The sequence below is a fragment of the Zootoca vivipara genome, chromosome 10 (genome assembly GCF_963506605.1).
Source record: "Zootoca vivipara chromosome 10, rZooViv1.1, whole genome shotgun sequence".
Taxonomy (NCBI): Eukaryota; Metazoa; Chordata; class Lepidosauria; order Squamata; family Lacertidae; genus Zootoca; species Zootoca vivipara.
In genome coordinates, this window is record NC_083285.1 from 66,966,400 (window position 1) to 67,181,408 (window position 215,009).

At 48.1% G+C, this 215,009-nt stretch overlaps 2 protein-coding genes across 2 annotated transcripts; both read left to right on the forward strand.

The window, feature by feature from the left end:
- Positions 1–922: 922 nt before the first annotated feature.
- LOC118091532 (collagen alpha-1(VII) chain-like) lies at positions 923–180,774 on the forward strand. The gene is made up of 84 exons (XM_060279757.1): positions 923–1,658; positions 14,057–14,199; positions 18,921–19,101; positions 20,639–20,798; positions 24,272–24,365; positions 26,969–27,142; positions 28,737–28,897; positions 31,392–31,521; positions 32,701–32,814; positions 35,013–35,168; positions 36,837–36,953; positions 41,535–41,681; positions 43,023–43,142; positions 45,169–45,327; positions 48,837–48,965; positions 51,188–51,337; positions 53,830–54,021; positions 55,575–55,714; positions 56,797–56,920; positions 58,520–58,663; positions 60,199–60,389; positions 63,322–63,507; positions 69,126–69,152; positions 70,797–70,871; positions 71,469–71,549; positions 71,650–71,676; positions 72,556–72,600; positions 73,639–73,707; positions 74,825–74,920; positions 75,861–75,887; positions 76,173–76,226; positions 79,017–79,088; positions 81,140–81,199; positions 81,945–81,980; positions 82,863–82,907; positions 83,722–83,757; positions 85,372–85,416; positions 85,992–86,027; positions 86,874–86,909; positions 89,456–89,488; positions 91,638–91,709; positions 92,359–92,418; positions 94,000–94,035; positions 94,897–94,977; positions 96,110–96,154; positions 96,838–96,909; positions 98,952–98,987; positions 100,150–100,191; positions 101,949–101,987; positions 102,974–103,009; positions 103,892–104,032; positions 104,823–104,969; positions 105,082–105,354; positions 106,933–107,049; positions 109,216–109,353; positions 116,902–116,982; positions 117,081–117,143; positions 118,202–118,237; positions 120,127–120,174; positions 122,249–122,293; positions 123,209–123,244; positions 124,694–124,729; positions 125,655–125,714; positions 127,576–127,701; positions 135,378–135,449; positions 136,596–136,631; positions 136,743–136,802; positions 140,452–140,496; positions 141,030–141,065; positions 142,864–142,899; positions 145,809–145,865; positions 147,643–147,714; positions 149,007–149,078; positions 150,749–150,784; positions 155,400–155,480; positions 157,378–157,431; positions 157,953–158,006; positions 159,533–159,595; positions 163,705–163,767; positions 169,365–169,481; positions 172,077–172,154; positions 175,184–175,237; positions 178,326–178,374; positions 180,675–180,774. The coding sequence occupies exons 2-84, from the start codon at positions 14,121–14,123 to the stop codon at positions 180,770–180,772; spliced, it is 7,047 nt and encodes a 2,348-aa protein (XP_060135740.1). The 5' UTR covers positions 923–1,658; positions 14,057–14,120; the 3' UTR covers positions 180,773–180,774.
- A 208-nt stretch (positions 180,775–180,982) lies between these two features.
- LOC118090725 (kunitz-type serine protease inhibitor bitisilin-3-like) lies at positions 180,983–199,885 on the forward strand. Its single transcript, XM_060279758.1, has 4 exons — positions 180,983–181,010; positions 181,584–181,805; positions 195,171–195,341; positions 199,724–199,885. Exons 1-4 carry the CDS (start codon positions 180,983–180,985, stop codon positions 199,726–199,728), a joined length of 426 nt encoding a protein of 141 aa, XP_060135741.1. The 3' UTR covers positions 199,729–199,885.
- Positions 199,886–215,009: the final 15,124 nt, after the last annotated feature.

Consider the following 215,009-nt stretch of genomic DNA (forward strand, 5'->3'; position numbering starts at 1 on the left):
AGTGTAGACAATATTGAGCTAGATGGGCCAAGTGGTCTGATTTGGTATAGAGGAGCTTCCAGGGCTCCTCTCGGGAAACTTGTGAGTCCCAGATGGAATCCTCTACCCTTTCCATTGCCACTCATCAACAGAAGTATAGCATCCAGATCAAGGGAAGTCAGGGTACCGCTCTATTCTGCCTTTGTCAGACCACACCTGGAGTTCTGTGTCCAGTTCTGGGCACCACAATCTAAGAAGGATATTGGCAAGCTGGAACATGTGGAACGGTTAAAATATATAAAAGGATGTCATATAGAGGAGGAAGAAAGGTTGTTTTCTGCTGCTCCAGAGAAGCGGACACGGAGCAATGGATTCAAACTACAAGAAAGAAGATTCCACCTAAACATTAGGAAGAACTTTCTGACAGTAAGAGCTGTTCGGCAGTGGATTTTGCTACCAAGGAGTGTGGTGGAGTCTCCTTCTTTGGAGGTCTTTAAGCAGAGGCTTGACAGGCATATGTCAAGAATGCTTTGATGCTGTTTCCTGCTCGGCAGGGGGTTGGACTGGATGGCCCTTGTGGTCTCTTACAACTCTACGATTCTATGATTCTATGGTCTCCCTCAGGAGGTTGTGGGTTCTCCTTCCTCGGAGGTTTCTTAAGCAGAGGTTGGATGGCCATCTGTCATGGATGCTTTAGCTGAGATTCCTGCATTGCAGGGGCTGACCCACGGGCTCCCTTCCAACTCTACAATTCTATGAGTCTATGATGTGCAGAGGAGGGCAACCAAGATGATCAAGGGTCTGGAAACCAAGCCTTATGAGGGACAGTTGAAGGAGCTGGGTGAGTTTAGCCAGGGAAAGAGGAGACAGAATATATGATAGCCACCTTCAAATATCTGAAGGGTTACCCCGTGGAAGATGGGGCAAGCTTGTTTTCTTGGATTCAAGTTCCAAGAAAGGAGATTCCGACTAAACATCGGGAAGAATTTTCTGACCGCAGGAGCCGTTCGGCAGTGGAACAGTGACGGACCCTCCTTCATAGGAGGGTCTGTCGGGGATTCTTTAGCTGCATTGCAGGGGGTTGGACTAGATGACCTCTGGCATTCCTTCCAGCTCCGCGATTCACCCTCCCTCCCTCCCTGTCCCTCAGGTGTTTGATGGCTGCTCCGTTCGGGGGGCCTGTTCTTGCTGAGGAATTCCACAATGCAGACGGTTATGGATGTGTTTTGCCCATGAGGTATATAGGGGGGGCTTGTCCCCCTCTTCCCTCTCGCATTCCTTATTGCAAGCATCACAAGGAGAAATGGGACCACTGGGGGGGGAGCGCCTGCCTGACAGCCTGCGTCCCAGGAATCAAAGAACAAACCCCACGGCAGCCCCTCCTCCTCCTCCCTCACAACTTTCCCCCAACTCTCTGCTCAGAGTTTGGGGGTCTTTTTTTTGCTCCGACCTGCACACTGCTCTTATTGCTGACACGGGAACTACAGCTGCTTGGCGATTCTTCCAGGAACAGCCTGGCCTGCCTGCAGCTTGGATGGTGTTTTATTATTGTTTTTTAAAAGGCCCAGTTGGAGATAGGATCGAGCCCTTGGCCTCTGGGACATACGAGGTCGCTGGACAAGATTTTGTTGCTAATAGTGTTTTATCGGTACAAGGATGCAGCCTCAAGCTCAGAGCAGGTAAGTGGTGCTAATATCGCCTTTAGCGGTGCTCAAGTTGGGCGGTTTCTTTCTCGAGTCACTCCCAGCGAAGCAAATCACCACATTTTAGAAGTAGGAATTGGGGGTGGGGGGTGGGGTAGAAAATTAGTTCAGCTTGCTTTCAAAGGAAAGCCTACTTAATTCACACTTTCTTAAACACTACGCAAGCCAAATCGCGCCATGTTTTGACATTCGCGTTTCTCCAGATTTTGCAGCGCAGTTCTCCAGCTAAGTAAGGTTTACAAAAATGCATGTAACAGGGTAAATAATGCATAGAATAATAATAGTGAAAATAAGGTAGTGAAAATGCATCTTATTGGGGGGAAAGCGCTTTGCAAAAATGTGCATATTACGCCAAAATTCTGTGTACAGAAATGTGAATACAGTGGAACCTCGGTTTACGAACACCTCGGTTTATGAATTTTCGGTTTACGAACACCTCGGTTTATGAATTTTCGGTTTATGAACGCCGCGGACCCATCTGGAACGTATTAATTCACTTTCCATTACTTTCAAAGGGAAAGTTCGCTTCAGTTTATGAACGCTTCAGTTTATGAACAGACTTCCAGAACCAATTACACCCATGCTTCGGGTTAAGTACGCTTCAGGTTGAGTACTCCTCAGACCCGTCTGGGACGGATTAATCCACTTTCCATTACTTTCAATGGGAAAGTTCGCTTCAGTTTATGAACGCTTCAGTTTATGAACAGACTTCCGGAACCAATTGTGTTCATAAACCGAGGTACCACTGTATTGGGATAAATTCACAACAAAATGCTGGTGAATTTCCATGATGAGTTGTTGGTTGTTTTTTTTTATAAAAAAAAATGCAAACTGGTGTGGAAAAGTGGAGGACTGATAGGACAAATGAGAAACTCAGAGGAACAAAAACCTACAGATTCCTCAATCCCAGGACTAAAGGCAATTTCTTATTAGCCCCATTAGGGAGTTATGCACAGGGTTAAATCTCCTGTTGAAATCTGTGCGGCTTTAACACTGTAATTCTACACAGGGGAAACAAGTCTACATTGTCACCAATGGGACATTTGCCATTTGCTATCTTCTGCAGCCTTCTGCATTTCTCCTCAGAAGTACGTCCTACTGTACTGAAAGGGGTTTGCTCGCTTGTTAAGCATTACCTACAGGGTTTCCCTCTGAAAGTGCAAGACTTTGGCGGGATTTTGTTGTTGGCTGTTTGTGCTATCCTATGCAAAGCATCCTGATTGGTGCCAGTTGGTGGCAACAATAACATTTATATGGTTTGGTTTTCCCCAGCCACTCTGGGCGGCTTCCAACAAAATATTAAAACACAGTAGTTCATCAAACATTAAAAGCTTCCCTAAACAGGGCTGCCTTCAGATGTCTTCTAAAAGTCTGGTAGTTGTTGTTCTCTTCTGATGTTGAGCTTCTGACATCTGATGGGAGGGTATTCCACAGGGCGGGTGCCACTACTGAGAAGGCCCTCTGCCTGGTTCCCTGTAACTTGGCTTCTCACAGCAAGGGAACCGCCAGAAGGCCCTTGGCGCTGGACCTCAGTGTCTGGGTAGAATGATGGGGGTGGAGACGCTCCTTTGGGTATACAGGACCGAGGCCATTTAGGGCTTTAAAGGTCAGCACCAACACTTTGAACTGTGCTCGGAAACTTACTGGGAGCCAATGTAGATCTTTCAAGACTCACCAGTCTTGCTGCCCCATTCTAGATTAGTTGTAGTTTCCGAGTCACCTTCAAAGGTAGACCCACGTAGAGCGCATTGCAGTAGTCCAAGTGAGAGATAACCAGAGCATGCACCACTCTGGCAAGACAGTCCTTGGGCAGGTAGGGTCTCAGCCTGCGTACCAGATGGAGCTGATAGACAGCTGCCCTGAACACAGAATTAACCTGTGCCTCCATGGACAGCTGCGAGTCCAAAATGACTCCCAGGCTGCGCACCTGGTCCTTCAGGGGCACAGTTACCCCACTCAGGACCAGGGAGTCCTCCACACCTGCCCGCCTCCTGTTCCCCCAAAACAGTACTTCTGTCTTGTCAGGATTCAACCTCAATCTGTTAGCAGCCATCCATCCTCCAACTGCGATGCTGTGCATTTTGTATGTAAATGGAGACTATATACCATATTTTTCTGTGTATAACACACCCCTGTGTATAATTTGGGGACTCCAAATTAAGAAAAAGGGGGGGAGATTGCCCAGAATTTTAAAGCTTTTTAAGGGGGTAGTGCCGAAAATCGGTCACCCGTCTGAACTCGCATGTGTCGCCTACCAACCAATTGCCGCAGCGACCAACAACACACCAAATAGCCACTGACAATCTCCGGCTCGTGGCAGCAGCCAATCACACGTCCCCCAAATGCACTCCCCGTGTATAAGACGCCCCCCCCCCAATTTTAAACATAATTTCTTAAGAAAGAAACATAGTCTTATACACAGGAAACTATGGTAGTCTTACGTAGAGGGTAGTCTCAAGTACAGATGGATGGGGGGGGATGATAAGCTAAAATTTAACCCCTTCCTTGCGATGAATTCTGGATGGTTTTTTTTCTTTGTTCCTGTATATAGCTTTAAATCTGAGATCTGTGATAGTCCAGTCGGTAGAGCATGTATATATTATATGAGTCTATGAATCCTGTATTTAGCTGTGATTCCTGCATTGCAACAGGTTGGACTAGATAGCACTTGATCTCCCTTCCAGCTCTACAGTTCTATGATACGATGAATCAAGTCCCCAAATTAGAATTTCTGCCTGGGGTATTTTTTTCCATTCCTATCCAATCAGGGGCAGCCAATGCAGCGTGCCTTTAAGAAGTTGCAAACCACAGTTCCCATGATCCGAGACCATTGACCATGCTGGGCCTGGAAATGATGGGAATGGCCGGCCGAAACATCTGGAAAGTGTCACGTCAGCTACACCAGCCATCAATCAGTTTCAAGAATCCCAGAAATCGGGAATACCAACATGTTAATAAAGAATGGGGGGAATTTATCATTTACCTTAAAAACCATTGTAAGACAGTTAAAATTGTTAGCAGGATTGGAATAACACTTGTAGTTTAATGGAGAATTTTGGATATGATGGAGATTTGGATTATTATAAAAGATGCAGGAGGAAATGGCTAACAATAGGACCCACAAAGGGGAGGAGGGAAGTCCAGGAGATTTTTGGGAACCTTGTGTTGATGTTGTATGTTTTGGATAAAGGTAAAGGGACCGCTGACCATTAGGTCCAGTCGTGACCGACTCTGGGGTTGCGCGCTCATCTCGCATTATTGGCCGAGGGAGCCGGTGTATAGCTTCCAGGTGATGTGGCCAGCATGACAAAGCCGCTTCTGGCAAACCAGAGCAGCACATGGAACTGCCGTTTACCTTCCCGCTGTAGCGGTTCCTATTTATCTACTTGCATTTTTGACGTGCTTTCGAACTGCTAGGTTGGCAGGAGCTGGGTCCAAGCAATGGGAGCTCACCCCGTCACAGGGATTCGAACCGCTGACCTTCTGATCAGCAAGCCCTAGGCTCAGTGGTTTAACCACAGCACCACCTGGGTCCCTCATGTTTGGGATATGTGATTGTAAAACTGTAATTTGGGAAAGAAAGTGGATTTTCACAGGGCATGAAATTGAAATTGCTTTGCTGAAACTTGCATGTATATATCCCTGTGCACAGAGGAATGTTGGATATTTGCCCAATTCAAGATCTGGGTGGGATGAGAGGAAGAGCCTTCTGGATAACCTTCCATGATTTTGCCGCTCGCAGGCGTCTGGGTCATTACTATACAAATAAAGTCAGGGTTGGGCCAAGAATGTAGACTCGTCTCCCCAAACCTCACACACCTTGTATGGGTATCGCCCAATTCCACCTGCTGCAAATTGGGAGTGTTCTGCTGCTGGGCCTAAATTTCATTGCCTCTCATATAACCAGGGCCGTCTTAAGCATATCCGGCACCGTGGTGCGAAGATCCCTCCGGTGCCCCCCCCCCCAGCGACTCCAAAACAAGGGAGGGCACGGTAGAAAATGTATTCTTCCTCCCCCACCGCCCCGATCCCCAGTGTGGTGGCGACGATCAAACAGGAAAATGTGCTGGCGGACATGCTCTCCCACCTTCTGCAGGAGGAGGCTGTCTTCTAGCGCCTTCTGCAGGAGGAGGCTGTCTTCACGCAACTTCCATCCTAAGCCTCTGTGGGGATCGCTCTCCTCCTACGGAGGCTTGGGAAGGAAGCTGCATGCCCGCCAGCCATATAGTTGGTGGGGCACAGCTGGCAGGCATGCAGGGAAAGGGGAGGCTGCTGGCAAAGCCGCGAAGCTCGCCCACTCGCTAGGGCGCCCCTGAGAGGCTGGCGCCCTGGCGCAACGAACCACGAAGACCAATGGGAAAGACGGCTCTGCACACAACACTAGAACTCACACAGACATCCCATGAAGCTAAATGTTGGGGAAGGTAACAAGAAAATACAAAATAAAAAAATTCCTTCAGTAGCACCTTAAAGACCAACTAAGTTTATATTTTGGTATGAGCTTTCGTGTGCATGCACACTTCTTCAGATACACCACTTGCATGCACACGAAAGCTCATACCAAAATATAAACTTAGTTGGTCTTTAAGGTGCTACTGAAGGAATTTTTTTATTTTGCTTCGACTCAGACCAACACGGCTACCTACCTGTAACAAGAAAATACAACTTCGCTTAGTTAAACTGTGGAACTCCCTCCCACAGGAGGCAGGGATGTTCATCAACCTAGATGGCTTTCAAAGAGGGTGAGGGAAATTCATGGAGGATAAGGCTATCAAGGAACATAAGAAGAGCCTGCTGGATGAGGCCAGTGGCCCATCTGGTCCAGCATCCTGTTCTCACAGTGGCCAACCAGATGCCACAAATGGGAAACCCGCAAGCAGGATTCGAACACAAGAGCCCTCTCTCCTCACTCCATGGTCTCCAGCAAGTGGTGCTGGCAAGGGCTGATGGGAGTTGTAGTCCAAAACATCTGGGGGGCATTCAGGTAGGCCTATAGGTAGGCCTATAGAGTCCAAAACATCTGGGGGGCATTCAGGTAGGCCTATAGGTAGGCCTATAGAGCTTGATTCTCCTCCTTGATGTTATGAAGAAATGCAGAGTGGGTGCTTTCTCGTGCGTAGGGGATGTTGGAGAATGAAAACAGACAAAGGAGTGGAAATACTTTCCCTGCTTATTTGTCTCGTGTCCAGAACAGAAATTAATCCAGTAAATACGACCAGTTGCTTTCAAGAATTGATGCCATCGCATAGCCCTGCCTTTCATAGTGTTTCTTTTGCATTGAAATGACCGTGAATAATATAAGGACAACGTAATTGACATCACTTGTTGGCATCTATTTGTCTTGAGACACAACAGAGTATGCCTCCAGGGCATTGGCAGCCCCGAAGTGACCTCCCCGGGACACAATCCTGCCGGAAAGAGGCGTACAAGGTGCCATCCAACCTTCTTAGGGACTCAATTCTGGATTTGTGTAGTGTTTACTCTTTTCTTCTCCCAAATATACATATTCCACAAGGCAGAGGAGATTTAGGAGCAGAGTTTTCCTTCTACCCCTCCTCTAACACCCCATACACCCCTTTATGTAACTAATTATGTGAATTCAAAAATTACATAAGGAATCTCATTTCTCTGCAGCGGACAAGGTAGTTTGGGAGATGTTGCTTTGCAGGGGATTCAGGGCCGTATTTAGGTTAGATGTGGCCCTAAGCTACTGAAGGTAATGGGGCCCTTTATATGTCCAGCTGTCCTTTGTCAACAACAAACTCACTGTTTTTTTGTGTTGAATATATGCTATCGGGTAATTTATGGACCTACATGTTGCCATCCAACCAGTCCATGCAGAATGTAGGCACTACTGTATAGTGGTAATCCGTTCTGCGAGTCGCTTTGTCTAGCGAGATTTTTCGTCTTGTGAAGCGCGGTTTGCCGTGGCAAACAAACAAACAAAAAACCACCGAAAACCTTTGCCTTGCGAAGCTCGGCCATAGAAAACTTCGTCTTGCGAAGCACCGAAAACATTGCAAGACGCTTTCGAGTTTTTCATTGCACAAGGCATTCGTCTTGCGAGGTACCACTGTATATAGAAAGGAGCAAACCAGTGACATTTTAGGGAGCAGGTTAGAAGGTGGGGCCCACGACTAACATCATAGGAGCCTACACAACACAAAACACTGTTGCTGTATGTAGGCTTTATTTTATTTGTTTTTTTATCTTATATTTTGGAAATTTACATCCAGTTGTTTTTTCCCTTTAATTTTTTTTGGGGCCCCCAAGAGAGTGGGGCCCTAAGCTATAGCTTATTTAGCTTATACGTAAATCCGGCACTGAGGGGGTTGAACCAGATGACTCTAGAATGATTCTATGGTGGAGGACGAACTGCAGCAGAACGGAAACTGTGCTGCATGCATTGAGTACAGGGCAGAACAGAAAATGCCTTCTCGCATCCGTACAGCCAGCCCAACATCCCCAGCAACGTCAAACAGTGCATTTACCAGTGTGCCAAGGACAGGGCCTCTTTAAAAGCTGTTCTGTGGTGCCAACTGGGGCATATCTCCCAGGATAGGGGAGAAGGGTGTGTGGACACCCCCTCCCCGAAATCTGGAATCTTGCCCTGTCTGTTTGAGAGCTGCGTTGCTAATTTCCTCCAGCCTCGCTTTCCAAAGATGTCTTTCCAAGATTCTGCCCTGGCTTGTTCCAGCTGTTTAGCCTGGATGGGTGCCAAAAGTCATTCTTCTCCAGATAAAACAGCAGAAAGGGCTCTTTGTGCATTTGAACGGCATATTAAGAAAAGGTGAGATCGGTCTTTCCAAAGCTGAAAACACTCTCATTCAAGGCACATTCAACAGAGCCCAGCCTTAATCCTGTGCCTGGCAATCAGCGAAAGGGGACAAATTTATGAATGGCCGACGCGGCTTTCTGCAGAAGCCCATATTTTGCTCTGTATCGACACGGCTGGCACTGGGAGAGAAGGCCTTGAGTGGGAACATCTGGGAGATGGCATCCTTGAGAGCTGTTTGCTAATGTGTGAAGTGGGTCGCTGATTGAATAGAGGCCTCCCGGATTTGTTAGATTGGAAACAAATTTGAAAATGAATGGGGGGGGACGCGCGACGCTATGATCACAGCTGGCAGCGTTGTATGGGTGTGCAAAGAAATGGGTAGGTAAAGAAAACCAATCTCTGCTTTGGCCAATACGAGTTTCAGGTGTGTGTGCCGGTGGCCGGGGGGGGGGGGACGACTGAGCAGAAATGCCCCCTTGTCACTTCATCATTAAGTTGAGGAAGGGGTTTCAGGAGGTGAATAAAATGTGGAATGAAAGCTCTCGCACTGGTGCTCTTGGCAAGTGGCTGCAGATCACACACACACACAAACACACCCTGCCACTGTGGCACAGAATAATAGAATTGTAGAATTGGAAGGGACCCCCAAGAGTCATCTAGTCCAACCCCCTGCAGTGCAGGAATTGCAATCAAATAATTCCTGACAGATGGCCAGCCAATGAAAGGAGAGTCCCCCATGTTCCATGGAAGTCCGTTCCACTGTCAAACTGTCTGAAACTAGCTGCTTCTTATGTCCTTTAGGATGGCAGGGAGAGAGGTCTTCCCCGAACACAGGGTATTATTAGAACTCTTGTTCCCCTCCCGCTGCTGCTCATTCCAGCGCAGGATCCGAGCAGGCAGCCCAGAAACCAGCTCGGGGCAAATCTGTGCATGATCACATCCTCTCAGCAAATGCGGCTGTCAGCTTGAGTGAGTGGAAATGTCATTTTTACAATCGACCCCGGAGCCACGATTCAAGCGATTCTATCCGACTTAGTTATTAGCTTTCACTCTCCAGTGTAAAAAAGAAACAAAACAAAACCCTTGCACGGGATTTGCCGGGCCTGGGATTCAGGCTTGGTCTGCTCAAAAGCTGGGAGAGAATATTCTGGCGGATTTTGCGGCTGCCACACCCCCTCGATTTTCTCCCCAGGCAAATGCTCCACAGGTGTTCCCGCTGACGAAAGTGTGCACCTGGTTTGCAAACAAGATGGCAGCCTGTCGCAGCCTGTGCGTAATTCTAGACTTTTGTCTCTGGATTCCAGGCGCCAGCTTTCGCCTACCTGGTACTGGCTGGGGCTGAGGGGAGTTGTAGTCCAAAACATCTGGAAGGCACCAGGGGGAACTGCTTTGCAAGTATGCACTTAATCGGTAATATTAACATACTTCCAGAGAAGTTTCCACTAAGATGCAGATGAATTTTCACGAGGATTAAAAAATCTTAAGCTTGCACTTAAGACCTTGAAATTGGGAGAAGCTGAAATGGATAAATTTGCCCATCTCTACCAAGTCCAGTTCTATGAACAAGCTAAACTCTTCTCAAAACTTGAGAATATTTGCACCATCGCTGGATTAATGCCGCATTGCTGCTATCCTCCTTTTGGCTGAAAGAGAGATTTGGTGTTCATTCACGATGCCTTATGAGGAGCGGCTTAGGGAGCTGGGTATGTTTAGCCTGGAGAAGAGAAGGTTAAGGGGTGATATGATAGCCATGTTCAAATATATGAAAGGCTGTCATATAGAAGAGGGTGAAAGGTTGTTTTCTGCTGCTCCAGAGAAGCGGACACAGAGCAATGGATTCAAACTTCAAGAAAGAAGATTCCACCTAAACATTAGGAAGAACTTCCTGACAGTAAGAGCTGTTCGGCAGTGGAATTTGCTACCAAGGAGTGTGATGGAGTCTCCTTCTTTGGAGGTCTTCCAGGTGGCGCGGCGGTTAAACCACTGAGCCTAGGGCTTGCTGATCAGAAGGCCGGCGGTTTGAATCCCTGCGACGGGGTGAGCTCCCGTTCCTCGGTCCCAGCTCCTGGCAACCTAGCAGTTCGAAAGCACGTCAAAATGCAAGTAGATAAATAGGAACCGCTACAGCGGGAAGGTAAACGGCGTTTCCGTGTGCTGCCCTGGTTCGCCAGAAGCGGCTTTGTCATGCTGGCCACATGACCTGGAAGCTATACACTGGCTCCCTCGGCCAATAATGCAAGATGAGCGCGCAACCCCAGAGTCGGTCACGACTGGACCGAATGGTCAAGGGTCCCTTTACCTTTACCTTTTTAAGCAGAGGCTTGACAGGCATATGTCAAGAATGCTTTGATGGTGTTTCCTGCTTGGCAGGGGGTTGGACTGGATGGCCCTTGTGGTCTCTTCCAACTCTATGATTCTATGTTTCTATGATTTGTTTTTTTAAAGAAATGTTTTTAATGAGTTTTCAACGAGTGTTTCTCAAATGCTAAAGATCTGGTTCTGTTCTCTCGCAGCTGACTTCACTTGGGAGAATATCGTACTCGAGCCAACATAACATTATATAGGGTGTCAGGGTGACTTTTGCAGAGCCCTATAAAAACAGAGGGAAAGCTGCCCCCAATAACCCTTTGCAAGGAGCAATAAAAGATCAAGGGCATTGCTCAGATGCCATCTGAAGCCCTTCTGTTTGTTGGAATGGTTCCCATTCCCGAATGGATTTTACTTTTTTCTTTCTTTCTTGCAACTCTTAAAATGCCCTTCCCTTTTGCCGCGATGGAAGCTGAAACAATAAAGGGTCCTTTGGCACCTTAAAGATTTATTACGGCATAAACTTTTGTGGGGCAGAGTTCGCTTTGTCAGATGCATGAAGTGGTCACCTGAGTGTGTGTGTGTGTGTGTGTGTGTGTATTATGAGTTCAGAAAGAAGAAAAAGCTGGTGGTTTTATAAAATGAGTTCGAAGGAATAAACAATGCAGGAGACATAAGAAGATCCAATCAGTATGGATATGATTCGATTCCCACCAGTAGAGGCTGGTGATGCTGTGGCACTTAGCATCACTGCAGCTTACCAGGAGGGGGTGAGGTCCGCATGGTGCAAGCACACCAGCAGGAGCACCAGATTGGTTCCACCGGTGTGTTTGCACCGCACCAACCTCACCACCAATCAACCCTCCCCTTTCCAGTAAGCTACAGCAATGCCCCTGTTGGGAGGTCAGGTAAGGGCCACTGCATTGCACCGCTGACCTCTACTGGTGATTAAGAGGCACAGCAATTGCAAGTTGGTGTGGAGAACCGGAACTAAATGTGATCCTCCAAGTCTTCTCTATCCAGCACTCGCTTGGGACTTGCCCTGGGCCATGCTGCCAAGGGCACTTCCCAGCCAAAGGAATGCCCACGGCACATGGCCAGCTCTTTACTGCCAGAGATAACAACTCTCGAGATCTAGGCACACCAATCTAATGACTGGGCAGCTATACCCAGGTCTGTGCTATATGGAGCAGGGGGCATGTCCCCTCCACCATAAGGTTACTAGATTTTTTTCAATGAATCCAGGGACACTTTAATTAAATAAATAAACACTACACATTTGGGACATTGATGCTACAGCGATGGCGGTGGCAGAGGGGTGGCCACCGCCTTGACCTCAATTGCCATGTTTCCCCTTCCTCCGAGGCTTCTATCTCCGTTCTCCATGAGCCTGGGCAGCCCCTGAGTTGTTGGTTCTTCAGTGGTGGTGGGGAAGCGGTGCGTGGTGGGTCAGGCATGGAAGGCGGAGGAGGAGGGCCGAGAGCAGTGGTGCTGGCGAGGGTTGGGCAGCGCGATGCCTCCCTTCCCATCGGAGCAGCCCCACCCCAACTTTTACTTGCATGCAAGCAGGAGGGGGCGGGGATCTCTCAGGCAGCGCAATGCCTCCCTTCCCATCGGAGCATCGGGATGGGGATCCCTCAGCTGGGAAGGGAGGCTTCCCGTTGCTTAACTGAGAGATCCCTGCCCCCTCCTGCTTGCACGCAAGTAGGAGTTGAGAGGCTGCTCCGATAGGCAGCATGAAGCCTCCCTTCACAGCTTAGTTGCTGGGGTCAGGGAAGGTAGAGGCAGCCTGGAAGCTGCATCTTAGAGTCCCTGCACCACCATCCTATGGGGACTTCCGAGCAGCTTCTGAAGCCAGCTAGAGCCAGCTGCTCCAGGCTGCTGAGACTGCCGCTGTTGTGTTTCCCAGGGACATTAGATGAAATCCGGGGACATTCCGGGGATGGAATTTGTCCAGGGACTGTCCCCGGGAAACAGATATGTCTGGTAACCCTACTCCACCAGTTTTTGTACCTTCCCCTGATGGTCTGCATGTATGCAGCCCAGAGACTGTGCCTGTGTGGAAACTTCCTCTGCTCCTCCCTTTTCAATCCCCTCCTGGTTCTGGGGGACAGTGGTGTAGGAGAGGGTGGGGAAGCACCTGGACCTTCACTTCCTTGACCTGCTTCTTCCTCTTCTCCTGACCCATCCTGTTCTCCACCCTCCAACTCTGAAGCTCCCTCTGCCTCTTGCCTCCTGGCTGGTACAGTTCCCCACAAACCACTAGTCCCCGCTCCCAAATTAGACCCCAGCTCCCTTTCTCCCAGTGCACACTCAGCAGTGTCCTACCGGTCCCTGACACATGCCCCCTCACCAGTCTTGTTCCACCCTCTGGACCTCTTGCCAGGGCCGTCTTAAGCACCTCTGGCGCCGTGGTGCGACGGATCCCTCCGGCGCCCCCTGGCGCCCCGTTTTACAGCGTGGCGGGCAGGCGCAGCGCGGCTGCCGAGAGCGCTGCTGCACAGCGGGCAGGCTTAGTGTGCAGCGCTGCTGCCGAGGGCGCTGCTGCATGCTACGGAGCGGCTCTGCACATGTGTGCTACACAGCGGCTCCACACATGCGTACTACATAGCAGAGCCAAACTTCAGCGCCATACGGGGGATGCTGCCGCCCAGGATCTTCCACTCGCGGCTGCAGCAGCTTCATCCCTGCAGCGGCTGCATCCCCGTACAGCGTTGAGGATGCTTGCCGGCGGCTCCGCTGCGTAGCGGGACTCTCCGTGATGGCGGTCGCGCCGCGAAAGCAGCAGCCGTTGTCGGTGGAGGTGGGGAGAGGGGCGCTCCCCCACAGAGTGGAGCCCAGGGAGCCCTGCCCCCATCGGACCCCCCTTGCTCAGTCCCTGGGAGGAGGAGGAGTTTGGATTTGATATCCCGCTTTATCACTACCTGGAGGAGTCTCAAAGCGGCTAAGAATCTCCTTTCCCTTCCTCCCCCACAACAAACACTCTGTGAGGTGAGTGAGGATGAGAGACTTCAGAGAAGTGTTACTAGCCCAAGATCACCCAGCAGCTGCATGTGGAGGAGCGGGGAAGTGAACCCAGTTCACCAGATTACAAGTCTACAGCTCTTAACCACTACACCACCCAGGGCGCAGGGTCCAGGTTGGTTCCAATGGGAAGATGTGATCCTTGAGGGGTCCTGAGCCGTTCACGGCTTTATCGGTCTAAACAAGCACTTTGAATTGTGCCAGGAAACAGACCACTAGCCAGTAGGTGCTGTTGTAACGAACCCTCTTTTTTTTTCTGTTGCAGAAACTAGACTTTGCGGTCTTTCCAATGACGCCTCTGTCCCAAGAGCGGCTTCTATGGTAGGAAGATGAAAGCATCGTGTGTCGAGTTCCTCCTCCTACTGGCAGCTATTGTGGCCCAGTACAAAGCATCGACTCCGCCAGAAGGTATGCTCAGATCTCCTCAGGTGTGGCAGGCAAAGCAAAACGGACAGAATCGCCTATCCTTATCTGTGAGGTGCTGGTGTGTTCTCGGGGGGGGGGGGGGTTATATTTGCTATGCGATTCCTTCCTCGGGGAGACTTGCTTGGTTCCCCCCACCCCAATCTCGCTGTATGGAAAAGTCTGGGGGATGCGGACCCAGCAACACGAGTCTTGGAGATAATGGAGATCAGCTTTTGCCCTGGACATTGCGTTGCATCCAAGTACGTTCTACACAGAGTAGAACTATTGAAGCTCATGAACCCAAGCCAGTGGTGCCCATTAATTTAAGGGGGTCTACTCTGAGTATCTCCAGCACTGGATTGTATTATTAGCCTTACTGATGGGTTGGATTTATTTATTTCAGGGGTTCTGTGGCAATCATTTTCATTGTAAACCGTGTCGTGCGCCTGCTGAGACGGTAGTCTAGAAATGGGAAGGAGGAATAATAGAATCATGGAATTGTGGAGTTGGAAGGGACTCAAGGATCTAATAATAATAATCATGTTGTTTAGTCGTTTAGTCGTGTCCGACTCTTTGTGACCCCATAGACCATAGTACGCCAGGCACTCCTGTCTTGCACTGCCTCCCGCAGTTTGGTCAGACTCATGTTCGTAGCTTCGAGAACACTGTCCAACCATCTCGTCCTCTGTCGTCCCCTTCTCCTTGTGCCCTCCATCTTTCCCAACATCAAGGTCTTTTCCAAGGATTCTTCTCTTCTCATGAGGTGGCCAAAGTATTGGAGCCTCAGCTTCAGGATCTGTCCTTCCAGTGAGCACTCAGGGCTGATTTCCTTCAGAATGGATAGGTTTGATCTTCTTGCAGTCCATGGGACTCTCAAGAGTCTCCTCCAGCACCATAGATCAATGCCTTGTCGTGGCGAAGGGACTTGAATAACTCAGAGAAGCTATGAGCTATGCCATGCAGGGCCACCCAAGATGGACAGGTCATAGTGGAGAGTTTTGACTAAAGGTGATCCACCTGGAGAATGAACTGGCAAGCCACTCCAGTATCCCTGCCAAGAAAACTCCATGAACAAAGACAACAGGCAAATAATAATAATAATAATAATAATAATAATAATAATAATAATTACTACCCTGCCCATCTGTTAATAATAATAGTAATAATAAAGCAATAATACACCAAACCTTAAAAACTTCCCTAAACAGGGCTGCCTTCAGATGTCTTCTAAAAGTCAGACAGTTGTTTACAGTATTTCCTTGACATCTGATAGAAGGGCGTTCCACAGGGCAGGCGCCACTACAGAGAAGGCCCTCTCTCTGGTTCCCTGTAACCTCTACATCTCGGAGCTGGGTCTCGGAGTCCGGGCTGAACGATGGGGGTGGAGACGCTCCTTCAGGTATACTGGGCTGAGGCCGTTTAGGGCTTTAAAGGTCAGCACCAACACTTGTCAAATCCCTTCCAAGGCAGGCAGGAATCATTTGTGACCTGCCTTGGATCAGGCCCACCAAGCTAAAGACCATGGACCTATTCCAAATAACCTGAGGCTCTCAGGCTCTCGCCTTTAATTCTGTTCTGCTTCCGGTGGTGATGCCAAAGGATCGACAGCTGCCTCCACCCCTCTTGCAAATGCATGGGGCACCCCTCCGCCCCTGAAGTGGAATGGAGTAATTTAGGCCTTCGGAGCTTTAGGTGGGTGGGTAGAGACACCTTCCTCAACTCCCTACTTATGATTCCTAGCAACTGGCGCCCTGAAGCATTCAGAAGGCTGGACACCCAACAGGATGACCCTCGGACCCCACCCTCCCCAAAAAGGGTAACCACCCCTATTTCAGAGCACGCCTTTGAATTTTGGGACGCCTGTCAAAAGAGGGAAAGGGAAGCTTTGGCGGCCACTCCAGAACTCACACACATATTAAATTCCAAACTGTCAATTAAGCCAATCTACTTGACTATAATGCTGTTTAATTCAGAGCCGGGAAGGGAGCCATAAATCAATGCCTGCAAGTGTCCTTGCCAACCTTTTGATTTATGAAACTGGGTAATCTAAGAGGCGCGAGGAAATTCTCAAATAAAATCATATTCCCCCTCATGATTAATATAGCTGTCTCAAGTTGGCATTTTTGTTGCAGGAAGGGGCCGGTCTACGGGGGGGCTTTAAAACCCACGATGCGATTCTTTGTGGCGCAGAACAAAATAGAGAACGGGTTGGAGGGGTTTGGGGGTCCATGTGGATGAGCATAGGGTTCCTTTTTCAGGCAGTTGTTGTGATTCCTGCATTGCAGGGGGTTGGACTAGATGACCCTTGGGGGTCCCTTCCATCGCTACAGCTCTTATGATTCTATGATCTCCAAGTAGAGCTAAGGGTGGGGAGTGGGAACCTTCCCCTTGAAATCTCAGAGAGCTGCTGCCAATCAGTGTAGACAACACTGAGTGAGATGGATCAATGGCCTGAGTCAGTATAAGGCAACTTTCTATGTTCCTCTTTGGAGAGGGCTCATAGCTCAGGGGACGCAGCATCTGCTTTGCATGCAGAAGGTCCCAGGTTCAATTCCCAGCATCTCCAGGACGGGCTGGGGGTGACCTCTGCCTGAATCCCTGGAGAACCACTGCCGGTCAGTGTAGACAATACTGAGTTAGATGGACCAATTCCTGACTCGGTATAAGGCAGCTCCAGGCCCGTCCTAGCCATAGAGGCTAGTGGCGCGGAGAACCACAGCGCCGGGCGCTGGAAGGGCGCCAAGTGAGCGCAGGGTTCCGGCGATCTGGCCAAGACTGCGCTCCTTCTCTGAGGACTCCGCGCTGCGCCTCCTTCTTGTTTCCCCAGTGCTGGGTTCCGCTCAGTCGAGCTTCGCCACCAGCGCGCGCACAGCGCCCAAGCAGCTCTTGCTGGTCCCGCAGTGCGCGCGCTGGTGGCGAAGCTTGACTGAGTGGAACCCAGTGCTAGGGAAACGAGAAGGAGGCGCGGCGTGGAGTCCTTGGAGGTGGCCTCCCGCTGCTGCTGCGGTCCGCTTGGCACTCCCGGGCCCTTGGAGAGGCTCTGGAGGGGGGCGCTGGAGGGACCTAGCGCCAGCGCGCTGGATGGGCTTAAGACGGCCCTGGGCAGCTCCTCAAGTGCCTAACCGTCAGTGTGAGCAGAAGGTGTATGGGACAGGTGACAACAGACAGGGCAACCAGGCAGGGAGGTATCCACGCCTTCCTGCCATTTCATAGAGCCACATTTGCCCTGCGGCTACAGCAGGCAGCAGCTGACATCACGGAAACGCCGTTTAAAGCAATGACAAAGCATTCTCCAGCTCTTAAAGCGCTTAATCTATTCTAATTGGATTTCGCTGTCTGGGTGAATGATCTTTTGTGGACAGACTCCAGGTGAAATCGGCTCCACTGGGGAATCTGTGTTGTTGTTTTTTTAAAAAATATATAATTTTGCTCCTTTCCAATCTCACTCTTTTGGGTTTTTTTTTTTTTTAAGAGTCAAGGCTTGTGGAAACTGACCCAGCTTTTTTAATAGGCTCGCACATTTAGTTGAGGGGCAAGGGGTCCTTTTCAGATGGAGGGCCACACCCCCTCCTTTTCACATTTTCTTTATTTGCTTATCTCACAACACCTAGGGTCACTTGACGTCACACCTGCAGCCTACATTCAAAGCCCTCTTACACTTGTCATGGGTTTCTGACCCTCCTATAAACTTCCAACACCCTTGACAAACTACAGTGCGCAGGATTCTTAGAAGAGGGAAGCCATGATGGTAAAAATGGCACAAAGGCACTTTAAATGTATTGTGCGGATCAGGGCTGTCTTAAGCATATCCAGCGCTGTGGTGCAAAGCTCCCTCCAGCACCCCCACCCCCCAATTTCCCAGAGTTTTTTGGGGAGGACGGTGCTGCCAGTGGGGCTGGAGGAGGTGGGGTCCAGTGGGGAAGAGGTGGAGGTTGGACGCAGCACCTCCTGGCTCAGCTGACTGCTTTGTGCCGCGGTGGCCATGGCAGACAGATGCTCTGGGTGCGGTGCTGCTTCGGCGCGGCATGGCCGAGGCGGGCAAGGGCAGCGAGCTGATGCCTAGAGGCGCCGCATCCAGCCTCCGCCTCTTCCCTGGCGCCCTCCAGAACTTGGCGCCCTGGCGCCCTGCGCCACTAGCCTCTATGGGTAAGACGCCCCTGGTGCAGATGTGGCCAGGATATCCAGAGGTTCTACTAGGAATTATAGGTACTGAGATACCAAAGGAACAGAAAAGATTGTTTACGTATGTGACTACTAGCCCAGAGATGGAAGGAAGAAACTACCCCAACCACAGAAGAATGGCAAACCAAGTTGATGGACTACGCCGAAATGGCAAAATTAACAGGGGAGCTCGGAAATCAAGAAGACAAGAACTTTAATAAGGAATGGGAAATTTTAATAATTTATTTACGAGACCACTGTAAGCAGGTTAAAACATTCACAGGATTTTAACCACACTTGTAAAGTGTGGATAGTTTAGAAAGATTAAAAATCTGGATAAGTATTGATACACAGTTGTAAATAATAATACTGTTAGGACCCACGGAAGGGATGAGGTGAAGTCAAGAGATTCAGAGTAATCTCAATATTTGCATCTTGAATTGTTTATTGTTGTATGTTTATACTAAAATCAAATTTTAAAAAATATACCCCCCAAAATGGATATCCAGAGGGTTTTTGTGCACCAATGACCTCTCATCTGCTTTGTTTTCCTCTTGCTGCAGTCTGCAGCACAGCGGAGACTGCGGACATTTTGTTCCTCGTGGACGAATCGTGGAGCATCGGGGAAAGCAACTTCCAGCTGATCAAGGATTTCATTTACACCATCGTACGGACGTTTGAAAACGTGGTGGTGGGAAAGGCGGGTGTCCGTCTAAGTGTGGTGCTCTACGGGGACAAACCAAGGTGCGCATCACTTTCCCGCTTCTGGGTCCCCTTGCTCCTATGATTTATTCTCTATCTGTATTTTAGGAGGTCTTGCTTCAGTATGTAAAAGGGGGCTCCTATTTGCTCAGTGGTTGCTCAGATTCCAACTTCTCTGGGGCGGAAAGGTGATGATTCACAAACCCAAGGGCGATGTGGAATTGAGTATGTTTGGGGCTCAATAAAGTAGGCTGGAGCTGGAATGCCGTCTGGGGGTACTTCTGGGTCCTTTGCTGTGGCTCAATTGGCCTCGGTGGCACAGAGTGCCTTCCATCAGCTTCGGCTGGTGGAAAAGCTGCACCCGGGGCCGGTTCTAGGGCTTTTTGCGCCCTAGGCAAAATCGCCTTCTGGCGCCCCCCGGCACATGCGTCATGACGCATGCGTCATGCCCTTGGCTGAAGGCTTCAGCTATAGGCGCTGCTGCTGCCGCCGCCACCGCTCACTCGCTCTCTGCAGCTGCTGAGGAGCTCACAGCATCCCCTCCATAAGCGGGAGGAGCGCGCACGCCGTGGGAGGGCGGCGGTGGCGCGGGGGTTTTGCGGGGCAGGCTGGCCAGCGCCCCCTCCATTTGCGCGCCCTAGGCGACCGCCTAGTCCGCCTAAATGGACGCACCGGCCCTGGCTGCACCCCTATCTGGACAGGGATAGCCTAATTTCCTTTGTCCATGCTCTGTTAACCTCTAGGTTAGATTACGGCAACGTGTTGTGCGTAGGGCAAATTTCAGTTGGTGCAGATTTTGGTGACTGGGTTGCTCACCGGGGCAAGACGGTTTGAGTATACTACACCAATCCTGGGCTGAGTTCACTGGCTGCCAATTAGTTTCTGGCCCAATTCAAAGTACTGATTTTGATCCGTATAACCTTCAACAGCTCAGGACCGCAATACCTCAAGGACCACTCCTCCACATATGAACCTACCCGGACCCTGTGATCATCTTCTGAGGCCCTTCTTTGTGTGCCCCCTCCATGAGAGGTCTGGAGGGTGGCAGCACAAGAACGAGGCCTTCTCTGCAGTGGCTCCCGGTCTCTGAAATGCTCTCCCCAGGGAGCTTTGCCTGGCGCCTTCATTATACACCTTTAGGCACCAGGCAAACACATTCCTCTTCAACCAGGCTGATTAAACATCTGAAACCCCTTTTCAATGTGCTTATGGGAGGGGGGTGTTATTGGTTGTTGATTGTTCTTGTTTTCATTATGTATTATGTGCTTTTATATTGAATTTTTATGTTGTGAGCTGCCCTGAAATCTGCAGATTTGGGGGTGAGGGTGGCGGAATATAAATTAAACAAACAAACAGCAATGAATTAAATGGTAGTGCCCTTTTGCCTTTTTGCGGTTCCTCAAAACGGCATCATTGCTGAGTTTTCGCAACATCATCCGTTTAGCTACAGGCAGAGAGTTAAAGGACTCTGTTAATTAATTTTAAAAGCCACAATTGAAATACCCAATATTTGATTTCTCTGTCTGGAAATAACTCTGTTTCCCTTTGTTTCATCCGGGGACTGTCTTCCTGCTGCCAGAGTAAGTATCGATCTGACAGACTACATCACCATTGAGGAGGTGCTGGTGGCTGTCCGAGACCTGCTCTACAAAGGGGGCAATGCCAAGACAGGGAACGCTCTCTCCTTCCTAGCAGACACAATGGTCAGTGCAGGGACACTGAGAGAAGATGCTGCAAAGGTGAGTGATGCTGCTGCAGGCTCTTACCTGGCAGGTGTTGAAATGGGCTGCTCTAACCAGAATACGCCTTAAAGCAGACTAATTGCTCCACTTGCTGTCTGCTAAAGAAACAACAACCTCCATGACCCCGAAGCCTGCCAAATTTTCATCCTTACCTTATATACCAGAGGCAGGTAGGGGTGGCCTTCCAGTCCTTGCAATGTGGCTCTCTGGACTCTCCTTAGGCCACGCCCCCCACAAACCCCACTCCTCACCTTGCCCAGGTGCTTTTGGAATCCTGTCATGTCACGGCGCTGCCAGGCAAGGTATGTCCAGATCGGGGAATAAACTCTTTATTGTCAAAAGTACACTTACAGAAAAAGCCAGAAAAAGGCATGTCGGCCAGTCCTGCGTCTCTCATCTACTCCTAGGTGTGCCCCAAATGAGACAGTTGCAGCAACAAAACCCGACCTCAGCTTATGTAGCTTCCCCCACAAACAAACAAACAAACAAACAAACAAACAAACAGTAAAGTACACACACTTAACCCCAAGCAACCAAGCAAGAAACCAAAGAGAGTAAAGGGAAAGGTAAGATAGAAAAAGGATGAAATACCACTCCATTTGACTCCCCTCCACCAGCACTCGTCATCTTTGAGTCATATAATAATAATAATAATAATATTTATACCCTGCCCATCTGGCCGGGTTCCCCCAGCCACTCTAGGCGGCTTCCAACAAAATATTAAAAAACAGAAATCCATCAGACATTAAAAGCTTCCCTAAACAGGGCTGCCTTAAGATGCCTTCTAAAGGTCTGGTAATTGTTGTTCTCTTTGACCTCTGGTGGGAGGGCGTTCCACGGGGTGGGTGCCACTACCGAGAAGGCCCTCTGCCTGGTTCCCTGTAACTTGGCTTCTCGTAGCGAGGAAACCGCCAGAAGGCCCTCGGCGCTGGACCTCAGTGTCCGGGTAGAACGATGGGGGTGGAGACGCTCCTTCAGGTATACTGGACCAAGGCTGTTTAGGGCTTTATTTTTTTTATATAACAATTTATTAAATTTTCCAATTAAGACACATTTAAAGACATTAAACAAAAACAAACAAACATTCAAAACAGCACAATACATACATCCCTCTTTTTACCCTTCTCACAATCTTCTATTAACAATGCTCCACCGAGCTTGACTTCCCTCCCTCCCCTCAATAGGTTTTCTAATCAGTTCTTATCTCGCAGTTCCTTTATATCTTCCCTTTAAAGTCAATTCGTAGGATTTATTTCAGTCCTGCAAGTGTTTTTAAACTTCTACAGTTCTTTTCCATATAGTCCACAAATTTACTCCAGTCTCTTAGAAACCTTGTTTCCCCTTGGTTCCGGATCCTGCTAGTCAGTCTCGCTAATTCTGCATAGTCCATCATTTTTGTCTGCCACTCTCCAATTGTCGGTAAGTCCTGGGTCTTCCATTTTTGGGCTAATAATGTCCTAGCCGCGGTTGTCGCGTACAGAAATAATCTATTATCCTCCTTGGTAATCTCTTGACCTATCATTCCTAACAAAAATGCTTCGGGTTTTTTGGGAAAAGTATATTTAAAAATCTTCTTCAGTTCATTATATATCATTTCCCAAAATTCTTTAACTTTTTCACATTTCCACCACATATGGTAAAAAATCTCCTTTTTCATTACATTTCCAGCACATTCTATTACTCATTCTATACATTTTAGCTAATTTCACTGGAGTTAAATGCCATCTATACATCATCTTCCAAACATTCTCTTTCAAGGCGGTACATGCAGTAAATTTTAATGTTTGATTCCATAATTTCAACCACGCGTCATATTCAATATTGTGCCCAAAATCTTTTGCCCATTTTATCATTACCTCTTTTGTCAATTCATCTTTTGTATACCATTCTAACAGCAAATTATACATTTTAGACAACAATTTTGTTCTGCCTTCTAGCAACTCTCTTTGAAATTTGGACCTACTCTCCTCAAAACCAGTCTTTTTGTCTTTTGAGAATATCATTTATTTGATGGTATTGCAACCAACTAGTCAAAAAGTCTTTAACCTCTTCATAGGGTTTTAATTTCCAACCTTGTTCAAATTTTCTTAAAAGTTCCTCATATGTTGGTCTCTCCCCTTCCATATTAACCTTTTTTACTGTAATTACCTCCACTGGTGAAATCCACCATGGGGTCTTAGTCTCTAACAGCAATTTGTTTCTTTCCCATACTTCAAACAAAGGCTGTTTAGGGCTTTAAAGGTCAGCACCAACACTTTGAATTGTGCTCGGAAATGTGCTGGGAGCCAATGCAGGTCTTTCAAGACCAGTGTTATGTGGTCTCGGCGGCCGCTCCCAGTCACCAGTCTAGCTGCCGCATTCTGGATTAGTTGTAGTTTCCGGGTCACCTTCAAAGGTAGCCCCACACAGAGCGCATTGCAGTAGTCCAAGCTGCAGTAGTCTAAACTACAAAGGCAGTGCCGGGCAAACTCTCAAACTCTCAAAACCAGTCTAGCTGTCACATTCAGGATTAGTTATTGTCAAAAGTACACTTACAAGCCAGGAAAAGGCATGTCGGCCAGTCCTGTGTCTCTCAGCTACTCCTACCGGTAAGTGTGCCCCAAGTGAGACAATTGCAGCAACAAAACCCGACCTCAACTTATGTATCTTCCCCCACAAACAAACAAACAAACAAACAAACAGTAAAGTACACACACTTAACCCCAGAAACCAAAGAGAGTAAAGGGAAAGGTAAGATAGAAAAAAGGATGAAGTACCACACCCATTTGACTCCCTTCCAACAGCTCTCATCATCTTTGAGTCATTTAAGTTCTTATTTACATTGCATTTAATTTATCCCTGTAATGACTTCTTTTATAGTTCTGTTATGCTATAACATCAAGTCACCTTACAAACTTAGTCTAAACATATCAGCATGTTATCTTTAGAGCAGTGTTTGTTCATATATTCTTCGAACCATAACCATTGGGCCCTTAATTTCTGGTGTGTTTGATTATCTTATTACCGCAGTTAATTTTGCCAATTCTATAAACTCTGTTAATTTAATTAACCAATCCTCTTTTGTAGGTATGTGATTTCTGTTTCAGGTCGCAAATTTAAGCCGCACTTTAGCTTTTCACGGGGGGTGGGGGGGTGGGGAGTGAGGCCAATATGGTAATATGGTATATGTACCAATATTACCAATATTAAACCCATTATCAGCTTGTGGGTGAGCCTTCACATAGCCACAACAGCAGCACCTATACACAAGAGGAAAGGAAGAACAGGCTTGCAAGGACCCCAAAGTTTACCGAAGTAAACAGACGTTCTTTAAGAACCAAAAGGAAGGAAAAGAGCTTAAAAACAACCCAATGAGGACCTGAACCGGTTCAATGGGCTGATTCTCGGGGACTCTAGCACAGGGAGAAATCTGTTCACCTTCCCTTTTCCACGTTATTGCTATATATTTCTATTTTTGTTTGTCGTCGCAGGCGGTCGTTTTAATCACAGACGGGAAATCTTCTGATTCCGTCGACGAGCCAGCAGCAACCCTTAAGAACAGGGGGGTAACCGTGTTTGCTGTGGGTATGTACAGCTGGAAATAAAAGCCACGGGGTCCGTCACATCAGTGCTCAGCAGCTGGTGTGGCGTAAATGGTCAGAGCATTGGACCTTGGGTGGGGGAGAGGCCAGGGTTCAAACCCTGCCCTCAGCCATGACGCTCACCGGGTGACCTTACGCCAGTCACACGGCCTCTCTGCCTAACCTACCTTCCAGGGTTGTTGTGGGAGGGGAAAGAACGATGTGGGAGGGGGCCGCTTTGAGCTCCTGGGAGGGAAAAAAAGGTGGGATGTCAGTGTGAAAAGAAACAAACAAATAGTCGCTGCCACCTACTAAAATAGATTCAGAACAACCACTAACTTACTTAAAAACAAACAAGAAAACAGCAGCAGCATAACATTTAGGTTGAAACATGGGTTATAAATTGTTGTTAACTTTTGGGCAGGCATAGGCAAACTCGGCCCTCCAGATGTTTTGAGACTACAACTCCCATCATCCCCGACCACTGGTCATGTTAGCTAGGGATGATAGGAGTTGTAGTCTCAAAACATCTGGAGGGCCGAGTTTGCCTATGCCTGCTTTTGGGGATAGGGCCGGGCCATCTTTATTTATTTTTCTTTATAGTTTATTTTTTTATTTCTATCCCACCTTTTCCTCCAAGGTTTTCAAGGTGGCATAAATAATAATAGTAGTAGTAGTAATAATAATAATAATATTAATAATTTATTATTTATACCCCGCCCATCTGGCTGGGTTTCCCCAGCCACTCTGGGCGGCTTCCAACCGAATATTAAAAACAGTACAGCATCAAACATTTAAAACTTCCCTAAACAGGGCCGCCTTCAGTTGTCTTCTAAAAGTAAAATAGTTAGTTATTGCCTTGACATCTGCTGGGAGGGCGTTCCACAGGGCGGGAGCCACTACCGAAAAGGCCCTCTGTCTGGTTCCCTGTAACCTCACTTCTCGCAATGAGGGAATTGCCAGAAGGCCCTCGGTGCTGGATCTCAGTGTCCGGGCTGAATGGTGGGGTGGAGACGCTCCTTCAGGTATATAGGACCGAGGCCATTTAGGGCTTTAAAGGTCAGTACCAACACTTTGAATTGTGCTCGGAAACGTACTGGGAGCCAGTGTAGATCTCTCAGGACCGGTGTTACGTGGTCCCGGCAGAATGGTTTTCTCCCCCTCCCCAATTTATCCTCACAACAACCCTGTGAGGAAGGTTCAGCTGAGAGGCAGCGGGACTGGCCCAAGGTCACCCAGCCAGCTTCATGGCTGAGTGGGGATTTGAACCCTGGTCTCCCATATCCTAGTTTACCACTGTAGCTACATCTTACTGAAGGCTGGGAGGGAAGCGTTAAGAGATGGGTTTCATTTGAGGACATCCCTGGGCAGAAGCTGAACCTTCTTCCCTTCTTCTCATGATAGCCCAGAGTCTGCTTTCACGGGCAGATGTGGCCTGGCTCATTTACTTTATCCCAGCAATGGGAAAGATGGGCCTCTTGAGATGTTGCTCCCATCACCCCTGAGCTTTAGCCGTATTGGTTGGGTGTGATGGGACTTGTTGCCCAAGAACATTCAGAGGACCACCAATGCCCTATTCTTTAAATCACTTGGAACACTGTGGGAGCCAACTGAGACCTTAAGATGAGCCAACTGGATCAGGCCCGTGGCCCATCTGGTCCAGCATCCTGTTCTCACAGGAGCCAGTCAGATGCCTGCGGGAAGCCAGTGAGCAGGATCTGAGCACAAGAGTCCTCTCCCCACCCTGTAGTTCCCAGCATTATACAGTCATACCTCGGTTTAAGTACGCCTCAGTTTGAGTACTTTAAGTACTCTGCGGACCCGTCTGGAACGGATTAATCCACTTTCCATTACTTTCAATGGAAAAGTTCGCTTCAGGTTAAGTACGCTTCAGGTTGAGTACTCCGTGGACCCGTCTGGAACGGATTAATCCACTTTCCATTACTTTCAATGGGAAAGTTCGCTTCAGGTTAAGTACGCTTCAGGTTGAGTACTCTGCGGACCCGTCTGGAACGGATTAATCCACGTTCCATTACTTTCAATGGGAAAGTTCGCTTCAGGTTAAGTACGCTTCGGGTTAAGTACTCCACGGACCCGTCTGGAACGGATTAATCCACTTTCCATTACTTTCAATGGGAAAGTTCGCTTCAGGTTAAGTACGCTTCAGGTTGAGTACTCTGCGGACCCGTCTGGAACGGATTAATCCACTTTCCATTACTTTCAATGGGAAAGTTCGCTTCAGGTTAAGTACGCTTCAGGTTGAGTACTCTGCGGACCCGTCTGGAACGGATTAATCCACGTTCCATTACTTTCAATGGGAAAGTTCGCTTCAGGTTAAGTACGCTTCGGGTTAAGTACAGACTTCCGGAGCCAATTGTGTACTTAAACCGAGGTACCACTGTAATCTCCAGCTGCAGAGGCAGAACATAGTCATCGTGACTAGTTAGCTCCTGACAGTTTCATCCTCCCTGAATTTGCCCAAACTTCTTGCAACGCCCTCCAAGCTGGTCGCCATCATTTGCCTCCTGTTCGAGCAAGTTTAAGGATGCACTGTGTTTCCAGAAGTTCTTTGCCCTCCTGCATTGCTTCCTTCCTCCCTCTGGTTAGGAATTAGAAATGCAGATAGGAACGAGCTGAGGAAAATAGCATCCGATCCCATCGAGGAGCACATGCTCTACGCCAAAGACTTCAGCCAACTCGGCAGCCTCTCGCGAAAGGTGTCCCGGAGGCTTTGCTTCACGGCTTCGGAGCCCCCACAACCTGCCAAGCAAACGGCCAATGGTAGGTCCAAGGACCCCCCTTTCCTTTATTGAAACCGTCCCAGCACTGACGAGTTGAGCCCAGTGGAAGGAAAGCCAGATGGAACTGGGCATGAGGAAGACTTGGAAGGTTATGGGGATGTATGGGGTGTTAGGGGAGGGATAGTACCTCCGGTGGGGGACACGTCATGCTCCTTCTGGGGTAGTTTGTTCACCTCTGGTCCCCACCCTGCACCTTACCTTCCAAGTCCCGGACTGCAGAATCCGGGACCAGCAGCCGCGTGACACCGGAAGTTGCGTTGACATAACTTCCGGTGTCGTTTTGCCCTTCTGTGGGCACCAAAAATGGCCGCCGCCGGCGTCGAAATTCGCTTCTACGCATGTCAGGAAGTGCGTCGACGCAACTTCCGGTGTCGCTCTGCCCATCTATGGGCACCAAAAATGGCCAACACAGGAAGTCGCGTCTATGCACTTCCGGACATGCGTAGATGCGAATTTCGACGCTAGCGGTCGAAATTTTGAAGCCGGTGGTGGCCATTTTTGGTGCCCATAGAAGGGCAAATCAGAAAGAAAAAAAATGGCCACCGGCAGGAGAAAATAACGGAGAAAAACAGGAGACGAAGTGATACGGGGGACCACCGGGAAAAGGTAAGTAAAAACGGGGGGTTTCCCGGGTAAAACGGGGTACTTGGCAGCTATGCCCTGCACTCAGCTCTCAACTGTGGCTCCTAGAAGGTGTCAACATGCAACAGTGGCCAAAATCCTGGGAAAAGGCTTTGACTGGCTGTCTAAACCAGGTGAGGGTAGCCGATGGGTCTCAAACCCTCAGTCGAGGGACTTCTCCTGCATGCAAAGACAGGCTCTGGTGGATTGAGTGGAGGAGGCCAATAGTCGGCCCAACAGACAAGAAGGCGGTTTCTGCACATGCTAGAGGGGGAAGTGATGGGCCTCATCAACCTGGGAAGGTAGCCTATCTAGGAGAAGGAAACCTCTGCTGCCTTGTGGCACATCTTTGGGAATAGAAAAGGCTCAGGAGCAAACCCTACACAAATCCGGAGTGGAGTCCTTACGATGGTTGGATTGTGCCTTGTATGTATGCCCCCTTCTGGCAACTCCTGCAAGGTTAAATGTATTGCTCTGCTTTCCTTTGAACCACATCATCGAGGCTGAGAGGGGGGTCTTGTCACCTGGGCTGCCCAGGACCTCTAGACACATTGCCCAAGCTTGCACCCCAGGGTGGTCATTCAGTGCTGTTAACCTCACTTGGTTTGACCTCACCCCCGGAGGCACACTCCATTGTCTCTTGGGACAGACGGGCGGCAAGAACAACTGTCTACTTCAGAATGTTCCAAGCTCTTACTTGGTCAGTCTGACAATGAACTTTTTGAGTTCCAGAAAGGCTCAGTGGCCGGTCTGTTACCTGAGGACATTTCACAGTAGGGAAGGTGCTCGGCTGCAGTTCTGAGGAAACTACACAGAAGCTGAACGTTCCCAGTTCCAGCTTGGCTCCTGACATCCTGAGGGCCAGCCCGAATTTTTGTGTAGCCAGAGTACCTCATCGTTGCTTCCTCCAATTCCCTACCTGCCAACCATGTTCCTTTTCCTTCTCCTTGCAGTTGAGAAGATTGTTGGGCCGCGGGACCTCACAGTCAGCGAGGAGAGCCACAGCTCTCTGAGACTTAATTGGACACCCGCAACCGGGAAAGTGACCAGCTACCGTATCATCCTGGACTCACTCTCAGCTGGCGGACAGGTCTCTCCAGAGGATCAGCAGCAGGTAGAACCATAGATGTGTACAGTTGGAAGGGACTCCAAGGCTCATCAGTGGGGTGTAGTGGTTAAGAGCAGGGGACTTGTAATCTGGTGAACTGGGTTCGCTTCCCCGCTCCTCCATTTGCAGCTGCTGGGTGACCTTGGGCTAGTCACACTTCTCCGAAGTCTCTCAGCCTCACTCACCTCACAGAGTGTTTGTTGTGGGGGAGGAAGGGAAAGGAGATTGTTTGCTGCTTTGAGACTCCTTAAAGGTAAAGGGACCCCTGACCATTAGGTCCAGTCGCGGACGACTCTGGGGTTGCGGCGCTCATCTCGCTCTATAGGCCGAGGGAGCTGGTGTACAGCTTCCAGGTCATGTGGCCAGCATGACTAAGCCGCTTCTGGCAAAGCAGAGCAGCGCACGGAAACACCGTTTACCTTCCCGCCAGAGGGGTACCTATTTATCTACTTGCACTTTGACGTGCTTTCGAACTGCTAGGTTGGCAGGAGCAGGGACTGAGCAACGGGAGCTCACCCCATTGCGGGGATTCGAACCGCCAACCTTCTGATCGGCAAGCCCTAGGCTCTGTGGTTTAACCCACGGTGCCACTTAGGGTAGTGATAAAGCAGGATATCAAATCCAAACTCTTCTTCATCATCATCATCAACTGTTACAGTGTGGCAATCACAGCCCCCCAAAACCCCATACTTACAACTCTCTGGTGGATTATTTAGAGATCAGGGATTTTTAAAGTGTTTGGCCTCCGGGCAACACATCTTGGAGAGTTTTGGCCAGGCCGTCTTGCGTGGGTCACTCTGAGGTCACTGTGTGGGAAGGTTGAGTTTTGCTCAATGATAAGCACCAGAATACTGATACACACATGAACTTGGGGGTTCATGGGTGTTAGGTGAGGGGTAGTGCCTCTGCTGTGAGGGACATGCTGTGTTCCTTCTGGGGTCATGTGGCATTGGGGCAAGGTGAGCTGAAAGGCAGGAGATGCATGTGCAGTTGGGGAAATGTTTGTTTCACAATCACACCAGTATGGATCAGATCTCTAAAGTGCTGGAACTTCAGCTCAGCTTCCAAGTATTGATGCTTAGAATCATAGAAAGGTAGAGATGGAAGGGACACCATGGGTCATCTAGTCCAACCCTCTGCAACACAGCTAAAGAACCCTGACGGATGTCGATCTAACCTTCCACCACCTTCTCCGGGATGCCATTCCACTGTCAAACTGCTCTTACCACCAAAAAGTTATTCCTAATGTTTAGTCAGAATTTCCTTTCTTCTACTTTTTAAATTTTATTCATGCTTTTCAGATTTATACATTTCACTAATTTTACAAGCATTTTAACATTTCAAAACGTGACTCCCTCCCCTTCTTTCTTTGCCTCCTTAAATTTATTTTTAATATCTTCTGCATATCCAAATTAACTTAATTTGCTCATTTATTCATCTACTTTCAATACATTCTCTTATAAAACTGCAGGTTATTACAATAATCCTGCCAATGTTCTTTTCTGTTTACAATTTATCTGCAAGCATTTAATAAACCATTTCCATTCTTTGATAAAAAGTTTGTTGTCTTGATTTCTTATTCTTCCGGTAAGTTTCACCATTTCTGCATATTCCATAAGTTTCTGTATCCTTTCTTCCTTTGCTGGGTCTTCTGCTTCTTTCCATTTTGGGGGGGGCAAGGAAGTATTAGTATTTATTAAATTTACATACCACCCCATACCCAGAGGTCTCAGGGCGGTTCGGAGGTCTTGGGGCATACATGAATAAGTTTCTATATAGTTTAGGTCATGGATAGGCAACCTAAGGCCCGGGGGCCGGATGCAGCCCAATCACCTTCTCAATCCAGCCTGCAGGCGGTCCGGGAATCAGCGTGTTTTTACATGAGTAGAATGTGTGCTTTTATTTAAAACGCATCTCTGGGTTATTTGTGGGGCCTGCCTGGTGTTTTCACATGAGTAGAATGTGTGCTTTTATTTAAAGTGCATCTCTGGGTTATTTGTGGGGCATAGGAATTTGTCCCCCCCCCAAAAAAATATAGTCCAGCCCCCCCCACAAGGTCTGAGGGATAGTGGACCAGCCCCCTGCTGAAAAAGTTTGCTGACCCCTAGTTTAGGTAGTTCTGTCCCTATGATTTCCAAAAGAAAAGCTTGTTGTTGTTTTTTACAAAAGTTATTTTAAACATCCTTTTCAATTCATTATATATCATTTCCCAGAATCTCCTTTCTTGTAACTTGAATCCATTGCTTCGAGTCCTACCCTCTGGAGCAGCAGGAAACAAGCTTCCAGATGACAACACTTCCGATATTTATAGATGGCTATCCTATCTCCTCTCAGTCTCCTCTTTTCCAGGCTAAACATGCAGCTCAATAGAATTGTAGAGTCGGAAGGGACCCCAAAGCCTACCTCCTGGTAGTTCAACGCCCTGCAATGCCAGGAACCACAGGAGATATATATGCTCTTCCATCCTTCCTCTTATTTATTTGGGTATTGTATATGACAGGTTGTTTTGGATGCCAACAAGAGCTCAGCGCTGGTGACGGATCTGAAACCCAACACCAAATATTTATTCACTGTCATGGCTGTCTACTCTGATGTTCTGGGGGAGCCAGCGACTGTCAAAGGGAGAACAAGTGAGTTTGTATTTTGGGAGCACAACAATAGGGTTCTTCCCACTCCCCTGTGTTGACAAGGCAGGCGAGGGAGACAGCTAGAAAACAGAATTCTCTTCTGAAAGCGTTGGGCTTGTTTCCACACATGCATGGGTGCCATGTCTGCAGATGCTAATAGGGTCGACAGGCCAGTAATACTATGACAGGATAAGAAGAGGTTGAGTTGCCATCCATGGGAACTTTAAAGCAGTCCTCACCAATCTGGTGTGCTTGGGAAGCCAGCTCCCATTTGCCCCACACTCTACGTGGGGCTACCTTTGAAGGTGACCCGGAAACTACACTTAATCCACAATGCGGCAGCCAGACTGGTGACTGGGAGCGGCCGCCGGGACCACATAACACCAGTCTTGAAAGACCTACATTGGCTCCCAGTACGTTTCCAAGCACATTTCAAAGTGTTGGTGCTGACCTTGAAAGCCCTAAACGGCCTTGACCCAGTAGACCTGAAGGAGCGACTCCACCTCCATCGTTCAGCCCGGACACTGAGGTCCAGCTCCGAGGGCCTTCTGGTGGTTCCCTCCCTGTGAGAAGCAAGGTTACATGGAACCAGGCAGAGGGCCTTCTTGGTAGTGGCGCCTGCCCTGTGGAACGCCCTCCCATCAGATGTCAAGGACATAAACAACTATCTGACTTTTGGAAGGCATCTGAAGGCAGTCCTGTTTAGGGAAGTTTTTAATGTTTGATGTTTTATCACTTTATTATTATTATTATTATTATTAGTTGGGGATAGGGAATTGGAGTTGTAATCCAAACTAGGGCACCGTAGAGACTTACTAGGTGTCCTTAATCAGAAAGAGGCACGGCTGAGGAAAAGCACCTTTGAAAATTGTGATGGGAACTGACCTGATCTCTGCCCTCTGGACTGATCTTTGTGAATAAGGACTTGCTTGTTTTTGTTTGTTTATTAAATTTGTATACTGCCCTTCCTCCGAAGACCTCAGGGCAGTTCACAGCATAAAAATACAAAATAAAGACACAAAATGCGCAATAGAAGAAAAAAACAGAAACAAAAAACCCTTAATGCCCCTTTAAACGTGTCGTGTGATTTATATACCTGCAAGGCATATACATTGCTTGCTCAGGAGGTCCGTTTGTTGCACCGTGGATTCATTCTTCGGCCCATGTCCTTTTGTTTTGAAGCATCCATACCTACAGTGACCCATTTCCGGGTCGTAGAAGAAGGACTGTTCAGCCTGAAAGTGGCTTGGACCCCTCCGTTGGGAAAACTGGAAGGCTACAAGGTCTACCTGCCAAGTAAGTCAACGAAGTCCCTGTGAGATTTGTGTGTTTGTCTGTGAGAAAAGGAATTCAGGGAAAAGGAAAACAGCGGTGCCTCGGTTTTCGAATGTAATCCCTTCTGGAAGACCGTTCAACTTCTGAAACATTCCAAAACCGAGGCATAAAGGGTGGCCTGCGAATTTAATAGAGAAAATTGTGAAAAACAACAGATTCACGCAGCAGAAGCTGTTCGACTTCTGAGGCGTGTTCGAAAACTGAAACTGAAACAGCAACAGAGACGCCCAAAAACCAACTTATTACCAAACTTAAAACCATGGAGAGACCTGGTCTGAATAGAGACATTGGATTCTTATCTCATTATACACGATAAAGCTATTTCTAGCCAACTCACCCCTTGCTTTTTCCTGTAAGACCAATTGCAGTCGTTAACAGTCGTCAACAGGTTTACCACACCTATCAGCCCAATCACCCATTCCCACCACCCTTCTGAGTAATACCCCTCCCCACCCTCCCACTATATATAAGGGTCTGGTGACTTCTGTTTCCGTGTATCGGAAGAAGTGTGCATGCACACAAAAGCTCAGACCAATGACAAACTTAGTTGGTCTCTAAGGTGCTACTGGAAGGAATATTTTTATTTTGTTTCAAGGTACCACTGTAAGCCCAGGGTCTACAGTATGGTACTTTGGGTCCTCAACGTGGTGCCCAGGGGAACCACACTGCTCACCAAGGCTCTCTGCCCTACGCAGTCTCCTCCTCCTCCTCCTCCTCCTCCTCCTCCTCCTCCTCCTCCGGGCTTGGTAGGGTTTGGTGGGGGTTTTTTTTGCTTTTTTCTGGGGGGAGGGTGATCGCCTCAACTCACTCTGGACAAAACCTGCATTGGCTCTGAGCAGCCCAATTCAGTTTGGGATCCAAGATTTGTCTAGACCAGATGCTCAGCCCTGCAAAGCCCCCATCCCACCGAAGAAGAACTTGGCAGTGCTCAGAACACCCCTCGCCAAACATGTGCAAAACTCCTGCACCCCCCCCCAAAACAAGTAAAACTCAGACCGAAAAAGCAGGCCACGCCCTTCCCCCAATACAGCAAAGGTTCACCAAGAAAAGCAGTGGGATATATTCCCAAAATCAGGACCAAAAAAACTCTTCAAATAGGAGGTGTGGATTTTCCTGTGGGGTCCGCCGAGTCTGCTATTTGTAATTCGGATGGTATTGCAACCTTTGAAAAGTCAAGGGGAAGACTTGTTAATATGTCTGGTCAAAACCTTTGCAAATTAACCTTTGGATTTCGTATAAAAACGTGCAGCGATGTTGGGGGGTGGGGTGGGAGGATTTTACAGCTACACCAGGGAATGCGATAGATAAAATCATACTTTATGTATCCTGCCCGTTTCCAGAATAAAAGTCAAAGCAGCGTGAAGAGGGTTTGTAGGTAGGTAGGGACCGGATAGGTACCCCCTCCAGAAAGAGGCCGGACCTAATAATCCTGTTTAGCTTCACCAAAGGGGTGCATTGATGGGAGGTTGTCTCCTCTGAAGGAGCCGTAACGCAGCTTGGGGGCCCTTCTGGATCCCTTGCCAATATTTTCATGTGTATTTTGTCCTCCAGCCTGGTACCTGTTGAGATAACACTCTTAATTATAAAAAAATTCCTTCAGTAGCACCTTAAAGACCAACTAAGTTTTTATTTTGGTATGAGCTTTCGTGTGCATGCACACTTCTTCAGATGTAATCCCTTCTTAATTATAATCAAATCTATTCTTTCCCATCTCATAATATTAGACTTTCCCCATGTAAAGTGTTGTTTCATGTTCTGCGTCTAAGTTAATTCATTAACAGTACCAGGAAGTTTAAAAAAAGGGTGCCCCTGAGCATGTACAGAGTATTTACACGTTGCAGTTGTGTAGGACACATTTGAGACAGGGAGGATGATGTCGAGCTGGAAAAGATTGAGGAAAGGACATTCCAAATGATCAAGGAGTTGAAGCAAGTCGTTTGGGACATTTCCCTTTTGTTTCCTAACTAAACCATAAGATACCTCTTTCCCTTAAGCCTCTGCTTCCAGCATTGTCATGTGCCTGGCTCCCTTAGCTCCTACCAGATTCCCAAACAATAAGCAGCCATTTCTTTCCTTTTTGCTGCCTTCTCCCCAAAAAATTCATTCCAGCTCCTGAGTGGACTTGACTCGATTTGCTTTCCTTTCTACCTCCTGCTCAGCAAACAGGCCTGGGTCGACCTCGGAAAAGATTCTGGCCCGGGATGTCTCCTCGCATGTCCTCGATAACTTGCAGGAGGACACAAACTATACTGTCAGCATTTATGCCGTCTACCCAGAAGGGCCTAGCCAGGCGGTGTCAACAACTGGCAGAACTTGTAAGTCCTTCCAAACGTTTCTTTGTTGTTTTTCAGATCCGTTTCGGGAACAGGACCCCCATGTAGGGGGCTAGCAATTTCTAGGTCCATTTGCCCAGAAGTGGCATCCCTGTGGCACTTGCCAGGGGTGTGGTATCCTTAGCTCAGCAGGTAGAGCATTGGTTTTGCATGCAGAAGGTGCCAGGTTCAAGTCCTGGCATTTCCAGGTAGAGCTGGAGGAAACCCCTGCCTGAAATTCTGAGTAGCTGCTGCCAGTCAGTGCAGACATACTGCACTAGATGTGCTGGGTGGTGGTGGTTGGGTATAAGGCAACTTCCTGCAGAGGGTGGATTTTATTTGTATGTTTCATGTACTGTATATTCCATTTTTCCTCCAAAGATCTCAAGGTAGAGTACATTATTCTCCCCTCTTCCTCCTTTAATTGACATGACAACCCTGTGAGGTAGGTTAGGTGGAGATTTTTCCAAGGCCACCCAGTGAGCTTCATGGCCAAGTGGGGATTTGAACCCTGGTCTCTCCCAGGCCCTAGTTTGGCCCTCTGATCACTACGCCACACTGGTTTTCTGGAGCTACGTGGCATTTATATTCCCCATAACGTTCAAGCTGGGGGTTCTGTGGAAAGCTAAAATAGCGGCACCGCTCTGCCACATCTGTTTCTGCAACAGTTGACATTAGGGGATGGTGTACTAAGGTTTTAGCATCCGGTTCTTAACCAGTAATAATATACTAATTTATACCCCACCCATCTGGCTGGGTTTCCCCAGCCACTTTGGGCAGCTCCCAACAGAATGTTAAAAACACAATAAAACATCAAACATTAAAAACCTCCCTAAACAGGGTTGCCTTCAGATGTCTTCTAAAAGCCAGATAGTTGTTTATTTCCTTGACATCTGATGGAAGGGTGTTCCACAGGGCGGGCGCCACCACCGAGAAGGCCCTCTGCCTGGTTCCCTGTAGCCTCACTTCTCACAGAGCTGGACCTCAGTGTCCGGGCTGAACATCTTAGAATATTAAAGTGTCAGGTGTGACTTCAGCCTGAACGTAGCAGAGTGTTGCGCAATCCAGAAGCTTCTGGTGGTAGTAATGACTAGACGTCTGGACGCAGAATAACTATTTACAGGATTTATTAAATAAAAGAAATCCAGAGTTTCTATGTACAGCTTTAGAACTCAAAAACAAAGTAAAATAAATCCTTTCCTCTCTGTCTCTCTCTCTCTCACACACAACCAACTGTTACAGCACTTCTCCTCCTACACTTACCACACCACGTACTGTGCTAGCTTTCTCTGATAACAGGACTCAGTGCTAATCTTCAACCAATGAGAGAGCAGTTGCTGCGGCTGAGGCAGACCTTGGCTTTCTGCCCAGTGTTAATTGCTTGTCCCAGAGTTAGTTGTGTGAAGAAGTAATCTGATGGTTTCTCATGCTACCAATTTAGCAAAACCCGAACAGAACGATGGGGGTGGAGACGCTCCTTCAGGTATACTGGGCCACGTTTAGGGCTTTCAAGGTCAGTACCATAGCTGCCAAGTTTTCCCTTTTCTCGCAAGGAAGCCTGTTCAGCATAAGGGAAAATCCCTTTAAAAAAGGGATAACTTGGCAGCTATGGTCAGCACCAACACTTTGAATTGTGCTGGGAAATGTACTGTGAATGTTTGTCTCCTGCAGTAAAGCTGCTGTCCGTGGGAAACTTTGTGCTTGAGAATGCAACAACCAATACAATCCAGGCCAGATGGATGCAAGTCAGAGGTGCCTCCGGATACAGGCTGACGTGGGAGTCTTCAGGTAGAGAGCATCCTTACTTTAGTTCTTTGCAGGGAAGGGACCAAGCACTCACTGAAGAACGTGACTTTTCAATACAGTGGTACCTCGGTTTTCGAACAGCTTAGTTCCCAAACAACTCGGAACCCAAATGCTGCAAACCCGGAAGGAGGAGTTCTGGTTTTCCAACTTTGCCCCGGAACCCGAATGTGCTCCTGAGCTTCCATTTTTGCATGTGAAGACCTTTAAACCTCCTCCTTAAATAAATTCAGACAAGACTCCAAATTTTGGTTTGGTTTTTGGCAGAATTTAGGTCATAACTTTATTGATTACAGCAAGTGAGTAGTTACATAGGCTCTGGTTCGACTAGTTCCCTGCACCGTGGCAGGTAGCGCTGACCCAGAGCTCCATCATAGGTGAGCCTAGGGTGAACACCTGGAATGGCAGAAAGCCGGGGACATGCTATGTCCACCACCCAGATGTCCCCCTGGACTCAGGCACGGGCACAACCCCCTCTCAGGGGTTGACCAAACCATTGAGTCCCTGGATTCCTTTAACAGAATACCCCTTCGCATAGGGATGGCGAGAGCGTTCCCCCATCCCTATCACCTGAACCAGAGCCTATCCTCAACCTTACAAGTTGTGACGATTTGCTACACGGCAGGCGAAACCCAAATGGCACCAGCCAGTCAGCCAAGTGGGGGAAATTCCTGCCGTGCCCCTGTCCCAACGACAGGCGACACACGATGGCATACCAAGGTCATGCGTGCAAGCCCTAAATATAGGGAGAGGTGGTGGGTGTTCCGATGCACTGACCAAGAGAGAAAGCTCAGGGTCACATGCATTGGCATATATAGGTCCCTTGATCCATTTTGGCTAGCGTCCCCATTGCTCAGAATGAACCCAGCATCAAGGGACCTATCAATAGGGTGTTGTGGCTGACCAATCGTTGTTGTTTAGTCGTTTAGTCGTGTCCGACTCTTTGTGACCCCATGGACCAGAGCACGGCAGGCACTCCTGTCTTGCACTGCCTCCCGCAGTTTGGTCAAACTCATGTTCGTAGCTTCGAGAACACTGTCCAACCATCTTGTCCTCTGATGTCCCCTTCTCCTAGTGCCCTCAATCTTTCCCAACATCAGGGTCTTTTCCAAGGATTCTTCTCTTCTCATGAGGTAGCCAAAGTATTGGAGCCTCAGCTTCAGGATCTGTCCTTCCAATGAGCACTCAGGGCTGATTTCCTTAAGAATGGATAGGTTTGATCTTCTTGCAGTCCATGGGACTCTCTAGAGTCTCCTCCAGCACCACAATTCAAAAGCATCAATTCTTCGTACCCACCCACAACACAAGGGTTTGGTTGCCAGGTCTCACCGCAACACGTGCCCTCTTTAAGGGAGGACCCAATTTAGTGTTGCACGACTTGTTTGAGTCCCCCCTCCGTCTTAATTTAAACCTTTCCCCTTCCGCTTCTGCCCCCGGGCCTTAGTCTGCCTACCCATGTTCTAAACCCTAGAATGGTAGGATTTGGATTAATCGGGATATGTTCAAAAGTACAGTACAAGCTGTAGAGCTGTGCCAGACAAGAGATTCCTAGTCTGGCTCCCACAAACCAGCCTGGTTGTCCTGCAGAAGGGCAAATCTGTTAACATGACAAAAGGGGTTGATGGGGGCCATCTGAGATGAATCCTTTGGAATGGGGAGACAGATGTTGCCAAGGTGATGGGGGGTGTTTGAGGTGACAGGAAAAGAGTTTTTGAGCAAGCGGAGCTGCAAAGGAGGAGGAGGAAGAAAGAATGGGATCCATCTTGGGAAGGTTGGCTGGAAAAGATGCCGTGGACTCCATTGCTGCAGGGCAAGCCCCTCTCGAAATGACCCTGCTGTAAGATCCAGACTCCCTCCATGCAGACCGAAGGTTTAAATAGGTGGATAAGCCATATTTATTAAAGCTATGACAGTCTGCGCTTGTCTCAGTTTTCCAAAGGGCCACACACCACAGACCCTGGTTGAGAGGGGTGGGGTGGGGGAGGCACCCAAACAGTGTGCAGGATCAAACCGCAGTGCACCTGAGGTTCAGTATTGCCACATGTGGATCGAAGCGAGGCAGATTTGCTGTGGTCTAAAACCACAGAGCCTCTTGGGCTTGCTGATCAGAAGGTTGGCGGTTCGAATCCCCGCGACGGGGTGAGCTCCCGTTGTTCGGTCCCAGCTCCTGCCAACCTAGCAGTTCGAAAGCACATCAAAGTGCAAGTAAATAGGTACCTCTCTGGCGGGAAAGTAAGCGGCATTTTCGTGCGCTGCTCTGGTTCACCAGAAGCGGCTTAGTCATGCTGGCCACATGACCCGGAAAAACTGTCTGTGGACAAACGTCGGCTCCCTCGGCCAGTAAAGCGAGATGAGTGTCACAACCCCAGAGTCGTCCGCGACTGGACTTAACAGTCAGGGGTCCCTTTACCTTTACCTTTTATGTGTGTTAACTGGTTAACCAACACCAGCAGGTCTGTTTTGTGAATCACCAGGGTTAGTTCGCTACTTATCACTGTCTGCAATTTTCTGCATTTCGTTTCCGCCTGATCTCCCCTGTTTACAATTCCACGCGCTCACAGCCCCCAAACCTTGTGTATGTAACCATTAGGTCCAGTCGTGACCGACTCTGGGGTTGCGCGCTCATGTCGTTTTACTGGCCGAGGGAGCTGGCGTATAGCTTCCAGGTCATGTGGCCAGCATGACAAAGCCGCTTCTGGCAAACCAGAGCAGCACATGGAAACGCCGTTTACCTTCCCGCTGTAGCGGTTCCTATTTATCTACTTGCATTTTGACGTGCTTTCGAACTGCTAGGTTGGCAGGAGCTGGGACCGAGCAACGGGAGCTCACCCCATCACAGGGATTCGAACCGCTGACCTTCTGATCAGCAAGCCCTAGGCTCAGTGGTTTAACTCACAGCGCCACCTGGGTCCCGTGTGTATGTATATACTTGCAATTCAGAATCTAACACACTGTGCCTCTAATGCAGCAGACTGTACCCTGTGAAAGCCTGAGACCATAATAAATTTATTTTCCGGAGGTGTTGAGTTTGTTATGTGTGAGAGCACCTGGAGTCTCAAGTGGCGCAGCCTCCGGAGAGCTGCAGAAACCTGCTTTCTCCCCTTTCTCTCTCTGAATGCACAGATAGCTCTCAACAAGGCTTGTTACTATGGAGATTCGGAAACGTACGAATGAGCAAGCTCGGGTCATTGTCAATTGGAGCAATAGGGCAGCTATCTTCCAATTCATGCGCGCGATTTGTTTAACCTCAGCGCCCCAAGAGACGCCAGGTGTATTCTGGTTCGAACAAGAAGTTTCTCAGCGGAAAAGAGATTTAAAAAAACAAAACAAAACCAGGCTAGGAGGTGAGGATTGGAAAGGAAAAGAAATAAAGGAAGCTCTCTGAACAGGAAGGAAAAGCGAAGAAAGAGCTCATTTGCTTGGATCAGTAAAATGAGTGAATGTTGCCACCTAGTGCTGGAACAAAATGCAGCCAATTTTGTTATTTCATGGCGGAAAATAATATACAGAGAGTGATGTACTGTATTCCTGCTATATTAGCAGACTAGACATGTGAGTGATCTGTGTTCGTGATCAGTTATCTTTAAAATAATAATAATTAGAAGCCACAGGGAGGGGGAAATCAACCACCCCCTGTGTATTATTTTATTTATTTTATATCAGTGATTTTCAACCTTTTCAGACTCAAGACCCACTTTTAATCCAGACATGAAATTGAGGAGCCATTTCTTAACCTTTTACCATATTTTTGAATGCTTGTAGTCCTCCTGTATATTTTCTTTTATGTGGTTTGTAACAATTAAGTAAAACTGAATGACCGTGTCACGAAATGATGCATACCTAAAAAGTGTGTCACCAACATGAAAAAGTTTTGGACAGTTTAATAGTCCTACAGACAATGATCCTTTTCTTTTCTTTTCTTTTCTCTTTTCTTTTCTTTTCTCAAGGTTGGCAAAAAGTTTGTAGGAATGTTCAGGGTGGCAGGAGAGGATATATTGTTTATTAATATCCTTCCTAACTTGCGCTAGCAAGTTTCTTTATGTAGCAGAGTTACATTTCCCTTTCGTACATGCACAGCAGATAGCTGGTTGCAGGCTCGTGTGAGCCTCTCATTATTATACAATTCAGTCTCTCTCAGATTGAATTGTACATTCCTGGTAAGTTCCCTTGAATCCCTCTTAAAATAATAAAGACATGACAATCTTATTTAAAGTCAATAAACGAAGTTTACTCACATCAGTTCACAGTTGGATTCCTGAAGGCAGACTTAGTTACAAATATGTACATGTGGATCTACCCCCATATGGTGGAATAATCCCGGTGCTTCTGCTAGCTGAGAGCTAGCACAGCAGCCCTAGCTAAAAGCTGGTCAAACGAAGAAGGAAGTGAAATAGAGAGAGGGGTGCGTGACTCGTCCTTTTGTTACCTGGACAGGTAAGGTCACGCCCACCTCTGGTCACATGTAAGGAAGGATGCTCAAGCCCAATCTCTCTGGTGCCTTGCAAAGAGAAACACTGAATCTTTATTCCCCACCCACCCGCAATGCTATTTCTCACATGTTTGCAGAAGGCAGCATTCACAACGTGAACTTGGGGGACACTTACAGCTACTACAGGATCCAAGGACTGCAACCAGGCAATGAATACGTCGTCACGGTGAATCCGGTCTTTGGCGCCATTGAAGGACCGATAGTCACTGCGAAGGCAACAACCTGTAAGTCTCACCGCCAGTGGCATAGTAATGGGGGCGGGGGGCGTGCTGCCCCGGGCGGCAGGCTGGGCGGGGGGGGGGGGCAGCAGGCTGGACAGGGCTGACCACCTCCGACGGCCGCTGCCATCGAGGAGAAGCCCCAATGCTTCTCGCCCAGGACCTGCAGGAGATGATAGGATCCAGGAACGCATCCAGAGCACAAGCACATGCGTTGTGCGCCGCGCCGCGTGCGTCGTGCGCCATGGCCTGCGGCGCATGCGCGTGATGGATACCCCGCCCCCCAGCAGGGTGCCTTCAGGTTTGCCGCCCTGGGCAGCCAGGCGGCTAGTTACGCCGCTGCTCACCGCCGTGGAGGAGAATTCATGTAATCCTGCAAGAAATGCTGGCCGCCATAGCGATGGTGTTAGCAACTTCGAGATCGGATAACTGCAATGCACTCAATGTGGGGCTTCGCTTGAGCTGCACGTAGAGAATTGCTGTGTTTCCCCAGCCACACTGGGTGGCTTACAAAATATACACACACACAACAAAGCACCAAACATTAAAAAAAACACAAAATATCCCATACAAGCAACAAACCAACCAATAAATCAACAGAAACCAATAATAATAATAACAATAATAAACAGTTTGCAATTATGCCCAAATTAAAATAACTGCCAACCCCAACTAAACATTTATCCAACATCAACCCCACAAAAACAAAACAGAGGAACCAAAATTAGAACTGTTTAAAACATTTTAAAACATTCCAGCCAGTTGTCCCAACCCAAGAGTTGTTCCGGCAATGTCCTACCGACAAAATGACGTCATTTTGACAGCACATGAATGAAAGGTGGCTTGTTCTGCCCAGCTGTAAGACTCCCTTCCATACGATTTACAGGTGCCCGAGAGTCACAGCTGGCTGTTTGGCACCTGGGAACCAGAGTTCAAGGGCCACTGCCAACCCTATGCTTGGCGCTTGCCAACAACTGGCGCCCTATGCTTGGCACTTCCTCCCCAACAACTGATGGAGAGAGGAGGAAGAAGCCTGCATTATGCAAGTATTGCCTGCATGAGGGATAAGCCTCTCTTGCAACCAATGCCTGCAAGAAAAAAATGAGGCCGGTAGCTTTGGCTGTGCAGGCCTGTTTCTAGGGAAGAGGAGAAGGAGGTGGTCCAGCTGGGTGTTTTCCTAGTGCCCACCTTCCTTTGTGAGCATTCATTTGCAAAATAATAGACCCAGTTTGGGAGAAGCAGCGGGACGTCCTGCATCCGTACCCCCAGGATGAGCATCTCCTCAAACATGTTGGAACGCCATCCTGACCTTTCCACTTTCTCTTGCCTATTCAATGTTCATCGCAGTGTCGTCCAGCGCCGTGGAGATTTTGAAAGCAACCGAGGTCACCATCAGTTCCGTGCTGGTTTCCTGGAACTCGGTGCCCGGGGCAACTGGGTACCGGGTGATGTGGGGCCCAACTCCAGGTAAGAGAACCATCACAGCAAAGCGTCCTGATCTGTGGGTCACTGTATGTGGGGCAGCCCTTGGACCTGGTCTGGAGGAGACGGCTGGTGCAGAATGCTGTGGTTCCAGGGGTCAGCAACCTTTTTCAGCCGTGGGCCGGTCCACCGTGCCTCAGACCATGTGGTGGGCCAGACTATATTTTGAAAAAAATAATGAATGAATTCCTATGCCCCACAAATAACCCAGAGATACATTTTAAATAAAAGGACACATTCTACTCATGAAAAAACATGCTGATTCCCGGACCGTCTGCAGGCCGGACTGAGAAGGCGATTGGGCCGCATCTGGCCCATGGACCTTAGGTTGCCTACCACTGCTAGGCTCAGGGCCGGATTTAGGTTTGATGAGGCCCTAAGCTCCTGAAGGTCATGGGACCCTTTATATGTCCAGCTGTCCTTTGTCAACCACAAACTGTCACTGTTTTTTTGTGTGGAATATATGCTATATGGTAATTTATGGACCTAATAGGTATCTAAAGCCATTTGCACATAACAAAATACTGTATGTATTTTATCAAAGTAATTGTTGAACTGAAATACAATTAAGAAGTATATTAATAGTGAAATACAATTAAGAAGAAGTACAGTCATACCTCGGTTTAAGTACGCCTCGGTTTGAGTATTTTCAGTTTAAGTACTCCGCGGACCTGTCTGGAATGGATTAATCCACTTTCCATTACTTTCAATGGGGAAGTTCACTTCAGGTTAAGTACGCTTCAGGTTAAGCACAGACTTCCGGAACCAATTACACTCATACCTTGGGTTAAGTACGCTTCAGTTTAAGTACTCCACGTACCGTCTGGAATGGATTAATCCACTTTCCATTACTTTCAGTGGGAAAGTTCGCTTCAGGTTAAGTACGCTTCAGGTTAAGTACAGACTTCCGGAACCAATTGTGTTTGTAAACCGAGGTACCACTGTATATTAATAGTGAAATAATTATTAAGCTCTAACTTAACATGATTTCTTATTCATAACAAACTTAATAATGCAAACACATTGGCATTTGACAATAACAAAAGTTCCTTTAGAAACACAATTTACAAAGACTCATAATCTAGTCTCTAGAAACTTGCTATAACATGAAATAATAATAGGTGTAAATATATGATGCAAACTACTAATAATTATAAACAGCAGAATGTGGGCACCCTGTATATAGAAATGAGCAAACTAGTGACATTTTAGGGAGCAGGCTAGCAGATGGGGACCGTGGCTTACATCATAGGAGCCTACACAACACAAAACACTGTTGTTTTGTGTAGGTTATGTAGGTTTATGTAGAGAGTGGGGCCCTAAGCTATAGCTTGTTTAGCTTATACGTAAATCCAGCACTGGTTAGGCTGCTGATAGGGGCCGATGGCTGACAGCATGTGGAACCTCTGCTAAAACATTGGCAGGGGACAGACTGAAGGCTCTTGTTTTGACATCGAAGCCCTGCACATCTTGGGTCCAAGATAGCTTAAGGACCTCCTGAGCCATCATATCCCAGCCTGATATCACTGATATCATCTGGAAGAGGACTGCTATTTCCTAGAATGATAGAATTGTAGAGTTGGAAGGGACCCCCGAGGGTCATCTAGTCCAACCCCCTGCAATGAAGGTGGAGCTCAAACTCACAGGCATGAGATTAAGAGTCTCAAGCTGTAGCGGCTGAGCTATTCAGCTATTCCAACTGGCCTGAATTAAAATCATTTAGTTTAATCCTTCCCACGCTGTGACACCCTTGCTTTTGACTTGCAGGCATCTCGTGACGACTTTTGAAAATGCTGACAAGTCTATGTAGCTGTTTTAATTTCCGTTTTTTTGTGAGTCAGCCACCTACATGATTATCTGTATTTTTAATGGTGTTTTACATTTCAACGCTGCACATCGCCCCGAGGGCTGGTGGCATGGAAATAACTTTTATAAATAAATAAAAACTACGTAAAACACACACACTGAAGATTCTGCTCTCTGTCTTTTACCTATTTCTGTGCGTTCCAAGAGTTCTTCGGAAGAGACCGACCCCGGCAGCTTGCTCTGAACAGCTCCAATACAGCTTACCGCCTGCAAAATTTGGCTCATAACACGGAATATGTGATTTCGCTGTATGTCCTTTTTGGTTCGGTAGAGGGTCCGGGGATCACCATTACTGCGAAGACCTGTAAGTACATTTGCGTCGCAGACAAAAAAAAAGAACTGGACCTCCCCTCCACCATGCAGACGATATTGTTCCACCTGGGATGAACAAAGACATTGGATTCTTATCTCATTATGCATGATCAAGCTTTCTTTAGCGCCTCAGCCCTTGCTTCCGCCCCCGCAGGACCAATTGCAGTCATCAGCAGTTGTTAACAGCCATCAACAGGTTTACCATTCCTATCAGCCCATCACCCATTCCCACCCCCCCCCACCCTCTGTATATATATATAAGGATCTGACTCTTCTGTTTCAAGTGTATCTGAAGAAGTGTGCATGCACACGAATGCTCATACCAAAATAAAAACTTAGTTGGTCTTTAAGGTGCTACTGAAGGAATTTTTAAAATATTGTTCCAAACCGAATTCTTGAGAGCTTGAGATTTTGCTGCTCATGCCCCCCCTTCCATTCAGGTCATGAGTTCCTCTTAAGAAAACTTCCTCCACTGGCCAATGTTTAATACACAAGGGCATGTTGCATTTTGCATCTTTCAAATTCCCAAAAAATGTGGGATGCTAAAAAATTGTAACATGGCTTGGGAATTCCAAAGATATTTTGCTTCAATTAATATAATTTAGTTTTGCTTGGAATATAAAATGGGTGTAAAATTGCAATCATTTAAAATGATTGCCAGATGTTGTTGTTGTTTAGTCGTTTAGTCGTGTCCGACTCTTCGTGACCCCATGGACCAGAGCACGCCAGGCACTCCTGTCTTGCACTGCCTCCCGCAGTTTGGTCAAACTCATGTTCGTAGCTTCGAGAACACTGTCCAACCATCTCGTCCTCTGTCGTCCCCTTCTCCTAGTGCCCTCAATCTTTCCCAACATCAGGGTCTTTTCCAAGGATTCTTCTCTTCTCATGAGGTGGCCAAAGTATTGGAGCCTCAGCTTCACGATCTGTCCTTCCAGGGAGCACTCAGGGCTGATTTCCTTAAGAATGGATAGGTTTGATCTTCTAGCAGTCCATGGGACTCTCAAGAGTCTCCTCCAGCACCATAATTCAAAAGCATCAATTCTTCAGCGATCAGCCTTCTTTATGGTCCAGCTCTCACTTCCATACATCACTACTGGGAAAACCATAGCTTTAACTATACGGACCTTTGTAGGCAAGGTGATGTCTCTGCTTTTTAAGATGCTGTCTAGGTTTGTCATTGCTTTTCTCCCAAGAAGCAGGCGTCTTTTAATTTCATGACTGCTGTCACCATCTGCAGTGATCAAGGAGCCCAAGAAAGTAAAATCTCTCACTGCCTCCATTTCTTCCCCTTCTATTTGCCAGGAGGTGATGGGACCAGTGGCCATGATCTTGGTTTTTTTGATGTTGAGCTTCAGACCATATTTTGCGCTCTCCTCTTTCACCCTCATTAAAAGGTTCTTTAATTCCGCCTCACTTTCTGCCATCAAGGTTGTGTCATCTGCATATCTGAGATTGTTGATATTTCTTCCGGCAAATACTTTGCCAGATACTTGCAGTTTATTATTATTGCGCGGTCAGGCGGAGACCCCCCAAACCCCAGGCAGCCCACGAGTGGAATAACGACACCAGACAACGTTCTATGAGATTAAAAATGGCCACAACTTTATTAAGATTCAGATGTAGGGAGACCTTGGCTCAGGCATTGAGCGTTTATCCTTCCCAGTCCCCAACCGGTGATCTGGGTAATTTCAGGGTTATCCAGCATATGTGGGGGTTGGGCTAGCTCTGGAGAACATATGTTCAAGCAGATAGCCCACCCCCTTTTTCGCCGCCACTGGAGGGGGAGGGCAATGACAACCTCTGGGCATATGGTCAATGCCTCCCCCTAGACCCCTTTACGGGAACCCTGGTATCTCCGCCGCGATGGGGGCGGGGGGTCACCTACCCCACGCGCCCTCCCCCCATTCTGGTAAATAACTAAAGGATTCCGCCCAAGGCCTGCACCCGCCAAAGTTGTGACGAATTGCTACAAGAAAGGCGAAACCTGCCAATGCAGGGAAATTCCTTTCCGGCCCTTCAATAGCGGCCTTGTCATAGTAGCGCTTGCGTGCGTGCTTGCCTGTGGAAGAAAAAAGTTAACCTGTAATGTAAGCATTAATTTGGGGAGTGGAGGGTGGGCACCACAGTTCAAGAAGGATACTGACAAGCTGGAATGTGTCCAAAGGAGGGCAACCAAAAGGGTCAAAGGCCTGGAAACGATGCCTTATGAGGAACGGCTTAGGGAGCTGGGTATGTTTAGCCTGGAGAAGAGAAGATTAAGGGATGATATGATAGCCATGTTCAAATATATAAAAGGATGTCATATAGAGGAGGGAGAAAGATTGTTTTCTGCTGCTCCAGAGAAGCGGATACGGAGCAATGGATTCAAACTACAAGAAAGAAGATTCCACCTAAACATTAGGAAGAACTTCCTGACAGTAAGAGCTGTTCGACAGTGGAATTTGCTACCAAGAAGTGTGGTGGAGTCTCCTTCCTTGGAGGTCTTTAAGCAGAGGCTTGACAGGCATATGTCAGGAATGCTTTGATGGTGTTTCCTGCTCGGCAGGGGGTTGGACTGGATGGCCCTTGTGGTCTCTTCCAACTCTACAATTCTATGATTCTATAAAGTTCTGGAGCTGCGGCTGCTTCTCATGTATAGTTACCTCCTCCTACCTGGCCAATCCCATCCCCCCCCGCAACACCTCCCCCAGCTGGATTGGACGGCTGGCTGTGTGGGCGGAGACCACAGGTATCCAGCCCGGGAAGGTGGTGCCAGCCTCTGAACTGCTGAGTGCTGTCCTGGGGATCCCAGGGGGTTGTGCGTGACCACACAAAATGCTCACCCCTTTTATATGGCGAACAGTCATTATTATTAATATTAAGCATTGCCTGGCATTTTCAGAAGGTAAACGTTGTCCAGCCCCAAAATAATAACAGATTTGAATTCCTCACACCCAAAGGCATATTTTTAAGACCTCTTGCTGAAGAAGTTTGCAAAATTTTGAGTTTCACCCGCTAAAATGATAAACCCTGCCAGGGTCAGATTCAGCTTTGATGAGACCCTAAGCTACTCAAGGTAATGGGGCCCTTTATATATCAAGCTGTCCTTTGTCGACAACAAATGGTCACTGTTTTTGGTGTTGAATATATGCTATATGGTAATTTTTGGACCTAATAGGTATCTCAAGCCATTTGCCCATGTTGCCGTGCAACCAGCCCATGCAGAATGTAGGCACCCTATATATAGAAAGGAGCAAACCAGTGATATTTTAGGGAGCAGGCTAGCAGGCGGGGCCCATGACTTACATCCTAGGAGCCTACACAACACAAAACACTGTTGCTGTATGTAGGTTTTATTTTACTGTATTTGCTTTTTATCTTATATTTTGGAAATGTACATCCAGTTTTTTTCCTTAAATTTTTTTTTGGGGCCCCAAGAGAGTGGGGCCCTAAGCTATAGCTTGTTTAGCTTATATGTAAATCCGGCACTGGACCCTGTTAACAGACCCTTTTTCTTGGCAGCTCCTCTGGGCTACGTGACTCATTTCAAGGCAACCTCTTCCTCGAGCACCTCCATCTCTCTGTCCTGGAATGCTGTCCCTGCAGCCAACAAATATAAGATTGTCTGGAAACCATCCGGAACCGAGCTAGGTATGTTTGAAGTCTGTCCCTGGCATTGGTCCACGTAAAATACCCTCTGTAACAAAAAGTCTAATACTGTTCGTGCAAAGTGTGACCGTATGGCATAACTTAGTTCAGGAATGGGAAACCTTTTGTAGTCTGAGGGCCACATTCCTTTCTGGGTGACCTTCCAGGGGCCACATGACAGCAGGGCAACAAATGTAAAATTTATATTTGTTCAGTAGGCTACTTTCTGCACCCTCACCCACCCCTCTAGGTCTTCCACGCAGACAAGCAAGAGATGTTATCAGAGTTTAAGCACACATTCCGAAAGACTAGTACAATCGTACCTGGGATCCCAAATGCCTTGCCAGTTGAATGTTTTGGCTCCCGAACGCCGCAAACCTGGAAGTGAGTGTTCTGGTTTGCGAACGCTCTTTGGAACCCAAACGTCTGACGCGGCTTCTGATGGGCTGCAGGAGCGCTCTACGTAGGGCTATCTTTGAAGGTGACCCGGAAACTGCTATTAATCCAGAATGTGGCAACTAGACTGGTGACTGGGAGTGGCCGCCGAGACCACATAACACCGGTCCTAAGAGACCTACATTGGCTCCCAGTACGTTTCCGAGCACAATTCAAAGTATTGGTGCTGACATTTAAAGCCCTAAACGGCCTCGGTCCAGTATACCTGAAGGAGCGTCTCCACCCCCATCGTTTAGCCCGGACAGTGAGATCCAGCGCCGAGGGCCTTCTGGCGGTTCCCTCACTGCGAGAAGCAAAGCTACAGGGAAACAGACAGAGGGCCTTTTTGGTAGTGGTGCCCGCCCTGTGGAACACTCTCCCATCGGAGGTCAAGGAGATAAACAACTACCTGACATTTAGAAAACACCTAAAGGCAGCCCTGTTTAGGGAAGTTTTTAATCTGTGATATTTTAATGTATTTTGCTATTTGTTGGAAGCCGCCCAGAGTGGCGGGGAAAACCCAGCCAGATGGGCGGGGTATAAATAAATAAATAAATAAATAAATATAATAATCTTGGTTTCCAAATGTTTTGGAAGTCGAACAGACTTCCGAAACGGATTCCATTCGACTTCTGAGGTACGACTGTATTGATGAATTGGAAGAAGAAAGATATGATCTCCTTTAATCAATTGATTGATGACATGTTAACCCTCGCAACATATGAACTTATAGACATAGACTTTGTTCGGATAAATATACTGACATTTGGAATTAGTTTCTGCCGAAGATATGCTATTATTAATAATCATATATGTATTAGGACAATATTATTGTTCCTATATATATAATAATGTATGGAAACGTAACAGATTATAGTCATTATATCCTATTATATCTTTCTTATTATATTTGCTCCACTTTTCTTTTCCCTCTTTTTTTCCTTCCTCACTTTATTTTCTACTACTGAAATTATTTTAATAATAATAAAAGCACGCATTCCATACGATCTGAAGCCCAAAACTATATGCTTGCTTGTTTCCGAAACCCCATGCATCCCTAAGCAGGCCACATCTTGAGCAAAATAATTTGTTATGTCATTTTCTAGCTCAAATGTGCCTTTCCCACTCTGCTTTTATCACCCAGGGTGGGACACATGGGAGGAGCATCATGGACCCCACATCTTTTCTGCGCTTCGGAAGTGTGCCAGGCCTGATCAATCAAGTTTGTCATGTTTTATGGCGATTGGCACACCATAAAACTTTGGCATCTTTCACCTGCCAAGCTTAAGGGAAGATGATTTTGAGCTGAGAAGAGGCTGGGGATGGGGAAAAGGTTAAGGAAAATCCCTCCATGTGCTTTTCCTCTACTGTGATTCACAGTTTGCCAGGGCTTTTGGGGGATTTAAAAACCCGCCACAACCCAATCACAGAATTCAGAATCACATGTAGCTAGAGCCTCAGATTGTAAGCTCTGGGAAAGGGCCATGGATACGTATGAATAGTAAACGTTTGGATTTGATATCCCGCTTTATCACTACCCTAAGGAGTCTCAAAGCTGCTAACAATCTCCTTTCCCTTCCTCCCCCACAACAAACACTCTGTGAGGTGAGTGGGGCTGAGAGACTTCAGAGAAGTGTGACTAGCCCAAGGTCACCCAGCAGCTGCATGTGGAGGAGCGGGGAAGCGAACCCAGTTCACCAGATTACCAGTCTACCGCTCTTAACCACTACACCACACCAGCTGTTTTGCAAGGAGGAAAGCAAACTTGGCCGTTGGTATTTCTGTTTCAGAGAAAGACACTGCTCAGAGCCATCTCCTAGACAGCGGAGTGCTTGCTTACCGTCTGGAAAACTTGCTGCCTGACACCCAGTACACCATCGGGATTTGTGCTGTGTTTGGAACTTCCGATGGAAGAGTAGTCACCCTTACTCAAGGCACCGGTAACTGCACGGTTCGAAAGGGAACATTGCTGAGCTGTGGCAGTGAATTATTTTGCCGTGGCTAAGGTAGTAAACATTCTTGGCTAGCTGCCACTGTCGTACAGTGGTTCCGCTCCTTCCTCCTGGGCCGTGTTCAAAAAGTGGTGGTGGTGGATGAGTGTTCAGACCCCTGGGCTCTCACTTGTGGGGTGCCTCAGGGTTCTGTCCTCTCCCCCATGCTTTTTAACATCTACATGCAGCTGCTGGGAGAGATCATCAGGGGGTTTGGGCTGGGTGTTCATCAGTATGCGGATGATACCCAGCTCTACCTCTCTTTCAAATCAGAACCAGTGAAGATGGTGAAGGTCCTGTGTGAGTGTCTGGAGGCGGTTGGAGGTTGGATGGCAGCTAACAGATTGAGGTTGAATCCTGACAAGACAGAAGTACTGTTTGTGGGGGACAGGAGGCGGGCAGGTGTGGGGGACTCCCTGGTCCTGAATGGGGTAACTGTGCCCCTGAAGGACCAGGTGCGCAGCCTGGGAGTCATTCTGGACTCACAGCTGTCCATGGGGGCGCAGGTCAATTCTGTATCCAGGGCAGCTGTTTATCAGCTCCATCTGGTACGCAGGCTGAGACCCTACCTGCCCGCGGACTGTCTAGCCAGAGTGGTGCATGCTCTACTTATCTCCCGCTTGGACTACTGCAATGCGCTCTACGTGGGGCTACCTTTGAAGGTGACCCGGAAACTACAACTAATCCAGAATGCGGCATCTAGACTGGTGACTGGGAGCAGCTCCGAGACCACATAACACTGGTCTTGAAAGACCTGCATTGGCTCCCAGCACGTTTCCGAGCACAATTCAAAGTGTTGGTGCTGACCTTTAAAGCCCTAAACGGCCTCGGTCCAGTATACCTGAAGGAGCGTCTCCACCCCCGTCATTCTGCCCGGACACTGAGGTCCAGTTCCGAGTGCCTTCTGGCAGTTCCCTCGCTGCGAGAAGCCAAGTTACAGGAAACCAGACAGAGGGCCTTCTCGGTAGTGGCACCCGCCCTGTGGAACGCCCTCCCACCAGATGTCCAAAAGAAAAATAACTACCAGACTTTTAGAGGACATCTGAAGGCAGCCCTGTTTAGGGAAGCTTTTAATCTTTAAGAAATTAGTGTATTTTAATATTTCTGTTGGAAGCCGCCCCGATTGGCGGGGTATAAATAATAAATAATAAATAATAAATAATAAATAATAAATAATAAATAATAAATAAATAATAAATAATAAATTATTAATTATTAATTATTAATTATTAATTATTAATTATTAATTATTAATTATTAATTATTTATCATTAATTATTTATTATTTATTATTTATTATTTATTATTTATTATTATTATTATTATGCCACACAGCAAATTGTGCAAGAGCTGAGCTAACTGCTCTATAAATTGCCTTGTGTCTCTCTATAACAGGGTTTCCCAAATGTGGGTCTCTAGCTGTTTTGGGACTACAATTCCCACCATCCCTAACCACTGGTCCTGCTAGCTAGAGATGATGGGCAAGTCACTGCCTCCCCCTGCCTTTCAACCCTTCAGCTGGAGATGACAGAGGCTGAACATAAACGCATATGAAGAGGCCTGCTGGATCAGGCCAATGGCCCATCTAGTCCCGCATCCTGTTCTCACAGTGGCCAAACAGAAGCCCATGGGAAACCCACAAGCAAGAACTCAATGTGGGGCCTTCTGGTTGCAAAGCAGGTGCCCCACGACTGAGCTATGGGTGACCTAAACTAAATGGCATAGAATCATAGAAGTGTAAAGTTGGAAGGGACAAGGGTCATCTAGGTCAAACCCCTCCAATACAGGAATATCAGCTAAAGAGGCACCCCCAAACTTGGCACTCCAGATCTTTTGGGACTACAACTCCCATCATCCCTAGCTAACAGGCCCAGTGGTCAGGGATAATGGGAGTTGTAGTCTCAGAACAGCTGGAGGGCCAAGTTTGGGGATGCCTGAGCTAAAGCATCCCTGGCAGATGGCCCCCAACCTCTGCTTAAAAAACCTCTCCAAGGAAGGAGAGTTCACAACCTCCAGGAGGAGACCGTTCCACTCTTCCTGTCAGAAAGTTTTTCCGTACTTCTAGTCGGAATGCCCTTTCTTGTAAAACTTGAAGCCATTAGTTCGAGTCCTACCCTCCAGAGCAGGAGAAAAACAAGCTTGTTCCCTTGAGATATTTGAAGATGGCATGAAGGAGGCTCGCTTGTATGTTTGACAGTTTCTTTTCAAGGACATCGTTGTCTGAACCTCAAGGCATTGAACACCCATCTCTCTGGGAGTTGTGGAGTTTCAGTTCCTCTTCATGTGAACAGGGCCAGAGGGGAAAGCAAGCAGAAAGAGCCCCCTCTCACTTTTTACTTAGTGGAGCATTCCAAAATATGATCCCTTCCTTGCACTCAGAAGTGTTTCATTCCAAAATGCTACTCCTTACATTTCCTTTTGGCATTGTTTGTTTGCAGCAGGATCTCGTGGGAACCTCTCCATTCCCCTTCCAATGGTTCCATCTGCAAAACCTATTACAACTAGATTCCTGCCATTGAGTTCAAGACAACCCACTCCTCCAGCAGCCACCTCTCTCAGGCCAAGAATCACCTCCGCACACACAGCGAGGATCCCTAAGGCAACAGCGCCGCCAGCTCCCACCCCTGGCCCAGGTGAGCTTGAGACTCTGAACTGCTTCTTAATTTATGTTAACAATGAATGAACGGCCCATCTTCAAGTTCACCCCAGGAGGCTTATGAAGATAATAATATTGGAAAATAATAGATATAATAAGAATAATATAGGAGATAACTGGGTGTTGAAACTTGCTTAATCTAAATCATATATCCCAGTTTCCAGCGGCCCTTTAAAGTACGCTTCACACAGAGTATACGCAGTCAGAAGTTGACCTGGCTAAGAAAACACCACCAAGAGCGTAGGGTATTATTTCCCTTATATGAAACCCCTTACTAGCTGCACACTTGTAAAAGTATGCAGATGAAAATACAAACGGTTGGGTTTCTTTAACTGAAAAACAAACTGAATCTAAAGAGACTTTAAACTAAAGATAAATGCTTTCTCTCTTAGCAATGTTATCTACCCACATTCAAAACCTCCCACAAACCTCCCATTAAACTACCCAAGAATTAACAGCAAACTAGCATTATAACTAAGCAACTCTCATACTAAGATTCAACTAAGGAATCTCTTAAACTGAGAACAACTGAGAGAGTGATCTACTAAGAGATGAATCAAACTGAAAGATCTAACTAAGAGACAGAAGGCTTTCTGCAGAGCCTTATATACAAGAAGCAGAGCCCACGCCTGTGAGCAATTAACAGAAACACCGGCACCTGTTTCTCTTAAACAGACACTATTTACATTAGACCGGCTCTAAAGTAACTTGACTATTCAAAAAATCCAACAAATAAAATAAACAAACGTGAGAATCAGTCAAAATTCATACTAGCGAGACCTTGCATGGTTGTAAAAGAAATACCTGGAAGCATTTCAATGAAGGACTGTGGATTTGAGCTCTAGGAAGGCCATTAATAATGATGGGGCCACCACAAAAAAATGTCCTTCTATTTTCCTAAAGGGTGTGTCCAGGCATCCATAGTGATCCCAGTGTGAATGGTCCTGGCCATGCTTTGATCAGGTGTATAAGCTCTGGCCACTGAGAAACTCAGTGGCCAGAAACAGCAGAAACTTACACGCATAGCTCAGATTGGCTAGGAACCATGAGGTCACTAACTCACTTCCCCAATCGTCTCCAGAGCATGGTTACTACATTTTTAAAAATGGGGCAGGGAGGGGGGACAGGGCCTTTTCAGTATTGGCCCTAACTTGGTGGAACGCTCTTTCACAGGAGACCAGGGACCTGCGGGATTTGTCATCTTTCCGCAGGGCCTGCAAGAGCTGTTCCGCCTGGCCTTTGGGTTGGACTTAGTCTGACCCCTGTGTTTTCCTCCCTCATGGCTTGGATTTATGGACTACTTAAAATCAGGCTGCATTTTAAATTTTAATACTGTATTTTAATCTGTATTTTAATTAATTGCTTTTTATGTTTTATTGTAAATTTATTGGTGTGAGCCGCCCTGAGCCGGGTTTTGACTGGGGAGGGCGGGGTATAAATAAAAATTTATTATAATTATTATAATTATTATTATTATATGGACATGGTCTGTGACTGATGGAGGCCACTGCCTTCCTTTCTCACTCCTAGTCTGCAGCAAATCCAAAGCAGACATTGCCTTTCTGGTGGATGAATCGTCGAGCATCGGCCAAAGCAATTTTGCCAAAATAAAGGACTTCCTCTTCCGCATCGTCTCTTATTTCCCCAAAATTGGGCCTGAAGGTACACAGGTAAAAGCTTCTGTGACGCAGATGTTTGCACAGGTCACTAAGAACATACAACAAGCCTGCTGGATCAGGCCAGTGGCCCATCAATCCACCATCCTGCGGCCGACCAGATGGCCGTGTGGAAATCTGCAACCTCAGCATGAGCATAGCAGAATTCTGCCTTCCTGAAGTTCAGATTATATGATATCCAGAGACATAATGCCTCTGGCCATTTACACAGCGGGGGCTCACCATCATCAGAGGCAAAGCAACCAGAGTGGCGCATGTCTAAGGAGCCATGGCGCGTATCTCAAGAGGTGTGCTGCCACACCTGGGGGCCTGGCTTGCATCCCGGGGGCGTGCCACCTGTGTGGACGTGGTGCACGTTCCGGGGTGCGTGTGACGAGCGCCGTGCACCCTAGGGGTTGCCACCGATCGGGGGGTCAGCATTTTGTCACCCCCCTTTGGAATGGTACCCGGAGCGAGACGTCCCGCCCCCCCGGAATGCCCCTGCCCATCGTCTCCTTTTTCTGAGACTAGGGATGGAAGGATCTGTGGGTTCTATGGGTTGGTTGAGTGGGAAGGGGCTGACACCTCCCTCTGTTGAGCCCAAGAGATCTCCGCTGGCCTCCACCTGTGAAGTCACACAAGCACCACTCTGTCCGCACGGAGGTCCCGCCAAAAATACAGGGTGCGGAAGGACTATAAGTGGGCTTCCTGGTAGTGGCAGCCCATGCGAAGCTCTGGAATGTGGAGGCAGGAAATGGCTTGATTTAGCCCCCTTCATCTGGGCTCAGTCGCTCCACCACCTGCAGGCTGCCATAGACCCGAGCAGGCTTTTGCCTGCCCCTCTTCCACCCCAGTTGGCATGAGCAATGGGGCTGTGAATCCTGCCCTGCCCTCCTGTCTGCTTGGGTTTTTTTTTGGGGGGGGGTTGCTCTGTTAGTTGCTGGGATGAGCAATTGTAGGGGCAATTTTAGGAACCGCAGCTTAGTTGACCTTGGCTGGCTCTGCTGGCGAAATGAGAATGCTCGCAATCAGAATGGTTTTTCCTTCTGCTCCTTTTCTGGCTAATCTCGGGTGCTTCTTTCGCCTTCTCATGCTAGATTGCTGTAGCCCAGTACAGTGAGGAACCCAGGACGGAATTCCACTTTAACCGTTATAGGGACCGGAACGGCGTTTTGAAAGCTCTCAAGAGACTCCGCTATGCTGGCGGAAACACAAAAACCGGCGAGTATTGCATCGTTCAGTGTTTCCTTTGTTAAAAAAATTATTTTGTACATTTATGTTGTAAACTGCCCTGAGATCTGTGAATGCTGTCATACAAATTAGTACCTTACCTACCAAGTCCCGGATTGCAGAATCCGGGACCGGCAGCCGTGTGACACCGGACGTTGCGTCGACGTAACTTACGGTGTCGCTTTGCCCGTCTATGGGCACCAAAAATGGCCGTCGGCAGCTTCGAAAGTCGCTTGTACGCATGTCAGGAAGTGCGTCAACGCAACTTCCGGTGTCGCTCCGCCCATCTATGGGCACCAAAAATGGTGCCCATAGAAGGGCAAATCGGAAAGATAATCAATGGCCGCCGGCAGGAGAAAATAACGGAGAAAAACGGGAGACGAAGTGATACGGGAGACCACCGGGAAAAGGTAAGTAAAAACGGGGGTTTCCCAGGGAAAACGGGGTACTTGGCAGCTATGATTAATACTAATACGTTAACTGGTTGAATTGATGACTTCCTGAAAGTTCAAATGAGTTACGATGAACGCAAAAGCACAGGTTAATTAAAATACATACATCCCTGGAAGAGCTAAAGCATGGGTAGGCAAACTAAGGCCCGGGGGCTGGATCTGGCCCAATCACCTTCTAAATCCGGCCTGCAGACAGTCCAGGAATCAGAATGTTTTTACATGAGTAGAATGTGTCCTTTTATTTAAAACGCACGGTGGGGCCTTCCTGGTGTTTTTATATGAGTAGAATGTGTGCTTTTATTTAAAATGCATCTCTTGGGTTATTTGTGGGGCATCCCCCCCCCAAAAAATATATAGTCCGCCCCCCACAAGATCTGAGGGAAAGCTTGCTGACCCCTGGAAGGAACTTTCACTCCAAGGGCACAAGGTCACTACTCCAGGTAGCCTCTATTTCCAGAGGAAAAACAAAAATTGATTGGAGAGGTTCCTTGACCCCTTCTCCTACCACCAATGGTCAGTTCAAAATTGCCCTCTCTGAACTGTTTTTTCTCCTTGGAGGGGAACATATTTAGTGAGCTGGTATCTTCCTCCTTTGGGAAAGTCAGTTTTGAGTAGGAAAAAGGGAAAGGGTTACGTAGCCCTTTCTTCCCGCTCTTCTGCTCCTGAGCATTACATCACCAACAGGGGACCTCGGGCCTAAACCGTCCCACCAAGCCATTTTGGCCACACCCGCCGGCCCTATAACTGCCCTCATATCTGATGTGGGCCAGGTAAAAATGTGGCTCAGCCAAAAGGGGCTTTGCAGGCACTTCCAATCAGCTGGTTGTTAGTGCCTGCAAAGCGTCTTTCAAAATGCCATGCGAAGTTTAGACATTGTTTCTTCAGTTTAAAAACAAACCCGGGGAGGCTTTGGCCTTCTCTTGCTTCCAAACAGTAAAATAAATTGGGATTTGGCGCATCTCTTAGAGAATTATGTTGTCTAGAAACTTGTTTCCTTTCCCTTCCTCTAAAAAACTAAACGTGGCTTCAGAGAATCTGCACCCGTTCTTGCACCCTCGCAAGTCCCCACAGACAGGGATATATCCTTGACGCCATGTCACTGTAATACTCTCTGCCCCGTTTCTATGCTTTCTCACAGGTAGGGCCATCGGCTACGTCTTGAAAGAGATATTCCAAGCCTTCAAGGGGATGAGACCCTCTGTGTCCCGCACCCTGGTGTTGCTGACGGATGGGCCATCTCAGGACGATGTTCTGCCCCCAGCCAAAGTGGCCCACCTTATAGGTAAATCTGTGGATCTGAGACTATCTGGACTCTGGGATACCTATAAGTGAAGTCTTCCCCAGCTGGAAGATGAAGCGCCTTAGCTCAGTGCGTGGAGATCTCGAGCATCTGCTTGGCATGCAGACGGCCCTAAATTTGGTCCCCGTCATCTTCAGGTAAGGCTGGGAATGTCCCGTGCCTGAAACCCTAGAGAGCCATTGCCAGTCAGTGTAGACCAGGGTTTCCCAAACATATGTCTCCAGCTGTTTGGGAACTACATTTCCCATCATCCCCGGCCACTGAGCCTCCTAGCTAGGGGTGATGGGAGTTGTAGTCCAAAAATAGCTGGAGACCCAAGTTTGGGAAACCCTGGTGCAGGACTGATCTACAATATTTTTTATTTTTTTAAAAAAAGGACGAGAAAAATGAAACCTACACTTTTTTAAAAAAAGTATTTTGAAAGCTTGATGTTATTGAACAAACTTTGAAACTCTTACAAGCTTTGCCTGGTTATACTGAACTTTTAGCATGCAAAGGGGTTGCTCTGTTACTGAGCTACTGTTTCTGGTGATCCCACGGTCAATAAAAGTTCCCTATACTTCGTCCGTGGGTGCTTCAAGGAGGTTTCGTAATGTGTACACTTAAGGTGGACAAATCCCTTAGTGACAATTCAAAAAGTTTTGTCGCAAGTCACCCCAACCAGCAAGCAGTGCGGCATTCCAGGGGTTCCCGGTGCTTACCCAGGGATTGTGTTTCCTTCAGAATGAGGCAAAGCAAAGACCGTGGTGTCTCTATGATATAGGGCTTCTTTACACATATATACCACCTGAGCCTGGGACGCGGGTGGCGCTGTGGTCTAAACCACTGAGCCTAGGGCTTGCCAATTGGAAGCTTGGCGGTTCGAATCCCTGTGACGCGGTGAGCTCCCGTTGCTCGGTCCCAGCTCCTGCCAACCTAGCAGTTCGAAAGCACGCCAAAAAGAGCAAGTAGATAAACAGGTACCGCTCCGACGGGAAGGTAAATGGCGTTTCCATGCGCTGCTCCGGTTTCGCCAGAAGCGGCTTAGTCATGCTGGCCACATGACCCGGAAAAACTGTCTGCGGACAAATGTCGGCTCCCTCGGCCAGTAAAGCGAGATGAGTGCCGCAACCCCAGAGTCGTTTGCGGCTGAGCTTAACTGTCCGGGGTCCCTTTACCTTTACCTTTTTACCACCTGAGCCTATGATGTCCATGGGATAAAGCTCTGCAGCTTTAACACCCCAATAACGTCCTGCTTCTCCTATAGGAACAGCCTTGGATTCCAGTAGAAATCAGGCATGACTCTGTCTCTTAGCTGCCCAGCCTGCTTCTTTCTTCCAGCTTCTGGCTCACTCTTGCCACCACCACCCCAGCAAAGAGCCCCACTCCCCTTGTTCCCTGAATGACCCACACTTACCTGTAACCATTACCAGGCTGGCCTGGCTATCCCAGCAATTGAATCCAGGCTGCATCCAGGAATGACAAGTGTGGCTCAGGCTACCCCCCGCGACTCATCATAATATTTCCTCCCACTCCAGGGATCCGTGTGATCGCTGTGGGCATTTCAGGGGCAGATCCGGAAGAACTGAAAAGAGTCTTGTTGCATCGGAACTTGAACAACCTGTTCTACGCCAGCACCTTTGACGATCTCCCGCTGATCCTTAGGGAGCTCATAGAAACCCTTTGCTCTGGGTCCCAGCAAGTGGTTGCCGTGCCACAGGAAAGTGGGGTGAGGTTTTTTTCCCCTTGATCAGCATCTAGTTCTTCGCCTTGCACTGAGATCCAGCGCCGAGAACCTTCTGGTGGTTCCCTTGCTACGAGAAGCCAAGTTACAGGGAACCAGGCAGAGGGCCTTCTCGGTAGTGGCACCCGCCCTGTGGAATGTCCTCCCACCAGAGGTCAAAGAGAACCACAATTACCAGACCTTTAGAAGGCATGTTTAGGAAAGCTTTTAATGTTTGTTGGATTTCTGTATTTTAGTATTTTGTAGGAAGCCGCCCAGAGTGGCTGGGGGAACCCGGCCAGATGGGTGGGGTATAAATATTATTATTGTTGTTGTTGTTGTTGTTGTTGTTGTTGTTATTAATGCATTTCCTCTGGAGGTCTTTTAAAGGGTAGGTTGACCAGAACCGAAAAGGAAATGGGGAACACATACCTTCTGTTTGTGCAGAAGGGGGGAATTTGGCAAATGGGGTTTCTTCTTCAGGAATGAGAACAACTATTTAACTATGAATACACAATCTCTCTTCCCGTTTCAATTCCTGTATTAAATAGCACTAGAACTCAAGGACGCGGGTGGAGCTGTGGTCTAAACCACTGAACCCCTTGGGCTTGCCGATCGGAAGGTCGGTGGTTCGAATCCCTGTGACGGGGGGAGCTCCTGTTGTTGGGTCCCAGCTCCTGCCCCCCTAGCAGTTCAAAAGCAAGTCAAGTGCAAGTAGATAAATGGGTACCGCTCCGGAGGGAAGGTAAATGGTGTTTCCATGCGCTCTGGTTTCCATCACAGTGCCCCTTTTCACCAGAAGCAGTTTAGTCCTGCTGGCCACATGACCTGGAAAGCTGTCTGCGGACAAACGCTGGCTCCCTTGGCCTGAAAGCGAGATGAGTGCCGCAACCCCATAGTCACCTTTGACTGGACTTAACCGTCCAGGGGGTCCTTTACCTTTACCTTAGAACCCGTGGACATGCATTGATTTTGGAAGAATCAGGACAAATTAGAGAAAGCCCTTCTTCACACAGTGCAGAGTTAAACTACGGAACTCCCTCCTGCAGGAGGCAGCAACGGTCACCAAGCTAGGTGGCTTCCGAGGAAAATTAGACAAATTCATGGAGGAAGAGGGCTATCAGTGACTACTAGCCACGTTGACTTGACTCCGCTGCCACATTTGGGGTCAGCAATGTTTCTGAACACCAGTCTCATTGGAAACCACAGGAGGAGGAGAGTGGCTCTTGTGCTTGAATCCTACTTGTGGGTTTGCCACAGGCCTCTGGCTGGCCACTGTGAGAACAGGACACTGGACTAGATGGGCCTCCATTGGCCTGACCCAGCAGGCACTTATGTTCTTATGTCTGCACTTGAGGGATTCGGGTCTTTTGGCAGGAGGTGGGGGTGGGGGGTAGTGCAGAATCAGTGTGTGGATTAGGGCTGTTTCCTCAACATGTCCCTTGAGGAGTGAGCTGGGAGCCAGGAACTGGAGGTTGTGAGATGCAGTCAGTCAGTCATCCTGCTGTCAGAAAAGGACAGCGATATGAGGGTGGAGAAAAGACTCTGTGAAGCATGGATTGGCAGTGGGGTGCGCAGGTGCGACGAAAGTCCTTTACTTTCCGTCTTAATTTACAACCAACTTCTCAAATTATAAAAGAACCAACGGGGATATCCTGAGGTAAAGTACACCTCCCACTATCCCCTTTAGTCTCCCTGTAAACCCCCTTTTCCACTTGGGGTTTTAGAATAATTTGAGAGTAGTATTTCCAGCACGTACATAGAATCATAGAATCGTAGAGTTGGAAGAGACCACAGGGGCCATCCAGTCCAACCCCCTGCCAAGCAGGAAACACCATCAAAGCATTCTTGACATATGGCTGTCAAGCCTCTGCTTAAAGACATCCAAAGAAGGAGACTCCACCACCACACTCCTTGGTAGCAAATTCCACTGCCAAACAGCTCTTACTGTCAGGAAGTTCTTCCTACCTTAATGAAACCAGGGCTATAAGTGAGACAGTTCCTATGTGTACTCAGATAAGGGTTTCACTTCACTAGAAACCCCCTTACTGTCAAGCTAGCCTCCTTCCTGAGGTAACTTTATCACCACCCAGAACCTGTCTCCTTCCCTCCTCCTGGTGCACTCTCAGACACAAAACTAACCCTTCTAGTCCTGAAGGCTGTTTTGTCTTTTAAAAAAGATTATTCAACACCAAAAGTTTCAGGATACCTTTGCTAGAAAAAATATCACAGACGATGGTTTGTATAACACTTCAACTATGCACATTTATTGTATTATTTCTTGATGGTTGCTTTCGGGTTTTATTAGTACAAACTTAGTTTCATTGGTGTTGTTCCTAATAAGCAAATATCAGATAACCTAACAAATACCACATCTACTCTAATCCACCCTCCTCACAACCTCCCAACTCCCACACCAAATCCCTTTCAACTGACAGGTCACACCTCCCATGGAATGTTTCTGTCAGTTAACCAGGAGTCTGGGTTAACCCTTCGATAGGTCGATTGCAAAAGAAAAATACAGTGGTACCTCTACTTACGAATTTAATGTGTTCTGAACACACATTTGTAAGTCGAAAAAAATTGTAAGTCGAATCCCATAGGAATGCATTGGGAGAAAAAATTCGTAAGTAGAAGCAACCCTATCTAAAAATTCGTAAGTAGAAAAAATCCTATCTAAACCGCATCCAAGATGGCGGGCGGAGCTCCATTCGTAAGTAGAAACATTTGTAAGTAGAGTTATTCGTAAGTAGAGGTACCACTGTATAACAGAACAGTTTCAAATTCGTCACAGCAGGTGTCCACAGAGGCCTTCATTGGCACCAACAGGGTCCTCTCCTCCCTCTGGAATTAGTCATAAGCATTTCCTTGTAGCCAATGGAAGAGGTTATACCTCAGCTGCCTTTGGTCAGCCTAACCCAATGTCCTTTGTGCTCAGATTGCCAGCAAGGAGATGAACAAGGTGGAAGGGCTGCTGGATGATGCAAAGAGGGCGGCACCTGTCTCCGGTTCCCCTTCCGTTCCCCTGATGGTTCAGACCCCGCAAGGACCCTGTGACCCAAGGTGCTCCAAAGTAAGCCAGCCAGTGATTCAATGCAGCAGGGTACCCCTAACTCCACCCCACCCTACCCCCCCAACCTAAGGACCACGTGAAAATTGCTGAGGGGAGTTGACAGGGAGCTTGGCGGCCTGTTGTAGCAATTGCGATGCCCTGTGCTCGACGCTGCATGGTTTTGAATTTGAATTTTATGGCTTCCTTCATTCTGTATTGCATGCATTTTGTTGCATTCCGTTGAATTCTAATATGTTGTTGTTTAGTCGTTTAGTCGTGTCCGACTCTTCGCGACCTCATGGACCATAGCACGCCAGGCACTCCTGTCTTGCACTGCCTCCCGCAGTTTGGTCAAACTCATGTTCGTAGCTTCGAGAACACTGTCCAACCATCTCGTCCTCTGTCGTCCCCTTCTCCTAGTGCCCTCAATCTTTCCCAACATCAGGGTCTTTCCCAAGGATTCTTCTCTTCTCATGAGGTGGCCAAAGTATTGGAGCCTCAGCTTCAGGATCTGTCCTTCCAGTGAGCACTCAGGGCTGATTTCCTTAAGAATGGATAGGTTTGATCTTCTTGCAGTCCATGGGACTCTCAAGAGTCTCGAATTCTAATATATAAAATATTAAAAGAAGCAATGATAATGCAATATCTATATACTGAAAATCAATATGAATGTTAGTCTTCTCTGATACTTCCTCTCGCTCTGTTTTTCATGCTGCTAATCCAGTCCTTTTAAGTCCCTTCCTGTCTTCCCTGCCCACCTTCTTGTTACTTTTGGTCCTTCCTCGCACGACACACAACATTAAGAGAAGTTCAAAACAACTTACAGTCATAAAAAATAAGGTGGGTCCTTAAGAATATACCTCAAGGGTCAACAGCCAGAGTAAAGAGGTGAATCTTCAGCATTCTCCAAAACAGCACTGTCTTTAGCATATGCACCGCTGGGGAAAAGATCCGCCCAGCACCCCCAAATTTAGTTTAGCCCCCAAATTAACTTTCATTAGGCTTATGTCAGACACCACGCTTACGCCTTATCTCTTCTTTACGAAAGAAGTGAGGAAAAAGAAACAAACTTTTTTATTTGCTCATTTATTTACAACACACTTATACAATACCACCACACTTAAACTTATAAGTATTGTTTAGGCACCTACTTAGGAGAAACATCAGTCGTGTTAAAGGTGCCGCTGACGCTGCTGCCTCATAGCAGCTCAATACAACAATACGTAACATAATATTTTGATGTAAGAGTTAATTTCACGCGCATGCTGCCATGCGCTGCCGCTGGCGCAGCACGTCTTTGGTAAATGAGCGCACAAAGTCAAAAGTCCTTTAGTGAAACAGTAGGTATACATTTCAGTAATACCTAGGGTATATATGCATTTTGTTTTTCTAGCTTGATCAAAATTATTTATTATTTCATAACAGGTAGATAGTTAAGAGCTTAGGCGGCTTCAGCGGCAGGCAGAACTTGGCACCTGGGTGCCTTGCACCCCTTGCACCCCAGGATAAAGACGGCCCTGCTCCAGAAGCCGTACGGTGAAGGTGCCCGGCACAGCTCTTTGTGGGTGGTTTAAGGGCCACCAGAGAGAAGCCCCTCTCTGGGGCTGCCAACCCCTGAGGGTGGAGGAACCACCAAGAGGAACCGCCCTCTGAGAGGGTCTGCAGGGAAGGAGGCGGTCTTTCAGGCATTGGGGGCCTGAGTCATTTAAAGCTTTAAGCACCAATGGGATTGCCATGATTTGGGTCTGGAAGTGAAATGGCAACCTCTGCAGCTGTTTTAAAACAGGGGTTACCGTATTGGCCTGAATATAAGCCTTGCTTCCCTCCCCCCCCCCAAATTCCGACCATGAAAAGTTAAAAGTGTGGCTTATATTCGCGACCTTAGGGTATGCAGCCAGGAGTGCAGGGCAAACAGTGCCTGGAGCATGGCAAAGTGGTGCCCGCCCCATGCGTAGTCCTCTCCCCCAAGACTCCGCCCCTCCAATTTTAAAGGTACAGCTTATATTCAGGTGCGGTTTATATTCAGGCCAATACAGTATATGAGACCTAAATGGTACCCCAGACAGTCATCGGACTGCTGCATTTTGGAACAGCCAAAGTTTCTGAGTCTTCCAAGGGCAGTCCTGCATAGAGCACATTGCAGTGATCCAAACAGGACATGGCCAGAGCATGGAGCATAGCAGCCAAGTCATCTCTAAGCAAAAGGGGTTGTAGCTGGTGAACTGAGCTGGAGCTGAGAAAAGGCACTTATGCCGCGGGCAGGGCCGTCTTACCCATAGGCGCTAGGGGTGAGGGGCACCCGGGCGCTGGGCTCTCAGGGGCGCCAGGCCAAGAGTCTGGGGCCCAAGAGTTGAGTCCGGGGAAGAGCCCGCCTGTCGGCCAGAGTGCCACATTGGGCTCTTCTGCTGCAGGTGGCTCTGTGCCACGTGTTTGGGGGCGACTGAGCCAGCGAGACGCTGAGGCGGCTTCGCTGGCTCTGCCCTCCTGTGCGCCTGGGACTGGGCAACCGGGGGAGGGCGGCGCCGGGCAGATCTTTGCACCCTGGTGCCGCATATGCTTAAGACAGCCCTGGCTTCTGGCCACCTGAGTGATGCTCTGGACCACAGTGGGATGGTGGGGTGGGGAGAGGTCGCCCTTTGTGTCAAACGTGCCCCAAAAATATCCTTTTCCCTAAAGTGCACTCACACACGCATGGTTTGCATGTGCCAGGATTGAAATACCCAGAAAGTGGCATCAACCCACCCAGAGCAGAAATTAAAAGCAGGTTGTATACAGGGAAAGTGACGTTTTTATGAGATGAGAAATGGGAAGGGAAGAAAAATCATCATTATATATACAGTGGTACCTCGACATCCGAATGACTCGACTTCCGAAGGTTTCAACTTCCAAAGTCGGCAAACCCGGAAGTCTTGTCGCTGCGTTGCGTTCTGCGCATGCGCATGCGCAGAAGCGGCGCGTGCAGTCCGCGCATGCGCAGAAGTGCAAAACCGGGTGCTTTGACAACCGAAGACTTCGACTTACAAAGAGCGCCGCGGAACGGATCGTCTTCGTAAGTCGAGGTACCACTCTGTGTGTGTGTGTGTGTGTGTGTGTGTGTGTGTGTGTGTGTGTGTGTATTTCTACTTGCTGTTTCCCCCTGATGGGAACAAGATGACCCCTGAAAAAAAGGCAACGAGGAAGACACACTTATTAAGAGGCACAGAGGCACTTGCAAAACTGGTGGCAAAAAAAAAAAAGAATAGGTGAAAGGAGTTGAATAGATAGGGAAATTGGACGGGCTGGGAGATGGACAAAGACTGATACCAATTACGATGAAGAGGCAATTCAGTTGCTGGCGCCCGTCTGTCTTGGGAGATGATAGGGCATATTCTAAGAAATGGGATGGAGAGAGGGAGGCTGGTCTGAGATGTAATTGCAGGGAAATTGGAAAGAAGAAAATGCAGTTGCCTGAAGCAAGTTAGGAAATGGAGATAAAGTGGAGATATAGGCAGCTGTCTATGGATTAAAATGCACAAGACCGAGAGAGAGAGATGGGCAGAGCAATCCTAATTATACGGAGGGGAAAATATACACCATTGCTATGCCAGTGGAATAATCGCTGTAACATAAATGTAGGTGATGGAGAAACTTGAGCCTGGGGTCTAATGCTTCTCTTCAAATATTTCCATTTCAGATGTCTGTAACTATGAATTAGTTCCTGAGGTCGATTTCCTCCTCTTCTGTCCTAGTTCCCTTTCCTTTTGTGTTGCATCTCTTATACTGCAAGCCTGAAGTCAGGGTCAGTCCTCTCATTAATACTTGAAAGCCACTCTGGGAGCCTTTTTTGGAATAAAATAAATGCCCAATAATACGCGAGTAAGGGACCCAGGTGGCGCTGTGAGTTAAACCACGGAGTCTAGGGCTTGCTGATCAGAAGGTCGGTGGTTCGAATCCCTGCAACGGGGTGAGCTCCCGTTGCTCGGTCCCAGCTCCTGCCCACCTAGCAGTTCGAAAGCACGAAAGTGCAAGTAGATAAATAGGTACAGCTCCGGCGGGAAGGTAAACGGCGTTTCCGTGCGCTGCTCTGGTTTGCCAGAAGCAGCTTTGTCATGCTGGCCACATGACCTGGAAGCTGTCTGCGGACAAACGCCGGCTCCCTCGGCCTATAGAGCGAGATGAGCGCTGCAACCCCAGAGTCGGACACGACTGGACCTGATGGTCAGGGGCCTCTTTACCCTTTACCTTTACCTTTAAAGTGAAATAAATTACCTGCTTAAGGGAGGGGGGAGTCAAAGCCTGACAAAGGCTATTTGCTGTATAAATGTACATTGTATTGTTGGATGCAAAGAAATCTGAGAAATGAATAACAATTTATTTGGAAAAAATAAAAATAAAATAAATGCCTAATAATAACAAGAATAATAATTGCTGTTCTCTGTTTGCAGGCACAGAAAGGGGAGAAGGCAAGTATTCTAACCTGATCAGGGTTTTTTGGGTTGTTGTTTTTTTGTTCTGGGTTCACAAGCTTTGGAAGCACCAGAGGCTAAACAGATAACCTGCTTACAGAATGCAGATTATGAATTAAGAGTCTGGACTAGAAACATTTAGGATAACTAGCATTAGTTATGAGATCATCTAGTTCCTAAAATGATCTGGGGAAACGAGTGCTCCTAAATACCTTTCCAGGGGCTCGCTGAAGCCATAACAACAGCAACAGCAACAGCAACAGCAACAACAACAACAACAACTTCAAATGAGCCAGAGCCTGCACCGTGCGCCAAAGAGGCAAGCAGCTTTTCCGCACAATAAATTATGTACTGCTCAAACGGAAATGTGGCTTGCCTCTTCAGCGATGCAAGAGGCTGCAATGGAAATCCCAGACAGTTCAAAGGATGGTGACTGGAACCAGCTGAAGGGAAGAATCAGGTTCCATTGTGAGAAGCATTTAGGCAAAGGGTGGTATTGCTGTTCTCAGGGGACAGGATCCCATGGGCTCCTTTAAAGTTGATGAGACAGATATCACGCCTCCTTCTGAGCAACTTCTTACTTAGATTGAGCTGTTCCTGGTCTGGCAGCCCGTGTTTCCAACTGAATTGCCCCCAGGCCACCTGCTCTGAAAGGCTGATGCCGCAGAACTGTTGTTGTTGTTGCCCAGGGAGGGGCAGCTCCTTTTTGGGTTGAGGGTACAGAGGGGAAGCTACCAAGAGGCACCGTCATGTTCCCGATAGTGTGGCTAGACCTAGTCCGATTCTTTGTGACCCCATGGACCAGAGCACGCCAGGCACTCCTGTCTTGCACTGCCTCCAGCACCATAATTCAAAAGCATCAATTCTTCGGCGATCAGATATGATAGCCATGTTCAAATATATAAAAGGATGTCATATAGAGGAGGGAGAAAGGTTGTTTTCTGCTGCTCCAGAGAAGCGGACACGGAGCAATGGATTCAAACTACAAGAAAGAAGATTCCACCTAAACATTAGGAAGAACTTCCTGACAGTAAGAACTGTTCAACAGTGGAATTTGCTGCCAAGGAGTGTGGTGTGCTTTGATGGTGTTTCCTGCTTGGCAGGGGGTTGGACTGGATGGCCCTTGTGGTCTCTTCCAACTCTGATTCTATGATTCTCAATTCCTTCGGTATATCTACGCTTATAATACCTACATTTCTATGAATCTATGTCTTTTCTCATTTCCACCCCCCCCCCCTTGAACAGGGAGACCAAGGCCCACCTGGAGATGTGGTAAGTGATGATCCAGTAGGGTGGGGAAGGAGTTTTGTCTTTTAAAGGCCCACGAAAGAGACCTCACAGGCACAACGCGCTTTCTGCTAGCACCATGCTTGGGTCTGCTGAGGTTGGGTTGAGATTCCTCTCTAGAACAGAGCTCCAGAAGAACCTAGGGCTTCTGCCACAGGGATGGAGAAGCTGAGGATCTCAAGATGTTGCTGAACTCCAGTTCTCATCAGCCTTGAGCAGCTTGGCCAATAGTTAGGAAAGATGGGAAGTGTAGCCCAATGACATCTTCACAAAGCACTTATAGCCCTGCATTTTCAAATTATCTGGAAGGCATATCAATGCTGTTAAATATGCAGGAGAGGACACCATACGCTAAATATTGGACGCTGGTGGCGCTGTGGTCTAAACCACTGAGTCTCTTGGGCTCGCTGATCAGAAGGTCAGCGGTTCAAATCCCCGCAACGGGGTGAGCTCCCGTTGCTCGGTCCCAGCTCCTGCCTGACTAGCAGTTCGAAAACACACCAGTGCGAGTAGATAAATAGGTACCACCGTAGCGGGAAGGTAAACGGCATTTCTGTGTGCTCTGGTTTCCGTCACAGTGTTGCGTTGCGCCAGAAGCGGTTTAGTCCTGCTGGCCACATGACTCAGAAAGCTGTCTGCGGACAAACGCCGGCTCCCTCGGCCTGAAAGCGAGATGAGCACCACAACCCCATAGTCGCCTTTGACTGGACTTAACCATCCAGGGGTCTTTTACCTTTACCTCTTACACCAAATACTAGGGTTGCCATGTTTAAAAATGTGAAAGTCCAGACTCTTCTTTTCTTTTCGCCAACGTTGTTGAGCTTTTTAGGCAAAATCGCTGTTTTTAAGGGAAATTGGCAAAAACGACACTGCCAACATCCAGATTTTCCCGGACATTTAAGCAATTCCCACCTGGACTGCCGTATTCAGGGAAATTCCAGACATATGGTAAACCCTAGCTCTACTGTAAGCTTTATGAAACACCTAGGCAAAACTATTTAGAGCAGTGTTTCCCAAACTTGCGTCTCCAGCTGTTTTTGGACTACAGTCCCCATCACTCTGACCACTGGTCCTGCTAACTAGGGATGATGGGAGTTGTAGTCCAAAAAAACTAAAAACCACAGTTGGAGACCCAAGTTTGGGAAACACTGATTTAGAGGGATCTTTAGCTGTGGCTGTTGCCTTCAGTGATAGGGGTAAATGCCCTTTGCCTGTTCGGACAGGTCTGCAGTGTTTAAAACAGCTAAATTTGCAGTGAAGGCAGCTCAGCTTAGGCGCATGGCCTCCATCAAGATTCGAGATTCTGTTTTTTTTACTTACTGTGCAGGTCAAGCTTTTACTTGTATGTATAATTTCTGTGCATATTTTATGTTCATAGATTATTCTTTGGGCGCAGCCTGGATTTGGTTGCCTTATTAATAAGCTTGAACAACACCTGGGGGGGGGGTGTCTGCCAGGGTCCCCACCTGGCTGTATACAGTCTGTGTTGGAAATGCAATCGACTTCTAAAAAGCAGATGGCTTGACTTTGGGGAGTGGGGAGGAGGAGGAAGAGGAGGAAGAGGAGGAGGAGGAGAGGGAAGGCAGCATCTTGAATGAATGACACTCCTTTTCTGACTTTCCTTTCCAGAGCTTCACGGGTCTTCACACAGGAGGGGGCTACGACCCGTTTAGTTTCACCACCAAGGGGGAAAAAGGAGAGCGGGTAAGTGAGGGAACGAGTGTCGGGCCTTTTCTGTAGTGGCTCCCCGTTTGTGGAACGCTCCCCTCTCCCCGGGGAGATTCACCCGGCGCCTTCATTATATATTTTTAAAACATTCCTCTCCAACCCGCGCTTGGGGCTGATTAATATCCTACAGCGGGGGGGGGGGGGGCAACTCCCAAGAGACTGCGATCTACTTACAGAGTTTAAAACTGGCAGTGATCTACCCCCTTTTGGGGGGTTCAGGTCAAAGTTGTTGAGCTTTTTTAGGGAGGGGGGAAAGCCCTGTTTTTGGGGGGGGGTGCAGGGCAAAAAAATGAGCTTTTTTTAAGGGGAGCCAGTGATCTACCACAGACGTCCAGTGATCTACTGGTAGATCAGGATCTACCTGTTGGACGTACCTGTCCTACAGCCTTTTAAATAGATCTGTGGGAAGGGGGTGTTGTTGTCTTGTTGTTTTGATTTAATGATTCACTGTGTTTTATCTTGCATTTTATTCTGCGAACCGCCCTGAGATGTTTTGCCATTGAACTGTAAATGTAACTCTTCCCCAGGAGACTCCCTTCCATCTCAACTCTGCTGTTTCCCCCTGATATTTAGGGACTTCCTGGGAAAGATGGGGTTCCCGGATTGCCTGGCAGGCCTGGACGAACTGGTCCCCCTGGATCCCCTGGACTCATGGTAGCTATTTGGGTCTGAATTGAAAGCACCTTCGAAAGGTTTGCCTTATTGTGTCCAGTCTTTGTAATGTCCACTTTTCTTTCTCTGTGTTGATTGGCAGGGTCTCCCTGGCATTCAAGGTGATCATGTAAGTTGGTCGTATGACTCCTTTCCCCAACCAGTGTCCTGCTTTCCCAATTTTTTAAACAAACAAACAAGCCTGTACTAGTCCTTTGGGTGGGCATTTACAGGTTTCCTGCAAATTTGCATGGCCTTTTTGCATGTGACAGTTGACTGAGTTAAACTCAGTTAAGCTGTGTCGTTTTATGCTTGCTTATTATGGTGGAGCCACTGGCAATGCTTGGCTAGACTGGAATGCTTGGGGAACATCGATACAGGATGCTCGCAGTCTGGTTTCTATGAGGGAAGGAAACGTCGTCTGGTTTGGCTTGCTGTTGAAAACAAAAGGAGGTACATTGGTACCTCGGTTTAAGAACAGTCCTGTTTACGAACGATTCGGTTTACGAACTCGGTAAAACTGGAAGTAGTTTCCTGGTTTCCGAATTTTACCTCGGTCTAAGAACGGAAGCCAAAGGGTGGAAAGGCACTGGCGGCTGGAGGCCTCATTAGGGAGAGCGCACCTCGGTTTAAGAACGGTTTTGGTTTAAGAATGGACTTCCGGAACGGATTTGGTTTGTAAACCGAGGTACCACTATATGTGGAAGACAGGCTGAAGACTGAGTAGAGGTCCCAGGAAGTAGGGAAGTTATGGGGAAAGAAATTAGGGTTGGCCTTATTGTTAAGCAGAGTGAGGTGACCGCCTGAGGCAGATGGTGGTCTTTCAGATGTTGGAGAAGCCATCTTGAAGTAAGATTCATATGCCATCCAGTCAGCTTCTATGCATGGAATGGAGTTAAAAAGGCCCCATCTTGTCCCTTGCCTCGGGCAGTGCATGAGATCTCTTGGTGCCTCCAGGTTCTCTGTTTTTGCAGGAGCCTAAACCTCCATCCTTTGCTTGGCGTTCTAGGGGCCTCCGGGATACCCAGGACCTCCAGGGCCAAAAGGAGATAGAGTAAGTTTCCTGTATGGCTTTTAAGTCCTGATGAGACCATTGATGTGCGTGTGACTGTGCGAACCATCTTTCTCCTGGACCCTAAGATCATCATCTCAGTCCTTTCTCCGCGTGCCATCTCCAAGCGTGGGACCAAAGGGTGGGGAACAGGCCTTCAACTGTCTTGAGAGACAATGGGGCGTGCCTCCAGGGGTGAAGCCAAACCGCTGTATTAGCAGCACCGAGGTGACTCCCCTAAGGCGCAAGTTCTTGTATCATTTCAGAAACTGGAGATCAGGGCTGAATCTAGGCATATATACAAAACACTGTGAAAAAGATTTTTTTATTTTTTAAAAAACCCAACAACGTTTTAAAATATATATTGAATTTCCCGTAAGCTCACCATCACCCTCTAGTGTCACATTTGTATAATTCACTTAAAACGTTATACAGTGGTAACTTGGTTCCCGACCGACTTAGTCGACGAACAAATCAGTTCCTGAGCACCGCAAACCCAGAAGTAAGTGTTCTGGTTTGCAAATATTTTTTGGGAAGCCGAACGTCCATTTTGGCTGTTGGCATTGTTTCCGGGGCCAATCAGCCAATTGAATGTTTTGGAAGTCGAACGGACTTTCAGAACACATTGAGTTTGAGAACCAAGGTACCACTGTATTTTCAGCTGTATAACTGAGTCATAGGTAGGTTCACCTTAAAATTTGAAAAGTTCAAATTTGTCGCCCCCCCCCCCCCGACATCTTGGGTTTCGTTGGTGTTTCCCCATGGAAATAGACCCGCGATCTGCCTGATTAAAGGGACCCCTGACCCCTGAGTAAAGGGACCCCTGACCATTAGGTCCAGTCGTGACCGACTCTGGGGTTGCGGTGCTCATCTCGCATTATTGGCGGAGGGAGCCGGCGTATAGCTTCCAGGTCATGTGGCCAGCATGACAAAGCCACTTCTGGCAAACCAGAGCAGCACACGGAAACGCCATTTACCTTCCCACTATAGCGGTTCCTGCCTGATTAGCAGCATGTAAATACAGCATCTCCTCTTCTGCAGGGGGAACCAGGATATGTGCTAGGAGGCATGGAGGTCATTCCAGGGCAAAACGGATTACCCGGACCGCCTGTAAGTAGGAGCAAAATATTTTGTCCTCCTTAATATTTCTGTCACTTGACCCTTCTTCCCCAATACATCCTGTTTCCTCTAGAGGTTGGACATACTCTTGAATTCAACACAGTTTACTGAACTCATCTCTCTCCTCCCTCTGACTCTGAGCCCCAGGGGAGTTTATTGCTTCCTTCTCTTGCTGGTGGGTCGGATGCCTCGGGCATGGGATAAGGAGAGGCAGCAGCGAGGAGCATGGGTGGTGATGGGGAGCCTCACAGTGCAGCAAAGGCTGTGTTGCTGTCAGCTGTTGCTGAACAAACTGCTCAGGAGGCCAGGTGCCCAGTGAGCACAGCAACTCTTCCCAATAGATCTTGCCCCAGCGAGGCCTTCCCGCAGTCGCCTAAGAGAGCCAGTGTGGTGTAGTGGTTAAGAGCGGTAGACTCGTAATCTGGGGAACCGGGTTCGCGTCTCTGCTCCTCCACATGCAGCTGCTGGGTGACCTTGGGCTAGTCACACTTCTCTGAAGTCTCTCAGCCTCACTCACCTCGCAGAGTGTCTGTTGTGGGGGAGGAGGGGAAAGGAGATTGTTAGCCGTTTTGAGATCCCTTCGGGTAGTGATAAAGCGGGATATCAAATCCAAACTCATCCTCCTCCTCCTCTTCCTCTTCCTCCTCTTCCTCTTCCTCATCCTCATCCTCATCCTCTCCTGGGTCCTTCCCAAGCAATCTGACACTTCACTGTCTCTGCCTTGCCCTCTTCATACCTCCTCTGATCCTGGGAGACCAGGGAGGAAGGGAACTGGTCACAGCAGGAGGGGGAAACCCCCTGGCTTTTTCAGCAGCCTGCCTCCACTGTGCCTCTTGCCCCCCCTTCCCTCCAGCCTCCACTTCTGCCTTGGAGTCTGAACTGCTCTCTGGCACAGACTCTGCCCACTCCCTAAACCCTGTTGCCTCTTCAGTTTCCAACACCACCTCCTCCCAGTCTGCTCCCCCTTCTCCTTCTGACCACCCATTGCTGTCCCAACAATTCCCAGGTTCTGAGCCTTCTTCGCTTGGGGGTTCCCCAGCTGTTACCCCCACCCCCACTTCTCTGCATCCATGACAGTTGTTCAAATGTTTGGGTTAAACCATTTCAGGGTTACAAGGGGCAGCCAGGAGTTCCCGGAGTGGCAGGACCACCAGGTTTGCCCGGACTCCCCGGACCGCAGGGACCACCTGGATTGTCAGTCAAGGTGTGTATGGGCTTGCAAGCAGGCAAGGGGAATGCTGGTCTCGGATGCTGTCTAAATTTGTGAACAGTAGGATTCAGTGGGTTGGGGAAAAACCATAGCTTGGTGGCAATTGTCACTGATTTTTTGTTAAACTGATTATCGGTGAGGCCTGAGTTATGTACTCAGGAGTGTGACCTGACCACAACACTGGTAAAGAACTGGTTAAGGAGGAATCTTAGGGCTGGTGGTTACAGTAATTAAAAAAACAACAATTCCAGATAAGGTACAAGGAGGGCTCTTCTATGTGCAGTAGAAATGGAGGCAGGAACGGGGTCCTCCTCCTCCTTTGAGGAGGGCACAAGTATGTTCCTGGAAGCTTTGAAGAGCAGAAAACTTGAAAGTCTTATGAGGGTGGAAGAAGCGTTAAGGGGCCAGAATGATTTAAAGAACGCCTTTAGCACCCCATAAATGGCTCAGGACCGCAATACCTCAAGGACCGCCTCTTTCCATATGAACCTACCCGGACCCTGATATCATCATCGGAGGCCCTCCTTCGTGGGCCTCCTCCTCGAGAGGCCAGGAGGGTGGCAACACGAGAACGGGGCCTTCTCTGCAGTGGCTCCCCATCTGTGGAATGCTCTCCCCAAGGAAGTTCACCTGGTGCCTTCATTATACACCTTTGGGGGCAGGCAAAAATGTTCCTTTTTAACCAGGCCTTTGGCTGATCTGGTTTACATCCTATGCCCTTTTAAAATGTGTTGTTTTTTTGTGTGTGTGTTGGTGGTGGTGGTGGGCAGCTATTGGGTGGTTGCTTTTTATTTTATTAGGTATTTTGAGGTTTTATAGCTTGAATTTATTTTGTGAACCGCCCTGAGACCCCCGGGTATAGGGCGGTATATATATAAAATAAAATGATAATAATAATAATATAATATAACCACCTCCTTTCTCTCTGTTCCAGGGTGAGCCAGGAGACCCTGGGGTCAGGGTAAGTCCCGGGTTGTTTTACCCACCGTGGCCAACCAAACGGGAATCCCACAAGCAGGAAATGAGCGCAAAAGCACACTCCGCACTGGGGCATTTGCTTGACGCCCTTTGAGAACAGGGTGCTGGACCAGATGGGCCTCCCTTGGTCCGACCTGGCACCCAGGCTCTTCTTTCCTTCTTAAGCCATGATTCTATAAATCAGCGCTATGGTACCCTCGAGCAATCCTCAGCTCAGAGAGACCCGCCATGCAACGGAGGCAACAAAATGGTTCTTTGTCCCCCACAGGGACCTCGAGGGAAGAGCGGCGTCAAGGGAGAGAAAGGAGAAGCTGGAGAAACGGTGAGTGCATCCAGACGATAGGAATTTTGCGATAGTTTTCTGGGTGGTAGTGCCAGCGCTTCTGCCCTGTTTTCAAATGTTCCTTTCACATTGCAGTACCTGTCGTGTGTTGGAACCACAGGTTTGTTTGTTTTTTACCGCTATACAGGCAAGTTGTGCTAAATTTCATTTGCGCCAGCGGGCCTGGTGTGGCACAAACAACAAGGCTGCTCTTTCCTCACTCTTTCGGTACATAATAAAAAAATTCCTTCAGTAGCACCTTAAAGACCAACTAAGTTTTTATTTTGGTATGAGCTTTCGTGTGCATGCACACTTCGTCAGATACACTGAAATAGAAGCAACTAGACCCTTGTGTATATTCAGAGGGTGGGGGTGATGGGAATGGGTGATGGGCTGATAGGAGTGGTAAACCTGTTGATGACTGTTAACGACTGTTAATGACTGCAATTGGTCTTGCGGGGGAGCAAGGGCTGAGGTGCTAAGGAAAGCTTGATCATGTATAATGAGATAAGAATCCCATGTCTTTGTTCATTCCAGGTGGCTCCATGGTTTTAAGCTTGCTAATGAGTTGCAATTCAGCAACTTCTCTTTCCAGTCTGTTTTTGAATTTTTTCTGTAATAAAACAGCTGCTTTGAGATCTTGTATAGAATGTCCTGGGAGATTGAAGTGTTCTCCTACTGGTTTCTCTGTCTTGTGGTTCCTGATGTCAGATTTATGTCCATTTATCCTTTGGCGTAGGGTTTGGCCTGTTTGTCCAATATAGAGAGCTGAAGGGCACTGTTGGCATTTGATGGCATACACAATGTTAGAAGATGAGCAATTAAATAGTCCTGAGATGGTATGTTGGATGTTGTTTGGGCCAGTAATGATGTTGTCCGGGTGTATGTGGCAGCAAAGTTGGCATCTGGGTTTATTGCAGGCTCTGGTACCAGTGTCCATGTTAAGTCTGGTGGTTGTATTATTGTGGGTGAGGAGTTGTTTAAGATTGGGTGGCTGTCTGTAGGCAATGAAAGGTCTTCCTCCCAGAGCTTGAGAAAGAGAGCTGTCATTGTCCAGGAGAGGTTGTAGATCTCTGATGCGTTGTACTGTTTTAACTTGGGAGCTGTATGTGATAACTAGTGTTGTTCTGTTATTTTCTTTTTGGGGTCTGTCTTGCAGCAGGTTCTCTCTAGGTATCAGTCTGGCTCTGTTGATCTGTTGTTTAACTTCATCAGGTGGATATTTTAGTTCTAAAAAGGTTTGCTGTAGATCTCTTAGGTGAGATCATGTTTGCTTTTGCCTCGCCCCCCGAAAACAGCAAGAAAGAACCGAATGCCCCAAATTTCGTCACCTGCAATTTTCCAGGTTGAGGGGGCTGCAACACCCTCCCCCCAGATTCTAACAACATGAAAACGAGCATTAAACATGGTTAGCTTCCCAGATGAGGTTTTTGTGTTGTGTGAAAGCTTTGGTCCTGATTCCTGCTTTGCAGGGACTTGACCCAAGAAGGGCATTTACTCTAGCCAGAAGCTGCGCCTTGCCCTCGCCAGATTTGGAAGGATCATTTGGAAAAGTCCCGTATGCTCAGAGACTTTGCGCCTGCCCATTAGGGGAAATAGGAAGCATTGAGCATTTATTTTTCAGATGTCCCTTTTATGATGAGATACGCAGAGATACTATTGACCCTCAGCTGGAGAGGCTTGCTAACCTTTCGGATAAGTCTAAACTCAATTCTCTCTGGATGGTTGCCAGATTCTGCATGCACATTTGCAGGCGCAGACCACCCCCTGAAACAAATGAGTTCACTAGGAAAACAGTCGAAGTAGGCCTCCATGGTGGCAGGGCCAATTTGTATGGTAGCCCAAATTTTAGGACTAAAATTTGTATATGCATTTATCTCAGATTTTAATCTTTAAGCCGTTGTTGTACAACCTTTTAAATGTATTTTTTATTCTTGTGAAAGCTATCCCAGTTGTGCTTTTTGAGCTTGTCTTTGACCGTAATAAAAGTATGTTATGTTAAGACCCCTAGTCTCCCTTCCAGCTCTCCAATTCTGTGGTTCCAAATATGATACTTGTAACGGTGCTGTTGTGGCTACTCTTGAGTAAAGACGCCCAAGTCCACTCTGTCTTTAGCAGTTTTATCATGCATAATATTTACAGTGCAGAGATAGCAAAAACATGAGCTCTCAGTCACTGGCAGAATCCGGGAGTGGACGTTTCCTGTTGCGTGACCAGCATAAGAGTTTGGGCACCCCAAAACGCCCCCTCCTGACCTTACGTTTGGTGGCACGCCTTAATTCGGGCGCCGGAAGGGGCTGCATGTTCCCCTTCGCCTGTTGGTCAGGTCGTTGCAAAGGCTCTCCCAGATCGCCGAGCCCTGACTCACTTCCTCATTCCCCCCCATCTGACCCGCTGCTGCTGCTCTCACTGGGCGAAGTGCTGGTCATCAGGATGTGGGGAGGCTCCCTGGACGGAGGTCCCCTGACAAGACTGAACTAGATCTGGCATTCTAGCAACTTAACCTGAGGGCAGGATTTGTTGTTTCTGCTGCTGTTGGAGCGGTGAGAACGCCTTACCAATCTACAGCAAACCACCTGGCACCTTTTTCTTGCTCACCTGGTCCGAGCCACAGGTGGGGAGCCTGTGCCTTCCTGAGATTCTTGGACTGCAACTCCCACCAATACTGGCAAGGTGGGAAGAGACAATCGTTTGCTTCTGAGTTTGGCCTGGTGCGCAGGTACAACAGGTGTGGAAACCTTTCCGTCTTTCCTAATCTATTTTGTTTTGTTTTTCGTTTTTAATTTACAGGGGAAGGCTGGCTTACCTGGCCCGATTGGACTCGATGGTACTCCTGGAGCTTCTGGACCAAAAGGTGAAAAGGTACTGCTTTCATTAGCGTGAAAAGCTGTGGAACGACCTTCCTGGGAAGATCTGCTGGGATCCGCCTACCCATGTTGGACACAGGCGTAAACTGATAGGAACACTTTTTCTCCCTCTGTCGTAACGCTAGAATTTGCAGAACATCCAATGGAGCTGGATGTTGGGAGATTTAGAACAGATTAAAGAGTCCCTCAATTGGCAAGTGTAAGGGGAAGAGAGTACAGAGAACCTCCCCCTCTCATCAGAAGTAGCTCCTCCCCAAGCAGCGAGGGAAGCGCGGGCTCTGAAGAGGCTAGTCAGGAAACGGAGAGAGAGTGCCAGGTCTCTAGCAGCATGGGAGAGCCCCTGCTCCACGGGCGGGAAGAGAGAGAGGAGGGGAAAGGGGGAAAAGGGAAAGCACGGAGCGTAGACCTTTTCCCCTGGTTCCGGAATTACGGAGGAGAAGAAAGGGGAGGAGATTCACTGTCCCGCGACTCTTATGTTGGGAGAAGTCGCGCAGGGGGCCAGTGCCGGATTCTGCATCGGAAGACATGTTTCCAACACCCGTTACACTGTAAATAGAGTGCACCAATAAAGACTGTTAAAAGACAAGCATGTGGAGAGTCGTTACTCTAGAGTAGTCGCAACAACCTCTGACAGCAAGGATGGTTTCAGAAGAGGATGTGACAAATTCATGGAGAGGCCTGTTGATGGCTACGAGCCATGATGGCTCTGCTCTGCTTCCTAATACCACAGGAGGGGAGAGGGCTCTTGTATTCGAATCCTGCTTGCTGGTTTTGCACAGGCGTCTGGTTGGCTACTGCGAGAACAGGATGCTGGACTAGACAGGCCGTCAGACTGATCCAACAGGCTATTCCTGTGTTCTTATGAGCATAGCAAGTTGCCTTATACTGAGCCAGGCCATTGGTCCATCTAGCTCAATACTGCCTACACTGACTGGCAGCAGCTGTCGAGGGTTTTAGACTGGGGTCTCTCTCCCAGCCCTGCCTGGCAATGCTGAGGATTGAAGCTTGGGCCTTCTGCAAGCAGAGCAAATGCTCTGCAACTGAGTTACGATCCTTCCCCAAAGATTTACTGCTTTCTGAAGGATGTCTCCTGTTCTATTCCTCCTCTGTTTCTGGTGTTCTTATTGCAGATGTTAATATTACATAGCTTGAAGCAACTGGATGCATAAAAATGGACTCCTTTTGGAACAAAACACTGTCCAGACCCATAAGTGTTGTTAAAAACCTTGCTTGCGGAACTTTCTTCAAAACAGGACAAAACTCCCTTTCAAGGTGGTGATTTGTAATTGAATACCTTAATCATGTGGTCTAAGGTTAAACAGGGACCCAGGTGGCGCTGTGGTTAAACCACTGAGCCTAGGGCTTGCTGATCAGAAGGTTGGCGGTTCGAATCCCTGTGACAGGGTGAGCTCCCGTTGCTTGGTCCCAGCTCCTGCCAACCTAGCAGTTCGAAAGCACGTCAAAATGCAAGTAGATAAATAGGAACCGCTACAGCGGGAAGGTAAACGGCGTTTCCATGTGCTGCCAGAAGCGGCTTTGTCATGCTGGCCACATGACCTCCCTCGGCCAATAATGGCTCCCTCGGCCAATAATGCGAGATGAGCGCGCAACCCCAGAGTTGGTCACGACTGGACCTAATGGTCAGGGGTCCCTTTACCTTTACCTTTACCTTAATCATGTGGTCTAAGGTTAAACACTCGCATGTTAGAGCAGAGAATATTCCCAGTTAATCATTAACTCAGACCTCAGGAAGCTCTTAGTATGCTTCCAGGGAAAATCCCTAATATTAGCAATACACGTGCAAGCATTCTCCATTTCAATGTCAATTAAACAATTATACTTAACAGCTCATGCAGTGAGTGCTCTTGCTTATGCAGCCAAAACTGTAGCACCCAAGCCTAAGAAGGATGGATCAGCAGGCTTGAGGAAGCCCAAGCTTTGCAGAACTATCACATACTGTTTCAGGAAGTGCAAATTAGGTAGATCTCGATGCAAACTGCCACACACTTCCAATGCTCTGAACGTGCTTCCCTGCTTCTTTTTCAGGGCGAGGTAGGACTTGGCCTTCCAGGGACCCCTGGTTTAAAGGGAGCAGAAGGAGACAAGGTGGGTTTCATCTCTGGAACAAATTTCTCGCTCAGGGCTGCAAAACAAAGAGGTCCAAGGCAACTCATGGAATGCTGAAAGGTGTCTGTTTTGCAACACCTAGGCTGAACTCTTTGTGTGATGGGTTTTAATAGGTAGGAGAGGATATATGAATTGAAAATTACCCCTCCCAGACACCCACGTTGGTGAGTCGAACAGAGTTTAAATTCCCCTCCTTAGCAGCAAATTTAAGCATCAAATTAGGCTGCAAAGCCTTCTTTTGAACAAGTCCCACTACAAAGGAATCTGGCTCCCACTTTTCTTACCCCACTTAACAAAGAATCAGACAACAGACTGTAAAGTAAGTTTAAAATATGATTTACTTACTCATAGTCTTGCATTGGTTCTCAGCTACAGTAGCAGTAAAAACTATGCAGGCAAAATGCTTATATTTACAGTAGAAACAGTCTCAGGCATTTGTCTGAGCTGGAGCAAGTAAAGGGCATGTCTTTCCCCATGGCTGGTCAATGGAAGAGAGAGGGAGAGGGAACAGGAAATACTTATTGATTCTCCCTGATCAAAAGAGGAGGGGAAACGACATCACACAGAGCCCCCTCTACCAATCACATTTCTATGGTCTGAGTCTCTGCCTATCAGCAATATAGTTCTATGGTTGTACACCCCTAAAATTACTAAGTAGCAAGAATATTCATTGTTGGATTTGGCTGCCAAATCTCCCACACTCCCATCTCTGTTTCTTTTTCAGGGGGCGACAGGCCTTCCCGGATCCCAAGGGCAGAAGGTGGGTTTTGAATGATGCTTTGTCAAATCTGTCTGAATGTGGCTGAGATCAGGAAGCAGTAGCAACTTCATTTTTTGTAAGGGAGCCTCCTGGTTAATTGCTTTTATAATCTGATCTCTAGATGGCTGCAATGTCCTATACATTGTGCTGCCCTTGAAGATAGTTCAGAAACTGTAGCTGGGGTAGAATTCAGTGGCCAGATTGCTAACGGGAGCCAGGTGGTCAAATTTATGCCCTGGGCACCGATTCATTTCTGGGCTCAATTCAAGATGCTGGATTTGCCCTGAACGTAGGATGCTGCTTTAGAATGAGTCAGATCACTGGTCCACCCGGCTCAATATTGCACTACACTGGCTGGCAGCAACTTTCCAGGGTTCCAGGCAGGAGTCGTGTGTTTGGGCAGGGGGGTGGGGAGAGGGTATTTTTCTATCTGACTAGAGAGCTTTTAGTCTGCAGTTGTTGATTGTAATATTTTGTTTTCTTGAACTGTGTTGTATGGACACTATGTGAGTCAATTTAAAGGTTAATCCACAGCTCCATTCCCCCTCCCCCAACTTTCCCCTTCCCCATCTCTAGTGCTGAATTGGAACAAACAGCAATCAGGTTTTCTGCGAATTGCCACTTGATCTGATTTAACTTAAAGTCTATTAACTTTCTCCACACTATGTACATTCCCAGTTAATTCTGATCCGCTCTCTTTCTTTCTCTGGTGGGGCTGAATGCTTTAAGAAATAATTTTAATTTATTATTATTATTATTATTATTATTATTCCAAATAACTAGGGGTGTGTGTGAATCCACCTCATATTAACCTATTTACTTCAGTCCTCTGCAATGAGAAATGACTTGCTGGAGATAATACCTTCATTTTTCTCTCCTTAGGGTGAACAAGGCATGCCAGGCGCAGAAGGACCAACAGGCTTGAGGGTAGGAATGCCAGGCTAACAATGTGGCTGGTGTTTTGGAACGGAAAAAGTGAACCAAAGGCTGAAGGCAAGGCAGCCTTTGCCAACTTGGTGTGTTTCAGATATTTTGGATTACAACATTCTGGTTTGCGTCTGGGCTGCACCATTGGTGGTGGTAGACCCCATGACTGATTGCTCTTCCATACAATAACTCCCTCCCAAAACTCGTATATCAATATAAGGCTTGGTTAGAATACATAGATGGAAGGGACCCCATGGGTCATCTAGTCCAACCCCCTGCAGTGCAGGAATCGAAGCTAAAGAATTCCAAGCAAGTGGCCAGCCATCTAACTTCTGGTTAAAAACCTCCAATGAAGGAGAGTCGGCCACCTTCCAAGGGAGTCCGTTCTACTGTCAAATGGCCCTTCCCATCAGAATTTTCCCCCCTCCAATGTTTAGTTGGAATCTCCTTTTTTGTCATTTGAACCCTTTGGTCTGGATCCTACACTCTGGAGCAGCAGAAAACAAGCTTACTCCATCTTCCATGGGACAGCCGTTCAGATGACCATCACATCACTTTCCCCCCCAAATTATATATTAAAGAACGGCGAGGCCTAAATAACAGTTCTTGTCCAGCACAAGAATGAGAGTCCTGACCATCACTCAGACCTGAGTTCCGAGTGCATGGCACACACCTGCCCCTCTCGGGGAGGAAAAAATCCCACAGTCCCTTTTCCTGCAAAGTGTGTAGTGAGATGCTTGCAAGTTAACCTCATTGTGCCAATGGACTTTGCTATGGACAACGGTGTTTTGTGCTATCTTCTTTTTCAACCTAGGGCAAAAAAGGCCAAGATGGCGTCAAAGGAGAAAAGGTGAAGTGTCTATTGCTTTCAGCCAGAGCTGGTTCTAGGGTAGCACAACCACAACAGTACTGTAGAACAGAGAGTGAGAGGCGGAGGGGGGCCCCCAAACTTTAGCACCTTCCAATCTTAGATGGAGGATCTCCATCCTGCTCGGTTATATATTAGTTGCGACCCTATAGCTGCTCATTGCTTATCACAGACCACCTTATTTCTTCTCCTTTGGCGATCCCTTGTAGCTGAGTAAGATTGCCTTCCATGAACACGGTCTTAATAGTGAGTCCGTAAGTGTCTGTGGAGGCCAATTCTGGACCCACACATCCTTTCATAGTGGGGACATTGGTTTCCAGGAGGGAGTTGATCATGGTGTGGATTTGCCAAGCGTGCCTTCCTCTTAGCATGTTTCTCCCTTGCGTCCTGAGTTTGAGTGTCTTCAAAGCCCATGACACCTTTGGTAAAGGCTGTTCTCCAACTGGAGCGCTCGCAGGCCAGTGTTTCCCAGTTGTCAGTGTTTATACTACATTTTTTTAAAGATTTGCCTTGAGACAGTCTTTAAACCTCTTTTGTTGACCACCAGCATTACACTTTCCATTTTTAAGTTCAGAATAGACTAGTTGCTTTGGAAGACGATCATCAGGCATCCGAACATCATCAGACTGCCCCACACCTGGCACTGCAGGTGTGCAATTAGCTGAGTGGGTTGGGATGTGTGTGCTTTGGGTGACCCTTGAAATGCCACTCTCACCATCACCACCCTCCACCAACGCACCCTGCAACTGCATCGCACTGCCAGCCATAGGCAGAGGATGGCTTCTTAGCTTAGGGGTCCAGAAATTGTGGTCTTCCAGATCTCGTTGGACTGTGACTCCCATCATGCTCAGCAAGCTAGCATGACCAATGATGAGGAATGATGGGAGTTGGAGTCCAACAACATCGGAAGCCCCTCGGACCCCCTCTCTCTGTTAGATCAGGCATCCCCAGACTTCGGCCCTCCAGATGTTTTGGACTACAATTCCCATCTTCCCCAACCACTGGTCCTGCTAGCTAGGGATCATGGGAGTTGTAGGCCAAAACATCTGGAGGGCCGCAGTTTGGGGATGCCTGTGTTAGATGAATGCAGACTACAAGCATCCATCGTGGGCTGGATGCTTACCATACTTTTCCGTGTATAAGCCTATGTTTTTTTCTTTAAAAATCATGCTAAAAAGTGGGTGTCGTCTTATACATGGGTAGTGCATAGGGTGGACATTTGATTGGTTGCTGTCAGCAGCTATTGTGCGTGTTATTGGTTGCTGCGTCAATGGGTGGTTTTGTTTGGCTGACGCTCCAGCAGTTGGGCGGGTGATTGGCAGCTTCTGCCGGTGCTGGGAGAGACGGGAGGCGGGAGATGCGTGCAGGTTAGCGATTTTTGGCAATCCCCTCTAAAACAAGCTCAACAATCCCGGGTAATCCCTCCCCCCCCAAAAGCTCAACAACTCTGTGCCATTTCTCTCCCCCCCCCATTTTCTTAAATTTGAGACCACCAAAATAGGGGGCGTCTTATACATGGGGGCATCTTATAAACGGAAAGGTACGGTATGTGTTTTTGTAGCACAGAATGAGAATCTGCGGTCTTCTTCTTTGCAGGGAGAGCGTGGAGAGGCAGGGGTGAAGGGTCTTCAAGGAATTGCGGTAAGCCTCTCTTCATTTGAAGCTGCCAATTGCCTGATATTTTTATGATCTTCCCCAACCCATTTCTGAGTTTTCTATGACTCTTTTGTCAGGAGAGTTCAGGTAATATGATCTAAATTAAGAACCATCCTTTTTTCAAGACAAGGACAAGCCATCAGCTCTTAAAGTATACAGTGGTACCTCGACTTATGAAGACGATCCGTTCCGCGGCGCTCTTCGTAAGTCGAGGTCTTCGGATGTCGAAGCACCCGTTCTGCGCATGTGCGAAGCACGATTTTGCGCTTCTGCGCATGTGCGGACTGAACGCGCACACGGCGAAAAGACTTCCAGGGTTGTCAGAAGTCAAAGCATTCGTAAGTCGAGCTACCACTATACAAGCAGAACATTCAATGCACCCATTTCATCCTGACTCTTAACTCTTTGGCCCACCCCACTCTGGGGCAACCCTCTCCTCCAACAACAGCAAAGTTTACAAGTGGAAAAAATATACAGACACACATACTTAAATTACACAATAAAACAATTCTATCAAAACACACACACACACTTTCAATTTCTCTTATTTGTTTTTTTAGGGTCTTCCAGGTCCTGTTGGGCCCAAAGGAGACCAAGTAAGTGAAAACAGCATGGAGACACCATTGGATCACAGTGGCGAGGGCAAATGGGGGTGCAGAGGCATTGAGGTGCCAGAACTGAGGTTTGATGCTCACCTGGAGTGTTCATTGTGGACATAAGCCATAGCATTTCTGGCTGTGGGCACACGGGTTGGGGAACCTTCAGACTGCAGGCCAATCCTGGCTTGCTAGGGGGCCCAATTTGGCCCATGAAGCTATTTCCCCCATCTCTGCTGGGTGGGAAGGTGGGGTTCAATTCTGCCTTGGCTGCAGCAGGACTTAACCTCCGCTTGACACCTGACAAGCAGGGGTTACATTCTGCTCAGTTTGGTTGCACACACCTGTCCCCAGCAGGGAACAGGTATCCACAGCTCAACTAAAGCCTGCAATTTCCCAGGCTTCTTTCTCCTCCCCGACGCTAAGCAGGCGGAGACAAAGAACCTCTTTGCTTGCTACCGCACTAAGCACAGGTTTGGCAGCACCCCTTGTGCTATAGTTCCCAAGCGCCCACTCGCCAACTGGTTTTTCAGGTGCTTTGGAACCATGTGCAAGAGAGCTTGAGAAAGTGGGTAGGACAACCCCCCTGTCAATCATGGGCCATCATAATGATGCCATGTGATTGGCAGGTGGGCCGTTATGACCTGTCAAATTTGGCCCTTGAAAACAATCCTGGCCTGTGGAGTCAAAAGTTATTCCCAACGCTGAAATGGCAGAAGGTAGTGTTCTCCCTTAGAGGGCACCCACCTCAGTTCAGTCGGGCTTTCACCCCAATACACGTGGCCTAGAATTGCACCCTTAACACACTCTTTCCTGCTAACCCTGACTTTCCCGCTTCCTTAACAGGGCATCCAAGGATTTCCTGGGGCTCCAGCTATGGGTGTAAGTGTTGTTGTTGTTTTTTTGTGGTGATGGGGAAGGTTTCTCCAGCCCAAATCATAACAGTTCAGTTTGAGTGGCACGCAACAATATCATCAGAAGCTGTGTCGTATTAGGTCAAATCCAGGGTCTCTCCAGCTCCATATTGTCTACACTGACTGGACCACTTACAAACGCCATCTCCAACTCCTTGAAAGATTCCATCAACTGTGTCTCCCAAAAGTTTTACACATCACTTGGGAAGGCAGGCGAACCAATGCCAGTGTACTGGAAGAAGCAAAGATCACCCGTGTCGAAGCAATGATTCTTCAACATCAACTTCGTTGGAGTGGTCATGTTGTTTGGATGCCTGATTATCATCTTCCATAGCAACTACTCTATACTTAAAAATGGATAGCGTGATGCTGGTTGCCAACAAAAGAGGTTGAAAGACTCTCTCAAGGCAAAGCTTAAGAAATGTAGTATTTTGTTGTTGTTGTTGTTTAGTCGTTTAGTCGTGTCTGACTCTTCGTGACCCCATGGACCAGACCACACCAGGCACTCCTGTCTTGCACTGCCTCCCGCAGTTTGGTCAGACTCATGTTCGTAGCTTCGAGAACACTGTCCAACCATCTCATCCTCTGTCGTCCCCTTCTCCTTGTGCCCTCCATCTTTCCCAACATCAGGGTCTTTTCCAGGGAGTCTTCTCTTCTCATGAGGTGGCCAAAGTATTGGAGCCTCAGCTTCACAAATCTGTCCTTCCAGTGAGCACTCAGGGCTGATTTCCTTCAGAATGGATAGGTTTGATCTTCTTGCAGTCCATGGGACTCTCAAGAGTCTCCTCCAGCACCATAATTCAAAAGCATCAGTTCTTCGGCAATCAGCCTTCTTTATGGTCCAGCTCTCACTTCCATACATCACTACTGGGGAAACCATAGCTTTAACTATACCAGGGGTCAGCAAACTTTTTCAGCAGGGGGGTGGTCCACTGTACCTCAGACCTTGTGAGAGGCTGGACTATATTTTGAAAAAAAAAATGAACAAATTCCTATGCCCTACAAATAACCCAGAGATGCATTTTAAATAAAAGGACACATTCTACTCATGTAAAAACATGCTGATTCCCGGACCGTCTGCGGGCCGGATTTAGAAGGTGATTGGGCCGCATCCGGCCCCCGGGCCTTAGTTCGGGGACCCCTGAACTATACAGACCTTTGTTGGCAAGGTGATGTCTCTGCTTTTAAAGAAATGTAGTATAAACACCAACAATTGGGAAACAATGGCCTGCTAGCGCTCCAATTGGAGAACAGCCTTTACCAAAGGTGTCATGGGCTTTGAAGACACTCGAACTCAGGACGAAAGGGAGAAACGTGCTAAGAGGAAGGCACGCTTGGCAAACCCTCACCATGATCACCTCCTGTCTGGAAACCAATGTCCCCACTGTGGAAGGACGTGTGGGTCAAGAATTGGCCTCCACAGTCACTTACAAACTCACTATCAAGACCGTGTTCATGGAAGACAATCTTACTTGGCTATGATGGATTGAAGAAGAAGAAGAAGAAGAAGAAGAAGAAGAAGAAGAAGAAGAAGAAGAAGAAGAAGAAGAAGAAGAAGAAGAAGACTGACTGGCAGAGGCTCTCTATGATTTTAGGCAGGGGATGTTCCCAGCCTTAGCTGGATATCCTGGGGATTGAACCCAGGCCCTTCTGCATGCAAAGCAGATTGTCTGCTACTTTGCCGTGGCCCTTCTTCATACATGCCATTAGGAGCGTGATATTTTCCATGCCTGCCATATTGGAGAATAATATATATGATAAGAATAATATTGGAGAAAACTGGGTATTGAAACTTACTTAACCTAAATCATATATCCCAGTTTTACAGCGGCCCTTTAAAGTATGCTTCACGCAGAGTATACGCAGTCAGAAGTTGACCTGGCTAAGAAAACACCACCAAGAGCGTACGGTATTATCTCCCTTATATGAAACCCCTTACTAGCTGCACACTTGTAAAAGTATGCAGATGAAAATACAAACGGTTGGGTTTCTTTAACTGAAAAACAAACTGAATCTAAAGAGACTTTAAACTAAAGATAAATGCTTTCTCCCACATTCCCACAAACTCCCACATAACTCCCATTAAACTACCCAAGAATTAACAGCATTCTAGCATTATAACTAAGCAATCATACTAAGATTCAACTAAGGAATCTCTTAAACTAAGAACAACTGAGAGAGTGATCTACTTAGAGATGAATCAAACTGAAAGAATCTAACTAAGAGATGCAGAAGGCTTTGTGGCAGAGCCCACACCTGTGGGCAATTAACAGAAATCACCTGCACCTGTTTCTCTTAGACAGTATTTACATTAGACCGGCTCTAAAGTAACTTGACTATTCCAAAAATCCAACATGCCATTGGGGTGGGGGGTCATGATATTCCTGGCCTTTTCCTGGACGAGCAGTGGTCGCTGGACAGTGGTTTCCTGGACATATGACAGAAGTCGCTGCTCCCAGGCAAGCGAGGCTAGGATCGGGTGGAGAGACTCACCTGTGGTCTCTTACTCCGCAGGTGGTGGGACCTTCAGGCAAGAAAGGTACCAGGGTAAGTGGGGCAGGCAGCATATGTGGAGGCGCCTGTCAATCTTTTGGGAGGGGGAACATTTTTTCCCCCAGCAAGGTTTTGCAGGAAAGCTGTGGATTTAAGAGCATTGGTGGGTGTTTGCCTTCGGTGCCATTAAAAGAGCCTTTTCAGATCAGATCTTCTTGGCTGTCCTCCTCACACCTAAGGCTGATAACGCACCATTCAGAGAGAAGAATCACATCCAGATGGGTGGCTTTCAAACAGGGCAGTCTCGAGCAGGTCGCGCACCCTGGCGCTGAGGGGCGGAGATCGCTCCGGTGCCCCCACCCTCGCAGGGCGCAGCATGGCTTCCGTGCGGCTTTGCCGCGCAGCACCCTGCCTACCAGCCCCGCGCCACCGGGACTCTACCTAGAGCCGGGCCTGCTTTCAAATCTTTAACTGCCAGTGGATGCTGAGCAACGTCATTGCACCTGCCAAAGAACTGTGGTTTCCCTTGCGTGTCGATGTTGGGGGCATGTACCTCTCTCAGCTTTCCTATTTTTTTGGGGGGGGAGTTTTCTCCCAATTGCATGGAGGCTGATGCTATGCTGAACGTGCCTAACAGAGGCCAGAAAAGCATAGAATCATAGAATTGTGGAGTTGGAAGGTACCCCCAGGGGTCATCTAGTCCAACCCCCTACCATGCAGGAATCTCAGCTAGAGCATCCCGCTCACTCCCCCGTTCGCACACTCAGGTGTACATGAATATACCTGGCCGCCTCTGTAATGCCTTACTGTTGATGGGTGTGGACAGGGCCGGATTTAGGTTTGATGAGGCCCTAAGCTACTGAAGGTAATGGGGCCCTTTATATGTCCAGCTGTCTTTTGTCAACAACAAATGGTCACTGTTTTCTGTGTTGAATATATGCTATATGGTATTTTATGGACCTAATAGGTATCTAAAGCCATTTGCACAAAATATGTATTATATCAAAGTAATTGATATTTTATTGAGATTTTAGGGAGCAGGCTAGCAGGCGGGGCCCATTCCTTACATCATAGGAGCCTACACAACACAAAACACTGTTGCTGTATGTAGGTTTTATTTTATTTGTTTTTTATCTCATATTTTGGAATGTACATTCAGTTTTTATTTTTCCTTTAAAAAAATTGGGGCCCTAAGCTATAGCTTGTTTAGCTTATACTTAAATCCGGCACTGGGTGTGTACTCTAGAATACATCCAGCACTCCTGTGCTGTTGTGCAATTGTGAGGAAAGATGAATTTTAACAAGGAGAAATGTAAAGTACTACACTTGGGCAAAAAAATGAAAGGCACAAATACAGGATGGGAGACACCTGGCTTGAGAGCAGTACATGTGAAAAGGACCTAGGAGTCTTGGTAGACCACAAACTTGACATGAGTCAGCAGTGTGATGCAGCAGCTAAAAAAGCCAATGCAATTCTGGGCTGCATCAATAGGAGTATAGCATCTAGATCAAGGGAAGTAATAGTACCACTGTATTCCGCTCTGGTCAGACCTCACCTGGAGTACTGTGTCCAGTTCTGGGCACCACAGTTCAAGAAGGATACTGACAAGCTGGAATGTGTCCAGAGGAGGGCAACCAAAATGGTCAAAGGCCTGGAAACGATGCCTTATGAGGAACGGCTTAGGGAGCTGGGTATGTTTAGCCTGGAGAAGAGAAGGTTAAGGGGTGATATGATAGCCATGTTCAAATATATAAAAGGATGTCATATAGAGGAGGGAGAAAGGTTGTTTTCTGCTGCTCCAGAGAAGCGGACACAGAGCAATGGATTCAAGCTACAAGAAAAAAGATTTCACTTAAACATTAGGAAGAACTTCCTGACAGTAAGAGCTGTTCGGCAGTGGAATTTGCTGCCAAGGAGTGTGGTGGAGTCTCCTTCTTTGGAGGTCTTTAAGCAGAGGCTTGACAGGCATATGTCAAGAATGCTTTGATGGTGTTTCCTGCTTGGCAGGGGGTTGGACTGGATGGCCCTTGTGGTCTCTTCCAACTCTATGATTCTATGAAAGAGAACAAAACAATGGGCCAACTGCTTTTTAGGAGAGCTCATTGGCCATCACTGCCCAGTAAACTTTCTAGAACTCCCCAGCACACAGTTTGAAAGCACTGCAATTCCCTCTCTCTCTCTCTCTCTCGTCACTTTATACAGGGGGATTTGGGGCCAGTTGGCCCCCCAGGTCCAAAAGGAGACCCAGGGGACCAAGGAGAAAAGGGAGAGAAGGTCAGTGTATATATTATTTATTTAAAGTTCTAGCCTTTTGTTTTCCTGCAATTGTCACTTGTCTCACAACACGAGTTCTCCAGGAGATTTTATGTATAGATGCACCACTCCCAGCGCTTTTCTCAAAACGCCAATTGAAACTAAAATGGTCCTGAGGTTTGCTTTTCAAAGGTCTATATGTGCTTCTTTTTAGGAAGTAATTTCACAGATCTGGAGGCCACCACTAAAAAAGCCCTGTTTTGATTGCTCACCAGCACGATGGAACTTGATGGTGGGTGTGGGAGGAGGGCCTCAGAGGCTGATCTTAAAGCCTAGGCTGGTTTATATGATTGCAGGCTGTCCTTCAAATCACTTGGTCCCGAGGCATTTAATGCTTTGAAAGTCAACGCCAGCACTTTGAGACTCAAAGGTCCACCATCATCTTGGGTGTCCACGTGCAGAAGTTAAAGCTGCAGAACCCCATCCTCTTTTGCACCTGACCACATCTGGTTTGGTCCCCAAATCATGCTCTGAGCTCCCTTCTTTCAAATGGGTTGCCCCCATTGAATTTTAGAAAACAGAAAAACAAGCCAGCTCTGGACTTGCTACTCTGCAAGAGTATTTCAGGATACGGTGAAAAGTGGGCTGAATTTTGCCTTGATCTCTGCAGGGGAGCCCAGGATTTGGCATTCCAGGACAGCTGGGGCTGAAGGGCGAGCCAGGAGAAAGGGTGAGTTGGGAAATGGGGCAACGAGTGTCCATTAAACGAGGTGAAATTCACTCTCGACTCCATTCAGCTCATAGTCATCAATGAGAAGAATAGCCCTTTCCCCCAAAACCATCTGCTTATATACATTATTTACACAATGGTCTTTGCGTGATTGGCTACTTCAGGGCTACACCTGTGGGCCAATCAGTTTGTGGATAGACTTCTGCCAGCAGCCTGATTGGCTGCTCCTGCAGGTCAATCAGGTTGCGGATTCACTTCTGCCAGCCGCCTGATTGGCTGCTCCTGCAGGCCAATCAGGTTGCGGATTCACTTCCACCTGGAGTTGGATTGGGTGGCTCCTGCGGACCAATCAGACTGCTGATTCTGGATCCTATTGTTCTATGATTCAGCTCAGTACATAACAGGAGGAGAGACAGGAAAGTGGGGGCAGAACTGGAATGAAAGGAATCGGGCTTTCTGGAGTGTTCCTCTCCTGCCTGCCCTTCCAGACATAATTTGAAAGCAAAGTCTGTGGGTTTTCCTATGCTAGCTTTTCCCTGTGCTAGCTTGCACATAGAGCAAACCTTGCCTTGTGCATATACATATTTTAACTGATTTATGAGGATTTTTAATGCGATAATGTTTATGTAAACAATGTTGCTTTCTGGATTGCTTTGTTTTGAAATGAATCCGCATTTGAAAAACAGCATAGGAAGCCGGCTGATATATAAAGTCAGAACGTTGGTTGGTCCAGCTCTGACAGGCAGCAGCTGTGTAGAGTTCGAGACAGGGAGATGCATGCAAATCAGATGCTCTGCCACTGAAATACCCTTAAGTTAGAGGTCAAACCAATGTCCCATGGAGCTCAGTACTGACTTCACTGCGGTCTTTGCAAGTCCTGGGAGTTTGACAGGCTAGATATTTAGAGGGACAACATTCTAGCCGTATTCCCTTGGCACCCAGGGGTGGAAACGGGACAGTGCCCACCTCGGAAAAGCCCTGCTTACCGTGGCGGTGGCTTCCACCTTCTGGCGAGATCTCGCGAGAGTTCCACAAGATCTCACGAGAATTTTGAAGGGCTCTAGCAAGAACCACCACAGCTACTTCTTGTTTCTCCAGGGACATCAGGGATGGCCATGGTGGCACACCTTCATTTTCGCCACCTGAGGCAGTTGCCTCCGCCTGCCTAATGGATGGGCCAAGCCTATTAGGATCTTGATCAGGGGGTCAGCAAACTTTTTCAGCAGGGGGCCGGTCCACTGTCCCTCAGACCTTGTGGGGGGGGGCGGACTATATTTTTCTTGGGGGGGGGGGATAACCCAGAGATGCATTTTAAATAAAAGCACACATTTTACTCATGTAAAAACACGCTGATTACCGGACCGTCCATGGGCCGGATTGAGAAGGCGATTTGGCCTTAGTTTGCCTACCCATGGTCTTGATCATTTCAGGCATTCATTCATTTTGAATACCCAGATGGGCGGGGTAGAAATAATAAATTGTTGTTGTTGTTGTTGTTAGTGTCTTTCCTGCATTCATGTTTTGCCATTGCATGTGGTATATTCACGACTGCCTCACTAACCTTTTCAATAAATTTAACAGGGAAACGTTGGCTTGTCCGGGAAGCCGGGGCAAAAGGTGAGGATGCAACTGACCAGCGCAAGGCGCAGAATACTTTTAACAATACAGTGGTCCCTCCACTTACGAACTTAATCCGTTCCGAATGCACATTCGGAGGTCAAAAAGCTCGCAAGTCAAAACACGGATTCCCATAGGAAAAAATTATTTGGGGAAATTCGTAAGTCGAGGAAACCGCATTTAAAACCGCCAAGGGTTTCCGTTCAGATGTAGAAAAATTCGTAAGCGTGAGGCCATTTGTCCCGTTTGTACGTCGAAACCTACGGATGTCAAGTAATTCGTAAGTCGAGGGACCACTGTACTTTTTAGCCTGGTTATTCAGAGAATTTCACACGCAGTATTTCACCAACTCCGACAACAAGCCTGAAACATAGCATGTATTTCTTTTAATCTTCATAGCACATGGACTAAGCTACAAACTGCAGTGGTAGTTATGTAGCAGGTACCTTTAAGTGCAATGTGTGTGGTTTAAATGGATGGCAAGCATGGTTCATTTTAAAATTTGAACTGGATGGATTTATTCCCCATCCTTAAGGAGGTGTGAGGCAGCCTGGTTTTCATCCAGACCCCAATGTATGGGCAGGGGAGAGAAAAATCACCAGTAGACCTGGAAAAAGCTCCCATTGGTGCCAGTGGAAGATACCTCCCCCCCCCCCCAGTCTAAGGGAAGCTTAGGAGGTGGGGTTTTTTCAGGACCGTAAAGAGGAAGGAAAAGGTTAAGCTTCTCTTCCTTGTCCGCTGTGCTCCTGATAATAACTGACACACACATTCTGCAAGTCAGAATAAGGTTGCTGTTGCCGGGGGTGAGGAGGGAGAGAGAAGGGCAAAATAGACCAACATTTTGGCTATTGTTTTCTTCAGGGGGAAACTGGCCCAAAGGGTGAGAAAGGTGAGCAAGGACCGTCCGGAAGACCCGGCGAGCCCGGCCTAAGAGGTAAAGATGTAAGTAGAAACTAAAACTACAAGTCCGGGGAGCTGAATTTTGCAATTTCTGAACCCATGACTAGGGGAGGAAGTATGTGAATATTTAGCTCAGCGCTAACCAGCACAGTGCCCTCCATAAATCGCTGGATTACAACTCCTATCATTCTTGACCATTGGGCCCTGGGCTGCTGGGAATGGTAGTCTCTCAGCTTCCCCTCCCTGCTCCTGATAGTGAGGTCAATTACTTGCAAATGTAGTACTGTATCTCAATGACTTTTTGCTCAGGGTAAATGGGTATGAAAATCTGGAATTGCATGTTGTAACCGCAGCATATTAAGTGACAAAGGAACGCAGGGATGAACATTTCAATTGGTTAACACTAACTGTGAAACTCTACGAAAACGGTTGCTTTGAATTCATTCTAGGGAGTCAGGGAAGAGGTCCCTGGCCTGGGGTCCAGGTAACATCTTGAGAAATCTAGCCTTCCTTCTAATCCCTTCCAATACAAACCCACCGAGTACTTCAGCTAACATACATACAGTGGTACCTTGGTTCTCAAACTTAATCCGTTCCAGAAGTCCGTTCCAAAACCAAAAGTGTACGAAAACCCAAGGCGTGCTTTCACATAGAAAGTAATGTAAAATGGATTAATCTGTTCCAGGCTTTTAAAAACAACGCCTCAAACAGCAATTTAACATGAATTTTGATATCTAACGAGACAATTGATCCATAAAATGAAAGCAATAAACAATGTACTGCAGTCACACAATCAATCCATCAGGGGCTGAACTGGGTTCCACACAGTCACAAAAACAAAAACGCAAAATAAATAGCAAAAACAGATAGACCTCAGCATAACACTCAAAATGGAAGTGTGGCACTCAAATTGGAAGCATGGCCCCCAAAACGGAGCACGTTTGACTTCCGAAAAAAGTTCGTAAACCAGAACACTTACTTCCAAGTTTGCAGTGTTTGGGTTCTAAGCTGTTTGAGTACCAAGGCGTTTGAGAACCAAGGTACTGTAGTTGCATCAACATTTTTGCTCAGTTTTCTGGGGCTTTTCAGGACATGGTAATGCACAGTCATACCGTCCGTGCAAGAAGTCTTAATAGGGCTTCCCTATTAAGCATCGGTTCTTCTGTCCTTCTAGGGGGAAACAGGCACTCCTGGTGAGACTGGAGAGAGAGGAATTCGGGTAAGGAATCTCTCCGGACATGCATGCTGCTGAGACCTTAAACTCTCCACAGCTACCCAGCAAATCCTCTTTCCCTGACACACTAGGTTTTCGTTTACCTACAGGTAGTATTTCGATGTAAAATAAAAAAAATTCCTTCAGTAGCATCTTAAAGACCAACTAAGTTTTTATTTTGGTATGAGCTTTCGTGTGCATGTACACTTCTTCAGATACAGTGAAATAGAAGTCCCCAGGCACTTATGTAGAGAAGGGGTGGGGAGGGGTGGGGAGGGGGAGGGGAGGGGGGATCACTCAGAAGGGTGGGATCACTCAGAAGGGGGGATCACTCAGAAGGGTGGTGGAAGTGGGTGATTGACTGACTGATAGCTGTTGATGACCGAAAACGACTGCAAATGGTTTTGCATGAAAAAGCAAGGGTTGAGATGGCTGAAGATCGCTTATCATGTATAATGAGATAAGAATCCGATATCTCTGTTCAAACCAGGTCCCTCCATGGTTTCGAGCTTGGTGATAGTATTTCGATGTGTTTCGATGTGTTTCGATAGTATTTCGATGTGTGGGGATTTGTCTGCCCAAGAGCATTCGGTCGTGTCAGACCCTTGTCCACAGCTCAGCCCCACAGGCGGAGCAAACTCGGTGAGAATCAAGCCCAAGTCGCTCATGTCCCCTCAATTTTTCTGCAGGGTCCTTTGGGTCTGCCAGGACGTCCCGGAGAGCGAGGGATGAAAGGAGAGGCAGGAGAAACAGGCAAGGATGTAAGTTGGATACCAAGAGGATTGTGCAGTGGGGGTCGGAATACTTCTGGCACTTTTGTGAGCAAGTTGCCAAAATATTAATATTTTCAGCACTACAGCCTGCCTCGAATAAGAAAGATATGCAAATCGCATAATGCAAGAGTGAGGAACCTCTGCCTTGTGGGGGCACATGTGCCCGGCCCAGCACCCTCTATCTGACTTTTAGGATTCCCCCAAGGCCCTGCATGTGCTCACACTTTCCTCAAGTGCTTTTGCCCGCCTAGAACGTGCCCTTAAAACTGGGGTCATGTCCCTTGTTTTCCTGTATGGAGGAGGGAGGTGTGTGTGTGTGTGTGTGTGTGTGTGTGTGTGTGTGTGTGTGTGTGTAAATCTCTGGCATGGCTTTCTGTGCAAAGCTAAGAGTGGCATCCATTTCTCCGCCCCCTTTTGCCTCTGGCCCCACCCAGGCATGTGACCCTTGGGCTGAATAGGCTTCTTGCCGTAGTCTTGTTGCTGAGCAACAGTGTGCAGAGTTCAGTGGGGTGGGAGGACAGCCAACCAGGGGAGCCTCTGAGGTGTACTTGCCTAGAGCTAAACTCAGCATCCAAAGTCAGGTCCAGTCCTAGGGTTGGGCAAACAGCAATCCATGTGGGTCAGAAGGTCCAGGGGTCAGGGAATCTGATTATCATGGGGCCAAGAGGATCAGGAAGCAGCAAGGTAGGGCCAGGAACTACAAGCATTGTTTCCAGAGTCTGACTGCTGCTGGAAACTCTGCTTCAGAAGGTTGCAGCCAGCTGGTTCCCATCCGTGGCTCCTCCTCTGTGTCCTTGAAGGCTGATCAGCTGCCGGTGGGGTTACTCCGCTTTCTCCCCCTTCAGGCTGCTGTTCTGCAGGCGAAGCTGACTCCAGGCCCATGCTTGCATTAAGGTGTAGCTCTGTGAAGTGGCAATGCTGGAACTTGGGTCCAGAATATATTGCACTATGTTGCCCCAAGTACAGAGAACATTGAATATATTCAGAATATATTGCACTATGTTGCCCCAGTTACAGAGAACATTGAATGGAGAGAGAGTCTGTTGACAATTACAATGAAATGTTGAGAATTAAAAATGTAAGATCAGCTCTGCTGGATCAGGCCCGTGGCCCCTCTTGTCCAGGATCCCGTTCCCAGATGCCAGTGAGAAGCCCACAAGAAGAACATGATTGCCAGAGCGCTCTACCCTCCGGGGATTCTCAGAAACTGGTATTCAACTGGTACCTTTGACTGTGGAGACAAAGCATAACCATTATGACTAAGTAGCTGCCAGTAGTTTAAAGGTAAAGGTAAAGGGACCCCTGACCATTAGGTCCAGTTGTGACCGACTCTGGGGTTGCAGCGCTCATCTCGCATTATTGGCCGAGGGAGCTGGCTTACAGCTTCCAGGTCATGTGGCCAGCATGACAAACCCGCTTCTGGCAAACCAGAGCAGCACACGGAAATGCCGTTTACCTTCCCGCTGTAGCGGTACCTATTTATCTACTTGCACTTTGACGTGCTTTCGAACTGCTAGGTTGGCAGGAGCGGGGACCGAGCAACGGGAGCTCACCCCGTCGCGGGGATTTGAACCGCCGACCTTCTGATCGGCAAGCCCTAGGCTCAGTGGTTTAACCCACAGCGCCACCCGCGTCCCTGCCAGTAGTTTAATTCTCCATAAATATGTCTGACCCTCTTTTCAAGCCACGCAAGGCAAGCAGAGTTGTGGATTTGTGGACGCCTGCTGCCACACCAAGGGAGATTGTGAGCATTCAAATGCACCTCTCAAGGAGGTGGTGAAGTATTCTCACCTCAGCGTCTCCTCCTCTGACTCCTCTTTCATTCTGCTTTTCTCCTCCTCCTCCTAGGGAGCCGACGGAGAGAAAGGAGACAAGGGCGAATCCGTAGGTTTGCAAATTCTCCTTGTTAGCCTTGCATGAGAGCCATCCAAGGCACCTTTCAAGTGGGCTAGCCTTCTGCATTGATATCTTGGGTGGTGGTGGTGGTGGTGGTTTCCATGTCAGCATGTGTACATCTTGTGTTTCTGCAGGGACAGCCTGGCCCCCCTGGAACTCCTGGAAAGACCGTGAGTAATGCTTCTCCTGGGGAAATATTGCAAGATGGGAAGAAAGAGATGGTGTCTCATTCCTTGGCAAATGTGGCATGGATCAAAAGCCAGGCTAACTGGGGAGATTTGCTCCAGTCGAGGACTTTATTAAGGCCCAGGGATTGCATACTCATGGGGGTGGTAGATAGTGGATGCAGAACCCTGGGCAGGAGGCCGGAAAATGTTGGTCTTCTGGGGTGAGAGACTGGAAGGTGAAATCAACAATCCCAGGTGAGAGCTGAGACCTGCATTGGCTCCCAGTACGTTTCCGAGCACAATTCAAAGTCTTGGTGCTGACCTTGGAAGCCCAGTATACCTGAAGGAGCATCTCCATCCCCATTGCTCAGCCCTGACACTGAGGTTCAGCTCCGATGTCCTTCTGGAGGTTCCCTCCCTGCAAGAAGTGAGGTTACAAGGGACCAGGCAGAGGGCCTTCTTGGTGGTGGCGCCCGCCCTGTGGAACGCCCTCCCATCAGATGTCAAAGAGACAAACAACTATTTGACGTTTAGAAGACATCTGAAGGCAGCCCTGCTTAGGGAAATTTTTATGACTGATGTTTTAATGTATTTTTAATCTCTGTTGGAAGCCGCCCACTACCTTCTGTGGGAGCTAAGGGCTAAGAACTACTTTTAAGAACTCTGTGTTCTACCCGTGTTTCTCCGAAAATAAGACACCATCTTATATTTATTTTTCCGCAAAAAACACACACTATGGCTTATTTTCAGGGGATGTCTTATTTTTTCCTCCTCCTCCTCCTGCCGCAGCCGGCATTGCTGTTGTGCCTATCACTATGTCTTATTTTCGGGGTATGGCTTATATTCCTTGAATGCTTAAAAATCCTGCTACGGCTTATTTTATGGCTACGTCTTATTTTCGGAGAAACAGGGTACCTGTTTGTACTTTTTGTAGCTGCTTTTGTTTTGTTTTTTAATTTTATTTACATTAGTTTTCTGTATCTTATTGTATTATGAAAACCTTTAGTAAAAAGAATGAAAGTCATCTACATCACCCCACTTAAAAAGGAAAGGAAAGGAAGTGCTTGGAGAACATGGCCAAGCAACTACAAGAGGTGCTTCTCATCTCTGAAAGGGGCTTTCTCCCCTCCCCACGTTCTTATCAATGTTCCTCTGATAATTGTAGGTTCTTCCTCTGGAAAGCAGCGCTGCCGTCAAAGGAGAGAAGGTACCACTTCTTTCCCTGCTGAAATATTAGTGATATGACTGGATGTCTTGCATGACTTGGACGAGTTCATTGGCTCGTGTAGAAACCCTTTGGGCATCTCATGGGGGTATGGTCTTAGCTGCCCTTCTCCACCTAGAGTGGGGAACCGCAGGCCCTGCGCCAAAGACGTATCTCCAGCTGACCACAGTGCTTCATGGACGGAACGACCTGCCACAGAGAATGCCATTCCGTGGCTTGGATGCCCTTCATTCCACCGGAATCTGTAGAGGTAGATACCAGATTTCTGTGAAATGAAGCCCATCAGCCACGAGATCCCTCTTCGTCCTTCTCGCTTGAGAGCCCATCAAGTGAAGACTTCATGGCATCCTCAACCGACGGTGTTGCGGTTGCCGCAGAACTGGAAAGAAGACGTTGAAGCGAAGCACCCAGATGTTCCTGGAGGTGGTGCTAGTTGGGGTGTGGAAGAGCAGCCTGGTCCAAATCTTATCAAGGAGCACCCACAAAGTCCAGGTTCACTAGCACACCACTTCACATGTAGGCATCCCGGTAACCTATTCACAGAAAATAATTTTGAGAAAGCTCTGATGTCAGGAGACAACCCACACCAAGGGCTCTGGAACCTGGTGTGGTGCGGTGCTAGGGGTTCGGCCCGTTTGCTTTACATAGGGATGTAAGAAAAGGCTTGCTAGGGCAGAACAGAGGTCCATTTCACCCATCACAGCCACAGTGGCCAACCAGATGTATCATGAGAAACCAGCAAGGAGGACCTGATTGCCACAGACATTTCCTGATGTTTCTCACAGATGCTGGGCGTAGCATGTAGATGATAATCCACACCAGCTCAGAGGCAGCTCCTGGGAATTGCAATTGCTCAGGCCTGTGGGAATGTTCAGGGTGGCAGGAGAGGGGATATATTGTTTATTAATATCCTTCCTAAACGCAGGTGGCGCTGCGGTCTAAACCACTGAGCCTCTTGGGCTTGCCGATCAGAAGGTCGGCGGTTCATCCAAACTTCTGCTCTTCCCCAGAAGGATGGGTTCTCGTTTTATGAGACAGAGAGAAAACCTTCACTTTCTTAACACAATGCATTACAGACATACCTCAGTTTAAGTACACTTCGGTTTGAGTACTTTCAGTTTAAGTACTCTGTGGATCCGATTGCAACGGATTATAATCCACTTTCCATTACTTTCAATGGGAAAGTTTGCTTCAGGTTAAGTACGCTTCAGGTTGAGTACGGACTTCCGGAACCAATTACACTCATACCGCAGGTTAAGTACGCTTCAGGTTGAGTACTCCGCGGACCCGTCTGGAGCGGATTAATCCATGTTCCATTGCTTTCAATGGGAAAGTTCGCTTCAGGTTAAGTACGCTTCAGGTTGAGTACTCCGTGGACCCGTCTGGAACGGATTAATCCACGTTCCATTACTTTCAGTGGGAAAGTTCGCTTCAGGTTAAGTACGCTTCAGGTTAAGTACAGACTTCCGGAACCAATTGTGTACTTAAACTGAGGAACCACTGTATTGTATATATCTTTATCCTTGACTCGTATCTAAACTACCAAACTCTGCATGGTATATAAGCTTCCCTCCCTGGGGAGTTTCTGTATCCCCTTGATCATTTCCGTGGCCCTTCTCTGACAGAAGATCTCAGGGTCACAAAGGATCAGCTGCCTGCGTGACTGTTCCATTTCAGGGTTTGTATTTGAACTGACAGATTCATTTACTCACAAGGTTTTTTCCCCCTTCTCTTCAAAGGGAGACCCTGGGCCACCTGGCAAAGGAACAGACATCAAGGTAAACCCAGGCAAATGTTGGTTGGCATGATGAGACACCAATAGGGTGGGCAATAGGGTGGGCACAAAATGATTGCAGACCAATCAAGTTGCTGCTTTCTAGGATCCTACCTGCCTATTGTTCTAGGATCAAAACACCAACACTGTCCCTAAAGCAAGGATCAGGAACCTGTAGCCCTCCAGATATTGTTGGATTCTGAATGTTTTCTTACATCATGTCTATGTCACTTTTATTATTATCTTTTTTCTGCTTTGCTTCAAAATCGCTTTGGGGCTTTCTTAGCGGGATGTGCACATTTAATAAACCCAAACCTACAAGTGCCATCAGCTCTGAGCTGGGGCTGGTGGGAGTTGGAGTCCCAACAGCATCTCTGGAGGTCCACGAGTTTGCTGTCTCTGGACAGCAGCCAACATCTGGATTCCTCCTCCTCCTATGGTTTATGCTCTGACTGTATATGTTTACCCATCTGTTCTGCATGGGAAAATGTATATTGGTTAAGCACAGTCAGATCTCAAACCCATATGCATCTAAATGCATAGCTCTGAGGGGAATCAAAGGAACTCAGTTGCTGGAATATAAGTGTAAAAAGCCGGAACTTTATAAAGGAAGCAGGTACTACATTTCAATTTCCTTCTATCCTGTTCCAATATCCTCCCAGATTCTGAACTCTTAAAATTCTGTATCTGCTCCCAATCCTGGCCCTTTACTTGAATAAAGATCTTTTTCTTAATTAAGAGTCTCTGTCTGGATCTAGACACATCCGAGAAATGTTTCAGTTAAACGCGTTGTAAGCTTTGCATGAGAAATCGGGTTGGCAAAACCGGAACTCCACAGCGCCACCTGGTGTCCTTGAATTATAATGCATATACATTGCATATGGGGACACTGATTTGCAGCTGAAAACTGTTTTTTCTATTCTTGCCTTTGCATTGCACCTGATGAACAATCCTGTTTATGACTACGGCTGCCATTTGTTCCGAGTGCAGCATTTGGAAAGACTCTTTGAAGCTTATGGCATCAAGGTAGGTTGAAACCTACTAAATGACCTACAGAGAGACAAAACTGATTCTTGAATTAAGGTTATAGAAATTAAGCCTGGGGAACTGTGTACCCAGAGCAATTTTATTTAGTTCCCTTTTTTAATTTTTAACTTGTTTTTAACTTGTCAATAAAATTATTGCTTGGTTTTATGTTTTAATATTGTTGTGACATATTTTTATGATGCCGTGGTATATATCTATATCATCTACTATCTATCTATCTATCTATCTATCTATCATCTATCGTGGTACCTCGGTTGTCTATCTGTCTATCTGTCTATCTGTCTGTCTGTCTGTCTGTCTGTCTATCTATCTATCTATCTATCTATCTATCTATCTATCTATCTATCTATCTATCCATCTATAGTGGTACCTTGGTTGTCGAACGTAATCCATTCTGGAAGACTGTTCAACTTTCAAAATGTTCAACAACCGAGGCGCAATGGGCAGTCGGCAAGGCGTGTTCGAAAACGGAAGCATTCCCTTTTCGGCATTCGAAAACTGAAACATTCGGCTTCCGAAGCATTCGACAACCGAGGTACCGCTGTATAACTAATTTTCTAAATAGCTAAGTAAATCCACTAAACTCCTCACGACATTCTCTTACATTTATCTCTTACCTTCCTTCCATCATGGAACTGAAGGTGGCATTTACAATTTTGACTTTCGGAATGTAACCCCCACAGAAATTGAGGGCTTACTGTGTCTTTCTAAAAGCCTGCCAATAGCGTAAGGGGCAAAGGGGAGAAAGAGAGGAGATCCAGAATTTGGACCGTATTGTCTCGGCAGGATGCCCACACCAATCTGTCCTCTTGGTTGCTTCATGACATCTAGCTTGTTGTGCCTCTTTGTCTTAACTTGCAGCTGGCGCTGTTGAAGGAGCTGTCTGACATGCTCCTACGGGACGGGGTCGAGCTAGTGAGCCAGCAAGTGGCCGGCTCTAGGAAGGGGAAGGGGAAGTCAGCCAAGAAGAAGCAAGGCTCTAAGCAGACCACGGGTGATGTGGTGAGTATCGCAGAAGGACAACACTATGTTCCACCCTCACGGGGGACAAAGGAGAGGGCCTTCTCGGTGGCTGCTCCCAGACTTTGTAACTCCCTGCCTGGGGAAACTCAGCTAGCTCCGACCCTCCTTGTTGTCCTTCTGCTGGCAGGTAAAGGCGGTTTGTTATACTTATGATATTTATAAATATGATATTTATAAAAATGAAAGTATTATGGTTGTGATTATTATTTTACTTATTTCACAATCCTACTTAAAACATACGAAAGTTACGCTACTAAAACAGATTAGAATGACCTGAACTCTCTAAGTGGCTGGGTAGGTTTGGCTGAAAAGGAACACTTTCAGCCCATAGCTGTCAAGTCTCCCGTTTTTCGCGGGAAACCCCCGTATTTAAACCCGTTTCCCGCTGTTATCCTGAATTGAAAAAAAACCCGTAAATCCCCCGGATTTAGAAAGCAGCTCCTACCGGCCAGGGAGGCTCCTTCTGCACATGTCCATGTCGGGTGCCGCTCTGCCCATGTCTGGGCACCGGAAATTGGGCAGAGCGGCACCAGAAGTCACTTTTGCGCATGTCTGGACATGCGTAGAAGCGACGTCTGGTGCCGCGCCACTGCTGATCTCTTATTTTTCAATCTGGGAGTTGGTGGCTATGCTTTTAGCCAGTGGAGAAAAGAACATTTATGAACATTTATTATGTATGTATGTATGTACGGTATGTATGTATGTATGTATGTATGTATGTATGTATGACCTTAGAATTCCTATAACACATCTGTGTGTATAATTTTAGCAGAGCCCACGGAAGTCTGATGTTCCCGGCGAGCATCTAGCGAGCACCACCACCGAAGTGGCCGGAGAAGAGCCGAGCACCCCAGTTCCAGAAGCTAAGGAATATCTCTTGTCTCCGCCCACTTCCCTGCCTGCCACTCTTGCTCGGGTAATTGCTCAGATTAGAACTAAACTCAAAAAATGGGGAAAGGTCATACTGTGGAGGGGAGGAATCACCTTTTGCTGGCACCTCACAAGCTGAATTTTCTTTATTTCATCAGACCGTTGCAGATCTGAAGATTATGACAACTGCTAGCCACAATCCTAGTGGCAACACGGTGTCAGAAGTGACAGCCAACCACACAGGCCTATGGGAGCTGGATGCTGAGAAAGCCAAGGGCAATCCGGACAGACAGAGCACAACTCTGCCTCAAAGGACGATGCAAGAGGACTCTTTGAAGCAGGTAGAAGCTACTGAGGCTGCCACCTTGGTGACCCAGGATGGAGTTTGGTTTCTGGAAGAGACATCTGTAAGGACGGAGACAGAGGGAGAGGTAAAGCATCAGTATTGTAAACCAGGAAGAGAGGATCTTTTCCTCCTTTTTCTGCCAAATCATTTTTATTGATTTCCCAAATTTTACCTAATCAACCACAAATTAAAGCAAATGTAATACAATTTTTCCAAAAATTGGTTTCCCGCACTCCATCATGGATGTATCTTGTTGGTTGTATTTCCTGGGAACATATTGCTATATTCCAAAAAACAATAAGTCAGTGTCATTGTGTTTCTTTTGAAGAAAGTGTTGTGTTAGAGGAGCCTCCATTAACCTATTGCAGTGTTTCTCAACCTTTTTTGGGCCACGGCACACTTGTTCTATGAAAACAAATCCCGCGGCACACCAACTCTGTGCCGCCCTATATTTAGTTTAGTTTGGAGGGGAGACGTAATCATTACACACATGGGTGCAAAAAGTGCATGGTGTAAAACTTGGAGTTTAATGGCAAAAGACTGTTGAGGGGTTCCTTTGCGGGTCTGTTCTGCATTATGTCCTTGGCGGAGCCACTCGCCGCCTTCTCCCCGTGCGCGCAGCCCCGGCGGCGGAGTTTCTGCAGCAGAAGGGAACAAACGACGGACCGACCTCCGATCGGTCCCTGTCTGTGTGGGCTGGGGCTTCTTGGTGAGGCTCCCTTTTGAGGCTCCCACATGCGGCTCCGGAGCCGCGGGTTGCCGACCCCTGGGCTAGCAAGAAGAGCACCTCACCTTCTGCAGGACTCCTTGCCGAAAAGGCCGCTCACTCCCGCGCCGACCAAAAAACTCCCGGGCGCCGCCAGCAAGAGGAGCGAGAGCGAGACAAACAGCCGCGGTGGTGGCTGTTGAGAGCTGCGCTCGCCCCGCCCCCGTCGTGACCCGGCCGGCTTCCTTTCCGGTGGGTCAGCGCCCCTAATGGCGGCCGCCAGTCACGTGACAGGGCAGCAAATCGCCCTTCTCGTCGCCAGCGTCTCCCGGCACACCAACCAGCGTCCCGCGGCACAGTACTGTGCCGCGGAACAGTGGTTGAGAAACGCTGCCCTATTGCGTATACTTGACCTGTGTTCCCCTATATGTAGTTTTAAAGGTCGTGTAGTAATTCCTCTATATAGCTTGTTGCATGGACAGCGTATGCAATAAACAACGTTTTTTGAACTGCAGGTGAAATTTCTCCTTAAGTGTAGTGGGTGGCTTGAGGAAAAATGAAGTAAAGAATATCGGCCTGTTGGTTTTTTATAGGGTTTGAAGGCTAAGGTGTTCTCATTTGATATATATTCCATGACATCTAAGAATGGTATTTCTTTCTTATTGCATGGCACATAAATGTTAAGTGTGGGTACAATGTATTGATCCATTCTTGAAAGGCAATGCATGTTGTTTCAGATCTAAAGACCAAAACCCAAAAGTAAGCACAAGATTTCCAATGTGGTCTTACCCGTGCTGAGCAAAGTGCTATTGTTGTTTCATGGATCTTTGAAATGATATTTCCATTAATAAAAAATAAAGGAACATTGGCTGCATGTGCCGCAGTAGCACGTGATTGGCTCGTGTTCTGTTTAATATCCCCTATGACACTCAAAAAGATATTATTCTGTTTCTTCAGGTAGAAAAGAGCTCCCTTCATCTTGGTCCAGAGACCCATCTCCACTCGCTAGAGAACCCACCACGTCAGGTAACAGAGACCCCAGAAAAGAGGAAGACAGATGAAGAGCTATTCAGTGTAAGCACTACCTCCAGAACTCAATAAAACAGATGCATATTATTTGTCCATTTTCTTTCTCTTCAGTGTGTGTGTGTGTGTGGGGGGGAAATAGCTGAACTTATTCCAAGCCAAACCCATTTGAATCTGGGGACTCTCTCCCCTCGCTAGTCCCTGCTGAAGTTTTGCCTCTCACCCACCATTGAAACCCACCAGCTCAAAATCCAAACTGTACTTCCGGTTCGCTATTCAGACACTTCCCTTTAGGCCAGCTGAGGCTGGGAATGCTCGTGTGCATTGGTCCAGCCAGCCACACATGCCCGATATGCGCCACAGAAAGCACATTGAATCATCAGGCCATCCCACCCACTCGCAAGATGCCATGGTGGACGGCTTCAAAAGATTAGGCAAATTCACGGAAGAGGATAAGGCTATGTTCTGCCCCCATGCTCAGAGGCAGTCTTAGGCTCTGAATATCAGTTGGACTTGTCAGGGATTGTGGGGTTTTATGGGTAACAGATTATGTTCCTGAACTTTTTCAAAGCTTCTCTGCAGCTGGGCTGTGTTGATCAGAGTCGTGTGAGACTCGAGGACAGAATGCTCTGAGTTAGGAGATAAATATTTCTGCATTCCGTCTACCATTTCTCTTTCACAGCCTATCTGCGTTTTTTTGCCTCTGTAATTGGATGTGCTATTTTGAGCTAAGTTTTGCGCCTTGCCTGGGGGACGTTGAGGTCCAGCGCCGAGGGCCTTCTGGGCGGTTCCCGCATTGCGAGAAGCCAAGTTGCAGGGAACCAGGCAGAGGGCCTTCTCGGTAGTGGCACCCGCCCTGTGGAACGCCCTCCCAACAGATGTCAAAGAGAAAAACAACTACCAGACTTTTAGAAGACACCTGAAGGCATCCCTGTTTAGGGAAGCTTCCATGCGCTGCTCTGGTTTCGCCAGAAGCGGATTAGTCATGCTGGCCACATGACCTGGAAGCTGTACGCCAGCTCCCTCGGCCACTAAAGCGAGATGAACGCCGCAACCCCAGAGTCGTCCGCAACTGGACCTAATGGTCAGGGTCCCTTTACCTTTAGACCATTGTATTTTAATATTTTGTTGGAAGCCACCCAGAGTGGCTGGGGAAACTCAGCTAGATGGATGGGGTATAAATAATTTATTATTATTATTATTATTATTATTATTATTATTATTATTATTATCCAGCAAGAATCTTGGACTTTGTAAATATTTCATGCTCTAAGAACCTCAGTACAAAACATAAATGAATAACTTTTGCTGCCTCTGTGTGTGTGTGTGTTTTCTCACACTGCAACTCTGCACGAGACTTCATGCTACTCTGCTGTTTCTGCCCATGTCCTGATGTGCTGTTTTCAGGCATGGAGCCAGGGGGTGACCGGCTTTGGCACCAGCCCTGACAGGACTTAGGTTCCTATTTGTGAGGTTCCTATTGGGGCATCTGTTTGGCCACTGAGAGAACAGGATGCTAGGCTAGACGGGGCTGTTACCTATAGGAGTCCAGGACCGGGTCTCTCACAGCCCACTTACAGGCCACCTTAAAGCTCCCATAGCCTAAATCACTCCACTCCAGTCCTGTCCTTTGTGCCCCTAAAGAAATGTTCCAGTTGATCGGCACCTTTTGGGCATCAACAGAAACACACCTTGGTCCTTAACCTTGCCGGGTAATTGCATTGAAGCAAACACACGAGCACCCTATCTCTTTTCCAAGTCCGTTCCCTCACACACTGGCTCATGGATATTACTGGAGTATTTGCAAAGGGGTAGCCTTGCTGTTGTGTACTTATTGACACTTGCTGTATTCTCTTTCTGCTAAGAAATTCGGAGACTTGCCACTTTAGCTCGAACCAGCCATGATGTTTATTCTCAGCCTCCAAGCTCGGAGGCAGCAATTCTTCTGAATACCAGTTTCTGCAAACGGCAGGAAGGGGGAAAGTCTCCTGTGCTCGAATCCTGCTTGCAGGCTTCCCACAGGCATCTGGCTGGCCACTGTGAGAACAGGATGCTCGACTAGGTGGGCCACTGGCCTGATCCAGCATGGGTCAGACATGGCTGAGGCTGCATTGGCAGAGTCCTCCGTTCTGCCCCAGTGGGGCAGCCTGCATCTTCTGAAAGGGCTTTTAGCTCCTTCTTTGTCATAAAACTTCTTTGATTTTGTCTCTTTAGGTGCCGTCCGGTCTTGAGCTGGAAACAGAGCAGAATTCTGCAGAGCATGTGTCGGCAACACCCACGGCGTCCACAGAACTGCTGGGGCCTCTGAAGAAAAGACCTAAGGAGCGAAAAAGGGAGAAAGAAACCAGCTGGGTGAGTGAAGGGGAAGAAACCCAAGAGAGTTTAAGGGAGCTGGGTATGTTTAGCCTGGAGAAGAGAAGGTTAAGGGGTGATATGATAGCCATGTTCAAATATATAAAAGTATGTCACATAGAGGAGGGAGAAAGGTTGTTTTCTGCTGCTCCAGAGAAGCGGACACGGAACAATGGATTCAAACTACAAGAAAGAAGATTCCACCTAAACATTAGGAAGAACTTCCTGACAGTAAGAGCTGTTCGGCAGTGGAATTTCCTACCAAGGAGTGTGGTGGAGTCTCCTTCTTTGGAGGTCTTTAAGCAGAGGCTTGACAGGCATATGTCAAGAATGCTTTGATGGTGTTTCCTGCTTGGCAGGGGGTTGGACTGGATGGCCCTTGTGGTCTCTTCCAACTCTATGATTCTATGATTCTATGAGTCTACTTGGGTTGCCCTTGTGTGCTCGGAAGGCATTCTGGGATGGCGGTGATGCGCCGAACGGCTTCTGCACATGTTACCATTGACCCTTGGATCACGTAACCAAGAAGCATGCTCTGGGTCAGGTCCGGATTTCGGTTTGATGAGGCCCTAAGCTACTGAAGGTCATGGGGCTTTTTATATGTCCAGCTGTCCTTTTTCAACAACAAATTGTCATTGTTTTTTGTGTTGAATATATGCCAGGGGTCAGCAAACTTTTTCAGCAGGGGGCCGGTCCACTGTCCCTCAGACCTTGTGGTGGGCCAGACTATATTTTGGGGGGGAAATATGAACGAATTCCCATGCCCCACAAATAACCCAGAGATGCATTTTAAATAAAAGGACGCATTCTACTCATGTAAAAAAACATGCTGATTCCCGGATTTAGAAGGCGATTGAGCCACATCCGGCCCCCGGGCCTTAATTTGGGGACCCCCTGATATATGCTTTGTGGTAATTTATGGACCTAATAGGTATCTCAAGCTATTTGCATATAACAAAATATGTACATCATAGGAGCCTACACAACACAAAACACCCTTGCTGTATGTAGGCTTTATTTTATTTGTTTTTTAATCTTATATTAGAAATGTACATCCAGTTGTTGTTTTCCTTTACATTGGGGGGGGGGGCAAGAGAGTAGCTTATAGGTAAATGCGGCACTCCTCTTCTTGGGAGGGATTCCACAATCTGCCACAATCTGTGCCACAACAACCACAGAAGCAGCTCATCCTGCTTCCTTTGGCTCTGACGGCAGCATCCAGCGGAGGGCAGCCGACCCACACAATTCAGGCTGGCTGGATTCTCCTTTCCGAAAGGGGGCTCTACATTTGCAGAATTCCCACAACGGCTGTGGGACTACGTTAGCCGTGCTCATTGATTTCAGTGCAGAAATTTGAAAGAGCAGCACATGGGGAGATAAGCAGGAGGCAGGTTTTACTCACATACTCAGTGTCGGATTTACGTACTGTATAAGCTAGACAAGTTATAGCTTAGGGCCCCATACTCTTGGCCTCCCCCCCCCCCAAAAAAAGATGTAAAGGAAAACAACAACTGGATGTACATTTCCAAAATATAAGATAAAAAAACAAATCCCACATACAGCAACAGTGTTTTGTGTTGTGTAGGCTCCTATGATGTACATATTTTGTTATGTGCAAATTGCTTTAGATACCCTTTAGGTTCATAAATGACCAAATAGCATATATTCAACACAAACAAACAATGACAATTTGTTGTTGACAAAGGACAGCTGGACATAGAAAGGGCCCCATTACCTTCAGGAGCTTAGGGCCTCATCAAACCTAAATCCGACCCAGCCCATACTTCCCTCCTCCCTTTAGCGGTAAAAGTAGATCCCACCCACATTTATCTATTTCTTACATTTCCTCCAAGGCAGCATACACGCTTGTCTGCCTCTCCACTTTGAACCATGTGAGGCCGGTTAGGCGGAGAGACAGCAACTGGCTCAAGGGCTTCGTAGCTGAATGGGGATTTGAACCCGGGCCTCCCAAGTACCGGGTCGATGCTCTAACTGCCATACCACACTGGCACCATGCTCCATGGACATGTCTGTTTTGGAAACGGAGACCTGCTCTCTGCTCCTTGCGTCTGGGCGTTGCTGGTGCCAGTCCTTTGATCTTGTCCCCCGGAGGAGCCCTGGGTGCCTGGATAAAACACCATAGCCGCCCCCCCTTACCTTGGAGTAAGCCCACTGAACTCAGTGAGGCTTTCTTCTGGTGTAGACACTCCATTATATATTAGATGCAAGACAGCAGCCCTGCTAAGCGCTGGGGTGAATTGCACCCCACGCCTTTCAGAGCTGGGCCGATGCCGCCGACGGGCCGTGCGCCCCTCAGCAAAGGCCCTGATCCACTCGACGCTGAGGTGGATTGCACCCTGTGCCTTGCAGAGGCAGCACTGGCGGCAGCAACAAGCAGCTCCGGCTCGCCCAGCGGCCCCAGCCCGACCCATTGCCACCCCACCACCGCACTTACCTGACCTGGGGTTCTGGATCACGGGCTTCACTGGTCATAACCATACCTACCAAGTTCCTGTGGGAGAAATAAGGGACCGGACCGGAAGTAGTATACCGGAAGTAGCGCAGCGGCCATTTTGGAACTGGGCGGAGCATGCTCAGAAGTGACTTTTGATGCTGCTGTGCCCAGTTCCAAAATGGCTGCCGCACCAGAAGTCACACTGCAGCCATTTTGGAACTGGGCACAGCAGCATCAAAAGTCGTTTCTGAGCATGCTCCGCCCAGTTCCAAAATGGCCGCCACGCCAGAATAAACCAGGGAAAAACAAAAAAAAAAATCCGTTTTTTTCGGCTGGGGACAGCCGGAAAAACTGGTGTTTCCCGGGGGAAACGGGAGACTTGGCAGCTATGGTCAGAACAGGAGCCTCAGTGATTGCCCTCTCCCAGCAGAAACAAACCAGGACTGCTCCGAGAAAACACACATGGCAAAAAGAAGCGCTAGGCCCTGGTTGGCTGCCCCCTTACCCGCTTGGGATTGGCCAAGCGGGTAGCCAGCCAATCAGGATTTGCTTTTCTTCACTTCTCACTTCCCTGTGTGGCCCCCTAGCCTCGTGCTGTGGCCCCCATTTACTCATTTCTCATCTGTGGCCCCCTTGGAACATCCTACGGGCCCCCAGGGGACCACATTGGCCCCTGGTTGGGAAACATTGCATTAGACCAGTGTTTCTCAACCTTTTTTGGGCCATGGCACATTTGTTCCGTGAAAAAAATCACGAGGCACACCACCATTAAAAAAGTTAAAAAAATTAACTCTGTGCCGCCCTATATTATAATTATGACTGTAAGAAACACTTGCCAAATATTGCTTTCCGGCGGGTCAGCGCTGCCGAGTTCTTAAAAGATCCGGGTTTCTGATCCACCCCACCCGACCCCGCCGTCCCGTATCTTACCCTGTGCGTGTTCTCGGACTTGTGAGAGGACAATTTGGTCTTCATGCCTCCGTGAATTAGCAACAAACTACCTTTTGAATGATGGAGATTGAATATTTTAAAAGTAGCTACTTGAAGTCCGCTCGATTTTCCAAAAAAGAGACACACGTGCGGCACTATTAGCTGCTGGGGGCTGCCATCTTGGCTAAAGGATTCTGGGATGATCCTGTCACGTGAGGCATGGGGAAAATGGAAATAATGAAAGCTGATTGGTCTGTGGAAACCAGAAGGGGCGAAGAAATAGGACGCCCAGGGAGGTGGAGTTTGCATCTGCAAAATCGCCCTTCTCGTCGCCGCACGTCGCGGCACACCAGCCAGCGTCTCGCGGCACACTAGTGTGCTGCGGAACAGTGGTTGAGAAACGCTGCATTAGACGTCACCTGAAGGCAGCCTTGTATCAGGAAGTTTTTAACATTTCATATTTTTATGTTTTGGTATATGCTGGAAGCTGTCCAGAGTGGCTAGGGCAACCCAGTAAAATGGGTGGGGTTCAACTAACATCATTATTATTATTATTATTATTATTATTATTATTATTATTACTGAATTTCCATGGACTGCATGTCAGTGGTGGGCGTGGCCAGAGGCAAAGTGGGAGGAGCAAAGGGTAAGGCTCATACAGCAGGCTATTTCTCAAGCTTCGTTAATGCATCATCCAGACAGTTTGGATCCCCTCCAAACCGATGCCAAAGATTTGTGCTTGTTTTGTGCTGCGAACCACACGTCGTGTGCCGCCCCTCAAACTGAGTAATCAGTACACAACCCATGGGCCGTAGGTATTCCCCCAAACCCAACAGTGCTCGGTTCACCCCATGCTTTTGCAATAGTTTTGGGCCACGGGGTTCCAAAATGTTGGAGTTACTCATGAATGGAGTTTACAAACCCCCACACCCACCCCGCACCCCTTTCCATCCAGCGTTCAAGAAAGCAAGAGAAGAAGAGAAGAAGAAGAAGAGTTTGGATTTGATATCCCACTTTATCACTACCCAAAGGAGTCTCAAAGCGGCTAACATTCTCCTTTCCCTTCCTCCCCCACAACAAACACTCTGTGAGGTGAAGTAAAAAAAATCCTTCAGTAGCACCTTAAAGACCAACTAAGTTTTTATTTTGGTATCAAAATAAAATATTCAGTAAGTGCTACTGAAGGAATTTTTTTATTTTGCTTTGACTCAGACCAACACGGCTACCTATCTGTGAGGTGAGTGAGGCTGAGAGACTTCAGACAAGTGTGACTAGCCCAAGGTCACCCAGCAGCTGCATGTGGAGGAGCGGAGACGTGAACCTGGTTCCCCAGATTACGAGTCTACCACTCTTAACCACTACACCACACTGACCCCACAGGAAGGGATCATTCCTGCCAGGCAAAGCATTTGGGGAGGAAGCAAAACAGCATCTGTGGGGCGGTGTGCCATGGGAGAATACAGAGGGCCAGACGAAGAATCTTGAAGAGCTGCTTTTGGCCTCTAAGTTCTCCTGCTACAGCAAACCTTCAAATTCCTCCTTTGGCAAAGCTTTTCCCTTTGTAAAAAGCTTTGCCAAAGGTGCTGTATTGCTCTGACTGAGAACGCTTGGCAAACCCAGAGCACGATTCAATCTCTCTTTCCAACGATGCCCTTGCCTGCCGTCAGCTATTAAAAAACTCTCCTTGCCTTCAAGCGGGAGCAGATGATCTGAACCGATTGCGAAGCCCCTCCACTCTCCCTCCACCACCTCCTCTTCCCTTGCTTCCCATTCCGGAGGAGTTTAAATAACCCCACAGCCACTCGCGAGCAATGCTAAGGTGGGTGGATTACAGCTTTCATTAACAGCCGGTTTTAATTGGAACCGGAGGGGTATAAAGCAGTTTCGAGAGGACTTCTTCGGTAGTGTCTAATAATAGAAGAGAGGGGAAATAGCTTGGGCGATCCCTTCTACTGGGTTCATGGAACCAATGTGGCTGGGGGTCGAAAAAGTTTGGGAACCAGTGAGCTAAAGCAACTGCACAGGCGATAATTCTGCACAGTGCAGGAAATTCTTCTAAATACCAAAACTGCAGGAGGGGAAAGGGCTCTTGTGATTGCATCTTTTGCATTAGGGCATCTTTTTGGTCCCCGTGAGAACAGGATGCTGGACTGGGTGGACCACTGGCCTGATCCAGCAAGCTCTTCTTATGTCCTTAGATGGGCATCCTTTGCTCACTCGATTTTTATGGGAAACCCGCTCGGTGTCATTGCTGTATCATTGGCTTCTAATGTTGTCTGTGGTGTCCCTCTGCCTTGTTTCAGACTTGATTTGTGATCATCCCAGCCTCCACCTGAAGCTGTGTCAGTCTGGTGATATATAATGATGTTGAAAACCAGCCCTAGTAAAAATTAAAGGTTAAACATAATGCATGTCTTGGGATTGTGTGACACAGCCTCTCAGGGTGGCAAAACCCCTCTCTGCTCTGCACATGATCCCGGTGTCCTTCACTTTTCAGAGTTTTGCATCCTCTGAAGTTGAACGAACAAGGCACTTTCCAACTTCTGTTCCCCTCTGCAGCTCCTTCTTCCATCCCCTTCTTCCTCCCTTGCGCCTGTATTTCGCTTAACGCTTTAAGCGTTTGATGAATCATTCACCTGCCCCCATCTAGCCACAAATCCCCGTACAGAATGCGAGACCTGATGGATGGCTTCTCATGCTGCTTGTTGAAATTGCTTGCCACCTGTGGAACTGGGGGTGGGCACAGCAGAGGGTTTTGTAACATACCCCTTCCTCCTTCCTCCCGCTGTGTTTCCTTCCCATCACATCACATCACACCGAATGCACAGTAAAGAAAGGCTAAGTTTTGGGAGGCTGAGAACTTAAAGAGCATTTGGAATATCCACCGACAGGGCCGGCTCACAGCTGGGATAGTTGGCTGTCCCGTGGTGGGGAGTTTGGCCGTATCTGATAGCTGGTGCACGATGCTGCGAACCAAAAACCTGTTTGCTTGCTCTTCCAAAAGCAAGCTTCCAACTTCAGTTTTTTTCCATGATAAAAAATATTTTATTTTATTTGCAAACACATAGATACATCCATTATACATAAATAAAATGAAAAGAAAGAGAAAGAAAACTAAAAAAGAATAAAAGCAAAAAATAGATAACTAACTTAATTTTTTTTTCAAATTAACTTCTACATGTTTAATAAATTATTGTATATTGATGCTTCTGTTAGAGGTCGCCCAGAGTGGCTGGGGAGGCCCAGGCAGATGGGCGGGGTATAAATAATAAATTATTATTATTATTATTATTATTATTATTATTATTATTATTATTATACAAGCCTTCTTTACACAGCTTTGGCTTGACTCCTTAATTCGAATAATGACTTCCCGCTACCCATGAACGTACTTAGTAAATCAATTCCCCCCCCCCGATAACTGTACTGTATTTAGATGGTAAGTCTTGGAGAAACAATCTGATTGCGAGTGGGGTTTAGTTTATGCTAAGCCAAGTGATGCTCTGGAAGCCTTATGTAATTTATAAAGACATCCCATTCACAAGCTTCCAACTTCGTGATTTGGTAAGCACATTTGAAATCAGGCAGTTCAGGGGCCAAGGAGCTGTCGGGCGAGCACAGGTCATCCACAGGGCAGGAGGGAATCTGAGTCACGAAATGCAGCTGGCTTTTACTCACAGAAAGTAACAACACGGCAGAGTCATAGCTGCCAAGTCTCCCGTATTCCCTGGGAAACCCCCGTTTTTCTGGCTGTCCTTGTTTTATTATGCTGCTGTATATGCTGCAAACTGACCAGAGTAGCTGGGGAAACCCAGTCAGATGGGCGGTGTACAAATAATAAAATTATTAGTATTATTATTATTGTCCAACCGCCTGCAATGTACAGTCAGAGGCAGGAATGCTTCAATTGCTGCAAACCACAGGAGAGGAGAGTTGCTCTTGTGGTCAAATCCTGCTTTTGGGTTTCCCCCAGGCATCTGGCTGGCCATTGTGAGAACAGGCTGCTGGACTAGATGGGCCACTGGCCTGATCCATCTTATTGATTCTTTTATTGATTCAAACTCAAATACTGGGCTTATTATTAAACAGGGATTCAAAGTAATCCAGGGAACTGCTGAGCGGGTTTTTTTTCTTTTCGGCCAACGCTGTCTTCCTTCAAACAGGAAAATGCCGGCGGCCTTTCTGATCCCGAGGAAAGAAGCAATGGCAGAGTCCGAAGGATGGCAGAGACCCGGAGCCTTGAGGTAAAGACCCCCCTCTTTACCCTTTGAGCCCCAGAAGCTGTTGATTTCGTTAGCAGGCAAACAAACCATGTGATTTGCTTCTTGTCGTGGCTGCGCAGGTGCGTTCTCCTGGTGCCCTTGGAATTAGGGGAGCCCCAATGGAACACCATGCCAGTTCTGGGGTGAGTCATTGAGCTTGACTTCTGTGATTCTGTTGGGGAGGAAAGCAGAGAACTCAATGAGCTGCTGTGGAGGCCAAAACTGCCTTGGCTGGCTGGCTGAAGGCAGCCTGCGAGAGAGGAGATGTCTGGGGACGCAGTGCTGGGCTGCTGTGAAGGATGAGCTCCTTCTGAGATGTGAATGCTGTGAAACCTCTCTCCATTGGAAGCTTCCGCTGCAAATATGTGCAAATAAATCATATTCCAAAGATACTGCAGACTCTCCTGTACCTCACTTTCCCCGAAGGAACCTGGCTGAATGCCCCAAACCCCTTGGAATCTCATGCAGAGACTGGGATGGCTAGTTAATGTATATTAGGAGAGGGATGCTCTGCTCATGAATTCTCATAAGGACTATAGTGGCGCCTTGGTTCTCAAACGCCTTGGTACTCAAACAACTTGGAACCCAAACTCTGCAAACCCGGAAGTAAGTGTTCCGGTTTGCGAACGTTCTTCGGAAGATGAACGTGCTCCGTTTTAAGTGTTACGCTTCCGATTTGAGTGCCACACTTCCATTTTGAGTGTTATGCTAAGGTCTGTCTCTTTTTGCTATTTATTTTTTGTTTTTGTGGCTCATGTGTGTGTGTGTGTGTGTGTGTGTGTGAGAGAGAGAGAGAGAGAGAGAGAGAGAGAGAGAGAGAGAGAGAGACTGTGTGGAACCCAGTTCAGCTACTGATTGATCAATTGTGTGACTGCAGTACTTTTTTTAAAAAAAGTCTGGAATGGATTAATCCGTTTTACATTGCTTTCTACGGGAAAGCGCACCTTGGTTTTGGAACCCTTTGGTTTTGGAACGGACTTCCGGAATGGTTTAAGTTTGAGAACCAAGGTACCACTGTACTTTCTTTGCAAAGAAATTGCAACCTGATGTGGAAATGCAGTGAGCTAAACAGAAGGTTGGGGAAATGAGGAACTGACAAGAACCTCAATGGACAGATTTCACTAGCCTTATATGCCTAGAATTTGATTTCTCATCCATTCCTCCCTGTGCACATGTGACTTTCCCCCTCCTCTCTTTCAAGGCTTATCCTGGGCCTCACAGAGCAAGGAGAATTAAGGTAACCCTTTTTACAGCAACAAGTAACTCTCAATTCTTAGCTGTGATCCCTGCAGCCGCCTCGGGTGGCAGAGTCCCAAGGGGTGCCCCCCCCCAGCCTGTGCCCCGCCTGCCCCTGCTGCTGCCAGAGAAGCATGGAGCAGTAAGCAAGGCTTTGGCAGGGGGCAAGGCAGCTTCCCTTTTTGCTTCAGGTGGTGAAATGGGATGGGACGTCCCTGATTCCTGGTATGGGGTATGTCCGAGAGACAATCAGCCCTCTATGAATTGGTTTGATCCTCTTTTAAAGCCATCCCGAGTTGGTGGCCATCACTTGGGGAGTGAATTCAATAGGTTAGCTATATGTGAAGGACTTGCTTCTGTCTGCTCTGAATCTTCTAGCATTCAGTTTTGTTGGTGTGGGAATGTTCAGGGTGGCAGGAGAGGATATATTGTTCATTAATATCCTTCCTAACTTGCACTGGCAAGTTCCTTTATGTAGCAGAATTACATTCCCCCTTTTTATATGCACAGCAGACAGCTGGTTGCAGGCTTGTGTAAGCCTCTCACTATTATACAATTCAATCTGTCTCAGATTGAATTGTACGTTCCTGGTAAGTTCCCTTGAATCCCTCTTAAAAGAATAAAGACTTCACAATCTTATTCAAAGTCAATAAAAGACGTGTACTTACACCAGTTCACAGTTGGATCGCTGAAGGCAAACCTAGTTACAAATATGTACATGTGAATCTAGAAGGGACGCGGGTGGCGCTGTGGGTTAAACCACAGAGCCTAGGGCTTGCCGATCAGAAGGTTGGTGGTTCGAATCCCTGCGACGGGGTGAGCTCCCGTTGCTCGGTCCCTGCTCTTGCCAACCTAGCAGTTCGAAAGCATGTCAAAGTGCAAGTAGATAAATAGGTACCGCTCCAGCGGGAAGGTAAATGGCGTTTCCATGTGCTGCTCTGGTTTGCCAGAAGCGGCTTTGCCACACAAGCATTTTCATAAGCCTCCAACACCTTGAAGCCAAAATTTGGGGCGCCATCTTTGCGGACGCCATCTTCCCATTCTTATTGCGAGGGCACGGTGCCATTTTGGTAGCCGCTACCTCGTGCTGAAGGGACCCAGGTGGCGCTGTGGGCTAAACCACTGAGCCTAGGGCTTGCTGATCAGAAGGTCGGCGGTTCGAATCCCTGTGACGGGGTGAGCTCCCGTTGCTTGGTCCCAGCTCCTGCCAACCTAGCAGTTCGAAAGCACATCAAAATGCAAGTAGATAAATAGGAACCGCTACAGCGGGAAGGTAAACGGCGTTTCCATGTGCTGCTCTGGTTTGCCAGAAGCGGCTTTATCATGCTGGCCACATGACCTGGAAGCTGTACGCCGGCTCCCTCGGCCAATAATGCGAGATGAGCGCCGCAATCCCAGAGTCAGTCACGACTGGACCTAATGATCAGGGGCCCCTTTACCTTTACCTTACATGTGAATCTACCCCATATGGGGAGATAATCCCAGTGCTTCTGCTAGCTGAAAACCAGCAGAGCAGTTCTAGCTGAAAGCTGGTCAAATGAAGAAGGAAGTGAAAAAGAGAGAGATGTGCTGCATGACTTGTCCTTTTGTTACCTGGACAGGTAAGGCCACACCCACCTTCTATCACATGCAAAAGGAAGGATGCTCAAGCCCAGGAGGAACAGGAAGTTTTGTCTGGTTGGACCAAACCTCCCCTTGCATGTCCACTCTTGGAAAACGAGGAACGTTGTATTTGTCTCCCATGGATCACATCCCACAGTTGGGCTCTAGCGTTATGAGGGAGGCCTGCAACTGTCTCAGTGGCTCGGGGGTGGGAGGAGGGGGAAGAAGCATTTTAAGATGAAATGTAAAATCCAAAGATATGAAATTAACAAGGTTTTCTCTCTTTAGAAGCAAAGGTCAGACAAGGTGGATTTCCTGCCAGTTCAAGGTCAAAAGGTTTGTAGTTTTTTGGTCAATAGATGCCAGAACATAAAAAGCTGTGTGGTTGTGTTGGCGAACCTCTTTGGCTGACGCATCCAAGGATGATGCAACAATGGAAGGGTGTATTACTTCAAGCTCTGCACACTAAATTAACTCCTCTTTTATTGGGATTTGCCAGAATCCGATATCCCCAGAAATCTGTCCAAAATTTGATTTTCATCTTTAGGGTGTTGTTGTTGTTGTTGTTGTTGTTGTTGTTGTTGTTGTTTTGCAGCCTGGAGCAGGTTCAGATGGTTCCTCTTTTCTGCTCCCCGTTCTTAAAAATCAATACTCATTTTATTGAATTTCTAAAAGGCCAGTTACCCAGTTAACTGGGAACCTCTAAAGAGTTACTTTAAAAAAAAAAGTGTTGCAATCTGAGCTCGGTAGCAGCTTTTGAATAAGCTCTGCAAATAAAGGTTAAATGGGTTAAGTATATACATAGATGCATATTAATATTAGGTCATAGGTTTATAAGAGTGAAAAGATGTTGAGAAGGACGGGAAGTTAAATTTATGAAGATATATACTTCTTTCTTGGAATTTTTATTTTGATGAGTCTACAGACTATAAAATGTCTTTGATGTATGGATGTAACTACAGTTAATAAAGCATAATAAATAATAATAATAATAATAATAATAATAATAATAATCTAGAATTACTAAAAGGCCATTGCATCCCAAGATATACATCAAAGCATGCAGTTGAACAATGGAACAGAACAATTTAATTCAGGATTATGAGGTTCAAAAGTTGCACATTATTGTAGATCATTTTCAGTAGCATAAGAGAATAACCTCCACCCGGGGGGAAAACCCAACATAGAAACATTCAGGGTCTTTAGATCCTTTAGATCCTTCTGAGACTTTTAAACTGCATGTTACTGTCGCAGATATCGCAAGATTCCAGACATTATTATACCGCAAAGACAATTGTCAATCATACAGCCCTTTCCCTTTGGGGACGTTTGAGCCAACAGCCAGCATTAATAGTTCCTAATAGATGGCCCTCCTTTGACAGCACAGCCAGGCCACACGGTCTCTTGGGACACTAATATTGTCACTAATAAGATCAGTGCCAGGGAAGTCACTGGAGGGCCGTAGCTCAGTGGCACAGCATCTGCCTTGCATGGAGAAGGTCCCAGGTTCAATCCCCGATATCTTCAGGTCAGACTGGGAATAGCCCCTTTCTGAAACCCTGGAGAGCTGCTGCCAGTCAGTGTAGCCAGTACTGAGCTAGATGGAACAATGGTCTGATGGAGGATAAGGCATCTCCCTATGTTCCTAAATCAGTGGTTCCCAACAGGTGGTCCGCGGACCCCCAGGGGTCCGCGAGCTATGCCAGAGGGGTCCGCAAGATGCTATTAGAATAAAAAATATATTAAATATATTTCGTATGATAACAGATTTTTTGTTTTGGCCGCTTCCTGCATGAGCAGAGTCTAGCGCAAAACTAGAATTAGATAGAGGCAGTAGTTTTGCTGTATGCCGTTAGGTGGCGCTTTACAAACACTACTGTTTTGCAAAGAGGCAGCGCGCACATTCTTCTAACGCTAACCTCCCCAAGATGCTTTGCGCGCGTCGGCTTCATTTGTGCGCTACTGCGCAGGTACCCTGTCTTCTCCATTCCCCTCCCTCCTCCCTGGACTCTTATAAAAAGACTCTTAATTTGGCTCTCACTTTTTAATTTTAGGATTAGGAATTAATGGGGGTCCTTGTCACAATAGCGGCTCGATGAGGGGTCCTCGAGAAAATTTTGTTGGGAACCCCTGTCCTAAATCATCTGCAAAATGTGGGTTGGGATTCCAGGGGCAACCACCAGCAAGAAAGCCCTGCTGCCTTGATATATTTTTTCATTACCTTTTGCCCTCTGGTTCCTGGAGAATCGTTGCCATTTCCAAATGGAGGAGGAGGAAATCCGCTACCGTGCTCTTAGAGATTCAGCCGCAATCGCGCCAGCTTCCCAAGAGGCTTCTGCGAGATTCCACATAGCTGGACTGTGCTTGGAAATGACGAGGTTTCTTTTTCTCTTTAATTCTGTTTCTTCAGGGAGAAAAGGGAGCGCCTGGGAGCCAAGGCAGCAAAGGAGAACAGGTCGGCTTGTTTGCACGAGCTGCAATATCTGTGCATATGCGTGCGTGTGCGACAATCGGGGCTTGCGGCAAAGCGTTGCACTACTGTACTACGGAATGCTGCCTTTCAGGATTCCGAATGCTCCGTTCAACTCCTTACTCCCATCCCCATTTCCTAGTGGATCTCCTTGTCCGATGAATAGTAACAAGAGAAGCTGCATTATACTGACTCAAACTATTGGCCCATGTGGCTCACTGTTGTCTCCACTGAGACCAGCAGCACATTTCCAGAGTCTCAATCAAGGGTCCGGCAACATCTGATGGGCCATGTGTTCCCCACCCCTGCATTGAGAAGGAAGAGGAAATGGGGAGGGCTGTTGGACAGGCACTGTTGGACAGGGAGAACGGGCACAGCTTGGAGAGGCTTTGGCCAAGAGGAGCAAAGTCAAAGGACACGCTCTGATCTCTGCATTTGTGCAAGGGGAGCACATGGAACGGGGCTGTCTGAAATCTTTGCTGTGCAATGGAAAGCATGTAAGCATCAGGATCTGAGCCTGAGGGTACCTGAAGGAGCGTCTCCACCCCCATCGTTCTGCCTGGACACTGAGGTCCAGTGCCAAGGGCCTCCTGGCGGTTCCCTCACAGTGAGAAGCCAAGTTACAGGGAACCAGGCAGAGGGACTTCTCGGTAGTGGCACCCGCCCTGCGGAACCCCCTCCCACCAGATGTCAAAGAGAAAAACAATTACCAGACTTTTAGAAGACATCTGAAGGCAGCCCTGTTTAGGGAAGCTTTAATAGATTGTTGTATTTTAATATTCTGTTGGAAGCTGCCCAGAGTGGCTGGGGAAACCCAGCCAGATGGGCGGGGTATAAATAATAAATTATTATTATATTATTATGAGGGTACAGTGAGCTTTCTCTCTCTTTCTCATACAGGGGGAACCAGGAGAGCCAGGGGAGCCAGGGGAGAAGGTAAGCAACAAAGGTCATAGAATTATAGAATCATAGAGTTGGAAGAGACCACAAGGGCCATCCAGTCCAACCCCCTGCCAAGCAGGAAACACCATCAAAGCATTCTTGACATATGCCTGTCAAGCCTCTGCTTAAAGACCTCCAAAGAAGGAGACTCCACCACACTCCTTGGTAGCAAATTCCACTGTCCAACAGCTCTTACTGTCAGGAAGTTCTTCCTAATGTTTAGGTGGAATCTTCTTTCTTGTAGCTTGAATCCATTGCTCCGTGTCCGCTTCTCTGGAGCAGCAGAAAACAACCTTTCTCCCTCCTCCATATGACATCCTTTAATATATTTGAACATGGCTATCATATCACCCCTTAACCTTCTCTTCTCCAGGCTAAACATACCCAGCTCCCTAAGCCGTTCCTCATAAGGCATTGTTTCCAGGCCTTTGACATTTTGGTTGCCCTCCTCTGGACACGTTCCAGCTTGTCAGTATCCTTCTTGAACTGTGGTGCCCAGAACTGGACACAGTACTCCAGGTGAGGTCTGACCAGAGCAGAATACAGTGGTACTATTACTTCCCTTGATCTAGATGCTATACTGCTATTGATGCAGCCCAGAATTGCATTGGCTTTTTTAGCTGCTGCATCACACTGTTGACTCATGTCAAGTTTGTGGTCTACCAAGACTCCTAGATCCTTTTCACATGTACTGCTCTCAAGCTAGGTGTCTCCCATTCGGTATTTGTGCCTTTCAATTTTTTTTTGCCCAAGTGGAGTACTTTACATTTCTCATAGAATTTCCTTACATAGAATAATAAAGTTGGAAGGGACCGAAGGGTGGTGTTGGCTGTTGTTGTTGTTGCTGCTGTTGTTGTTGTTGCTGCTGCTGCTGCTGCTGCTGCTGCTGTTGTTGTTGTTAGAATTAGAATTTATATACCACCCTATACCCAGAGGTCTTAGGGAGCTTCACAGAAGAAATCAAAATATAAAACCACAAAGTACATAATCAAAATAAAAACAACAACTCAATAACCCCCTGCAATGCAAGAATCTCAGCTAAAACATCCATGATAGATGGCCATCCAACCTCTGCTTAAAAACCTCCAAGGAAGGAGAATCCAGACATCCTTACTGGCCGGGAGATCTTTGATGGAGCTTCCAGTTCCTCCCAGTAATCACAGTAGCAATGGATGCCCCAGTTCAGGGCCCAAAACTAGACCTTACATAGAGTTGCAGGCAACTGTCGCTGGACAGCTTGACCTCGGGAAGCCCAGGCAAAGCCAATGCACGCAGCACAAACTTAGATATGGACACAATAAAAACCTTGCTAGGTCAGAGCAGAGGCGCTACAGCTTGAATACGCCCCCCTAAGCCTGCATCAGTTATTGCCCAAAGATATCCAGGGTGTTTCATGGCATCAAGAGGACCAGAAACTTACCTTTTTGCTCTTGTCTCTACCAGGGTGCCAGAGGCGAAGATGGAGAAATTGGTCAAAAGGTAAAGGAATGGCTTTGCTGGGGTCAGGGGCCACCCAGAACAAGCAACTCATCTTCCATTTGCAGAGTGGTTTGCAATTTGAGTCTCTCGTTGCATGTCCTCTCCTCTCCACCCACCTCCCCTCACCGTGGACCATATATTTAATTAGGCCTTTAAATCCCATTAGGACTTAGCAAGACCCCATCTTGGTTTGGTTCCCAGATCAGGCCCAGGGGCGTCAGTTGCCACAGATTATTTGCATTTATGCTGTGTGTTCGGGATTCACTTCTCTTTAATTTGCTCTGTTTTCTTTTTCTTTTCTTTTTTATATTTTTAATTCAACTTTATTAAGAATCAAATTTAAAACATAATAATCCAATACATCCAAATTAAAACAATCTGAATCAGACATGTTCTATTCACATATATAACACCACTATCATACATTACAAAATTATAGAAACATATAACACAATACTAATATTCATAACCATTTTTTTGACTTTATAAATCAAATAACTCATACTTCTCTCCACTTTGCCACTTCCACTTGTCTACACCTCGGTCCTCATGATTTATTTTTACTGCTCCCCTTAGCAATTTATAATTTCTCTAACTTCTTCTTCTTCTTCTTCTTCTTCTTCTTCTTCTTCTTCTTCTTCTTCTTCTTCTTCTTCTTCTTCTTTTGCTGTACTTATTCTCAGTGCCAAGCCTTAAAAATGGATCCAAGATTTAATTGTGGGGCATTGTTGTTTCATATACTTTCCAATTTTGTCCCAATTTTGTTTAAATTTTTGCTTATTGCCTCCTCTTATTGCATTGGTTAATCTCGCTAAGTCCATAAATCCAAATAATTTCTCCTGCCATTCATTTAATTTTGGTACCTCTTGTTTTTTTCCAATATGATGCTATATATTAATATTATTATTTGCTCTGTTTTCTAAAGGGAGAGCCAGGGATTGGCTTCCGGGGACCTGTTGGCCAGGCTGGACCTCCTGGGCACAAGGTATCTCCATACTGAGACTTCATTTACAGTATTTTTCTGTACAGCCAACTAGTCCTTTACAGAGGACAGGAGCATACCTGCCAAGTTGCTGTCCGAGAAATAAGGGACCGGACCGGACGTAGCAGACCGGAAGTAGCGCTGCTGCCATTTTGGAACTGGGCAGAGCATGCTCAGAAGTCACTTTTGATGCTGCTTTGCCCAGTTCCAAAATGGCCGCCGTGCCAGAAGTCGCACTGCAGCCATTTTGGAACTGGGCAGAGCAGCATCAAAAGTTGCTTCTGAGCATGCTCCGCCCAGTTCCAAAATGGCCGTCGCGCCAGAATAAACCGGGGAAAAACAAAAAAAATCCATTTTTTCAGCTAAGAAGAGCTGGGAAAACGGGGATTTCTCGGAGAATACGGGAGACTTGGCAGCTATGGACAGGAGTGGGGAATGTTTAACCTTCCTTGTGCGGCTGGACTCTTATTCCCAGCATCCTCAGACAGCATAGCCCACGGTCAGGGACAAAGGGAGTTATAGTCCAATGTCCAGAGAGCTGCAGGTTTCCCACTCTTCATAGAGGAGAAACAGACTGGCCTGAAGTAGACCGTCAGGGTAGAAAGTGGAACTGGCCTCCCTTCCAGTTGAGGGAGCTGAAGGCTACAAAGAGATGAAAAGGACCACAAAACCCAACGGGCCACCTCTCCCCTTACAAGCCAGCTCTGACCCTGCAGTCTTCATCAGAAGACCTTCCCTGAGGAAGGTGTGAAAGTTGACCACATGAGAACAAGCCTTTTCGGTGGTGGCCCCACTGTGGAATGCTCTCCTTGGAGAGACCTGTCTGGGGCCATCCTTAGGTGCCAGACGAAGGCCTTTTTGTTTGCCTAGGCCATTGGTTCATTGATGTTGCCTCCTATGGTGGTCAACTGTCAAGGCTGGTCAATATGAAGTATGAAGAAGCAGAGTCAGTTGTCAGCAAAGTTAACTCTTTGTCAAGGAAACAGCATACAACTCGGCAACGCTTTCGGTGGGTCTTCCCCCTGTAGGGCAGTTGCTAGCACTGAAGGTCCCTGCCTTCCACCCCTTCTAAGGCTCCACCTCTCCCGGATGTTTCCCAAGCAGTCTCAAACTGCATCTGTGCACATCTGACCTCCGTTCAGCTCTTCTCATTACTCTGCACGTTCTTGGAGACCAAGAAGGAGCTTGTTACAGCAGGAGAGGCAGACTCTTTGAATTCTCCAACAGCCTTGTGACCCCCCTCTGCACTGCTTCAGCCTCAGAGTCTGAACTGCTCCCTTTCACAGTTTCCTCCTGCTCACTAAACCCTGTTGCCCCTTCAGCTTCCAACGTCACCTCCTCCCAATCTTCTCCCTCTGACCTCTCCTCTGTGTCCCACCACCAATCCCTGGGCTCTGAGCCTTCCTCCGCTGGGGTTTCCCCTGAGGGTTCCCTGGCTCGTGCCTCCCACCACTCCTCTTCATCCTGCCAGTCCCTGACATCTTCTAGGAGGGGTGCGTAGGACTTGCCCTTGTTGGGTGAACATACTAGGTGCTTTGCATTGCCCACTGCTATAAAAGAAATATCTAGGTTAGCTCAGTCGCTTAGAGTGTGGTGCTGTGATAATGCCAAGGTTGCAGGTTTTATCAGACAACTGCATATTCTTGCATTGCAGGGGGTTGGACCAGAGGATCCACGGGGTCCATTCCAAATCTACAATTCTATGATTCTAGGTCCAAATTGCTACTTACTTGTTGTATTTCACCTTGTCAAGTCGCTTTGAGGCTTATTGCTGTACAAAGCAATTGATCACAATCACGATCATACAGTACTATAAAAACATGTGCTCATCTTGTGACGGGACAATATGATGTCTTCTCGCTAGGGTGAGCCCGGCGTCCCGGGACCTCCAGGGGCACAAGGCGTCCAGGGTATCCGTGGCAACCCCGGGACCCCCGGGTCGCAGGGGGAGAGAGGCGCCCCAGGCCCACCTGGAATTCCAGGGCAAAAGGTAGGTGACAACAGTTTGGGTGTGGTGACAGTCCAGTGGCCAAGCGATTCGGGGAACTGTCTCAAACACAGGGAACAGAGGTGGATTGTGGAAGTGCCTTCAAGCTTTCCATAATGGAGGATGGGTGGTGGCTAACAGATTGAGGTTGGATCCTGACAAGACAGAAGTACTGTTTTGGGGGGACAGGAGGCAGGCAGGTGTGGAGGACTCCCTGGTCCTGAATGGGGCAACTGTGCCTCTGAAGGACCAGGTGCGCAGCCTGGGAGTCATTTTGGACTCACAGCTGTCCATGGAGACGCAGGTCAATTCTGTGTCCAGGGCAGCTGTTTATCAGCTCCGTCTGGTACGCAGGCTGAGACCCTACCTGCCCGCAGACTGTCTCGCCAGAGTGGTGCATGCTCTGGTTATCTCCCACTTGAACTACTGCAATGTGCTCTATGTGGGGCTACCTTTGAAGGTGACCCGAAAACTACAACTAATCCAGAATGGGGCAGCTAAACTGGTGACTGGGAGTGGCAGCCGAGACCACATTGGCTCCCAGTACGTTTCCGAGCACAATTAAAAGTGTTGGTGCTGACCTTTAAAGCCCTAAACAGCCCCGGTCCAGTATACCTGAAGGAGCGTCTCCACCCCCATCATTCTGCCTGGACACTGAGGTCCAGTGCCAAGGGCCTTCTGACAGTTCCCTCACTGCGAGAAGTGAGGTTACAGGGAACCAGGCAGAGGGCCTTCTCGGTAGTGGCGCCCACCCTGTGGAACGCCCTTCCACCAGATGTCAAAGAGAAAAAACAACTACCAACTACTTTTAGAAGACATCTGAAGGCAGCCCTGTTCAGGGAAGCTTTTAATGTTTAATAGATTCTTGTATTTTAATATTTTGTTGGAAGCCGCCCAGAGTGGCTGGGGAAACCCAGCCAGATGGACGGGGTATAAATAATAAATCATTGTTATTATTATTATAATAATGCTACTTCATAAGCTGCTGAAAGGGACCCACTGGAACTCTTGAGATGAACAATCAAAACTAAGCGCCACGACGCTCGGGCTTTTAATATCCTCTCCCTCAGAATTGCCGTATAAATCAAGCCGTGGCTGCTCCTGATAACATCAGGAGAGCCCTGCTGGAGCAGAGCATGGGCCCAGCTAGTCCAACAGGCAGTTTCTGGGTCAGCGTTCTTAACTTCGCAGCACGACAAGCTTTATAGAGCCATTATTTGATCATCATAAGCATTCCTGTAGTTATTAGATTTCTAGGGAGCCGAAATTGGAAGCAAGGTTTTCCAGACATGCCTCTGCTTCTGGTTCAAGGGCAAGAGCTCAGTAGGTTACAGCGTGGTGCTGATAACGCCACGGTTTCAGGTTCGACCCCCGTATGGGTCAGCTGACTATTCCTGCATTGCAGGGGGTTGGACTAGATGATCCTCAGGGTCCCTTCCAACTCCAGAATTCTGATTTCAGCTGCCCCATGATAAGGCTACTCCTCAGTCTAACACAGTGGTTCCTGAAGTGGGTGGTGGCACCCCATGGGGGCAGTGAGATTACCTGGGGGGGGGGGAGGCGCTAAGAGGCAAGGGGGTGCCTGGAGGTGTTGCATGGCAATCAGGCTTCAAAAAGCTGGTGTCGCGGTCATCCATTTTGTTGAAGCAGTTTCAGTTGGGTTTCGAATAAATGTGTGACTAATTGTTACCGCTTCGGATTTCGACATGTTACACTCATTCAGTGGATTGTGCAAGCCACCGTTCTGAGTAATGCTTGTTATAAGTTAGGTTAGGGGACACTAGGGATATGACTTTATGGAACCAAGCGGGTGGCGGCCCGAAAATGTTTGGGAATGGCTGGGCTCTAACACAAATTGTTGATGGTGGCACCCCTCTGTCTCGAGAGGCAATGGAGGAGAGCAGCTTTGGGGGGTGAAGCCAAACTGTTGGAGAATCGCAGCGCCTGCTGTGGCTGTAGAGACCGATACAGGAGAGACATGTTTTATTGCAGCTGGAGCAGCGGAAGGCGTCCAGTTGTGCTGCTGCAGATGCACCATGGCATTTCTCCTCCTCTGGTCACTGCTGTGGATGCACGGCCTGATTGCCTGTCTCCAGGCGCTGCGGTCGTCTGCAAGGGATTCCCACATGGTGGGGTTGATGTTGCCAACCTTCATGTCATGTTTGTGGACATCTTTGTACCACAGAGTGGCAGTGCCAGATTACCAAACAGGCAGAGGCATAGCTGCCAAGTACCCCGTTTTCTCCGGGAAAACCCTGATTTTACTTACCTTTTCCCGGTGGTCCCCCGTATCACTTCGTCTCCCGTTTTTCTCTGTTATTTTCTCCTGCCGGCGGCCATTTCTTTTCTTTCCGATTTGCCCTTCTATGGGCACCAAAAATGGCCGCCGCTGGCTTCAAAAGTCGCATCTACGCATGTCCGGAAGTGCATAGATGCGACTTCCGGTGTCGGCGGCGGCCATTTTTGGCGCCCATAGATGGGCGGAGCGACACCGGAAGTTGCGTCGACGCACTTCCTGACATGCGTACAAGCGACTTTCGAGGCCGGCGGCAGCCATTTTTGGTGCCCATAGAAGGGCAAAGCGACACCGGAAGTTACGTCAACGCAACTTCCGGTGTCAAATGGCTGCCGGTCCCGGATTCTGCAGTCCGGGACTTGGAAGGTAAGGGCAGAGGAGGCACTGGCTTTCCTGGCCCCGCAACAAAGTAATACTGATTTGATCTTGTGGGTTGGTAAAATCAAAAACGTATTAGGAGATCATTTGCAAGGCTCCCCCCCCCCCCGAGATTTTGACTGCCTAGGGGCCTCCACAAGGTTTAATTTGGCACTGCAGAGCGGGTCTGTCAACAGGCCGGGTGCTTGAAGCCAGTTCCCCCATAGAAAACACCCTTGGGGATCCTGCCATCTTCCATTCTGTGGACGTGGCCAAGCTGGTGTGGAAGTTGTGACTCTTAACACATACATATCGCAGCAAAAGCTCTAATCACTTTATATGCGTTGGTTTCCAAGGCTCCCAAAGGCTTGTCGTCAGGTTTTCTGCAAAGGCTAGGAGGTTGCAATGCTCAGTTTTGGGTGGGGGAGTGGGTCCTTCTGTCCTCAGTGCCTAGGACTGAGTCACGTCAAAGTCACCGCTCTGGGATTCACCAAAACGCTGCGATTACCTTCCCAGCCCCTGTCATTTCCCCCGCTCCTCCGTCCAGACTTTCCCCTTTAAAATGCAGGAAGCTCAGACGTCTGCAATCCCTCCTGCAAAAGCTTGTGTCACCGTGACCTGGAATGGGTGTCCAAAGTGCTCAGAGGACATCGCTTGTATGAGTAGACGCCTAATGGGCTGTTTCACAGGATAATCGCCCTGTTTTTGAGCTTTGTCGCCAAGGTTGCCTTATTCCTCTGCTGCTGCTGTTCCCTGACACTCAGAGAGCCTCTCCATGCGACTGCGGTTTCTTGGTCAATGCGGTTGCAGGCTCATGAGATATGTTGGTTTCCTGTCAAATAGTGCTTTCCTGCAGTTGATTAGAACTGAGCTACAACCTTTTGAACCCAGGGCCGTCTTAAGCGCCCCTGGCGCCATGGTGCGCCGGATCTCTCCAGCGCCCTCGCGCCCCGTTTCCCAGCGCGGTGGGCGGGTGGGCAGGCACAGCGCGATCTCTCCGGCGCCCTCCCATCCCGTTTCCCAGCACGGTGGGTGGGTGGGCGCAGCGCGCTGTGCGGCGGGCGGGCGGGCAGGTGCAGCGCGAACTCTCCGGCGCCCTCCCGCCCCGTTTCCCAGCGCGGAAACCCTTTGGTTGAAATGGGCTTGGCTTTGGGGAGGGGTTCGTTTCTACCGAAGTGCTGATTTGCGGTTCTTTGCAGCTGCAATTGCACTCTGGGCTGCTGGTGAGGCGCATTTTTAGGACCCGGCTTATTTCTGAAATTTTAAGTTGTTTTAAACCATTTTCTTTCTCTTTTTTTGGTTTTATTAAATAAACTTTATTAAATTTCAAATAAAAGTACAATCATATAAGCACCTTCACATACATACTCAAAAAAGGAAAAAGGAAAAAGAAAAGGAAAAAAAGAAACAAAACAGAACCATCATATAACTCATATAAAAAATATTATCATGCAGAATCATATTTAAATGACATTGATAAAGACATATTGTCCAATAATAATAATAATAATAATAAGGTAACATCAAACTGAAATCTTAATGCTCCTAAACATAAATAAAATACAGATTTAACTAAAAAGAATCAACAGTCAAATGCATACATTCAGATACTCATTCATATCCTTAATCGAAATAATCAAAACAATTTACATGTCTTTCAAATACTTGTTTTTCAGATTCAACTTATCCCCCTACACCTCCTTCTCTCCATTTTAAACCATTTTCAATACTGTACTGCATTTTGGTATCGCAGCTGTCTTTTCATTATTGTAACCTGCCCTGGGACCTGAGGGCGAAGGGCAGGACTAAATTGCAGTAGGAGCAATTTGTTTTGTTTTATTACCCATGAGATTTTAGGGAAGGCTCATAGCTCAGCGGCAGAGCACATGCTGAGCACCCAGACAGCCTGAGGAGCAGTCCACCGCATCTCCAAGCAGGGCTGGGAGAAATCCTGGTCTTAAGGTTCTGGAGAGCAGCTGCCAGTCAGTGCAGACAATACTGAACTCCATGGACCACTGATATCTGCGACTTCCTGTATTTCAAAGGCTCCCAATCTGAGCCTTGGAAAGCACATAGAGCTGAAAGGGAAAGTATGGATGAACAACACTCTTTCAACATCCTCCTTCATCTTGTTATAAGAAAAAAAACTGCTCCTTTTCCCTTATGGGGTTTTCCATTATAATAATAATATTATAATAATTTATTATTTATATCCCGCCCATCTGGCTGGGTTTCCCCAGCCACTCTGGGCAGCTTCCAACAGAAAAATAAAATACAATAATGGATTAAACATTAAAAGCCTCCCTAAACAGGGCTGCCTTCAGATGTCTTCTAAAAGTCTGGTAGTTGTTTTTCTCTTTGACATTTGATGGGAGGGTGTTCCACAGGGCGGTGCCACTACCGAGAAGGCCCTCTGCCTAGTTCCCTGCAACTTGGCTTCTCGCAACACGGGAACCGCCAGAAGGCCCTCGGTGCTGGAGCCTCAGTGTCCGGGCAAAACGATGGGTGTGGAGACGCTCCTTCAGGTATACTGGACCGAGGCCATTTAGGGCAGGGGTGTCAAACTCAAATTCATCGGGGGCCGCATCAGAATTTTTGGTCACCCTCAAAGGGCCGGTTGTATCTGTAGGGAAAATACCCTTTAAAAGAGGTATCAGGGGGGGGGGGTCAGGGGGGAAGAGGGGGGAGGACAAACCCAGCTTTAAAATGGACCACCTTTGACTCTCAATGCCCACGGGGTCTACTGGTGGCAGAAGTGGACTTGTGGGGGGAGGGAGGGAAGAAGGATGGAGTATATATATTATGTTTTGCTCTGTTTTGTCTATATTAAAATCAATAAAAATTATTTTTAAAAAAAGACTTTAAAGGCATGCACAGCAACATTACCTTTTTGTGCAGGGAGTGCGGGCGGGTGGCGGCGAGGCAGCAGGTTAGTGGTGTTGGCGGGGGCCTGATCCGGCCCTAGGCCGAGTGGGGGAGGCGGCGATCTGGTGGGAGGCTAGCGACGGCGGCGGGAGGCCGCTAGCGCTGGAGGCGGGGCTCGATCCGGCCGTGGGCCAAGCGATGGAGGCGGCAGGAGGCCGCTAGCGACGGAGGCAGGGCCCGATCCGGCCATAGCCCGAGTGCCAGAGGCGGCGGGAGGCCGCTAGCGGCAGAGGCGGGGCCCGATCCGGCCGTAGGCCGAGCGATGGAGGTGGCGGGAGGCCGCTAGCGGTGGAGGAGGGGCCCAATCCGGCCGTAGCCAGAGTGCCAGAGGCGGCGGGAGGCCGCTAGCGGCGGAGGCAGGGCTCGATCTGGCCGTAGGCCGGGCGCTGGAGGCGACGGGAGGCCGCTAGCGGTGGAGGAGGGGCCCGATCCGGCCGTAGGCCGAGCACTGGAGGCGGCGAGAGGCCGCTAGCGGCGGAGGCAGGGCTCGATCCGGCCGTAGGCCGGGCGCTGGAGGCGACGGGAGGCCGCTAGCGGTGGAGGAGGGGCCCGATCCGGCCGTAGGCCGAGCGCTGGAGGCGGGGAGAGGCCGCTAGCGCTGGAGGCGGGGCCCGATCCGGCCTTAGGCCGAGCGCTGGAGGCGGCGAGAGGCCGCTAGCGCTGGAGGCGGGGCCCGATCCGGCCATAGGCCGAGCGCTGGAGGCGGCGAGAGGCCGCTAGCGCTGGAGGCGGGGCCCGATCCGGCCATAGGCCGAGCGTTGGAGGCGGCGAGAGGCCGCTAGCGCTGGAGGCGGGGCCCGATCCGGCCATGGGCCGAGCGCTGAAGGAGGCGGTAGGCCACTAGCGGAGGCGGCGGGGCCCGATCCGGCCGTGGGCCGAGCGCTAGTGGCGGCAGCGGGGGTGAAGGCTGGCGGCCACGCGGGCCACATGATGAGGTCTGGCGGGCCGGATTTGGCCCGCGGGCCTTGGGTTTGACACCCGTGATTTAGGGCTTTAAAGGTCAGCACCAACACTTTGAACTGTGCTCGGAAACATACTGGGAGCCCAAATACAGTACTCAAGTGGGTTCCCTATCAGTAGGAGAAAACGACAGAGGCCCACCAGAGAATATTGAGAAGCAAACAGCTAATAAGCCTGATCTTTATTAAACTGTTGCAACAGGGTCCCCACTCGCCACACGCAGGAGGGAGGAGGAACCTTGAACAATGGTGCGCAAGCCCTTATATAGACTTTTGAAATTGCCCACCCTGTAGCCCAAGACCACCCCTCTAAAACAGGCATAGGCAAACTCCGGCCCTCCAGATGTTTGGGACTACAATTCCCATCATCCCTGACCACTGGTCATGTTAGCTAGGGATGGTGGGAATTGTAGTCCCGAACATCTGGAGGGCCAGAGTTTGCCTATGCCTGCTCTAAAACACCTTACATACATCACAGAAGGAGGCGGTCTACAGCAGAGGAGGCGGTCTACAGCAGAAATCCTGTTTGCTAGGATACCTGATAATGGTCACTGATTGCATTATGGTTAATACTTTTAGTTCCTGACTCCAGGTCACAAGCTCACCCAGTTCATACACAAATACGCCCTTAAGACAGGATTTGTAAGCAAAAGACAATGGGGAGGCTCTCCTCATTTCCCTCCCTTACTGCAGAGGAATATTTGAGGTCACTGGGGGGAGTCAAAATGACTTCAGAATTGCTTTTCTTACTATTTCAGACACGTGGCTTATATACTTAGGTATGTCTTTGCCTCGTACATTTATGAACATTTAATTTATATTTTTTCTTAAAACGATCTCTATGCGTTTTTCAAGCCAGAAAAAGGTAAACACCCTCCCTGTTTGTGACTAAGGGGACAGAGGCTTTGTGGGGCCAGGGGAGGACCTCAAGGGTGCCATTGCACCCATGGGTGCCATGTTGGCAGTCCCTGCATTCGAGAGTGTATTACCCCCCCCTCCTCTGATGCATAACATCTCCTGGTTTTAGGACAGGCACCCTGCCCATTCTAGTGTCGGTCCCCACATCTTGGTAGCCGTTTGGGTATTATTATTATTTTCTTCTGCAATAATCTTATTTTCTCTGCAAACGTTTTTCTCCTTAGGGGGAACACGGCAAGAGAGGCAGGAACGGTTCGGCTGGACCAATAGGACCCCCCGGACACCCAGGACAAGAGGTGCTCAAAAAGTCTCACCTTTACCTAGGAAATGAGAGTGGAATCAGGGGTGGCCTTTGGTAATCTTTGTTGCCCTGAGCAAGGCCGAAATTTGGAGCCCCCTAATGGATCTTCTCAATTATGGATCCTCTCGATTTTGTGCCCACCCAAGCTTGTTGTCCTGGGGAGGGGGGGCCCCCGGACTACCTGCACCACACCCTAAATCCTGGTAGAAGAGAAGGTCCATAGCTCAGAGGCAGGGCATGTGCTTTCCCTGGCATCTCTCGGTAGGGCTGGGAATGTCCCCTCTGAACCCTGGAGATCTGCTGCCACTGGATGAAGATCAGCGATGGGGACCCTGTAGGCCTCCAGATGTTGTTGAACCACAACTCCCGTCATCTCTGGCTGCTGGCCATAGTCACCGTGGCTGATGGGAGTTGGAGTCCAGCAACATCCTGAAGGCCACATGTTCCTCATTCTGATACCGATGGTCTTTTGATGCAGCAGAAGGCCTTTGTGTCCAGGTGGTCTGTCAGAGGATCTCTTAGTACTTTGTGGTGCAGCTGGGGAGAATTCAAGCCATGGCTCTGAGCCTGATTGTTGGCACAGCGTTCGTGGGCTCTTGTGGGGATAAAAAAAGGGAGTAACCCTGTATGCTGCTGTTATGTACTGAGCTGAATCATAGAACAATAGCATCCAGAATCAGCAGTCTGATTGGTCCGCAGGAGCCACCCAATCCAACTCCAGGTGGAAGTGAATCCGCAACCTGATTGGCCCGCAGGAGCAGCCAATCAGGCTGCTGGCAGAAGTCAATCCACAAACTGATTGGCCCACAGGTGTAGCCCTGAAGCAGCCAATCACACAAAGCCCATTGTGTAAATAATGTATATAAGCAGATGGTTTGGGGAAAAGGGCTATTCTTCTCTTCTTCTCATTGATGACTACGAGCTGAATAAAGAGCATGAAATTCACTCTCGACTCCGAGTATATTTCAGCTGCCTTGAGCTCCTTGGAGGAAAAGGTGGTAAATAAATGTAGGAAAGAAACAAACAAACTCTCTGTGTATTTGGATCCCTAGTTAAGCCCCATTGCATTACAACAGAGTTCCTTGTTTTGATAAGGAAAAAATGTTTTTTCATCTATTCCTCCCCCCCCTTTGCTTCTCAGGGGATGCCCGGTGTCCCTGGGATCAAGGGAAGCAAGGTGAGTCATGTCTCTGTCCAGGATATCCATACAGCTGGGGGTCGGGGGGGCTATTGGTTTGTTTTTGTTCTTGTTTTTATTGCAACCCCCTGGTTTCTGTTTGTTTTCCAGGGTGAGGCCGGGCTTGGCAGACTGGGTCCAAGGGGACCACGAGGGCTTCCTGGGCCTCAGGTAGGGTACCCTGGTGGTTCCATCTCTAGTGGTTCTTTTCACAGAAGCTTTTGCTTTGATTACAAAGGTGAAGGACCCCTGACAGTTAAGTCCAGTCGCAGACGACTCTGGGGTTGTGGCGCTCATCTCGCTTTACAGGCCGAGGGAGCCGACGTTTGTCCGCAGACAGTTTTTCCGGGTCATGTGGCCAGCATGACTAAGCCGCTTCTGGCGAAACCAGAGCAGTGCACGGAAACGCCATTTACCCTTCTGCTGGAGCGGTACCTGTTTATCTACTTGCACTTTGACGTGCTTTCAAACTGCTAGGTGGGCAGGAGCAGGGACTGAGCAATGGGAGCTCACCCCGTCGCGGGGATTCGAACCACTGACCTTCCGATCAGCAAGCCTTAGGCTCTGTGGTTTAGACCACAGCGCCACCCGCGTCCCTGCTTTGATTATAGTTATCATCATCATCATCATTATTTTCCCCAGAACCAGGACTCAAGGCAGCTCAGAAAAATGAAAACAAACATGGATAAAACACAGATATGGTAGTTAAAAATATGCAAGATAATAGACAAAAGGTAATTAAACTGCAATAGAATGACAGTTTAATTTACAAGAAAGAAAGACAGTTTACAAGAAAGAAGATTCCACCTGAACATTAGGAAGAACTTCCTGACAGTAAGAGCTGTTCGGCAGTAAGAGCTGTTCGGCAGACTGGATGGCCCTTGTGGTCTCTTCCAGCTCTATGATTCTATGACACACACACACCCCACCTGGCAATGCAGGAATCACAGCAAAAGAATCCCCGACAGGCCATCCAAACTCAGTTTAAAAACCTCTAAGGGAGAAGAGTCCCCCACCTACTGAGGGAGTCTGTTCCACTGTCAAACAGCACTTATTATAGAATATATTTAAAGCACACCCAATTTAAACCGCAGGATGGGAATTGAAGTTTCTTACTCATAGAGCTACCATTCCAAGCACCCTTAATCCCAGGATTCTTTGGGAGAACTCATTTGCTTTAAATGGGCGTCAGATGTGATTTAAATGTATGCTGCGGTTCTGCACACAGACGTACACACTGCATGTTTCCAGAAAGTTCTTCATGATGTATAGCATCTAGATCAAGGGAAGTAATAGTACCACTGTATTCTGCTCTGGTCAGACCTCACCTGGAGTACTGTGTCCAGTTCTGGGCACCACAGTTCAAGAAGGATACTGACAAGCTGGAATGTGTCCAGAGGAGGGCAACCAAAATGGTCAAAGGCCTGGAAACGATGCCTTATGAGGAACGACTTAGGGAGCTGGGCATGTTTAGCCTGGAGAAGAGAAGGTTAAGGGGTGATATGATGGCCATGTTCAAATATATAAAAGGATGCCTTATAGAGGAGGGAGAAAGGTTGTTTTCTGCTGCTCCAGAGAAGCAGACACGGAGCAATGGATTCAAACTTCAAGAAAGAAGATTCCACCTAAACATTAGGAAGAACTTCCTGACAGTAAGAGCTGTTCGGCAGTGGAATTTGCTACCAAGGAGTGGGGTGGAGTCTCCTTCTTTGGAGGTCTTTAAGCAGAGGCTTGACAGGCATATGTCAAGAATGCTTTGCTGGTATTTCCTGCTTGGCAGGGGGTTGGACTGGATGGCCCTTGTGGTCTCTTCCAACTCTATGATTCTATGTTTAGTCAGAATCTCCTTTCTCGTAATTTTGAACCCATTGGTTTGCGTCCTCCCCTCCAGAGCAGCAGAAAGCAGGCTTGCTCCATCTTCCACGTGACAACCCTTCAGATGTTTGAAGATGGCTATCGTAGCAGGTCTCAGTGTTCTCTTGTCCAGCCTAAACATAACCCAGCTCCCTCAAACATTCCTCATAATTTAGCCCTGAACTTCATTGAAATATGCATGAAGAACTAAGCTCCCCCCCCGCCCCATGTCTTTGCTCAGAGGCTTGGCTGCTAAGCAGTCGACACAAAGCCAGGTATTTGAAACGTACAAGCAAACATCTGGCCCTCTCTTGACACTTAGCTTGTAAATGGCACAGTAAAGGCTAATGGGTAAAAGACAGGTGCGCCCAAATGAATTCTAGGCAGTTTATGGCTGGATCAATGCACCTAAGGGGCAAAGTTACGGGTGTGTGGAAATTGCAGGACTGGAATAATAATAATAATAATAATAATAATAATAATAATAATAATAATAATAATAATATTTATACCCCGCCCTTCCCAGTCAAGACCGGGCTCAGGGCGGCTAACAACAAAAATATCAACGCAAGTATTAAAAAAAACAATTCAGTTAAAATGCAGATTAATACAATGTTAAAATTCAATGTTAAAATTAGGTAAAGGGGACCCCTGACCATTAGGTCCAGTAGTGACCGACTCTGGGGTTGCGCACTCATCTCGCATTATTGGCCGAGGGAGCCGGCGTATAGCTACCAGGTCATGTGGCCAGCATGACAAAGCCACTTCTGGAGAACCAGAGCAGCACACAAAAACGCCGTTTACCTTCCCGCTGTAGCGGTCCCTATTTATCTACTTGCATTTTGACGTGCTTTCTAACTGCTAGGTTGGCAGGAGCTGGGACCGAGCAACGGGAGCTCACCCCGTCACAGGGATTCGAACTGCTGACCTTCTGAACAGCAAGCCCTAGGCTCAGTGGTTTAACCCACAGCGCCACCTGGGTCCCCAATTTTAAAATTAAAAATCTACAAATAAGATAAAACCATTATAAGATAAAACCTTAGGGGAGGGTAACCCCAGGGTCAGACTGCATCAGTCCAAAGGCTAAATGGAACAGCTCTGTCTTGCAGGCCCTACGAAAAGATGACAAATCCCACAGGGCCCTAGTCTCCTGAGACAGAGCGTTCCGCCAGGTTGGGGCCAATACTGAGAAGGCCCTGGTCCTGGACGAGGCCAGCCTAACCACCTTGTGACTCGGGATCTCCAGTATGGTATTATTTGTGGACCTTAATGTCCTCTGCAAGGCATACTGGGAAAGGCAGTCCTGTAGGTACGAGGGTCCAAAGCCGCATAAGGCTTTAAAAGTCAAAACCAGCACCTTAAACCTGACCCTGTACTCCACCGGGAGCCAGTGCAGCTGGTAAAGCACTGGATGAATGTGATCCCGCAGCTGGGACCCCATAAGGAGTCTCGCCGTGGCATTCTGCACCCGCTGGAGTTTCTGGGTCAGTTTCAAGGGCAGTCCCACGTAGAGCGAGTTACAATAATCGAGTCTAGAGGTGACCATCGCATGGATCACTGTGGCCAGATCAGGTTGAGAAATGTAGATTTTGGATACCTTGTTGGTCTGCCCTGGTCGGAGGAGGTTTGCATTGTGTGGTTTTAGTTCTAGCCTGGAAGGAAGCTCATTGCAGAGATGAATGAACCAGTAAGGGCAGGCATGGCGTTGCCCTGTAGGAAGGATGGGCAACCTGTGGGCCTTAGTCTAATATCAGGTGGGGGCGGCCCAGGTGGAGAGAGCCAGCGGACAGCCAAAACAGATGAAGCAGTCGAACATGGAGGGTTCAGGTGATGGCAATGGGGGGGGGAGAAGAAACAGGCAGCGATGGGGGATGAAAGAGGGGTGTCAGAGAGAAAGACAAAGAGAGGAGTGAAGGCTGGAAAAGGCACCTCCAGAGGAATAACCGGTGTAACTTCTTTTTAACAGGGTGACGAAGGAATTGTGGGAGTTCGTGGCCCCGTTGGCATGATGGTAAGTGCAAGCTAAGCGTGGCAGGAAATTCAAGACCTGGTTCTTGGTCTGGATCCCAAGACACATTTGAGAACCCCTAAAGTTTCTCTGTTTTTTGAAAATATGGTTAAGTTAAATTTATGTCCCAGAATTTCAGGGAGATTCATTGGAATCTCTGCAGCACTTAAGTCCTGGTTCTGCCTGGTCTCCTTTGCCCACTTTGCAATAGTTGCTTATAGCACAAGTCTTCGTGTTCTGCTAAGCTTTGGCCCTTGTTGGAGCAACATGTGTGCCCGCTATGGAGCTGTCCTATGTGCTGAAGGTCTTGTTGGGCATAGTATCCAGATAATAAGTACCTCAAACTAAAGTCCCATCACTATGATGATGGATACCTTGGTGGAATTCCACTTGGGTATTCCTCACATTCCTTTGCCAAAGTAGCAAAGATGGAGTCCACTTGCAGCCTTGATCTGCTTCTATCTCAGACACTTTTGAGAGAGCTCACTCTTGGGAATTCTTGCTTTTGTAATGATCTCTTCCCTGCATGTTTACAGGGACAGAATGGCCTTTCAGGGCCTAAAGGGGAGAAGGTAAGTAGCCAAATGTTGAATATATATGCTGAGCATCCTCAATATTTCCAGACCTGGTACCCATGTTTAACCCAAGCATGCATGTGGGGGGCTTGCCTCTCAGGGGAAAGAGGGTTTCAGTGGGGTCCCGAGCTGTATATAGGGCTTTAAAGGTCAAAAACTGCAGTTTCAATTGATCCCAGAAACTACTATGCAGCCAAGGTAGTCAGGTCAGAACTGGATTCACATGTTCACAGCTTCCCGTCTTTCACGTTATGCACCAACTGAAGTCCCCAATCTTCTGCAGCAGCCCCAAGTACGATGCATTGCATTAATCCAGCCTAGAGGTTATTATAGTATAGACAACTGGAGCAGAGCTACCCATGTCCAGATAAGGTCAACCTGGGTCACCGGTCAAAGCTTATAGAAGGTGCTAAGTGCCATGTGGCCTCCAATGTCAACATTGAATCCAAGAGTGCCCCCCAAATCATGCAACTTCTCTTTTTTTGGGGGGGATGTGTAGTGTGACCCTTGTTAGGATTCATTCCCCGTCTGCAGTCATAGGGTTATTGTGTATCATATGACTGTATGTGTTTTCATTCCCACAGAGCGGATGTGACGCAGACAGGATGTTTGTCTTACAATCTTCCTAAGTTTTTTTTTAAATTTTAAAATAATCTTTATTGATTTAAAAAAAGTAAAATAAAACAATACATCCAACTAAGATAAAACAAAGTAAATACACAAATAATCCATCATATAAATCCAAATATGGTTTAACCTATCTTCTACAATATTCTTAATTTATACCTTTTCATAATCCCCTATATTCTTATCTTCTTATACATTTCGACTTCCCCTTCTCTTCCTTCCTGGCTTCAAATTTATAGTCGTTTTTGCTGCTTCTATTTAACTTCCTCTTGGGAACTTTACAAGATATTTGTCTTAAACCCAAGTTCCTTTATATATATTCCAAATTTTTCCCAATTTTCTTTAAATTTTTTGTTCGAACCACCCCTTATCGAGTTTGTCAATTTGGCCAAATCTATGTAGCTGATTACTTTCTCCTGCCATTCTCTTATAGTTGGGACTTCCTGGCTTCTCCATAATTTAGCAATTGCTTAATTAATTCCTAAGTGGGACTGTTGTTTTCCTTTGTTCTTTCTCTTTACTGGCTGTGATGCCAGAGAGAGGGAGCCACGATGTAGAGCTCCCAGTTCGTTTGTATGTAAATAAAGCAGTTTAGCCTTATTTACTGACTTGTGTGTTGTTCATCACGTTTGTGAGAGCAATCGCATATTTGGCCTGTGGGACCAGTCTGACAACTGGCCCCCGGGACGGCCGAATTACTGACAGAGAATCCAGAACAAGACGCATCCCACTCATCTAGTGGTGGGGAACCACTCAATGGGAGTGTCTCAGTCTTGTTTGTGTTGAAATTCAGTTTCTTATAAACCTTCCTGCAGTCCTGGCAAGGACCCTGCATAACTTCCAGTTCCCACAAGGCAGGTGGCACCACCTGTGCCATAGAAGGTGGTCCTCACCACTTTGGCTATGTGGCCAGTCCTATCTGCCTTGTCTCTTCCCAGCTCAGATTGTGTCTTCCCTTGCTAAGGTTCTTGGGGGGACAGCAGCACTCACTGAAGCAAAAGAAAGCCATTCATGTTTGTCTGTGGACATTCCCCAGTCACTGGCCACTGTGCTCCCATGGCATGACAGCGGTGGGCTCTCTCTTTAAGAATTGGCCAAGGGATTTGGCAATGTGGTAGTATTAATGAAGTCTTCCTTAGTTTTCATTTACACTCCTCCTCCTCCTTAGGGCGATGTTGGATTTCCTGGGGCCAAAGGAGAAAGGGTAAGTGATGTTTGAAGAGGTCAACACTGCAGGGTGATGGAGTAAGTTGAATTGACCCAAACAGTTCAACTCTTTTTTGGGGGGTCAGGAATCCTCATCTTCCCATCACCTGGCATCTCTCTTGGATTCATACCTGAGCAGTGACCTCACCTGGATGATGATGTGGGCAAGAAAATGAAAAGGGAAGGTGGGGTGAAGTTGGAAGGAAGCTTCTAGTTTCAGCTGTGCAGGAATAACAGCTAAATCAGGTCAAAATAAAAAAAATTCCTTCAGTAGCACCTTAAAGACTTAAAAGTTTTTATTTTGGTATGAGCTTTCGTGTGCATGCACACTTCATCAGATACACTGAGACAGAAGCCACCAGACCCTTATGTATATTCAGAGGGTGGGGGTGATGGGAATGGGTGATGGGCTGATAGGAGTGGTAAACCTGTTGATGACTGTTAACGACTGTTATTGACTGCAATTGGTCTTGCGGGGGGAAAGCAAGGGCTGAGGTGCTAAGGAAAGCTTGATCATGTATAATGAGATAAGAATGCTATGTCTAAATTACTGCAATTGATCTTGCGGGGGGGAGCAAGGGCTGAACCTGCAGCTAAATCAGGCATAGGCAAACTTGGCCCTCCAAATGTTTTGAGACTACAGTTCCCATCATCCCTGACCACTGGTCCTGTTAGCTAGGCATGATGGGAGTTGTAATCCCAAAACATCTGGAGGGCCGAGTTTGCCTGCGCCTGAGCTAAATAATCCCTCACAGGTGGCCATCCAACTTTTGTAAACCTCTAATTATCAGCCTCCGATGAAGGAGAGACCACAACCTCCCGAGGGAGCCTGTTGCACGGTCAAATTGCTCTTACTGTCAGAAAGTTCTTCCTGGTGTTTTGTTGGAATCTCCTTTCTTGTCATTTCAATCCATCGGTTCGTATCCTCCCCTCCGGAGCAGCAGGAAACAAGCTTGCTCCATCTTCCATGTGCCAGCCCTTCAGGTACTTGAAGATCCCCATCATATGGGAAGAAGATGGAGAGAAATGGTTTCATTCATACTGTATCAAAATCCTGCCGGGCTTTGACTCCCACCAGAAGCAGTGCAATGGAAATGAAGTTTGGGGGGGGGGGGACACAAGGTGTTGTGACCCCTGCTCTTTGAATCCTAAGTAAAGGTAAAGGGACCCCTGACCATTAGGTCCAGTCGTGACCTACTCTGGGGTTGCGCGCTCGCATTATTGGCCGATGGAGCCGGCGTATAGCTTCCGGGTCATGTGGCCAGCATGACAAAGCCACTTCTGGTGAACCAGAGCAGCACACGGAAACGCCGTTTACCTTCCCGCTGTAGCGGTTCCTATTTATCTACTTGCATTTTGACGTGCTTTCGAACTGCTAGGTTGGCAGGAGCTGGGACCAAGCAACGGGAGCTCACCCCGTCACAGGGATTTGAACCTCTGACCTTCTGATCAGCAAGCCCTAGGCTCATTGGTTTAACCCACAGCGCCACCCTCTTATAATAATAATTTATTATTTCTACCCCTTGGTGCTGGAGGAGACTCTTGAGAGTCCCATGGACTGCAAGAAGATCAAACCTATCCATTCTGAAGGGAATCAGCCCTGAGCGCTCACTGGAAGGACGGATTCTGAAGCTGAGGCTCCAATACTTTGGCCACCTCATGAGAAGAGAAGACTCCCTGGAAAAGACCCTGGTGTTGGGAAAGATTGAGGGCACAAGGAGAAGGGGACGACAGAGGATGAGATGGTTGGACAGTGTTCTTGAAGCTACTAACATGAGTTTGACCAAACTGCGGGAGGCAGTGGAAGACAGGAGTGCCTGGCGTGCTCTGGTCCATGGGGTCATGAAGAGTCGGACATGGCTAAACAGCTAAACAACAACAACCCCTTGAAAACACATCTTGAAAGTTGGTGGCCAATTTGTCTATGAAGAAATTGGTTTTCAAAGCAACTCGCCTGCTATTGCGACAAATGAATTTCTGATTCTCCCTTGCTGGAGGAGATGCCGTTTCCCAGTCATAAAGGAATGTGTAATGCCCTCTCTGGAGGAAGAGTGAATAGAACATTAAGCAGAAGTGGGTGAATTAAACAGCACAGGAGATGTGATTAAGTTGACGATGTGTCACGACAGCATTTGCTAACCTTCTCCTTTTCTATTCCACCGTTCTAACCTTGCCTGCTTCAGCACCAATTAAATGTACAGGGGACGTCATTTGCCAATCTTTTCTGTGGAGCGACGTAAAGCAAGAATGGTGCCTGGATAGGGAGGCAGGAGAAATTTGATTGAGCTTCCATTCTGGTGCTCCATTTTCCTTTCCCGAAACAAAACATGAACTGAAAAGCAATGATCCTGAGAATTCACACTGCTCTGAATTTTGCGATGCAGTTTCCCAAACAATGTATGCAAAAAATGATATATTAGGGGGGAGTGTGTGCAGAAGTGGGAGGGGGGGATAGTGGCAATAACATTTTAAAAATGCATGATATTAGGGGAAATTGCAAAAATGTGCATATTAGCCAAACCTAGAATCATGGAACTATAGAGCTGGGAGGGACTCAAAGGGTCATCTAGCCCAACCCCTGTGCAATGCAAAAATCACAACTAACCTTTGTACAGCAGTGTGTGTGTGTGTGTGTGTGTGTGTGTGTGTGTGTGTGTGTGTGTTAGAAGACATAAGCATTTAAATGATGGTGAGTTTTCATTAGGACTTTTGAAAAGCGGAATGGAAAAAGGAAAAACCAGAAAAAGGCTGTGGAAACTGACATATTTGTCCACATGCAATAGCAGTACATCTATTTATCAGGTTGTCCAGCTTTTTTCCTTTTTTTAATCCAGCTTCAGTTTCAGCTCTGACTCAAGGTGAACTCATCATGCAAAGGCCTTTCTCTCTTCTGTGCTTGAACCCTAGGGAGACCCCATGACGACATTTGGACCTCAAGGCTACAAAGGCAACAAAGGGGACCCCGTAAGTTGGGGTTTTTCTTTCTTTCCGCCAGGAGTTGGGTTTCTCCGTCACTCACAGAGATTGGTGTGGAGAGCCCCCTGTTATGTTGGTCTTACACTCATACCTGCCAAGTTGCTGTCAGAGAAATAAGGGACCAGGCCGGAAATAGCAGACCGGAAGTAGCGCTGCCACCATTTTGGAACTGGGCGGAGCATGCTCAGAAGTGACTTTTGATGCTGCTTTGCCCAGTTCCAAAATGGCCGCCGCGCCAGAAGTCGCACTGCATCCATTTTGGGACTGGGCAGAGCAGCATCAAAAGTCGCTTCTGAGCATGCTCCGCCCAGTTCCAAAATGGCCACCGCGCCAGAATGAACCAGGGAAAAACAAAAAAATCCATTTTTTCAGCTAGGAACAGCTGGAAAAACAGGGATTTCCCGGGGAAAACGGAAGACTTGGCAGCTATGCTTACACTGCTGATCCCGCAAGCTGCTCTCTGGGCCACCACTGAACTTCTTGTCTAGCCTGAGCTAGAATCTTGCCATGTATAAGAGACTCAGCACAGGTGGAACTGGGGGTACATGCCAGGTTCTGCCCCACATCTTAAGCCTCTGGGCGTAGGCTAGGCAGTCGTGCACCTTCAGCGTGACCCGATAGCCTGGACTCACAACTGCTCATTGTGAGCACCAGATTCAGCAGCAGCAGAGAATAACGCGGACGCTAGCTGTGGAGGTTGAAGCGTACCTCATTTTATTATCAAAAGCTAGTTCACATACTGCAGAATACTACTGGCTTGCATGAGTGTTGTTAAATTTCTCATTCAGCCACCTTATCTCTACTAGATAAAACAGAAACCCACACAGAGTCAGGGACGGGAGAAGAGAAGAGCAGTTTCCGCCCCCTCCTTTCTCAACAGTCAGGAGATTCTCGCAACGGGAGGGGTGAAAATGTCAACAGGAACAATATTGTGAATAAAAGCCTTCAGGACCAAAGGCCAGAGGCCTCTGGATAATGCCATATGTTGGGCATCATGAATGGGAAAGAGCGAGAGAGCGATTACCCCCATGATGATGGCATCCAACTTGGACTGCTTTAAGATCAGTAAAACTCATAGATCATAGAATCATAGTTGGAAGGCGCCACGAGCTGAGATTCCTGCCTCGCAGGGGGTTGGACTAGATGACGCTTGGGGTTATTTCCAACTCTGCAATTCTATGAATTTATGATCATCTAGTCCAGGGGTTCCCAAACTTAGGTCTCCAGCTGTTTTTGGATTACAGCTCCCATAATTCCTAGCTGGCAGGACCCTGACCTACTCCAGCCCCCTGCACTGCAGGAATCTTGTGTCCAATGTGGGGCTTGAACCCATGGCCCTGAGATTAAGAGTAATAGTAACCCTCATAGTAATGAATTTTGACAAATTCCCATTATCTGGTTACAGCCACAAGCAACACATAATGTTCCACAACAACTCCCAACGAAAACCAAATCTGGATCCAAGTGGCTCACAGTTAACTCTCTACCTTCATTTGATATAGATATGGTGCTCGACCATGGTTATTTCCAACTGTGGTTTATTGTCCTGACCCTGGTTAAGATCCCAAGGTATAGTGAAGCCATGGTTTAGCCTATCAGGTTGAGCAGCCCCAGAGGATGTGAACAAGGAGAAGTCAGCAGGAAAGAAGTTATGGAATGCAGATGTAACCATGGTCATCATAATGGAGCTCACATATATCATTAATAAATATAAAGGCTTTTTATTTGAAGGGGGGAAAAGAGTTTTGTCTCTGTTGCTATTTAGGGTGAAAGAGGCCCTCCAGGGTTTGATGGTGACAAGGGCGAGAAAGGAGAAGATGGACCAGCAGGAGAAAAGGTTCCCTTGATTTTGTTGACTTCCTTAACTGTACAGCTCTCTATGTCTTTAAAACTCAGTGGTTGTGGTAGAACAGGCATCCCTAAACTTTGGCCCTCCAGATGTTTTGGACTACAATTCCCATCATCCCTGACCACTGGTCCTCTTAGCTAGGGATCATGGGAGTTGTAGGCCAAAACATCTGGAGGGCCGCAGTTTGGGGATGGCTGTGGTAGAAGATTGCAATTGACTATCCATCTGGCCAATATCCATTTTGCTACATAAAATGTCCTGTGGGCTTCCCTAAATTGTGCCCTGTGTGTCAATAGCTCATGGACTGCACATTTCCAGCTGCCGAGACCACATAACACTGGTCTTAAAAGACCTACATTGGCTCCCAGTACATTTCTGGGCAGAATTCAAAGTGTTGGTGCTGACCTTTAAAGCCCTAAACGGCCTCAGCCCAGGATACCCGAAGGAGCGTATCTGCCCCCATCATTCAGCCTGGACATTGAGGTGGCCTTCTGGTGGTTCCCTCCCTGCGAGAAGCCAAGTTACAGGGAACAAGGCAGAGGGCCTTCTCGGTGGTGGTGCCTGCCCTGTGGAACGCCCTCCCACCAGATGTCAAAGAGAAAAACAACTACCGGACTTTTAGAAGAAATCTGAAGGCAGTCCTGTTTAGGGAAGCTTTTAATGTTTGACAGACTATTGTATTTTAATATTTTGTTGGAAGCCACCCAGAGTAGCTGGGGGAACCCAGCCAGATGGGCGGGGTATAAATAATAAATTATTGTTATGTTATTATGAGGGTAAAGGTAAAGGGACCCCTGACCATTAGGTCCAGTCGTGACCGACTCTGGGGTTGCGCGCTCATCTCGCATTATTGGCCGAGGGAGCCGGCGTACAGCTTCCAGGTCATGTGGCCAGCATGACAAAGCCGCTTCTGGCAAACCAGAGCAGCACATGGAAACACAGTGATATAATTTAAAAAATATTATTATTATTATTAAATTATTATTTCCATGGAGCATTAATAACCAACCTCGTGGCCTTTTGCTGAACAATTTCTGGCTTGGTCAAAAAAACCAATCCAAAACCAGATAAACACTTGATTTCCACGCAGTTTGCTTAACCGCCCAACAAAAAGTCCTCCCTCATCCTCGTTGAACATGCAACTTTGGACACCCAAATCAAAATTATGGAAAATAATTTTATAAATTAATAACTTTGGACGCCAGCTTGGGCGAAAGAGTATTGCAATGTACCGTATCTTTCTCCGCATGCTCCTTCAGTGTTTTTTTTTCTCCTTTCAGGGAGTGAAAGGAGAAGCTGGGGCGAAAGGAATCATGGGCCTGTTTGGCACAAGAGGCCCAGTGGGGCAGAAGGTCAGTCCGAATGGTTCCCATTTTCACACATGTAGCCTGTGATTGGGGTGAATTAACCTCCATGCCAACTAACCAAGAGCCTCACGTCATACGTTTCCTCCAGATATGTATCTTGTATGGCTTGACCAAAGCAACACAGGGAACGAATGTCAAAGCTAGGAACAGGCTAAAGTTCTCTTTCGGTGCAAGAGAGAACCCAGCTTCCAAATAATTATGTGTGTGATGAAGAACCATCTGTTAATTCAGAGGTCGGCAACCTAAGGCCTATGGGCCGGTTCTGGCCCATGAGCTTCCTGGAACCAGCCTACGGCCGTTCTGTAGATCGGCATGGGGATTCCTCCCCGCCCCGCCCCCCGCGTGATGCCATGTTTTTTCTCGCTGCGGGGACCAACTTCCGGGTTGGAAGAGGTCCTCACCAGGAGGAGCGCCCGTAGGCGTGCGTACACGCTATTTTCAGCGCACTTCTGCAGCGGAGGAGCACCTATGCGCATGCACACACACTACTTCCGGCGCATGCTCTGGCCCATTGAGAGGTCTGCCGGGGAGTGGACCGGACCGGCCTCAAAAAAACATTGCCGACCCCTGTTAATCCCTCCCATCCTTTTTTAAATTTTTTTTAAGGATTCAACGTGGTACTAAATTGCCTACAGAACATAGGAACACAAATTACGATAAATCGGATTAATATAAATTAAAACTGCTCCCCAAATGGCTGTACCACCCCTGCTCTTATTTTCTGATCACCTCTATCCATCACCTTTTAACAGTTAATGCACCAACAATCTGATAAAAAGTCCATCTAACTGGGAAGACCTCTAACCTAATAAATAGCTGACTCCTTTCCTGCCCTGTTTGCTTTCAGTCATTGGGGGGGGGGGGGACGACCCGACCCTGGGGAGGGTGGGCCAGCTGCAAAGCTCATTTCCCCATTGGCTGGGGCAAGCGCCAATAATCCTGGGATTCATGCTTGATTGGCCGACAAAAAGCACCGAAGCAAATTCCTGTTCCAATGTGTCCTTTAAAATGAGGATTATGCTATGAAGGGCCTGAAATAGTCGCCCAGTCTAGAGATAAGCGGTCCGGGTTGCTCCTGTAAGAAGGGATGGGAGAGGAATTCAGATCAATCTGCAAACCTACTTGATTGACCCTTCCTGAAACACTGACTACATGAACTGAAACACAGCTGTCTTTTGAAATTCATGCTTCTACATTTTTGGCAGCGCAATATTCCAGCCAAATGTTGTGTGCAGGAATGCATATCCGGGGGAAGTGTGTAAAAAATATCAGTGAAAGTAATGTATAGTATTCGGGGGGAATTGCTTGCAAAAATGGGTGTGTATGGGGAAAGGGCATACAAAAATGTGCATTTTAGAAGAAATTTGCATTGACATTCTGATGAATATTAATGAGGACTTTTTAAAAAATGCAAATTGATTTTGAAATGGGGGGGGGGGCGAATTTAAGATTAGAAAACAGAAAAAAATTAGAGAAACCGAAAAATAAGTCCATTGCTCCTTGCCTGGGAGTTAGAAAACTCTACCTGCAGTCTAATTAGCAAAAGAGTTTAGGAATGGTTTAGGAGCTTTCATCGAAATCCCTCAGGTGAGCAACTGTCTAATATGCTCAGTGCCATTTCCAATTGTTGATTTTTGTCTTTGCTTCCCTGGCAGGGTGAGCTGGGCGAACCTGGATTGCCAGGATTTGCTGTAAGTCAGAATGCCCCTCTGTGGGTTTTTTCCACTTTGACTGGATTGAATGAATGGTCTGCCTAAACCCAGTGTCCTGTCTCCAGCAGTGGGACCAAGAGGTTGTAGACAGAACAAAACGCACCACGCAGCACTCGTCGAACATGCTCTAGTTATTATTATTATTAATATGTAAATCATTTTACGTGTTCATATCCGGCCTTTCTCCCATGTTGGGATTCAAAGTGGCTGAGAAGGTTTAAAAACGCTATTGTAAAATGCAAAGTGATGAATACAAACTAGTTAAAAGCAAACTAGTTAAAGCTGGCATGAAAATGCAGTTTGCTTTGACTGCAGCCCAATGGCCAGCATTTTCTGCACCTAAATTTTCAAAGGGTTGCTCTGGTCACTTCCTTGTTTATTATTATTTTGAAACAAAATTAAAAAATTCCTTCCCGTAGCACCTTAGAGACCAACTAAATTTGTCATTGGTCTGAGCTTTTGTGTGCATGCACACTTCTTCAGATACATTGAAACAGAAGTCACCAGACCCTTATATATAGTGAGAGGGTGGCAGGGCCGGTGCATCCATTTAGGCGGACTAGGCCATTGCCTAGGGCACGAAAATGGAGGGGGTGCTGCCGAGCCTGCCCCGCAAAACCCCTGCGCCACCGCCGCCCTCCCAAGGCAAGCACTCGCGCTCCTCCCGCCTATGGAGGGGACGCTGAGAGCTCCCCAGCAGCGGCGGCCGCAGTGAGCGAGCGGCGGCGGTAGTGGCGGCAAGCGCCCGCAACCGAAGCCTTCAGCTATGGGCACTGCCGCCACCGCTGCCCGCCTGCTGACTCGCTTGCCGAGGAGCCCCCAGCGTCCCCTCCACAGGCAGGAGAAGCGCGAGCCAAAATGAGAGCTCAGCGCCCTCCCGCCCACGGAGGGGATGCTGTGAGCTCCCCAGCGGCTGCAGCAAGCAAGCGGCGGCAGCGCCCGCAGCTGAAGCCTTCAGCTATGGGCGCTGCTGTCGCTGCAGCCGCCGCTGCTGAGGAGCTCAAAGCGTCCCCTCCACAGCCGGGAGGGCGCCGAGCTCCCCCCTTGGCCCGCGCTTCTCCCGCCAATGGAGTGGACGCAGGGGCATCAGCGGTGTGCGTCATGACGCATGCGCCCGGGGGGCGCCAGAAGGTGTTTTTGTCTAGGACACAAAAAGCCCTAGCACCGCTCCTGGAGGGTGGGGAGGGGTATTACTCAGAAGGGTCGTGGGAATGGGTGATTGGCTCATAGGTGTGGTAGTGGTAAACCTGTGGACGACTGTTAAGGACTGCAATTGGTCTTACAGGAAAAAGCAAGGGGTGAGATGGCTAAAAATAGCTTTTTCAGGGTCTGGTGACTTCTGTTTCAGTGTATCTGAAGAAGTGTGCATGCACACAAAAGCTCATACCAATGACAAACTTGTTGTCGTTCTTTAGTCGTTTAGTTGTGTCCGACTCTTTGTGACCCCATGGACCAGAGCACGCCAGGCACTCCTGTCTTCCACTGCCTCCTGCAGTTTGGTGAGACTCATGTTGGTGGCTTCAAGAACACTGTCCAACCATCTCATCCTCTGTCGTCCCCTTCTCCTTGTGCCCTCAATCTTTCCCTGCATCATGGTCTTTTCCAGGAAGTTTTCTCTTCTCATGAGGTGCCAAAGTATTGGAGTCTCGGCTTCAGGATCTGTCCTTCCAGTGAGCACTCAGGGCTGATTTCCTTCAGAATGGATAGGTTTGATCTTCTTGCAGTCCATGGGACTCTCAAGAGTCTCCTCCAGCACCATAATTCAAAAGCCTTAGCTGGTCTCTAAGGTGCTACTGGAATGAATTTTTTAAATTTTGTTTCGACTACGGCAGACCAAGACGGCTACCTATCCAGGCCCGGCTCTAGGTGTAGCCCCGGTAGCAGGGCGTCGGGCTGGTGGGGGGGCGCTCCGCACTGCGAGGGCGGGGGCATCGGAGCGATCTCCGCACCATCAGCGCCAGGGCTCCCGACCTGCTTGAGACGGCCCTGTACCTATCTGTAACTATTAATATTTTGCACAGCTTTCCAGTGGACAAAAGCTTGTTGCATGCTTCTCTTAATGAACCTGCAAGAGGGATAAGGATCAGTAGTTAGTCCGAGACCACTTGGCAAACATGTTTGTGGCAATGAGGTGTGTCTGACACTCTTTCCCCAACAATGCTGGAAAATGCATATTTGCAGGAAGCCATGTGGCTGAGCTGCCTGGGGACAAATGGGAGTCATAGTCCAAATCATCTGGGTGGGGAAGCTCCTCTTTAGCATAGTGTGTGTGGGGGGGGGGAAACAAGCTCAATACTAACCCATTCTCCCCCCCCCCCCCGCGCTGCAATAGTTCACTGCCTGTTCCTGCTTCATTTATCACTTAGCATTTTCTACTTCAAGCACTTGATCAATAATTCCTGTTTTTTAATGGCTGTTATAGAAGCTTTTAATACCGTGCTTTTATTTGCCCTTGGAAGATTTGCAACGTAAATGTCGGAGAATCGATGGTAGCAGCTGTTCCCTGGCATGGGGGTGTCTCTCCGGTTCCTCTCCTGCTACATCAAAACGTCTTTTCCTATGCTCTCCTTTCCATCGCTTCCCTACGCTGCTGTCTTCATCAGTGGTGACTTGTGCAGCTTGGGAGTGGTAGGGCGGCAGGTAGGGAGACCGCCAGAAGGTGGCGCCGGAGCCAATGACAGGTAGTGGGCAGCCCAGCAGGGGCTGGCTGAGGGCAGACTGGAGCTGGTGGGGCATTTCCTAATGAACCAGCCTTCCCTGCTGTAAACACAACTCAGTTGGCATCTGCCTGACTGAAGAGGCACTTGGAGCACTTGCGCAGGTGAGAGTTTCGTGCACAGACCAGGTACCCAGTTCCCCCCATAATAGCCAAAGGTGCCTTGCGAAACTCTGCTGTTTCAGAGAAGCTTTGTAGATGGAGCTTATTGGTTTTATTTTTTTATTTTTATTTTTTAAAACAATTTATTAAGTTTTCCAAATAAACACATTAAACACATTACATAAAACATAACATTCAAAAACAAATACAACACACATAATTTTCTCTTTTTAACAATTATTCCCATATCTCTCATTCCCAATGCTCTGCCGAGCTTGACTTCCCTCCCTCCCCTCATTTGGTTTTCTTTCCAACTCTTATCTCACAGTTCCTTATTCCTATTTAAAGTCATTTCGTAGGATTTATTTCAGTCCTGCAAGTGTCTTTAAACTTCTACAGTTCTTTTCCATATAGTCCACAAATTTACTCTAATCATCTTGGAACTTTGCCTCCCCCTGGTTTTGGATCCTGCTAGTCAGTCTTGCTATTGAGCTTATTGGTTTTAATCTTCCTTGGTTACATGGCTTTATTATTTTTTAAAAAAAATAGTCTAAGTTCATCATGGCAAGAGAGCAGCTGCAGTGTGAAACAGACTTTGCTTGTCTGTTCCAAGGTGTGCTGCAGTTACTACAAGGGACTTTTGTCAGCTTTGCCTCAAATTGCCGAGGATGACTCACTGGAGCTCTCCTTTCCTTTGATGCAGTTTTAGAATTTTTTTAAAAAAGATATTACATGGTCCTGCTTTTTTAAAATAAAATATAATAATAATATTAAAAAAACAGAACACACTGAATATATATTTCTCATCCAACAAATGGCTGAAAATTGATGTGAGCCATTAAGTGTTGTTGATTCACAGGGCAATCCATCTCGGGGAGCCGACTCGCGCACAGGAAGCCTCTTTCATTCTCTGCGAAACCCTTTTCAGTCATTACCACTCTAGCAGATACAAGGCCAGATGTAATAGAATTTTTAATACCAAAGAAGGGAAATGAGCTATCGAAGAGACATCTGTCGCTAACCACTCCATTGCCCCATCAAATTTCAGCACTACGTTTCTCCCCCACCCCCTTATCTATTATTTCCTGTAGCTCTCCTGATTTTGTATGTGTATGAGAGAGAGAAAGAGAGGGAGGGAGGGAGCACTTTGCAACTGGGAATTTCATACATATCGTTATGAGCTTGCGGGCCCCAGGCTCCCTTAAATTCCTGGGTCCAGTAGGGGGTTAGGATTTAACCAAGGCAAATGTTAAAATATTAGCCAGGCCACTTTCCTAATAAGGTAAATTGCCTGGGAGACGAGCCATTAAGAAAACAAAGGAAAGGTAACAGCCCATTAAGAAAGCCAGGTGGCAAATGGGCAGACCACCCCCTGCAGCTCTGAGGAACCGAGAACAAAAGCCAGAGTTGAGAGTTGGCCAGCATGTGACTTGGAGGATAAAAGTTGCACTCTGGTAAAAGCAGCAAGCTGGAGAGAGGGTCAGAGCCCCGGTTGATTTCTGTTTCCAAGAAAAAATGGGAGAAACAAGACTTTTTGGGGGTGTTGAAGTTGTGAGCCCCTCCACTGCAGGCTCGGGTTGTATATATGGGTAAATAAAACTTATGTCATCCCTGTTCCCATCCTGAGCTGTGCCACCTGCTCACTTTTAGAATGTTGGGAGTCTGGGATGGAATGCTGAGAAACTCTCATCTATCTAGAGCCATTCATAAATTGCCCCCCCCTCCGCCCCCGCCCAGGCACACAGCAGGAAGGAACTGGGTATTTTTTCATTTCAGGGAACCGCTGGGCTCGATGGGAAGAATGGTATGAAAGGGGCAAAAGGAGACAGAGGCCTGCAGGGCCAGAAAGGGGAACCGGTGAGCATTTTTAGCATGAATTTTCCCTTCCTTCCTAACATCTTCTGCTGTCCATGCGACCGGATAGGTGAAAGGTAAGGGGTAAAGGACCCCTGGACAGTGAAGTCCAGTCAAAGGCGACTATGGGGTTGCTTTCAGGCTGAGGGAGCCGGCGTTTGTCCAGAGACAGCTTTCCGGGTCATGTGGCTAGCAGGACTAAACGGCTTCTGGCGCAACGGAACACCGTGACAGAAATCAGAGCGCACGGAAATGCCATTTACCTTCCTACCACAACAGTACCTATTTATCTACTTGCACTGGTATGCTTTTGACCTGCTAGATTGGCAGGAGCTGGGGCAGAGCAACGGGAGCTCACTCAGTTGCGGGGATTCGAACCGCCAACCTTCCGATCGGCAAGCCCAAGAGGCTCAGTGGTTTAGACCACAGCGCCACCCGCGTCCCTATGCGACTGGATAATGGAGAGCTTGAAATGTGTGTATTTCAAGATCACCTTACCCCATGGCTTCAATCTGCAGAACCGGCACTCTTATGGGTGCCAGACAAGACGAGATTCCACACTTGTAAGAAGCCAGTCTTTTAGTGGGACAGCAACTCCATTTTGGAACTCCCTGCTTGTGTTTTTTATGGCGCTTGCTTAAAACATTTTTGTTTCGGCTAGCCTATCCCAAAGCTGAGATCAAAGCATGGGTCTTTTTAGCCAGCTGAAGCTTTTAATTGTCTTTTGAACGAAGGCCTGCTTTTCACAGTCTTTTATTGATCGTTTTAATGCCTTGCTGTTGTTGTTTTGTAAACCGCTTGGCAGCTTTATCAAGCGGTATATATATTTTTGTTAAAGGGATTATAAAGAAATAAAAATATTTGTGTCGACTGGCCCGTGCAAATGAGAAATGGCAAGGTCTCCCCCACTCCCTCCCCCCCACCCTGGGAGAGGCAATTTGCCTCACTGTCTCCTGGCTATTACTCGCAGCAAACCTCCAGGTCATTCTGTGAGCAAGAAATTGGCCGGCGGATACATGTCTGCGTGCCATGCACCTATCTAGGCGATGCAGATCTACAGTCACTGAATGCAGGGAAGGGTTTGTGTTGTGGCCCTTCCTGGCATTTTGGCATTAAGAGAAAGTCATTACTGTACGCAAGCCTGAATGAAGGAGTTGGTGCTTTTGCAGGTGACAGTAGCTGTTTCTGAAGCTGAGCGTAAACCCATTAGGAGCTCTGCATTTTGAGAGTTGGCCCGGCGCTGCCTTTGTAGTTTAGACTACTGCAGCTTGGACTACTGCAATGCGCTCTACGTGGGGCTACCTTTGAAGGTGACCTGGAAACTACAACTAATCCAGAATGCGGCAGCTAGACTGGGGACTGGGAGCAGCCGCCGAGACCACATAACACCACTCTTGAAAGATCTACATTGGCTCCCAGTACGTTTCCAAGCACAATTCAAAGTGTTGGTGCTGCCCTTTAAAGCCCTAAACAGCCTCGGTCCAGTATACCTGAAGGAGCGTCTCCACCTCCATCGTTCTGCCCGGACACTGAGGTCCAGTGCTGAGGGCCTTCTGGCGGTTCCCTTGTTGCGAGAAGCCAAGTTGCAGGGAACTAGGCAGAGGGCCTTCTCGGTGGTGGCGCCCGCCCTGTGGAACGCCCTCCCATCAGATGTCAAAAAGGAAAACAGCTACCAGATTTTTAGAAGACATCTGAAGGCAGCCCTGTTTGGGGAGGCTTTTAATGTTTAATGGATTGTTTTATTTTGTTTTTCTGTTGGAAGCCGCCCAGAGTGGCTGGGGAGACCCAGCCAGATGGGCGGGGTATAAATAATAAATTATTATTATTATTATTATTATTATTATTATTATTATTATTATTACTACTACTACTACAGCCTATATTTATTCTCTCCATGCAGGGGGGAGAAGGCGATCCTGGTCTAACTGGTGACATTGGACGGAAAGGTTCGAAGGTACAGTGTGGACACCTCTAGGAAAAAACGGGAGTTTTGCAGCGCTTATCATCATGCCCTGCTTGCAACCGGGGGGGGGGGCTGACTTCTCACTTTCTTTTCCTCATAATCAACTCCTGTTCTTTATTCCTCTTCTCCATCTTCACAACATGCCCTTGACTGTTTTATTTCATCATTTCTCTGTGCGGTAGGTGCGTTTCCTACCTGTCATTCGCCCTAGGACCCCAGGGCAGGGCACAATAAGCTCAAGAAAACAGTAAAATGCACATCGAAACGTCTATTAAGTAGTAAACAAAATAATCACAAAATATCAGCCATGCCATAAAATTTTAGACTTCTATTTGTGCACGGGAGGGAGGGCAGACATAATTGGTTTCCCCCCCCCCCTCACTGCCATTTTACGCTCACAACAATCCTGCGAGGTAGGTTAAACGGAAAGATAACAACTGGATTGAGATCCCTCACGGTGAGGGTCTGCTCTCATTGTACGTCTTCATTGCCTGGTCACAATTTGTCCTCAGGGTTTACGTGGGTTGCCAGGAAGGACAGGACCTCCAGGAGCAGATGGAATCAAGGTAAACACACACACACACACACACACACACACACACACAAATGGGTGGTCCACCATTGTATGTTCTTCTTCCCAGCAGGCCTGGGTTTCACCTGAAGCCTGCAAAGAACCTAATGTGGCCCTATCTTAATGCCTAAAAGGCCGCCCCTGTCTTTAGGCAGAGTGCAGCGGCTGCCTCAGGCAGCAGATTTTGTGTGTCACGAAAAGGCGGCACATTGTTAGTTGTTTAATTTGAAGTTGTTGGGTTTTTACTGTCAAGGAGTGGGAAGCAGTGGGATTCTGTCTGCCTCAGATACCTAAATAACTTGGCTTGGTAGGGAGAGGGTCTCATTTGCTCCTCAGGCAGGGAAATGTCTTGGGTTGCCCCTGTTGCAGATATTAATATTGTGCAGTTTGACATGAAAACTGACTCCTTTTGGAAAGGAAGCCTTGTCCAGACCCATAAAGATTTTATTCAAATTTTACTAGCAGAACTCTATAAAATACAACAGAAACATCAAATGATCCAGAATACCCATCCAATGTATTGTGCTGTCCAGGCTCAGCATGTTACAAAATATGAAGAGAGAGAAAATCCAACAGACCTAGAAGCAGAGGTCTGTCTCTTCCCACAGCATCAATTTTAGTCTAAGTTGTTTTATCTGTCTTAGAGAGAGTCTTTTGCATGTCCCAACTTCACGGACACAAAAGCAGCTCCCCTCAACATGGAGATTTGCAGCCTAATACCTTCATCGCATGATATAAGGTTACAACACTCCCATGTTAGCTACCAGAGAACAAGAACCAGTTAGTTGAGTATCAGCTCAGCAAGAGCTCAGAGTGCTCTGCTTGGCTTTACTATAGCTCCATGGAAAATCCACATGTTGAACTTTTAGCAATATACCTTTAGTCATGCTTCATTTCTGTGTCAATTAAACCAATTATACTTAACAGGCCTTGAATATCTGCATCTTCCTCCCACAGTCCATCTTCTTTGAAAATACAACCAAAATGAAAGAAAGAGCATCAGATCACAAGAATAAACCATCAATCCTAATTTAAACATATACAGCAGGCATCCCCAAACTGCGGCCCTCCAGATGTTTTGGCCTACAACTCCCATGATCCCTAGCTAACAGGACCAGTGGTCGGGGAAGATGGGAATTGTAGTCCAAAACATCTGGAGGGCCGAAGTTTGGGGATGCCTGACATACAGTAATATAAGCAGTCCACGTGCCCCAATAGATATCCAAATATGTGTGGCTTTGGAGGGGGGGAGTATTTTATTTATTTATTAAGTTCTCTTAAATATTACAGACCTCATCGCATGGCTTCACTATCAGCCAGCATCCCCACAGCCCAATTTGCTCTGTTTACAGTCTAGCCTGATGAAGAGTCCTGGAGACCTCAAAAGTTGGAGAACTATTTTATGATGTAATTAAGAGCCAAAGCATTTAGAAGACACAGAGCCCCCCCCCAAAAAAACACCACTTGTACCGGTGTGCTAAAAGGACTGGCTAATCCCCCTGTGTCTCGTTCCATGCACAGGGGGAAATTGGCGGCATTGGGAGTCCAGGGACCTCCGGTGCAGATGGGCTTCTGGGACCCAAGGTGAGGTGCAAAGCTTTTAAAAAAATTAAAATAAAATTGTCTGCTACTTGGTGGGCTATGCCTGTTGACTGCTGGTTCTCTTAGGGAGAAACAGTTTTGGGAAAGGGCATTTAGAAGCAGAGAAATGTCTTGGGGGAGGCATGCTTGCTTAACCCTTCCCCAACCAGTTTCTTTTCCACTACTACTGCGCCCATTCACTTAGCACTGGGATCAGCAAACTCTTTCCGCAGGGGGCTGGTCCACTGTCCCTCAGACCTTGTGGGGGCCGGACTATATTTTTTGGGGGGACTCTCCCCTCCCATCTCCACAGCACCGGACGAGCCCCAGTGGCTGCTTACCTGTGCCTTGCGAGTGGCAGGGGCTGGTGGAGGGACGGTGAGCGGTGCGAAAGGGTTGGCTCCGGAGAGGGGCTGCTTAAAATGGTGCTCAGCCAACCATGGCTCAACAAAGCCCACCCCCTTCCTCCTTTAGGCAGGGCAAGGAGAAGCCAGGAGGAAGGAGGGAGGCGGAGGCAGCGTGGTGTGGGGGGGGGGATGGTGCAGCCCAACCTCCTACAGATAACCCACATCAAGGCATTCAATTATACGTTTCCGACACTTGAGCGCCAGGAAGAGGAATTTAGCCACTGAGAAGGTTATTTTCCCAGTGGGCTTGTTTAGCAAATATGCTGCCTGCCGTTCTCTTGGTCGGGAACTAAACTGAGATAAATACAGGTCTATAAGATATTGCCTTAAATCATTATAAAAGGGACAACTCAGTAGAATGTGTTCTGTGGATTCTACCTCACCCAAGGCACAATGGCACATTCTCTGACCGTATGGGACTCCTCCAAATCTTCCCCTCAAAACCGCCGAATCAAGGACATTCAGTCTAGCCGCAGTAATTAGTCTGCGGTATTCCACGTAGTGGATATCCGCCAGGTAACGGGCTGGTGCAGACCGATACACCTGCTCCCCTAAAAACATCCCAGATTTCACGCGGGCTATGTCCTCCTGTCTGGCGATATCCCCTAATCTCTGAGCGATCATCGCTTTAGCGATGTCATGGACTCAATATAAAGGGAGGACAGACCGCACTTTTGCACTTCCTCTACCACTTCCCTTTCCCATGGAGATTTAAAATTATTCCTCAGAATCAGGGGGGCCAAACCCATCGGTCTGAAACATAGTTTGAGCCATAGCCATAATTTCGCTTTCAGGGCCCCATACGTAAAGGCTGCTTAAAATGGTGCTCAGCCAACCATGGCTCAACAAAGCCCACCCCCTTCCTCCTTTAGGCAGGGCAAGGAGAAGCCAGGAGGAGGGAGGGAGGCGGAGGCGGCGTGGTGTGTGAGAGGGAGGGGAGGAAATGGTGCAGCCCAAATGATCAGAATCCCCACGCCAATCCACTTGGCGATTCCTGGACCGTCCGCGGGCTGTATCCAGAAGGCAATTGGGCCAGATCCAGCCCCCGGGCCTTAGTTTGCCAACCCATGACTTAGCAGAATTCCAGGTGCATGTTTGTGAAGGGAAACAAGTCATTTTGCAGGGAAAATTTCAATTTCAATATACTTTATTCGACCGATAGTCAGAAACAAAAAAACATTTCTCAATACAAAGATAAACATATAAAACTGAAGGCATCAGAGGGATACATAAAAATATAAAAATATAAAACTGAAGGCATCAGAGGGATACATAAATGGGGTATGACCGCGCTACTAAACCTCCTACAGATAACCCACATCAAGGCATTCAATTATACGTTTCCGACACTTGAGCGCCAGGAAGAGGAATTTAGCCACTGAGAAGGTTATTTTCCCAGTGGGCTTGTTTAGCAAATATGCTGCCTGCCGTTCTCTTGGTCGGGAACTAAACTGAGATAAATACAGGTCTATAAGATATTGCCTTAAATCATTATAAAAGGGACAACTCAGTAGAATGTGTTCTGTGGATTCTACCTCACCCAAGGCACAATGGCACATTCTCTGACCGTATGGGACTCCTCCAAATCTTCCCCTCAAAACCGCCGAATCAAGGACATTCAGTCTAGCCGCAGTAATTAGTCTGCGGTATTCCACGTAGTGGATATCCGCCAGGTAACGGGCTGGTGCAGACCGATACACCTGCTCCCCTAAAAACATCCCAGATTTCACGCGGGCTATGTCCTCCTGTCTGGCGATATCCCCTAATCTCTGAGCGATCATCACTTTAGCGATGTCATGGACTCAATATAAAGGGAGGACAGACCGCACTTTTGCACTTCCTCTACCACTTCCCTTTCCCATGGAGATTTAAAATTATTCCTCAGAATCAGGGGGGCCAAACCCATCGGTCTGAAACATAGTTTGAGCCATAGCCATAATTTCGCTTTCAGGGCCCCATACGTAAAGGCTGCTTAAAATGGTGCTCAGCCAACCATGGCTCAACAAAGCCCACCCCCTTCCTCCTTTAGGCAGGGCAAGGAGAAGCCAGGAGGAGGGAGGGAGGCGGAGGCGGCGTGGTGTGTGAGAGGGAGGGGAGGAAATGGTGCAGCCCAAATGATCAGAATCCCCACGCCAATCCACTTGGCGATTCCTGGACCGTCCGCGGGCTGTATCCAGAAGGCAATTGGGCCAGATCCAGCCCCCGGGCCTTAGTTTGCCAACCCATGACTTAGCAGAATTCCAGGTGCATGTTTGTGAAGGGAAACAAGTCATTTTGCAGGGAAAATTTCAATTTCAATATACTTTATTCGACCGATAGTCAGAAACAAAAAAACATTTCTCAATACAAAGATAAACATATAAAACTGAAGGCATCAGAGGGATACATAAAAATATAAAAATATAAAACTGAAGGCATCAGAGGGATACATAAATGGGGTATGACCGCGCTACTAAACCTCCTACAGATAACCCACATCAAGGCATTCAATTATACGTTTCCGACACTTGAGCGCCAGGAAGAGGAATTTAGCCACTGAGAAGGTTATTTTCCCAGTGGGCTTGTTTAGCAAATATGCTGCCTGCCGTTCTCTTGGTCGGGAACTAAACTGAGATAAATACAGGTCTATAAGATATTGCCTTAAATCATTATAAAAGGGACAACTCAGTAGAATGTGTTCTGTGGATTCTACCTCACCCAAGGCACAATGGCACATTCTCTGACCGTATGGGACTCCTCCAAATCTTCCCCTCAAAACCGCCGAATCAAGGACATTCAGTCTAGCCGCAGTAATTAGTCTGCGGTATTCCACGTAGTGGATATCCGCCAGGTAACGGGCTGGTGCAGACCGATACACCTGCTCCCCTAAAAACATCCCAGATTTCACGCGGGCTATGTCCTCCTGTCTGGCGATATCCCCTAATCTCTGAGCGATCATCGCTTTAGCGATGTCATGGACTCAATATAAAGGGAGGACAGACCGCACTTTTGCACTTCCTCTACCACTTCCCTTTCCCATGGAGATTTAAAATTATTCCTCAGAATCAGGGGGGCCAAACCCATCGGTCTGAAACATAGTTTGAGCCATAGCCATAATTTCGCTTTCAGGGCCCCATACGTAAAGGCTGCTTAAAATGGTGCTCAGCCAACCATGGCTCAACAAAGCCCACCCCCTTCCTCCTTTAGGCAGGGCAAGGAGAAGCCAGGAGGAGGGAGGGAGGCGGAGGCGGCGTGGTGTGTGAGAGGGAGGGGAGGAAATGGTGCAGCCCAAATGATCAGAATCCCCACGCCAATCCACTTGGCGATTCCTGGACCGTCCGCGGGCTGTATCCAGAAGGCAATTGGGCCAGATCCAGCCCCCGGGCCTTAGTTTGCCAACCCATGACTTAGCAGAATTCCAGGTGCATGTTTGTGAAGGGAAACAAGTCATTTTGCAGGGAAAAGTCATTTTGAAGCAGGGAGCCACAGAAGAAAAGCAGTGGACGGGCAAGGGTTAAGCACCCCCCCCCAGTTACTTCTCTTCTTCACATAACCCACTTCTGAATGTGTTTTTCCATAGAAGGAACAACTTTTAAGGATTCCAATGCACCCTTTCTAAAACGGAACTTTCCGTGTTGTCCTGCCCCACTTGCTCATCCCTGTTTATCTGTTTGCTTGCATGGGTTTATTCCATAATGGTCACAGTGGTCTTTGGGATTTGCCTAGGGTGAGCGCGGAGAGTCCGGCACAGACGGGCCCAAGGGAATTTCGGGGCAGAAAGGAGAAAAGGTCAGTGCTGTTGAAATCATGTTGCGAAAGGTTATTTAGTCCTCCAACATCTATCAGTCATGGTTAACAATGTTATATTCCGTTGCTCAAATACGGCTATCCTTTTTCTTTTTTTTGCAAGGCAAATGCCAACTTTTCCAAAGAAATTTCCTATGGGGTTTGCCTCATTTGGCCTTTGTTTTGCAACAGCACCTTTAACCCTTGCTGTGCTGGAAGCACCAACCCTTTCTTCCATAAGGGAGCAAAAAGCATGTGAAAAAGAGAGGGGAGATTAACACCCACGCTTCTAATCCCAGGTCACGATAAAGAGTTACCACCTACTGTTAAGGCTTCCTGCCCTCCCCTTGGAGGAACGCTAATCATGGTATGTACTAGGTTGGGCAAGGCAGGCCTAAATGCTAACCAGATCTAGAAAGTTGTTGTTTTAGATTCAGGTAGGGAGCCGTGTTGGTCTGACGCAGTAGAAATATATTTTTAAAAATTTTAAAAAATCCAGTAGCACCGTAGAGACCAACTAAGTTTGTTCTTAGGGGACACGGGTGGCACTGTGGGTTAAACCACAGAGCCTAGGGCTTGCCGATCAGAAGGTCGACGGTTCGAATCCCCGCAACAGAGTGAGCTCCCATTGCTCGGTCCCAGCTCCTGCCAACCTAGCAGTTCGAAAGCACGTCAAGGTGCAAGTAGATAAATAGGTACCGCTCCAGCAGGAAGGTAAACGCCGTTTCCATGAGCTGCTCTGGTTCGCCAGAAGCGATGTCATGCTGGCCACATGACCTGGAAGCTGTACGCCAGTTCCCTCGGCCAATAACGCGAGATGAGCGCCGCAACCCCAGAGTCGGTCACGACTGGACCTAATGGTCAGGGGTCCCTTTACCTTTACCTAAGTTTGTTCTTGGTATGAGCTTTTGTGTGCATGCACACTTCTTCAGATACCTGTTGTTGTTGTTTATATGCCGCCCATCTGACTGGGTTGCCCCAGCCACTCTGCCAGACTCCCAACAGAAGATTAAAAACACAATAAGAGTTAAAGGCTGTTTCCACCATGGCTTTCCTGCAGTTAAAGTCAAAACTTTCTTTTTTCATTATGGAAATGCTAGTGCAAAAGGCACACTTCCTGAGGAGTCGAGGTTCTCATTAGGTAGGCAGGCTGTTTTGAACACAACAGGGATTAATGTTCAACTTGGGCAGGGACTGAGCTGCCAGGAAACTAGCCTCCTAGCTCTGCCCCATCCAGCAAGACGCTTCTGAGAGTAGAACTGAGGATCAAATCAGGATGCAACAGAAGAAGTCTCCTGCTGGATCAGGCCTGTCGTGTGGGATGTAATCCATTGGAGCAGTCTAAATCCAACATTCCTTGTTTCCCTAGAGTGGACACAGACAGGGGGATGTTACTCTGGCCAGTATAGCTTCCTGTTACACCTGGTCTGCAGCATCCTCCCCCTGCATGTGACCAGGTAGGTGGGCGTGACCCCAGGGGACCCCACAAGAGGTCCAGTCATGCAGCCATCTTTCTCTTTTTGACGCTTCTTCCATTTTCTTCTCTTGGACTGCACTGCTGGCTCTCAGCCAGCAGCACATGGGACAAATCCCCATATGGAATGAATCCACAGCTATCTCTATAGCTGTAACTACAAGCCCAAAGCCTGCCTTCGGGGATCATGCTGTGAACTGAATGTAAGCAAACTTCTTGTTGCTTTTAAAGAAAGACTGTTGTGTCTTTATTCTTTTGAGAGGGATCAATAGGGGGACTTAACAGGAATAATCCAATCTGGATTGTTTAGCGAAAGAGATTCAAACGAATCTGCAAACTAGCTTCCTGCTGTATAAGGGGAATGTGCTCTGCTACTTGGCTCACTAGCATGAGTGAGGAAGGATAATATTCATATCCATATATCCTCTCCTACTAGCCACAACATTCCCACAAGTTGCCCATCTCGTACAGCATCCTGTTCTCACGGATGCCCCAGTGGGAACCCTGGAAACAGAACCTGATCACAAGCAATTTCCAGCAACTAGCATCCAAAAGTCTTCTTCTTCTTTGGCGATCACTTCTAGCCGAGTAGTCTTCCATAAACACGGTTTTAACAATGAGTCCGTAAGTGACTGCGGAGGCCATTTCTGGATCCACACGTCCTTCCACAGTGGGGACGTTTGTTTCCAGGAGGGATTTGATCACGGTGTGGATTTGCCAAGCGTGCCTTCCTCTTAGTATGTTTCTCCCTTGTGTCCTGAGTTCGAGTGTCTTCAAAGCCCATGGCACCTTTGGTAAAGGCTGTTCTCCAACTGGAGCACTCGCAGGCCAGTGTTTCCCAATTGTTGGTGTTCATACTACATTTTTTGAAGAATTGCCTTGAGACAGCCTTTAAACCTCTTTTGTTGACCACCAGCATTTCCATTTTTAAGTTCGGAATAGAGTAGTTGGAAGACGATCATCAGGCATCCACGCAACACGACCAGAAGTATACTGCTTCTGACAGGGGAGGGAAGCCATACCCACCAAGTTTATTAGCTGTTGATAGCCTTCTCCAGAAGTTCAATCTTCTTCCTGTTTCCTTGCTGACTGTTCTGGGCACACCACATTTCTCAATCGCTCTGTGCAACATCCCTCTCTCTCTCTCTCTCTCTCTCTCTCTCTCTCTCTCTCTCTCTCTCTCTCTCTCTCTCTCTCTCATAATTACACCGAGAGTCACTGGGGGTCACTTGTACTAAATGGGAAAGTCGGCCTTTCCAGAGCAGCCCATCCATCTTCCCCAGGATTTCCCATCTTAATCAGCCCGCCCACTGCAGTCCTGCTTGGTTCAATCATTCATCTCCTTCTCCCTCAGGAGGCTTCCACCTTCCAGGGGTGAAGTCAGCATCTCAGAACATGGAGCCCCCCCCCCTTTGAGATGGATAGACTTCTCTATTTATATAGCCAAGAAACACTCTTGGGGAACAGGAACATATTAGGCTGGAGAAAGAAGGAAGTTAAGCAAGGGCTCGTCTTTTCATCGGCCTTATCTGACATGGGGATTCAGGGCACAGCCCGGCAATGGCTGCGCTCCTTTATCTCATGTCGGGGACAGAGGGTGGCGCTAGGGAAGGAGTTGTCATCCCGGCACTCCTTGGTGTGTGGAGTGCCACAGGGCACAATCCTTTCCCCGATGCTTTTCAATATCTTTATGCGCCCCCTTGCCCAGATTGTCCGGAGTTTGGGGCTGGGTTGTCATCAATATGCTGATGACACCCAGATTTATCTGTTGATGGACGGCCGCCCTGCCTCGGCCCCGGACACACTGGGTGACTATCTGATGTTTCCTCCCTTTATGGTCTTGATTTATGGGCTACTACTAAAATGAGGCTGCATTTTAAGCCGTATTTTAATTAACTGTGCTGTTTTTGTTTTGTTTTTGTTTTTCCTATTACGTTTTATTGTAATTTATATTTGGTGTTAGCTGCCCTGAGCCCGGCCCTGGCCAGGGAGGGCGGGATACAAATAAAATTATTATTATATTAATTTGCACAAGTCCACTGGTTCATCTAGCTCAGAATTATCTGCAGCGACAGGCAGTAGATCTCCAAGGTCATAGAATCATAGAATCGTAGAGTTGGAAGAGACCACAAGGGCCATCCAGTCCAACCCCCTGCCAAGCAGGAAACACCATCAAAGCATTCTTGACATATGCCTGTCAAGCCTCTGCTTAAAGACCTCCAGAGAAGGAGACTCCACCACACTCCTTGGTAGCAAATTCCACTGCCGAACAGCTCTTACTGTCAGGAAGTTCTTCCTAATGTTTAGGTGGAATCTTCTCTCTTGAAGCTTGAATCCATTGCTCCGTGTCTGCTTCTCTGGAGCAGCAGAAAACAACCTTTCTCCCTCCTCCATATGACATCATTTCATATATTTGAACATGGCTATCATTTCACCCCTTAACCTTCTCTTCTCCAGGCTAAACATACCCAGCTCCCTAAGCCGTTCCTCATAAGGCATCGTTTCCAGGCCTTTGACCATTTTGGTTGCCCTCCTCTGGACACATTCCAGCTTGTGAGTATCCTTCTTGAACTGTGCTGCCCAGAACTGGACACAGTACTCCAGGTGAGGTCTGACCAGAGCAGAATACAGTGGTCCTATTACCTCCCTTGATCTAGATGCTATACTCCTATTGATGCAGCCCACAATTGCATTGGCTTTTTTAGCTCCAGGTAAGTCTTTCCTGGACTTACCTGGAGACCAAAGCTGGGACCTTTGGCCTGCAGAGAAGATTCTCTGCCACATTTCCTTGCGGATAACATTCCGGGGGCTGCATTTCAGTCGTGTGCAGCACCAGAGGGAAAAGCAATTGATGCAACTCTTATCTTTGTGAAGTGGACTACATTTCAACTGCACAAAGGCCAGGGGGTTCTGTAACACACACACACACACACACACACACACACACACACACACACACACTGAACCTTGCATCTACGCAACCTGGCGGCCATACTGCAATCCAGAGACACATCCTCACCGGGCAAAAGCACTGAAGGAGGTTTTGGAGCAGAGCTGGTGAGAGGTGCAGTCTAGAAAAAGGTCCAAGGGCCAACCGTGGGAGGTCCGAAAGGCCACACCTGCGACCAGAGCTGCACAGATGCTCTTGGCCCAGAGATGAAAAGAAGACACACATTCACTACCAAAGAAGAATGGCAGGTTAAATTGATGGATTCTGTTGAAATGACGGGAAGAATCAGAAATGAGGAAGATGAAATTTTAAAATAAGGAATGGGGGAAATTTATCTTTAAAAAAACCCATTGTAAACAGTTAAAATCGTTAATAGGATTGGAATATCACTTGTAGCTTAATGGTGAATTTTGGACAAGATGGAAGTGTAAAAGATTTGGATTATCACAAAAGATGCAGGTAAAGGTAAAGGGACCCCTGACCATTAGGTCCAGTCGCAGACAACTCTGGGGTTGCGCGCTCATCTCGCATTATTGGCCGAGGGAGCCGACGTATAGCTTCCAGGTCATGTGGCCAGCATGACAAAGCCGCTTCTGGCAAACCAGAGCAGCGCACGGAAACGCCGTTTACCTTTCCGCTGGAGCAGTACCTATTTATCTACTTGCACTTTGACATGCTTTCGAACTGCTAGGTGGGCAGGAGCTGGGACCGAGCAACGGGAGCTCACCCCGTCACGGGGATTCGAACCGCCGACCTTCTGATCAGCAAGCCCTAGGCTCTGTGGTTTAACCCACAGCACCACCTGGGAGGAGGAAATGATTAATAGGACCCACAAAGGGGAGGAGGGGGAAGACCAAGGGATTCCTTGGAATCTTGTTTTTACGTTGTATGTTCGATATGTGACTGTAAGATTTTAATCTGAAAAACCATATGTGTGTGTGTGTGTGTGTGTGTGTGTGTGTGTGTGTGTGTGAATGTATGAAGGGCCACAGCTGAGGCCCAAGCCTGAGGCTCTGTTTTAGGATGGACTGTAAGTTTTATGTTATATCACATAATTATTATTATTTTTAATTATCTGAGCCCCCTTGGGTAGATCGGCCCTCACAGGTGGCAGAGAGATGTTGAAATCAATACAAATGCTGTAACCTGAGAGGAAGTCTTTGTTCAAACTTGCAGGGCGCCAAGGGGGTGCCTGGCCTGGGAGGCTTTAAAGGACAGATAGGCCTACCTGGCAAGGTGGGTGTCGCTGGACCACCTGGCCTGCAAGGACCTCAGGGTGAGCCAGGAGTACAGGTAAGAGATTTTTGGTGGGTTCTGGTTGTCAGGGGTGGAAGCAGGGAAACAGAATCTCCTGCGGGGCTTTTGTTTTGTTTTGTTTTCCTTGAAGCCAACCAAATTTATGTTAGTGAAATAAAGTTAGAATATGTATTCCAGCAAATGACGAAATGATCCCATTTATCAAAACGCTGAAACCAGTAGATTTAGCTGAAAGGCAACACATGAAGATCTGCACTGATCATTGCACCCCTAATTATTGCACCCTGATCAATGCACCCCTAATAATTTTGTTGTATAATTATAATAATGTTTTATAACCTTAGAAGGTTGCATAAGCTTAGAAGGGGAGGTGGCAGGGCTCTGAATGTCATGAATGGAACTGCGCTTCTGAATTTGCCACTACACTGAAGTCCATTGCACTTTGGGGTGCATTTGTCCTGCATTTAAGATTTTTGGGGGGGGGGGCGGAAACAGGCTACAAGGGCAGCCCTGCAAACAGCATGCCACAGTAGTCCGGAGAGGTGATGGGAGCCTGGGTCACAGTGGCTAGATCTGGGTCAGAGATCTGGGTGGTCACAAAGATCAAGAGGATAGCTTAGCAGCTGCTGTGTGTCATTTGAAAAATAAATAAAAAGAGCAGATGAAAAGTGAACTGGGCCAGGGTGGGAGAGAGAGAGAGAGAGAGAGAGAGAGAGAGAGAGAGAGAGAGAGAGAGAGAGAGAGAGAGAGAGAGAGAGAGAGAGAGAGAGAGAGAGAGAGAGCTGCCTTCATACATGCTTTAAGAGGTTGGGACTTTTATATCAGTGGCAGGAGGTAGTTACACTCTAAGAGCCCTCTAAGAGATCATTAGCCATTCCCACTTTGGTGCTGATTAGGAGAGAACATGAAGAGTTTCTCCGCCACCTCTCTCTCTCTCTCTCCATCTCTGAACCCTAAATTATGGAGGAGAGCATGCAGGGGGGAGCTGTAGCCATCAAAGGGCAAAGAGTCCTCATGCTGGCAGTTTCTTGATCTTGTGGCAGGTAGCAGAGAGAACGGAGAAGCACCTTTTTCTCCTGTGTAGGATAGCCAAATGCCCTTTTCTGCAACGCAGGTAGGAGCATGTTTGTGTGGTTCTTTCCATTGCAGAACCAAAGGCAAAAAAAATCTAGGCTAACGGGCTCATCTACGGATGGGAAACAACCACTCATTACAGCAGTGATGGGCAACCTTTTGAGCTTGGTGTGTCAAAATTCGCCAAAAAAACCGAGCATAACTCGGGTGGTGTGTCACTTGGAGAAAAAAAACCATAATTTCGCGATATTTATAGTTTAAATAACAAAAATGTATAACGTAATTGTAATATATAACTGTATTTAATAAACCAAAAACTAATTGTTTAACCAAACCAAACAAAAAACCCCTTATTTATCACAAAGTGCCCAGAGTTGTTGAGCTTTTTGGGGGGAGCTGCTAACCAAAGTTTGGGAGGTTTTTTGGGGGGGTGCAAAAGTTGCTTTGCTTTTTTGGGGGGATGCCCCAAAGCTGCTGTGCTTTTGGGGGGGGGAGAGAGAACAGAAATAAATGACGAATAATACCTTCGCTGGAACTAACACGCAGCACCGACATAGTCTGCCAAAGCGCCAAAAAACCAGCACAGAACGGGTTAAAAAACGAACGCTGTTACACCCAATCATAGCCTGCCAAAGCGCCAGAAAAAACAGCACAGAAAGGGTTAAAAACCAATCTCTGGCTACCAGCAACAGGGGAGACAAGGAGCGGGAGAACAAATGGGGGGGGGGACAACAACAGTGCGAATGGGACGATGGGGCACGTGCCAGCAGTGAGGGCTCTGCGTGTCACATCTGACACGTGTGTCATAGGTTCGCCATCACTGCATTATAGTCACCAACCAATTCTGCAGAAAAATAAATGGTCTCACTCGTTGCAACAGTTAAAAACAGATGCATTAGATATAATTCTTGCCCTGCTCAAAAAGGCAGCAAAAAAAAAATATCTCCTGATCTGCACTGAGGTCAGAATTTATTTATTTTTTTGCCAATCCTTGGAAAAATGAGAAAGCCTGCCACTGCTCCGCCCTTTTCAGCCATCTTCCGGTTCTGGGAGGCAGGGGGAGAGGGGAGCTGGTCGCAGCAGGAGGGGAAGACATCCATGCCTCTTCTCCAGCCTATCTCATCTTTGCCTCTTGGCTGCCCTCTTACCAGCTTCAGCTTCTACCTCTGAGTTTGGATTGCTCTCTGCCACAGCCTCTTCCTGCTCACTAAACCCTGTTGCCTCTTCAGCTTCCAACACAACCTCTTCCTAGTCTTCTCCCTCTGACCACTCGTCATCGTCCCACCACCGCTCCCCATTGGCCACAGGGGCTGCCGATGACAGTAGCTGGAGTCCATATAACCTCTGTAGGGTGTTGCCTTGTCTACCCCTGGGATGAGTGGTCTGGTAGGTCCACTGTTCATCAACTGTCTTCTGCCAATGTTCACACCTCCCAGCATTGGGCTGTGGACATCTCCCTCGAAGGACCTTGACTAGTCAAAGTTACAGATGGGTGGGACCTTTGGGCAATGCCTGTGCTTAAAGGAGACGCTATAGGACTGCCTTTTCTGTTTCCAGGGCGAGAGGGGTAGAAGAGGAAGGCAAAAGCTTTGTCTCAGGGGACCCCCGGGAACTCCTGGCAACAAAGGAAAAGTGGTGAGTATTCTGAGGATGAAACAGAAGGCAGAGCCCTGCCAGACCCAAGTCCTACGAAACAGAAAACAGAGTGTTGGATAGGATGATGTGAAGGCCATACAGGTGTTTGTGTTCCAGACTGTCGTTATTTTGGGGTGAGAGTCATTCCCGTACCAGCCAATCCGGGTTGCCCAATTAAAGGGCATCATTAAACTGTGGAACTCACTTCCACAGGAGGCTGTGTGATCACCCCTGGAAAGTGGGGGATAATGCTTGCTTGACGTCACCTGACCTCTCCACAAGGATGAATGCTCATTGAACAGGTCGTCCGGAAGCAAGCTTAGTTGGAGCACATCAGCTGTGCAGTCCTTGCCGACGTGGCAACCTCCAGGTTTATTTAATCCAGCTCCCATCCTTCCCAGCCAGGCAAATGTACTTGGGGTGTGGTCTGGGGAGAGGGGTGTGGCTGGGGAGATTTCCAAGGGCCAGGCAGAGAGGCCTGGAGGGCCACATCTGGACTTCCCAAACTCTGGAAGACCTGTTTTCCGAAGGGCTGTCATTTCAGAATTCTTCCCAATCCACCTTTGCAACATGGCTTTTGCCTCTCCTTGCCTAGTGGTTCTTCTTCTGAATGGACTGCTGCAAGGACAGCTAATCCTGAGTCACAGCCTTGCTTATTTCCTGCAGGCAGCTGTCACTTGCTTCCCCCCCCCCCCACCTCGCCCCTTAACAGCTTTCTGCCAGTGTCCCATCTGCGACTGATGAGATTTGCGTCGGAGCTCTGAGCACCGTAAGCGAGAGCAGATTCAGAATAATGGACCACCACGGCCTGCCCGTGGCCCTCAGGGGCATCATGTTGCTATTTCTAAACCACAAACCTGGTTAGAATTAGTTGCAGAACCATTCTCCAATCGATCATGCCCATCGTTGATATCTAATCTGCAAGGGGAAGGGTTTATAGAGAACAGCCCCCCCCCCCCAAATAGAAGCAGCCCATCTCCAAGCAGTCATGAAAGTGAAGGGGCGGATGAGGAAAGTCAGGAGACGGAAAGGGAGTGCCAGACCTCTGGCAACATCCAGGAGCCCCTGCTCCACAGGCAGGAAGAGAGGGAGAGGGAAAGGGAGGAGAGGAATCAGGCAGACCGCAGACCCTTCCCCCCCGACTCCAGAATTGAGGAGGAGGAGAAAGGGGAGGAGATTCACTGTCCCGAGGCTTTTATGTTGGTCCCAATCGCGGAAGGGGGCAGTGCCGGATTCTGATTCGGAATGAGGAGACATGAAACCAGTAGCTCGCTACACTGTAAATAAAGTGCACTAATAAAGACTTCTGAAAGACAAGCATGTGGAAGGTCGTTACTCGGGAGTAGTCACAACAACCCTGACATAATCCTTTCTCCTTCCTATCTTCTTCTTTGAGCCTGTTTTGATGTGTTTTCCTGTTCGTTGGGGCTCCTTCACTGCTGGCAGGGTTCTCTTAATACCGTATTTTCCCGTGTATAAGACTAGGTTTTTCCCCCTTTAAAAAAATGTCAAAAATTAGGGGGCATCTTATACATGGATACATCTCCCCCCCCCCATTTTCTTAAATCTGAGTCCCCAAAAATAGTCTTATATAAGTTGGCGTCTTAAAGACGGAAAAATATGGTATATGACATTGCTAACCTCTGTAATGCCCAAGGCAGCAATTTGATCCTTTCTTTGTATACAAATACTTCACAACAATGAAATGGGGGAAAATCTCAGGGAGGCCAGCCCTGAAGAACTGCTGCCAGTCAGTGTGGACAGTACTGAGCTAGTCTTTCATTGTAGTTCTGTGGGAGTTTAGTGTTGATTCAGGGTTCAGTGCCAGGATACCTGGGCTGCAGGAAGCAAGGAGGGTGCATCAGCTCAGCAATGAAGAAACACTGAGGATCTGATATCTTGGGTGCTTGCAATACATTGTTGTGGGATAAGCAGCATGCTTAAATCTAATTAATACATGAAAGGGTTAAGACCATAGAGTAAGCTGTCCTGCCAGGCTTAGCTCGGTCACTCCCCCTCACTTTGGGAGGAAGGTAATCAAGCATATTGTTCCCCTTCAGTCTATGTGATAAACTCAGCGTGTGAAGAGGTTTGAGATGGTTGCTGCAGCTCAGATTGCATGGCTCTTACAAGCCATTTTTTAGGCTCTTACAAGCCATAATTTAGGAATTTCACCACTGTAACTAAGCCATGTTGACTGCCTGTGTTTTTCTGACTGATGTATGGGAAAACACATTAACTCATGGGCGTAGGCAGGGGGGCAGGAGGGGGCAATTGCCCCCCCTAGAAGCAGGGCCGCTGGCCAGCCTGCCCCACTGCCCGGTGCCGTCTCCCTTCTCCCTGGCTGGCTGTGGGGCGGGCGGAGGGAAAGCACCAGAGCCGCGCAAAGCGTTTGGCTGGCTTTCCCTCCCTCCGCCCCACAGCCAGCAAGGGAGAAGGCCGGCTTTCCCTCCACCTGCCCCAGCGATTGCAGAGGGGGAGGAGGGGATCGGAGCAGCCCGATTTCGGGCTGATCCTGGCTCCCCCTCGCCCCTGCCGATCGCAGAGGGGGAGGAGGGAGTCGGAGCAGCCCGATTTCGGGCTGATCCTGGCTCCCCCTCGCCCCTGCCGATCGCGGAGGGGGAGGAGGGAGTCGGAGCAGCCCGATTTCGGGCTGATCCTGGCTCCCCCTCGCCCCTGCCGATCGCGGAGGGGGAGGAGGGAGTCGGAGCAGCCCGAAATCGGGCTGCTCCGATGTGGCCCTGCCCTTGGCCCCGCCCCTTGGCCCACCTGATTTTCATCCTGGCTACGCCCCTGCATTAACTCAATCTTTGAAGAGTTTGTAAGCAAAACATTTTAAATTTGCCAATTGTGTGGTCTTTTTTATGCTAAGGGAAGAGGGGAACTTTGAAAGGAACTTACAGTAGAAGGACAAGTTTTTAAAAATCTAACAGCCTGTATTTCTGCTCTTTACTTTCCTGCATATTTTGTGGTTTTCAATCTCTGCCGCGGTTCTCTCACCAGCATTAGTGCATCTGTCTTTTCAACAGGGGGAGGATGGCCCAGCTGGTCGGAAAGGAGAAAAGGGAGATCCTGGACTTTCTGTAAGTGGCTTATTCATAGATTCATGACTATTTGGGGCCATCTGTCCATGATTCTTTAGCTGTGATTCCTGCATTGCAAAGGGGGGGGGGTGGACTAAAAGACCCTTTGGCTCCCTTCCAACCCCACACTTCTCTGATTCTGTGATTGATTCCAATTTCGCAAGATCCTCCAAAACCCTCAGGAAATGAGCAAGAAGTTTGGTAATAATCATAATCACAATTTATTATTTATACCCTGCCTATCTGGCTGAGTTTCCCCAGCCACTCTGGGCGGCTCCCAATCGAGTGTTAAAAACAATACAGCATTAAATATTAAAAACTTCCCTAAACAGGGCTGCCTTCAGGTGTCTTTTAAAAATAGGATAGCTGCTTATTTCCTTGACATCTGACGGGAGGCTGTTCCACAGGGTGGGTGCCACCACCGAGAAGACCCTCTGGTAAAGGGGCAAGCTGGGAAGGGACTTTGTTTGGCTGCTCCAGAGGGATGTCTCTCCCCCCCCCCTTCCTTTCCTTCTGATTGCCTTTAGTGGGGCAGAAGCTCAGTATGTGGGGTGGAACAGGAAAGGAGGCTTGTGGGTAATGAGGAACCAGGGGTGGGAGCTCACATGCAGGGCCAGATTTAGGTTTGATGAGGCCCTAAGCTCCTGAAGGTGATGGGGCCCTTGATATGTCCAGCTGTCCTTTGTCAACAACAAACTGTCACTGTTTTTTGTGTGGAATATATGCTATGTGGTAATTTATGGACCTAAAAGGTATCCAAAGGACGCGGGTGGCACTGCGGTCTAAACCACAGAGCCTAGGGCGTGCCGATCGGAAGGTTGGCGGTTCGAATCCCCGCGACGGGGTGAGCTCCCGTTGTTCAGTCCCAGCTCCTGCCAACCTAGCAGTTCGAAAGCACGTCAAAGTGCAAGTAGATAAATAGGCGGGAAGGTAAACAGCGTTTCCGTGCGCTGCTCTGGTTCACCAGAAGCGGCTTAGTCATGCTAGCCACATGACCTGGAAGTTGTCTGCGGACAAACACCGGCTCCCTCAGCCTGTAAAGCGAGATGAGCGCCGCAACCCCAGAGTCGTCTGCGACTGGACTTAACTGTCAGGGGTCCTTTACCTTTATCTTTAATAGGTATCTAAAGCAATTTGCTCCTGTTGCCATGCAACCAGTCCATGCAGAATGTAGGCACCCTATATATAGAAATGAGCAAAGCAGTGATATTTGAGGGAGCAGGTTTAGCAGGCGGGGCCCATGACTTACATCATAGGAGCCTACCCAACACAAAACACTGTTGCTGTATGTAGATTTTATTTTATTTGTTTTTTATCTTATATTTTGGAATGTACAACCAGTTTTTATTTCCTTTAAAAAAATTTTGGGGGGGCGCCCAAGAGAGTGGGGCCCTAAGCTATAGCTTGTGTAGCTTATACCAGGGATTCCCAACAAAATTTTCTCGAGGACCCCTCATCGAGCCACTATTGTGACGAGGACCCCCGTTAATTCCTAATCCTAAAATTAAAAAGTGAGAGCCAAATTAAGAGTTTTTTTATTTTTTATATTTATACGTTTTTTTACAGTTACAACAGAGTACTCCATCAGTATACAGTTAGTTTTAATTTTCAGTTCTTAATGAGATGAACCAGTTTTTAACCCACGGTCCATTTTTAACTACGCAAACTGTAGCTTCCGCGAAAAACAACGCTTTGTTTACAAACACTACTGTTTTGCAAAGAGGCAGCGCGCGCCAGGGAGGAGGGAGGGGAATGGAGAAGACAGGGTACCTGCGCAGTAGCGCACAAATGAAGCCGACGCGCGCAAAGCATCTTGGGGAGGTGAGCGTTAGTAGAATGTGCACACTGCCTCTTTGCAAAAGCGCCACCTAATGGCATACAGCAGAACTACTGCCTCTATCTAATTCTAGTTTTGCGCTAGACTCTGCTCATGCAGGAAGCAGCCAAAACAAAAAATCTGTTATCATACGAAATATATTTAATATATTTTTTATTCTAATAGCATCTTGCGGACCCCTCTGGCATAGCTTGCGGACCCCTGGGGGTCCCCGGACCACCTGTTGGGAACCACTGGCTTATACGTAAATCCATCAGTGCTCACATGTCTGGGGTAGGAATTTGGCTTGGAAATAAGCCAAAACCATTTCCCATTTTGCCAGGGGGTGGGGTAGAACAGCTTGGCCTGTTTCTGAGAACGTCTTATTTGAGCCGGGGGGGGGGGGTGTCACGTGACATCCCTAACGAGCACCAGAAAGGACGAATGGGGTAGAATCTAGGGGCAGGAAAAGAAATCCAGTTGCTTGCGCTGAAAAGTAAACTTACCTAATTCACACTTTCTGAAGCAAGGCACAAACCACAGCACACACATCAGTTCGAAATTTTGAAGTGCAGTTCTCCAGCCACATTCTGAGCACAAATGTGCATATCCCAGAGTAAGGTGTTCACATAAATTCATATATTATTTGGAATAACATAGAGAGACATGTTGTTGTTGTTTAGTCGTTTAGTCGTTTAGTCGTGTCTGACTCTTGGTGACCCCCTGGACCAGAGCACGCCAGGCACTCCTGTCTTGCACTGCCTCCCGCAGTTTGGTCAGACTCATGTTGGTGGCTTCAAGAACACTGTCCAGCCATCTCGTCCTCTGTCGTCCCCTTCTCCTAGTGCCCTCAATCTTTCCCAGCATCAGGGTCTTTTCCAGGGAGTCTTCTCTTATTGGAGCCTCAGCTTCAGGATCTGTCCTTCCAGTGAGCACTCAGGGCTGATTTCCTTCAGAATGGAGAGGTTTGATCTTCTTGCAGTCCATGGGACTCTCAAGAGTCTCCTCCAGCACCATATTTAGGGGAAAATGCTTTGCAAAACTAGAATGCTGAATAATTTTCCTGGTTCTTATCTATATATATATTATATAAAAGCATAAACTAATATGGGGAATCCAACTTAAGACAGGAAAACCAAAAAACTGAGAGAAGCTTAAACTGCCATGTTTGCCCACCTGGCAGAATCTACTTTGAGTGCAAGGCAAGAGTGAACTGGGAAGTAGAGTTTGCAGGATTCTAACCTCCGCATTTCTGCTTTGTTGCGGCCACAGGTGGGAGACGTAAAGGACATTGTCAGGAGCGAGATGAGCGACAAAGATGGTGAGCATAGCCAAAGCAGCACCCCACCCCCACCCCACCCCAGTATTGAGACTGGCAGCCCCTGAGACTCCTCTACTGTAAATTGGATCAATTTGAATGCTGGCACAGTCTTGCCTGTCAAAGCAAATTTCACCCCATTAGCTGCAAACCGGGCTGTTTTGCCAAGCCAGCTGCCTAGATGAATCCCAGCTCTTGCTGGGCACGAGGTCTTCGCGGCGACCGTGACCTTCGTTGTGGACGGTCGTGACTTATCTCCATAGCTGCAGTTTGCAAATTCCTGCTCCCTGTGGGGTCGGAGCAACAAATCCCTCTATTTTCACGCCGGTCCCTCTGTTTATGGCTTTTGGCTCTCTAGTGAAGAGGTAGGGAACCTCAGACCTGAGGAATGAATGCGGCCCTCCGGACATCTCTGCCTGGCCCTTGGAAGCTTCCTCAGGCCACATTGCTCATTGGCTGTGCTTCATACCCCTTGAGTGTTTTGTTTTTGTTTTTTGCCTGGCTAGAAGTCCTTTTAAATCTGACAATCCCTCTTATTTATCTGGAAGAATGAATGAATGTTCTGAATTAAATCTTTATCGCTAAAAGCTATAAGGCATCACAATTGGTCACAATGCGTAAAATACAAATACAGTGGTACCTCCGGTTGAGGACAGGATCCGTTCCGGAGCTCTGGTCGGATACTGAGGTTTCCGCAATCGGAGGGACCGCTTCTGCATGCACACACGCGGCAAAAACCTGAAAATATACTTCCAGGTTTGCCGCTTACGTATCCTGAAGTTTATGTAAGCAGAGGGATACGTAAGCGGAGGTACGACTGTAATTGATTTAAAACTGAACAGCAACAGCAGCAAAGCAAACACACAAAAATGCAAAAACACAACTGCATAAATTAAGCACTCCAGATCTCACACTCCCCCTTATGATATACTTGTCTTGGTGCCTAGCTCTCATCTTACTTGCAGCCAAGGCAAATTTTGCAACCTGTGCAGTAATAAATACATTGACAGCTAGCAAAATAGAGATTTTGGATGGGTGCTTGGGGGGGGAGGTTTGTGAGAGCATGCATAGAAGCTATCCTATTGTACAAAGTTAAAAATTGGCCATTTGTTCTCCTTCCACTCTTGCCTCTAACCTCACCCACCGGCTGGCTCCTCAATTTGACTCTTTTACATGGTTTTGTAAGTTTCTGTGGCATTTTATGCATTGTGACTTTATGTTATTTTTATTGATTATACTTCAGTAATTGTTTATTGTAATTGATGTGTGTGAACTGTTCAATTATTATTATTTGCTGATGTTTAATTTTCCTGCCAACCTAGCAGTTCAAAAGCACATCAAAATGCAAGTAGATAAATAGGAACCGCTACAGCGGGAAGGTAAACGGCGTTTCCGTGCACTGCTCTGGTTTGCCAGAAGCGGCTTTGTCATGCTGGCCACATGACCTGGAAGCTATACGCCGGCTCCCTCGGCCAATAATGCGAGATGAGCGCGCAACCCCAGAGTCGGTCACGACTGGACCTAATGGTCAGGGGTCCCTTTACCCCTTTACCTTTAATTTTACTGTTCACTATTATATTTGGGGGTGGCGCTGTGGGTTAAACCACAGAGCCTAGGACTTGCCGAGCAAAAGGTCGGCGGTTCGAATCCCTACGACGGGGTGAGCTCCCGTTGCTGGGTCCCAGCTCCTGCCAACCTAGCAGTTCAAAAGTACGTCAAAGTGCAAGTAGATAAATAGAGAGCGCTGCAGCGGGAAGGTAAACGGCGTTTCCGTGCGCTGCTCTGGTTCGCCAGAAGCGGCTTTGTCATGCTGGCCACATGACCTGGAAGCTGTACGCCGGCTCCCTCGGCCAGTAAAGTGAGATGAGCGCCACAACCCCAGAGTCGGTCACGACTGGACCTAATGGTCCCTTTACCTTTACCTTTATTATATTCTAATGGGTTGTCGAATATCTCTGCGTTTGATATAAGTTGTCTGTTTTAAAGTTATTGTGACTTCTTTGTATTGGATCAGATTTCTTATTAGGTGTGTGATCTTTACTGCCGACCTTGTTACAGCTTTGTGTATAGTAATATACAGATAGGCAGTATACAAATTAAAAGTGAAATGAAAGGTGGCCTCTGGAAAGTTGCCCAGAAGGAAATGTGAACCTCAGCCTGGGTAAAAAGGTCCTCTCTGGGCCTACTCTAGTGCCCTCAGAGCCAAACGAGGGAAGGGAGGGTGTTAAGAAACCTTTTGAAACTGCTCTTTCCCAAAGTACTGTATCAAACAAATCTCTCTTTTTCTCTTCCCTTTATCACAGCTTGTGCCGGTGAGTTGGAAATAGGGAAGACGATGCTGTTCCAAGGGATAAGTATGGCATTTCTAAACTTTCAAGGAGGTTTAGTTTCAAATAGGTAGCTGCAGGAGGCAGAAATAATAATAATAATAATAATAATAATAATACAGTCATACCTCATGTTACGTTCGCTTCATGTTACGTTTTTCCAGGTTGTGTCCCGCGGCGACCTGGAAGTACCAGAAAGGGTTACTTCTGGGTTTCACCACTTGCGCATGCGCAGTAGTGCTAAAATCGCTCTTTGCGCATGCGCACAAGTGCCAAATTGCGCCATGCACCTGCACAGATATGGCACTTCAGGTTGCGGCTTTTCATGTTGCAAACGGGCCTCCAGAACGGATCCCGTTCACAACCAGAGGTACCACTGTAATAATAATAATAATAATCTGACTGGATTTCTGCAGCCACTCTAGGCGGCTTGCAGCGCATCAAAAAATGCAAAACATTAGACATTAAATAATTTTCCTATATAGGGAAGCGATTGATGGTGACAATGGTGGCGATTATTGATTGGATTTTCTATCCGCTCTTCCCCGTAAAGTTCTCAGTGTAGATTATAGCTATATAAAAACGCAACATTAAAATTAGTTAAAACAATTTGCAATGAGAAAAATAGGCTGGATCTTAAATACACACACACACACACCTTGTGTCAAGGTCAGAGTAAAAAGGTATGTCTTCTGCATATGACAAATCTATACAATTAAGGTGCCAGACACACCTCTATAGGAATTCCACATCTTAGGGGCTGTCACAGTGAAGGCCCTCTCCCGAGCCACTACCCTTGGGTGGTGGAACGACCAAGAGGGCCTCCTCTGCCAAACTTAGCACCCAATAGGGTCTGTTGGGATACAGATATTTGGAGCCTATAAGTCTTGTCCTCTCCCTCCCTCTCATTTTCCTTTCAAACAGGCAAAAACTTCCACCTGGCGAATAGATTGGCAGCCCCCGATGCCGATTACCTAGCAGATGCCCAAGAGACAGAGCAAAGGTCTCTGGTGCCTGAAGGTCGGGCAGAGCAAGGATTATTTGGTGAAGTACAGAACAGGACCAACGCAGGTGTGCTTCTGAGAGAATCTGCGCCACCTCTGGCAGGTAAATCTTTTTCTTCCCTAAGGTGCTTGTTTGTCAACTCGGAAAGCATTTTCCTGGCACTCAGGGGCAGAATGAACTGCACTCCTGTTATGTACTGAGCTGAATCATAGAACAATAGGATCCAGAATCAGCAGTCTGATTGGTCCGCAGGAGCCACCCAATCCAACTCCAGGTGGAAGTGAATCCGCAACCTGATTGGCCTGCAGGAGCAGCCAATCAGGCGGCTGGCAGAAGTGAATCCGCAACCTGATTGGCCTGCAGGAGCAGCCAATCAGGCTGCTGGCAGAAGTCAATCCACAAACTGATTGGCCCACAGGTGTAGCCCTGAAGTAGCCAATCACGCAAAGCCCATTGTGTAAATAATGTATATAAGCAGATGGTTTGGGGGAAAGGGCCAGTCTTCTTCTTCTCTTCTGCTCATTGATGACTATGAGCTGAATAAAGAGCATGAAATTGACTCAAAAGCAGCCATGTAGGGTGGGCAGAGCAATCATAACTCTGCCCAGGGAACAAGAGAGTGGCGAATCTATCACTCCATTTAAAGCTGGCCACAGGGGAAGATGCGGGGATCATATTTCGCTGTACCTGTGGGGTGTAAGTCCAACTGATGGCTCGATTGAGAGATGGACGGATGGAGGGATGGATAGATAAATAAATAAATACAGTCATACCTCGGTTTAAGTACGCTTCGGTTTGAGTACTTTCAGTTTAAGTACTCCACGGACCGTCTGGAACGGATTAATCCACTTTCCATTACTTTCAATGGGAAAGTTCGCTTCAGGTTAAGTACGCTTCAGGTTAGGTACAGACTTCCAGAACCAATTGTGTACTTAAACCGAGGTACCACTGTAATGGGTGGCTCGTGCCCTTTGGATAATGGTAAGGCAGAAGACAGGTATCAGTATCAGGTGGCACCAACAAGGACAGACAGAACCACATTGTGACTGGTTTTTGGAAAGATTGTTGGTCGGTTGATTATTTAATTTCTATGCCACTTAATATAGGGTTGCCATTTTTCAAAAAGTGAAAATTCGAACTTTTGGGGGCAAAATTATTGAGGTTTTTTTTTAGTTTTGCCAAAAGTTGCTGAACTTTCTTTGCAAAATCTCGAAAAAAAAGAGTTTTTGAGCTATGAATTCGCCAAAATCTACAAATCGGCTGCCATACATCTGAATTTCCCCAGACATTTCAGTGATTTCTGCCCTGACACTGTTTCCAAGGGCTGAATACCAGCTATGTTCGGGAAATTCTAGATATGTGGCAATATATATTAAACTAGCTGACCCGGCCACGCGTTGCTGTGGTTCTTTCCTGTGATCCCCCCCACCCTGTCCTGATCCATGACGTATCCTGCCCCTCCTCCCTCCACCCCAGCTCATCCCTGTGTTTCGGTAGGATACCCTTCCCTCTGCTGTCCCTGGGGAGTGTTGGCCCCTCCCCCCTGTATCTCCATACCTTGGCCCCCACCCTTCGAAAAGGAACTGTTAGGTTCCGGGTTCTATTTCCCAGAATGCACTTTTGTCTGAACCCTCTGTTGTCCCTGGGCAGTGTTGGCCCCTACCCTCGGCATCTTCCTACATTGGCCCGATTCGAACCGCCGACCTTCTGATCAGCAAGCCCTAGACTCTGGTTTAACCCACAGTGCCACCTGGGTCACCTGTGATGGGGTGAGCTCAAATTGCTTTGTCTCAGCTCCTTCCAACCTAGCAGTCTGAAAGCACGTCAAAGTGCAAGTAGATAAATAGGTACCACTCTGGCGGGAAGGTAAACGGCGTTTCCGTGCACTGTTCTGGTTTCGCCAGAAGCGGCATAGTCATGCTGGCCACATGACCTGGGAAAACTGTCTGTGGACAAACGTCGGACTTCCTCGGCCAGTAAAGTGAGATGAGCGCCGCAACCCCAGAGTCGTTCGCGGCTGGACTTAACTGTCAGGGGTCCTTTACCTTTACATTTTTAGAAGAAGGGAGAACCCTTTGATGTCCTATACTTCCTTGTTACCTTGGCACAAGTTGTAAGCTAGATTGGTTGCTAATTGTCCTTCTGATTGAGGTTCCTGCTCCTTTTTTAAAAAAGCAGTACTTCAGGCACAGGAAACCTGGGGTGTTTTAATTCAGGTTTAGTAGCGGGAGAGAGAAAGCAAGCACAGGAAACACAACAGGCGCTAAGGAAAATGAAATTAAGGTTAACACTCGCCTCCCCGCCTGTGCCTAACAGCCCAAGTCCTCCACATCCCCGTTGTTGACCCTCCAAGTCTTTCCGGTTAGAAGTTGCCTTGACCCAGACCCACATACCACCTGGGTACACAGAATTCAAAGCATCGCTTCCCTTCCTATGGCGAAGGAATGCAGCCTCCTTTTGCAGAGTCTGGGTGGAAAGGGGGCAAACTAAGCCTGTCGGGTTTTGTTTGTTTTTTGCTAGTGTTTCCCACAACATGTCATGGATGCAAAAACAGTGCATTAGTTGCAGGTTTATCCTGGACTGTCCACACACGTCATTGCAAATAGTTCTGCGATACATCCCCTTTGTATCATTAGGGACGCTGGTAGTGCTGGGGTCTAAACCACTGAGCCTCTTGGGCTTGCCGATCAGAAGGTTGGCGATTCGAATCCCCATGACGGGGTGAGCTCCCGTTGCTCTGTCCCAGCTCCTGCCAACCTAGCAGTTCGAAAGCACGCCAGTGCAAGTAGATAAATAGGTAGTGCTGTGGCAGGAAGGTAAACAGTGTTTCCATGCACTCTGGTTTCTGCCACGGTGCCCCGTTGCACCAGAAGCGATTTAGTCCTGCTGGTCATATGATACGTAAAGCTGTCTGTGGACAAACACCGGCTCCCTCGGCCTGAAAGCGAGATGAACGCCGCAACCCTGTAGTTGCCTTTGACTGGACTTAACTGTTCAGGGGTCCTTTTCCTTTACTTTACCTTTATGTTACTGCATTGTTTTCATCTGGAAAGGCAATCATGCACTACAGCACAACCAAAGCAAGAGAAAAATAGGTAAACCAGAATATTTTGGGTAAAAAGAAGTTGCGTGCTTTCAGCAGGAAGTTGCAGGGCATGCATCAACTGGAAAGAAAACAATATATCTATCATGATTAAGTGTGTCCATCCCAATAACATCATGAATGCACATATCATTAAGAATGCAAAATAATCTGGGTGCTCCTGCGATTGAATGCTTTCCCATCAAAGAATTCCCCCGCATCTAGAGAACTAGCTTGTCAGGGGCAAGGGTTCTAGCCGCCTGAGCTGCTAGATTTATACATACGGTGCATTTTTACCATGTAAGAGCTTGCAGTCCAGGCCGGAGATCGTTTCGCCACCTCCATGAGAATTAAGCCAATTGTTTATTGCTAACTCTCAAGGCTTCCATCGAGCTGGACCTTCGAATCGTCTCTGCTACTTGCCATTAGCAACAGGTTCTAGGAGGGGCTCGTGTGGAATTTGATCAAGTGGGGGAACCTACCTAATTCACACGTTCTGAAACAGTGAAATGAGATGCAACCATCTGTTGAAATTTGCACTTCTCTGAATTTTGCGAGGCCATTTCTCCCGCCGAGTGATATTTATGAAAAAGTGCAGATGAGTGTGATGAATGCATTCTGCTAGGGGAAATTGCTTTGCAAAAAGTGTGCGAACAAATTTTTGCAAGGACTCAAAAAATAAAATAAAAAAGCAATGTGGAAATATGGAGACTAGACCTTAAGATAGGAAAGCTGAGAAATGGAAATTGACCAATTCCCCTATTCCTTACTCAAGCTGGATTCCTTCTCTCCATCCTAACAAGGACAGTTTTTTAGCCCTGGGGGCTTGCAGGGGGTGGAGTATTGTAGGCCTATATGCCATTGACTCTCAGCTCGCCATCCCATTAGTGGCAGGCAGCCAGGCTTATAAATAGCTCTTCCCCAGCAATGAGCGCAGATAGCAAATCTGAATGCTAACAGGATCCTGCTATCGGGACAGACCCATGTCCTCCTGTTTAGTTTTGGACCCCCTCAGACATACAGATTCCCCCCCCACACACACACCTCACTGTGACATTCACCCCCAGCCTCCCCCAACGCGGCCACCGATTCCCCTCTGACTAACACCCAACCTTTTTGCCTAAGCCGTTAAAAGCCATTAAGGCTCCTTTTTATTGCTCCCGATGCTTCTGCCGCCCGGCGATTGTTTCCGTGACATTTTTATCAAGAGCTCCTCGTACGGCGGAGGGAGGGAGGGGGGTGCGGGCCACGCCGAGCCTGTAGCGATCAATATTTAAATCTCAGCAAATTTATTTGCATGCCCTCATTAAACCAGCGGATTTCCATTTGCCTCTGCGGCTCCAGGGGATCAGGAGATAATGGATCCGTCTCTGCGCTGGCGGTGGCGAGCACGCCAAGCACATTACGGGGTGAAAAGCAGTGAATTAAATGGCATTTCGGAGAGTCACTTTCACTAGGGGAAGTGGCCCAGTAATGGAGCTTATGGGGGGGAGTGGTTTAACCAGCCCCCAAGGGGGGGAACCTCCATCTCTTTTCAGCAGTGAAGGAAATTGGTGAATATGAAGCTGCACTTTCACCCATGGTTGACATCAGCTCGGTGCATAGTATAATAATAATACTAAAAATGTTGGGAAAGATTGAGGGCACTAGGAGAAGGGGACGACAGAGGACGAGATGGTTGGACAGTGTTCTCGAAGCTACGAACATGAGTTTGACCAAACTGCGGGAGGCAGTGGAAGACAGGACTGCCTGGCGTGCTCTGGTTCATGGGGTCACGAAGAGTCGGACACGACTAAACAACAACAACAATACTAAAAATGTATAATAATACCGCGAAGTTGAAAAAACAAGCTGAATTGGCCTCAGCCTGTGAGGCACCGGGTGAAATTGCCACAATTCTCATTGTGGGAGCTGAGGCAGTTTCACCCCAGTGCCTAGCAGGCTGGGATAATAATAATAATTAATCATTAGAATTAATAATTAATATTTATTTGTACCCTGCCCATCCGGCTGGGTTTCCCCAGCCACTCTGGGCGGTTGTCAACAGATTTAAAACAGAATAAAACATCAAACATTAAAAACTTCCCTAAACAGGGCTGCCTTCAGATGTCTTCTAAAAGTCAGATAGTTGTTTATTTCCTTGACATCTGACGGGAGGGTGTTCCACAGCACGGGCGCCACTGCTGAGAAGGCCCTCTGCCTGGTTCCCTGTAACTTGGCTTCTTGCAGTGAGAGAACCGCCCGAAGGCCCTCGGAGCTGGATCACAGTGTCCGGGATGGACGATGGCGCTGGAGACACTCCTTCGGGTATACTGGGCCAAGGTCGCTTAGGGCTTTAAAGGTCAGAATTGTGCTCAGAAACGTACTGGGAGCCAATGGAGGTCTTTCAGGGCCGGTGTTATGTGGTCTCGGCGGCCGCTCCCAGTCACCAGTCTAGCTGCCGCATTCTGGATTAGTATAAAGCACTCTTGCAACAAACGGCCTGTTGACATGAGAGTGGGATTTCTCTTGACAAAGTAAGAACATCAGAAGATGGATAAGGCCCAAAGTGGTCGGCATCCTGTTCCCAAAGTAGCCAATGAGATGCCACAACGGGAAGCCCAGAAGCAGAACCAAAACACTGTCAAGCCCTGTCAAAACATAGCCGTCACGGCAAGTTGTCCCTGATAGCCTCCGTGAATTCATATAACCCCCTTTACAAGCTGTCCAAGTTGGTGGCTGTCGCTATATCCCATGGAAGCGAATTCCATGCACTCGTCAAATTGTAGAATTGGAAGGGACCCCAAGAGTCATCTAGTCCAACCCCCTGCAATGCAGGAATCTCAACTGAAGTACGCCTGACAGATGGCCATCCAAAGCTCTGCTTGGTAGTTAGAAGGATGCAAGCGTCCCCAAATCTTCCAGGGGTCAACCTGACCTGGATCCAGACTGTGAACTATTTTGGGGGCTTCACACAGTGTTTAATTATAGTTTGAAACCATAACTACATGTGAGGTGGGGCGGGGGCAGGGAAGAGGCGCAGGATGCCTGCAGAACTCTCTTCTTCTCCTCCTCCTCACCACCGTTCTTCTTAAAAACCTCTAAGGAGGGAGAGTCCACTATCTCTCTCCTAAGAGAGCCCGTTCCACTGTTGAACGGCTTGCTACCAGAAATTTCTTCCTGAAGCATCGTCGGAATCTCCTGTCTTGTAACTTGAAGCCATTGGTTCGAGTCCTACCCTCTGAAGCAGGAGAAATCTCTTCAAATATCTCGGGGGGCTGTGACATAGTAGCTGCAAACGCAAAATTCAGAAAAGTGCAAATTTCAAAGGATGGTTGTGTTTTTTCAGTTCTTGCGTTGTTTTGGACAGTGCATAATAGGGTGGTTTTTCTTTGCATTTGACCTGAATCAAAGTTCTTCTCCACATCCTTAGTTGTAAAAGGTAAAAGACCCCTGGGTGGTTAAGTCCAGCCAAAGGCGACTATGGGGTTGCGGTGCTCATCTCGCTTTCAGTCCGAGGGAGCCGGTGTTTGTCCACAGGCAGCTTTCTGGGTCATGTGGCCAGCAGGACTAAACCGCTTCTGGCGTAACAGAACACCGTGACAGACGCCAGAGCGCACGGAAACGCTGTTTACCTTCCTGCTGCAGCGGTACCTATTTATTTACTTGCACTTTGACGTGCTTTCGAACTGCTAGGTTGGCAGGAGCTGGGATCGAGCAACAGGAGCTCACCCCGTTGCGGGGATTCAAACCGCCGACCTTCTGATCGGCAAGCCCAAGAGGTTCAGTGGGTTAGACCACAGTGCCACCCGCATCCCTCCTTAGCTGTGACCAACCCTAACTGAAATACATTCCGATTTCTCCACTCTCTTACCCCAGCTCTCTGCCCCGCTTGCTTCCTCTCTGGTTTCTCGTATGCTGACTTTTAGATTGTTACCTCCTTGGGTCAGGTATATCCATGGTATTAGTAGAACCTGGGGTTTTATTTTTTAAAATATATTTTTATTGATTTTAACACATTTTAACACATACAAAAATTGAAAAATGTAAAGAAAAAAGAAAAAAGAACAAAAAACAAAGAATACAAAGAATACAAAAAAGAACAAAGACAAAAAGAAAAAACCTTTCTTTAACAATATAATCAATACAATTTCTTCTTCTGTCGACTTCCTCCCCCCCCCTCCACGCTTCTATTTATAACTGATATAGCACTCTCTACTTCTTAAATCAATTCTTCTAAAATACTCGTTATACGGATGTGAGGGACAGGGGATATCGCGAAGTCCCTCCCCTCCTGAGTTCAAGCCCGTCCCCGAGCAAAGGGGAAAGCAGGGAGAGTTCCGATTCCAGTGGGGAAGCAGGAAGTCGTGTCCGAGGCTCAGGCAAGGTAGAGGAGCCAGGGTCCCAGGTGGGACAGGAAGGGGCAAGCAAGGGGGGAAGACCCATCCCCCCAACTCCAGAATTACGCAGGAAGAGGAGGGGCAAGAGGATGGGTCTGCCAAAGCTTTTGTGTTGGAGAAAGACGCGCCAAAAGCCATTAGGAGGTTCTGAAACCGACTGACCACATCACTCCGTGTAAATAGCAATGACTTGAGCACTGTAAATACGCAGCACCAATAAAAGAATAAAATGCAGAGCTGCGTAGCGTCGTTACTCTGAAGTAGTCCACTCCGGCCACCGTGACAGCAACCTCCTAATCATTTTTGGGCTACTTTGGAGTTGCCGGGATGAGCGTGTCAGAGGCGGAGAAGTGGCGGCAGATCGCTGAGCAAGCCCAGCTAGAACTGCAGCAGCTGTCGCTGCAGGCGCAGGGAGAATTGAAGGCAGCTAAAGAGGAGACTAAGAAGGTCCAGGACGACCGGCTACAACTTGCGGAACAGGTGAGAGAGCTTCAGGAAAAAGAGCAGCAATTAAGGGCGGTGGCGGTAGACCTCCAAAACAAGCTGGATGCAGAGAAAAACAAGGCGGGAGGGGCACCCCAAGTCCAAGTGCTGCCAGGAAGGAGAGCTGGGACCCTAGTTAGCAAGTTCAATGGAGACCCGAAGGAATTTCAGGGCTTTGAGACTGAGATTGTGTATGCTCTTGAGCTGCACCACGATGAGTTCCCTGATGATGAGCACAGAGTAGCGTTTATTGTGGAGCACCTTACCGGGGCAGCCAGGGAGTGGCTAAGACCGTTAATTGCAACAAGGAATCCTTGCATGAAGAATGTCAAACTATTTCTAGAAGGTTTGAAAACGATGTATTCGTCCGATAGTCATATGGACCAGACTAAGGAGGAACTTCATAATTTACGCCAAGGAAATATGACAGTTCGCGCGTATTGGGCGAAATTCACCATGCTGGTGCACAGATTGGGGTGGGAACTGGGGTCCCCCCCTATGCAAGCGGCGTTCTACTTGGGGTTGCATGAGGAGGTGAAGGATGAGCTCTCGAGAGGTCCAAAGCCCAGTAATATGGATCAGCTGAGCAAAGCGGCTCTGGCGGTGGGGGTGAGACAGGAATCCCGGTGGAGCGACAAGCAAGCAACGCGCGCAAAGCGGGCTTGGTTCCCACGGTCGCAGGAGAAGCCACTCCCCCAACAACCCTTTCAAGCCACGCCTGGGGCCAGTCAGGACCAGGAACCCATGCAGATTGATAGCGCGCGCGCGCGCGGGCTTTTCAAACCCCAGCGGCGCCAAGACGCAAGGAGGGAAGGGGTGGGAATTGCTTTCTCTGCAACTCCCCCCAGCATCTCGTCAGAGACTGCCCACATCGCAGGGAGTGGCAAGGAAAGGCGGGAACGGTTGTGCCCTCCCCCACTGACGCAGCACCACAGCAGGGAAACGGGAAAGCCTGGCTGCAGGAGACAAGGGGCAGCAGCCAGGCACAGTCAGCAGACAACAGCCCCAGCCCACCCACCCGCACAGAGAGGAGCAGAGCCAGCCCACCCCTCCCAGAGCAGGAGTGGTTCTAGAAGTGACGCTCACGCTTCCAAATGGCTATCCCCTTACAGTCCTCGCCCTAATTGACAGTGGGGCGTCAGCGAACTTCTTCTCGAGAAACTTTGCAGAAGAGCACCAGATCCAGCTTCTGCAGCTGGATTTTCCTCTGCACGTGGCAACCATTGACGGCAGAGAGCTGCTGGGAGGGGCCATCACTCATCAAACCCCCCCCATGAGAATGACGGTTGGAAGGCACTCGGAGACACTGGCATTCAACGTCACCACCATCTCAGACCCCCCCATAGTTTTGGGCATGAGCTGGCTGGCGCGCCACGACCCCTCCATAAGTTGGCATCAGAGATGCATCACATTTGGATCGGACTTTTGCCTAGAACATTGCATGCAGCACCAACCAGGGGAGGGGCCTCCGATAGCCACGGTGGCCACCATGCACGTCAAAGGGGGTGAAGCGATACCCAAACCGTACTGGGACCTGCAGGAGGTCTTCAGCGAAGCGGAGTCCGACCACCTGCCCCCACACAGGCCTTTTGACTGCCAGATCAACCTGGTGCCAGGGGCAACTATACCCCCAGCCAAGCTGTACGCCATGTCAGACCAGGAACTGGAGGATCTGCGCGCTTTCATCGACAAGAACCTCAAGCGGGGGTTCATCAGAGAAAGCAAGGCAGCAGGGGGCAGCCCGGTCTTCTGGGTGGACAAGAAAGACACGCAACAGCGCCGCCTGGTGGTGGATTTTAGACGGCTGAATTCGGTGACAGAACCAGTGGCTTTCCCCATGCCCAGAGTGGATGATCTCCTGACAGCGGCACGCAGGGGCAAGATTTTCACCAAGCTAGACCTGAGGGGGGCGTACAACTTGATCAGAATCCGGGAGGGCGATGAGTGGAAGACCACGATGTTCACGCCGCTGGGCTCTTTTGAATATCTGGTGATGCCCTTCGGGTTGCAAGGGGGCTCAGCATGCTTCCAGGCCTTCATGCACCACGTCCTGGGGTCCCTCCTCTTCAGGAAATGCTTGGTCTTTCTGGATGACATCCTTATTTACTCCAACGACCCAGTGCAGCACGTGAAGGACGTCAGGGAGGTGTTACAGCGCCTGAAGGAGAACCACCTGTATGTGAAGCTGGAGAAGTGCAAGTTTCACACCAGGGAGGTGGACTTCCTGGGCTACAAGCTGTCAGACAAGGGGCTAGCGATGGACAAGGACAAGGTGCAGGCCATCCTGGACTGGCACAGCCCCAGGACGCGCAAAGATGCCCAACGCCTACTAGGCTTCGCCAACTTCTACAGGAAGTTCATCAAGAACTTCTCTCGAGTTACGGCTCCCATCACTGACTGCCTGAGAGGCAAGCAGAAGTTCCGGTGGACACCAGAGGCGCAAGCAGCGTTCGAAAGCCTCAAGAGGGTGTTCGCCTCAGACCAGAACCTGTTCCACGTGGTTCAGGACGCGCCCCTACGCATTGAGACAGATGCCTCTGACAAAGCTGTGGGCGCCATTTTGTTGCAACTGGACACCAACAGAGAGTGGAGACCCTGTGCCTTCTTCTCCAGGAAGTTGACCCAGCCAGAGCGGGACTACACAGTTTTTGATCGGGAACTTCTGGCGATCCACGCGGCGTTCCAGCACTGGAGACACTTCCTGGTGGGCGCCAAGCACCCCATCCAGGTGTGCACAGACCACAAGAACCTGGAGTTCTGGAGAACTGCCAGGGTGCTCAACCAGCGGCAGATACGGTGGGCAGAGTTCTTCTCGAACTTCAACTTCTCCATACACTACATCCCGGGAGAGCAGAACGTCAGGGCGGATGCCCTCTCCCGCAAGCCAGAGTACATGGAGGAGGAGGCGCCACCAGCCCCAAGGCACATTTTCCCCCCGTCGGCATGGTCCTGCGGAGCAGCAGTGGTGAGCGAGGCAGAACTCACAGCACTGACGGCAGCGGATGAATTTGCCAACCGCATCTTCAGAGAACTGAGAGGGGGGAGGGAGCAGGCAAAAGACTTTGCAGACCGCAGAGGGCTGCTTTTCTACAAGGGTGCACTGTACCTGCCCACCACCCAGCTCAGACGTACGGTCCTCAAACAGATGCACGACAACCCAACGGCGGGGCATTTTGGAAGGGACAAGACCACTCACCTAGTCATGAGACACTTCTGGTGGCCAGGGGTGAGGGAAGATGTTCGAGACTATGTACGGGGCTGTGACACCTGCCAGCGGGCAAAGGTGGTCAGAGCAGCGCCACCAGGGTTGCTGGAGCCCTTAGCCACGCCACACAGGCCGTGGGAAGTAGTGTCCATGGACTTCATCACAGACCTGCCGTCGTCCAGGGGCAAGACCGCAGTGTTGGTGGTGGTGGACCTCATGTCCAAAATGTGCCACTTTATACCGTGTGCCAGGGCAGTCTCTGCAGAAGAGACAGCCAAACTGTTTGTTGATCACGTTTTCAGACTGCATGGATTACCTTTAAGGGTTATTTCGGATCGTGGCCGCCAATTTGTTTCCAGGTTCTGGCGGCGGCTCATGAACCTCCTGCAGGTGGAGGTCAGCTTGTCGACGGCTAGACACCCGCAGACCAACGGACAAGCGGAGAGGGTCAACGCCATTCTGCAGCAGTACCTGAGATGCTACGTCAGCCAGAGGCAAACGGACTGGGTGGATCGCCTGCCACTAGCAGAATTTGCCTACAACAATGCAGTGCACGTCTCCACAGGGGTGTCGCCCTTTAAGGCCAATTACGGGCGCGACCTCAGATCTTTCCCAGAGAGGGAGGGGGAGGAGGAGGAGGAGGGCCCACAGGCTGAGGATTGGGCAGAGGAACTGGAGACGGTGCACCAGCAGCTCAGAGAACACTTGGAGAGGGCCAAGGAAGCGTACAAAAAGGGGGCAGATCGCCACAGGCGACAAGGGGAGGTCATCAGGGTGGGGGACAAGGTGTGGTTGTCCTCGGAGGGCCTTCCCACCAGAGGGAGGTGCAAAAAGCTGGCACCCAAAAGGCTGGGCCCCTTCACGGTCACGCAACAGGTCAACCCGGTGGCATACAGGCTGGCACTGCCAGGGGACATGAGGGTGCATCCAGTGTTTCATAGATCGCTGCTGTCGCCATACAGGGAAAGCAGCAGGCTCCGAGACAGCGAACAAACCCCCGAGGGAGGGGGGGAGAGGGAAGGCAGGGAGCAACTCAATGAGGCCACGGCCATCCTGGATTCAAGGTGGGGGGTGGGGGGACTGGAGTACCTCATGGCATGGGAGGATGCTCCACCGTCCCAAAATGAATGGGTCCCAGCCACTCAGATACAGGAGGAATTCTTGGTGGAAGAATTTCACGCCCTCTTTCCCCACAGACCCAAGCCCTGGCACATGGAAAGGGAGGGGGAGGAGGAGGAGGCACGGGAGAGCAGCTCACCATGGCGCTGGGAAGCGGAGTTTGAGGAACCAGAGGATGAGGTATGGGTGTCACCGAGATCCACCCAGTCAGAGGAAGGAGCAGATTGGCAGAACGTTTTTACCCCCACCAGCTCTGAAGCCACGGACTTTTTGGGATTCCCGTCCTCCCAGGCGGAAGGGGGGGGCTCGCAGGACTGGGGGGAGGTGTTCACACCAACGGGCTCGGAGAGCACTGAGTTCTTAGGCTTCCAGTCGTCACCGACACATGGGGGGGGCCTGGGGAGGGGTGAAGGAGAGCTTGGGAGGGGGGTGGATGTGAGGGACAGGGGATATCGCGAAGTCCCTCCCCTCCTGAGTTCAAGCCCGTCCCCGAGCAAAGGGGAAAGCAGGGAGAGTTCCGATTCCAGTGGGGAAGCAGGAAGTCGTGTCCGAGGCTCAGGCAAGGTAGAGGAGCCAGGGTCCCAGGTGGGACAGGAAGGGGCAAGCAAGGGGGGAAGACCCATCCCCCCAACTCCAGAATTACGCAGGAAGAGGAGGGGCAAGAGGATGGGTCTGCCAAAGCTTTTGTGTTGGAGAAAGACGCGCCAAAAGCCATTAGGAGGTTCTGAAACCGACTGACCACATCACTCCGTGTAAATAGCAATGACTTGAGCACTGTAAATACGCAGCACCAATAAAAGAATAAAATGCAGAGCTGCGTAGCGTCGTTACTCTGAAGTAGTCCACTCCGGCCACCGTGACACATATTATTCTTGATCCATTATAACCACAAATTTCTAATATTTAAAAATCTCGTTTGAATCTAGAAATCATAGTAAATATTTTACATTTAATCTTACTTCCTCGTTTCTATATCTAATTGCCTCATCAGCCTCTTTATACTTCCACTTCCCTTATTGTCCATTTTTAATCTTATATTTCTTCTCCAAATAAATCTTAAATTTCTTCCAAGTAGTACCTGGGGTTTTAAAAGTGGATTTTCATTTAGCACACTGAGTGTCTCTCTCCTCTCCACCCAAAGTTGCTTGAGGTGATGATGACGTCTCACCCACCCACGAGCTGTTTGTGGTTCCTTGCAGATCCTTGTGCCCTGCCAATGGACGAAGGCTCCTGTCTACAGTACACTGTGCTCTGGTATTACCACCAGGCAGCCGACAAGTGCCGGCCTTTTATATTTGGAGGCTGCGGAGGGAACGCCAATCAGTTTCCATCCAAGTGGAAGTGCGAGCTGTGGTGCAAGAAGACTACAGGTGAGGTGGCCTTGTGTGGTGGCGAGGCCGGCACCAAGGGGCATGTGGCTATTGTGCTCTCCTCACGCCGCCCTGCCTGGATCTGAGCCTTGCAAGGCCACTTGGGGAGGGTGGCGTGGGGATGTGGCAACTGTGCGCCCATCGATCCCCCCCCATCACCCTCTCTGAGTGGCCTTGCAAAGCTCAGACCCGGCGAGGGTGTCAAGTGGAGGGCGCAACAGCCATGTCGCTCAGGGATGGTGCTGTTTCAGCAGTGGTGGGGGCTGAGGCTGGGCAGGTTTGGGGGGCTCCATTTGTCCCTCATCCTGCCCCCAGCATGGGGGCATGGGCAGGCACACACACACACACAAACACACACACACCTGGCGGCATGGAACCCCCATCGTCCAGCCCAGACACTGAGGTCCAGCTCCAAACGCCTTCTGGCGGTTTCCTCCCTGTGAGAAGTGAGGTTGCAGGGAACCAGGCCGAGGGCCTTCTCGGTGGTGGCGCCCGCCCTGTGGAACACCCTCCCTTCAGATGTCAAGGAAATAAACAACTATCTACAGTGGTGCCTCGCTTAACGAATGCCCTGCTTAACTAAATTTCCGCTTAACGAAAGGATTTTTCGAGCGGAGGTTGCCTCGCTAGACTAATCCATTTTACGAAAAATCCGTCTAGCGAATCGCGGTTTCCCATAGGAATGCATTGAAATTCAATTAATGCGTTCCTATGGGCAAAAAAAATTCAATGCATTCCTATGGGATTCGCTAGACGAATTTTTCGTTATAAGAAAAGACCCGTGGAACGAATTAAATTCGTCTAGCGAGGCACCACTGTAACTTTTGGAAGACATCTGAAGGTAGCCCTCTTTAGGGAAGTTTTTTAATGTTTGACCTTTTATCGTGTTTTTAATACTCTGTTGGGAGCCGCCCAGAGTGGCTGGGGAAACTCAGCCAGATGGGCGGAGTATAAATTATCGCTACTATTATTATTTTATTAATTACCTCCCAAACATAGAAAGCAGTGCTGAGCTGGGTGGACCAGTGCTCTGACTCAGCCTAAAGCAGCTTCCTTTGTTCCTTTTTGGGAAGGGCTGTAGCTCAGCCTTGCCTTGCATGCCCCAGGTCTGATCCCCAGCATCTCCAGGTCGGACTGGGAGAGAAGCCCTTCCCGAAATCCCGGAGATCCACTGCCAGTCAGGGTAGACAATAATCCTGGCCATGTTCTGACTCAGTGTGAAACAGATGCCTATGTCCCAGCCCCAAAGATTGTTCTTCAGAGCCCTGCCAGGCTGCCAGTGCCTCCTAGAAAATATTTCAGATTAAGGGCTGATGCAGGGACCATATTTCTCCTGCCTCCACTTCCCCCATTCCTTGCAAGCCAGTATGTGGCAGTGCATAAAGACACCTATGCAGAAATTGGATTCAGCTGGCAATGAAGCAGTCCGTTGCCGGCTGATCCTAAACCCCTTTAGCTACTGTTCCGATGAGCTAACCCTCCTCTTTCCCACTGAGCTCGAGCACCATCTACGCAGGTGCCAGGCTGACGCTCTCCACAGTCAGTTTCCTCCCTTCCCACCCACGCCCTCAACGCAAGCAAGAGGAGAATAACATGGAAGCGAAAGGGGAGTTGAGCAAAAGTTCCGAGCCGCTGGAAACTTTTGCAGGGCACAGTTGCACGCTCCCTCACCGAGAAACCTCTTGTTAAAGCGTGCATAGAAATATATCGCTCCAAATCTTGACAGGTCCTCTCATTCCCCTCCGGTGTCACTCTGGGCAAAATTTGGCAAACGGGGCGACACTTGTGGGGAAACCACTTCGTGATTGATCATCAGCCGCCTCCTAAATGTTGTCACCCCGATACAAAAGAAGAAGAGACCCCTGAGAGTAGATTGTGGGTCTGCCTAATCGAAAAACAGGAAACCTGCAGTTTTCCTAGCGTCATTGGACTTCAGCTCCTTTCAGCCTTGGCCTTTGAATTCCCAAGTCCATGCGCAAAAGCAATTTCCGGTGCCCAGACATGGGCAGAGCGGCACCGGAAATCGGTTCTGCACATGCCCAGGCATATGCGCAGAGGCGATTTCCGGCAGCACTCGGCAAGTGAGCGAGCAGACAGCCGCCAAGCGAGGCGTTTTACTGGGCGGCAGCTGGCTGCTCGCTCACAGGGGGGGGAGTGGAGCCTCCCTGGCCAGCAGGGAGGGAGAGGAGCTGCTTCCTTTGGAATCCGGGGAAATTACGGGATATCTAATGATCCGGGATAGCAGCGGGAAACGGATTGAAATAAGGGAGTTTCCCGCAAAAAACGGGAGGGTTGACAGCTATCCAAGTCATGTTACAACTTTTTAGCAGCCCTCATTTTTTGAGTTTGACAGTTGAAGAGTTCAACACGCCCTAATGGTTCGTTTCCAGTTGATGCATGCCCTGTAAATTCCAGGGTACGATTCTTGTCTCACCGTACCCCTGCCCAGATGGCAATGATGCAGTAACAATGGGGAAGCATTGCAGAAAAGCTAATAATGCAGAATAATGTGTGGGTGGTCCAGTAGAAATCCACCCCTATGCGCTACTATTGTGTCAATTACATGTCGCAGAAGGCACCCTCTGTGTGCAGCACCCCTAAAGGTAAAGGTAAAGGACGCCTGGACAGTTAAGTCCAGTCAAAGGCTACTCTGGTGTTGCAGCGCTCATCTCACTTTCAGACCAAGGGAGCCACCATTTGTCCACAGACAGTTTTCCGGGTCATGTGGCCAGCATGACTAAACTGCTTCTGGCACAACGGAACACTGTGACGGAAACCAGAGCGCACGGAAACGCCATTTACCTTCCCGCCGGAATGGGACCTATTTATCTACTTGCACTGGTGTGCTTTCGAACTACTAGGTTGGCAGGAGCTGGGACAGAGCAACAAGAGCTCACCCCATTGTGGGGATTCGAACCGCAGACCTTCCGATCGGCAAGCCCAAGGGGCTCAGTGGTTTAGACCACAGCGCTGTGGGGATGTTTATTGAGGCAGGAGAGGGTATATTATTTTATGATATCCTTCCTAACTCGCGTTAGCAAGTTCTATAACTTAGCAGAGTTGTTAAGCAATCCCCCTTTTAAATTACACAGCGGTTAGCTAGTTGCATGCTCATCTGAGCCTCACCATTTAGGATTCCTGGTTTCCCTTTTTAAAAGGTAAAGGGACCCCTGACCATTAGGTCCAGTCGTGACCGACTCTGGGGTTGCGCGCTCATCTCGCATTATTGGCCGAGGGAGCCGGCGTATAGCTTCCAGGTCATGTGGCCAGCATGGCAAAGCCGCTTCTGGCAAACCAGAGCAGCACATGGAAACGCCGTTTACCTTCCCGCTGTAGCGGTTCCTATTTATCTACTTGCATTTTGACATGCTTTCGAACTGCTAGGTTGGCAGGAGCTGGGACCGAGCAACGGGAGCTCACCCCTCCTAACAGAATAGAGACGGCCATCTGATTAAAGTTAACATAAAACTAGTTTACTTACAATCATCCAGTTCACAATAAGATCCTTGAAGGCAGACTTAATTTGCAGAACAACGTATAACCCTCTGAACTATCCCATAAGGGAAATAGTCTCAAGCGACTGCGACTCAGCAGTCACTTCTCCTGCGTAACTCTTAGGAACACAAAACGGAGAACAGGAAGAGCAGAACATGGAGGCCATGTGCTCCACTGTCCAAGAACAGGCCACACCCACATTAAGTCACATGCAAAGGAAGTCAGTCCAAGCTCAGGAGGAACTAGCCAGTTTTCTCCTGAGTGATGTCATATAGAGGATGTCCTATAGAGGAGGGAGAAAGGTTGTTTTCTGCTGCTCCAGAGAAGCGGACACGGAGCAATGGATTCAAGCTACAAGAAAGAAGATTCCACCTAAACATTAGGAAGAACTTCCTGACAGTAAGAGCTGTTCGGCAGTGGAATTTGCTACCAGGGAGTGTGGTGGAGTCTCCTTCTTTGGAGGTCTTTAAGCAGAGGCTTGACAGGCATATGTCAAGAATGCTTTGATGGCGTTTCCTGCTTGGCAGGGGGTTGGACTGGATGGCCCTTGTGGTCTCTTCCAACTCTATGATTCTATGATTCTATGATTCTATGATACAAAGCGTTCCCCAGCATGTGCATTGTAGGAATGTTGTATTAGGCTGCAATACGTTTTTACATCCCCACAAGTGCCAACCACATCCCTTAGCACCCCTAAAATTATATTGTCAGTCCCGAACGCATTGCAGAGATCACTGTAGGAGGGGACTGAGTTGTTCCATAAGGATTTGGTGATGCTTCTCATCCCTAGATGTTCAAGCAATGAAAGCCCTCTCTTCCAGCTGGTTTAAGATATGCTCTTGTTTGTTTTCTTTTGTTTCCCTTTCCCTTCTGGAAATCTGCTACAGGATGATGACCGGTTGATGGGAACGAGGAAGCAGCACCAACCAGGACTCTACATTTGGCAAAGGGGGTAGTTGGACAAAGGCCGGGTTTTGTTTTTTGCCACTTACCTGTTCTGTGAACAAGGGAGATACCACTTGGAGGAAAATAAATCCATTGGGAAGGGAGTTTCCGTTTCTTTGCTTGGAAGATGGTTACGTCCATAAGGACATTAGAAGAGATGTGCTGACTGAGATCAAAGGCCCGTCTAGTCCAGCATCCTGTTGTCACAGTGGCCAACCAGATGCCCCTATGGGAAGCCCAAAACAGGACCCAAAACACACCACACACACCCCTGCCCCGAGTTACTGCGGGGTAGACTTCTGATATTTTTAGAAGTTGTAGGAGAAGCTCTCCTGCAGAATGGGTACATAGCCTGGTCCGGAGCTGTATAGGGTCTTATACAGTGGAACCTCGGTTTATGAACACCTCGGTTTACGAATTTTCGGTTTACGAACGCCGCGGACCCATCTGGAATGGATTAATTCACTTTCCATTACTTTCAATGGGAAAGTTCGCTTCAGCTTATGAACGCTTCAGTTTATGAACAGACTTCCGGAACCAATTACACCCATGCTTCGGGTTAAGTACGCTTCAGATTGAGTACTCCACAGACCCATCTGGAACGGATTAATCCATTTTCCATTACTTTCAATGGGAAAGATCGCTTCAGTTTATGAACGCTTCAGTTTAAGTAGTCCGCGGACCGCCTGGAACAGATTAATCCACTTTCCATTACTTTCAATGGGAAAGTTCGCTTCAGCTTATGAACGCTTCAGTTTATGAACAGACTTCCGGAACCAATTGTGTTCATAAACCGAGGTACCACTGTATGTTAATGCCAACACCTTGAATTTGGGCGCGATAGCCACCGACACGAATCCCGCTGGCAGGATATATGCTGGCAGTCATTTGCTCCCACAAACAACCTAGATGCCACGTTCAGCACCATTGGCAGGCTCAGGACCAAACTCAAAGGTCCCCCCCACGTAGAGGTTATATGCACCCAGGTCTGTGCAGAAGATGAGTGTGGAGAGCTTGTCCGAACATAGGCATGCAAGCTCGCCACACGCCCCGACCAACCATTTCCTTCTGATTATTCCCCTGTTCTTGGATCATGCCTGACGCCCGATCTATTAAATGCGCGCAAATCCCCCGAGGTTCTAGCTGGCAAACTGAGCCACGAGAAATATATTGAATATGAAACGTTTATAGGATTGATTTACTATCTCGGCGGCTGAGGCAGCGCCAAAGCGTTACGGGGATTGCGTCTGCTGGTTCCTCCACTTTCTCTGGAAATGTCAGGCCACAGTAATTGAGTTTTTTCAGGCTGATTCAATTGCTCTGTAGGGCTCTCTCAAGGATCACAATGCAGAGGGCAGGAGATGTTCGGCGGAGACGATTTTCATTCCGCGGACACTGCAATGGACACTGCCTCTTCAGAGATCTGACGAAGGCACGCCTTGCTAAGGCGAGGTTCGATTCCACCAGCCTCCCTCTTTCATGGCAACATTGCTATGGAGGGGGAGACTTCTCAGGGAACGTTGATTTCTATCTCTGTTTACTGCTGTGTCTCAGGAGAGTGGCTATGACCACAGCAGTTCATATAATCATGGAATTGTAGAGTTGGAAGGGAACTTGTTGGTATAGGCTGGTATAAAAAGGTAAAGGGACCCCTGACCATTAGGTCCAGTCGTGACCGACTCTGGGGTTGCGCGCTCATCTCGCATTATTGGCCGAGGGAGCCGGCGTATAGCTTCCAGGTCATGTGGCCAGCATGACAAAGCCACTTCTGGCAAACCAGAGCAGCACATGGAAATGCCGTTTACCTTCCCGCTATAGCAGTTCCTATTTATCTACTTGCATTTTGATGTGCTTTCGAACTGCTAGGTTGGCAGGAGCTGGGACCAAGCAAAGGGAGCTCAGCCCGTCACAGGGATTCGAACCGCCGACCTTCTGATCAGCAAGCCCTAGGCTCAGTGGTTTAGCCCACAGCGCCACCTGGGTCCCTGATAGGCTGGTATACAAATTTAATAAATAAAAAGAATAATAACTGTAGGGCCATCTAGCCGAACCCCTTGCATTGCAGTGAGTGACATACCCTCCAACATTCCTCACTCCCCCACAACTGACCCTCCTTGACCCCCCCTCCATTTTTTGCCCTCCCCCCAGGGCATTTCCTATTGGAAAAAGAGTGAGTCTCCCCACCAGTACACCAATGGGGCACAGCTCACATGTCCTCCACCCTCCTGAGGAAGACCCTGTAATCCTGGTTCAATTTTATTTTATTCTTTGGTAGAACCAAAAAACGAAAAAAACACACCCTGTTCCGGGATCCAATCAGAAGCTGGGGTGGCTTCTGTATTTCTGGGTTGTCCTGCTCACATTGGCACTGTCGAGGGGGCATGGCATCATAGCGATTTAAATGTATCGTGTGGATCTAGGGAAGTAATAGTACCACTGTATTCTGCTCTGGTCAGACCTCACCTGGAGTACTGTGTCCAGTTCTGGGCACCACAGTTGAAGAAGGATACTGACAAGCTGGAACGTGTCCAGAGGAGGGCAACCAAAATGGCCAAAGGCCTGGAAATGATGCCTTATGAGGAACGGCTTAGGGAGCTGGGTATGTTTAGCCTGGAGAAGAGAAGGTTAAGGGGTGATATGATAGCCATGTTCAAATATATAAAAGGATGTCATATGGAGGAGGGAGAAAGGTTGTTTTCTGCTGCTCCAGAGAAGCGGACACGGAGCAATGGATTCAAACTTCAAGAAAGAAGATTCCACCTAAACATTAGGAAGAACTTCCTGACAGTAAGAGCTGTTCGGCAGTGGAATTTTCTACCAAGGAGTGTGGTGGAGTCTCCTTCTTTGGATGTCTTTAAGCAGAGGCTTGACAGACATATGTCAAGAATGCTTTGATGGTGTTTCCTGCTTGGCAGGGGGTTGGACTGGATGGCCCTTGTGGTCTCTTCCAGCTCTATGATTCTATGTGTCCTAGAACGATCCACTAAGAAGACGCAAACCACCTCCCCCTACAGGCACACCTAAATGAAAAGCAACATGAGGTGGGAAAGGACGTTTTTGGGGTCTCCTCGAGCATGGGAATATTGTCCACTCTTAACTCCCCGAGTCTGGTTTGACCCGTCAATGAGGAGGTTGACCTGCCACTGCAGATGGAGACATGAGCTGCCCTAATATCCCTGACCCTCTCATCACGGCGAAGAAACTGTCGCCCACTTGTATGGCTCTCGCTCCATCATGCTGCCCTCTCAGCCTTGCCTGCCACTATGCCGACTCTCTCGTGATCAAATTACCACGTCAGGCTGTCTGAGACTCGGAGACAAGCGATTCATTTTCTCTTGTCAGGGTGACGAAGAAATATCTGCTGCGAAGAAATATGAGATGCTAGGAGAAGTCCAGACCCTCCCTCTCTCTCCCTCTTTTTCTTTTTCTCTTTCTCTCTCTCTCTCCCTCCCTCCTCCCTTCCTTCCTCCCCCTTTCACATTTTGAACTACACATGCACTCCTGAAATGGAGGTGGCCATTTGCTGCCCTTACAGATGCGCCGGAAATTCAGTTCACCTCTCTTTTTAAAGAAAAGCTGTTTAACTCTCATATTTGAAACCGTTCTCGTGGAGGGCAGCTCCAAGCCATACAGTTAAAGCACAGCACTTCCCGCAAAGTACCCCGGGAACTGTAGTTTATTTCATGCAGAACTACACTTCCCAGCACCCTTAACAAAATGCAGTGTGGCGTTAACGGTATGGCATGGATCTGCCCTCCATGAGAACTGGAGGTAGGTGGGCCTTTGGCCTGATCCTGCAGGCTGTTCTCTACACGAAATGTTGTAAAACTTTTCATTGTAGTGGAGTCGCTCCAGCCCCTTGATCAAAAGGAACCTGGCAAATCAGATGGTTAATTTGTCACCTTTTTTCACAATGCAACCTACAGTCCAAAAGTCACTAGGCCAACCTGCCTGATCTAAGTCTCACTCCATCCTGGAACTCCCGATATTTCCTTGGAGGAAGGCTTTCCCCTAATCAGTCAGAATAAGCCACAAGAAGAGCGCCCTATGAATGTTGATGCAAAGATTTTGAATGCAATATTGGCTGCAAAATTACAAAAAGTTATTCAAGACTTGATACCTAATACAGTCAAACCTCGGTTTAAGTACGCTTCGGTTTGAGTACTTTCAGTTTAAGTACTCCGCAGACCCGTCTGGAACGGATTAATCCACTTTCCATTACTTTCAATGGGAAAGTTCACATCAGGTTAAGTTCGCTTCAGGTTAAGTACGGACTTCCGGAACCAATTACACTCATACTTCGGGTTAAGTATGCTTCAGGTTGAGTTCTCTGCGGACCCGTCTGGAACGGATTAATCCACTTTCCATTACTTTCAATGGGAAAGTTCGCTTCAGGTTAAGTACGCTTCAGGTTAAGTACAGACTTCCGGAACCAATTGTGTACTTAAACCGAGGTACCACTGTACTCAAACAGGTTTTATAAAAACAAGATAAGCTACAGATAATATCAGATTAACAATAGATTTGATAAATTTAAACAAAGATGAAGAGGAGTTTATGATATTGTCATTAGATGCAGAAAAGGCTTTTGGCAGAATATATAAAGAATTCATAGGGTTTGTGTTACAAAAATTTGGTTTCCCTATAGAATTCTGTAATTGGATTAAAACGATTTATAAAAACCCAACGTCCCGGATTGTTACAAATGGAAGAATTTCGAATTTGATTAGTTTAAATCGAGTAACGAGACAAGGTTGCCCTCTTTCTCCGTTACTATTTAATCTCTGCCTGGAACCATTAACAACAGCAATAATTCAGGATGAGCATATCAAGGGTGTAAAGCACAACAAAAATAATTACAAAATTGTATTATTTGCAGACGATATCCTTTTATTTATTACAAAACCAGAAGATACAATTCCAAAAATTATGGAGAAAATAAAAACCTTTGGCAGAATATTGGGATATTCCATGAATTGGACAAAATCAAAGATTTTACCAATAGGGCCAAGGGCTACATTGTATAGAAACCATCAATTTCGGATGTGCAAAGACTTTATTAAATAATTAGATATAATGATTTCATCAGATATAGACCAAATTATAGCTGGTCTCTGACTGTAGTAAATTAAATTATAATTAATTTAATAATTAATAATTATAGACCAAATTGTAAAATTAAATTTTAATCAAATTATAAATGAGATTTCTTTTGATATTGAAAGGTGAGGACCTAGAATCATAGAATCATAGAGTTGGAAGAGACCACAAGGGACATCCAGTCCAACCCCCTGCCAAGCAGGAAACACCATCAAAGCATTCTTGACATATGCCTGTAAAGCACAACAAAAATAATTACAAAATTGTATTATTTGCGGACAATATTATTTGCGGACCTCTAAACCTCTTCCTTTGGGGAAAGGTTAATGTCCTCAAAATGAATGTTGTTCCAAAGCTTTTATACATTCTTACAGGATTACCAGCCTGCCCCGCTGCCCGCCGCCCGGTGCTGTCTCCCTTCTCCCTGGCTGGCTGTGGGACGGGTGGAGGGAAAGCCCTAGAGCGGCTGGCTTTCCCTCCACCCGCCCCACAGCCAGCCAGGGAGAAGAGAGACGTCCCTTCTAGCCAGCGATCACGGAGGGGGAGGAGGGAATCGGAACAGCCCGATTTCGGGCTGATCCTGGGCCCCCTCGCCACTGCTGATCGCGGAGGGGGAGGAGGGGGTCGGAGCAGCCTATTATTGGGCTGATCCTGGTGCCCCCTTGCCCCTGCCGATCATGGCTTTCCTTGCCCCACTGTGGCCCCTCCCCCTCCCCTTGCCCCCTCCCCTTGCCCCCCCTAATTTTGATCCTGGCTACGTCCCTGTTACCAATATATATTCCCAAATTATACTTCCAAAAAATAAATCAACTATTTAGATTGTGCCTGAGGGGTACAAAGCCACCAAAAATATCACTACGAAAATTCAACTTCCAACTAAAAAAGGCGGATTTGGGCTCCCAAATCTGGAATTATATCACTAGGCTTACCTGCTTAGTAAGACTAATTCTTGGAGAGCTAGCAAGACTCCCAACTGGGCTACTCTCGAATATAGTTTCTTTGAACCTCTAAACTCAGCTCCAATTTTATGAAATATCCTATTGTCCTGGAGACTATTAAAGCACCTATAAAAGTTTGGATGAATATAAATATAAATAATAAGGATGACCCCTATCAGCATGAGAAATTAACAATATGGGCCAACTCAAAATTGAAAATTGGAAATCAAGTAATAATTTGGCAAAATTGGATGAAAAAAGGTATTTTTACATTGAATCAATTGATGAAAATTGCAAATTTCTGGAATATAAGACTTTGCAAGTAAACTACGGATTAACCAGTGAAACACAATGGCATTACATCCAATGGAAACATATGTTGGAAAGGCAGTTTGGTCCTGACGCTATAGCAGCATCGGAAACATCCATGCTGCTACGAGATTTAATCTCTGCAACAAAAACAAGAAACTCTACACTTGCACTATATAAAACCCTACTCAACAGGAAGAAATACGATCTGGAATATGATAGACAAAAATGGAGTGAAGAGTTAGGGGTACAGATAACAAATGATATGTGGGAGTCAAGTATAAAATCAACAGAAATAGCCTCTATGGATCTCAGAGTCTACTGGACTCCAGCAAAACTATACCGTAAGAAAATAACAAGTGCAGACATTTGCTGGAGATGTAGAAGTAAAAATGTGAACTTAGTACCTACGGTATGTTGATTAACTGCCCGATGATAAGGTGGTGCGAGGGGAGGATATTTATAGCAAGAGTAATAAAAAGAAATTGTTATTTAGGGGAACTGAATTTAATTCTAAATTATGTTCCGGAAACGTGGGAGGTTTCAAGGGGTCAAAAATAAAATAAAAATGGATGTACTGTGCTATACAGGTATTAGAAGCAAAAAAACAACAACTTGTTTTGATGAATTGGAAGAGCTGCAAAAAGATTCCACTGAGCACATGGATTGATAATATGGACAGATTAGCTACATATGAACAAATTGCATGTCAACGCAAAATAAGAATGGATAAATATGAAGAAATCCGGAACGAAGATATAAGCGATAAGGCGGAGAGTGGTGGGAAGTAGGGGAAGGAGAGAGGAGTGGGAAAATATTGTTAAAAAGGTGTAGTCATAGGTCAGGCACCCCCAAACTTCAGCCCTCCAGATGTTTTAGACTACAATTCCCATCATCCCTGACCACTGGTCCTCTTAGCTAGGGATCATGGGAGTTGTAGGCCAAAACATCTGGAGGGCCGCAGTTTGGGGATGCCTGTCATAGGTATATCAGTGTATTCAACTATGAATGATCAAATTGTGTTATTATGGTTTTTGTTGTACAGTGGTACCTCGGTTTATGAACACAATTGGTTCCGGAAGTCTGTTCATAAACTGAAGCGTTCATAAACTGAAGCAAACTTTCCCATGGAAAGTGGATTAATCAGTTCCAGATGGGTCCGCGGAGTACTCAACCTGAAGTGTACTTAATTGGTGTAATTGGTTCCGGAAGTCTGTTCATAAACTGAAGCGAACTTTCCCATTGAAAGTAATGGAAAGTGAATTAATCCCTTCCAGATGGGTCCGCGGCGTTCGTAAACCGAAAATTTGTAAACCGAGGTGTTCATAAACCGAGGTTCCACTCTACCGGTATGTGTCTTTTGTGGCTGATGCTTGCATCGAAAAATCGATTAAACACACAAACAAACAAAAACAAGAAGAGTCCCCTGGCCAGTGGCCCATCTATTCCAGCATCCTGTTCTCACGGTGGCCAACTAGATGCCTGTGGGAAACCCGCAAGCAGGATTCAAGCATAAGAACGCTCTCCCTTCCTGCCATTTCTAGCAATTCAGCATTGCTGAATAGAATAGAATAGAACAGAACAGAACAGGAAAAAAGCCCAGTATGATGTACTATTCTGTCTTTCTCCAAGATCTCAAGCAAATAAAGGTCCTTCCCATCACCGCTTAACTGAGGATGCCCTCGATTGAATCTCCAATATCCTTCATGCAAAGCAGCCGCCTCGCCCCTGAGCTTGACATGAAGCCAGCCTGGCATCTGTCCTTGGTGCTAAGAAGCAAGAGTGTCCAGAGTTTTGTTTCTGAAATGTTGAGTTTGTGTGTGCGTGCCTGCATGGGCGCAGGCAGTCTTAACCCTCTTGCACTCTCATTACCACCTGATTAGCTGCCCGTTCCAAATTCATTAGGCACAAGGAGGGGAGGAGAAATATTACAAAAGCGACTTTTTGAACCTGCTCCGCGCAACGTAATTAGGCTCCTGTTGCAGTAACAGGGTGGACCTCGGTGCACTCAGAGACATCACGAAATGCGGTGTGTTTGTGCGCGGGCTTGCAGTCGTGAACATCGCCACCACCACCACCCCGCTCCCTTTCAGAATGGGTATTTAGAAAACTTGCAAGCTCTGTTATTGGAGAAGACCAGTATTTTGGTTGGCATCCATCTATCTTGAGAGAGAATGGAGGAAGTGTGCCTTTCGGGGTGAAGCCAAACCATTCGAGAGTTACAGCACCTGTTGTGGCAGTATAAAACCGGTACAGGAGAGACATGTTTTGTTGCAGCTGGGGCAGAGGAAGGCGTCCAGTTGTGCTGCTGCAGATGCACCACGGCGCTTCTTCTCTCTGCACTTCTCCCAGCGGTTATTCCTCCTCTGGTCACTGCTGTGGATGCACAACCTGTTTCCCTGTATCCAGGCACTGTGGTCATCTGCAAGGGATTCCCACACGGTGGAGTTGATGTTGCCAGCCTCCATGTCCTGTTTGCAGACATCTTTGTAATGCAGAGTTGGTCTGATGCCTGACATTAATAATGTTCTCATTAATGTCAATAATAATGGGAGGAGGAGGAGGAGGAGGAGGAGGAGGAGGAGGAGGAGGAGGAGGAGGAGGAGGAGGAAGAAGAAGAAGAAGAAGAAGAAGAAGAAGAAGAAGAAGAAGAAGTTGTTCAAGTTCATCCCAGTGGCGGAGCTTCATGCTCCAGCGGCGGGGGCGGGGCTGGCGCACACTGTGGGGGCAGGGCGCACCTCCCGGAGGGCTGTGTCACACGTTCTGGGATCATGGCACGCCTCCCGGAGGGGCGTGACACACGTTCCGGGGCGGGGCGGGCATTTGGGGGGTGGGGCGGGCGCCCGCAATGGCGCCCCTTGGAGCCCGCCACTCGGGGTGGCCCGCCCCTACCGCCCCTATCTTTCTACGCCCCTGGTTCACCCTAACAGCCAGGGAAATAGCCCAAGAAGAAACAAACAGCTCAGGGACTCATACGTGGCAAATGCATCAGTGAAAATGTGTGTCTTCAGGTGGCCTTAAAAACACACCGGAGCCAATGCCAGCCATATCTCAAAAGGGAGGGGGTTCCAATGTCGTGGAGCCACTATCAAGGAGGCCCTGCTTTGGGTCCCCACGTAACAAATTTCAGGGGCCCCTCCCAACCCCATCAACCCCTGCATAGATCTTACTGCACGGGCTGGTCAATATGTTCTGCGGTAAGCATTAGAAGGGAAGGGAACACCTTCAGAAAGTCAATCATAGAATTGTGGAGTCGGAAGGGGCACCGAGGGTCATCTAGTCCAACCCCCCCTCGCAGTGCATGAATATGTTGGGCCTGAAGGTAAGCATCATCTGTTTCTGCATCAGCCTCTGATGCTCACAGGAAGAATAACAGAATGTGTGGGCAAAATGACTCCAGCTGCCCCCTGCTTTGGAGATGGGCACTTGCGCCTCATAAGTAATTTTCTGGTAATGGCCCCCTAATATCGCAGGTGCCGTCGTTCGAAAATGAAGCATTATGAAAGGTCGTTTTCTTCTCCTGTCCTGACACATTCGCTGCTTGGAAAAGCCTGGAAATCATATTGGGTTTTTTAAAAAAATAAAATAAAATACACTGTACATCTGACGTGTGTGTGTGTGAATCCAGAAACAGATGCACTATCCTTTTCTGAGTGACTGTATCAGGAATACAGGCCCTTCCAACTGCAACTTGGAGGCTGTGGAACGTTCTCTCGTTATATAGGTGTCAGAAGCGACTGATGAAAGTCATTCTCTAGCCCACAGTCTATGCAGAGGGCCTGTTCCAGGGGGAACTTTAAGTGATGTTCTTAGAATCATAGAATCATAGAGTTGGAAGAGACCACTAGGGCCATCCAGTCCAACCCCCTGCCAAGCAGGAAACACCATCAAAGCATTCTTGACATATGCCTGTCAAGCCTCTGCTTAAAGACCTCCAAAGAAGGAGACTCCACCACACTCCTTGGTAGCAAATTCCACTGCCGAACAGCTCTTACTGTCAGGAAGTTCTTCCTAATGTTTAGGTGGAATCTTCTTTCTTGAAGTTTGAATCCATTGCTCCGTGTCCGCTTCTCTGGAGCAGCAGAAAACAATCTTTCTCCCTCCTCCATATGACATCCTTTTATATATTTGAACATGGCTATCATATCACCCCTTAACCTTCTCTTCTCCAGGCTAAACATACCCAGCTCCCTAAGCCGTTCCTCATAAGGCATCGTTTCCAGGCCTTTGACCATTTTGGTTGCCCTCCTCTGGACACGTTCCAGCTTGTCAGTATCCTTCTTGAACTGTGGTGCCCAGAACTGGACACAGTACTCCAGGTGAGGTCTGACCAGAGCAGAATACAGTGGTACTATTACTTCCCTTGATCTAGATGCTATACTCCTGTTGATGCAGCCCAGAATTGCATTGGCTTTTTTAGCTGCTGCATCACACTGTTGATGCTCCATTTTTTCTTCATGCTTCATTTTTTTCTAGTGTTCTTACGCTGCCCTTTTTTAATTTTAAGTAGCTGCAAGTCTCATTATCACCCCCGAGGGAAGTGCTATAGCTCTGTGGTGGAGCCACTTGGAAAGCCACTTGGATGTTGATAACCCAGCGGTTTGACTTCACCCCCAGAGGCACACTCCATTGCCTCTCGAAATAGACATATGCCAGCAACAAGGTTGGAGATGGCTGAGCCAAGCAGAGAGTAGAGGGGCTGCGCTCCTTCACCCTAATGGACCAGGCTGCATGGTCCACGTGCCAGACAAATGTTAGCTAGACAGGAAAGGGAAAAAGTTGCTCCCGAGAAAATGATTAAAACAACTGCAACCCTCCTCTCCGTATAGAGTTGCTATAGAGTTGCTTTCCTTATGATGCATAAAGAGAAAATATGTCACTGCCTATGAGCATTCCCAAAGGAAATTTTTTTGCAATTCCATCCACCAGAAAAAAAAAAGTTTTTAAAACAACAAGCAGATCATTCAGAACCGGCTCGACGATGAGCAACATTTGAGTAACTGCATGACTGTAGGGTTTGGAGGCAGACGCAGTTAAAACGAGCAGCGTTTTGTAAAAGGGTTGTTTCTGTGCATTTTCAAAAGGCAGGCAGGGAAGTGGTGCGTGTCTCTGCAGGAGGGTCCCTGCTCATGCTTTCAACAGTCGGTGTGGGAAGCAAGGCAGTGACGCAAGGACGGGGCACTCTCGGTGGCAGCCCCCCATTTATGGAAGTCTCTCCCATATGAGATAATGACAATCCTCTACATTGCTGTATTAAGGCAACAGGTGAAAACATATTCACTTATTCAGGCCATTGAATCCTGAAGTTGTTGACCTTGGTTGGAGTCCAGGCTTAGGGTTGCTGGGTTTCTTTTGTTTAAATGGATGTGTGCTTTTATTCTGTCTTTGTGTGTGTGTGTGTGATAGCTGCCAAGTACCCCGTTTTCCCCGGGAAACCCCCGTTTTTACTTACCTTTTCCCGGTGGTCCCCCGTATCACTTCGTCTCCTGTTTGTCTCCGTTATTTTCTCCTACCGGCGGCCATTTTTTCTTTCCGATTTGCCCTTCTATGGGCACCAAAATGGCCGCCGGCGGCTTCAAAAGTCGCATCTACGCATGTCCGGAAGTGCATAGACGCGACTTCCGGTGTCGGCGGCGGCCATTTTGGTGCCCATAGATTGGCGGAGCGACACCAGAAGTTGCGTCGACGCACTTCCTGACATGTGTACAAGCGGCTTTTGAAGCCAGCGATGGCCATTTTTGGTGCCCATAGAAGGGCAAAGCGACACCGGAAGTTACGTCGACGCAACTTCCGGTGTCACACGGCTGCTGGTCCCAGATTCTGCAGTCCGGGACTTGGAAGGTAAGGTAGGTGTGTGTGTGTGTGTGTGTGTGTGTGTGTGTGTGTGTGTTTTATATTGCATGTTATATTGCATGTGCTCTGATCTGGAGGAAGGATGGGGCATAAGAGCTCTGGGATGAATCATAGAGCAGGGTGGGACCCCCAAGGGTCATCTCGTCCAACCCCCTGCAATGCAGGAATCTCAACTAAAGCATCCATGACAGATGGCCATCCAACCTAAGATGGTTTAACAACCTCCAAGGAAGGAGAGTCTACCACTTCCCAAGGGAGTCTGTTCCACTGTTCATCAGCTCTTACTGACAGAAAGTTCCTTCCTGATGTTTAGTTGAAACCTCAGTCTCCTCTTTTCCAGACTAAACATGCTCAGCTCCCTCAACCGTTCCTCATATGGCTTGGTTTCCAGACCCTTCATCATCTTCTGCACACCGTCCAGTATCTCAACATCCTTCCTAAATTGTGGTGCCCAGAATTGGACACAGTATTCTAGGTGTGGTCTGACCAAGGCAGAATAGGGTGGGACTATTACTTCCCTTGGGGGACGCGGGTGGCGCTGTGGTCTAAACCACTGAGCCTAGGGCTTGCCGATCAGAAGGTCGGCGGTTCGAATCCCCGCAATGGGGTGAGCTCCCGTTGCTCGGTCCCTGCTCCTGCCAACCTAGCAGTTCGAAAGCATGAAGTGCAAGTAGATAAATAGGTACCGCTCCGGCGGGAAGGTAAACGGCGTTTCTGTGCACTGCTCTGGTTTCCCAGAAGCGGCTTGGTCATGCTGGCCACATGACCTGGAACTGTACGCCGGCTCCCTTGGCCAATAAAACGAGACAAGAGCTGCAACCCCAGAGTTGTCCGTGACTGGACCTAATGATCAGGGGTCTCTTTACCTTTTTATTACTTCCCTTGATCTGGACTCTATAGTTTTGTTGATGCAGCCTCAAATAGCATTTGCTTTTTTTGCTGCTGCTGCTGCATCACACTGTTGACTCATGTTCAGCTTGTGGTCTACTAAGCCCCCTAGATCCTTTTCACCTGTTGAAGGGCTGTGGCAGCCCTGTAGTTTAATGTCTCATTCTCCTGACGGCTTGGCTAGTCCAAGTCTAAGAAGGAAGAGCAAGAGGAGCCTCGAAGTTGCCCCTCCACAGCTAGTCCCTGGAGGCAGGGAACCTACCAGCTTCCAAATATTGCTAGCCTACAATTCCCAGGTGGCGCTGTGGTTAAACCACTGAGCCTAGGGCTTGCTGATCAGAAGGTCGGCGGTTCGAATCCCTGTGACGGGGTGAGCTCCCGTTGCTTGGTCCCAGCTCCTGCCAACCTAGCAGTTCGAAAGCACGTCAAAATGCAAGTAGATAAATAGGAACCGCTACAGCGGAAAGGTAAACGGCGTTTCCGTGTGCTGCTCTGGTTTGCCAGAAGCGGCTTTGTCATGCTGGCCACATGACCTGGAAGCTATACGCCGGCTCCCTCGGCCAATAATGCGAGATGAGCGCGCAACCCCAGAGTCGGTCACGACTGGACCTAATGGTTAGGGGTCCCTTTACCTTTACAATTCCCTGTATCCCTCACTATTGGCCACATAAGCTTGGGCTGATGGGAGATGGAGTCCTGCAAGATCTAGAGGGGCACAGGTGTCCCCCACCCCTGATTTTAATCATGACTCTTCTTTTTTAATTTGCTGACTGCCGCCCCCCCCCTCACCTTTCTGCCATGAATTCATTTATGCAAAACTTTCTGCATCTCTTTATGCTAAGCGTTACCCAGTGCTATGCCAGCAATTAAAAACATGTTTCATTTGTGGTCTTTTGCATAAAGTATATGTGTACTTTATGGAATGCAATAAAAATTCCTTATCAGAAGACCTAGGTACAGTGTGGGGGCCTCTGTTCCATCACCTGTTTATGTCTGTTGTTGTCTCTCTGTCTCGAGAGACAATGGAGTGCACCTCTGGGGGTGAAGTCAAACGGCTGTGACCTCCCTGGGCTGCAAGGCTGGACAGTGTCTCTGGAGGTCCCGGGCTGCCCAGACGACAAGACAGTATTGCATATGTCAGGCTTCCGCAAACATGTTCTGCGGGGGCCGGTTCACTATCCCTCAGAACTTGTGGAAGGCGAGCAAGCGCGCACAAACACGTCTTCCTTCCTTTCCTCCCTCCTTCCCTCGGAGACAGAGAGGCTGAGATATCTCCACTCACCACGTTCTGATGGAGTGGGCTGGGCTGGGGAGGGGGCGCCCCGCCAGCTCTGGGTCTCGCCTTGCATAGAGGGGCCGCACAGAAGGCCCCCTACCCTGAGGTCTCCATGACCGTGCTGCTAATGTGCCACCACCAAGCAGCACAGAAAAGTCCTCCTCCTCTTCCTCCTCCTCCTCCTCCCTCCTCGCAGGCTCTCTGCTCCCGCTTCTCCCGCCCCCTTTGCTTCTCCTCCTCCCTTCTCAGAGCTAGACGTCAACAAGGTGCCCTGCTCTGCCCTGCGCCTCGCCCCGATTGGAGCAGCAAGTCTTGGGAAGGGTCGCCATTGGCTGCCGGCTCGCGTCAAACCAGCCAATGGAGGGGAGGCTTGAAGTTGCTAAGGCTTCGGATTGGCCAGCGTCACGGAAGTCTGAGCAACCTCGGAGCATACTGGGAGATGTAGTCCCGGGGAGGGGGAAATCGCCAAAAAATGGCACCCGAAAAAAAGATTGGGGAACAAATGGTGGTCGCGCCGATCCAAGCGGCGATTGCAGAACTGTTCGCGGGCCGGATCCAGAGGGCAATTGGCCCGAATCCAGCCTGCAGGCCGTAGTTTGCCAACCCCTGGCATATGTGGTCGAAAGGCAAGCATAAAGTAACACTTCACAAATACCGGCTAGAGCTTTTCTCATTTGCACTTGAAGCTGATTGGGAGTGATAAAATAGATACAATGGGTTTCTGAATCTTTTCTTTCCCTTAATGGAGTGTATCCTCTCGTTCTGATGTCACTAACAAAATCATCTCTGGACTGAAGCCTTCATGTCTGGCATGTAGATAGCATCTTTGCACAGCATTCCTCAGGATGGGAGCCTCATCGAGGG

Excerpts from the sequence above, each read along its gene's own strand:
- LOC118090725 (XM_060279758.1), top strand. The coding sequence starts at position 180,983 with ATGCACCTGCACAGATATGGCACTTCAG. Across the intron at positions 181,011-181,583 it reads GCACAGATATGGCACTTCAG|TCTTGTCCTCTCCCTCCCTC; the intron begins GTTGCGGCTTTT and ends GGAGCCTATAAG. Across the intron at positions 181,806-195,170 it reads ATCTGCGCCACCTCTGGCAG|ATCCTTGTGCCCTGCCAATG; the intron begins GTAAATCTTTTT and ends GGTTCCTTGCAG.
- LOC118091532 (XM_060279757.1), top strand. The coding sequence starts at position 14,121 with ATGAAAGCATCGTGTGTCGAGTTCCTCCTCCTACTGGCAGCTATTGTG. Across the intron at positions 43,143-45,168 it reads GATGTGGGGCCCAACTCCAG|AGTTCTTCGGAAGAGACCGA; the intron begins GTAAGAGAACCA and ends GTGCGTTCCAAG. Across the intron at positions 100,192-101,948 it reads CTGCCGTCAAAGGAGAGAAG|GGAGACCCTGGGCCACCTGG; the intron begins GTACCACTTCTT and ends TTCTCTTCAAAG.